The sequence below is a fragment of the Phyllostomus discolor genome, chromosome 3 (genome assembly GCF_004126475.2).
Source record: "Phyllostomus discolor isolate MPI-MPIP mPhyDis1 chromosome 3, mPhyDis1.pri.v3, whole genome shotgun sequence".
NCBI classification, from domain to species: Eukaryota; Metazoa; Chordata; class Mammalia; order Chiroptera; family Phyllostomidae; genus Phyllostomus; species Phyllostomus discolor.
This window is the reverse complement of record NC_040905.2, coordinates 212,787,330-213,051,546: the sequence shown is the minus strand read 5'-3', so window position 1 is coordinate 213,051,546 and position 264,217 is coordinate 212,787,330. Positions and strand designations below refer to the sequence as shown.

Genomic DNA, 264,217 nt, shown 5'->3' with positions numbered 1-264,217 from the left:
TCTCCGGCAGCCCCGCATCCGCGCAGGCTGCAGCTGCTGGACACAGACGTGGCCATTCGGCTCCTGGCGCGGGAGGCCCCTCCCTCCCTCCCTCCCTCCCTCCCTCACCTGTGTGTCTGGGGCAGAAACCGTCTACTGAGTGCGTGCGTGCATGAGTGTGTGCGTGAGCGAGGGAGCGAGGGACACGGAGAAGAAAGAGGGACAAAGGCGGGCCCACCAGCCCAGGCCCCGGTGTTCCCAGCGGGGAGTCCTCTCTCCCAGATGCTGCCCAGATGCTTGAGAGAAGACCAAGCCGGGGGGTGGGGCTGAGCAGGGCCCCTCAGGGCTGAAGGATGCGGCGAAGGGGAGGGGCGAGGGCGGGGGCAGGCTCCCAGCTGGAGTGAGTCCTTCTCCTGGCGGTGGCGGCAGGTCTGGGGCTGGAGCCAGGCTGGGGGTGTTTCCCTGCCCGGTGGGGCTACCCTGTGGACACCCTCCCCACCGCCCCCCCCATGCCCAGACTCCTTCAGGGGCGCTGCCAGGCCACAGCAAGCCGTCCCAGTGGCTCAGCGGGGCTGGGAAAGGGCGAGACAGGCTGCAGGCCTGTCTGAACAGGCCTATTTCAGCACCCGGGGGGGGGGGCAGGCCCCCACCCCGCCCCCGCAGCAGCTCGGCGGCTATAATTAGCCCCGAGCAAGGGGGAGCCAGGCCCCAGAGGGGCCAGAGTGTGTGCCACACAGAACACCCCCTCCCAACCCCCCCCCTCCAGCGCTCGGCCAGGCCCAGGAAGGCCAGCCTGCCCCTCCCCAGGCCCGGGGTGGGGGTGGGGGGGCACGGGCCCCTTCTCGCCTGGGATTAGGGTCTTTCTGATGTCCTGTCCTCCCACCTCCCCTGGTTTTCCCACACGCATTTCTGGGCATAAAAATAACTGCCTGGGGAGCGAGTCACCGGACGCCTCCTGCTGGGCCCCCGGCCCGAGGGGCCTGCGCAGGACGGGCCTCTGAACGTGGGGCCCTGGCCGATGCGTCTGGGTCGTTTCTCCGGCAGAAAGACCCGGGCTGGGCTGGTTATGAGTAGCCGTGTCTGGGGGCGTCGACGGGGAGTCGACACAGTCTCGGGGCGGGGGCCACCAGGTAGGGTCAGCCAGGCGAGCCACCCCCGCGCCCTTCCGTTCTGGCCGGCCGACTAGTGCGTGCCGCACTGCCGGTGAAACGGCGGGTGGGGGGGAGGGCCCCTGGGAGCTCAGGCGAGCGTGGACATTCCAAAGACGGCGAGGCCGAACCAGGCGGCCCTGTCGTGTTGGACTCGGGGTGGGGACGTGAGCAAGTCCCACGGGGAGCAAATTCCGCAGGGCCGCCTGGACACACCGGGGCGCAGCCCGGGATCCAGGGAGCCGGCCTCTGCCGGCCCCGGGTCTGGCCTGGCGCGCCACCACGCTCCTGAGTGCGCCCGTCTGAGTGCCCGGCGGGGGGCGGGGTTCCCGCCCTGGCCCCTTCCTGGGGGTCTTCCCGGCACAGTCCCTTCAGGCTGGTGGGCGGAGGGGGGTGCCGCAACTCTTCCGGAGAGTGGGGGCCTTTCTCTGTGGCCAGCTTGCCAGGGGCGCATCCCGGGGGGCCCCAACACTGCACCCAGAGCTAGAACCGGGGCTCTGACTTCTCTGACTTCTGTCATGTAGAGCGAGTCCTTCAGGGCCTGTATTTTACTTTTCCTGGAAACAGTCTTTTAAAAAACCAGATTTCTCCCTCTTTAAAATGTATTGATTTTTGATAGAGGGAGAGAGAGACATCGACGGGTTGTTTCACTTGTGGACACGTTGGTGGGTTCGGTGGCGTGCGCCCGGACCAGGATGGGACCCGTAACTGCGGCGTGCCGGGAAGACACCCTACCAGCGGCACTACTGGGCCGGGGCCACCGAGAACAGTCTCTGTACCACAGACAGGCCAGGCAGGCTTGGAGTTGCGTGGCAGTGGGGGCCGTGGGCTGAGGTACGAGAGGGAGCGAGCCCTGGGGGGCTGGGCCCTGGACGTGGCTCGGAGGGCAGTGGGGCCACCCAGGGGTTCGAGCCCCGCGCCCCGTGGGTGCTCCCTAAGTGCCGGTGCTGTTGGCTGTTGTGCCGACTCCTCTGTCTTCTTCCAGATGGATGGACGGATCACTCTGCTTCCGTGCCACCAGATAGCTCTCAGATCTTTCTGGAGCAGCGAAGAGCTGGCCCTGGGCACCCATGAGCAGCTGGACCTTGCACGAGTCGCCCAGCGGTGGCCCGACGGGTCACCCTCCAGCACGCACCCTCGTTCCGTCGTCGAAGCCGCTGCCGCCCCAGGCAGACGGCGAGGTGTGGGGACCAGGCGCGGGCAGAGGGCTTCTTGGCGCCACTTGGCTCAGCTGTGTGCGGACGGTCCTGAAAAGCCTGGGTGAAGTGGGTGACTTTAACCAACACGCACACACGGCGTTTAGATACCGAAAATCTAGCCCTGGGAGGGGCCAGAGAAGGAAGTTCCCATGCTTCTCGGCTGCCCCTTGCCAGAGCCCTGGGTGAGGAGCCAGGGATGAGATCCCCAAACCTCCCCAAATCTCCCCAAATCTCCCCAAATCACCTGCCGAAGCTGCCGCAGCCAACAGGAAGAGAAGAAACACGTTCCATTTTATTGGATGGAAACAGCACAGCATAAATACCAAACCCGAGAAAAATTGCACTAAGATAGATTAAAAACTACAGACGAATTTCACTTTTGAAAATCAGTACAAAAATCCTAGCAGAGTCCCTGGAGGCCCACCCCAGCCGGCAGCAAAGGTGGGCGGGCCTCTGTTCCTGGCTTCCCTCAACGCGAGGCCCCGGGTCTCAGCTGGGCCCCCACCCCGCAGCTCCCTCCCCCACCCCCGGCACAGGTGGGGCTGGGGCCTGGGCTCCGCCGCCTGCTCTCCTGGCCCCGGGGGCGCGGCAGGTCCTCCGCTCACCAGCCCTCCTTGCTGGCCCAGGGCTCCCCCGGCCCTGGCTGCGCTCCACCAGGTAGCCCCGATCCCCACACACACCCCCATCAGCAGTCCCTTTGCTAACCCTCCACTCACCCCCGGTTGAGCACGCCATCTGTGCTTTTTGCACCCTGCATTATGGGATTAAACTTCATCTTTGATTAGCTCAAAAGAAAAAAAAAACAAATATTCATCTCCACCGATGCCCAAAGGGATTTGACAAGACTCAACAAAATTCGTGATTTAAAAAAATCATAATAAAATACGACTAGATAAATATTCCCTGAACTTGATAAAACCTCTGTCTTACCCCCGAACTAGCTCCATGTGGAAGTTTCTAGAAGCCCAGCTCTCAGAGGCGGTGGCGGGACAGAGCCACCCACCAGGGTCTCTCACCACCCATCCTGGAGGCGCAGCCGGGCACTTAGACGAGAGGAAGGAAGAAAGGTGTAACCTCTGGAAAGAGGAAGGAGAACATGATTTGCAGGCGATGTTATAAAACACGTGAAAAACTAAAAGTCTCTAACAATAAAACAGTTCCCTGAGAGGGCTGGGAGCAAAATGAACACAGGCATCCCCACGCCTTCACACACACACGCACGGGCCCGTCAGGCAGTGAACGAGAGCAAAGGCCCTCCGCGTGCCCGCCGTACGTGTCTGAACGCCGGCAAGAACGGGGCCAGAGCCACGTTGAGGGAGCTTCCCAGCGCCGTGGAGGGACGACAAAGGATTTAAACAAATGGGGAACCTTTTTTTTTTATGTCAAGACTGAACATAATGAAGACATCGATTCTTACTAATAAACCCATACCTACAGTGACGTTTCATTCTTAAAAACTAACACGATTTATTTTTAAATTACACAGAACTCGCTCTCAGGCTCATGTTGAAAACGAAACAGGCAAAAACAGCCCAGAAGATTCTGAAGAAAGGACGAGCGTGTTTCCGTCAGGGCGAGGCGCGGGTGCCTCCACCGGACCCTCACAGGCAGACGTGTGCTGATGCGTGTTTTCCGCTGTCTCCCTCGGAAAGAACCCCAAGGGCGGCAGGCAGCCCGGGCAGCTCCACGCTAAGTCATGGCGTCCAGGACTCGGGCCCTTCTCCCTCTCCGCCCCACCCTCCCGTTATGTGGCTTCCTTTCCAGGTTTGCCCAAGTGGCCCACAATGGCTGCCAGGGTTCCGGTCATCACCTCCACATTCCAGACAGCCAGGAGAAAGGAAGAAGCGTTCGTGTCCTCCGTGACAGGGACGGTCCTTGGAAGTGCCATCCCTCACTTCTGCTCACCTCTTGCTGGCCAGAGGCCACACCTGTCTGCAGTGAAGCCAGAAAATGCAGGTTCTCAGGGCTTGCTGGCTGCAGGGAAATCAGGTCCCAGAGGAGAAAGAAAGGCCACAGATGTTGGGGTGGGCCACTGCGGCCTGTGGTGGGACCGGCCCCACCAGATATTAAGAAATGTTACAGCCCCGGCTGGTGTGGCTCAGTGGACTGGGTGTTGTCCTGTGAACCGAAAGGTCACCGGTTCAATTCCCAGTCAGGGCACATGCCCAGGGTTGTGGGCCAGGTCCCCAGTAGGGGGCGTGCGAGAGGCAACCACATATGGATGCTTCTCTCCCTCTTTTCCTCCCTCCCTTCTCCTCTCTGTAAAAATAAATAAATTCTTTTTCAAAACATCACAAAGCCACAGTAATTAAGACAGCGTGATAACGGTGCAGAAAAAGCGGGTGGCTCCGTGGGGTGGAACAGAGCCCAGAAACAGATGCAAACGTGTAACAGAATTTCGCACGCCAGCGAGAGGGAGTTGTGTGCACGACTGAGGGAACTTCAGATCGGTTAGAAACCAGGGCGCCGCCGTGCCTGGGAAGCCAGGTGGCCTGGAAAGGGAAAGGCTGGGTCTCACCGCTCACGCCAGAATCAATGCCAGAGACGCCAGGCCGGGCAAGGCCGGAAAACAGAACCACGAAGGCCAGACATCCCCAAGCGTGCCACAGGACGCCGAAACCAAGGACACGTGAAATCCGCTTGACGGATGTCTGATCACGACCCCGCGCCCCTGCAACCGATCGAGTGTGGTGTGTCCACTGCGGCTGAAAAGTTAAAACTAAAACCAGTTTCGATGAGGCCCAAACCGTAAAGCGCGGTTTCTGCATCGCACGAGCCCCCGGACGCAAAGTGGCGTCGGCTGTTCCGCTGGGCGGGCACGTGTGTGCCACGACCTCACGCCGCCGATGAGGGCTCACTCCCCTCCCCTGTTCGGAGAGCCAGCCACCCAGGGCACGAGGCGAACCACCCGGCGGGGGTGGGGGGAGAGGGGAGGGGTGGGAGGAGAAAGCCACGACGGAGAACAGAGGGCCCCCAGCGGAGGAGACGCCTGAGAAGTCTCAGCCTCGCTGCTGGGGTCAGGGTGCACATTAGAGCAGCGATGGCACAGCCGCCCTCCAGGCTGCCGTCGCCCTTGACCTCCCGCCCTGGGCAGCCCTGGGAGGGCGTGGGAAAGAACACTTACTATTGGAAAGGGCCCGACCTCAGCGGAGGGCAACTGGGCAAAATCTCTCAGAGTGACGACGGCACGTCCTCTGACCCGGCACCCGGCCCCCCCTCCTAGGAGGGCTTCCTGCCCCGGGTCACCAGGGCAGGTTCCCGAGTGGGCCGGGAAAGCCCAAAGCCCGTCAGCAGGCCACGCGCCCGCCCACGCCCCGGTGCAGGTGACCAGGGAGGCTTTTGGTTTGGCCATTCTGACCCGCTGTGGGTGAGGAGGGCATGCAGAGCGGGCTCCGGGCCGTGTGGGAGGGGCCCCCGGGACAGGCCGCCGGGTTGCCTCCTGGACTGGGTAGCTGGAAGCTTTCCTCACACACCCTGGGTCCTGGCTGGCTTGTGAACGCGTGAGTGTCTTCCCACTCGGGACACAAGGGCAGGTGGGCGGGGAGGGGCTGAGGGAGAGGCTGAGGTCTGGGTCAGGGTGTGGGGGAGCAGGTGGGGAAGGATGAAGAGCTCGCTTATTCATTCATCAAACACAACAGTGCTGGCCCCGGAGCTGGGCCCTGACCAGGTAGGCTCTGTCCTCTGGAATCTGGCCTGGGCAGAGGCCACAGGGCGGTGGCATGGATGGGGTGACAGTGCACTGTGACAACGGCCGGGCTGTGGAGGGGCACCCACCAGGCTGGGGTCCCAGACAGAGGGGAGGGAGGGAGGGAGGCCCACGAGCTGCCCTCTCCACCCAAGGCGGCTCTCAGCCCAGAGACGGGCGTGGGGGCGAGGGAGCAGGTCGGCCCCTCCCTCTGGGCTGGGCCCGGGCTCATCAGCATCTCATTTGCATGGCCATTCATCCTCTCCCAGCATTCCCAGCCCCCAGAAGCCCCTTCCTGCCCTGGAGAAAGGGACCGGGGCCTGGGTCCCCTTCCCAGCGGCCCCCCACTCGGCCCCCGCCCGGAGGGAAGGATAATGGGGGTGGGGGTGGTGGAGGAGGGGTCTGGCTGGCCAGGCTGGGCCGGCGGGAACCATTGTGCGTGAGGCCCCACTGTTTGCACAGCAAGCACGGGGCCGCTGAATGGGGCGCAGGCATCTCAGGAATGCCGCGGCGCACGGAGGGGCCTGCTTCCCGGCGGCGCTCCGGAAGCTTCTGCTGAGCTTCTGAGCCTTCCCGCCATTCACACCTGCGGTGGCGGAGTGTGCAGGGCGATGCGACAGGTGGTCGTGCACCGTCCAGCCCCAGGGCACCATGCCCCCCGGGCCGCTGCCACCTCCAGTGGCCCACAGCCTCCCTGCTGACCTCAGCGGCCTCAGCAGGGAAGCGGGACAGGAGACCCTGGCCCCGAGAGGCGTCTGCTCTCGGTCCAAGGCGGCCAGGGGCGAGGGCCACTGGGAAGAGGTGTGAGGGGGAGGGGAGGAAGGGAGGGAGGGAGGCATCCGCTGAGGCCTCGAGAAGAAAGATTTCTTGCCTGGCAGGCCGTGGGCCCACAGGGGGTCAGGGGCTGCTGGGGGCCCTGCAGGGTCCCAGACAGTGGGGGGGGGGGTCCATCCTGCAGGCCACGAGTGACCGTGGGCAGCTCAGAGGCGGCCACACGTGTCCCTGTGGGCCAAGACCTTGCCCCACTCTGGCTGCGAAATGGGGTGCAGGAGGCCGGTGCCGTCCGCACCCCGGAACCCACAGCCTGATGGCCACTGTCCCAGACAGGGTCCTGGGCTGTGCTTTCAGGGACAGGGAGGGGAAGGGGAGGGGGCTCCTGGCAAAGGCCACCAGCCGGGCAGGCCCAAGGGGACCAGGGGAGAGGCCATTGAACTGGAGGGGAAAGGAGGACAGGGGACAGCCAGGAGGCTCGGGGGCTGGCGGGTCTGTCCCTCTGTCTGCCCAGACAGGGGACATCAGTCTCTCCGGGAAGCCACGGACACCACGGAGAGGACTGGGGAGGGTTGCAGGGCCCTGACCGGCCCTGTCTGGGCATCCATGGTCGCAGAAGGGGACACTGACAGGCAGCATCCAGCCAGGACCAGGGCTCAGTCAGGCCAGGACCCCAGCGGCTGAGCTGCAGGACCAGAACAAGCCAGGAGGACTCCCTGGCAGAGGCAACGCTGGGAGTGGGAACATGGCCAAAGGCAAGTGGGACGCGATCCCTGGTGCTGGGAGGGCCAAGTTCCCATTGTGAGGATGGGGAAACCCAGGTGCAGAGAGTGGCAGGCATGGCCACGGACACTGAGGGCGGGAGGGAGGGCCCCTCCAGACACTGATGGGGGAGGGAGGGCCCCGTGGGGGAGGGGAGAGCTCGGCTATGTGGGGCTGGGTGGGGGCAGGGGCCCCAGGCCTCCACAGGCCTCCAGCAAGCGGCCAGGATACCCAGAGTCTGGGCAGAGAGGGGTGTGTGCCGTGGCCTGCCGCGGGCCCTGCCGAGGCGGCCCCGCCCTGGGCAGCGGTGCTGGGGCCTGTCCTCCCGTGTTGGGGCCTGACAGGAAGTGGGTCTCAGCCCAGCTCTGACCTCTGGCGCGGGGCCCTGGCTCCGCTCCGGGGCTCCAGCTTGGCCCCGGGCGGCAGCAGGGGGAAAGGGAGGCCCGGCCGGCCGGGTGAAGGGCCGGGGGACAGGAAGGGCAGGGGCAGGGACTGTTTATGCACAGGATCAGACCCAGGGTCAGACCCAGGCTCAGGCCATCAGCCGCCCCGGATGCGGGTGGGAGGGCTGCCCGTCGGGACCCAGCGTGGCCCACCCCCCCACAGGACGGCCTGCTCCCCGGGTGTCCCCAGGCCTGGCCCCGCTGTTTCTTGCCTCTAGTGATGTCTTTGGGGACTCGGGCCCCTGGTCCCGGAGCTGGGCCTCCCCTCTCCCTGTGTTCTGGCTCCGCTCCTGAAGGGTGGACAGAGGCAGGGCGCACACCCCCCCCCCCCACTGCCCCCGCACACCCGCTCTGCGGCTGGAGACCTGGGTTCCGACCCACCCGGCCCTCCCCTCGGCCCGGCCTCCTCCCTCCCTGAGCCGAGCTGGCTTTCCCCGGATGGGGGTAGCGCCAGCGTGGGGCCCGCTGCCCGGAGGGCCCCCCACACGCATTTGCATGTGGGTTGAGGTGAAAGTGACACAGCATGCACCCAACACCACGAGGGGGGAACTCGGCGGCTTTCCGCACAGTGTGCCCTGCAGCGGCGCCTCTGCCCCGGCCCAGAGCACCCTCGCCACCCCACCCCGCCCCCAGGAGGCCGCCCCTGTGGACACACACGCCCGCGCCCCACTCCTGGCAGCTGCCCGGCCCCCCGCCGTCTCCGTGGACTCATCTCTGCCGACACGTCCTGCCAACGGGATCCCGAGACACGTGCCCCTCGGGCCGAGTTTCTTTCCGGGCCCCGAGGCTGGAGGCCCCTCCCCTCGCCGCAGCGCACCTCAGGGCTCCGGTCCGATCGCCCGGTCACTCGTTCCCACGTGCTGGCGAGGCAGCCTCTGCCCGTTCCTGCGAGGACACATGTCCCGCCCCCAGGACGGCCTCTGCGGCCCTGGCTGAGGACGACCCGTCCCCCCACACCGCTTCACGGAGGGGAGCCCCGCCCCCACTTTCAGGCGAGGAGGCCGAGGAGCCCGGAAAGGTCAGACAGCGAGGTTGCAGGGCGGGTCCTGGGGCTCCCCCCCCACGGGGGAGGGGCGCATGTCCAGGCTCTGGGACGTCTCCGCTGTGGGACCCCGAGTGGGGAGCCAAGCCTCCTGATCCCCGGGAGTGGATGGGGGCCCTGCACCCCCGCAGGAGGCCTGTCTGGGCCTGACCCCGCGGCGCTCGCCAGCCGGGAGAGAGGAATCATCACCCACTTAGCCCGGGGATGGCGGGCGCCCACCTCCCTGTGCAGGCATCCAGCTGACTCCCGCGAGGGCCCACGCTGCTGTCCGGGGCTTCGCCGGCCTTTCCCAGCCGCTGCCTGTCACCCCGAGGCCCAGACAGCCCGGTGGCGCCCGCTGTTTTCCTTAAAGACTGTGGGGGACTGGGGGGCGCTGGGTGGGACCTCCAGGGTCCTGGGGCTCCGCTTTCCCCTTGGGGGGCTGAGGGACAAGCGACCCTCAAGCCCTGGGCTCCCCTGGGCAAGGGCAGGCCCCGCTCTGTGTGTGGGACTCCAAGCCCTGGCCCTCTGCCTCTGCGTGGCCCCCAGGGCTTTGGGAGTCCTGAGCAGGCTCAGACCCTGTCCCCAGGGAACCCCTGAAACTCAGAGGGGTGCATAGAACCCTGGACTGTCCCAGGCACCAGGCATGCGCGCTCCGGCGGCGGCAGGCTGGCCTGGGTCCGTCTTGCCTCTGCCCACGGTCACCACGGGATGCTGCCTCCCCACCTGCCGATGGGCCTGTGTCTCTCGGGGCTGTGATAACACGCTGGGGGAGGTGACAGTGGTGCCCCTGAGGCAAACTCGGGCTGTCGTGGCCCCTGCCCCCTCCCCGAGCGAGCCCTGACCTGCCCGAGGCCCACACGGCGGGGCCCGGCCCGCACAGTGACCCTCCTGCTGAAACCCTGGTGACCGCAACACCAATTCCCGCCTTCCCCCCCCCCCCCCGCCCATCCCATAATGAGCATTATTTCCCCAGTTGCTGGAACTTCCACAGACAGGTTACCGTTCCATGGACAGACGTGCGAGCCGGCCTCCCCGAGCGCCTGGGCAGTGTCCAGGTTCCCCTTGTAAATTGCACAATCGCTGCACGCTGACGTCAGGGTGAACCTGGGTCCAGCTGTGCGGGGGGACGGACCTGCCGCTGAGCCTCCCCCTGGAGCCGTGGCTCCCGCCACATCCCACGGGCTCCGGCCACCACGGTGCAGGGCCCCCGTGCTGCGTGGCCTCTCGGATTTCAGAGTTCCGGCACTCAGAGACGCACGGGGCCAGGCTTCCATCAGGGTGGTGACTCGGGAGGCCCCTGGGATCCGCCGGCGCCTGGGGAGTGCCGAGGAGGTCCTGGGTGTCTTCATGTGGCTCCGCCGACCCGGAAGCTCTTATCTGAGATTCTCAGCCTGTGGCCAAGTTCAGGCCACCAGACTTGGAGGCAGAGAGACCGGCCACGGACTCACAGGCCGCCCCTAGGCCGCTCCCTCCCCCAGAGGCCTCAGTTTCCCAGGCGCAGCTCCAGCGGGGAGCCCAGATGGGCCCGCCAGAGCCACCGTGGAGGCCCCACGCCAGGGGACGGTGGGGGGGTGGGGGGGAGGGCTGGGCCTCAGTGGCTCCCTCAAATCCGCACGTGCTGGGGTGCTGGGGCCCTGGGGCGGGGCCTTCAGCCTGAGAGCTGGCTCAGCAGCCGGGGACGGGCGGCAGGGGGGGCCCACCCCGCCCCGTACACACAGACACCGAGAAGTCATCATTTCCTGCTGCTCTAAACGTTCTGCGAAGCTCTCTCAGACTGGGCCCTTTCCTCTCGCCCTGGAGCTCCAGCCCCCCGTGGACTTTCCTGTTTACTGCACCCCAGAGGCCGGCCTTGACCCGGCCCCGCTGGGGCTAGTTCCCAGAAGGACTGTCCGCCTCCACGGGCAGCCACAGGCCCCGGGGCCTGGGTGCTGGCGAGGCGGGGTCTGCACCCCTTGGCCCCCTCCGCCCCGGGTCTGGACGGTGGCCCACACTGTCCCCTCCTTTAGGTACCGGCGTCTCCAGCTGCCCAGCCCTGCTCAGTTGTCGCTCCTGTAGCCAGCTGTCCCCACACCCCCGCTGAGGCAGCAAAGGAGGGTTTCCTCTGGCCAAGGGCTTGCTCTTGAGCTGTGGTGGGCTGCCTGACCCCCGCCCCCGCCATGAGGCTGCCGCTCCTGGCGGCCCGGGGCCTTCACGCGGGTGGGTTCAAGGCGCACTCAGAGAGTAAATTCTCTCTGGGCCTGAGTCTGAGCCAGGGACCCGGGAGCCCTGAACCCCAGGAGGACCCACCCGCTTTTCCAAGTGGTCAGTCTGGTTTGGGAGCAGGGCAGTGACCCCCATCCCCACCTTCCCAACTCCAAGAGGACCCCGGATCGGGGGAGAGTGCGAGGAGGGGGCGGTCAAGGGTCCATGCAATAGTGCAAACAAACTGTCAAGTGCCTCTCCTGCCGTGTGGATCACCATCTGCCCGACGCAGCCCCCCGAGGCGGCCTGGGGTCCCGGGCAGTGCAGACGGCCTGGCGGGAGGGGCCTAAAGTCTCCGAAATTCACCCGGCAGCTCCACCCCACGCTGCCTTTTCCGTCCCTGGCCACCCTGCCGGGGCGAGTGGGTAGGGAGAGACAGCCCCGTTTTCCGGAGGAGAAAGGCCCGGAAAGGCAGCGTGGCTCGTCCAGGGTCGAGAAACTGATCAGTTACGGAGTGAGGCTCTTTGTCAGGAAGTCGTGGGGCAGTCCTTAGGGGGGCCGCTACCCATCCTGGGAGGTCCGGCCTTCCTGGGGCAGGGCAGGAGGCCCCAGGGACACCCCCCAATGGGCAGCTGGCCGAAGACCCCAGGGCCAGTCAAGGCTGGTGCCCAGCGGCCTGGCGCCCCCTCCCCGGGGAGGCCTCCGGACGTCTCCCCGCCTCCTCAGCCTGCGCTGCCCGCGGCTGTAACCCGAGCATGCTCCTGCCCCACACCCCCGCCAACCCCCAGCCAGTGTCCCGCCCGCTGGGCTGATGCCTGGGGCAGGGTCCGAGCCAGTCCTGGGCTGTCACCCACTCCCCGTGTGTCTTGCTGCAGCTCTCTGTGGGGGGTGTCGACGGGCCCGCTTGACAGGCGGGGACACAGTGCAGAAGGGGGGCCGGCTCTGTGGCTCCCAGCCAGGCGCCGATCCCCTCCTGGTCTCGGGACAGAGAGGAGGCTGGTCTGGCCGGTTCCTGGCGGGCGGGCGGGCTGGGCGCGGGGCCCGGCAGTGCCCAGGTGGTCTCGGGGGTACGCACGGTGGCCTGGCTCCTGCCGAGGTGGATGGCGAGCTTTGTCTGAGAGTAAACAGGCTGTGGCCTGGCTGGGGGGGGCCTCGGGGGGCCTCCGGTTCCCACCGCGAGGCCCCAAGGTCCCGCCGAGCGCCTGGGCACGGAAACACCTGCTCGGCCCTGGGAGGACGGCGGCGGGCGCGGCAGCGCGCCCTGAGAACCTCGGGGTCGAGTTGCTTCCCGGTGGAGCTGACGCCCTCCCCCCACAGCTACCTGGCCAGATGGCCCCACCGCGCTCCGGGTGGAGGAAGTGGGCACGGGGGCAGGTGGAGGGGCCTCGGCTGGAGGGAGGGTGCCCATGGCTGGGTCTGGGCGGGAAGAGGGCTCCGGGCCCCAGGTGGCAGGTGGCGGCCCCTCAGCCTGGCCGTGACAACCTGGGAAGGAAGTGGGTGGGTCAGCGTGAGCTGTGACAGGCGCTGGGCCAAGGGGTCTGCTCCTAGCCCTGAGGACACAGCCACGGGGCCTTTCTCAGGCCGGCCTGGCAGCTGCAGGAGGGCAGGAGGGTGGCGGGTGGGCCCTGGGAGGGGTCGCGGCTGCTGTCTGGCAGGTCAGCCCCGGGAAGCCCGGCATGGTCAGTCACATGCCAGCCGGGCGGGCAGGCAATGGCTCAGCCCCAGCTGGGGGCTGCCGGGGGGAGCTGGGGGCGGGGGCGGGGGAGACAGGCCTGGGCTCCCCTCCTGGCTCTGCCTCCAGCTCCCCGTACACCCCGAATGCTGTCCTTTCCCGCTCAGGCCCCAGCGTCCCAGTGGTCCCCTCCCACTCGCTCACTGGTCCCCGGCCGGCCACCTGCACCACAGCAGGACCTGCAGACACCTCGGCCGTGTCCCTCCCACCCTGTCCTCAGGAGCCTGTCCCCGTCTGCAGAGCCAGGATGACAGAGCCCAGCAGTCAGCGGGGCCCGGAGGAGCCCGTGGGGCAGGAGTGAGCCGGCCGCACCCTGCAGCAGGCGCCCCGGTCCGAGACTGTCCACTCCGAGGGCCCCCTGAAGAGGAGAGAAGTCCTCTGAGCCACGCAGACTCGGCCGCCGCCGCTGCGGGCTGCAGGCCATGCGGCTCCCTCCTCTTCCTCACTGTTGGTCCCGCGCGCATTTTTCCCGTGGGGGCGTGGGGACTGAGAAGGGAAACCCCTTTCCTTCCATCTCCTAAGCTCTCCTGGCTAGGCTAACCAACACACCGTCGGAGACAGGTTCACAGGGAAAAATCAGATTTTAGAGCCGAGAGTGGGAAACCCACAGGAGCGTGGCGATTCCTGCGGCGGGGAGGCCACGCCCGCCGGGTGGGGTGGGCCAGACATTCGGGCAAAGGAGCCAGGGCACAGGCGTTAGGTTTCAGAATGGGGTGGGGGCGGGGGGCCTGCAGACAGCTGAGGGGGAGGGGCCACACTGGGCAGGAGAACCCTCGCGGGCCGATGGGGAACAACGGACACAGGGACCCGGGGACACCTGGCCCACACCTGGCCCGACACCCTCTGTCCCCACCCGTAAGTGAGGTTGGGCCACGGCGACACCCTGAGGCTTTCTCCTGGAGAGGGTTCTGTGCCCGAGTCCCTGGGGAGGGAAGGAGGGGGTCAAAGGTTAATGCTGAGCCTTTCCGTCCTGCAGTAGAGAGCCCAGAAATACACCCCAAACGGCCTCTGCAGGGGGCTTTGATCCCCTGGGCGGCGGGGCGGGGGGGGGGGGGGGGAGATTCATTTTCATTGGTGTAAAAAAACAAAACAAAAAAAACTCTGGGACCACTAAACCCAAACATGTTTGTTTTTCCTAAACTGGCCTTGACCTGAAAAAAAGTAACATAATGCCCTGGCTGGCTGGTGTGGCTCAGTGGGCTGAGTGCTGGCCTCTGAACTGAAAGGCCGCCGGTTCGATTCCCAGTCAGGGCCCATGCCTGGGTTGCGGGCTAGGTCCCTGGTGGGGGGTGCATGAGAAGCAACCACACGTTGATGTTTACCTCTTTTTCTCTCCCTTTCTCTAAACATAAATTAAAAATCTTACTAAAAATAAAATAAAAGGCTGCCCCCTGAGTCTCACTGCACCTTCTCACTGCACCTTCCTCCCTGGGGCCCCTCAGTGCACTTCAGGGCCGGGCCACACATGTGGGGTGGAGGGTGGACCCGTGCCCCTGGGGGGCCAGCCCGGGCTCTGCCCCAGCTGTCCAGGTCCAGGTACAGGGGGAAGCTGGTCTGAGCCGCCTGCCTCTCCCTCCGTGTGCGGCAGGGGTGGAGGCCCCAAAACACAGCCCGCCATCGCTGAGTCCTGGGGGCCCTCCTTCCAGAGCTAGCTTTCTGTGGGGTCACTCTCCCCCTCGGGGGTCCTCGGTGGCCCTGAGCGCAGGCACCACTCTGCCATGCAACGGGACCTTGGAACAGCTGTGTCACCTCTGGGACCCAAATTCCACGTTTTTGCAAGAGAAGCACGGCCCAATGGGATTTCCTCACACCCGGCTCACATCCCAGCCTCCCGCCTGCCTGCTGGGCTGGCGGACGGGTCTCCACGGGGGCGAGCTTGTGGCCTCTGCTCCTTGAGTTGCACCCAGGAATCAGCGAGGAGGAAGCAGATGCCAGCCCGCCCAGGGGCCAGGGGGACGCCGGTGCGGCCCGGCCTGCGCCATCAGGGGCCTGGCTCACCACGATTCCCGACAGCAGCCTCCTCGCCGGTGGCCGCACCTTTGCTCCCTGCGTCTTCCAGAAAGCCTGGAGCGCCCGCCCCGGTCTCAGGGCCGGCCCACCCGTGGGGGGGGTCTGTGTCTGGGGCGTGGCTCACCCTCCCCACCTTCTTGCAGAGCGCTGGCCCTGGTGGGGATGGGCGGCCGGAAGCGGCGCGTCTGGCTGTGCGGACCAGCCGGGACACGGGACAGAGAGCCTGGGGCCAGAGCGGCGGGCTGTGTGCGCACTGGGTGACTCCCCCCTCCAACGTAACAGCCGTCAAGTCCTCATATCCTGCGGCTCCGTCTGAACAGGGGCCTGCTGCAGCCCTGGGGGGGCGGGAGGCAGGGGCCACACCCCCAGGAAGCAGGCCCCGGCCCCTTGGGGACCTGACCTGACCTCCTCACTCACCCTCGCTGTGCGCCCCCCCCCCAGGCCTCGTGCAAAGTCCCTGAGGTTGAAAACGAGGTTTCTTCCTGTGAAAATACCTCCACCCCTTTGTGGGTCTCCTGGGGCCGCGGGAACAGCGGCCACAGACTCGGGGGCTTCCGACCACAGAGCTTGCTCTCCCCCAGCTCCGAGGCCCGGAGGCTGAAGTCCGGGTGTGGGCTGGGCCCACTCGCTCCGGGGGCTCCGGGGGCTGCAGGGGGCTGGCTCCTGCCTGCTGGGGACAGTCCCGGGGCTCCTGGGCTGTGTCCACATCACCCCATCCTGGCCTCCATGTCTGTGTCCAAAAGTCCTCCTTCCCAGGACGCCAGCCGTCGGCGGACGGCCCGCCCTACCCCGGGCTGACCCCCTCTGACCCTAACCCTAACCCCACCCCCCTGCACCGGAGACCCTGTTCCCCGGTCGGGCCACGTTTCGCCGGCCCCAGGGGACGCCGTCTAACCTATCTGCAGGGCACACGGTTCAAGTCCTGACACCCTGTGGGGACATAATTCACGTCCCGGCACCCGTGGGTGGCGAGTGCCTGACACAGCAGGAGTCACCTCCTGGCAGGCAGTCAAGCTTGGGGAGGGAGGCGGGCGTGGGCACGGAGTTGAATTTGCCCGGACTTTAAGCCCCCGGGGCGGACCACCGTCTGAACGGCACTCAGCACCCCACCGCCCGTCACCCCCACGCACCCGGTTACTGCCCTGCCTCCTCCCGGGGGAGGCCCAGCCACCGAGAAGGACACGGAGTCGGGTGCCCGGGAGCAGCCCCGCCTGGGGTGTTGGCGGGACGAGGTGTTTCTGTGCCCCCAGGCTGCTGGGGCCGCGGGGCACAGGGTCCCTCCCTGGACTTGACTTCGAGGCACCGTGTCCTAAGCGAGGGGTGGGCAGCCCCAGGGAGGGACGAGGGGGCGCACGTCCCCCTCGTTGCGAGGCTCCCCCTGCCCGGCCATGTCCTGCAGAGAGGGGCTTCCCAGCCCACCCAAAGTCCCCAGCGGGAGGTGTGGCAGGGGCAGAACGAACCCCCACCCGCACACTCACCCCACACCAGCCCCCGATCCCAGCCCCGCCCTCAGGCAATGGGAACCACAGACTGACAAAAAAAAAACAGTGAGAAGGGGGGCTCCTCCCCCCACCCACCCCCCAGCTTCACAGGTGGGCCGTGGTAGCAAGGCGGCGCATAGTGGGGTCGCAGCCCCAAGTCCTCACCCCCGGTTCAGGACACCACATTGAATGTGGATGGATATCCAGTGGGGTCCCTCGCCTGAGCCCCAGCACCCTGGGCAAGGGGGCGTGGTGGGGGCCGGGGGTTCCCACGTCCTCCGGCCCAGCTCTGTGCTCTCGGCCCTGCCCCCCCACCCCTGCCAGCCCCTGGGAACCTGCAACCTGATCCTACAGCCACTGGCTTTTCCATCTCGCAAGTATTTTTATCTCCCTCTGCCCCAGCGAGGGTCCATCTGATTTATGTCGTGCGGAGTGGCCGGAGCGGCCGGAGCGCCTGTGGAGACGGACTCGGGCAGCCCAGGGAGGGCCGGTCCCCCAGCTGGAGGAAGAGACCGGCCTTGCTTGCTGGTTTTTTGAATTATGTCCTCCAGTGTTTACCAGCGATGACGTGGAGGCCAGAGAGGCCCAGAAAAAGGAGGTGGGGGGTGTGTGTGTGGGAACCCCCTTCCCAGCCGCAGCAGCCCCCGGGGCAGGCCTGCCCGCCGGCGGCGGAGGCCTCCGGAGCGGAGCGGAGCGAGCGCCTGTTTGTGTTTAAATGGCCCGGAGCAGAGCTCGCTGGCTAGGCTCACGTTCCCACGCCAACACTCAGCGGCAGCGCCTCTGGGTTTTGGCAATTATGTTCCTGAGCTGTCAAGGCAGAAATATGGAAGAATTCTGGTCTTACTTAAGGGTTGCTGGGTTTTTCCCGTCCCCCCGGGGACATGCAAATAGCTCACAGATGTGCTGTCTGTGTGTGTACCTGCGCGCCTGCGCCCCTGTGACTTCAGGAACGGAACTCCGGGCCCTCCCTGCAACCCCAGCCCCGCTCCCAGGCCCGATTCCCGGCTCCCAGTGGGCCGTGGGGGGTGGGGGAGGACGGGAGTGCCCAACGTGTTTGAATGTGTCTGGAGCGAAGGGGAGACACCCGTGGGGGGCTCAGAGTCCCTGCAGGCGGGGCGGGGGCTCCAAGGACGGCAGCCCCACCTGGGGGGGGGACAGGCCAGGGGCAAGGGGCAAGGCGGTGGGGGGCTCTGGGGCCCCCAGCAATCCCTGCTGGTCAGAAGCGTCCTGCTGTGGGAAGCCTATTATCTCCCTGGTAAAAATAAAAATGGACTTTTTTAAAGGATATTTCCAGCTATTTTTAACCCCAGAAAGGAAAAAAGGGAAGGAAGACAGGGAGGAGGAAGGGGGGAGGCCGGGAGGGGGGAGGGGGAGGGGGAGGGAGCCTGAGGAGGAGGAGGAGGGACCCAGCCAGGCTGCCTTTTCCACGGGTGACTCAGGCCTTTGGAGGCCGGTTGAACCGAAGCCCAGGGGGCGGGGCTCGGCAGTTTCGTCCCCCGGGGCCCTCTCTTTCTGGAGCATGTTCTGAGCCCCGGCCTGCAGGGCCAGGTCGGGTGGGAGCACCCCAGAGCCACCCCGATCCCCCTTGGCGCCCGCCTCCCCAGGAGGGTCTGCGGGAACCCCAGGACCTGCGGCCTGGGGGCCGGTGCAGGCCCCCCAACCCCACTGGGAGCACCGCTGTCCAGTCCGGTCCATGTGACGGGCTTGGGGACGGCTTCCCAGTCGTGGGGTAGGGGACGGGAGGGGGGCCTCAGCGAGCCCTTACCCGGAGGGGGCACCCCTGACCTCTTAACTCAGAGAGCATCTCTGAGCCGACACCCCCACCCTGTTCCTCCTCCATGCAGCCCCCCTGGTTGGGCAGGCCTGGCGTACTTGTCAGCACCCCTCCCAGCACCCCCAACCAGCAAGGTGCCCTGGAGCCTCCGCCTCCACCACCACCACCACCACGCTCCCCGCACAGCCAGGCCTTTCCCTGTCTCGGGCTGCCCGTCTCCCTGGGCCGCCCAGAGGTGACCGCTGAACCCCAGGGACCCAACTGCAGTGCAACTCAGCCCATGCTCTGTGGGCAGCCGAGGGGCCCTGCGGCCCTGGAGAGGGACCTTCCTTCCTAACCCCTAGGTGGCCGTGCCAGGGCCCCCGGCAGTGCTCTGAGCAGCCCAGGACCGGTGGCCTCAGAGCCCCGAGCCGCCAGGGCTGGGCAGGCGGGAGGTGTCTGCCAGGGCCTGTGCTGCTCTGGCCACCCCTTGGCCCGCCGCACTCAGGGCAAGCGCCAGGCGGGCTCCCCGCACGGGCCAGCTCAGGGCCCTCAGAGCCCGAGCCTGCCGGGCCTCGGCGGCTCACCTGCAGGGAGGCAGGCCACCCTTCGGGGACTTGCCCGGGCAACGCGCTCCCCAGGCTCCGCACCTGCCTGTGGGGTGCTGACCCTCCTTTCTGGGGCCTCGTGGGCAGCAGGGGGCTCATGACCACCCCTGCCCTGACCCTGAGCTGCCAAGAGGCCTTGGGGGTCCCGGCTGTGGCCGCTGTGGGGTGTAGGCGAACCACCTCGGCAGCAGAGGCTGGGACCTGGGCACAGTCCTGAGTCCCTGGAGCCCACCCCAACCTTGGTTGCAGGTCAGTCTGCATCTGCGAGGTGGGCGGGGACCCACGGTGACAGAGCCCTGCCTGGGGGACTGCAGTCCCCAACACCACGTGACCTGTGCTGGGAGTGGGGACACCCAGAGGCTCTAGGCGGCCTTCCTGGAGGGGATGAAGGCGGGTGGAGGAGAGATGGCTCATCCCGTCCGGCACAGGAAGTGGGGCAGGGAACTGACCCAAGGCCGATGGCCCGGGGCGCAGAGCACAGGGTGGGGGGCAGGGGGACAGCCCCGTCAGGCCTGACACTGGCTCGCTGGCCCGGGGGCCTGCTGGACCTGGGGGACAGTGGGCCCCTGCATGGGGGACAAGGGGCAGGCAGGGAAGCAAGCCGCAGACCCCAGCCTCCTTCTGAGGACGAGGGGGAGCCCTGGAGGTCGGCTGAAGCCCCCCTCGGGAGGGTGCAGCGGTGCCCCCCACGCCTGTCCCGCGTGGAGGTGCTCTGCTCGCCGCCGCGCGGCCCACCCGGGGGACGGGTGTCAGCCTGGCCCGTCCACCTGAAGCAACGCACAGCCGTTAAAACCACACCCTGAAACAATGAACACTCAGGCCTCTGGGGAATGTTCTGGGTTGGTTTTAAGTGGGGGAAAGGCAGAGAGGACTTCAGAGACCACTTGTAGAGGGGGAGCTGAGGCCTGGGGGGCAGCGAGGGTCCCCGGGTGCTGGGTGTGGGTCTGGCCTGGCGGGCGGGGGTGGGGCAAGAGGCTGGACCCTCCTGGGGCCCCGGGCTGTCTCTCCGCCCGCAGGTCAGGTCTGTTTCACGAGCCGCTTCAGAAGGCGGAGGGGCCCGCCGCTGTCTGCGTGCCGGAACCTTCCCACAGCTGCCCGGGCCGGCACCCTGCCCCTTCCCAGGCCAGCCCACTGCACCCTCTCGACCGCTGCCACCCTCGGCCCAGCCTCGAGCCCCTGCCCCTGCCCCTCCCGCCCTTGCTCTGGGGCCACTGTCACCCGGACAGGGCAGGCCTGGGCCTGCACCCCAGGTCCAACCCGCTCCCCACACCATGAACATCCTGGAGGCAGGGGGGCAGCTGCGCACCCAGGCCAGCCTTTGGGGCTCACCGGCCCGCTGAGGGTCGAGGCTGGACCTGGCCTGACCAGAGCCGGAAAGACCAGGGGCACGGCGCTGCCCCCGGCCCAGGGCTCCAGCGACACTGGGAGCAGCCAAAGTGCCCCAAGGAATTGGCACAGGAGGAAGGGGGCCAGGACCCCCAGGACCAGGAGTCTCAGGCCCGGCTGCACCTGGGAACCCTGGGGACCTTGAACAACATGGACACTCACTCCCCCAAGGAGGACAAGTCATGCTGGACCCCCCCAGGAGGGGGCCGAAGGGGGCCCCTGGGGGTTTCCTGGGGCGCACAGGCAGTGGGTCCCAGAGGGGCGCCCGGCTGGAGGCCTTCAGTCCCAGGAGACGAGGTGGCATGCGGTAAGCAGGGCCCGGAGCCTGTGAGCTGGGGGGTGGGGAGGGACTTCGAGGTCCCCTCTTCCTGCTCTACAATCCGTGCCTCTGGGCCACAGCTATTGTATAAACATCTCTGTGGCCTCCAGGCGCCTCCTGTCCCGGCACTGACCCGGAGAGAAGTCACCCCGGACTGTGAGAAGTGCAGCCAGTTCCTGGGAGGAGGCAGGCGAGGGAGGCTCCCAGACGCTGCCCGTGGCCTGGACTGGCTGTCCTGTCCCTCCAGCGCTCACAATAGCGTCCCAACGGCCACCGCCGCCCTGCAACAGGTGGGCCGAGGTGGGCTGGCCTGGGGCAGGTGTGCGGTCTGCCACTGCTGCCCGGACTCTGCCCACCTCTCTGGGCTTGCCGAGGGCTGCTTCTCTGTGAACTTCCAGATTTCCTGCAGCCCTGCGGGTGCTACTCCAGTGCCCTTCAACTGGCTAGGTCCCTCTGACCCTTGAAGGCTCACCCCTGGCACCCGCCTACTCCAGGAAGGCCTCCAGGATGCTGGGGCTGCACTCCGCACCCTGTGTTGAGATGGGGCAAGGTGTGTGTTCCCAGTGCGAGGCTGTGTACTCTGATTTCCTAGGACTACGGAGGGCATTTTGGATGCCCAGCGCTTAGCCTGCCTTGGCACGGGAGGCTCAAATCTGGCATCGGCTCGGAGAAATAAATCATCCGGAAGGAGCACGTGGAGGCCCAGGTCTGCACGGGCGCCAGCAGCGGGTCTGAGGCGCCCGCACGCTTCGCAGAGCACCACAGGTGGGAGGCTCCAGGAGAAGGGGCAGGTCAGTGATGTGGCCAAGGAGCGTCCAGAGGCGGGTCCCTCTTGGGGGAGCCGGTACGCAATCCGTCCGGCCAGGCGTTGGCCATAGGCTGTTCCCTTGGGGCACTCAGAGCTTCCTTTCCAGAGGCTGCGCCCGAGGCGCCACCATCTCTCTGGGTCAAGTGCCCCGGCAGTCAAAGCCAGGGGTGGCTAGCCTCGGTCTCCCAGAGGCTTAAAGCTGCGACCGCGGGGCGCCTGGGGGTGGAGCCCCTGGGCCAGGTTCTCGCAAACTTGGCTTCGACCGCTCTGTCCTACCTCTCCCTACCTCTCGGGGCTCAACTCTCCGCAGAGCACGGCCCCCCGCAGGCTTCCCCTCCCCGCCCTCGCCTCCTCTGCTATTGAGATGCAAATAGTTGCCAATTGCCGTTGAGCCCGGCACAGTCACAGCTGGATCCTTCCGCAGTCCTGGACCAAACTTTGGGCCTCTGAAAACTTTCGAACGAGAAGTAGTCCCTAGGGCCGGCCCCCGAGTTCCCGCACCTCCACGTTCCCCAACGCCGGGGGACCCGGGCCCCACACGCGACCCCCAGGCCCAGGATGTGCAAGAGTGGTCGGGGCGCGCGGAAGGGCGCGGCCAGGGAGGGGGACCGGGGTGCGGAGGGATCAGAGGGATCGGCGGGGGCGGGACCCAGGGGGCGGGGCCGGCGCAGCGGGGGCGGAGCGCACGGCCTCCCCGAGCCTCACTAGTGCCTCGGCCGCAGGAGGGAGTGCAGGGGCGCGGGGTGTGGGCGCGGGCGCGGTGCAACGGAGGGACAAGCCGGCGCGCGGAGCCGGGGCGAATAGCCGCGAAAGCCCAGCGCCGCCCGCCAGCCAAGGGAAGGGCAATAGCGGGCCGCTGCCGCCCGTGGGATCTCCCGGCGCTCCAGTGTGTGCCCGAACCCCGCCGGCCCGGCTCAGGAGGCCGCCACCGGGCGCAGCGGGCAGCCCGCGGGCAGGCATGCCGCCGCTCCTGGCGCCTCTGCTCTGCCTGGCGCTGCTGCCCGCTCTCGGCGCACGAGGTAGGCGCCCGCCCACCGCGAGCCTGCAACTTTCCGCGCCTTTCGGAAACTTTGGCGGCGCCCTACGCGCGCGCCCGGGGTGGCTGGGAGCGGGCGGCCAGGGTGGGAAGAAAGGGGGTCTGGGCGCTCCGGGGCGGGGTTGGTGTGGGGGAACAGCCGTAGCCTGGGGCTGGGGGAGAAGGATTGACCTTCCCCCGCGCCGCCTGCCCAGTCGGGGTGGACTCGTGCTGTCCGCTCCCGGAGCCCGGGTTTGAAGTCGGGTTGAAGCCCGGCGTGGGGCGCTGGCAGCCCCCGGAGGCCCATCCCTGAGCTCGTGCCCTTCACTGGCTGCGCGTGGGGCTCGCCGCCGGGGCGGGCGAACTGCCTACCACTTTTCGATTTGAATCGAGTAGGTTTTGGTTTCCTGTTGCTTTGGGGGCCATTTATCTTTTTTCTTCGTCTCTGGCCCGCGCCAGGGGCGGATGTTGGGGCGCGGAGTGTGGGGTCCGGGGCGCCGCGTTCGCCTTTACCGAGCCGTGCCCGGGCCGGGTGCGGGGCGAGGTGGGCAGCGGGCGCGAGGCGGGCCCGGTCTACCTACCCCTTTGGCTGAGTTCGCGCAAAGCTGGGGAAAGGGGCTCGGGCCCAGGACCCACAGCTCCTGGCTGCCCCTCCCGCCAGTGTCCCCGCCCCATGGCGGGTCGCTGCCCACTGTCCTGGCTCACAGACAGGGTGCAATCTGGGGAAGGGGCCGGTGTGAAAGAACTCAGCTGCGACCAGGGAACTCTGGCTTGGTGGAGTTCAAGTTCGGAAATCTTGCGGGAGTGGGGTGGGGGCGCTCAGTCCTCTCTTACTTGGAGGGGACGGCTGAGGAGTCCAGTGGTGTGATCCCTTAAAAGTTACAGTAAAAGAATCGGCTCCCCACTCCCAGAAGGTAGGGTTCCGTGTTATGCCCTGCCCCAGCTTGTGGGGGGCGTTTAACTTACACAGCCCTGGTGAGATGGGCTTTATTCACGGATCTCTTCTAGGGAACAGGGTCAAATTCCTTCCAAAGGGGGCATCTTCCGTCCTCCACTCTGGGTGTGTGTTGGGGGCGGGGGGGCTGGCAGGTCCCTGAAGATGCCCCAGGGAGCAGGTATTGGGTGTCCTCAGGGGCGGGGCCGGGTCCCCAGGGTGCAGTCCCGGTGCCCCAGGAGGCGGCCCTGGCACGACAATGAGCTGCTCTGATTCCTCGGCCGGCGGGCGCTTTGTCGGCGGGCGGGGCGGCTGGCCTTGCAGCTGTCGCATTTTCCCACGATCTCGGCAGCCGAGCGGGGCCCCCCCCCCCCCCCCAGCGCCGCCCCCTCACAGGACGTGTTTGAACAGCAAGACGATCCTGGTGGCTGGATTGGGGCCCCAGGCCGGCCGGACTCCCCGGCGAAAACAGGTTGGGGTGCCCAGTTTAGGAGGTGGCCCAGGGCCATCTCAGCTTTTCTCCTCTGCTGGCCAGGTGGCACTTCAGGCCGCCCTGCCCCACTGCGGGCACGGCCGCTGCACCTGCCACCGAGCCGACCCGTCCCCGATTCCCACTTCAACCTTCTGGGCGACACGTGGAAGCCCTTTGGGGTTCACGCGAGGGCCTCCTGGGGCCCCCTCCCCCAGCAACCCCATCATACAGCGGAGCCTCTGAGGCGAGGGGCGGGTGATGCCCCTCAGGGTGGGCCCCTCCCGGCCGAGGGCCCTGCTGCCCGGGAGGCTGACCTCTCCTCTCGCCCCTCCCCAGGCCTGCGATGCTCCCAGCCCAGCGAGACCTGCTTGAATGGCGGGAAGTGTGAAGCACTCCCCAACGGCACGGAGGCCTGCGTGTGAGTACTGCCCGTGCACCAGCGCCGCCCCCGCGGGACCTGTTGCTTTGTGGGCCGAGCCCCTGCCCCTGCAGCGGGGCCGGCGGGACGAACACTAGCCCATTGTCTTCTGGAGATGGCCCAGAAGGCTGGGCGTGGTCACGTGCTACTTTTATTGGACAAAGTCTGGCAATTACTTAATCACCCGCAATTATGCTGCGTGTGGAGCCGGTCTGGCCTCCGGAGGCTCCGAGCGCACTCCTCTGAGGGCCGGCTCGGGCTCCCGGGGTGCAAAGTGGGGATCCCCGGCACCCAGTTTCTTCCTGAAGTCCCCAGGGGGACCCCTGACCTGCCGGGGAAGCTCTGGATCCTGTATGGAGAGGTCCAGCCCCCCCTTGCCCTGCTGCCTGGGGGTGCCTCCTCTGGGCAGGCGGGCCCCTCCTCCGGGCAGCCCGTGCCCCTCAGCGAGAGGTGGACTCTCCGGAAGCCAGAGCCAGCCTTCCCGGCCCCGGGCTCCCCGCCGGCCGGCTCCTCCGGCCGCAGCAGCGAGGCCGGGGAGAGAAGCTGGACCCAGGCCCATTTGCTGCGCCCACTTCCTCGGGGTGGGAGGTCGGGGTGGCATTCCCTGCTGGACGTTTGGTGTCCGTCCTGCCGTCCGCAGCGCTGACCCGGCTCCCTAACGGCCTCGGGTTCTCAGCTGTGAAATGGGCGTGTGTGGGCGTGGGTGGCGGAGGGCTGCGGTGTGCACGCCCGCCAGGGAGCCCCAGGGAGCCCCAGTCAGCCCGGGGGAAGCTTTTCTCCTGCGCCCGGTGCCCTTCAACTTGAATTCATCCCTGACGGGAATAATGAGGAGGTGCTCGCCGGCTGCTGGGCGGCCCCCGCCTCCCCCTGGAGGCCCGCAGCCCGGCGCGCCCTCATTCCAAGTGCAGAGGGCCCATTCCCTTGACAACCCCCAGCCAGCGGGCCGGCAGCCCCCCTCCCGGCTCCCACCCTGCCCACACTGAAGCCAATTAAGCGGGCCTGTGAGCAGTTTAATGGACAAAGCCGATTGTGTCTTTGTCAGATGCTAATGAATGCACACTGCTTTTTTTTTTTTTGCTTTTTTGGGGCCTTTTCCTCCTGCAGAAGCCTCACCGACGCTGGATGCCCTAAATCTTGTTTCCCTTCATTCAGAGACCGACAGCTGGGGCTCCGTGGACGCGCACTGGCTATTGTTGGGGAGGCGGATTAATGCTGTATGATTAATTATGCGTGGCTTCCCAGAATGCACAGCTCCGCCCGCCCAGTCCTGTGGGGGTGGGGGGTGAGTGTGTGCTTCTGCAGAGGGTTTGGGGGAGGCGGGAGGGGTGCTGCGTGGGGAAAGTGGGGGCAGTGTCTTATCGGTGCAACTACCGGGTAGGGGCACTCTGGCCCCGGGGGGAGCTGGGGTGGCCCTGGGGCCAAGCCTGTGCCACAGGCTGCCTGTGCCAGAAAGGGGGTGCGCTGGCCTCGGGAGGGGACACCAGGGGGACAGTGGATGTGCGACGTGCCCTCCCACCCCTGAGCCTGGGCTCCTTGGGAGCCCTGCCAGGCCAAGCCAGGCCACGGATCAGGGTGCCCGCCTTGTCTCTGCCCGGGGGCCTGGCACACCGCCGCCCCCCCCCCCCCACTGGGAAGCCTGCCTCAGTGCGTCCTGGCGCTCCGCCGAGCTCGGCCCACAGAGGCCTCATTGTGCAGCCCCCACAGATCCACTCGGAAGACGGGCGGAAGCGGCGTCCCCAGAGGCCCCACCTCTGGGCGGCACCGTCGTGCGGGAGGTGAGGGACCCCAGCCGGGTCCAGATGTGGGGGAGGCACAGGTCCCGGCTTGCGGTGCATTTGTGGGTGTTACAGCCACTGGGGGCAGGGCCCCGGCTCCCTCCTCTTCTGGGGCCTGTGCCTGCCCACTCGCCCCCAGCCCGCACTGCTGCCCCGAGGCCCCGGGGGGGGTCGCTAGTGTGGGAGAGACCCGTCTAGTCTGGCTGGGGGGGGGCGCCGCCCTCTCCCCTCCAAGGTGCCGGGGTGCAGGCCTCTGGGGCCCGCTGACCTGGGACTCTCCGAAAAGTCTTTGACCAGGCTGGGCCGCCTGCTTCCCTGTGGACCGGGCGTGGGAAACAGCGGCGTCGCCGTGCCAAGCTCGCCGGCACCTGCTGAGTCACCCGTCCCCACCTCGAGGGCAAGGAACCTTCCCCAGAAGCCGCCGGTCGGGTGGCTGCAGGGCTCAGGATTGGAAAAAGAGGCTCAATCGTCTTCCCAGGAAGTCCCAGTGGCCCGGAGGAAGGGCTCCCTGCATGTCCCCGCGTGTCCCCGAGTGTCCCTGTGTGTGTCCCCATCTCTGCACGGCTGTCGTGGGCCTGCCTGGGCCGGTCATTGCCGCTCTCTGCCTGTGTCCAGCCTCCTCGCCAGCCCCTCGGTGCAGGGGCCGGGGGCCACCGAGTGGGCTCCTCCCTTTTCTTTTGGTTGGGGGAGGGGATTCGCAGGGACTGTCATCCCCGGGGCAAGCGTGCATTCTTGGCCCGAAAGACCCGTGGGCCTGTCCAGCTCCCAGTCCGGGAGCCGAGGCCCCAGGGGGACGGAGATGCTCCCCAGTGAGAAAGCCACAGCTTCCCTGGGCCCATCCCAGGCGCTCGCAGATGGCCGCGCTGCCACACCCAGCACCCTGGAGGGACGCCCAGCCGGCCCGCTGGAGTGGGCTTTCGCTTCGGACCCTCCTGTGCTGGATGACGCTTGGCTCCGCCGCCTCGGGCCGCCGGGACTCGGGTGCCCCATCTGTCCCCTGTACCGTGGGTGTCAGGCATGAGGGGTCTCTCGGTGGGGTGTGAGGGCAGCACGCTGCAGGCCCTGGGTGGGGCCGTCGCTCCTGCCTTCTCCTTTTGAGCTGACGGTGCTGGTTTCGGGATCCTCATTCTCAAATGTTCCGTTGGCTAACGAGTTAAATCGGGGAATCCAAGAGGTGCCGTCTGGCGGGCCCAGCCAGGGCCGGAGGAGGCGCCGGCCCAGACCGAGGGTCTTGTCCCCCCACCACGGCTCTGCGTGGCAGCGGCCCTCCGAGCCTCCTCCCGGGGGCACCGGGGCGCCTGCCGTGTGCCGGGTTCTGGTCTAGGCGTTGGCGGTGCGGGCTAAGGGTGCACAGAGCTGACTTTCCCATGTGGGGGCAGGAGAGGCGAGGGTGTGGGCGTGTGACTGTCTGGTGCAGGTGAGCGCTGTGGCTGGGGCGGCTCCCTGAGACCCGGCCACCCCGAGTGGATGGGGCATGGGAAAGGAGGCGGCACAGAGAAGCCTCTTGCTTGGCCCCAGGGCCGCACAGTGCAGCCCGGGTCGGGCTCTCCTTTTTCTCTCCTGTGCTCCGAGCCATGGCCACCCCCCCAGTCCTCCCTCCCTCCCTCCCTCCCCGGCCGCTCCTCGAGGGAGCCCGCCCGAGGCCGCGGCCGCCCTTCAAAAGAGGAGGTTCGGTGGTTCGGGCAGGAAGTGGCTTGGGCGGAAAGTGATTAGGCCAGCCACCTGGCTTCGAGGGACGAACGCTGTGTGTCTCTGTCACCTTGTCGCACTCTTTCCATTGAGTCACCCGCGAGTCTCGGGTGCGGCTGGGGAGGAACCGCTTCTCGCTCCTCCGTGCCCCGAGGCGTCCGCTGCCGCCGCCGCGGGGCTTCCTCCGCGGCCAGGAGCCTGGGCGTCAAACACGGACGCGGGTTAGAAAAACACGTGTGTCAACAACGCCCAGCACCCACTACAGAGTCTCGGCGACTTCCACGGCGCGGAGACGTCAAGGAACGAGGTTTCGTGAAAGGAAAACACCTTCCTGGGCCAGGCCCCGCCTCTCGGCGGCAGCCAGCGCTTTTTCCATTGAAGAGATCACGACAATATTTTTTAGAAAGAGAAAGAAAGCCGCCCGTAAGCAGGAAGAGGGTGGGGGCAGGGCCGAACAGTTGGCCGAGGAGCCGCTCAACAGGAAGGAGGAGCTGGGCCTGGGTGCCGGGACCCCGGCGGCCGGGGCGGCGGGGGAGGGACCCCAGGGAGTGACCACTCCACTCCCCTTAGGTGGGCGGCAGAGGCCACTGCCGGCGGCCGGGGACCCCCTGGGCCACGCCGGGCCGGGCCGAGGTGTCGCGCCCTCCTGGGCTGGAAGGACACTTTTCCTGTCTCATGTCTCGCCTGTAAACACTGAAGGGATGTGGCTTTGCAGAGGTGACTACACGCCTAGGTCGCTTTCCTTACGGTGCAGCCGTGAGAGCCCCACGAAAAGCAGGCTGCGCCTAGGGAACCCGGGGCGGGTGGGTGATTCAGCTGGCTCCCACCCCTCCGGGGGGCGGGGCTGGCTCTGCCCCTGTTGGTGCCCAGTTTACAGGTGGGAAAAACGGAGGCCGGGCCTGGGGGTGGGGCCCTGAGGCCAGCCGTGGCAGCTTTCGCCCGCCTGTGCAGGCGTGCCCAGAGCTCCCCAGCGCCTCCCAGAGGTTTTTTTTTCATGAGCGGCTGGCCCTGGGCGTCCCGACGGTGGGTCAGGACGTGTGTGGTCCTCCCGTTCCCGGCGGGTAGGGGCCTGGCTGTGCCCAGAGCCCACCTCGGCGGGTCTGGAAGATGCCAGGACAGCCTGGTTCTGGTCTGCTGGGCCCCCCTCAGACATACGTCTCCTCGCTGGGCCTCGGTTTCCCTCTCTGAACGTGAAGGGGTTGCTTCCAGCAAAGCTCGCTTCCGGCTGCGCCCAGGCAGGGCCCCGGGCGGTGGCGTGGGCAGTGGCATGGTGGGGGCAGAGGGGCTGGGGAGTCGGGCCTGGCCATGTGGCAGGGCAGGTTCTGCCGGTCTGGGGCCGGCCCTGGGCTCCGGCGTCCTCACTGCCGGGCCCGCTGGTGGGGCGCAGCTGCTGGGGAGCGGGTGGTGATTGACAGGCGCTCTGTCAGGGGGCGGGCCAGCAGAGGAGGGCCCTTTCCCCGCAGCGGCCTTCCCCTGGCGCCCCCTCGAGGCCCCGCCCCGCCCTGTTCTGGAGAACACGCACAGGAGATGACGACCAGACTGGGGGGGGTGGATGGACACCCAGGGGTCTTGGTGGTAGATTACACGTGTACATTTTGCCATTTTAGCCCCTGAAAGTGTACAGTTCTGGGGCATTTGGTACGTCCATGGGGTCGTGCAGCCATCACTATTGCCCAGTTCTGGACTGTGTCCCCTTACCCCAGACAGACCTCGTACCCGCTGGGCAGCTGCTGCCCTCGCCCCCGGCCCCCGGCCCAGCAGGCCCCGTTCTGCTCTCTGCGTCTGGGCTGCTAGTTCTGGACAGGCCACGTGGGTGGGCTCATAGGACACGTGGCTGCTCGTGGTCCGCCTCCTCACGCAGCGTGTAGCCAGGGCTCACCCACGCCATAGCGGGTGTCAGGGCCTCCCTCCCCGGCTTTTATACCTGCCTGGGACCAGCCCGGTTGGGCCCACGGCAGGCACCGGGATCCGGGGCCTCGTACAGCCTTGGACACGAGTCCAGAGGAGATGGGGGTGGGGGCTGGCGGATGTCTGGAAGGCTGCCTGGAAGAAGCAGTGCTCATTTCTGGGCCCATGTGGCTGTCCCTAGTGGTGGGCATCTGCAGACCTGGGGAATTCTGGGAACAGAACCCCCCACCCCGATGTTTCACCACCGAGTGGTCCCTCCTTGCTGCGGGTCTCCCCCTACCACACCCACTGCCCCTGGGACAGAGCATTCTGGAAAATGGAGCCCCCTAAACCTCCCCCTCCATTGCCCCCATGCGCCGGGGCAGGGACCCGGACGTCGTGACCTCGGGGTGAGCTGGGTGAGGTGTTCCTTGCCCTGATGCGGAGCTGCTCCTTGACTGGGCGCCGACTGGGCGCCCACTGGGCGGACACCCCTGAGAGGCCTCCTGGGGGGCCTGGCCTCTCCTGGGCTGGGGGTGTGATGGGGGCCTCCCTCCACTGGAGCCGTGGATGGAGGCTTGGAGCTCCCTGGAAGGAGCGCCTGGGGCCCTGGGTTCTCGCGGCCTATGGGGAGAACACTGGGGAGGCCCCCCCAAACCCAAGGGTCACTCAGACACGGCCACCAGGCCCACGTGCCGCCCTGGACCCCGAACCCCGAGAACTCATCCCCGAGGCGGGGCCCCGGCCACAGGGCACGTGCGGACTCACCTGGCCCTGCCCGCACCGGGCGGCCCAGGGACAGGTGGGGCGCCGAGTGCGGCTGCCCTCACCAGCGGGCGGCCGGGCCGCCTCCCAGGGTGGGCACGGAGACATGTGTGACCATGTCAGGGCTTCCCCACCGCCAGGCCCAGGCCCGGGGCTGCGACAGGCCGGCCCCGCCCGAGCGAGTGGGTTGTCCCGTCCTGAGCCGCCCGCCGGGTCCCTGGGCTGGCGGTCCGTGTGTGTCTCTGAGGGGCTTGCACGGGCGGTCCTTCCACGCTGCACAAATGGTCCTCTCGTCACTCTGCTGACGCGGGTGGTTTGCCGAACAGGCTCTTGCCCACAGGTGGCCCCGGCGGCCAGCCTCTCTGGGTCCAGGGCTGTGTGGGTGTGAGCACAGCAGGCCCATGGGGGTGGGGGGTGCAGAGCATCCGGGGCGCCCCCACCTCCCTGTCCAGGACCAGCGGGAGGTCGGGGAGAAGCCTGACCTCGGTCCGTGCACTGAGGTGCCGCTCAGGCGCCCCGTGGGCGCCTGCCTGGGGGCAGCTGCACCGGTCGGTCGTGGGCCCTTCACCAGAGGCGCCCGGAGTTACAGACCCGCCCCGAGGGCCCACCCGGCCCCGGGAGGGCGCCGTCCCTGTCTGTGAGGCAGACACGCCCCGGCCCACTGCCCCGGCCACCCCCGCAGAGGGACCCCCGAGAGCGAAGGCCGGCCGTCTCTGGAAAGAGCTGTCCCGTGCGAGCAGCAGGGACAGGGGCGGTCGTGGGCCTTGGGGACCCACCGCCCACGTTTCCTCTCGGTTTCGATCGCCGGCGAGCGGAAACTGCAGTTACTGGAAATGAGAGCCTCGGGGGAGCGGCGGGGTGCTTCTGCGTGCGTGTTTTCCCCGACAGCCGTTCAGCGAGAGGTGCCGGGAGCGGGGCCGGGCGGCGCGCGGGGGCCCGGGCCCCGCGGGGGACGCAGGCTGGGGCCTCGGCCCCACTTCCGCCCCCGGGCCCCTGCCTCTTCCTGCTTCCACGGAGGGCCCGGCGAGGTGGCTGCCTCCGGGCCTCGTGGGTCCCCCTGAGGTCCCTCCGCCCAACAGCTGGGCTGCTGCTCCCGGGGGCGTCCCCGTGGTCAGACTGAGAGAGGCCTCCGCCGCCTGGTTGAGAGCTGACGGGGGAGGGGAGGCCGGGTGCAGCTGTGCGTCCGGGGGTCCACGAGTGCCAGGGGCTCACACCCCGGTGGCTCACGGCACAGGTGCTCAGCAGGTGTCTCTGCTGTGCTCCCCTGGGCCTGGGGGAGCGGGGGGCGGGGTGGGGGGCGTCTGCAGGTTTCCGGCAGGCCCGGCTTCCAGCCCACAGGGACACACAGCCCGGGACGCCGCTCCCGCCGGGCCAGCACAGACCCCGGGACCCACCTGTGGGGTGGGTGACCTCGGTGGCTCGCCCACCTCTCAGAGCTGCCCTTCCCCCCGGGAGGACGGCGGCCTGCACGGGAAGCTCGCCTGGGCAGTCCCGGCGGGCAGGGGCACGTCCTCCCCGCCCACGGTGCTGTGCTCGCCTCGGCGTCTTACTGTGAGGTCACCGTGGGCTCCCACGGGCTGTCGGGAGTCGGGCGGATGGGTCCCGTGCGCCCCACTCTCCGCCCGTCCAGAGGCACGCCCACGTGTTACTCCTGGAGCCCCTTCCGGCCCCGAAGCCTCTTCTAAAAGCTCTCGCAGAAGTTAGCCCCGCCCCTGGACTTGGGCAAGGTGGAGCACGGGCCGAGGGTCGAGGCCAGCCCGAGAACCTCTCCCTCTACCTGCGTGGAAAAGCTGCCAGATTGCCCTCCACCCGTGCCAAGTGGCCATGGCCCCCGGGGTCCCCCAGCGTGTGGCGTGAGGTCCCTCCGTCACCTGGCCCGGCCCAGCCTGGGTGTGGGCGGCTGGATTCTGTTGCCAGCATTTGCTGTGTCCCCAGGCACCTTGGTGGCTCTGCTGGGCCCAGGGGGAGAGGGGGCCACGTGTAGACAGCCAGATGTGCGGTGGGCTCCGTGGGCGTGGGGACTGCAGGGGCCTAGTGCTGTGCCGGGCAGGCGGTGGGGAGTCCCTGACTGGGGTGATCTGAGCGAGAAGGCCAAAGAAAAAAGGGGGCTGGTGACCCAGGCAGGATGGGGTAACTGGGTACCACCTCTGGAGCCTTTGTCCCGTGCCCTGGCTCACTCAGGAGCAGCCCACGGCCACACTGCCAGGGTCCCCACTGCCCGAAGTCGGGGGGTGTCCCGGGAGGAGTGGCAGGACGAGGCAGGGGCTGGCCCTCCTCTGGTCTGCCCAGCGGCTGGCCAGGCATGGGCCCCGTTCCCTCGTCCCCAGTGCCAACAGATGCCACTGTCCCTGAGAGTGAGGGTGGTAACAGGTGTCCCGAGCTGGCGTGGCCCTCCTGGACAGAGGGTGCAGCGGGGCCAGGGCCGGGGCCCAGAGAAGCCAGCTGGGAGGCCCCGCCATTCCCAGGCCTCTCGCCGAGAGCACCCCCACCCCCCACCCCGGGTTTTGTGTTTCGGCCACACTGGGGAGGATGTAAGAATGCATTGTCTGCTCGGGCTCCCGGCAGGTCTGGGAGATCAGGTGGTCAGGGAGAGAGCCAGGCGCCCGGTGGGGCAGTTGGGGTGGGGTGCACACCCTCGCAGCGTCCACGGGGCACCTGCTGGCCCTCCGCTGCCTCGGGAGGCGGCCCTGTCCCAACGGCCCAGTCCCCCTCAACCCCGTCTGCCCCACCGAGTCTGCCCACCCCGGGGGGCAAGGAAGGCTGAGAGGGGCCCTCAGATGCAGTGGGCACGTGTGGGCGGGCGGGACCCGCGTGGGCCAGGTGCTCTGGTCTTGAACGGGCCAGGGTGCGCGTGCAGGTCTGCTCTGGGACTCCAGCAAGGCACGGCTGGTGGCGTCCGAGGGCGGGCCGGGGGTGGCCTCTGTCTCTTCATCCCGGGGCCCGTGGGAGAAGCCCTGCTGTCCTCCCCCCGAGTTCTCAGGGTGCTGGGCCCACGCAGGGGCTGCCCCTGAGCGCCCGCGCCCGCTTGGCTGGGGGAGGGCAGCCCTGCCCTCTCCCACACCCCCGAAACGGCGGCCACCCCCTGAGCAGAGGCCTGGAACCGCCGGCATCGGCATCGGGTCTGGCTCCAGCCCTTGAGGAGCTCAGCTGGTGGCTGCCGACTTAATTACCCGAGTCTGGGATCCATCCTCCCCGAGTGCCCGGTCTCGGCGCCCATGGATCCTTCCCCGCGTCATGCTCTGCCCTCCGGGGCGCAGAGGCCCCTGGCAGTTCCGGGGGTCCCTGGCTTCCCTGGCTGTGGGGGCTCCACAGGCTCGTCCCTGAGGGTCTCAAGGGGCCATTGGGGGTGGAGGGCATTCAGGAGGCCCCAGAGAAGGACACGCATTCCAACCTGGTCCCTGGCCTGGGGCTCTGTCTTCTGGGGACCAGGTGGGAAATTCCTCCCAGTGAGGGGAGCAGCCGGCTTGGCTCCCTCACCTGGCAACCCCGGGGGGGGGGGCCCTCCTGCCAGCGGCCCCTGGGATTGCTGTGCTCACTGGCCCTGCACCTCCCGCACCCCGAGGGCAGCCTGGGCAGCAGCTGGGCCGTGTCCGGGAAGCCGCTTGACCTCCGCGCTGGCCTTTCCGTCCCTTCAGACCGGCACCCACTTCCCATGTCACACGGGTGGGGCGGCGGGGGGAGGGGCAGTGCCGGGGGCATTGTTCTCCCCACGGTGGGAAAGCTGGCTTCCGGGGGACAGTTCCGTCCCCACACAAAGGACTTCCCCGGAGCCAGGACGGACGATGGCGCTTTTCCTGCTCTCCCACTTCCCAGCGCGGTTCAGAGCGCCAGAGACGCAGCTTGGGAAACAGAGCCCAGACGGGGGGCCTGGAGAGGCGGGGCCTGCCTGTGGGGGGACGTGGGCAAAGCTGCAGACCCCCACCCCTCCCTGGGCCGCACCCTCCCCCAGCGGCCATCCTGGTCTGAGGGGCCACTGGTGCCTGTCCATGGGGTGGCGGAGGGCGCTGGAGGCGGGAAGGGGAGAGGGCTAGGAGGTGTGTGCAGGTCCCTCAGAGCACAGCGGAGGCCTGGCCCAGCCCCCAGACAGGTGTCCGGACGGAGGCCCCCTCCCACAGGCTTGGAAGGAGCCTGGGGCGTCCCGTGCTGTGGCTCTCTGTCCGGGGGCTTCGGGAGGTGAGGACGAGGGGCCGGGAGCACCTACTTCGGCCGGGGTCGCCCTGGCTCTCACATCTCCCTGGGGCTTCGTTTCGGAGCTGAGCGGTTCTGCTGTCCCTAGTGGGGGGGGGCCCAGTGGGGCAGGAGCGGGGAGGCCCAGGGGAGCCCCCGCCCAGCCTGCTGTGGGCGCGTCACTCCTTGGCGGCCAGTATGGCTGGGAAGGTGGGGGACTCCTGCTGGGATGTGGGGGGTCCCAGGAACCTGCCCCACAGCCCTGGCCAGAGACACAGGTGGGCTTGTGGGCCCCACCCCCTTCTGGGGCAGTCCTCTGGGGTCCAAGTTCCCGTGCCCCTCGGTCCTGCGCTGTCCCGGCCTCAGTCTCCCACGGGGGCCCCACTTCCTGCGCCAGAGCAGGGCTGTTCTGTTCTGCCAGGGCGTCGGGGCCACCTGCCTGGCCGCGGCCCGGGTTTGTGCCTCAGTGGGTCTTTGCTTCGTCCCTCAGGACCAAGCTCTGGGAGGAGGGGGCGCTGCACCAGGCCGTCCACCTCCCCGGCCCCTCCTCAGCCGTGGGTCCCAGTGACGCTGAGTTGGCTGGAGCTGGTTAAGGACAAGAAGGCGGAGGCCAGGATGGGGCAGCTGATCCCGGCCAGGTGGCTCCTTCCACAGGTGTCCGTGCAGGCTGCCCCGCACCGTGTTCGAGGGCCCGGGGCCCGTAGGGCGGTCCTTTGCTGCATGGGGAGTCTCAGCCCCTGCTAATAACCTTTGGGGTGGAGGCCCCAGGCCCTGCAGACATGACCGCCAGTCCTCCTGCTGCCGCTGCCGCTGGTCAGGGCGGGCCTCTGGGCCAGGAAGGCCCGTGTGACCCCCACGGTTTCCTGGAACAGGTGCGCCTCCCCTGGCACAGGGAATCCAGGCGTCGTGGGCCAGAGCACAAGTCCTCCCAGCCCCGGTGGTCGGGGGACATCGAGGATGTGCAGGGGGGCCCCCCTGAGCTCATGCAGTCCCCAGACCCCACCCCACTGCACCTGTGGGAAACTGAGGCCCTGGCAGGCAACAGTGCACGGGGGGGGGGAACCACATGTCGCTTGCCCACCCGTGGGACCCCCGGCAGCACCTCCCCTGGTGTCTCTGGTTCCTGCCACGGGTGGCCCCCAGCTGGCGCGGGACAGGGTCCCCCTCACCCCCGGGCCCGGCCCCGCTGGACCGGAAACTCCTGGAGGGCAGCGCTGACTTGGTGGGCTTCGCAGTCCGTGGTGGCCCTCTCTCACTGGTGGGGGTGGAGGGAGCTATCGTCTGTCCCCTGGGGGTGGCAGATGGCCGCTTAGCTTAGAAAGGAAAACAGCACAATTTAGAATTGGTCCTGGGTGAAAGGTCGCAGCAACATCTGCCTCCGGACGCTCTCCGGAGTCACATTTCTATGGAGCGCCGCGCTGCGGGGGAGGGGCCTTCCACAGTGGAAATATTGAGGCCGGCAACAAAGCGCAGACCCGGCTGCGGGACACCAGGCGCGGCAGCCATTTGGCGCGCCTCCGGGCGGTGGGGGGTGTAGGGGGGCGGGCGGCTGCCGGAAGCCCCCGGCCTCCGGAGTCCCGCCCCCGTGCCCCCCAGCCCCACCTGTCACTCACCTGCCGCCTGCCAGGACCGGTCACCGGTTCCAGGGCTGCGTGTGGGACGGGAGAGAAGGCGGCGGGTGGAGGCGCAGGCGCTGCGGTGACCGAAGCACGGCCGTTCAAGGCCGCCCAGTGTGGGCCCCAGGAGCTGCTGGGTGGTGTGGTGGCCGGGGCTGCTCTCCGGGCTGCCCCTGACAGGAGGGGCCCAGGGTCAGCAGGAGGTGGGGTCTGGGCCACTGAAGCCCTGGCCAGGGCCAGTCTAGGAAGTCCGTGCATCTCCAGGCAGGCATTGGTTTTGCCTGCCTGTGCCAAACCCAGGCACCTGTGCCCACTGGGCACGTACACTGACCTACCAGGACAGGCGTCGAAGACAGAAGGGCCACCGGGGGCTGAGTCACCCGCGCTGTGGCCCTGGCCATGTCCCAACCGGCCTTTCAGTCGCTTCCACCTTGTTAGGGAAGTCTGGTCGCTGTGGGCAGAGGAGGGGACAGGTATCTGTCCCTGGGAATTTCAGTCCTGTGGCCAGACTTGGACACAGGTGCAGAGGAGGGAGGGGTGTCCTGGGCTGGAGCCCCGGGGTCGGGGCAGGTGTGGCCATCGGGACTGGCCCAGGCCCAGACCCTGCCCGCCCAGCGACCTCCTGTCCTCGCTCCGGCCCTCCCCCGCCAAGCACCTGCCCCAGCTGTCCCACCTGCAGGGGCTGCTGCTCCCTGGCGGCCCTGCCTGTCCCCTGGCTGGGATGCTGCTGGTGGTGGAGGGAGGCTGTGCCCAGGCCCGGCCGGGGAGCCGGCGGGGACCGGCGGGACGGGCAGCGTGCCTTTGCGGCGCGCCCGCCAGGCCTGGGCGGGAGCGGGGAGACAATGGGCCTTCTCAGCTGCTGCTCCCCGAGGAGGAGCCTCCCGGCCCCGCCCGCCGGGGCTGGCGGCCCACCGCGCCTGGCCGGGAGCAGCTGCCGCCCGCGTCCCCTGCCACGGCACACCTGCTGCGCGGCTGCCCTTTGTCCCTGCTTCCGACGCCTGATTTATTGGGCGCGCTTTCCCTCTCGCCCGCCCAGCCGAAAACAGCCTGGCTGGCTGCGATGTGCCCGGTCGGCGGGTTCTCCCACAGTCCCCCGAGCTGGGGCCCCCACTCAGGACGGGGCGGCTGCGCGGCCAGCCGGAGGGTGGGGGGGCATGTTCACTGGAGCACTGCCCCGGGGCTGGTGGGGTCTGAGTGCACATCTGGGCGTGGCTTTCTGGTCCCTTTGGGACCCCCAGTGTCCCGACATGTTAGGGTGCTGAGTGGGGGGGTGGCTGCAGCGGCACGGGTCCCCCAGGACCGGTGAGGGGTGCCCAGCTCACAAAAAGTAGGGCAGGGGCGCAGAGAGCGGGGAGGGCGGTGCGGACGGCAGCCTCCCACCGCTTTGATGAGCGTGCCCTCTGTCCGGCACCCACTGCCCGCCCGCCCCGTCCGCCGCTGGGGAAGAAAAGGAGCCTTTTTTCCAGCGGGACTGGTAGCCAGCTCCCGCCTGACAATGGAGGGCATTGAGTGGGGTGGGGGAGGTGCCGCCCCCCCCCCATCAGCTGAACTGCTCGGTTCCCAGTGAGCTCTGGCCAGGACCAGGCGGCCAGTAACTGGATCCACGGGTGGGGCGGAGCCGCCTTCCCCAGACCCGGGGAGTGTGGCCTCGAGGGAGCCCCAGCCCTGGGTGCCTGAGTACCCAGGCCCCTGGGTCTGTGCCCGACAGGGGAGCCCCCCTTCCCCACGGGGTGGGAGCCGTGGCCCAGGCCCGAGTCAGCGCGCCGGGCCCCCCTGGGGGGCAGCTTGTTTTCTTGCAGCCAATTGGTCTGGGACTTTTGGCTTCTGGCAACAGATGGTGGCCCAAGTGGCCACTGTGGGTCTGCCCTGCTCAAGCCGCAGCCGCAGATAAAAGAGCCTTCAGGGGGACGGCTGCCTCCCAGGCCGCAGGGACGGGGGGGACAGTCCAGTTGCTGAGAAAGGCTCAGACGCGGGTCCCTCGAGGGTAGGGATTCCCCCGGGGCCACTCTGCTTGTGGGGGGTGGGGGGGCAGGGGAGGGACAGAAGACTGGGCAGCGGGGATCTGTGTGGCCACAGCTTCAAGGGCTGTGGGGGGGGGAGCCAAGCCCCTGTTCATGGGGGGTACCCCCGGTGCCCCGCTGCCTCCTGCCCCTGTGCGAGGCCCCGCCCACCCAGCGCCCGGGGCTACGGGTGCCGCGCAGGGGCCGCCACGGGCGCGGGCACGTTCCGCCTCGGAGGCTCTGCCCCTGGGAAGAGCAGCGCCTGGCTGGTCCCAGGGCCTCCGCGGAGCTTTCCCGCCGGGGCGAGGCCACGCGGTGACCCCGGCCGGCGGTTTACGGCCCCAGCTCGAGAGGCTGGGCCGGCAGGGGGCCGAGGAGGGTCCTGCGTTGGGAGAGGGAGGCGGGACGCCCGCCCCCCGTCCCCCGCCCCCACGCTCAGCTCACCTGCTCCCGAGGTGCCCGCGCGGTGTGTCCGGGGGAGGGGGCACAGACCCGCAGCCCACCCGGCCCCCGAGAGCTCAGGAAGGGCACTCTCGTTCTGGCACCTCGGTTTCTCCAGCTGTAAAATGGGTGGTTCTGGCCCCGGCGGAGGTATTCTGGACTTCCAAGAGAACTCAGTTTCCAAAGGAGTAGCAGCGGGGTGCTGTACGCGGGTGGGGGTGGGGCGCCCCCCGTGGCCCCGCCAGGGCCCTGTCGGGGACAGCCCTGGACAGGGGCAGTTCCGCGTCACGCCTGCTCTTGTGTCAATGCCCGAAGAAGACACGGAGCCCCCTTTATCCCCCACGTGCGGCTCGCTCATGTAGAGAAACTGGAGGGGAAGGAGGCGGGGTCTCCTGCACCCCATCCCCCACCCCGGACAGGGGCAGTGGCGGGAATTCGTGGTCCCTTCCTGGTGGCCGGCGGGGGCGCCGCCACAGCCGCCTGCGTGGGTCTGGACGTCTAAGCCGGGTCCTACTGAACGTACTGGTCTCTAGCCCGTTCCCCCTTTACATGAACAGGATTTTGTGTGTGTGTGCAGGTGAAATTCTCTTTCTATAAAACTAACTAACGTGTCCAGTTCAGTGGCACTTGGCTCACTCACGACGCTGTGCGGTCACCTGGTGGTCCCAGAACATGTTCGCTGCCCCTGGCAGAGCCCTGACGGCGGCCCAGCCCGCCCTGCTGCGCCCGCGGCCCAAGTGAAGCCAGCAGCTGCTGGCGCCGCCCCGGGAGCAGCCGCGGCCCCGACAGACGCGGTGCGGAGTGGCGGGCCGGGCCGTGGAGCTGACCCCTCTGCCGTGTCTGCCACAGCTGCGGCCACGCCTTCGCGGGCCAGCGATGCCAGGCGCACAGCCCCTGCCTCAGCGCCCCCTGCAGGAACGGCGGGACGTGCCACGTGGTGGACCGCGGCGGTGCGGTGGGCTACAGCTGCAGCTGCCGCCTGGGCTTCTCCGGGCCCCTCTGCCTGACGCCCCGAGACAGCCCCTGCCTCGCCAGCCCCTGCCGCAACGGCGGCACCTGCGACCTGCTGACCCTCACCGACTACAAGTGCCGCTGCCCCCCGGGCTGGTCAGGTGCGGGCGCGGCGGGCCGGGCCCTGAGGACCCCTGTGGGGACACCCGGCCGTCCTGTGGGCGGACTGGCCCCGGCCCTGCCCCTGCCCCGGCTGGGGGGCGTGCGGGCAGGTGCCCGGTCTCTGTGGCTGGGGGAGGGTCCCGGGCTCTCCTGGGCCGCAGGGGTCCGTGATCTAGAAATAGCTCCGAGCCGCCCCCCTAGAGCCCCGTCCCAGTCCCAGTTGTGGGGTTTCGGCCGCCCCCCCTCCAGGGTCTTCACTTCCCTCCCCCCGCTGCCCGGGGGCACAGCGCTTTCCGTCAGGAGCTGCGGTGCCAGATAGAAGTTCCTGGGAGTGCGAGTAGTCCTGCAGGCAGACAGGCCCCGTCGCACCCTCCCGCGTCCTGGGACGGTGACTCAGCCCCTGGGAAGTCCCCGGTCTGTAGAGGGATGGCCACGCTGTGTGGCAGGGCCCTGAGGACTGAGGAGAGGGTGCCAGGAGGGGGGCGGGGGGAGCCCCGGCCACCGGGAACGGGGCAGCCAGTGTGTGACCCTCTCGCCCCCCGCTCGCCCCCCAGGGAAGATGTGCCAGCAAGCTGACCCGTGCGCCTCCAACCCCTGCGCCAACGGCGGCCAGTGCCTGCCCTTCGAGTCCACCTACATCTGCGGCTGCCCGCCCGGCTTCCACGGCCCCACCTGCCGGCAGGACGTGAACGAGTGCAGCCAGAGCCCCGGGCCCTGCCGCCACGGCGGCACCTGCCACAACGAGGTCGGCTCCTACCGCTGCGCCTGCCGTGCCACCCACACCGGCCCCCACTGCGAGCTGCCCTACGTGCCCTGCAGCCCCTCCCCGTGCCAGAACGGGGGCACCTGCCGCCCCACGGGGGACACCACCCACGAGTGCGCCTGCCTGCCAGGTACGGCCCGCCGGCCGGGAGGGGGGCGGGGCGTGCGGGCCAGGTCGGATGGGACGTGCGCCCCTGACCGCACGTTAGAAGGTGGCCTTGGGCGTGGGGAACGGGGGCAAGTCTGGAACCACGAGCGTTGGCAGGAGGCCTGCGGGGGGGTCCAGCTGCCACCCCGGTCCCCAGCTGCCCGTGTCTGACAGGGACGGCGTCCATTGCGACTGGACCACCGGCCCAGGACCCCCAGCACCCCTCCCCTGGGCCGGGGCCCCATCAGTGAGGCCTGGCCCCGGGCTCCCTGGGCCACTTGTGAGCACCCCGCATGCGGGTCCCCAGGAGCGCAGGTGCAGGCCGCAGGAGCCTCCCCTCGGCAGGGAGCCCCTCCCCTGTGGGAGCCTGGGGCTTCCCCTGCTTCCGGGGGTGGGGCTGCCGGGGCCGGGTCGTCGTCACTTCCCCCAGGGGTGGCCCTTCCCTTCTTCCCGTCCACGTGTCTGTGGGGGGGGGGGGGGCGGTGGCCGCATGGCCCCCTCCCCCACTCCAGCCTGCCGGCAGCCCCGCTGTGCCGGTTGTCCGCGCTGGTCTGCCCGCCCCAGTTCTCGTCTGACTCAGTCTTGTTGCTGGTGGTCTAAAAATAGCGAGGCCGAGGAGGCCTGAAACCTCCGGGTCTGTCCGTTGCACACCACGGTGGGGAGGTGGGACCCCAGCAGGAGAATGAGGGAGGCGTGGGTGGTGTGTGGGTACAGGAGGGGCACCGCGCCCGGCTGACCCGTGGGTGACCTGGGGGGTGCCCCGGTCCCCCCCGCCCCCACAGCTCCAGCCTGGCCCGGCCCCTGTGAAGAGGAAGTGCTCTCGAGGCTGCCGTGCCGCGGGCCCTGCCGCCGCGGGCCCCTGCCTGTGCGTGCAGAGCCCGGGCGCGTGCACTTCCTGCGTGCCCCTGGGTTCCCCCCTCGCCACCTGCGCGCCCCAGCTGCCGGCCACGGGTCAGCCACCAGTGTCTGGGGAGCTGAGGCCTGAGCCCTCTGGCCAGGCCCGCCCCAGGCCCTCAGTTCAAATGCCTTCTTGGTGGCTGTGTGTGACCTGGAGCCTGAGACCTCAGTGCTGGCCCTGCCTGGGGGCCGGGGGTGAGCCCAGCCCTCCAGCCCCACCCACTGGAGGGGGGGACCCTCCGAGGTGTGGGGCTCCCCAGTGCCCGGGGGAAACGGAACACGGGGCCTGGGCTCTGGTTTGGGGCGCTCCCCAAACCACTCTGATTTACACTGTGGCTTTTCCTGGCCCGCTGATTTTGCTCCAGGGCAGCTGGGGGGAGTGAGGGGAGGGGCTGCGTCCCCAAGGGCAGGGGAGTGTTCAGAGGCACCCGGAGGATGTTAATTAGTAACCGGCTGTGGTCTGGCTCTTGCCAGGCACACCTCTCTCTGGGCTGGTGGTTGGACCAGCGGGGCGCTCAGTGGATTAATAGCTCACTGGCCCGGGGCTGCGGGGGGAGCTGGGAGGGAGGGCTGTGGCTCTGTGCTCCCCCAGGACTGCCCGCCCGGTCCTGCTGCCCCCGCTGCCCAGCCAGCAGGCCCCATGGCCCCATGCGGCCCCAGTGAGGCGGCCTGTCTGTGGCCGAGCACCCCAGCCTCCCAGTGCCTGGCCCACGGGCACTGCCCAGCCACGGGAACCGCAGGGGGCACTGTGGCCCCAGAAGGGCCTCTGGGACAGACCCCCAGAACCCGTGTGCACGAGTCCGTCTGTCCGGTGCCCTCTCCAGAGCGGTTCCTCGGAGAGCCACGTGCTGCTTGGTGTCAGGAGTGGGGAGGGCGGGGAGTGAGTGGGGCGTGGCATCGCGGGCTGAGGGCCGACCGGGCCCCTGGCCCCTCCTGCCGCCGCCGTAGGCTTCACCGGCCAGAACTGCGAGGAGAACGTGGACGACTGTCCGGGGCACGGCTGCCAGAACGGGGGCACCTGCGTGGACGGCGTGAACACCTACAACTGCCGCTGCCCGCCCGAGTGGACAGGCACGTCCTGGGGGGAGGCAGCCACGTGGGGGTGCCACCCCTCGTCCTGCGGTTTTCCGGGGGGGGCGTGTGGCAGGGAGGGCCTGGAGCACCTCGTCCAGGCCAGGACGGGTGGTGTGACCCGGGGCAGCCCCTCCGCCCATGGCCAGCATCTCAGGCCCCCACCCCAGTGGTCAGCGCAGACGCGGGCCCAGGCAGCCCTGCGCCAGAAACGAGTCCCCAGGTTTGAGCCCAGCCTGCTGGGCAGGGCGTAGGGACGCTGGCCGTCCAGTGGGGGGGGTGACGAGCGCATGTGGACCCCAGTGCACACAGTCAGAGCAGGGACACAGACGTCCCCCTGGTGCTGAGGGGGGAGGGAAAACGGGATTCGGGCTGGCGCCCCAGGAGTCCCCCCGGAAGGCTTCCTGGAGGAGGCGGGCCCGGCACGGGCCGGGGCTGAGGGTGCCGCCGCCCCCCCCCCCCCCCGCAGGGCAGTACTGCACCCAGGACATGGACGAGTGCCACCTCATCCCCAACGCCTGCCAGAACGGCGGCACCTGCCACAACACCCTGGGCGGCTACAACTGCGTGTGCGTCAACGGCTGGACCGGCGAGGACTGCAGCGAGAACATCGACGACTGCGCCAGCGCCGCCTGCTTCAGCGGCGCCACCTGCCACGACCGCGTGGCCTCCTTCTACTGCGAGTGCCCCCACGGCCGCACCGGTGAGCGCCCGCTGGCCCTGGGGGCGGGGCCGGGCGGGCACGCGTGACCTCGCCCCGACACACAGGCTGGCTTTGCAGGGCCCCCGGGGATGATGCCCACCCAAGGGGGCTGCCTGGGGGCCGGGCTGGGTGGCAGCCAGCTCCTGGAGCGACCCCAGGGGCCCGGGACACTCGGCAGGGACCCGGTGGGAGGCCCCTCCTGGGGCGTCCGGGGGAGCCGGAGCGGGCGGGGGCGGGGCCTGCCCAGTGACGGCCGACGCCCCGCCCAGGCCTGCTCTGCCACCTCAAAGACGCCTGCATCAGCAACCCCTGCAACGAGGGCTCCAACTGCGACACCAACCCGGTGAACGGCAAGGCCATCTGCACCTGCCCCTCGGGCTACACGGGCCCCGCCTGCAGCCAGGACGTGGACGAGTGCGCGCTGGGTGAGCGCCGGGCGGGGGGCGCCGGGCGGGGGGCGGGGGGGGTGCTGGGGAGTCTGGTGGAAACGGAAGCTGCCCTCGGAAGGGCCCCCGTCTGGTCGGGGGTGCGGCCTGACCGGTCCCCGGTTTGATGGGGGCGGAGAGGTCCCCGCGTGTCCGAGGCCGGAGCAGCCCCTCACCGTGCTGCCCCCCCCCCGCCCCCCCGCGCCCCACCAGGTGCCAACCCCTGTGAGCACAAGGGCAAGTGCATCAACACGCTGGGCTCCTTCCAGTGCCGGTGCCTGCCGGGCTACACCGGCCCCCGCTGCGAGATCGACGTCAATGAGTGCGTCTCCAACCCGTGTCAGAACGACGCCACCTGCCTGGACCAGATCGGGGAGTTCCAGTGCATCTGCATGCCAGGTGCGCGGGCCAGCCGGGGCCGCCGGGGGTGGGCACAGTGAGATCCGCCGGGGTGGGCCGGCCCTGGGAGGCTGGTGGGCTGCAGACCACCGGGTATGGAAGGTGTGGGAGGTGTGGGCCCTGGCGTCCGGGCCCTGACCCCCCTGACCCTTGCCCCTTGCCCCTTGCCCCCGCCCCAGGCTACGAGGGCGTGTACTGCGAGGTGAACAAGGACGAGTGTGCCAGCAGCCCCTGCCTGCAGAACGGCCGCTGCCTGGACAAGATCAACGAGTTCCTGTGCGAGTGCCCCCCAGGTGCGGGGCCGTGCCCCGGGGCCCTGAGGTGCCCTGAGGTTCCCTGGGGCTGGCGTCCGCCCGGCCCGGCCTCACCCTGCGGGGGCCTCGGGAGCAGTGGGGTGTGTCCAGGCCGGGCAGGGGGACCGGCCCCTCACCTCGCTGGGTGTGCTCCCCTGGGGTGACGAAGCCCAGGGCCCAGAGACTCTCCTTCCTGCTGCTGGGGCTCCCCGGCCCCCTGGGGGGTTTGGGCGGAGGGGACCCCCCCTGCCTGGCTCCCTGAGAGCTCACGGCGGGGGGCGGGGAGATGGCCTGCAGGGGGCCTGAGGGCCAGGAGGGCTTGCGGAGCCCCCCGGGGGCTGAGTCTGCCCGCTGAAGTGAACTCGGGGGAAGCCCGTTGGGGGCATCCCCGGTCTGGGCCGGCCGGGGCTTGGCCACCGGGCCGTGGTGCCTGCCGTCTCCACTGACAGTTGCCCCTCCGCCGGGCCGCAGGCTTCACCGGGAACCTGTGCCAGTACGACGTGGACGAGTGCGCGAGCACGCCCTGCAAGAACGGCGCCAGGTGCCTGGACGGGCCCAACACCTACAGCTGCGTGTGCACGGAGGGTGAGGCGCCGCCGGCTGCGGGGCCGCGTGGACCGGGGCAGAGCAGGCCGCAGGGTCCAGGGGAGGGGCAGTCGGAGCTAAGGTGGGGAAGGCGACGGGGCCCTTCAGTCTGGGGACCCTAATCCCAGGTCCGGGGGTGCAGCTCAGCCCTGACCCTGGCTGCGTGGCCACCTCTTGATGAAAGACAAACCCCCAGTCTCCCGCTGCGGGGACGTCAGTGGCCTGGGTCTGGTGGCAGAGTCCCGTGGCAGGGGACGGACTGGCGCCCAGGGAGCCGCCGCCCTGAGCCCTGTGCCCCACCCTACAGGCTACACAGGACCCCACTGTGAGGTGGACATTGACGAGTGCGACCCCGACCCCTGCCACTACGGGTCCTGCCAGGACGGCGTCGCCGCCTTCGCCTGCCTGTGCCAGCCAGGCTACACGGGCCACCACTGTGAGACCAACATCAACGAGTGCCACAGCCAGCCCTGCCGCCACGGGGGTACCTGCCAGGACCGCGACAACGCCTACCTCTGCCTCTGCCTCAAAGGGACCACAGGTGCCTGGCCGGGGCTCGGTGGGGGGCGGGGCGGGGGGCAGGCTCAGGAGCTGACCCCCAGGCGTCCCCCACCCCCCAGGACCCAACTGCGAGATCAACCTGGACGACTGCGCCAGCAACCCCTGCGACGCGGGCACGTGCCTGGACAAGATCGATGGCTACGAGTGTGCGTGCGAGCCGGGCTACACAGGTGAGGCGCCCAGGACCTGGGGCCCCGCGGGGCTCGGTCCCGCCCAGGCCTCCTCACCGCCTTGCCACAGGGACTGGGGCTGTGCTCAGAGGTCATGGTCAGCAACGTCCCCAGGGGCCCACCTGCCGGCTGCCAGCCTTGGCCGGCCGACTGCGGTGGGGACTGTGGGGGTCCTGGGCTCCAGCCGGCACCAGGCAGCCAAGGCTGAGAGCAGAGCCAGGGTCCCGGGCAGCGCTGCCCCTGAGCATGTCCTGGCCGTCTGGGCCTCAGGGGCCCCACAGTCAGAGGGGCGGTGCAGGCTGGGCCCCTGGGGCTGCTGGGAGGGCACTCGTGAGTGCAGTGCTCGCGCTGCACAGGGCGCTGAGCGGGGCCAGGCCAGCTGGAGCTGCACTCGCACACGGGACACTCCCGCAAGGTGCCTGCTGGGCCAGCTCACGCTGCAAAGGACCGGGTGGAGGTCTGGGTTAGCACCCCCGGCTTACCAGAGGGGGAAACTGAGGTTCCGGCCAGACCCTGCCCTCCGAGAGCCCTCCTCCTCGTCCTCCTCTGGGGGGCCCTGGCGTAGGAGCTGAGCCCCTTCCCCCCGCCCCCCACAGGGAGCATGTGCAACATCAACATCGACGAGTGTGCCAGCAACCCCTGTCACAACGGGGGTACCTGCCAGGACGGCGTCAACGGCTTCTCCTGCCGCTGCCCCGAGGGCTACCACGACCCCACGTGCCTGTCCGAGGTCAACGAGTGCGACAGCAACCCCTGCATCCACGGGGCCTGCCGTGACGGCCTCAACGGGTACGGGGCGCGGGCAGGGGCGCAGGGGAGGCCTTCAGTCACTGCCCCAGAGCCAGACCACTGCCATTGTCCTGGGCAGTGTCACCCTGCCGAAAGGACTCCGAGGGTCGGCAGGGGCACCTCCCTGCCCTCGGACCGTAGCAGAGGGCTGGAGCCGGGCAGGCAGGCCAGGTCCCAGACCCGCACATGGCAGCCGCCCCTGAGCCGCAGCGCGGTCACCTCTGCAGGTACAAGTGTGACTGTGACCCCGGGTGGAGCGGGGCGAACTGTGACGTCAACAACAACGAGTGCGAGTCCAACCCCTGTGTCAACGGCGGCACCTGCAAGGACATGACCAGCGGCTACGTGTGCACCTGCCGGGAAGGCTTCAGCGGTGAGCCGGCCGCAGGGGGTTCTGGGGGCGGGGCGGGGCCTCCGGGCGGGGGGTGGGCAGAGCCGGGACAGGCCAGCCCTGGGGCGGGGCACGTGGCGGTTGACGGGCACTGACCGCTGCTCCCTCCGCTCAGGCCCCAACTGCCAGACCAACATCAACGAGTGTGCGTCCAACCCGTGTCTGAACCAGGGCACTTGTATTGACGACGTGGCCGGGTACAAGTGCAACTGCCTGCTGCCCTACACAGGTGTGGGCGGGGCCTGCGGGCAGGGCGGGGCGGGGCCTGCGGGCGGGGCGGGGCCTGTGGGGCCTGGGTGCGCGGCGGCTTTCCCCGGGGCGGCCCAACAGCCATTTTCAAAAGTTTTGCTCGTCCTCGGCGCTGCAGGCTGGCTGCACATGGGCCTCACCCTGCGGGTGTCCCTGCCACGTGGGCACAAAGAATACGGGGTGCCCAGAGCACATTTTAGTCTGAGCCAGTCCCAGCTGTTTCCCCGGGAGGTGAGAAGGCGGAGCCCTCGGCTGCGGAGGCGGAGTCTGTCCCGCGTGGTCACCCCCGCAGCCCGGGTTCACCCCAGCGCAGGCGGGCTGGGGCCGGCCGCCCTCCCCATCCGCGGCCCGGCTCGGGGTTCTTTTGACGGCAGGCCCTCTTTGTGTAGACAAACAAGGAGGCTCTGTCCGCACCGAGCCGGGGCTGGAGACGTTTCCCTGGGCGTCCCGCTTCTGTTCCTGCCCCGGCCGAGGGGCTCACAGGAAGTGCCTCCTACCCAGCACAGACAGGCAGAGAATTAAAAACCGGGAGTCCACCGCCACGGGGGCCACCGGCCTCTGCTGGGGGCGGGCCTGCCAGGCAGCGTTTTCTTGGGTGACCAGAGCCAGGGACCTGGATCTCCTCTCCTGACTCGGAGAGGAGGACCCCAGGGGCCGCCTCCGCCGCCGGGTGCCCAAGGACCTTTGGGCCAGGCTGCTATCGGAGGCCGGAGGCCTGGCCGGGAGGAGCCGGCCTGTGCTGACTCGCTTCCCGTCCGCCCGCTTCCTGCTTCCCCTCGCACAATTGTCGGAAACGCTGGCGGGCTTCCTGCCTGCCTGGGTCACCGTGGAAACCGAAAGAAAGAAAGGCCCTGGAAAATCGCACCAGCAGGCCGGGGTGATAATGGGCCCCGAGGACGATAACGCTTCCTCGATTCCTCGGGAACCGGCCCCACGGGCCGTAAACAGGAAGGCTCCTCCGGGCTCCAAGGGAGAGCCGTCGCCCGGGGTGCGCGGGGCTCTCGCCTGGCTCCCCGCCTTGTTCCCCAGGTCCCACTGCCGCCTGGTGGTCCCCTGTGCTCGGGGCTGAGGGGGGCATGACCCCCGATAGTGGGTGGCTTGTTTCTCCGCTGTCACGGCCTTTGCTCAGTGGTCAGTGGACTCCTGTGAGGGGCACTTCCTGCCCGTGACAGCCCCGAGACCCCACAACGCTGCTGCGGAGGGGCTCCCCGCCCTGGTTGCTGGCGCTCCTCCTGGGGAGGGTCCCCACCTGAGCCCGGCAGCCCGAGGGGGGGGCCAGGCGTTCCTCTGGTTTGTGTCCCTCGCCCAGGTCGGGTCCTGATTCAGCCAGGAGCATGCACGGGGCCCCTTGCAGCCCCACGGCCCCACGTGGGGCCGGCCCAGTGTGCTCTGGCAGTGGGAGGGCCGTGGGCACCCTGGATCTCACCACTGGACCCTCTTCCCGCAGGAGCCACGTGTGAGGTGGTGCTGGCCCCGTGCGCCTCCCGCCCCTGCAGGAACGGTGGCGAGTGCAAGGCGTCTGAGGACTACGAGAGCTTCTCCTGCGTCTGCCCTGCGGGCTGGCAGGGTGAGGCCGCTGCTCCCCGCACCTGCGGTCCGGCCGTGTCCCGGGGGGGCTGGGACAGGGAGGGAGGTCCCTGGTGGCTCTGGTGCTCCAGGGCGGAAGGTAGTGAGCTCCCCGTCTCTGGAGATGAGCTAGGGAGTTCTGTGCCACCTGTGAGGAGGAGGGGCCCCAGAAGCAGGCGCTGATCTTGCGCCTCAGTCCGTTCTGGCCGGGCTGAGGAGGCCCCGCCCTGGGTGGACCAGGGACAGGCCTGGAGGGGGCAGACGTGACGGCTGCCGCTCCGCCCCCCCCAGGGCAGACCTGCGAGGTGGACATCAACGAGTGCGTGACCAGCCCGTGCCGCCACGGCGCCTCCTGCCAGAACACGAACGGCAGCTACCGCTGCCACTGCCGGGCGGGCTACACGGGGCGCAACTGCGAGACGGACATTGATGACTGCCAGCTGAGTGAGTGACCGGACCAGCTGCGCCCCTCGGAGCCGGGCGGGGAGCCTGTTGGGTCGGAGGGGGGAGTGGGTGTGGCTGGGGGCGGCAGCAGGGGTGGTGGCGCCGGCCGCACCAGCTGTCACCCCGGCGTGGCCAAGCCGGGAGGGAGCGCTGTGGGGGTGGCAGCTGCTTATGCGGCACCACTCTGGGCCTTGCGTGGACTGAGCAACGCGCTTCCGGATGGTTCCGGAAGGCTCCAGAGCGACACTGCCCAGTTTCGAGCCCAGCCCACATCTCCCCACCTGTCTCCAGTAGCTCCTCTCCCAACAAAAGAGCCTGGGCCCCTGTGGCCCTTGTCACGACCACCAGGAGCCCCCTCGGCCCCCCCACAACCCCCCGCCTGCCCCTCAGGCCTGCCCTCCGTCCCTCCCCAGACCCGTGCCGCAACGGCGGCACCTGCACAGACGGCATCAACACGGCCTTCTGCGCCTGCCTGCCCGGCTTCCAGGGCGCCTTCTGTGAGGAGGACATCAACGAGTGTGCCAGCAACCCCTGCCACCACGGCGCCAACTGCACCGACTGCGTGGCCAGCTACACGTGCACCTGCCCCGCGGGCTTCAGCGGGATCCACTGCGAGAACAACACGCCGGACTGCACGGAGAGGTGGGCGGGGCTTCGGCCCGCGGACGGGGGCAGGGAGGGGGACGGGCCACCTGGGCCGGGCACGGAGTCTGGCCCGCACACACCAAGCAGGTGTCCACGTGGCCACACTCAGCCGGCCAGGCCGAGCCAGACGGTGTCCCATCGTATCGCGGGGTTCCTCCTGAGAGGGCCTTTGTGAGTTGACGAGGCGGAACCGGGAACCTTGGTAGTTGAGGAACTGGTGTGCCTCCTTTCAGACAAGGAGAACTTTGTAATCTGTCTTGTTTCCTTTTCTGCCTTGGCTGCCAGGAAGCTCAGTACTAAGTGTCTTTGTTCCAGCTTTGTGATGTGGTTATCTTCCACGTTAATGCTACAAGTTCTTCTCTTGTTTTTGTCTTAACGTGTGTGTGTGTGTGTGTGTGTGTGTGTGAGAGAGAGAGAGAGAGAGAGAGAGAAAGCTCCTCCCAGAATGACTTACGAGGAACACACGGGCAAGGGAGTGTGATGTGGTTGGAGAGGCAGAGGGGCCTCCCAAGGCTCCCGTTGGCCTCCCTGAGGTCAGTCAGGGTGTTTCTTGTTTGTGGCGGCCGCCAGGCCCCTTCGGCCACGGTCTGAGCCGAGGAGGAGAGGCCGGCGCGGAGGTGCCTGCCTGGGCATGGCCCTGCGGCCCCAGTCACCCTCCCCCTGCTGCCCGCCCGCCCCCAGCTCCTGCTTCAACGGCGGCACCTGCGTGGACGGCATCAACTCCTTCACCTGCCTGTGTCCTCCTGGCTTCACGGGCAGCTACTGTGAGCACGACATCAACGAGTGTGACTCCCGGCCCTGCCTGCACGGCGGCACCTGCCAGGATAGCTACGGCACCTACAAGTGCACCTGCCCGCTGGGCTACACCGGCCTCAACTGCCAGGTGAGCTGGAGGTGCCTGGCGGGAGGCGGCTGCGGTGCGACACCAGTCTGCTGCCCGTCTCGGTCGGCCCTGAGTAGGGAAGAGCCCGGCTCGGCGGGCGGGGCTGGCCTCGGTCACATGCCCCTGGGGGTCTGGGCTGGACGGGCGGCCCTCCGGGGTGGGAGCTGAGGCTGAGGCCGTGGGAGGAGGAGCAAAGGCTGGGGAGTTTAGGGGAGGGTGGGTGGAAGCCAGTGTGTTGATAGGAGGTGTACACGAGTCTCAAGGGTCGGTCTTCCTGGGAGATTTGCACCTGAAACATCAATTACGAAAACCTCCAACAAAATGGTTTATTTCTGAAGAAGGATCTCCCTTCGGGGAAAGGCGGCCTGGCTTTGCTGGGGGCCCCGGGCTGCTCCCCAGCCGTGGGAGCCCCCGACCCCAGTGTCCACCCCGCGTGGGCTGGGGCAGCCCCGGGCGGGCTGTGATTGCCGGCTTCTGCCCCCAGAGCCTCGTGCGCTGGTGCGACTCCTCGCCCTGCAAGAACGGCGGCAAGTGCTGGCAGACCAACGTCCTGTACCGCTGTGAGTGCCACAGCGGCTGGACCGGCCTCTACTGCGACGTGCCCAGCGTGTCCTGCGAGGCGGCCGCACGGCAGCGAGGTAACCAGCGCGACCCTCCCCGGCCCGGGCTTCCCTGGCGGCCGTCCCCCGGGAGGGGGCCCCGGGGGTCTCACGCTCCCCGCCGCCGTGTCCCCCGCAGACACCAACGTGACCCACCTGTGCCGGAACGGGGGGCTGTGCATGGACGCCGGCAACACGCACCACTGCCGCTGCCAGCCGGGCTACACCGGCAGCTACTGTGAGGACCAGGTGGACGAGTGCTCGCCGAGCCCCTGCCAGAACGGGGCCACCTGCACCGACTACCCTGGCGGCTACTCCTGCGAGGTGGGGGGCTGTCCCGGGGGAGGGCGTGTGTGTCTGCGGTGTCGCCGAATGCTGGGCGCTGGGCGAGGGGGTGGCATGGTGGGAAAGACTAGGCCCGGAAGATGTGGACACATTGTAGTCGCATTAAGGGAGAGCCAGAGTAATCAGGGAAGGCTGCCTGGAGGAGGTGTCCTGTGGGGGAGCGTGGAAGAATACACTAAGAAATTGGACAGGGTTTTTCCTCTTGTAGGGTCTTCCAATTGGGGTTAGCTGACACCTACCCCACGACCCCCAAGACTCCCTCTCATATGTATCCTAGGGGACAGAGTCTGGTCCCTGCTCTGAGCAGTGACTCGTAGCTTACTACGGCCCTTCCCAGGGTTGGCCGAGCAAGGGTCTCCGTCTGGGACAGCCAGGGGTGGGGAACCCCAGGCTTCACTAGGCGAGAGGACGGCTCGTGTGCCACCGTCAGCACGGGCGTGGCAGACGATGCTGCGTCCGTGGCCTGAGCCGCAGCCCCGCCCCTCGCCCGTCTCCCCGCACAGTGCGCGGCCGGCTACCACGGGGTGAACTGCTCCGAGGAGACCAACGAGTGCCTGTCCCAGCCGTGCCAGAACGGGGGCACCTGCATCGACCTCACCGACATGTACAAGTGTTCCTGTCCCCGGGGCACGCAGGGTAAGGGCCGCCACACCCCGGGCTGCGGTCCTCCAGGAGCAGGTGGGCAGTCGGGCACCCCGTGACCGGCCAGAGGCGTCCCGGACCCGGCCAGAACCTCCTGAGGGCGATAGGCGGGCGCAGGGCTAATGGCGGAGGCCTGGCCAGGCCCCTGGCCCACAGCGGCCAGCCCGCGCTAGTCTCCTGTGTCTCCTAAGTGTCCGTGTGGTGCCTGTCCTCACCGCCGGTCCAGGGGCGCCTCGGGGGGGGGGGGGGCGGGGAGCAGGGGCCAGCGTCCGGCCCGCACAGGCCCCTGACACCCCCGGGCCCCCGCAGGGGTGCACTGCGAGATCAACGTGGACGACTGCAGCCCGCCCATCGACCCCGTGTCCCGCGGCCCCAAGTGCTTCAACAACGGCACCTGCGTGGACCAGGTGGGCGGCTACAGCTGCGCCTGCCCGCCCGGCTTCGTGGGCGAGCGCTGCGAGGGCGACGTCAACGAGTGCCTCTCCGACCCCTGCGACGCCCGCGGCGCCCAGAACTGCGTGCAGCGCGTCAACGACTTCCACTGCGAGTGTCGCCCCGGCCACACCGGTGGGTGCGGCGGGCCCGGCAGGGCAGGGTGGGGCGGGGTGCAGCCCGGGGCCCGGCCCGGCCCGGCGAGCCTCACACCCGCCCACTCTGGTCCCCAGGGCGCCGCTGCGAGTCGGTCATCAACGGCTGCAAAGGGAAGCCCTGCAAGAACGGCGGCACCTGCGCCGTGGCCACCAACACCGCCCTCGGGTTCATCTGCAGGTGCCCGGCGGTAGGTGCCGCTGCGGGGCAGGGCTGGGAGGGCTCCCTGGGCGGGGGGGGGGGGGGGGGGGGGTGGCAGCTGGACCCCAGCGACGCAGCCGGCCGGGCCCTGCACACACACAGGCCTGCCCCGTCCCTGCGCCCCCCCGGAGGCTGTCTCTGTGTCCGAAAACGTCGTGTCTAGAGCCCTTTTAGGAAACCCACTGCAGGAAGCAGAGTTGCCGCATCGCCCCGCCCCACCCCATTCCCAGCTTCCCGTCGTTAGCACCTCGCCTCCCTGCGGTCCTTTGTTCCTATTGATGGTGTTGCTATCGACGTGCTGACGTCGACACATTGTTGCTATGTCAGGTCCACAGTGTTCCCCAGAGTGTCGGGGCCGCTCCGGGTGTTGCGCTGTGTTCTCTGAGTTCTGGCAACGCATACCCCGACGTGTCCAATGTCACAGTATCGTGTGGAATCTGTCGGTGCCCCGAGAACACCCTGTGCCCCGCCCTCCCTCCCTCCCTCCCTGCCCGCCGGGAGCTTTGTACGTTCCGAGGATGAGGCTTCAAAGGGCTGGCCGCCCGGGGAAAGGCTGCCGGCCCCTCTGCCCCCTCTGCCGGGTGGGGGCTTGCGCGGGTCCCTGTGGTCTGGGAACCGGCCCGTTCTGAGTCCCCTGGGCTTCCCGCCCCCGCAGGGCTTCGAGGGTGCCACCTGCGAGAATGATGCTCGCACCTGCGGCAGCCTGCGCTGCCTGAACGGCGGCACCTGCATCTCCGGCCCGCGCAGCCCCACCTGCCTGTGCCTGGGCCCCTTCGTGGGCCCCGAGTGCCAGTTCCCGGCCAGCAGCCCCTGCGCGGGCCCCAACCCCTGCTACAACCAGGGCACCTGCGAGCCCACGCCCGAGAGCCCGTACTACCGCTGCCTGTGCCCCGCCAAGTTCAACGGGCTGCTGTGCCACATCCTGGACTACAGCTTCCGGGGCGGCGTGGGGCTGGACATCACCCCACCGCCCATCGAGGAGGCCTGCGAGTTGCCCGAGTGCCGCGCGGAGGCCGGCAACAAGGTCTGCAGCCTGCAGTGCAACAACCACGCGTGCGGCTGGGACGGTGGGGACTGCTCCCTCAACTTCAACGACCCGTGGCAGAACTGCACGCAGTCGCTCGAGTGCTGGAAGTACTTCGGCAACGGCCGCTGCGACAGCCAGTGCAACTCGGCCGGCTGCCTCTTCGACGGCTTCGACTGCCAGCACACGGAGGGCCAGTGCAAGTAAGCGGGTGGGGAGGCCGGGCGGAGGGGCGGGGCGGAGGGGCGGGGCAAAGGAACAGAGGGGCGGCATCGCGGGGCACAGGAGTGCGGTGGGGTGGAGCAACGGAGTGGAGGGGCGGGCCGGAGGGGCGGGTGGGGCGGGGCAAAGGAACAGAGGGGCGGGGCAACAGAACAGAGGGGCGGGGCAACGGAACAGAGGGGCGGGGCGGAGGAACGCACTGGCGCGGCAAAGGAGTGTGGTGGGGCGGAGCAACGGAGCGGAGGGGCGGGGCGGAGGGGTGGGGCGGGGCAAAGGAACAGAGGGGCGGCATCGCGGGGCAAAGGAGTGCGGTGGGGCGGAGCAACGGAGCGGAGGGGCGGGGCGGAGGAGCGGGTGGGGCGGGGCAAAGGAGTGAGTGCGGAGGGGCGGGGCGGGCCCTGGCCGGACGCCGACCTGACCGTGCCCTGCGCCCGCAGCCCCCTGTACGACCAGTACTGCAAGGACCACTTCAGAGATGGACACTGTGACCAAGGCTGCAACAGCGCGGAGTGCGAGTGGGACGGGCTGGACTGCGCCGAGCACGTGCCGGAGCGGCTGGCGGCCGGCACGCTGGTGGTGGTGGTGCTCATGCCGCCGGACCAGCTGCGCAACGACTCCATCCGCTTCCTGCGGGAGCTCAGCCGCCTGCTGCACACCAACGTGGTCTTCAAGCGCGACGCGGACGGCCAGCAGATGATCTTCCCGTATTACGGCCGCGAGGAAGAGCTGCACAAGCACCCCATCAAGCGCTCCCTGGATGGCTGGACCACGCCCGGCGACCTGCTTAGCCAGGTGAAGGCCTCGCTGCTCCCTGGCGGCGGGGGCGGGCGCTGGCGCAGGGAGCTGGACCCGATGGACATCCGCGGGTGAGTGAGCAGCGACCCAGGGGCCAAGCCCCGTGTGGCTCTCAGGGCTGCCCCGAGAGCAGAGCTCCCCCTGCCTGACGGTGAAAGAGACTGAGGTTCTGACAGGACCCACGATGTTAGGGCCTGCCGTGAGCCAGGGGCGTAAGCCACATTCCCACCCAGGGCTCTTGGCCCCAAGGCCCACTGGGGCCTGGGCTCTGCCCCCAGGAGAGGCGGGGCTTGAGGTCTCAGCACCACTGAGATGCGGAAACGAGTGCTTCTGGCTCCTAAGAGAACCATGGGATAGCTGAACTGGGGTGGGCGGGCCCTTGGAGGGGTGGGTGTCTGTGAGGGGTGCTGTCCCCCCCAGGCTTGTTGTGCCTGTCCCCCCACCTGGCTCCCTGCTGCCCCCTGCTGCCCCCTGCTGCCCCCTTGAGTTATGGGAGCACCTGTCTCCCTGGGAACCGCTCGGGAGGATGTCAGAGGCGGGGCAGGGGCGGGGAGGAAGCCTGTGGCCGAGCCCCGCCCACGCGTCCCCAGGTCCATCGTCTACCTGGAGATCGACAACCGGCAGTGCGTGCAGGCGTCCTCGCAGTGCTTCCAGAGCGCCACCGACGTGGCCGCCTTCCTGGGCGCGCTCGCCTCTCTGGGCAGCCTCAACATCCCCTACAAGATCGAGGCCGTGCAGAGTGAGTGACCACCGGCTCTGCCCTATCACGCCTGAGTCCCGATCCCCCCACCCTCAAAACGCGCTTGCTCTTCCTGTCACTTGCCACCCACGGGTGTGTGCCGTGCCATCCCGCGTTTGGGGAGCGCTTTTCTGGAATGCTCTGCCTGGCACACCCTGCCTGCCTGCCGCCGTGACAGCTGCCAGTGGGGCTGGCCCGGGGGACCGGCGCATCCGCCAGAAAGTGGGAGCTTTTCTCTCTCCCCACTCCTTCCCCCCGGTTTCTCTTTGTTGGGTATTATTTCAAAATGATTACAGCTTTTTAAAAAGGAGAAAGAGAGAGAGAGAGGGGAAGAATTGATCGGTGTCATGTGAAGAGTTGAAGTTTGTATCTCGAAAATCCCCGTAAATCCTTTGTCTTAACAGCTCAGTGTGAGTGCAGCGATCTCAAGTTGGCTAATCCCCCTCCTTAAAGGGGAGAAAAGTAAAAGCCGCCTCCAGATACCCGGCTGGTGCAGGAGAGAATTTAGCGATAGTTTGCAATTCTGATGAATCGCGTGGAGATGACCTTGTTTTGGGGGGCGGGATGGGAGAGCGAGGCTGAGGCGGCGCCCGGCAGCACGGCCAGTCCGCTGCCCCCCGGCCGCCGGCCTGCTGCGTGGCGGCCACCTGACGCCCTGGCGCCCGCCGCCGGCCCCGTGCCCGCAGGTGAGACGGTGGAGCCGCCCCCGCCCCCGCCGCTGCACTTCATGTACGTGGCCGTGGCCGCCTTCGTGCTGCTCTTCTTCGTGGGCTGCGGGGTGCTCCTGTCCCGCCGGCGCCGGCGGCAGCATGGCCAGCTCTGGTTCCCCGAGGGCTTCAAGGTGTCGGAGGCCAGCAAGAAGAAGCGGCGGGAGCCCCTCGGCGAGGACTCCGTGGGCCTCAAGTGAGTGGGCGCGGCCGTGGCTTCCTGGGGGGGCTTGAGGAGGGCAGGGGCGCCCTCAGGGCCCTCAGGGTTTCCCGGGGGCCCCCCGCTGAGCCTGGCTCCTCCTCCCCGACCCCAGGCCCCTGAAGAACTCCTCAGACGGCGCCCTCATGGACGACAATCAGAACGAGTGGGGCGACGAGGACCTGGAGACCAAGAAGTTCCGGGTGAGTCGAGGGCCCCGGAGCGTCCCTGGGCATCCCCCCCATTCCCCGCTCCCCCGAGGTGACGCGGCGTGGCTCTCTGCTTGGCTCCCCCTTCAGTTCGAGGAGCCGGTGGTCCTCCCTGACGTGGATGACCAGACAGACCACCGGCAGTGGACCCAGCAACACCTGGACGCCGCCGACCTGCGTGTGCCCGCCATGGCCCCCACGCCGCCGCAGGGCGAGGCCGACACGGACTGCATGGATGTCAACGTCCGCGGGCCCGGTGAGTGCGCGGCGGCCCCCGGGGCTCCCCAGCCGGGGCCACTCTCCTCGGGCTGCCCTCCTGCCCCCTTCCCCGGAGCCCCCGGGGTCGATACTCCGAGAGCTGCTGCGTGGGGTGGGGGAGGGGGGGAGCACGCAGCCCCGGCCGGCTCCCTGAGCCGCTGCTCTGCCCCTCCGATTGATTTCCTCTCCCAGACGCTCCCTTGGAGGCATCCACGGTGCTGATTTTCCAATTGCATGTTTACGCTGTCTTCTTTCCGGGGGGTGGGGGGGCGTCAGCGACGACCTCGCGGGTCGTGAGCAGAGCCGCAGGTCTCTGTTGCCCGAGGGTCCACGGGCCAGAAGCTCGGGTTGGTTTTGGTGGCCCCCCAGACCCAGCGGGCAGGGCCACCCTGGGCTGGGCCGGGCCCGGTGTCCTCCCAGGCCGTCCGCCAGGCCGGGACCGTCCTGACTCTGCGTCCACCCCTGTGCTCCCTGCAGACGGCTTCACACCGCTCATGATCGCCTCCTGCAGCGGAGGGGGCCTGGAGACGGGCAACAGCGAGGAGGAGGAGGACGCGCCCGCCGTCATCTCGGACTTCATCTACCAGGGCGCCAGCCTGCACAACCAGACGGACCGCACCGGCGAGACCGCCCTGCACCTGGCCGCCCGCTACTCGCGCTCCGACGCGGCCAAGCGCCTGCTGGAGGCCAGCGCCGACGCCAACATCCAGGACAACATGGGGCGCACCCCGCTGCACGCGGCCGTGTCCGCCGACGCCCAGGGCGTCTTCCAGGTGGGCGGCTGCCGCCGGCCCCCGCCGCGCCTGTGTGCCGGCCTGGGCGGTCTTCTGTGCGCGTGGACCCCAAGCGTAACCCCGACAGGACGGCCGTGTCTTTGTCCCACGCGAGGCATGAGGCTGGGGAGGGCGCCAGCCCCCTGCGTCGTCCCCACGGGGAAGCCAGGCTGGAGATGGCCAGAGCAGGCGATTCAAGGGACGTGCTGGGGGCGGGGCCTCCTCACCCCTACCTGAGGCAGGCTCCCCTCCCACCTCCCACCGTGGTGGCCCCGATGCCTCACCCCGCCCTCCCAGCCAGGGCCAGAGGCGTAGCCTGTGGAGGGCTTATAGGCTGCGGTTTGCTGCCTGCAAACCTGGGACATGGCCTTGTTGGGGAGCCCAGGGCAGAGGTGGATTTAGGGACCTGGATGCCCGGGTCTCTGGGGAATGTCCTGGCAGAGGCTTATTTTGTAAGCTGCTTGCCGTTCCCCCTGCCATAAGGCCCTGGGCCCTAGATAGCCCTGCCCTGCACAGGTGGGCAGGTGAGATGGGGCAGATCCTAGGGGGATCACCAGAGTTTTTGATTTCATAATTTCTAGCACATTTTCCTGTGGATATCAGAAATTGAGGATTTGAGTTAGCTGAGAGAGGACAATGTAAATGAGCCCCAGGAGACGGGCTCCGGCTGCAGGAGCAGTGGCAGCCTTTCTGGCACATAGAGACACATTCCCACAGGTGCTTTGCAGGAACAAGGCCAGTCCCGCATGCTGCTTGGCACCCGGGTTTTTTCGCTCACCGGCAAAGCAGTCATCATCCTGGCCTGTGACTCATGCTGGGCAGCAGCTGTGTTGCTGTGGTCTCTGGAGCCGGGCCCCCGGTGGTCACCAGAAGGCTGGAATGCGGGCAGCACAGCTTGCTCTCTGGCCTGGCGTCCCCAGCAGCAGCCGGCAGAGCCCTGCCCTCCTTGCTCTCTCACCCCATGGCCGTCCAGTCTTGCCAGGGCCACTCAGACCCCGGGAGGGCCTTGGGTCCCACTTGGCCGAGACTGAGACCTGCCCCCGTCACCCAGATTCTGATCCGGAACCGAGCCACGGACCTGGACGCCCGCATGCACGACGGCACGACCCCGCTGATCCTGGCCGCCCGCCTGGCCGTGGAGGGCATGCTGGAAGACCTCATCAATGCGCACGCTGACGTCAATGCCGTGGACGACCTGGGTAAGCTGGGCTGCGGCTGCGCCTGCGGGGCACGGCCCCCGCCCCCTGCCCCGCCTGACTGACCCCCGCCTCCCCCACAGGCAAGTCCGCCCTGCACTGGGCCGCCGCCGTGAACAACGTGGAGGCTGCTCTCGTGCTCCTGAAGAACGGGGCCAACAAGGACATGCAGAACAACAAGGTGGGCTGGGCCGGCGTCCGGGCCGGGGCGTGCCGCCGAGAACAGGGCACACGGGCCGGTGCGGACCCTGCAGCGTGGCCTGTGTGTCGTCAGTCCTCCCTTCACCCGACCCGCGCTGACGGGTCCCCTCCCCGGCACAGGGCTGCCACGCAGCGGGACAGGGGCCCTCGTGGCCTGGGCCTTCCTTTCTGTCCTTGGCTGTTGCCGGGCAGGGCGGGGCGACCCAGGTGGTGTGGGTTGAGCCAGAACGCTGGAGGGTTTTGGGGGCTCAGGGCACTCACTGTGTGGCCCGAGATGCACCGTGAGTGGTCGCCTACCCACTCGTGAGCCCGCCCCTTCTCACCCACCAGGGCTGTGGTGTCCCCTGCAGCCACTCGGACCCCCTGGTTTCTTGAACCTGCATCGGGGTCCTTAGGGCACCCCCTCGCTCCTTGGCTCCGGTCTCCTTTCCTCCTGGGCAAGGGCACGCAGCAGCAGCGTTGGGCACTAGGGGGCGCTGTTGGATACAGCCCCGGAGGCCCTGGTGGGGACACCAGAGCCATTCAGCCATGGCCAGGGCCTGGTGGGGGCACGTGGCACGTCCACTGTGGACAGGAAGACCGAGGCCCAGGGAAGGAGCTGGGGTGTCGGGGCAACTTGGGGGCTGTCAGGACGAGGGGCCCCACCCTGGTGCCCACACCCACACTGCTTCAGGGGTCCCCAAGCTCCCGAACTTGCTGTCCCATTTGTGTCTGTGCGGCTTTGGGGGGAGAGAGGCCACGGTCTGGTAGATCCCCGTGGTGCCCGAGACTCCCGCGAGGGCAGAGCGTCCTGGTGCAGCGTGTAGGACCCCACACACCGCCCCTGAACGGGCGTTGGGAGATGTATTTAAAGCTTTTGTCTTTGAGGCGACTCGGTGGGGTCACGTAACAGGGGGACGCTGGGGTCAGCTCAGAGGAGCTTTGGCTGTGGGTGGGGGGTCAAACTGCTGGTCCCCATGGCGATGGGGCCCGTGGGGTAACCCACCCGGCCCCGCACTCACATCCGCAGGAGGAGACGCCTCTGTTCCTGGCCGCCCGGGAGGGCAGCTACGAGACGGCCAAGGTGCTGCTGGACCACTTCGCCAACCGGGACATCACGGACCACATGGACCGCCTGCCCCGTGACATCGCGCAGGAGCGCATGCACCACGACATCGTGCGGCTGCTGGACGAGTACAGCCTGGTGCGCAGCCCCCAGCTGCACGGCGCCCCCCTGGGCGGCGCACCCACCCTGTCGCCCCCGCTGTGCTCGCCCAATGGCTACCTGGGCAACCTCAAGTCGGCCGTGCAGGGCAAGAAGGCCCGCAAGCCCAGCAGCAAGGGCCCGGCCGGGGGCGGCAAGGAGGCCAGGGACCTCAAGGCGCGGAGGAAGAAGTCTCAGGACGGCAAGGCCTGCCTGCTGGACAGCGCGAGTGTGCTGTCGCCCGTGGACTCGCTGGAGTCGCCCCACGGCTACCTGTCGGACGTGGCCTCGCCGCCCCTCCTGCCCTCCCCGTTCCAGCACTCGCCGTCCGTGCCCCTCGGCCACCTGCCCGGCATGCCCGACGCCCACCTGGGCCTCGGCCACCTGAACGTGGCAGCCAAGCCCGAGATGGCGCTGGGCGGGGGTGGCCGGCTGGCCTTTGAGGCGGGGCCGCCACGCCTCTCCCACCTGCCCGTGGCCTCCAGCACCGGCACAGTCCTGGGGACTGGCGGTGGCAGTGGGGCCATCAATTTCACCATGGGTGCGACCTCGGGCTTGAACGGCCAGTGCGAGTGGCTGTCCCGGCTGCAGAACGGCCTGGTGCCCAACCAGTACAACCCTCTGCGAGGGGGCGTGGCGCCGGGTGCACTGAGCACGCAGGCCCCAGCCCTCCAGCATGGTATGATGGGCCCGCTGCACGGCGGCCTCTCGGCCACTGCCCTGTCCCAGATGCTGAGCTACCAGGCCCTGCCCAACACGCGGCTGGCCACCCAGCCTCCCCTGGTGCAGACGCAGCAGGTGCAGCAGGTGCAACAGCAGCCAAGCATTCAGCAGCAGCAGCAGCAGCAGAACCTGCCACCGCCGCCCCAGCAGCACCTCGGTGTGAGCTCAGCCGCCAGTGGCTACCTGGGCCGCAGCTTCCTGGGCGGGGAGCCGAGCCAGGCGGACGTGCAGCCGCTGGGCCCCGGCAGCCTGGCGGCGCACACCATCCTGCCACAGGACGGCCAGGTCCTGCCCACCTCCCTGCCCTCCTCCCTGGTCCCGCCCATGACCACCGCCCAGTTCTTGACGCCACCCTCGCAGCACAGCTGCTCCTCCTCGCCGGTGGACAACACCCCCAGCCACCAGCTGCAGGTGCCCGAGCACCCCTTCCTCACCCCGTCCCCCGAGTCCCCCGACCAGTGGTCCAGCTCGTCCCCGCACTCCAACATCTCCGACTGGTCCGAGGGCGTCTCCAGCCCTCCCACGAGCATGCAGTCCCAGACCACCCACATCCCCGAGGCCTTCAAGTGAGCCGGCGGCCGCGGGACCTGGCTGCCCGCCCCACCGCCCCCCCCGGGCCCTGCCGGGGCGACCGCCCGGCCGCTCCGCGGACGCCGGGCCCACCAAAGGAGCTTTTTTTCTTAAGAAACATGTTTTTATACAGAACGAGATGACATGGATTTGAAATTTTTTTGTATTTATTTATGTACTTTGATTTTACGTGGAAACACTGCCTTTTTATTTATATGTGCTGTTTTCTCTGGCTCCAGATGGAGGCTTCTGTCTGTTCCAAGGAAGCAAGTTAGTTCTCAGCCGTGATTTTTCTACTTAGGATAGAAATTGTTAGTATTTGTTAAAAAAAAAATGAACAAAGATTCATGATTTGTAAGTACCATTTATTTATTGATTTCTTTTTTTTTTTTTTTTTCAAAATCCAAAAAAGAAATAATGTCAGAGAAGGGAGGCCAGATTCGCATTGTCCGAGAACCTCTCCCGGGTGCCGGGGCGGCTGCGGTTTCCCGGGACCCCCAGCCCCGAGGGGGAGGGGAGCAGAGCCTCCACGCGTGCCCTGGGCACGTGGACTGACTTGCACCCAAAGTCGGAAGCAGAAAGGGTGCGGGTCACACCCTGAGGTGCATCTGGACGGTGCCGCTGACAGTGTGAGTCGGGGTGTGGATCGTGAGTCTTTGTTTTGGGCTCGGTGTTAGGTCGGCGTCCGTCGGCTCTGCCGGGTCTCGTTCCTCCCGGAGGCTCCTCGGCCCCGACCCGTGGCGTGCCCGTGGTGTTTCCGTGGCACACAGCGGGAGAAGTGGAGTGCGGCCATGCGGGGACCCACCTCGGCCCGCGAAGAGGACCGCTCCCCTCCTTGGGGGGCTCGACGCTGCCTGGGCCGCCCTAGCGGGCAGACGCCTCGGTGTGCCCTGCAGGTTCAGCGGAAGGTGGACTGGCTGCCGAGGGCCCCGGTCCGGCTCACGGGCCCGTTTCTGTGGACTCGCCGAGCGAGAATCATGGAAAACCATGGTTGTGTCTGGCCTTGGAGTGCAGAGGCCGCTAGTCCCAGGGCCCAGGGGGGCAGGGGGGGCACAGCTGAGGCGGTGGCCTTGGGGACCCTGCGGGCCTGCTCGTGGGGCACCCCTCCCGGTGTCGGGGGGGTTGTGTGCCCCGGGGAGGAGCAGATTCTTGCAATATCAAGTATAAGCCTGTGGCACTGTCTGTAAATACATTTTTAAAGGTGGATTTTGTTTAAAAAATCTGAATGAGCACGTCTGTTGGGGGTGATGTTGATGGAGGGTGTCACCACTGGTCCCACTCGCAACCCAGGCCTCGGGGCCTGCTGCCGCCGCCGCCGCCGCCACCGCAGCTCCTGCGTGAACCCGGGAAGGGCCTGCCCACGTGTCCGGGGTGGGTGTCCCCGCCTCGGCAGCTCCTCCGGCCTCGCCGGGGGCGACATCGTATCTCCCCTTGTGGGTGTGACAGACACGTCCCAGGATGTCGATTCTTACTTACTGTGTTTATAAGATAGAGTGTAGTTTACAGAAAAAAAAAAAAAAACCTTTTGTAAAAGTTAACTATGTGAAAAACTGTAGGTAATAAAAATGATGTATTTTTTTTCATCCTTTTTTGTTAACTAATTTGCAATAAAAAACAATACTGATGCCATTCAGGTCTTTGCTGAACTCGGCCAGCCACGGCCTTGGCTCCCTTGCTTGTGGGGGAGGGCAGGGAGGGAAGAAGGGACAGACCCCGGAGTCCCTCCGCCTTTTCTGGCTGGAGAGACACAGAGAGACCATCGGACCCTGGCCAGGCACCCACCTGGGCCTCTCCACCTGGCCCGGCCCCAGGCAGGTGGGATTCGGACAAGACTAACAGGGTCTGCTGTCCCCTCCTGCAAAGTGTGCTGCCCCCTGCCTCCCCCACCACCTAAGCACAGAGGGAGCCCAAGATCCCCTCCCCAAGTCCCCGCGTGTCCTCCAGCCCGGCTGCGCTGGGCAGGGTTCTGGAAAAGCATGTGGGCGCGTGGCCTGCCGTGCAGAGGGGCAGGCTCAGCCTGAACCCTGCCCAGAGCACGCTCAGGGCCCCAAAATTCCACCCCCAGACACGCACCCAAAGGAAGTGAGACCAGACCCGAGCCCCCGTGCACCCGCGGTGCCAGCAGAACCCGTCACATCGGCCCGGAGGGGGGACTAGCCCCAGCGCCCGCCCACCCACGGAGGGTGAGCAAAAGTGGGTGTGGCCGCGCAGGGATGGTTGACTTGGTGCCCCCTGGGCCAGGCCACCTGACCAAACCGAGTGTCTCTGGATAGGTTCACGTTTGAACAGGAGGACTGAGCCAGGCAGACCCCCTCCCCCGCCCCCCCAAGGGGGGTGGGCCTTGTCCAATCAGGCGAAGGTCTAAACAGAGCCCAGCGGCGGAGGGAGCGCGAGCTCCCGCAGCCAGGCCGCTGGGGCCGGGCCCCAGATCAGCCTCTCCTGCCTCCGGGCTGGGGCGGAGGCATCCGCTTCCCCGGGGTCTCCAGCCCGCCGACCCCAGATCTGGGGGCTTTGCCGCCACCGCGCTCATCGGGCGGGCCGACTCCTCGTCACACACCCCTTCACCGCCCACTCTGCACACCCGCCCGGCCCCGCCCCTCTGGAGACCAGCACCTGGCCGGGGAGCGTCTCCCAGCCGCTCGAAGGAGCCGGGCACAACGAAGGCGACCCCGCTGACGGCTGTGGCGTCCGTGGGAGTCCAGCCTCACGTTCTGCGAACGTCACCTCCCCCCATCGACTTCCAAGAGGAAGAACTAGCAGCTTTGTCTGACCTTCTGAGAAATACATTCGGGGTGGGGGGTTCCCACAGAGGCAGCAGGATGGGCCTTAGACCTCTCTGCTCCCCAAAGTCACTGGCCCCCCCCAGGAGGAGATACGTCCCCTTGAGCCTGGCTCACACTGGCACACTGGACCCCGGCCCTGCCCGTCTCCTGGCAGGCCCCAACGAGCCGCAGGGGTGAACGGCGCCTGGCCCTCCACTTTCTTCTTCGGGGACCTGATCCCCACGGCGCCCCCAGGCTCTGGAGCCCTGGCGCAGACTCCCTGGGCCCCAGACATGCCCACGACAGCCCGAAAGGGGGCCTGACACCCACCCATTTGTCCCACTGGGGGCCCAACCTGCTCGGGCTGCCGACGCCTCTCTGCGCCTCGTTCTAGTCCCTGAGGTATGGCCCTGGGTCGGCCCCTTCCGCCAGCCCCCACCCTCGGGTGGACCCCTCCCCCCACCTCCCCCTCGCACCTCCCAGGGAGGACGCGGCCTCTCCGTCAGGGCTGAGCTCGGCCGAGCCCCCTGACTTGGCCATCACCTGTGGAAGTTCTAGCTCCCGGGACCTCAGAATCTGGCTGTGTTTGGAGGTGGGTCTTACAGAGGCGAGGAAGGTAAAAGGGGTCCCCTGGGGGGGGCACCCTAACCCAGTCGGTTGGGGGACCTTATGAGGAGGACACGAGGACCCGGGGAGCAGATGGCCCGGCTGTGTGCCTAGGAGAGATGCCTCAGGTGGGACCAAGGCCGCCCACACCTGCGGCTCAGGTGTCCAGCCTCCAGGACATGAGAAAAACGTTTCCATTAAGCCACCTGGTCTGTGGTGCTTTGTGACGACAGCCCTAGCAGACTAACACAGGGTCTGGGGTCACGCCTCTGGGGGACGGCATGCACGTCCCGAGGGGCCGCACCCCCGGGAGCAGGGGCACGAGGGCACGGGCATCCGACCTGGCTGCATCCCAGGGACCCGGAGCCTCGTGCTTTCAACAGTCACGGCGCAGGACGTCGCCACGGCGGCCGCGGCCACCCGCCCCCGAGGCTTCCTCCCCCGCCCCCACCGCTGCTCGTGTGATGGGGGCACCTTCCTCAGCGCCTCCGGGATGACTCGGGGGCACCCCCAGCTGAAGTACGACGCAGGCCACGTCAGCGATTTAAAAGACAATATTTCAGTCGCCCCATTAAAAGAGTAAGAAGAAACAGGTGAAGTTTATTTTAATACGACATCTCAGTGAACCTAATACATACCATCATTCATCCTGGAACAACGAAGGAGGTCAGAGGCGCCAACCCTCCAAGAGTCAAAGCTCTGCGTGTAGCTCTAGCTGGCGTGGCTCAGTGGACAGCACAGGCTGCGAATGAATCAAAGGGTCACCAGTTCGATTCCCAGTCAGGGCACATGGCTGGGTTGTGGGCCAGGTCCCCAGTGGGGGCCGCGTGAGAGGCAACCACACATTGATGTTTCTCTCCCTCTCTTTCTCCCTCCCTTCCCCTCTCTCTAAAAAACAACAACAACCCCCGCCCCCAAAAAAACCCTCTGAGTGTAACTTCTGACTCCCCCCAAACCTGAACTCCTAATAGCCCGCCGTTGGCCGGAAGCCTTACCGATAACACGAAGAGTCAATCAACGCATATTTTGCACATTATATGTGTGATATACTGTATTCTGTTTTAAAAGATTTTATGTATTTATTTTTTAGAGAAAAGGGAAGGAAGGGGGAAAGAGAGGGAGAGAAACATTGTACATCTCTCAGTTGCCTCTCAAGCGCCCCCTACTGGGGACCTGGCCTGCAACCCAGGTTGCTTTTAAGAAGCAACGGAGCCCTGGCTGCTGTAGCTCAGTGGATTGAACACGGGCTGCGAACCAAAGGGTCGCAGGTTCGATTCCCAGTCAGGGCACATGCCTGGGTTGCAGGCCATGGCCCCCAGCAAGTGCACATTGATGTTTCTCTCTCTCTCTCTTTCCCTCCCTTCCCTCTCTAAAAATAAATAAATAAAATCTTAAAAAAAAAAAAAAAAAAAAAGAAGCAACCGAGAGAGGCATAGGGATTAACTGCCATGCGCCCTGACTGGGAGTCGAACCTGCGGCCTCTGGGTTCACCGGCCGGCGCTCAGTCCCCTGAGCCACACCAGCCAGGGCAGCTAGGCTGTGTTCTTACAACGGAGTAAGCCAGGGAACAGAAAGTGTTACTAAGAAAATCACGAGGAAGAAAACGTGCATGTCCAGCACTCACGGGGAAGAAGTTCGCACGCACGCGGACCTGACAGTTGGAACCAGTGTGAGAAAGGGTCGCTGTGTGCAAAGCACCACCCCCTGAAGGTGGAGCCAATGCATGGTCCCTGGGGCTGTTCGTGCCCTTTTTGGTGCCGCGCCCTCAAGGCCCGGCGTCGCTCCTGGTGCCGCTCACGGCGCACCGCAATTCGGTCCGGCTGTGGTTCAGGCTCTCCACTGCCACGGGGGGCCTGTGGCCACCACGGCGTGTGGGATGGACCAGAAGGCTCAGGGAGAGCCCCAGACACGGCTGCCCTGCACGAAGGGTGGGCGGTGTCTCCGTGGACACAGCAGATGCCGGCAGCCCACTGTTCCTGTTGTCAGAAAAGCCTCGCTTCCAGAGGCCGTCGGCGGGAGAGGCGGCCGGTGGCACGGCCCATCTACATCCTGCTTCCGCCTGTCACCACGGAGAACATGTCACCGGTGGGCCTTGCAATCCAGAACATGCAGGCAGGAGCCCCGCTGGTAGGGACGTCCTGTGGGAGAGCCCACGGCAGGGCCCCTGGTGTGGCCAGCGCCCGGAGCTACTCCGGAAAAGCAGAAACTTCAACCAGAAACATGCACAGGGGTCGGCTTCATCCCCGGGCGAACTAGGCCTGGGTGCTCAGTGTCCGGAGGGTGTTTGGCAGGAGGTTGGGGGCCCTGGGTCCGAAGACCCTTTCCTGCAGGATTTCTTTCAGACGATGGCTGTGCTGTGGGCCCCCAACCGACCCCCCTCACTGGCGGGGGAACCACACGAGGGCCACACACCAGCCTGTCCCGTTGCTGTGGTTTTGTGTCTGAAGCCACAGGACCACAGCAGACGGGCGGCTTGGTATCTGTGAGCGTCAGTGTCCCCGGGGGTACAGCAGGAGCTGGTCCGAGCCGGGCCCCTGGCTGGGGGGGGGAGCCCCACACTAAGCTCTTGGTGCTGGGAGGCCTCAGCGACGACACCGCCGTTGCTGTGCCGAATGCCAGCATTGCGCTCCTGTGTGGGCTCACGCAGGCCAGGCAGCTGCCCGTCCAATGCCCGCTGTCACCACCCCTGCACAGGACAGCACCCTGGGCACAGAGGCGGCTGTCTGTGCTGCCAAAGCATTACTTACACCCCGGAGTCAGAATTCTCACATTGTCACATGACCTTGGACTTGTGGCCACTTCCAGGACCCCACGGCGTGGGATCACCAATAAGATTACCAGCGTTCATTATGCACCTGTGACAGTCTGCAGGTTTGCGACGGTTCCTAGGAAGCTTTATCTTCCAGGACATTCCGCTGCATGTTGCGGTGAGGCGTCCCTGGCTCAAGGCAGACCCGCGCCTGGTGCCGTGGCCCTCGCCGCTTCGGTTTCCGGGCCACACCCTGGGACACTGCGAACCCCCGTGAGTGACCTGTCCCCCACCCACCATCCCCTTGTTGGAGAAGCAGAACGGCAGGCACCGATGCGGACCGCCACCCTCCTGGCCAGCCACACCTGGCCGAGGCCCTCACAGTTGCCAGGGCCCCTCGTGGGTGCAGGTGAGGCCGAGTGGCCGAATATCACCCTTTTTGGTTAAAAACCAGCACTTACCAGCCCCCACAGCGAGGCAGTAAATCACTGGGCTCGGAGCTCGGAAACTTCCTGCTTTGTGTGGTTCTGTTGCATCGACTCGGGGCATCAGCAGGGCAGTTGTTCTCAGCAGCTACCCCCACCCTCCCCCCACCAGTCCCTGGGGGGTTCGGAGATGAATGATCCCCCCACTGGGCGAAGCCTGGAGGTGACGTGAAAAGCCAAAAACCTTCCTCTGGCTGCACTGGGGCCGGATCCTGAAGGAGCCTGGGTGTCCCCAACACCCCACAGCCGCTCCGGGCCCCACACGCCCACTCGGAGGTGGTGCTCTGCCGCCCCCTGCTGGCCGCGCCCCGCCAGTGCCCCTTTGGACCAGGAAGGTCCGATGGGGCCTTCCACCCAGACAGGTGAGTCTGTAGGTTTCCACCCGCACCTCACCCAGCACGCACAGCCACCTCCTGCAGGAGTGTTGCCGTCCCATCGGACAGATGAGGAAGCTGAGGCTCAGGGAGGTAGGTGTCTCCTCTGAGTTCACCCACTCAAGCTGGGGCCCAGTGATTCCTGGGTCCATAGTTTTATCATCACTTGAGGGGCCACCTCCCCTCAGAGGACTGGGGGAGGGGGGGCTGGAGGGCCTATGTCACTCAGCCTGTCATTTTTCAGACAAGAGAGGGGGGACTTGCCAAGGTCACTGCTGGGAGGTGATGCCACCGCCAGCCTGGCACTTGGCTACCTGCAGGCCCTGGCGGTCCTCCCAGTCCCACCCAGGCCCCACAGCACCAGCCCCAGCCTCCAAGTCCATGCCTGGAGGTTAAGTGACCAACAGGAAGCTGCTCAGGACCCCCCTTCCTGTCCTGCCTGCTGCCTGGGCCTGTGTGTGGGGGAGGGCACCAGTGCTGTGCGGGACTGGGGGCTGCCGATGCAGCTGGCAGCAAGAGAGCGGGGTCCCACCCTGGAGGGTCACCTGGGGTTCGGCTCTCCCACCACTGTGGCCCCAGCAGCCTCGCCGCTTGTCTAGGGGCCCTGAGGCCACCTCCCGGGGTCCTGGCTCTCGCCAGTGCCTTGCAGAGGGCCTGGAGGAGGCCAGGCTGATGGCGGCAGTCCTGGCCGAAAGCCCCTGGACTCTCCTCTTCCTCTCAGAAGTCAAATCCCCGTGCAGGACCTCCACAGGGCAAACCCACCAGCCATTGCCATGCCGTGGCCCGAGTTCCGGGTTTCTGCCCTCGCAGGGGCTCTGTCTGCTCAGGCCACGGAGGCTCCTTCTCTTCCGCCACCGAACCCTGTCCCACACCCCCAGTGGGCCGGACCCAGGCCTTGCCAGGCGCCCCCTGCCCACACATGGGCATTCGCCGCTGCCCAGTGTCTCTGCTCCCCAAGGGTAGAGCCCGGGGCTGCCTGTCCCCTGGCCACAGTCTGGTCCCTAGCACTGCCCGGCACGCACAAGTGTCTATGTGCAGTTTTAGGAAGAAGGTCTCCGGGGACCCGGCCACAGCTAAGGGGCACCACGCAGCTCTCCTGCAGCTCCGGTCCTCTGTGCCCACTCGTGGAGGCTGCCCCTTCCTCTCTCCAGGCCACCAGGCCGTCCGGGCCCCCCGCCACGCCCCAGCCCCAGGGCCCAGGACTGAGGGTGCAGGCCGGTGTCTGAGTGGAGTGCCTGGCGAGGAGCAGGCCTGTCCTGCAGACACTGACAAACCACGTTTCATGCAGCTGCTGTGTGTGGGGTGGGGGTGGGGTGAAGGGCTGAGGTGGGAGATGGAAGCGTATGGCCTCTGAGTCGGCAGCCCCGCCCCCGAGGGCTCCTTCGAGGACAACCGGGCTGGCTGGTGGTCAGGAGGAAAACAGCTCCACAACTGAGAGGTACAAGCCCCAGGCTGTGGGGGAGGGGGGGCAAAAGGGGGTCCCTGACCCGCTCCCCCACTGTGCTCCCAGACCTCTACCATCCCACGGAAATACAATGCCAGCCACTATGGAACTTTTAACTTTCTACTAGCTACATTTCAACTCAGTATATCCAAAATACATGTTATCACTTCAACGTGTAACCGAAATGTATCGATGAGCTGATGGATGAGACCATGGCACTCCTGCAACCGACCCCTCCCCTGCCCCTGTCAGGTGCTCAGTGGCATCTCCTTGGATGGACAGACCAGTGGGAGGGGCCGTCTGTCATAATCATGGAAGGCTGGAAGGACAGCCAGGTTCTCTGGTGCAGCCTCCGCCCATTGTCCTGGGAAGTGTGCCGCCCTGGGCCCTCCCTCCCTGTGTGCTCTGGGGACTGTGACAGTAACTCCACCATGGACCTTTGCATGAGGAGCTACCACTTTGCCCCCTGATTCAGGTAACTTTAGGGCTGATTCTAGCCAACCTAGGCGGGCTTCAGGGAAGTGGTGACATTTCTACTAAGGAGAGGGCATTGCAGGCAGCAGGGAGGAAGCCTGATCAAGAATAGCGATGGCTCTCAAGGCAGCACGCCTCCTAGGCACAGGTCCGGCGGTCTCACCATCGCAGTCACCCTACACCCCAGTTTGCCCAGACAGTTCCAGGTCACACCTGTTGTCCCAGCAGATGCATCAACAGTGCCCCCTTCTGGTCCCCACACTGTCCACATGCTCACCCTGCCTGACCCCCAACCTGGCCAGGGCCTTGCATTTGCCCAAGGTGTGTTGGTTTCCGCAGCTTGTGGTTGCTCCAGGTTAGATCCCCCTGGGGCCAACCCCTGGGCTCTGCGGAGCACCAGACGGGCAAATCGGGGATTCGGCTCTCAGGCTACCTGAGCTCAGAAGAGGAGCCAGTCCCGAGCCCGGGAAGGTCGGTGCCTTTGCCCCTGCATTTCCCTTTCAGGAGGAGGGCTGACAAGGACACCTCTCTCTGTGGGGTGGTTTGTTGGGGCGGAGAGACCGCAGAGCACAGGCACCCCAGGAAGAAGTAGATCGAGGGCCAGGGCTGGGTTCTGCCTGGCGCTCTCCAACGCTGTGTTGAAACAGGCTGGGAGCTCAATTTCTGCAAGGCAAATGTTAGCTTAGCAGAGTGGCCACTCAGAAGGGCTGAAACTCTCCCGGCACCCGCCTGGGGCTCTGGCAGCGTGGCTGCTCCCTGGCCAGGCCACAGCAAACGAATAGCTGAGCCACACTCCTTCCCTCTTCCCCGGCCCCTGGGTCCCACTGGGGACCAGGGTGCCTTCACACCCCAGGGCCTGCGCCTCAGCCACTGTCGCGGTAGCAGCAGCCACCAATGACAGCTCGGCCACCAGGAGATGTCACCCTTCCTACCTTCTGGAAGGAGCTGGTCAAGGGGTGTGGGCTGCTGCTTTCCCCCACTGCTGCCCGGCAGGTGTGCAGGTGAGTGGGCCCGGCCTCCCTCTTCTCACCGGGAAAAGGAAGCCACAAACGGCACCACCCCTTCTTCCCTAAGACCCTGCACACGTGGGCTCTGACGGCACCTGCTGGGCGGGTGCCAGGATGAGGCAGCAGCCCTGGGGAGGGGCAGGAGACCGGGGCCGGCAGGAGACCGGGTCCCAGCAGTCTAGCCTGTCGCTGGGTACCTTGGGGGTCGCGCCCATTCAATACAAATAACCACTCAACAACTGTTGGAGTCTCCGTCCACGAGGCTCCGCAGTTTAGGGGACCTGACTGGGCCGTCGAGGGGTATCAGGCAGACGAGAGGGGCTGGAGACTGCGCGCCTAGCGCCAGGCAGAGGGAGAGGACCGTTCGGAGTGTGTGCATGGGACAGGCGCAGAGGGGCCAGCGGAGGTGACTGCCGAGCCGGCGAGGAGGGGACCTGGGCGAGGGGGGCGGCGCGACTGAGAGCCGACAGGACGACCCCCGAGGCGCGCAGAGGTGGGCAGTAGGGTTTCGACAGCGGCCTGTGGACTGGCGGCCGGCGACACCTGCCCCTTCCACGGTTCTGGGGAGCAGACGGGCATTGCTTCCCGAGATCGAGGTGTGAATGGAAACCGATTTCGCGGGCAAAACTGGAAACCCAGGACGCAAACAGCCATCACCAGGCAACCGTCCCTCCCCGCCGCGAGGTGCGCAAGCGCACTCTACAGCAGAAGTCGGCGCATGCACAGTCGCCTCCCGCCCCTCTTCCAGCCAGGCGTCCAACGACCAAATGGGAGGAACGCGCCTGCGCCGGGGCGCCGCTCGGCTGCTCGGCTCCGCAGTAGCTGTTCTCGGCGGATGCACCTGCTGGCACCGGACAGTCAGGACTGGCTCTACACTTGAGTCTGACTGAGGAATTCGTACTCTTCTCACATCGCAAGACAAGAAACGGCTGCGAGAAAGGACCGGCGTAACCCGGGAAACGTCCCGGGGTGGCCCCTGAGCGCCCTGCCGGGCAGGTGGGCGAGGGGCGGGGCCGAGGGATGGGTGTTGAAGGACTGGACGAGGCAGAGGGCGGGGCTAAGGGGCGGCACTAAGAGATGGGGCGTTGAAGGACGGCCTGGCCGAGGGATGCGGCAGTGAAGGATTGGACGCAGGCGGGGGCGGGGCCGAGGGTAGGCCAAGGGAGGATGTGGGCAAGAGGCGGGGTCAATGGGCGGGGCCAAGGAGCGGAATGGAGGGATGTGCGGTGGAGGGCGCGGGAGAGGGGCGGGGCGGAGCGTCACCTGAGCAGCTGCGAGGGGGCGGGGCTAATGTACGGGGTGGGGCGAGGGCGGGGCGGAGCGTCTGGAGAACAGCTGCGAGGGGCGGGGCTGGCTGGCGTGGCGGGCGGGCGTGGCGTGCGCTGACGTCGCGGCCGGACACGTCGGCGGCGCTGCGGCCGCGGGCACCGGAGCCGGATATACTAAGATGGCTGCAGCGGCTGCCGTATCTGCGCTCGTCTTAGCCGCCCTGCCGGCTTCCGCCCGCGGCTCCTGAGCGGCCGGCACCCGGGATTGCCGAGGCGCCGGGCGGGAGCCGGCTCGGGGCCCAGCCTCCCAGAGGCGCGCCGGTGAGGGCCGGGGTCAGGGTGGAGGGAGGCGGGCGGGTAGAGCAGGCCCAGCCCCGGGCGGGCTGTGCGTTTCCGGGGTGCCGCAGGAGGGCTGTCGGGGTCGCCGGGTGGGCCGGGAGCCCTGCCGCCGCGCGCTGGCCGCGGTCCGCACTTCGTCCCCCCGTCGGTCAGACGGACGCGGACCCCACGCGTGCGGCCGCGTCCTTGACAAGCGCCTGTCTTCTCAGCTGTGTTGACACTTGTCTTAGCTGCGGCGGCCTCGGCGTGGGGTCTTGTCGGAGTGGCTGGAAGATAGGCCAGACGTGCAACTTTTTTTAAAAAAGAGTGCGAGCGCTTAGGACATTTCTTAGCATGCCCTTTGCCTCGAAGGTCCTGACGTCGCCTTGTGCTCATTGGTTGGAAGAGTTCTACGGAGCTCTGCAGGTGGTGAGACGGCTTTCCGCCTGCACCGCGGAGTGGCATTGCTGTCGCCTGTGGTAATTTCGCGGCAAGGCGGCCAAGATGTTGTTGCAGCGGAGGTCGAGCGCCAGTGGTTTATATCAAGGGTGAGAGGTTGCGTGTGAGCCGGCTGTGTCCTCTCTGGGATGAAGGGGGGTCACAGTAGAGCGCCTGGACGCGCCCCAGCCGTTTACAACCGGCTTTGCCCCTTCACCTTTAGGCGGCTTGGAGGTAGGGCATGAGTGGCTTGTTAGGGCTTGGTTTTCCATGCACGGGCTGCAGGTGCTGAGCCAGAGAGGTCTTTCCGGTCCCCTCTGTGGCGAGCGCGGTTCTAGAGCGAGGCTGCTGGGAGTGCGAGCACAAGCCCCCCCCCCCACCCCCCTCCCTGCAGTTGGTGTTCCTGCACTTTCGTGGGGTCGTGGGCGCTGCCCTCTCCCCGAGATAAGGCGGAGGCAGAGCAGGTGACCTCCTCTGTGACTCATCCACCTGTGATGGCAGTCGCCACCACGGGTCTGAAGGTGGTGCTGCATGTGCTTCGGGGCAGTGTCCGTGCGAACTTGAGCAGACTCCCTCCTGAGCGGCCTTCCGGGTCCTCGTCGTTTGTGGCAGTATGCAGACCCCCTTCTCTTTCCCCTGAACGCCCGGCTGTGTTTGACTCTGGACTCAGGACTCGGGAAAGTTGGAGTCTGTGGTGTCTCTGGGTCCAGTGTCCCACAGCCTGGCAGGGACTGCAGCCCCGGGGCGGCTGTGGGTGGAGGGGTGGGCTCAGGTGCTCCTTCGCAGTCCTGTCGGTTTACACACAGCAGGGGGCAGCGGCTGGGGGGCGGGGGGGGGGGCCTGCCTGGACCATCTCAGTGCAGTGGCCAGGAATTTACACTGAAACTAGGTCAAGCGTAGGCGTTTCACACAGGTACGTGCACTTTAAGTGAGGAGATAGGTTTGCGAATAACACGCCTTTAAGGTCAGCTGGCCTCCTCGAAACCGCCTCGTAAAGTCCGAGGCCTGAGGCTGCAGGGTGGTCCCCGGACAGAGTGAAGTTCCCCGCGGTCAGGGGATGACCGCTGTGCGGCTGCGTTGTTTTCTGCCAGTGAACAGAGAAAAAGGATCAGACGGATGAGATACATCAAGGTCGTCCCAGATGAAATGGGTGTGTTGCTAGGAAGTTCTCCGCTGGGGCGGCGTGGGGAGCGGGGGGTGCCGCTCTGTAGAGCGTGGTGGTGTGTGCCTCCTGGTCCAGGAGTTGAGAAAATGACTTGAACGTCTCCTGCAGGAAACCGTCTAGGTGTACACCTGCGGCACTCAGGTCCCATGAGGTTCCCCTGTTGGACAGTGGGGTGGGGCTAGGGCAGCCCCGCGTCCCCTGACGGCAGAAACGCCAAAGGGACCCGAGACCTCACCGCACGCAGCCGCTCGCTGTGCAGGGGCGTGTGCCGGGGCTGCCGGGCTGCCGGGCTGGGCCCGGTCCTGCCCCCCCACCCCCAGGTGGCGCCTGGCAGACACCCTCCGGGCCTGCGCTCTGTACTCACCTTCTCACTGCTGCTGGGGGGGCGGGGCGAGGGTCTCCGCGGAAGCCTCCCGAGGAGGAGGAGGAGGAGGAGGAGGAGGAGGAGGAGGAGGAGGGCGTGTCCTGGGAGATGCAGTGCCTTTCACCGTAGGAAGAGGAGGCTCCGGTGGTTCTACCGTCAGTCCCTACGAAGCTGAGCAGTGAATGTCCTTTATTTTGAAATGGCGGCGTAGAACCAAATGAAGTGTCTGATGCTGTTCCCAATACACAGCCCACTAAATCTGAGTGGCTTTCAAGGTGCTCGTCGCGTGGAAAGGGTTTCCTGTCGGCCAGGGACAGCGTGTGTGGGCAGTGATGGTAGTGAGCTGGTAGGTGTCCCGGACTGGCATTCAGGTGGGGGCAGCAACCGCATTTGTGAACCCTTTACGTACAGCGCACTGGTCCGTGGTTTCTTCACCTGGGCGTTGGGAGGGCTTCCAAGAACAAAGTCACCGCACCTCTGCAGGAACGTGGCTGGGTCTGCAGAGCCCACCCCCCACCCCGCCTCCCCCCGTGGCCGCTTCCTCCGCTGGCTCAGTCGGGCCTGGTTGCGCGGGAGGGCAGCGCCGGGAAAGGGGGGGGGGGGGCTGATGCAGAGGAGAGGGCTTTCCAGGGAGGCGGCACTCGGACTTTGCCTTGGGAGTGCAAGGTAGCCGTTAGGACCATGCTTAACGTATCTTACTAACGAACAGCAACGAAAACACTGTGAAGAGGGTTTTTGCTCCTGTGTTGTTGTTTTTTTAAGACTTAAAAAAATTGATTCTTAGAGGAAGGGAAAGAGAAAGAAACGTTGATATGTTGTTCCACTTATTGATGCATTCACGGGTTGATCTTCGTATGTGCCCTGACCGGGGATCGAACCTACAACCTTGGCGTATTGGGATGATGCTCTAACCCACTGAGCAACCCAGCCAGGGCGCCCCTTTGTTTCTGTAACTCTGCCTGTTAACAAGAAGGTTTGCCTCAAGCCCCTTGGTCAACTTTACAGCTGCTCTGCTTGGCCTGGGCTTTACCGGGCCTGGCTTTGCAGCCCCGGCACGTGGTGGAGGACCTGGTTTCCCTGTTGGCGCGCAGCCGGTCCCCATGCCGGAAAGCGGGCCGTTTTACGTGCTGGGGGAGAGGCCTGGAGATGGAGCCATTGTATCGCTCTGTACTGCTCTTTCACGAAGGAAAACAGAAGAGCCCGTTTTAAACTTTGATTGTCTTTTCGAGATTTAAAGTCACCTGCGTGGAAAGTGTGATGCGCAGCCTCAGCAGAGGAGCTGGCACTCTCTGGGTCTGGTGACAAGTCACAGGAAGAGGGACCACATCGCTGGTAGTAAATCAGACAGGCAGGTTCTGCTCGTACCCGCCGGCTCGGTGAGGGCAGTAGCAGGCGGCGGCCTTCTGGTGGGTCTTCCGCTGAATTGCGCGTAGCTGCGTCCCAGAGAGTGGCAGTGGTGTGGACGGCAGTGGACGGTCAGCAGCCCTGGACGGGGGGGAGCCGGGCAGATGAGCCCTCCGTGGAACCACCGTCTGGCTGTTTCCTGCTCCTTCCTTTTCCTGATCGCGGCCAGGACCTTGAATTTGTAGATTTTGTGCCAATTTTCTCTTTTTCTCTTTCTTTTTCAGCTCAAATCAAGGATTACCTTGATCCCGCTTCTCTCCGTAAGCAGCGTCTAACTGGACAAGAGCTCGGCCATGCAGCCACCGCCACAGGCTGTCCCACCCAGTGTGGTGGGGCCGCCTCCGGCGGGGAGCCCCCCGAACGTGCTGTGGCCCAGCGGCTCGTACCGGAGACCGGCACCTGCTGGCGCCCCGGGAGCCGCAGTGGCTCACCCACTGCAGCCGGTGACGGACCCCTTCGCATTCAGCAGACAGGTGCAGCAGGGCGCCGCACCGGCCCTGGCCCCACCCCCACCAGCGCTCTTTCAGCACCCCGGTCTGCCGGTGCCGCACTCAGATGCCGAGGGCAGCTGCCAAGGACCACGTGAGCTCCTGCCGAGACCTCTGTCCCAGCCCCGGCCGGGGGCGAGTCCCTTTTCCGGCGTGCTGACTCCCCCAGCACCCCCCGGGCCCGAGATGAGCAGGGGGGCCGAGGTCGTCTCCAGCCCCGAGCGCCACGCTCAGGCCCAGTACATTCCAGCAGCGGGTCCGGACGCTCCGTACGGGGGCCCTCTGCGTGGGGGCGTGCCTGGGCCCGACAGGCCCCCAAGTGGGCAGAACCCCCACAGCAGCGCTGCGGCCCCCCCTTTCTTCTCTCAGCCTCGCCAGCAAGTGCCCGGGCAGTGGGGGCCCGTGCACGGAGGCCCAGAGGCCTTGGGCCAGCATTACCGGCCCTGCCCAGAAGGGCTTTTTCCAAATGCGGTGCCCCAGGCCTCCGGTGTGTCCCACTTCCTTGCTCCGTCCAGCCTACCTCAGGGTCCTGACCGAGAGCAACACGACCCCCCCGTCGCAGGGCCCTCAGCTGGCGACGGGAGAGAGGAGATGGCCTACGTGCCAAGTGGGAACCACTCGGCGAGGCACTTCGACCTGGACGGCGCGCTCAGGCCGCACCCCAGCGCGGGGAACCCTCGGGCCGGCTGGGAGGCCAGGCCGAGCCCCAGGGTGCATAAGGAGCCGGCGGCAGACCCTGCTCTGGTGAATCCCTTTGCTCAGGGAAGCGGCCCAGAAGGCCTTGCCAACTCGGGCGCGCTCGCCATGTTTTTCCAAGGAGGAGAGACGGAAAACGAGGAGACCCTCTCGTCTGAAAACACGGGCTCCGCTGCTCAGTCCGGCGCGGCCGGTGTCTTCCCCGGCCCTGGCCTGGGCCCTCCCCCTGCGCACGGTGGTGCAGGCAGCGCTTACCAGGCTTTTCCCAGAGGCCCGCGCAGCGAGACCGCGCAGCAGGGAGGAGACACGCAGCCTTACTTCCCTCGGTCCGCGGGCACCCAGCACGATAAGCCGCCCGCCCGGACCACGGCCGTGGACCTGTGGGGCGACGTGGCAGGCGCCGGACCTCCCGACACGGGGGGCACTCACTGCGAGAACGCGGAGAACTTGGAGTTTGTGCAGAACCAGGAGGTTCTCCCGAGCGAGCCCCCCGGTTCGGGTGCTTTCTCCCCGGGCGATCAGCTCAGATACGGGCCCCTTCCCGGGCCCGCGGCCCCCAGGCTCAGCGCCGCGGGCCACGCTGGAGGCGGGGGCTCGAGTCTCGAGGCCCTGGACGCGCCGCCGCACCCTGTGCGGTCGGACAGCGTGTCGTCCGCTTACAGCGGCAGGAGCCGCCGCAGCGGGCCCGGAGCCGCCAGGCCGCAGGACCTGGGCACCTTCATCCAGCAGGAGGCTGGGAAGGCCGAGGACGAGGCTCCCGGGAGCTTCTTCAAGCAGATCGACTCTTCTCCCGTAGGGGGCGAGACCGACGGGAGCCCCGGTCCCCGCAGCAGCCGGTCCCAGCCCTTGACCCCAAGTCCCCCCAAACCCACAGGGGTGTTTCAGACGAGTGCAAACAGCTCTTTTGAACCAGTGAGGTCCCACCTCGTTGGAGTAAAACCAGCGGAGGCAGACCGTGCCAACGTGGTGGGGGAGGTGAAGGCGGCCCCCACCCCTCAGGCGCGGAGGCCGGCCGCCGTCCTGCCCGATGCCTGCCCCGGCAACCTGGAGCAGCCGCCAGACAACATGGAGACCCTCCTCCCGCCCCAGGCCTGTCCGCTGCCTCCCACCACCCCCGCCGAAGCCGGTCATGGGCTTCCACACCCTGGGGGGCCGCCCTTGGAGACCGTGCTTCTGACCCCTGAGAAGAGGCCCTCTGCCCGGGCCCAAGGGGCCCTGAAGTGTGAGAGCCCAGCCACGACTCTGTGGGCGCAGAACGAGCTGCCGGACTTCGGGGGCAACGTCCTTCTCGCCCCCGCCGCCCCTGCGCTTCACGTGCCCGGGAGGCCTCCGCCGTCGGGTGTGACTCAGCCTCCGGACGAGGGGGTGCCTGGTCAGCTGTCCCGGCGGCCGGGCTGCCTGCCCCCTCTGCAGGGCGGGGACAGCATCGGCGCCTCCGAGAACCTCGAGAACCCTCCCAAGCTGGGGGAAGAAGAGGCCCTCCCGTCGCAGGCCAGGTCTGGTTATGCCAGTCTGCTGTCCTCGCCGCCCACCGAGTCTTTGCAGAACCAGCCCGTCTTGGTCGCTCAGCCCGATCGGAGCTCCAGTCTAGCTCAGCCCGTGCATTTCCCAGCGTCCTCGTCGGGCGCTAACGAGAAGGCCCCGTCCCGGAGAGAGGCTTGGGCCGGGGACAGGCCTGCCGTGGGCAGCCGGGCCCCTGGGGCCGATTCCGGAGAAGCCGCGCCTCCGCCCGGGGTGCCTCTGCCTGAGGGTCTCGCCCAGAGCGGTTTCCCACAAGCCTCTGGTGCTTCCGAAGCGGCCTCCACTCAGCCTGCCAGTTTGCTGGTTCAGTCGCCGTCTCGTCCAACCCCAAGGAACTCGCTTCCGGAAGGCCAGAAGACACAGGGCTCGGAGAGCGCCCTTCCGGAGCTGGCTGGCAGCGCTGCCGGGAGCGCAGGCTTCACGCTGGTGTCGCCCGCAGACCCCGCCCTGGGGCCGCGTGGTGACAAGGCAGAGCGCCCTGGTGGCCGGGAGGAGACCCCAGGAGCCCTGGACTTCACGTTGCATGGGACCCTAGAGCACCCCGTAAGACTGTGTAGCCCGTCCCCTTCCGGAGGCCCAGCCTCTCATCAGCTGGCCGCCCCCAGTCACCCCGGACTGCCTGGGCCTGGGGTGCATGACCCGGCCCGTTTCTACCAACAGGTGGCAAAAGGGGCTCAGGAGCAGCGCGGCCTGGAGAGAGTCCAGCAGGGTCCGGCTCCCCCGCCCCCACAAGGGTCCAGAGCAGCAGCCTCCGAACCCGCAAACCCAGAAAGTCTGCCACTGCGAGGACGGCCCCCAGACGCCGCAAGCCCGGCTCCAGCTGACCCCGCCCAGCAGCCGCTCCCTCGGCCGCCTCGGTCCTCCAGCGCGTCGCTCGTGTCCGGCAGCCCGAGCCAGGCGGCCGTGCCGCCGGGCCAGCAGTGGGCGCAGCCCCCACCCCTGGACCCGGCGTCGTACTATTACTACAGGGCCCCGTACGACGGCTTCCAGGCCCAGCACCCCTCCCCGTACCTGCCGGACCCTGGCGCCGCCCCGCTCTTCTACCAGGTAGGGTCGCGCCTGGGCCGCCAGCCTGGGCCCGGCGGTCTCCCTCACGCCCCTCGGCAGGGTCTGTCGGGGCGGAAGCGGCCGCAGTGCACGCCTGGGCAGGACCCTGGCCCTGCGGGCCGTTCGTGAGAGGGGCGCTCCCACCCCCACCACCCCGCCAGGCACTAGTTTTCGTGCGGCGCGGCGCCCCAGCCCCAGGTTCCCGCCGCACCGCTGGGCGGCCTGCAGACCCGGGTTCCGAGTGGGGGGGAGAGCTGCCTGGCGCCTGTGAGCGGCCGTGACGTCAGAAACCGAAGAAGCTGCGGGAAAACCGCAGTCTCTTGAGTTCCTCCTTCGCAGGAGAAGCGAGAGAAGTTGGGCGTGGCGGGTCACCCGATGAAGCAGTGAGGAGGGGGAAACGCCGTGAGCTCCTCCCGGGCCGGGGGAGCCCCAGTGCTGCGGGGGGCCCTGCTGCCACTCAGAAGGCCCTTGGCCACTTCCGTCGTGCGGCGGGCTGGCGGGCGTGCCAGCTGGGCTCCGTCTAGCCCCGCGTGTGTTTGAAAGAGGGGGTCCAGTGGGCGTGTGTGACTGTTGCCTGCTGCCCCTTGCCTCTGTCCGGGCCTGGTGGCGCTGGGGCACAGCCGAGGCAGCGGGGTCGTGGCCCAGGGAGGGGGGTGCTGCCGACCCACAGCAGGCAGGGCAGGGCAGGGCGGGCCGCCGGCCTGGGGGCCTTGTGGTCCGCGGGCTGGGGCAGAGCCAGGCTGGGTGGTGGGAGGCGTGGCCCTGAGTGTCTCTGTGTGTGACACCTCTGACCACTGACACCTGCCAGCTCCAGGTCCCTAGAGGGGCCACGTGGAAGTCATGCTCTCTCAAGAGCCCAGAAAAGGCCACTAGGGACATCTTTTCTTTTTTTTAAGACTTTATTTATTTTAAGAGGGAAGGGAGGGAGAAAGAGGAAGAAAAACACCCACGTATAGTTGCATCTTGTGCACCCCTTACTGGGCCTGGCCACAACCCAGGCACGTGCCCTGACCGGGCATCGAACCGGTGACCCTTTGGGTCTCAGGCAGGCACTCGATCCACGGAGCCACGCCAGGCAGGGCACGTCGGTTTTCTGTTTTGCACAGGGAAGCCCTCGTGTCCCTCGCCCAGGCGCGCGGCACCTGCACCGCGGAGAGCCGTGCTCCCTCTGCTCGGTGGGCGGGCCCCGGCGGCTGGCTGACGCTGCGCAAACCTCTCCCCCGGCAGGACGTGTACAGCCTCTACGAGCCCAGGTACAGGCCCTACGAGGGTGCGGCCCACCCCTACGCCGACAACTACCGCTGCCCCGAGCCCGAGCGGCCCAGCTCCCGGGCGAGCCACTGCTCAGACCGGCCGTCTGCCAGGTGAGCAGCGTGCGCGTCGCCGGCTGCGGTGGGAACGTCGTGGTTGGGGAAGACCGTGCGTGTGGAGGGGGACACGGGCCGGCTGTGTTGCTCTGCCCACGTGGACGGGCTGTGAGGTGCCTTTGCAGGTGGAGGCGCACACTGCCATGCCGACAGCCCGCACCGAGCCGGGCCCGACCCTGTGCAGGGCCCTGGGCCGGCCCCGCTGTCCTCGAGCAAGGGTCGCCCCGGCCCAGGCCACGGTCCCGCTCTGGAGGCTCGCCGACTGAACGCTGGGGGGCCCAGGCCTCGGCCGCCACGGGTCACAGAGTCCTGGGTGCTTTGGCCAGGCTGGCTCAGGCCCGAGTGCAGCCGGCAAGCTGGGCCTGAAAGCCCGTATTTTTCTGCCACTGTGGCCTCCCGTGCCGCAGACCCCGGGTGTCGCTGTGCTGCGTGCTCGTGCCGACTCTGGCTCGGTCCCGAGGTTCCTGACCGGGGTGCTGCGGGTCCTGGCGCCGCGCCCCTGCTGAGTGAGGGCACCGCGGTCAGGGACCTCCGCTCGGGCTGGTGGGGTCGGGATGGGGGGCGGCTGCCATCGCGCTGGCTCTGCCCGCCCTCCGGAGCCTCACCTGGCGGGGTGACGTCTCGTAGGTGTGGGTGTTGCTGCAGGGGTCCCTGGCTCCTCACACGTGGGACAGGGAAGGCCCGGTCGCTGTCATAGACCCGGTAGGCGCGCTGCCTTTCGGAAGTGGGGCTTCCAGGTGCTGGTCTTGGGGCGCCCGGTGCTTGCCGGTGAGCCTTTGCCGTCCGCGGACCTCTGTCCGTGCTGCCGAGGGGCTTGCTGAGCTGCGTGGGGCCCGAGCCCCAGGTGCTGTGTGAGAGAAGTCCCGGGTCTCGGTGCCCCGGTGCTGCCCTCCCCCCGGAAGTGATCCGATGCAGCGGGGCAGGGGCGGGTGTCGTCTGGGGCTCCCGTGAGGCCGGGGGCGCAGGCGCGGGAGGAGCCGGGGTGCAGCGGACTTTCCCCCCGTTCAGCCGCATGCACCGCACCGTGGCGCCCCCCACCCCTGAGGCTGGCGGCTCTGTGGGAGGTTTGTCACCGGGGCCCCTCGGAGGACACTCGGGTGGGCGCAGTCTGTGCGGCGGGTCGGGAGGTCGGCCTCCAGCCGGGCCCCGGGCCTCGGCTGCGTCTGCCGTCCGCTCCCCGAGGAGCTGTCTCCGTCCCGCTCCCCCGGGGCGACAGCGTGGGGAACACAGGCCCTCCGGTGCCAGCACGCTCGCGCGGGGGCCATCAGAGAGAAACGGGGAGTCCCGCAGGCTCGTCGCCACGTGCAGTGGGGGCCCCTGGTCCCGCTTGCCCTCCACCGGGCGCTTTCAGAGTGCCCGTCGCCCTGGGCAGGCCCGTGGGACGGCCACCCCGCCGCACCTCTCCGCAGCAGGTGACGTGTCGGGGCCCCTGTGTGTTTTCAGGCAAGGGCACCCCGAAGGCCACTCGGATCCCAGACGCGGGTGGAGCAGCCAGAGCGACTACGCCAGCTACTACTGCGGCCAGTACGACTACGGAGGTGCGTAGAGGCGCCCGCCGGAGCCCGCGGGCCCCGGGAGGCGGGGCGGCGCTGCACTCGCTGCTCCGGGGGCCCCTGGGGTGTCCCTTCGCTCGTCTCTGGCGTCGTGCAGGAGCCCAGGTCGCCTGCGTCTGGACGTGCTCCTGTTGCTGCTTCCCGTTTGGAGGTTGCACCTTAATTACGGTGTTGTGTGTTCGTCGTATTTGCAGTTTTCTTTGGTTTTTTAGCAAAGCGTCATACCAGGAGCCTGGAGCTGCCTTGTTTGTAAACTAAACAGAACTCGAAAGCAGCTCCTCCGTGGCACTAGCCACGTCTGCCGTGCTCCGTGGCCACGCGGGGCTGTGGCTCTGGCATGGAGGGCGCAGGCATGTCCCCTCACTATCAGGCAGGGTGTGCCTCATGGCCACACGTCCCCGAGCCCTGCTGCGCCCTCTGCTGGGCGGGGCCCTGTGCTCAGTGCAGAGCAGGGTCCCGCACGGCCGCCGCCCTCCGCTCACGGGCCTCTGCTTCCCTGCGTCACCGTCAGCAGCAGCTCCGCTCACACTCTCACACTCGCCGGAAGTGGTGCATCCGGTTTGTCTGAACGCCACTGTTTTGCTTTTTTCTCATGTGTGAGAAATACAGGGTTGCCTCTCACACACGCCCCCCACTGGGGACCTGGCCTGCGACCCAGGCATATGCCCTGACTGGGAATCGAACCCGTGACCCTCCAGTCCTCAGGCCAGTGCTCAGTCCACTGAGCCGCAGTTACTGGCCTTTTTTAAAGTCGTCTTTCAGTTTTGAGAGTTTCCTGAGGCGTCGTGGACCACATCAGAAGGGACGTGTGTGGAGCGTGTTGTTGCGGGGTTGGCTGCTAGAGGTGGCGGCTCTGAGCCACAACTCGAGCCACCCAGCAGGTGCACGCGTGGGGAGAGGGACAGCCAGCGGCCTCAGGTCTCGGACGTGCCGGCAGGGCTCAGCCGGGACACCGGTGCCTCAGTTAGCACCCCAGGGTCGTGCCGACTTCGGGGGGAAAGTCTGGTGCCGCGGGGAGCCTGCGAGCACGCGCCAGTGCTGGGCGCTGTGGCTCTCCAGGGAGCGCGGGGCGCCGCCTCCCGTGCGAGCGAGCGTGCGAGCGAGCGTGCTCACCCAGCACTCCCTCGCCCGCAGAGCCGGGTCGCTGGGACCGGTACCCCTACGGCTCCAGGTTCCGGGACCCCCGCCCCTACGACCGCGGTTACTGGTACGATGCCGACTACGACCTGTACAGGAAGGAGAGCTACGCTTACACCGACAGGTGGGTTGCACGCCCCTTGCCGAGGAGGTCGGGCAGAAGTCAGAGCTGCGCCCGTGGCCGCCCCGGGGGCTGCGGCTGTGTGCGGGGGTCCCGCGGAGCAGCTGGCGTTCCCGTCGCTGTCTGACGGGGGGCACGGCCCAGGTCTCCCGGCGACTCTCATCGTGGGCACCTGGTCTTGCCGGTGTCCACGGGAAGTGTGCCCGCTGGCCACGCACTGGCGGCGTGCTCCTCCGAGGCTGCAGGCGGGGCCTGGGCGTGCACTTGGGGACGGTGACCCCTTGAGGGCGGGCTCTCGAGGCTCCTCTCGAGTCAGGACTGGGGAGGAGGGCGGGGCGGGGCGGGGGCTGCAGTGGCACGGCCTTGTCCTGGGTCCCTCGTCCCAGGTGGGGCTCACAGCCCTTACCGCCTCTGCCCCGCTGCCCCTCCAGGCCCGAGAGGTACGACGACCCCTGGAAGTACGACCCTCGCTTCACAGGGAGTTTCGACGATGACCCCGAGCCCCGCAGGGACCCCTACGGGGACGACGCGGACCGCCGCAGCGTGCACAGCGAGCGCTCGGCGCAGAGCCTGCGCAGCCGCCGCAGCAGCTTCAGCGCCCACTCGCAGCAGGTGGGGCGGGCGGCCGGGCGGGCGCCCCTCCGTCCACACGGTCCTGTCTTGACGCAGCCCCCACCCCGAGCTCGGGCAGCGCCCCCAGGTCTCACCTGCTCTGCATTCTCCAGAGTCAGGTCTACAGAGGTCGCGGTGTGACTGCGGGCCCTTACGAGGCCCCGCCTCCGCCAGGCTCCTTCCACGGGGACTACACCTATGACGCCTACGTCGGCAGTGTCAGCGGCGCCCAGGGCTTCTCGGAGTACGGCTACCCTGCCGACTGGCCCACCGTGGAGCAAGGTGTGTGGGGTCGAGGCCCTGGCGCCTGCAGGTGCCGGGGGCACCAGGTCACACCGCAGGGTGGCTTTGCAGGCCTGGTGTGAGACGGGGGTGGGGGCGGGGGCGAGGTGCAGCTCTGGTGGGAGTCGGTGGGGGCTGTCCTGACCCCCCGCAGGGTAAGGACAGCTGGGCCCGGTGTGCATGCCCGTCCGAGCGGCGGCCGTCCCAGGGCTGGCAGCACCCCTCTGGCTGTGGACTGGCCCCCGGGCCTGAGAGCCGTCCCCACCCCTCCCGGCGAGTGCCCGTGCCTGGCTCTGAGGGCAGGCTCCCCGCCCAGTTCCTGCGCGGGGCCTCACACCGGCCACATGGGTAGCAGCCTGCCAAGGAGACTTGTAATTCCCCTAGAAAAGCTGTTGTCAGCTTGTCACATGTGTCCCGTTGTCCCTCTGAGATGCTGTATCTTGAAAACCACAAAAATACATGTAAACGCTACTTTCCTTCTTAAAGTAGCACTTCCATGGGACACCCTCCTTTCTGGCCCGTGACGTTGCACTCGGTCACTTCCGCCGGGTGCGGGGGCACTTGTCTCGGTGGCTGGGGCACGGAGGGCCCCGAGAGCTCTGCCTCCTGGGACTCGGGCCTCCAGGCTGGTGTTCAGAGCAGCTTTTTTTATACAGACGCCCAGAGGTGGCCAACGTGAAGAGGAGGAGTTGTTGTGGGCCGCACATTAAATACAGTGTGACACGCAATCACAAAAACCTCATCGTGTTTTAAGGAAACTTGCAATTTTGTGTTGGGCAGCATTCATACGTGTCCTGGTCCGCATGTGGCCCGCGAGCCACAGGTTGGACACCCCTGATTGGAGACTAGCTTATCCTTTTTAAAAAAGATGTTGTTTGTTTATTTCAGAAAGAGGAGAAGGGAGAAAGAGAGAAACATCCATGTGTGGCTGCCTCTCAAGCGCCCCCTACTGGGGACCTGGCCTGCAGCCCAGGCACGTGCCCTGACTGGGAATAGAACCAGCGACCCACTGAGCCACACCAGCCAGGGCTAGTTTCTTGTTTTTGATAGTTTAAACATTTTGCTAACACACGCTGAAGTTGTGCTTTTTCGTGGGATGTTAGCAGTTTTGCCTTCTGGCTGAGAGCCAGTGCATCTGCGGTCCCAGCCGTGTGGGCTCCTGGGCACCCCAGCTGCCGCTCTGGTCCGGTGCGCCCAGAACTGACCGGGGCTGTTTGCTGTGTGTGTCCTTCCGCCGCAGCTCCGTCGAGACCCACGTCCCCCGAGAAGTTCTCGGTGCCTCACGTCTGCGCCAGGTTCGGCCCCGGGGGCCAGCTCATCAAAGTGATCCCTAACCTGCCTTCGGAGGGGCAGCCGGCCTTGGTGGAGGTGCACAGCATGGAGGTGAGGCCGGGGCGCGGCCACTCTGAGAAACAGCCGTGCAGGGGTTTCCTCCTGGGGGTCCCCAGCTGATGAGATGCTCCCGTTCTGTTTGGGTATATGTCTCACCTTTACGTGCGTTTCTGACTTTGAGGGGAGGATGCTGTGGATGCTCGTTCACTGGTGGTTTTAGAAAATGGGTTCAAGGCGCCTCATGCTCCTGTGGCTGCCGGGGCACGGGGTGCCCCGGGGGCTGGTGGGAAGTGGGCACTCTGTTTCGTGGCTCCACGTGTATCGGGGCCTTGCTTTAGCGTTCGGGGGGCCGGGGCGGGTCTCACTGCTTAAAATGAGGTTTGAAAGTCACCGTGGCCGTCCAGGCACAGCCGTGCCCCGGGATGGAGCCTTCGCCTCCCCGGTGGGGTGGGGGCGGCCGTCCCCGGGCAGCAGGTGTGGCGGGCACAGGCGGGGCCTGCCCCTGAGCTGCCCTCTCCCCGCCCCGCCCCCTGCAGACGCTGCTGCAGCACCTGCCGGAGCAGGAGGAGATGCGTGCATTCCCGGGGCCGCTCGGCAAGTACGTCCCGCCGGGGCGCCGGGAGGCTGGCTGGCGGCCGTGGCTGCGGGAGGCCTCGCCGCCGTGCCTGCCGCCGGTCCCTGAGTGTCCTTCTTCTTTCAGAGACGACACCCATAAAGTGGATGTTATTAATTTTGCACAGAACAAAGCCACAAAATGTTTGCAGAACGAGAACTTAATTGACAAAGAGTCTGCAAATCTGCTCTGGAACTTTATCATTCTGCTGTGCAGACAAAACGGGGTGCGTGCAGTTCTGCCTTGAGGAGCCTCTCTCTGGCCCTGAGTCTCGGGGGCCCCGGGGCCTCCCAGGCACGGGGAGCCGTCTCAGCGGGGACTCGGGGGTGTGGGAGGCGAGCAGGGCGTGCCTTTGGGGCGAAGGGAGGTTCAGGCCCACCGTGCCTGCCTGTCAGGGGGTCTGCGGTCTGTCCGCCTCGCTCTCGGCCCCGGGCGGGGGGTGGGGACTGGCGGCCCGTGCCGTGGCAGCCTGGTGTGCTCATGTGCGCAGACCGGCCGGGGTCCTCGGCTGAGCAGGGCCCGCGGGAAGTGCTGCCGTCACGAAGCCCCCGTTCTCCCTGTCCCTGCCGCCCTGCAGACCGTGGTGGGTACCGACATCGCGGAGTTGTTGTTGCAAGACCACAAGACGGTGTGGCTTCCTGGGAAGTCGCCCAACGAGGCCAACCTGATCGACTTCACGAACGAGGCCCTGGAGCAGGCCGAGGAGGAGGAGTCAGGGGAGGCCCAGCTCTCGTTCCTCACGGACAGCCAGGCCGCCGCCGCCAGCTCCCGGGAGAAGGAGACGGAGCGGTTCCGAGAGCTGCTGCTCTACGGCCGTAAGAAGGTGCGTCCGCCCCGTGCGGCATCGGTGCCAGGAAGCAGGTGTGGGGGGGTGTTGGGGGTCAACGGTAACGTCACGGCCTGATGTCCGTGAAGAACGGTCACGTCCGTGAGGCGCTGCGGGGCCCCTCGTGTCACCTCTCGGAAGGCGGCACGGTAGTTAGGTGTGGCCAGCGCCCGAGGCTTGTAGGCTCTGCTTCTTGCCGTGCAGCAGCTAAACGCACTTGCTGGGCTGGGGCTGGGCCCTGCGGGTACAGCTGTCTCAGGGACAGGCGCGTGCACGAGACGGAGTGCACCCTGTTGTCATGGTTACGGTCACTGGTGGCCCGGGGCCTCTGAAGTGCAGTGGGTCCCGGGGCAGCCGGTGCCCGGTGGGAGCGGGCCACCCTGCTGCACTCGCAGGCCTGCAGGTGTGGGCGGGCGCCCGGGCGCCACGGGCAGGTGCTGGCGCTGTGGAAGTTCACGCCAGTTGCATGGAGTGGGGGGGCGGGTCCAGGGCGGAGGGGTGCCGGTGTGCCGTGGGCGACCACAGCCCCATGGCTCCGGCAGCAGGGGCCCGGTGGGCCGTGTGTCCATGGCCGTTCTGCGCCGTGGTCGCTCGGGCCCCGGCAGAGGCCGCCTGAGTTGGGCCCCGGGTCGTTCGGCTGATGGGGGGCTCCCCCCAGGCCGAGCAGACAGACCTCCGGAGCCAGGGGATGACGGGCGTGGGTGCCATTTCCCGGTGGGCCCCGGGGGGGAGGGCTTTCTGGGGGTGGCGCGCCGCCCCCCCGTGGCCCCGCTTCGGCCGGGCCTGCTGGCTGGCGTGCTGCAGGCCGCCGACGGGAGCAGTGAGTGTGCAGCGACGTGGGCGGGGACCGCGGGGCAGCGTGCTCCTCCCTGACTCGCGAGCTGTGCACGGGTGTGCGGGGGGCACCCCGGCCCAGGCGCCCCCACTCGCTCGTCCTCTCTCCTCCCCGGGGTGCGGGCGGCACACTCCGTGCTGCTGCCGGCACGGAGTCAGGCCGCGGGACCCCTGCGCTGCTTTGCAGGACGCTTTGGAGTCTGCGATGAAGAACGGCTTGTGGGGTCACGCTCTGCTGCTCGCCAGCAAGATGGACAGCCGGACCCACGCCCGCGTCATGACCAGGTGCGGCGTCTCGAGGGGCTGGCGGTGAGCGGGCCCAGCGGCAGCGCCCCGGCTGCTCGTCGAGGCGCGCGGGCGTCCGGCTCGCGCCCCGGGGGACGGGGGCCCCGCCGTGCTGCAGTGCTGCCGCAGGACACGGGCGCCCCGTGCTCACCGCGCGGGGCGGGCCCTGGCCCCCCAGGGAGCTCTGGAGGCCGCCTCCTCCTCTTTCACAGAGGGGCCTGCTCTGACCCTGAGCCGTGGCCGCTGCCACGTGAGGCCTCAGGGCTGGTCAGGAGGGGGCTGAGGCGAGCCGGGCCCTGCGTCCCCTGTCTTGTCGTTCCGCCGGCCGAGCTGGGCTGTCTCTGCTCGTGTCTCCCCAGGTTCGCCAACAGTCTCCCCATCAACGACCCCCTGCAGACCGTCTACCAGCTGATGTCCGGGCGGATGCCCGCGGCCTCCACGGTCAGTGGGCCCTCCCAGCGCCCCCGCGGCCCCGCCGCTGTCGGCACGGGCTGCCGGGAAGGCCTCGTCCTGGGACGGGACGATGTTTCTGTCCTGCCCTCGCCCCGGGACCTTCCCTGCGCCTGAGCCCGGCCGCCGCAGAGCTCAAGGGCACTTCCTTCCCGGCTGAGGGTTTGCTCTGCTTGCCTTTCCCGTGACCTCAGTGCTGCGGAGACGAGAAGTGGGGGGACTGGCGGCCGCACCTGGCGATGGTCCTGTCCAACCTGAGCCACAACGTGGAGGTGGAGTCGAGGACGATGGCCACGATGGGTGACACGCTAGGTGGGTCGGGTGCCGGCAGGGCCGCGCCCCTCTCCGCCCTCGGCTCCTGGCCTCGGGCCCCGGGAGGCCCGGGTGAGACGTGGCCGCCTTGTGTCTCCAGCCTCGAGGGGCCTCCTGGATGCCGCCCACTTCTGCTACCTCATGGCCCAGGTCGGGTTCGGCGTGTACCCGAAGAAGACCGCAAAGCTCGTGCTGATCGGGTCGAGCCACAGGTGAGGCGGCGTGTGGCCGTGGGTGTCCCGTGGAGGGAAACGGGAGCCGCAGCGCGGCCACGTGGCCGTGCCCTGTGGGGAGGCGCGCCCGTGCCGACGCGCTCAAAGGTCCGAGAAACCCCTCTCCTCCACAGTTTACCGTTTCCAAAGTTTGCGACCAACGAGGCCATCCAGCGGACGGAGGCCTACGAGTACGCCCAGTCGCTGGGCGCCCAGTGCGACCCCCTGCCCAGCTTCCAGGTGAGCGCGGGCGCGGGCTGGAGGGCGGCGGGTGTTTCTGACGTCCCGTGGGGGAGGTTGTTGGAGCCGTACTGTTCCAGGGTGGCCCTGCTAAACTGAGGGTTTGTTTGTGTTTTGGGTTTTAATATTCTATTGGAAACTGTATCTTGTTTTTTCTGGCCGTTTTTGGTGTGACGGGGGTGTGTTTTCTGGCCCACGAGCGTGTGCGAGTATGTGTAAACAAGTGTGCACATGTATGCGTGTGAGTGAGCACGTGAATGGGAGAGAGCACGAGTGTGTGTGTGTGACTGTGGTCAGTGTGTGCGAGTGTGTGTGCGCGCACACGGAAACACGGGTCCCCCAGCGCTGGCAGACAGTGCGTGCGTGCGGGCCGGGCCGTGGCCTCTGTGGCCGGGGCCCTGGCGGCACTCCGGCGGGCGTCGAGAGGAAGTGAGCTGCTCAGGGCCTCCGTTGTCCCCTTGGGTGTGAGACGTCCCGGGGGGTGGGGACCGGCGTTGCTGTGGGGACCAGGGGCACACGACACTCGTGGAACACCCGGAGCCCGTCAGCCTGTGGGGGACTGCGGGGCAACCGGGAAGCTGGGGAGGACACGGGGGTGGCCGAGCTGTGTGTGTGTGTTCTAGGTGTTCAAGTTCATCTACTCGTGCCGCCTGGCGGACCTGGGGCTGGCCACCCAGGCCTTCCACTACTGCGAGGCCATCGCCAGGAGCATCCTGTTGCGACCCCAGAGCCACTCCCCTGTGCTCATTGGCCGGCTGGTTGAGGTGCCGCCCCCCACGCGAGGCTGACAGCCCTGGGCGGGGGCGGGGCGGGGGCGGGGGCGGGACTGAGCTCAGGGGCGGGTTCCACACGGAGATGTTCTGGGCAGCAGTCCGGTGCTGGGTGTGTCAGCGTGGGGACCTCCCGCCGTGCGCCCCGGTGCAGGAGGCAGCAGGGGCGAGGGGTGAGCCTCGAGGGGAGCAGGGCTTCCCCGTTCCGCCTGGGTCGAGGCGGCTCGGTCTGGCGGCGGCGCCCGTGGGAGCCTCCGGGTCCCGGCGGCCCGTGGAGGGCCTCGTGCCGGCTCCGGAGAGTGGGGACGGCGCGGCTGGCCTCCGGGCTGTGTGAGCCGTGCATGGGACGGCGGACAGCGCCCCGCAGTGCCAAAGGGACCCCATCGTCGTCTCCCCTCCCCCGGGAGGGTCGCTTTGTAAAACGTGCTCGTGCGGCACCTAGCGAGGGTTTTTGTCGTGGGGGTTTCAGACGGCTGCGTCCGTGACACCAGGCCAGGCTCACGCACCTGGACCTGCCCCCGCCCCTCCCCCCACCGCCCAGTCCAAGTGTGTGCGTGTCCGGGCCCTCTCAGCGCTCGGGCCGGTCCGTGCGGTCAGGCGGTGGGGGTGCTGCTGGCCTCCGCAGGGTGAGCACCCGTCAGCGGGCGGCCCCGCCGGCCCTGTTCCCGCAGCAGCGCTGTGCGCACGCGCCGCACGGCCCAGAGGGGCGCGGCCGGAACCCTGAGGGGCCGCCTCTCCCGGTCGGCGCGGGCTTCGAAGACGCCGGTGGCAGCGGGGCCCTGTCTCCCGCGCGTCTGCAGGTCGCTTCCCGGCTGCGGCTCTTCGACCCGCAGCTGAAGGAGAGGCCGGAGGAGGAGTCCTTTGCGGAGCCCGCCTGGCTGGCCCAGCTGCAGCGGGTGCAGAAGCAGGTTGAGGTGCGCGGCAGCTCTCGGCCGTGGGGCCGGGGGAGGCGTGTGGCCCCTGCCTCCCCGGCCCGCAGTGGGAGGTGGGGACGGGACGGTGTTGGGGGTGTGCGTCGGCGAGGCCTGAGGTGTCTCTCCCCCAGGAGGGCGCTGCGCCGTGGAGCCAGGACGCGGCCGTCCCCCGGCCCTGCCCCAGCACACCAAGCTCCGAGGGCGGGCAGCGTGACGGCCCGGAGCTGGAGCGGCCCTCAGACCTGGGCACCGAGAACCCACTGCTGGCGCCACCCATGCCCAGCGCCGAGCACCCCGGCCAGGGCGTGTGGCTGCTGCCCTCAGGTGAGCCTGCGCGAGGAGCGGGGTCCATGTGTCCGTCTCTCGGGCGCCCTGCCCCGGGGTGCTCGGCCCTTCTGCTCCAAAGGCCGCTCCCCCACCGCCCAGCAGGAAGCGTGCCCCGGGGCCGCCGCCAGCGAGCCACCGCGGGTGCCAGTCGGACTCTCTCCCCCTGTCCCCGTGCAGCTCTGCCGACACTCCACGACAGCCAGCCCGCCTTCCCGGCCGGGGTGCCCATGTTCCCGGTGCCGCCCCTGGGCCCTGCCGAGCCGGGGCCCGGCTATGGGCTCCCAGGCTCTGCGCTGGGCTTTGCCGAGCCCCCGGGGCCCGGCCTGCCACCCAGCGCGCCATCATCCCTCCAGGACAGCGAGCGCCCCCTGCGGGAGGCCAGGCCCCAGGACCCAGGTGCGTCTGCCTGGGGCCCAGGGTGGGGCTGGCCCTCCTGTCCCCAGAGCTGGCTGGTGGGAGAGACTGGAGTCCCTTGAACCTGAAATGAGTTCCGTTGCTCAGTAGATACCACAACCTCAGACCCATTCGGCTTGGACGAACGGGTTCTCTGAGTGTCGCTGCTAGTTCCTTGCCTTCGGGTGTGGAGTGCGGTGGTCTGGGGCGTGACACGCTGGCCCGAGGTGGGCCCCGGCTGTCGCCCTCCTCCCGTGCCCATGCGCCTGCCCCGGGCTGGGCCTTCCAGCCTCGGTCGGTGTGGGCCGTGCCAGGTGGGGCCTGAGTTTGGGGGCGCCCAGCCTGGGTCCCCACACCGCACAGCTCTGGGAGCGTGGCTCTCGGAGTCCCGGTGGCCCCGGGTCACGGGCCTGTCTCCCGTCCACAGGAACGGTGCTGCCGGACCCCCGGGGGGGAGACTCGCTGGCAGAGCGGAGAGAAGAGGACTTCGGCGGCACATTCGACGTGGTAGCTGCCGCCCTCCTCGGGGGGTGGGGCCCCAGGCTCCTTGCTCTGTGGTGGGAGGTGGGCGGGCCGTGCCCGCGGGGGCTCTTCCGGAAAAGCCGGAACCCTCAGAACTCGAGGGCTCAGCGAGGCCAGGAGGGGGACGGGGTCGTGTGCCGGCGCGACAGGCGTTACTTGGAGGAGAGGGAGGGCCCGTCCGGTGGCGCCGCCCTGTCAGCGACCCCTGTGCGAGGGAGGGCGGCCCCTGCGCCTGCCCTGCGATGGGCCCCAGTCCCCACTGGCCCCTGGAGGCTGAGACCCACTTTGTCAGACGTGCTGGCCGACCCCCGAGCGGGGTGGGGGATGGGGGGACTCTTGCTCACAGGCCGCTCCCCGGAGCCTCCCTTGCGGCTGTGCGGCCTGGGACAGACACCCGTCAGCAGGCGACCGCTGGGGTTGGAGCCTCGCTGCGTGTCCTGCCGCTGAGACGCTCCGTCCTGGGGCGCGCGGGTGCGAGAGCTCAGCGGTGCCGACCAACGGTCACCCCAGGGGCGCGTGCTTTCACCTGTGACACGCCCGCCCCACCCCCGCTTCCCCCTCTCTGCATGCGGAGCCCGCGCCCCGACCCCCGCAGCGCCTGGTGGTGAGGTCGCTGCCAGGCGCCGGCTGCCCTCTGCCCACTGGGCCTGCGGGCCCGAGTCCCTTCCCTCGCTGTCCCCGCTGGCCTGGGGGCTGGTCTGGGGCTCCCCGGAGGCACCCCAGCTGAGCCCCCCCCCCCCCCCCGGCCGTGCCCAGGGCTCCTCGAGGACACTGCCGGACTCGGGGGCCGCCCCGGCGTGGGGGGCCCTGCAGCCCCCGTCCCTGACGCCCGCTCCTGAAGCAGCGAAGGGCCCGGGACAAGCGGCCAGAAAGGAGCCCAAGAAGGTACCGCACGGCTCGCCCCGGCGGCCGGGGGGGGGGGATGCGGGTCTTCCTCCTCCGAGCGGCCGAGCGTGCTGGGGCGGGCGGGCACCCAGGGAAGTGTGTGAAGGGCGCGCAGCCTGGCAGACGGCCTTGTCCGCGCCCACGTGACCCACGGCCCCGACCAGAGCCAGGGCGGCTCCGGCCCCCTGTGGGGGGGGATCCTGTGTGTCTGTGGCCTGTTGGCACCCTCCCCCCGGGGGTGACCTCCCCTCTGACCTCTGCCGCCTGGGTGAGTGGCGGTCATCACTGCACGCCACACGGAGGGGGCTCGTCCCTCAGGTTTGGGCAGCGACCCCTGCCCCCGGGCGCCCACAGTGCGTTGCCCTTCCTCCCGACGGGGTGCCGGGGCCGGCCTGCATCGGGCCGGCTCTCCGGGGGTGTGCCCGCTGCCGGGAGGCACTGCTGGGCTGGGTGCGGGCGGCCTCTCCCGCAGCCGCCCCAGCCGTCCGGGCCTGGGCCCCGTGTGCCCGGCGGGTGCCCCCGGCCCTGGTGGCGGCCTTCTGCTGGTGGGGGTGCTCATCGCCCCCGCGCCGCCCTCTCCCGGCGCCGCCGTCTGCCGGGCTCCCCTGCAGCGGCCGGTGTCAGCCGGGAGCCGTGCACGTTCAGGATGGGGGACCCGGGAGGCGGGGTGGTCCCATGCGCGCAGACGGGGCGCAGCGGCCTGGCGAGCGTGGGCGGCCGCCGCCGCGCCGTTCCCGGGAGCAGAGCACGGTGTTGACGGGAAAGACATTGCCCAGCGGGTCGTGCCCCCACCCCCCTCGTGGGAGCAGAGAGGGACTGTGCTCAGAGGGTCCCACACGGACTCCCCCCCCCCCACGCCTCAGGTGGGGAGGGTGTGGGGGCTGCTCACACGTCGGCATTCAGACACGAAAAGCTCCAGGAGACACAGGCTGGTTGTGACTTGTTCCCGTTGTGGTCAAGTGCACAAGGTGACATTGTGTCTGCCACCGCTCTCTCCAGGACGGTCCGTCTTCCCTCACGGACACCCGGTCCCGACGGAAGCCCCACTCCCACCCCTGCCCCTCCCCCAGCCCCGGCCCACCGTGGGCTCCCTGTCCCTGTGGGTCGGCCCCCTGCAGGGACCGCGTGGGAGCGGGACCTCACCGGAGTGCCCCTGTGCCATGTCACTCGGCACGACGTCCTCCGGGGCGTGTCCTGGTTTTCGTTTAGGGCAGCGAGTCCTGGTTCTCCTGGCTCATCCGGAAGAAGAAGCCGGAAGCGTTTCTGCCAGCAGACACGCACAAGACGGTGAGTGTCGGAGTGCGGCCCTCGAGGACGCGGTGGGTGTTCTGGCATGTCCGTGGGCGGTTGTGGGCGTGGGGTCAGTTTCATAGCGACCCCGGGACACACCTTCCCGAGCCCTGACGAGTCCCAGTCCCCAGTCGTCAGCCCCCGTGCTGCCCGCCCTTCCCGCTGACACTGTCCTCTGTCCCTCCGCGGCGGCAGATCGTCTGGGACCATGAGAAGAACCGGTGGGTGGACACCAGCGAGCCAGAGGAGGAGGTGCGTGGGGGCGGTGGGGGGGCTGGGAGGGGGAGGTGTGTGGGGGGGAGCCTGGGAGGAGGAGGTGCGTGGGGGCGGTGGGGGGCCTGGGAGGGGGAGGTGTGTGGGGGGGAGCCTGGGAGGAGGAGGTGCGTGGGGGTGGGGGGGGCCCTGCCTCCCGGGCTCCTGTCCGTGGCATGTCCCGGGCTTCTGGGTCCGGAGGCAGATCCCTGGAGCCCACCCCCCATCCCTCTGCAGAAGAAAGCTCCGCCCCCGCCTCCAGTGTCGCTCCCTAAGGCTCCACAGGCCCCAGCCCCTGGGCCTGGAGGGCCCCCCCGAGCGTCCGTGAACATGTTCTCCAGGAAAGCAGGTAACACCCCAGCCACAAGAGCTGGCGTGGGGGGCCCACCTGTCCTCCCGGCCCCCCGAGTTCCGTGCGCGGCGGGTGGCCGTGCTCAGGCACAGAGGGGCCCGGTGAGTGGTGAGGACCCCCGGGGAGGACCCGACCAGCCGCTCTTAGCGAGGGGCCAGGAGCCCCCTGTGGGGGGTGAGCCTCGCCGAGGGCAGACGCCCGCAGAGGCTCCGCGTGGGGGCGGGGTCATTGGGCGTGCCCCCTGACCTGCCCCCTCCCTGGCCGCAGGCGGCACGCGGGCGCGCTACGTGGACGTCCTGAACCCGGGCGGGCCCCAGCGCGCCGACCCGGCCCCGGCCCCCGCGGACCTCTTCGCCCCGCTGGCCCCGCTCCCGCTGCCGGCATCCGTGTTCGGACCAAACCCAGGTGGGCAGGCCTCGGACCCTTCCTCCAAGTCACGGCCCAGCTCCTCCCTGAGGGGTGGCGGCCCCAGCCCCGGAGGGCCTTGCTCCCCCTCCTCCGAGAGAGCAGGCGGGCGTGGGTCTCGGATGTGATCCCCCCTCCCCCAACTGTCTCCTCCACAGAAGCAGAGGGAGCCCCGCCCGCAGAGGGGGCTGGCAGGGAGGGGCACGCCGCAGCTGGGGGTCCAGCCCATCCGGAGCCTTCTTCGGAGCCCAAGGTGAGCGGGCGCGGCGGGGCAGGAAGGGGCACCCTCCTCCCAGGCCGAGACTGTGGGCCCCGACCCTGTGTGACCTGTTTCCCTCGTGTCCCCGGGAGCAGGGGACGCAGTCCAGCCCCACGCGTGGTGTGGCGTGTCCTGACGGTCTGATGGAGATCGGGGCAGCACACGGAGGTGGTCCCGTGTCTAACGCACACGCGATGTGGGACGGGTGTCGTGTGGGGTGCGGAGCCGTATCCACAGGGGTCGACCCCGGTTCCCAGTTAACTCCTCTGTGAAGTTTGGGGACGTCACTGCCCCGGGCCTCAGTGTCCTGCTCTGAGAAACGGGGCAGAGAGGACACCAGGTCCCAGGCCACTGGGGGCGCGAGGTGGGACAGGAGGGTGACATCAGGGTGCGCGTGCGGTGGGCTCTCGCCCCGCTTCTCCGAGGGGGTGCTGTGCAGACACGGCCGTGTGCAGCCCTGTGCCGCCCGCCCGCCGACGGGGCGGGTCTGCTGGACGGGGCGGGTGACGCACCCATGTCTCCCGGCAGGCGGTCAGCTCGGCAGCCTCGCTCCCTGCGCTGGACCTGGCCCCCTGCCCCGCGGACGGCCCCCAGGGGGGCGAGGTAAGGGGCGCCGCGCGGTCTCCGCCCGAAGTCCAGGCTGTGGGCGCCCGTCCTCCCTGCCCTGTGCCGCGGCCCCTTCCTCAGAGATGAACGGTCGCGGGAAGGAGAGGCAGCACACTCGCTTTCTCAGCTCGGAAACGCTGCCCCGTCCCGAGCGCACAGCCGCCCGCGCTTGGGCAGAGCCACGTGGGGCCGGGGACAGCGAGGGGCCTGGGCTCACACTCGGGCCCGCGGCCTGGCCTGTGACGGCCTGTATTCCTCGGGGGCCTGAGGTCCAGCGGCTCCAGCTGAGGCCTGGACACCCCCCGAGCTCGAGGCACCGCGACGTGGGGACTCCGGGCTCTGCCTGGCTCTCCCCGGGGGCGTCCTGCTGGCTTGCTGGCTCCGCGGACCGACCCGGCAGCGGGGCGTGGCCTGCACGCTGACCCTGTGTCGTGTTCTCGCTGTCTTGTAGCTTTCGCGCTGTAGCTCAATGAGTTCCCTGTCGCGGGAAGTGAGCCAGCATCTCAACCAGGTACCCGAGGCTGGCGGCGCTCGCTGCGCGCAGGGCTGGGGCGGGGCTCCTCTCCCCGGCCCAGCGCAGGGAGGGCTCCTGGCGGCCGGGCCCGGCCCGGCCTCCCCCGCAGTCGGCCGGAGCCTCGGTGCAGCCCTCTCTGCACATCGCACCCTGAACCCCGGGGACGGATGCTTCAGGTCCGAAGGGACCGACACTGGTTGCTGGAGCAGGCGTGCTGCCCGGCCCTTGGCTTTGGCTGCTTCTCTGTGAACCACCGCGTGGTCCGTCTGGTGTGGCAGTGGGTCTCTTCCGTGTGCTTCTGTGGCTTTTCCGAAAGAGCCACGAGTCCTCGCTCCGTCGTGCGTGTTTGAGAGTGCGCGGCACCCTCTCGCTGAGCTGAGCTCTCTGGTTTCCAGGCTCCCGGTGACCAGCCCCCGGCCGCAGGCACCCCCGGGGCCTCCGTGCCCTTCTACAACCCCACGCAGTTTGCACAGGTGCGTGCTCGCTGTCTCGGGGGCAGGGAGAGGCCTGGCCCCCAGCTGTGCCCCTGCCCCAGGCTCTGCCGCAGCCGTGCCTGCCTGCCCTTCCTCCCCTCCCCTCCCCTCCCCTTGGCAGTGCTCCCAACTGTGCGCTCCGGCTCCTCCCTTCTCCCTCCCGGACCCCCACCCCTGCGGTGGAGACCTGCTGCTGGGTTAGGGGGGCCGAGTGGGAGCAGGGTCTGCAGGGGGTCTTGGCACTCGGAGTGGACCGCCTCCCCCGACCCCGGGCTGCCCTGACGCTCACCCCACCCCGTCTTGCTGCCTGTGGCGCCCTGGCCCCTCCCTCAGAGCCGGTCCCGCCGCCCCTGCTGCAGCAGGGGGGGGGGGGGGGGGGGGCGCGTCTGTGGGCCAGGCTGCTGCTTGGCTTCTCTCCCCGCCCCTCCCTCTCCCGGGACCGGGGTGTCCCACTGCCGCTCGGCCACCCATCTGAGTTTCCGCTTCGGGGTTCGGTCCCTTTCCCCCCATCACCTGTTTCTCGTGTGTCCTGTCTCCACCACGAGAACCTCTTGGCCCTCGGCCCCGTTAGGGTTTGTGAGGAGCGTTCCCTGTCCTTCCCGGGTGCCTCCCGGGTCCTCCGATGCTCCGCCCCGGAACCGGCTGCCTGGAGCCCCAGCGCCCCGCTGCGCCTCTGTCAAAGGCAGCGCCGGCGTCCGGTCCCGGCTGGGCCGCGGCCGCAGCAAGGGGCGGGGCGGACGCGCCTGTCCGACGCCAGGGTGTGCGCTGCCGCGCTCCCCAGGCCCCCGCCGAGCGCCACCCCATGGGGCGGGCGGGCGAGTCCATGCTGCTCTGTCGTTCCAGGCCCCTGCCGCCGCGGGGAGTTCAAGGTCGGGGAGGATCGGCCAGAGGAAGTACCCGGCGCTGAGATAGACCGGCCCCTGTTCTGCATTAGCCTTGGACGCTCGGACCGCTTGCCTGCCACCGCCTTCCGACCGGTGGCGCCCGGCCCTGCCGCCAGAGCCCGCCCTGCAGCCCCTCCGAGACCCGAGACCCGGAGTGGAGGCGTGCCCTCGGCTCAGAGGCTCACGCCCGAAGGGGGCCTCGAGGAGACACCGCCTGGTCCCCGGGGTGGCGCTCCGAGCGTGGCTGGACTCTGCCATGGGGCAGGCTTGGAACCTCAGGGACGGGGCGTCCCTCACAGCCCGACGCGAACCGCTGCCAGGCCCGTCCCCGGCTCGTCCGGGACACTGGGAGGAAGGACGCGCCGACTTCTGCCCCGGCCCCGCGCTGGGAGCCTGGCACGGGGCCCTGTGGGTGTCCCTCTGAGTGGCCTCCGGGGGTCACCTCAGCCGCCCTTCAGTGCGCGTCCCTCCGCAGCGGAGAGGTCCCGGCGGCCCCGAGGCTTCTGTGGCCCGGGCGGCACACGAGGGGCCTCCTGCCACCTGGGGACTCGCCGGGTCCGTCCTGGAGAGAGGGAAGAGACCCAGCACAGCTGTGCGCCACGTGGGACTGGTCCTCCCCGGCCCGCCGGCGCTGCCGCCGCGATCATCACTCGTGGACTCAGACCCTCTGGGGGCGTGGCCGGGCCGCACACACAGTCGGAGCAGCCGTGGGGCCGCCACACCTGTGCCTGGGGCTCCGGTCCCCCCACCCCGTGGCCGGCACACTCTGCCCGCCTGGGCGACGCGCTGCGGGGCTGGCCGCATCTGAAGGAAGTATCTGAACACGGTTTCTTACCAGAAGCTCTAGAAGCTGATACTTCTGCCCCTGGACTTTTCCACATGGCCCCCCCCCCGCTGTGAAAGTGTGGGCGCCCAGCCACAGGAGCCCCGGGGGAGGGGGACCCTCTCCTCACCGGACTCCGGGCTCTAAGGCTCCGTCCACTGTTCTCAAAACCACTCACGCTGTCGTTTGCCCTGAAGAGACGAGAGCTGGAAGTATTTGTGGAAATCATTAGGAGCTGCCTCCTCGGGTCTGCTTGGCACCTCTGACCTCAGTGCGGGGTCCGGCGAGGGCGCGGTCCGCCCGGTCCTCCCTCCCTCCCTCCCGGCTCACTGGATCCCCGGGAGAGGCCGCGTTCTTCCGCGGGGAGAGGCCGGCCTCCTCGGGGCCCCCTGCGTCGGCCCGTGTGATTCCTGGGGCCGCCGCCCTCCGGCCCACTTTTCTGTTAGTGACTTTTGATTCAAGACGCTTCCTGCAGGTGGGAGCCGTTATTTTTCTTAAATGCCGATTGTTACACTGCAAATTGTTAAATAAATAAAACTATTTTGGGCTCGGAGTGCTCCTGTTGTTTGCTTCTGCCCCCTGAAGCCAGGGAGCCCCGTAGACCAGGGCACCGCAGGTGCGGCAGGGACCCGCCTGCAGCCGGGCACCCCTGAGCCGCCCCTGAGCGTAGGGGGAGGGTGGGGGCAGGTTTGCTCTGAAGCCCGCCCCGCCCCCCGTGCGCACGCGGAACCGGGGCAGGTAGGGTTGCGTTGGCGGGGGAGGGCCAGGCTGGTCAAAAGTGCAGCTGCGGGTTGGGTGCCCCAGGGCAGGAGGGGTGGGCAGGGGGCTGGGCGGGTTGGGGCGGACGCGGGCCCCGCCCCCCTGCCAAGGGGAAGAGGCCGCAGTGGGGCGTGGTCTCCGGGCACCTGGCCCCGCCCCCGGCGCTCTGTCCTCACTCCGCCAGCTGGGCCTCCGGCCGCTAGAGGTCACTGCAGGCGCCTGTCCGCCGCCCTGGCTGCCGGTAGTCGAGGCGGCTGCGGAGGCCTGCAGGGGCCGGGGAGCAGGCGGCGGCTAGAGGTAGGGACGCGGGGTGACCCTGGGCAGGGCCTGTGGCCGGTGATCCCTGAGCGCGGAGTTGGGGCGTGGGGTGACCCTCGGGCACGAGATGACCTGAGGGCGAGGTCTGCGCGCGGTGACCCCGGGGCGCGGGTCTGGTCCCACCCCCAGCTCCGCTGCAGTCGTTGCCCTGGGCGCTGCTGCGGAATCGCGGGCCCTGCGTCAGGGCCTCGGCCACTGCGCCGCAGACCTGCTCAGGGCCGGCGCTCGGCTCTCCGGCCGGGGTCTGCGGGCCCGCAGTGGTGGTGGCGCGCGGTGGAGCCCGGGCCGGGGGCGGGTAGGGGGTGGGGGCGACACCCACCCCAGGCTGCGCCTGTGAGCTGCCCTCCGCTTGCCTTCACCTTGGGGGTGTGAATTCTCGGTCCGCACCTAGTGGCCCCGTGAGGAGCGGGCCCTGACCGGGAAGGTGGCTTAGGGGGGCAGGGCCGCCCCCCATCCCTAGGAGGGGCAGCAGGCCGGGATGTCTGGACGCTTGTCCCTGCTGGATGTCCACCGTCAGCCTGCAGCGTTGCTGCCCTTCAAGAACGTTACATTCCTGGGAGTAATAGCAGTTTTCCCTTAGGCCCTGGGGGGCTCCCGGACTGGAGGCCTCCGGCCATGCAGCCGCTGGCCCCGCCCCCGCAGGTCTTGTCCGGGCCCTGGCGCTGCTGCTGGGGGCACCTGGCCACGCACCCCTGACACTGGGCGTCGCCAGCAGCCCCCGAGGAGCCGTCTTCTGGGCGTGCTGGGCCCTGGACTATGCCCTCCAAGTCAGTCTCCCCGGGGCCCTCGGAGCCGGCTCCCCAGCAGCCCGCCGCCCAGGGGCACCTGCCGCCGGAAGGAAGAATGCTCGGGGGGCAGCTCCCCAACACAGACAAGGGCCTGGTCCCCGGCCGGGGGTCCCCGCCCACCGACAGCTGTGCCGGGCCCGAGCAGAGCCCAGTGGTCCCTCTGCACATCCCAGCAAAAACCAGCACTGAAGACCCTCAGGCTGCAGCAAAACCCTTCACCCCAAAGCCGCCGGCGAGGCCCAGGCTGGAGCGGGCGCTGTCCCTGGACGAGAAGGGGTGGAGGAGCAGGCGTCTGCGCGGCAGCCGGGAGGACCTGGCCTCCCGGAACGGGGCCAGCCCCTCCCGGGGCTCCTTGCAGGACCAGGGCCCCGGGCCCCCCGCCCACCCTCGCTCCCCGCCCTGCCTGAGCACCTCCTGGCAGGAAATCCCCACGTCCCGCGGGACTGTGGGCCGCGTGGGCGGGAGCCCCTCCTCGTGGGGGAACGGCGTCTCTGGGACCGTCGGCGCCTCCCTGGACACCCTGCACCGGAACGGGGCCTCGGCCGGGAGCACCCCCAGGCTGGCCAGCGGGCTCCCCGCACACCTGCTGCCCGCCCTGGACTGGAACGTGGCTTCCAACTCCCTGCGGGCAGCAAACAAGGTGGACGCAGACCACGCTGACTTCACGCTCCGCCTGCAGACCAGGCTGTTGCGGACCCACAGCAGCCTGGGCCCCAGCCGGCCCGCCAGCCCCCTGGCCGGCGACGACGGCTCCCTGCGCTCCGCCAAGTCCTCCTTCAGCCTCCTGGCACCCATCCGGGCCAAGGACGTCCGGGACAGGTAGGGCCTCCCCTGGGCGGGGAGGGCATCGGTGGCCCCAGTTTTAGGGTTCAGAAGCAGCCTCCACGAGGACCCCACGATGTGTTCTCAGCCGGCCGTGTCGGGGCATCAGGGTGGAGGCCGCCCAGTCCCCGTCAGTGACCCCGGCCTCTCCTGCCAGAACGGCGCCGCGCGGGCACGGCGCCTGCAGCGCTTGGCCAGGATAGCCGGACACGCGGCTGCTGGACCGAGGGCCCGGCCACACGGAGAGAGGTCCCCAGGGTCCACGCTCTGCACCCCGCAGGCCCCCGTGGCGTCGTCTCTGGGGTCCTGGGACCCGGTGTGCCCGCTGGGCGCCCGGCGAAGCTCACGGTGGGAGGGGTTCGCAGCCCCAAAGACGCGTGGTTTCCGGGCTTAACGGGGCTTTGACATCTCAGCACAGTGACGTTTTCGTGGCTTGGAAAGAACTCGGGTGCCGGCCCCGGGTCTTCCCTGCTGCTGCTGCTGCTCCCAACTCCCAGACTCACGTGCTTCCGGCTCGGAGCCACGAATCCATGGGGCCGGGGGCGCACAGACTTCCGAGTCCACTGCACCCCCCCCCCCCACGACTTCCTCCCGAAACGGGGCTTCTTCTGGGTGCTCGGGGTTGGGGCCAACTGTCCTGGGTGCCCAGCTGCAATGCCACCTTCCCCTCTCCGTCGTCCCCAGGCCTGCCCCTCTCCTGCATCTCCCCACACTGGCCGGGCAGGTTGTTGGAAGCCCCTCGGGCCACAGCCCTGCCTTCGGGGGTCCGAGGAGCCCGTCCAGCAGCTGGGCCCTCGCTGAGTCCATCCGCTTGGGCCCCGAGTTCAGGCTGTGCCCCCCTCTCCACAGGAGCTACCTGCAGGGGAGTCTCCTGGCCAGCGGGGCCCTGATGGGGGCGGAGGAGCTGGCCCGCTACTTCCCGGACCGGAGCGTGGCCCTGTTCGTGGCGACGTGGAACATGCAAGGCCAGAAGGTGAGCGGGCCGCCTGCCGCTCTCGGGATGAGGCCTTGGTTCCTGCCCGTCGTTTCCAGGGCCCCCACACTGCTCCAGCCCCCCATCTCCCCTCCACACACACACACGGCCCTGCACTGGCTCATCGTCACTCGGGGCCCCTCGTCTACTTGGGGTCCCTCCTGATGAACCCATGGGCATCCCAGGCGCGCCTCCCGCCTGCGGGGTCCCCACACACTCGTTCCCGCACCTGCCTGGGGTCGGCCTGAGCTGGGGTGCCCAGGACGTCTCTGCTGGTCGGACGGACTCGAGGGGCGCTCCACACCCTGACCGCCGCGGCGGCCCACCCAGAGCCGAGGGCCGGCCCGCACGCCCGTTTCCAGGGAGGCCCGCTGGCTCGCTGTGCGGCTAGCCCGTGACCCCCTGCCCCGGGCCCCTTTCACTCGGCGAGGCCTGCCCTCAGCCTGGGGGTCGGCCTCCGCCCTCCTGCCCCCTGCCGGGGCCTCGTCCTGGGCCAGGCTGACCCTGAGGCCCATGGGGCGAGAGATGGATTGTCACTGCCCGGGTGGTCACGAGGCCATCGCACATGTCAGACGGTCGGAGTGTTTGACGAGGAGAGGACGGGAGGACCGCCCCTTCCTGTGGCCGTGTCCGGCCGACATTCGGGTGACATTCGGGCGAGGTGGGGCTGATGGGGCAGGAGGCCCTGAGGAAGCTGCCACCTGAAGGAGACGGAAGTGATGTCTGTTGTGCTGGAGGGGGGCAGCAGGCTGGGCTGGTGGCTCCGCTTGGGTCCACGGGCCTGGCCCTCGTCCACGGGCCTGGCCCTCGCCCGGGGCCCCCAGGGCTCGCAGGGTGGAAGCCAGGTGGCGCTGCAGCCACAGATGAGAGTGACGAGGGCAAGGGTGCTTAGCTCCCCGTGGGACCCGCTGCGCCCCAGCTGCGCACTGGCCCGGGGAGCGGGGTGGTGGACACTTCGGGTCGGGCTCAGGGGCCAGGCTGGGGCCAGGTGAGGGTGGGGGCACAGACACGGCCTTGGTGGTGCCAGGTTGGGAGGGGGAGGGCTGTGGAGTCCCTGGGGGAGCAGGAGCCCCCCGTGCTGGGCCCCTCCGGCCCCTCGCCAGGCACTGCTTCCCTGCAGGAGCTGCCTCCCAACCTGGATGAGCTCCTGCTGCCCCCGGAGGCCGACTACGCCCAGGACCTGTACGTCGTCGGGGTCCAGGAGGGCTGCTCCGACAGGTAGGCCCCACCCCCCCCCGCCTCACCCCACGGCCCCCCTAGTCCGTCGGTCCCTCCCAGCCCCTGTGAGTGGCGCGGCTGAGGGGGGCCTTTTTTGGCTGATGCTGCCGTGAGCCGAGACCCCCTGCGGCCAAGCCTGGGCCGCTCGCGCAGACCACCTTCCGAAACCGTGGCTTGGAGAACCCAGAGCGAGTGAGGTTTTCCTTCTGGGGCGCGACAGCTGGTCTGAGAGATCGAGAGCACAGTAGGCCGCGGCTCGGGCACCCGGTGCACGCCGGGCTCCAGCCCAACCCTGAGGGTGTCACTGACCTGCCCCGGGGCTCCCGGGGCTGCCGCTCCCTGTCCTCTGGCCGCACACCTGTGGCCTTGTCCAGGGCCACCTGGTGAGGGGTGCCGCTCCTCATGCAGCCGAAGCTGCACTGGCCCGGGGCCCCTCCCGGGCCTTTGCCAGGCGGGCCGGGAGCTCTCGCCCGAGGCTGAGCAGGGGTTGGGACCCGGCTCCCACCACTGCGGCCTTTAGGGGCCCGTGGCGTCCCTGCAGGCATCCCGACCCAGGAAGCTGGTGTCTCCGGGAGGCCCCTGTGTGGCTCCTGTCTGCCCCCTCTCTTTGCGAGACACGGGTGCCAGGCTGGACCACGGAGGCCCCTCCCGGCAACTCCCCCAGGGTGCCGGGGTGAGGAGCCGGGAGGCCCGGCCCCCTCCCCAGGGTGGCCTTGACCTCTCCGCAGGCGGGAGTGGGAGGTGCGCCTGCAGGAGACGCTGGGCCCGCACTACGTCATGCTGCACTCGGCAGCCCACGGGGCGCTGCACGTGTCCGTGCTCATCCGCCGGGACCTCATCTGGTTCTGCTCGGGTAGGCGGCCGCCCCCGCCCGTCCTCTCCCCGCTGGCCCCCCGGCCCGGCCCCAGCATGGGACCCGAGCTCGCTGACCCCGCCCCCGGGCGGCGGGGCGGGGCCGTCAGCTGCGCTTCCCCTGCGCAGAGGTGGAGAGCTGCACGGTGACCACGCGCATCGTGTCCCAGATCAAGACCAAGGGCGCCCTGGGTGTGGGCTTCACCTTCTTCGGCACCTCCTTCCTCTTCATCACGTCCCACTTCACCTGTGAGTCGCCTGCGCCCAGACCCCGGGGGTGAGGGCGGGGGGCGGGGGGGGATCCCTCCGCTCTGGAGAGAGGCGTGGTGGGCGGGTCGCCGCAGGCCCCACACGGTGAGAGCCGGCGGCTGCAGCAGTGGGAGGGGTCTCCGGCCCGACCGACCAGCCCAGTGCCTGGCCCTCAGTCTGAGAGCTGCCCCTCGAGCGGCCCCCGCCCCTCTGTCCTGGCAGCCGGGGACGGGAAGGTCAGCGAGCGGCTGCTGGACTACAGCAGGACCGTCCAGGGCCTGGCCCTGCCCAAGAACGTGCCGGACACCTGCCCCTACCGCTCCGACTCCGGTGGGTGAGCGGGGGTGGCCGGGGGGGTCGGTGTGCTCAGTGCTTCCCCTCCCCGGGCGGGGGGGGGGGGGGGTGCGGCCTCCATCTCGCTCTCCGGGCAGCGGGGACCTCGGCTGAGGGGCTGCACCCGGGCAGGCTGGGCTCACGTGTGCCCCGGCCGTGCCCCAGCCGACGTCACCACGCGCTTCGACGGGGTGTTCTGGTTCGGGGACTTCAACTTCCGTCTGAGCGGCGGGCGCCCGGCGGTGGAGGCCCTCCTGAAGCAGGACCCGGGGGCCAGCGTGCCCGCCCTGCTGCAGCTGGACCAGCTCACCCGGGAGATGAAGAAGGGTGAGGCCGGCCGGGGAGCGGGGTGGGGGTGGGGGCAGCGACGGGGGGTTGAGGCCCCAGGGAGGGTGGGGCGGGAGCTCCACGCCGGCCAGCGGTCCCAGACGTGCGCCCGCCCCAGGGACCATCTTCAAGGGCTTCCGGGAGCCGGACATCCACTTCCTGCCGTCGTACAAGTTCGACGTGGGGAGGGACTCCTACGACACCTCGTCCAAGCAGAGGACCCCGTCCTACACGGTGAGCGTGGCCCGCCGGGCGGGCGGGAGTGGCTAGGGGGTGCCTGGGGCTGAGCCTGGGGCTGCCTGAGCACCCCCCACCCCTGAGGGCTGGGGTGCAGCCGGCCTCACTTTGACGCGGAAGCCGGGGTGCCCAGACCCCCGCTCTCTGAGGCCCGGCTCGCCGCGCACCCTGCACTGCCGGTCCCGCCGGCTCGCGCTCCTCCGGGCACTGTGCCGAGGGCGGCGCCCTGTGCTGGCTCTGGACAAGCATGGGGAGGTGGCAGGGGTGGGGGAATGGGGGGCAGGTTTGACCCCAGCTGCGTCTGCGGCTCCCACAGCGGGGGAGGAGGCCTCAGGGCCCCCAGGGAAAGGCCCCACAAGACCCGCCCCTCCCAGCGCCTGCGCGTAGTGGGCGCGGGGGGCGGGGACGGGCTCGGGTAGCTGGGGGAGGGGCGGGCAGGTCAGACCCCGAGGCAGCCTGGACGTCACGGGGCCCCTGCCTCCGGGCGCCCCCTGCAGGACCGGGTCGTGTACCGCAGCCGCCACAAGGACGACATCTGCCCGCTGCGGTACTCCTCCTGCCCCGGCGTCAGGACCTCCGACCACCGCCCCGTGTACGGCCTGTTCCGCGTCAGAGTGAGGCCGGGCAGAGACAAGTCAGTACCCTGGCCTCTCCGCTCCCGGGGCGCGGGGCTGGGCGGCGGCGGGGGTCCGGGACGGGGTCAGGCCCCCTCCTGAGGGGTGCCACCTCCGGACTGCGGTGCAGGCCACACTGCCCGGGTCCGGACACGCCCGGACAGGAGGGAGCAGGGTCCCCGCAGCCCCAGGCGGAGGTGGCTGCTGCTGGAGTGACAGGCCCCAGGGTCGGGACCAGGGCTGGCTGGACCCCCGGCTCACAGCGTCCGCTTGGGGCTGCGCGGGCGGGGCAGCCTGTGGGACGAGGGTCTTCGCGCCCCTCCCCCTGACGGCCGCGTCCTCCACAGCATCCCGCTGGCTGCCGGCAAGTTTGACCGCGAGCTGTACTTGATCGGGATTAGGAGGCGGATCTCCAAAGAGATCCAGAGGCAGCAGGCCCTGAAGACACAGCACTCCAGCGCCATCTGCACCGTCTCCTGAGGGGTGTACCCGGAGGCCGCCCGTCACCTGCCACCGCCTGCGTCCCCAGAAAGGACGGGGTGGCTGCCGCCTGGGACTGCTCTGCCTGTAGGGATGCTGACGACCCGCTGCCAGAGGCTGACCTACCTCCTCAGCAAGACCCCGACCCAGCCGTGCACCACGGCACGAGCAGGCCCTCACCCCTGGGCCAGAGCCAGCTGCTGACTTGCACGGCGTCCCTGCCGGGGCCCCAGCTTCCCTCTCGGGGCAGGCGGAGCCTGGTCCCTGGGGGTGCTCACACCCCTCAAGCTGGCAGTGGGCCCAGGCCCCAGCCCACCTGCGACCACTCCCGTTCCCCCGTGCTCACTCATGCAGCTGCACCTGCATACAGGGTCCTGGTCTCTAACCCCTCCTCATCTGAGTGGGCCAGCCTGGCCCCAGGGAGGCTGCCAGGTGACGCCGGTGGGGTGATCTGGGGCACATGCTAGGACCAGGCTGAGGCCCAGTGGGTCACCAAGCTGAAGCCAGTGTCCAGGGAGCCACCAAGGCCCCACTGCAGGCTGGAGGAGGGGCGTGACCAACATTCCAGGCCCAAGGAGCCCCCAGCCAGGACACCGCCTCCCACCCTCCTGGTCCTGCTGGCTCCAGACCACCCACTCCTGTGGCGGCACCCCCTCCACGTCTGGGCCGCTTCTCCCCAGTGTTCAGAGCCCATCACCCCTTCACCCGACCCCGTCTCTCGGAAAAGGCATAGGCTCTGGATGTTTGGAAACCCAGGGGCATTTGATCTAGTCTACTCGATTATTTATTTTTCCATATTTATATTTTTAAATAAATGCATACACTAAATGTTTGACTTTCTGTAGCCAAAGCGCAGGCCCTGGCTTCACTGTGTTCCCAAGAGGAAAGGGGTTTGCTCCCCACTGTCGGCCCGGGGTGCCGCCCGCACTCCCCTCTGCTGGTCTGGGCCCCACCCCGCCCGCCGCCCCAAGGTGTGAGCTGGGAAGCACTTCATGTGGGAGCCAGTTGTGAGGCCAGTTCTAACACCTAGCTCGCCCAGCGTTTGTGGGGGTCAGCCTGAGTGAGTCTGGAAGCAGCACATGTGCAACCCTTCACTTGGGGTGGGAGGGACCCCAAGAAGGTGCAGGCCACCCGCCTGGCTTCCAGAAATCACCCCGGGTCTCCGTGGGCACGAAACTCTGAGAGCCCCTTGTGAAGACCACTTCTGTGCCAACGGGACCTGAAGTCACAGCCCCTCTACGGCCCTTCCTGGAACCTGTGACCCAAACTGCGAAGGGCAGTTTCTACGTGACTCGGGGGGGGGGGGTCTGGCCCGAAACTGGGCTGCGGTTCTGGGGCGTCTGCCACATTCGCCCGGGAGACCCTGAGACGAGGGCCAGGCATCTGCGATGGGCCTCAGGCCGACACCCAGTCCTTCCCTGGGAAGGCGGGTTCCCAGTCAAACCCACCCACACCGAGCGGCCAGCCCGCGAAAACGGCCTCACCGAGAACCGCAGACGTGGCCGTGTGAGGGTGTGTGCGGAAGCCCGGCTCTTGCCCTCAGAGAGGTGGTGCAGGCCCCCTCAGCAGGGGGACAGCCCACCTGCCCCCAGGAAGCACAGCGCTGGCTGGCGGGGAGCGGACAGGGAGCCTGCGGAGCAGTGAGTGTGAGCCTGCAGCTGCGAGGGGGCTGGGGGCCACGAGGCGGTGGGGAGGGGGGAGGGGGAGGGAGCGGCATGGCGACGTTCAGGCCAGCATGCAGGAAAGACTGCGGGCCGCTTCTGAAACGGACACCTGTGCTTGTGATCAGCAGTTTCTAGAATGTTCGGAAAGCTGCGGACCGTCGTAAGTCCAGCTTCAGCTCTGCAGGAGCTCTGAGAGGTGACACGCGCGGTCCACCCGCCCTCACTTGACGAACTCAGTGCCCACCCCGTCTCACGCGCCCAGCAGCAGCAGCTGGACTGCGGACACACACGTGTGCCCGCCGCCAGGCGCCTCCCGCGGCGGGGCGACGGCAGGGAGGTCAGCGACGGACAGACGGACAGACGGGACTCGCACACTTTATTCGCCTCCCCGCCTCCCTCCCTCCCTCCCGCAGAGGCGGCTCCCGGGGCCCCGGGGACGGTGGCGCAGACACTGCCACCCCCATGTCCGCCCGCACCGACACCGCGTGTGGAGTGCTGCCCTGAGCTTCGGTGGCGTGGACCCTGGGGCTTCCACGGGTGTTTGTGAGTTCGGGAACCACAAATCTCTCCCGTCACCGAGGTCATGTGACCTGCCACTTCCCCCGAATCTTCCCACCTTTTAAAACGTAACCACCAACCACCACGTGATCTTAGAAGCCACCTTCCATCCCGTATGTCCTGACCCCTCTGAACCCAGAACCCACCTTTCAAAGCAAGGGCAAGGGGCTTTGCGACAAGGGTCAAACTGAAGGGTCCTCAGGCGGAAAGGGGACCGGCCAGGCCCACGCCTTGTTTGGGAAAGCCGCCGGTTAGCACGGGCCTTCAGCAGCCCCGTCCGGAGTGGAGGGTGGAGGACGCCAGCCACTGCCCAGCGCCAGAGTGGTGTCGGCGGACGGCCCAGGAGCACCCAGCCCTGCACTGGCCCCCACGGGCCAGGCGCTCGGTGGGCTCACTGGCCTCGGAGCAGGAGACGGCCGGGCGCCCGCCCCACCTGCTGAGACTCGGGAGGGCGTGTGCACAGACCTGGTTCCCCTGCAGCGGCTGCTCGGGTCCTGTCCACACTGGCCCTGGTCTGAGCCACGGTGCTGGAGGCCTGCGTACACACCACGGCCGGCACGTCCCATTCGGGGGCGGGGGGAGGGGAGAGAGCTGCACTTGGCAACGTCAGACGTGTGCGCTCGCATGGAGGAAGAGCGTCCTGGTTCGCACCGCCCGTGAGCTCGGCGGCGCCCGGTCTCCTCCGGAGAGGCGCGTGCGCAGCCCCCGCCAGCTAGCGGAAGAGCCGGAAGGCCCGGGGCAGGCGCCCGTCCCTGCTGCACAGCGCCGCCTGGATGTGCTCGTAGGCCGGCAGGTCGCTCAGGTCGCCCAGCGCGGCCACGGCCGGCTTTCTGCGCAGCATCTTGGCAGCCACTCGCTTGATGTCCTCCGGCTTCACGTCGCCTGGTGCGGGGACAGAGCACAGGGAAGGCCTGAGGCCGCGCCCACGCCACTTCTCCGGGGTGCTGGGTGGACGGAGGGGACCCGGGGGCCCAGCCACTGCCTCGGGGAGGAGGGTCCAGGTGCAGCCGCGTGTGTCCGCACGCTGAGTCAGGCGGAAGGACAGTGGTGAGTCTGGCTTAGGGAGTGGGGACCCGGCCACCGTCTGAAATGACTGTCAGACGCTGAGGACGCGCCCGCTAACAGGAGCTGAGCGGAGGGGCCCCCCACACAGTGGCCGGGAAGCCCGGAACCCACCCCCTGGCAACACACCCGTGAGAACTGGTTTTGGTACGGAAGTGGAGGCCACAGGATGGGGTCCTGTTGTGCTGGAAGGTCTGAGGGGGTCCCCTGAGGGGGACCACTACGAAGCTATGCCCGTCTCACACTGGGTGACTCGCGTCACGACAGACACGGTGCCCACCCTCTGAAACCTGAGGAAACCAAGACAGACCTGTCGCCCAAAGACTCACAAGCAGCCCAGCCCCGGCACACAGCCGGAGGGAGCCCGGAGCCCTCCTGAAAGCCCTTCATGGGACGCCGCAGAGGCCAGGGCCCAGCCCCCTGCCCCAAAGGCTGCCCGTGCACCTGGGGCCGCCGCCTCCGTCGGTGCCGTGGGGCAGCAGGTGCGGTACTCACGGATGAGCGCACACAGCTCGTGGGGCAGCTTCCGGGACCCGGTGGCCAGCACCTGCCTCCCCACGTCCTCGAAGATCACAGGCCGGGACTCCAGGTTCATCATGAGCATGGACATCAGCTGCGTCTTGGCCCGCTCCAGCTCCACCTGAGGGCCAGAGCCGTCCCACAGTCCTGCCGCTGCTGCCATCGCCTGCTGGGCGCTGTCAGCCAGGGGGGTGGCCCCAGGAAACGGGCCCCGGCCCCAGGCCTGCACTCGCCCCGGGCCACACGGCGGGCGGGCGGGCTCCCCAGGGGCTGCAGGCCCCAGTCCTGAGCGCAGCCCACCGCGCTTCCCAGCTGCGAGTTTCTGGGTCAAGGCTGGAGTTACGCTCTCCAGGGCCCGTGCCAGACTCGAAACGAGGAAGAAACGTGCTTCCCCTGAGCTCTAGTTCACGGCTGGAAAAGTCCGTGTGCGGGCATGTACGTACAACCTGCAGTTCGTACCGGCTCCGGCCCACAGAGTGCCGAGGGCCCTTACGGTAAGGTCTCAGACACGGAGCCAAACCCGAGGACACGAGAAGTCAGACCCGCCCGCCCGACGCCGCCCTTGCTGCCACGGCTCCGCGGTGCAGTGAGAAGGACGCAGACTCGCCCGTGAGGCTGGAGAGGTCACGAGGCAGCCGCAGAACACGTGGGGTCAGCCGGGGCAAGCGGACCAGGTACTGCATGAGGGCCGAGGGGGGCTCCCCACGGGGGCTGCGATGCCGGCGTTGGGGGCCACACTCACCGTGTCCACGGCGCCCCCCATCAGGATGAACTCCTTGGTGATGATCTCCACCATCTCTCGAACCTGCGGAGGCAGCAGGAGGGGGGCCTGAGCCGCTCAGCAGAGACGCCCTGCCCCCCAGGAGCAGCCCCATCCCCACGGGGCGCAGGCGGGCAGGCTGGCCTCACCTGCCGGGGGTCGGCGCTGGCGTGGATGCACAGCAGGCCCGTGTCCTCGTAGCTGTGGTGGTAGGAGGTTGCATTGTACATCCAGTGGTGCCTGTGGGGACACGGGTGGGGGGGGGTGGCGTCAGGGTCCAACGTCCCCTCGGCGGGCCCCCAGCCCCGGGGACAGCGAGGCACGCACCTGTTGAGCACATTGAGGTAGAGCCTGGTGAACATGCCTTTGCCGGGCCCGCCAGCCGAGAAGGAGCCGCCGCCACCCATCATCATGTTCAGCACAGCGAAGGGGATGAAGTCTGCCTCCTGCAGGCGGAGGACGGAGCTCAGCCGGGGGCCAGGCCTGGCCCACAGTGGGCACAGGCATCCCCGCGGGGACTCACCAGGAAGGAGCAGCTCTCCAGCCCTATCATGACGTGCGTGAGCTCGGGGAACGGGGTCGGGCCCAGGCTGACGTTCGACATGTCCCTCTCCAGCTGCGGGCGGGCGGGGGTGCCGTGAACAAGACCGAGCCGCTGCCCCCCTGGCCACCCCCCCGGCCCGCCCCGGAGCCCGACGCTGCCCCGGCCTCAGAGAGGACGCAGCCGGGCCGAGACCCGGGCGTGTTCGAGGCGCAGCCGTGAACACCCAGCTCATCCCAGCCCTTCGGCAGGATTACGAGGGCGTGGCCGGCTCCCCCGGACGGTGTGTTTGTGACCCGAGGCCTCGGGCCTCCCGCCCGCCCTACCTTGACGAGCCCCCCGGTGTACTGGGCCACCGACCAGTCCACGTCCCCAGCCGCCTCGGCGCCCCAGGCCGGCCGGGCGCCCAGGAGGTGCCTCCGGGCGCACTCCACCAGGTGCTCGTGCTCCACGCCCACGCCCGCCAGCACCATGCGCTCGGGGGTGTAGTAGGTGCGCAGGTAGGAGTGCAGCGCCGCCCGGTCCACCTTGGCCACGTTCTCCACGGGGCAGAAGCGGTGCAGGCCCACCGTGTTCCCGCTGTACGCAGCCTGGCGGCGACAGCGAGGGGCTCAGGCGACACAGAGAACACGCCCGCCGCCGCCCGCCCCCCATCCTCGGACACCTGCGAGCGGCCCTGCGGCCGGGCAGTGACGCCGGGCATGCTGGCCCAGAGGGCAGCCGGCCCCTCCCAAGCGGAGTGGGCCCAGCTGTGGAGCACAGGGCTTGCTCGGAGAGCGCAGGGCGCGGGACAGGCGCCGCTGCTGGAAGAGCCGGGAAGTCTGACGCCTCCCAGGCAGCAGGCTTGGAGACAGAGCGTGTCCCCCTGCGAGGGCATCGGGCAGGCCAACGACCCTCCCGCGCGCCCGGCCCCAGGGACACGGGTGCGGGTGGCGGCAGCCCGGGACCGCCCCTCACCTCGTGAACCATCTCGGTGAGAAGGGGCTCCGGGTCGGGCCGCATGTTGAGGTCCTCCAGCTCAAACTGGACGGCCGTCCGGGCCATCTCGATCTCCTCGGCTGCAAAGCACGGAGACCAGGCTCACCCGCCGGGCCCTCGCGTCCTCGCCGGGGGGTGTCGGCGGCCTCCTGCGCCCTTGTCTGGGGCCGGCCGGGGGTGCACGTGTCAGGGGAGAGAGCCCCCGGGCAGCCGCCTGGCCCTGCTCTGAGTCTGCACTTCCCCCACTGAGAGGCCCGGACCGTCTCCAGTGCCGTGTGACGATGACAAGGGGTGCGACAGGCTCAGGGGACAGTCGCAGACAGACCAGCGTCAGCTCGCCGTGACCAGTGCCAGAGAGCCCTGGACGCAGGACGGCAGCCCAGCGGGCCAGGCTGTGTGCACAACCGCGCAGACCGGCCTCGGCAGCTGTGTGACCTGCCCCGCCCCCCCCGCGACCAGGGGCTCGGAGTCCAGCCACGTGCGAGGCCGAGGACGGGACTGGACTGGGGCCGGTGAGGCGGGTGTTTAAAGACAGCCGAGTCGCTTCCTTCTGAAGGGAAAGGACAAGTCCACTGACCTATCCGAGGGTGCAGGGGTGGGGTCAGAGCGCCGGGCACCAGGGCGTCCCCGCCGCCCATCCTCATTCCCCGTGAGGCTGCGCCACCCCACAGGCCGCTGGGCCCAGCCCCCAACAGCCCAGGGCCCCTCCCCGCAGCGGTGCTCCCGCCCACCACCCAGGGTCCACCCCAGCGCCCCTCAGGCGGCCTGCACACACACCTGTGAGCCGGGGGTGCAGGACCACGTCAGCCAGCAAGCCGACCACCGTGTCCAGGCCTCTGGAATCGGCAGACACAGCGTACATGGTGGTGTCTCTGGGGAAACCAACAACGCCGGCGGCACCGAGGTCACGACAGGGACGTGCCACGGAGCCCTTTCCGTCACTGGGCGTTGCCCGTAAGCATGTGTTCAGTGCTCTTCCCTGTTCCCGTCTTCTGGGGTCCGCTCCTAGCAGGCGGGACCCCAGCGGCACCCAGGCTGGTGCCGAGCGAGAGCTGCCCGGACAGAGTGGACGAGAGGGAGCACACGGGCTCCGCCGGCCACGGGCTCCACCACAGCGAACCACCGCACCCCGGTGCACGGACGACTGGTCGCTGTGGCAACGGGCCTGGCCCAGACGGCGGGGGGGACAAAGACCGGCGGCAGCAGCAGCAGCCCACTGCACGAGGGGGCACTGCGGTCAGCGGGCGGGCCGCGTCGGCCGGGAAGGCACAGCCGCGTGGACGAGTGTGCCTGCGAGGCCAGACACAGCCGCCTGTGCAGGGGAGGGCCACCCTTGGCGGGGCTGCAGGCCCACGTCGGGGAGTGGCAGGAGTGGAGGCCCGGGCCGAGGGGGCGTGGGGCTGTCGGAGCCAGGACACTGGCCTGCCAGACCCAGGACACCGGGAGCGGCGAGTCTGAACTTCACCGACGGGCGGCTGGGGGCCGGAGGGCTCGGAGGGGACCTTTTCTGGACGTGGGATGTGCTGCCCCCACGCTCGCCGATTCCTGGTCTCTGACCCGGCCCACGTACGTGACCTCTACCGTCCAGGCTTACGACGGCACCAACCACTGAGAACGTGCTGCGGGGCCTTCGCGCCCGCTGTTCCGGGGTCTGAACCGCCTCCCTTCACTCCGTTTGGCAGGGCCCTTTGAGAAGCACCTGTCATCCCTGGCCTGAGGCCACACCGAGTCCGCCACCTGTCCCCCGTGCCCCCAACCACCCCGGGCTCCTGGCTCTCGTGTCCTCCACCCGCGGCTCGGCCTTCTGCCTGACCGGTGAGCGCCGTGGGGGCAGAGGCCGCTCTGCACCCCCAGGGCCCAGCCACTGCCCGGCTCAGGCACCAAGCCCACGTCTCCGTGGAGTGCCACCGCATGGCCCCCGAAGTGTTCCTCTGTGCGTGTCTCGCCCACCCAGCTCCGGCTGAGACGGAGAACAGTCCCGCGCGGGAGGCACACAGGCCGGGGTGGGAAGGCCGGCGTACCTGGACGTCTGACAGTCACAGATGCCCCCATGCTTTTCCAAGGTGAGCAGGATGCGGTCTCTGCTGTCGAAACGGGCGGTGGACTGGCGGAAAGGAGTCAGAAACCCACTCAGGCTCAGCATCCGGAACCGCCCCAGGACACAGTTTTACAGGGAAACTTGCTTTAGCCCTCAGGACGCTTGGACTCAAGTTTCCTTTTATCATCGTTAACTTGACAACTCAATCATTTATTAAAACAGCCACTCTGAAAAAGCAAAGCTATATAGTCCCGCCCCTTGTGGCTCAGTGGATTGAGCACCCGCCTGCAAACCAAAGGGTCGCCAGTGGGGAGTGTGTGAGAAGCAACCACACTTTGATGTTTTTCTTCCTCCCTTTCTCCTCCCTTCCCCTCACTAAAAGTAAGTAAAATCTTAAAAAAAAAAAAAAGCAAGTATATAGATTCTTCCCAACAATATTCTCAAAATCCAGAAACTGAGCACTGACCGAAAATGCCAACTTTTCCAAAAAGTGAGCAATTCCACTAAGGTGTTTTGCTTCATATCTTGATCCCGAATTAATAAGAACTGGCAATAAAAAAAAGTTAACAGGTTAAGTCAACGTTCAAAAGGGACAGTTCGCTCAGAAGACACCTCCTGGATTACAGCTGTGCACAGGACCGACCGGGAGACGCCGGCACACGGGGGCGAGAGGCGCGCTCGCCGCCTGTGCCGGGACGGCAGGTTTGCGGGTGTGCGCATCGGCCAACACGGACAGAGTCGCGTGCTGCACACGTGTGACCGAAGACTTTCCCTGACGTGAAGCCAGAAAAAGGAGAACCGCCACGGCCACCGGCACCCTCCGGCTGCCCCGCGTGCCAGCTCCGCACCTCGCGTCCTCACTCGGGACACGCGCTGTGAACGAGGCGCCCGGGCCGCCGCCGGCCGGCAGCACTTACTTCCCACCGTGCAGAACTGGCCAAACTTATTCTGCGACGCCACTCGGAGCCCGTTGTCCAGCGTGGTGACTCTGGTCTCGAACTTCTCCTGCCCATCGACCGTGGCGAAAACGGGCTGCGGCACTCCGGGCAAGGGAGCGGAGAGGGGGACGCCGGGGTAGGCGCCGCCGCTGCTGAACTGTCTGCTCGCGGGGCCCCCAAACCTGAAACGAGGTCAGCCCGGTTACTACCAGGGCCGGAAACCAGGATCCGGGGGCACCACGCCGGTGCGGTTGGTCGCGTGTTTGTCTGCACGGAAAGTCGGCACGTGACTTTCAAAAGGGTCTTCTGTTCTGCAAGCCTGGGGACTCGGAGGAGTGGGCAGGGGGCACCGTGCCAACACGGGTGGCCCAGGGACCCGCGGCAGGTGGTTTGGTGCCTTGGGTCTGCCCGGCCACTTCTGTGGAAAGGCCCGCGAGAACAGCGGCTCCCTTCGCGGGGGCGTTTAGGTGGCTGCAGTCCCGCACGCAGAGAGCAGGTGGCACGGCGTAGGCTTGCTTAAAGGACCTGCAGGGTGTGGCTCCCGACTCCGCCTGCAAACTTGCCCCCTAGCCCCTTCTCCGCCTCCCCACGAGGTCTCCGACACGCTGGCAGGCTGGTCCGGGGGTGATCATCCCCAAAGCTTCCCCTGTCCCTGTCCCCAGCCTCCAGCTCTCGCCTGCACTTTGCACGTGGCTACCGCCCAAGGCTCCTCCCGAAGTTGGTCTCCACCGCGCTCACACGACCGAGGTTTAGCGCAGGCGCCGCAGCGCGTAGACACCACTCTGCTGCCCGAATGAGCGCGCCAGGGCGGGAAAAGGCAGCTCTGGCCCCTCGGGCGGGCGGCGAGGCGCGGGGCAGGGCACGGCCGCGGCGTGGACCGAACCCCGGCTCCGGGGTCTGGGCAGCCAAGGCCCCGCCGGTTCGGCCACGTAGGGGACAAGCGCGCGCAGAAAGGGGCCGGGCGGGGGCGACACGTGACGTGGGTCCAGTCCCGTCGGCCCGGGAGTGGAGGGCGGGAGCGGACCCAACAGGCGGGGAGCGGAGCGGCGGATGGGGCTCCGGGCTCAGGCCTGGGGCGCGGGGCAGGGAAGCGCCTCCGCGACGAGGGTGAGTCCGAGCCCGCCCGCCCGGCGCCGCGTCTGGGAGTCAGGGAGCCAGAGGCCGAACGTCCCGAGAGTCGTCGGCTGCCGCGGCCGGCCCTCGGCTCACCTCAGGCGCGGGCGGCCCCAGGCGCGGGAGCCCCGCAGCAGCCGCGTCGCGGCCAGCACCATCGCCGCCATATTGTGTCTCCGCCCACCGCTTCTGCCGTCACTTCCGGTGCCGCCTTCTGCGCCCCGCCCCCGCCGGCGCCGGCCCTCGGCGTTCGGGCGCTCGTTTCCGGTGCTCGGAGCTGAAGCCGCGGCGAGAGGCTCGGAGCGGCGGCCGAGCGGCGGGCGACGGGGCGGGGGACTCGGGCCGCGGCCGGGGCGGAGCCGGGGCCATGGAACCGCCGCTGCCGGGCTAGGGAGGGCCCGCGTCCCCGGCCCCGCGGCGATGGCGGGCTACGCGCGCCGCCCGGGCGTCACCCCGCTGTCCCGGGCCCGCAGCCTCGTCATTCCGGACGGTGAGCGGCCGGGAGGGCGGGTCGGGGTGGGGGGGCGGGGAGGGGGCCCAAGGCAGGCGCCCCAGGCTCCGGGCCCGCGCCCGGGTGGGGTCTGGGCGCCGGCCCCGCCGGTCGCGCGCGCGGACGCGCAGGTGAGGCCGCCCCGCAGAGCGCTGCGCGGCGCGCGGTGAAGTCGCTCTCATTGTTGTTCCAGCTGCAGCGTTCTATGAGCGCCGGTCTTGTCTCCCCCAGCTAGACTGTGAGCGCCCCCATGGCAGGGACCCGGACTCCCACTTCTTCGGCATTCGGCCGACGTTTATGTGCTATGTGCCCAGTCCGGTGCTAGCTTCCGTGGGAGACACAGGTGAGAGACAAGCCTCAGGGCCCCCCGGGCCCCGGCGCTACCTGCCGGTAGCTCTGCCGTAGCACTGACTCACCCCTCGACCCAGCGGTGACCGCTGAGCGCCCCTGTGTGCCTGGCGCTGGGAAGGCAAAGGTGGAGAGCATCCTGCCGCTCGGAGCTCACAGTCTTGTCTCGGGGAGACCCTTCCTCCCAGACAGACAGTTCCTTCGTAGGGTGGCCGGTGCCCGAACAAAAGTGTACTTCTGGGTGCTGGAGGGAGGGCTGGGGAGCCTTCATCCCAGGCACGCCTGGAAGTGGCTGCAGCTGGGCCCCGGCCAGGCTAGTTCACTCTCCTCCTCCCCAAGGGGCCGCCCCACTGGCCAGCCAGGCTGTGCAGGGCGCCTTCAGGTGGTCCCATCGGGGCCAGGAGCTGGTGGCAGCCCACGGGGGCATTCAGGAGGTGCCCCAGACAGAGGACACTCACAGCCCCACTGGGCATCAGAACCTGCTGGAGCTTTTTCGGAACCCCAGGGGCCAGGGCCCCTGCAAGGCAGGCTGTCTCCAGGGCACAAGTGGGGGGTCGTGTTTGAAAGGCCCCCCCCCAGGCTGGGAGAAGCCCTGGAGTGGAGACTCCGCATCAGGGCCAGCTGTGGTCACCAAGGCTCCCCAGGCCCATGGGGGTGACGCCCTCTCTCTGCAGATTTTGTCTACGGGAAGGGGAAGGGCACTAAGCAAGGTCCATCGGGAGCCCAGGAGACACCTTTTGGAGGTAGAGTGCTTCCGTGATTAACGCCTTCTCTCTGTCGGTCCACCTCGCAGTGCCGGGCTGGCGCCTGGGGGTGGGGCTGCCCCGGACAGTGTAGGCCTCAGTACCTGCAGCTGGCGGAGCTGGAATTCGCCCTCTCAATCTTGACCCCAGGGTAGGAGGGAAGAGGGTGCAAGCTGAGACGGGAGGGAGGGCCGGAAGGTGGGAAGTCACTCCCGGGGGGCCGAGAGGCAGCAAGGGCTGGAATTCCAGGAGCCGACTTCACACAAGGCTGGCTCCCGGGCTCAGGCGGTCGGTGGGCTGGAAGGGCCGCAGCGTGGCTGATTAGGTAGCGGGAGAGCGGGAAGGAAGGAAGGGAGAAGGGAGGTGTGGCCTCTGGAGCTGGGACCAAGTGGTGGGGGTGCAGGAGCACCCCCACCCAGGTGGCCTCTGTGCCCAGGCCAGGAGCGTGAGAACCGCTAGGGGCAGGGGTGGAGGTGGTGGGGGGATAAGGACGTGGATGGTTTTATGGGCCTGCTTTCTCACTTCCCGGTGTCACTGTGTTCTGGTACAACACTGAGGGTGGCGTTCCCAGTTTAGTTAGGGTGGTGTCCTGGAAGGAGAAACGAACAGGGGAGCCCCCCCCCCCCTCCGATGACCTTCAGGGGACTTGGTGTGTGTGACAGTTGTCGTTGTTCCAGATGATAAACTTGGAGATCTCGAAGAGGCAAACCCGTTCTCCTTCAAGGAGTTTCTGAAAACCAAGAACCTCAGCCTGTCGAAAGAGGACACCACCAACAGCAGGCTCTACTCGAAGGTAACTCCCCGGAGTCGTTTGCGGTGACTCGGCACAAACGTGCAGAGCACGACTCTCTCCACTCGCAGTGTTCCTGGGGGGTGGTCGGGCAGAGGGTGTGGGGGAGCGAGGCGGCTGCTGGTGCTGGCGGGGGACTTGTGGGCGCCCCTGCTGGCTCGCACCTTCCCTGGCGGACGGACAGAGCCTCTGCTGCAGGGCGGACCGTCCGGAAGGGAGGCCTGTGGTGGCCGCGCCCATGTCTGAGCCCCGCCCCTCGCCCCCCGTCCTTCAGGAAGCCAAGAGGCACTCGCTGGGACTCGATGGCAGCTCCCCGGCCTCCCAGCCCGTGGGCTTCGGCCTGGAGTACCAGCAGCCGTTTTTCGAAGACCCGACGGGGGCCGGCGACCTCCTGGACGACGACGAGGACGAGGCCGGGTGGACCGGGGCCTACCTGCCGTCCACTGTGGAGCAGACCCTCTCCTCGCGGGATGCGGCCAGCGCGTCGCCCTGCAGCACGTACATCTCCTTCTTCTCCGGCCCCTCGGAGCTGGCCGGGCCCGAGTCCCTGCCCCCGTGGTCGCTGAGCGACGCCGACTGCAGCGTCTCTCCCGCGGGGAGCCCCGGCACAGACTTCACGGCCCACGGAGAGTCTCTGGGGGACAGGCACCTCCGGACGCTGCAGATAAGCTACGAGGCGGTGAGTGAGGGGCTGGGTCGGAGCGGCGTCCGCAGAGAGCACCTGGGGCCTCCCGGTGTCCGTGGGGCCCGGTTTTGGCTCCGGGACAAGACAGTGTCTGGCTTGGCAGCCTGGCAGCGAGTCAGTGTGTGGTATGCTCACCCGGGCTGTCCAGCGAACAGAGCCCAGTGAAACGTACGGCACGGTGCGACCCGTGCAGGACCGGACGGTGATGAAGCGGGGAGACCCTCTGAGGGCCGCCCCGCAGCCACGGGTCCGCTCCCAAGGTCGTCGGCCTGGGCGTCCGGCCACATGTGTTGAGGGAATCTTTCCCAATTTTGCAGTGGCCTGAGAAAGCAGTGACCTGAGTGGAGTTGGAGTCTGTGGCCGTAGGTCTCGAGCCGTGGCCTTTGCGGGGGGCGGGGGCTGGCTCCGGAGTGCTCTGTCCTCCGAGCGGCCCCAGGGCGGGCCGCAGAGAGCAGACCCCTCCAGGGGAGACTCCAGGGTCTCTGACGAGGGCCCCCTCTCCCCGCAGCTGAAGGACGAGAACTCCAAGCTGCGGAGGAAGCTGACCGAGGTGCAGAGCTTCTCCGAGACGCAGACCGAGATGTAAGCCTCCAGGCACAGCTGTGGGGGGGGGGGGGGTGCTCGGGCACTCGAGGCCACACACAGGTGGGGACATGCCCCTCGGCCCGGGTCTGCGCTCCGGTCCGTGTCGGTCCTCGGCATCAGGCCCCTGTCCCGTGTCAGAGCGGTCCTCTTCTTCACGTCTTATGTCGGTCGTGGAGGGAGAGAGGGCGGGAAGCACCGACGTGCTCTCCTGCTCAGTGCGCTCCCCGGTTGGCTCCTGCACGCGCCCTGATTGGGGACGGGACGCACGGCTGTGGTGCCCGAGTCCGCTGCGCTGAGGACAGGGCGCTGGCTGCTGGCGCCCCTCGGGCCTGTGGTGGGCGCTGGCCCGGGCCCTGCGGGGGGGGCGGTCACCTCACTGATGCAGGTCGTCCCGGGATGGCGGGCACTCGGGGTCTTCGTGGATCGACCCGACCGGAGTGCCCGTTAGCAGGGGTCCCGGGACGAGGCGTGTGAGCTGTTAGTGACGCGGGTATGCTTTCCAACAAGGGTGAGGACATTGGAGCGGAAACTAGAAGCAAAAATGATGAAGGAGGAGAGCGACTACCACGATCTGGAGTCCGTGGTTCAGCAGGTGGAGCAGAACCTGGAGCTGATGACCGTACGTACCGGGTGGCGCCCGGCCGGCCGGGGGGGTGGGGAGGCGTCGTTGTGAAGCCTTGGGTGTGTCACTACGCTGGACCGGTGCTGCACCCGGGGGTCCCAGACGCCGTCAGTGAGCAGGGCCCTCACCGTGGCCGTGGGACTGAGGGGGGGGCGGGCCTGCTGGCGGGGCGGGCGAGGGCACAGGTTCGAGGGACCGTGTCAGCGACCCCCTGACGTGTGCTGCTGTGTTTGGTGACAGAAGCGTGCGGTGAAGGCGGAAGGTCACGTCATGAAGCTGAAACAGGAGATAAACTTGCTCCAGGTACGGAGGCCGCCAGTGGCCTGTGCTCAGAGGAAGGTCCCCGGGGTTGTGGCCTTGCTAGCCCCCTGGGTGGCGTGTGCTCACGTGCACATCTCATTCCCGGGCTTGGGGCCCAGGACAGGCCGGGGCACAGGGGAGGAGGCCAGGGGAGCCCCTGTTGGGAAGCAGCCCTGCTGTCGGGCGGGGCCCTCCCTCCGAGGCGAGGCACCGCGCCGGCTCTAGGGGGGGCTCCCCGTCCGTCCGCACAGACGCCCTGAACGGCCGGCCTCGCGCCCCGCCCCCCGCCCCAGGCGCAGGTCTCCGCCTTCCAGCGCGAGAACGAGGCCCTGCGCTCGGGCCAGGGCGCCAGCCTGGCGGTGGTGAAGCAGAACACGGACGTGGCCCTGCAGAACCTGCGCGTGGTCATGAACAGCGCGCACGCCTCCATCAAGTGAGTGCGTCGGCCGCCGGCGGGGGGCTCTGCACACCGTGTCTCGGACCGCGAGCACACTGCCGCCGCCTGGTGCGGGGCTCAGGACGGGGAGGGGTGCGCCAAGGGTGCTGAGAGCCCTGGCATCGCAGGGGCACACCGGGCCAGTGGGCTCCAACCTCCCACGCGGTGACGCTTATCTGGGCGGTGCGGGCAGCGAGGCGAGTCCCAGCTCCCCCACTCCCCCCACCTTGACCCCCTTAACCCTAGGCCCCGATTCTGTGTCCCCTGGCTGGGCGAGGCTGGGGCCGCTGCGGGGTGGAGCCGGGACCTCCAGGGCTGGGCCGCCTTTGCTTGGCCGCTCTCATTCCCAAGGAGGGTGTGCGAGTGGCCCGTGACTTCAGTGTTCTCATTTTAGGCAGCTGGTTTCTGGAGCTGAAACGCTGAACCTTGTTGCTGAAATCCTTAAATCTATAGACAGAATTTCTGAAATCGAGGAGGAGGCGGAGTCTTGAGAAACTTGTGCTGTTTACATTCCGAAACCACTACTTACTGGATTTTAAAATGCCGTTGTACCTTTAAATGTGCACTCTGCTCAGTAAAAACACTTACCCCGAGATAACTAACCTCACGACCCCGCGACCCCGCACAGTGTCATTCGCCAGCCGCCTCGAGGGGCGCTCCCCGGGTCAGCCCCCGGCTGCGGTCTCCGCGACCCACGGGGAGACGTTCCCATCAGCGCTGCTGGGTTCTTACGGTTACCAAACACGGGAACAGCCGTTCTGTGGTGTGGGTCTTCCATCCTTACTCCAGGACACCCATTCGTTGTAAGGTCAGTTCCCTTGCTCCTCCTCGAGTCCACAAGTGAAGAAAAACACTATAAACGAGCCAAAATTCCAAAGATTGTCTTGGACAGGGACTTGTGCCTTTTTGCCGCCAGGCAGCGTCCTCTGGCTCCGCCCCCTGCCACGGCCTTCCCAGCGGGGTCGGGGGAGGGGCCCTGCAGGTGGCGGCCTGAACAGGGCGCCCCGACAGTGGACGCCGCTGCTCTGCCTCAGGGACCAAGCTCGGTGCAGGTTCCAGACTGTGAAGCCGTCGAGATGCACGTTTTTCGGGGCCTTCAGGTTTGAAAAAGTGGTTTTGGCTGGAGAGTTTGGACACATTCCACGTGGCCTTTGGTACAGGGAAGCTCAGAGTCCGGGCGTCCGGCGGCCACGCGGAGCCTCACCGGGCCAGTCGGCACGAGGTCTCCCGGGCGGCCTTTCCAGCTGCTTCCTGACGTGGGGGGCACAGCGTGCACCCTGCGCCTCCCTGGCTGTCTGCCCGTAGATGTTATTTTTTGAAACAAACTTTCTCTCCTGTTCATATGGACAGCTTTCTTAATAAACTCTAAAACTCACACTCTGTGTCCCTTTTTTTCTGACTTAGTTGTTGCGCCTGACAGCCAGGCGGCTAGCCCCCAACACCAGGGCCCGAGCCTGGTCCTTGTTGGGACGGGTGGTCTGTGCCAGCACATCAGCGCCAGGCCCCTGCCCGTGGGGTCCGGGGCGGCAGGGAATGCAGCTGCCCGGGCTGAGAGCAGCTGCCCGTGTGGACTCAGACCATGTGTGGACTCAGACAGACTGGATTTCAGAATTAGGGCATTCTGGGAGGCTGTGTGGTTGAAGTTTCAAAAGATGATTAAACTGCTAGACCTCTGATCTTAACCACAGAGAAGAGCCTTCCAGAAATCAGCCTGGAGCCCCACGCCCCCCTCGTACTCTGGCCTGCTGGTAAAAGTGGGTTCTGGCCTGGGACAGAGCAGCATGGTAGAAAGTGCTGGAATGAGGTTCCCTCTGGGTGACCACGTGACAGCTCTGAGGAGCCTGGGAGGCGGGGCAGGACTGCCCCAGGGTGGGTGCCTCAGGCAGGGCCCACCTGTGGGACACAGCCCTGTTCGGGGCTGGGGGGTGCTCAGCTGGTCACCGGGCTGGGCCGGAACCGGGCAGCCCCCCAGCGCACCCCGGCCCTTCGTGCCCTCAGGATGCTTCCTGCAGCAGGGGGCAGGATGGACATGGGCTTTAGTACACGGTTCCCTTTTTGTGTCGTCCGGACCGTTCCCCATAAAAGCCCTGAACAAAAGTCACACTAACAAGCTGCTGGTCTCCCACCCCTGCCTCCGGATCGCTGCCCCGCAGCCCGTCCGCAGCTGCACCAGCCGCTTCAAGGCTCTGCCCTCTGGCTCTCGCTATTGGCTGCCCAGTGGGAGGCCCGCTGCCTTGGGGGCAGTGGTCGTGCTCACGAGGGCTTGCCGACCCCCCACCCCCATGCGCACTTCGCCAGCACAGACACTGAGATGGAAACGACACGGAGATCGGCACGGCCCCTATGCAAACACGGCACGCAAATTCAGAAGCGTTCTGTTTTACAGAGGGGGGGGGGGAAAGACGCCCGCACACACAGTTGGGGCGGCGACCCCGCGGGCCGAGACCCAGCAGGTACTTGGCAGGTTTCCTCGCTGGTGGCTCCTCCGAAACCCTGGATCCAACTCACAGGGAAGAACGGAGAGCAGGAGGTACCTGCCCGGGTCTCCTGCCGCACGGCGCGTGGTCCCAGCCGTCCGTCCGGCCAGGAGGCGTGAGCACGCGGGCAGTGCCGGGGGCGGCCGCGCGGGGGCAGTATCGGCCCGCCCTCCCAGGGCCTGTCCCCGGCGTGCCCCGCGCTCGCGGAGGCGGGACTTCCGGCCCGCGGGGCCCCAGTCGCGCGGCTGCCGGAAGCGCGGGGCCGTGGCGGCAGCGCAGTCCGCCGGGAGGGTGTGGTGAGGGCTCGGCTTCTCGGGGCCCGGGGCGGGGAGGTCGGCGAGGGTGGCGAGCTTGCGTGCTGCCGGCCCGCGGCCCTGGCTGGCTCCCAGCTGAGTTCCGTCCGTAAGCATTTCAAGTGTAACCGTCGCTGGGTGCAGGGGCGGGGGCTGCGCGGAGCCTGGCCGCTCGGTCCCCGTGGGTCTCCGGCGGGAGAGGCCATGCCGAGGGCGGGACGCTCTCCCTCTCACCTGTTTTCGGCCCGGGGGTCTGGGCTGGGCTCCTCTGGCTGTCGCCCTGCCCCTGTCTCACTCTCCCGTTTCTCCGCCCAGCCTCCGCCCACCCCCAGACCCCCAGACCCCGGCTGCAGTTCCCTTGGCAGGCGTCCGCTCAGTGTCGGTCGCGACGGGCGCTGTTCCAGCTGCTGGGGACCGGCAGGGCCCCCGGCCAGCCCTACCCTCTGTGCATCCAGCGGTGGCCCGTGGCCTTGGCCTTGTGCACCCGACTGCCACCACCCCCTGCCCTTTCTGCGCTGGCTGACCAGCTCTCCGGGGGCGTGCTTGTGGGGAGGCACCAGGCAGTTGGGCCATATTGGTGTCCATTTCCCCCACAGCCTTTGGCAGACCAGACCCATGCAGGTGGCTTCAGCACCTGATAGCAGAGAGCAGAGCCTGTGGGGCGTGGAGGGTGGTACGGCCCAGCCCCAGGACCCTGGCCAGGCCTCTAGGAGCCGAGTCTGTGCATTGGCCAGGCTCCTGCCACCCCCTGCACACCAGCACATCTGGGGGGGGAGGGGGGGCACCGGCACACCCTGGGTCCTAACCTCTCTCGACATGTTTTGGGGGCAGGCGGAAGCCATGGACGTGGACGCTGAAAGAGAGAAAATAACACAGGAGATAAAGGAGCTGGAGAGGATTTTGGATCCCAGCTCCTCAAGTATCAACGCGGGGGCCTCGGAATCAAGCCTCGACTCGGACTCCGACGCAGGTGAGCTCCAGGCCGCGGCCCCCTCCAGGATGCGGATCGGCCGCTCCGCTCTTGGCGCCTGTCTGCCACGTGCCACTGCCAGTCCTGGGACCCAGCCGTCCTCACCCCTCGGCCGGTTTCCTGCCGACCCCCCTTCACCGGCCCCGGCCCTGCTGGACACTCGAGTGTCCCGCCTCACGGGGGGCTTCCGCACTCCCCCTGTCCTGGGACAGGCCTCCAAGCTTGGCGCGTCCCCCTGCCTGGGCGCTCACCACGCCTGAGCCTCCCCTGCCCCTGGCTCCCTTCCCTGGGCTCATCCAGACGCCCTCCCTCGGGGTCCCCTGCTGTTCGAGCTCACCTTCTGCCCGCCCCCATGCCCTCTGTGCCGCCCTGGGGCCTGAGCGCCCACCCCCACACAACTCCTACTGGAGGCTCGCCTGCTGTGGGGGATCTCCCAGGCTTCCGTGTCTCCTGCCTGGCGTGTCCCCACAGTCTCTGTTCTCCGAGTTCCTGGGGTGCTTCCTGGGAGGCCTCCACGCTCTCTTCCTCCCGGGCCCCGCCGCCGGTCCCGCACCAGCCGGCCTGGTCAGTGCGAGCCGCTCCGCATCCCTGTGCTGCCGGGGCGGCGAGGCCCAGCCGTGCGGGTCTCGCCCGGGGGTCTCTCTGCCCTGCGCTCGCCCGCGCCTGCCCAGCAGGCGGGCCACGTGCCACACCGCTGGCTGGCTCCTTGGCGCCAGCGTGTCCCCTCACCGGCCACCTGTTTGTGTCGCGGTCACCGAGGTCTGCTTGCGTTCCCACAGATTCGCTGCCCGACGAGGACTCAGATGCCGCCGGTCCCCTGATCTCGGTAACTACTGGCCTGGGCCGGCTGCGCCCTCAGGCAGGCCCGCCGCCCGTGCAGCCCTGGGGGGGTGGGTACATGTTGAGCTGGTCCCGTGTTTCCAAGGCGTGAGGGCCACGCGTGTGTGCTGTCAGAGACGACACGTCAGGGCCGAGTCGCCACTGTAGCTAGGCTGGGGCTCATCCCGCCTCGCTTGCCCGAGCTCATGCGCGTCCCCATGTGAGGTCACGCTCGGAGCACGGTGGGCACCACCCTCGCCGCGGTGCCTGGCGGCCCGGTCTGCAGGTAGTGCTTAGGGGGACACTCGGTCAGAAGTCACGCAGGCCCGTGACCGTTGACTGTTCCCCGACTGCTTTGGAGTTAACTCCCATGACGTGGGAGAGTTTCCACGGGTTTCTCTTGTTTCCTCCGCTCCGGTGAGAGGGACCGGTGCGCCTCCCACCTGGCCGCTTCCCACCTGCAGGGCCGCCCGCCCGCCCGGCCCCCGCTGTGGGCTGGCTGTGGCTGCGCAGACGCAAAGCCCTCCGATGAGCCCAGGTCATCTCCACTCGCTAGTTCTGGGTGTGCTGCAGCCAGCTGTCACCGGCCGGTGACGGAGGTCTCATGGGCCCGCCACAGAGTCCGAGTTTTACAGAAATGCCCGTTGTGCAAAGTGAAACTACTCATTTCCTCACACCTGCCCACCCCCGTTCCTAGAAGGTTGAGTGTCCCCGCTTCCGATGAGGGAAAGGGGACACCGTGGAGTCCGCGTTGGGGTGGCCCCGCCGGTCTGGGGGCTGTGCCGTGGCTCTGGGGCCCCGAGGACTGGGGTGTCCATGCGCCCCGGCTCCTCACTGCGGCCTGCCGCTGGTTACCAGGAAGAAGAGAGGTGGGGCGGAGCCAGCAACGACGAGGACGACCCCAAGGAGCAGGCGCTCCCCCAGGACCCGGAGACGTGCCTGCAGCTGAACATGGTCTACCAGGAGGTCGTGCGGGAGAAGCTGGCGGAGGTCCGCCTGCTGCTGGCCCAGAACCGGGAGCAGCAGGTAGGACCCCCGCGGCCGGGCCTCCAGGGGCCGGGGCCCTTCTCCACGAGGAGAGGAGAGGAGAGTCCGCCCGACCCACGGCCCCCTGTGTCCGCAGGAGGAAGTCATGTGGGGCCTGGCGGGAGCCAAGGGCCCCAAGGTGAAGGACGGCAAGAGCCCACCCCTGAACCTGTACATCGGGCACTTCCTGAAGCCCTACTTCAAGGACAGGGTCACTGGAGTGGTGAGTCTCGGGCGGGCGGGCGGGCTTGGGGAGGGCTCGTGCCCCCACAACCTGCTGTCACAGACCCCCCGGTTCGGGGTAACACGCTCCGACTCCCCAGGGCTCTCCCGGGCCCCGAGGTGGAAGTTAAGCTCCCCACACTGGAACAGGGCAGGTGGACTCCCACTGCACGGGTGGGCCCCGGGACGTGGGTGCTGTCCTTCGAGGCGGCGTGGCACCAGCTGGGCAGCCTCATCCGGCCCTGACAGTGTGGGGTCCGCTGTTGCTAGTGGTGGCCCTCCTCTCCTCGTGGACTCTCTGCCAGGTGGCGGGTGCCCCAGCAGCCGCTCTGGGTCCAGGTGTCCAGGGCCAGGCCTTGCGCATGGCCAGGCCGCTCGGGGAGGCTGAGGGGAGGGTCCCGAGTGTGCGCTGGGCCCTCTGGTGACCCGTGTCCTCTGACAGGGGCCTCCTGCCAACGAGGACGCGAGGGAGAAGGCCGCCCAGGGCATCAAGACCTTCGCGGAGCTCCTGGTGACCAAATGTGAGGACTGCGCTGGGCACCTCGGGGGCCCCCCCCCCCACCCCGCCCCGCCACTCTCCCCAGGAGCGTGCCGGTCCCCACAGCCCCCTCCTGGGCCTCGGCTGCTGGGACGGGCCCCCCCCCCCACCACTCTGAGTGCAGTCTGCCAGGGGCCTGGAGGGGCCTGCTCTCCGTTTCCTCTGACTGTGCCTGGAAGTCGTCGGAGCTCTCGGCGGGTGGGGGTCCCAGGGCCGCCGGCCCGTGTGCCCGCTGCCCAGCCGCCGTCTGCCCTCAGGGAAGAGCTGGGAGAAGGCCTTGCTCAGGAAGTCGGTGGTGAGCGACCGCCTGCAGCGCCTGCTTCAGCCCAAGCTCCTCAAGTGAGTCCGCGGCGGGCGCCTGGGCCGGCAGGGGCTCAGCGTGCCCCCCCCCCGCCCCGAGGGTCCCCTGCTGCGGTGGGAGGCGGGACCCTGAACTGTGTCCTAAGGGGGCAGTGGCATGGGGGCCCGTGTGTCAGCCGGGTGGGCTGAGCCGCCCCATTCAGTGGTCCGACGCCCGAGGTCTCTCTGGCCGGTCTCAGTTCCTGCCCATGGGACTGGAGGCCGTCCGTGAGCCCCGCTTCACGCGTGGGCTGAGGGGTGGCGTCACGTGACTGAATCGCAGCGCGTGGGGCCGGCCAGGGGGCCCAGCGGCACCCCCCCCCGCTGCCGCGTGCCTGATGTCGGTGTCAGGGTTCGCTGCGGGGGCGGCGGGGCCCCTCCCGGGGCTGCGGGAGAGGTGGGTCTTCTCCCTAAACTGCCCGGGAGCTGGGCAAGCATGGGCTTTAGGACCGACCTCCAGCCCAGCCGTGCCACTGGGCACAAGGGATGAGACGTCAGTGACGGCCAGAGGGGGCATCCCACGTGGGCAGAGAGGCTGAGGCTGCTCGGGGGTGGGGGTGGGGCTTGTCCTCGGGGTCGGTGTCCAAGCCAGGCCCCCGGCTGGTGCCCCCACCGCCGTGCTGGCACTGGGACTCGCGCCGAGTGGGCTCGGCGTCTGTGGAGAGGCCCAGCCGGCCCCAGGGCCCCCGCAGTCACCCCGCTCCCCTGCCCGGCCCGCAGGCTCGAGTACCTGCACCAGAAACAGAGCCGGGTCGCGAGCGAGGCGGAGAGGCAGGTCCTGGAGAAGCAGGTCCGGGAGGCGGAGAAGGAGATCCAGGACATTAAGTGAGCTGGGGGGCACACCCCCGGCGGGGGATGTGGGGGGCGGGGGTCAGGCCCGAGGGAGGCAGCTGAGCGGGGCCCTCGCCTCCGCAGCCAGCTGCAGGAGGAGGCCTTGCTGGGGAGCAGACTGGACAGCCACGACTGGGAGAAGATCTCCAACGTCAGCGTAAGTGGGGCGGGCTCCGCGGCCGCCCGCACCTCCCCGGGGTCCGAGGCCTCTGCTGCGGGGGCGGCAGCACAGGAGGCCGGGCACGCGGAGCCCCGCCTGTGGGTGCGGCCGCTCGAGTCCCGGCACGGGACGGAGCAGCTGGGCGCCCCTGCTCCCAGGGCGCCCGCTGCTGGCCGCAGTGCCGTGACCGGCGCGTTGTGTGTAGTTCGAAGGCGGCCGCAGCGCGGAGGAGATCCGCAAGTTCTGGCAGAACTGGGAGCACCCCAGCATCAACAAGCAGGAGTGGACCGGGCAGGAGGTGGACCAGCTGCAGGCCATCGCGGCCAAGCACGGCCACCTGCACTGGCAGAAGATCGCCGAGGAGCTGGGGGTAAGGGCCGGGGCCCGGCGCCCCAGGGCGGTGTGGGTCCTGTTGGGGGGCAGGGGGGACGCCGGCTCCAGGGACTTCACGGCGTCGGGTCGCACCGCAGCGGGGGCCTGTCGCTTGGAGCCTTCTGGGTCTTGTCCGGCTATTCTCGCTTTCGAGTGTGAGGCCCTCAGGCTGGGTGACGCCACCCCGCTCCTCAGACCCCGGGGCCCCTGAGAGCGCCCCCTGGAGGCCGGCCAGAGCCCCGCCCGGTGCCGCCCCTGCCTGGCCCCGTCTCACCCTCCGTGCCCATCCCGCTGAGAGGGGCTCGCTGGGGGGGTTGGAGAACACGTCTCCTGCTCCCGTCGGGCTCTCGCACTGCTGCTCTCGTTCCCGAAGGCAAGAACCGGCTCTCGCCTCCGTCTCCGGCAGCACAGGGTTTGAGCCGCTGCTCTGATGACAGCTCGGCGGGAAATGCTCTCTTTATAAATTTCTGAGTTCAGATTCGCCGCCTCTTTGGAAGTCAGCTCGTGCAGGAGAGTTTTCTCGTTTACTGGTAGTGAGGTTCCTTGGGCTCTGTCTCGCTCTTCTGTTTGAGCGTTATCGGCTGGAGGCCTGAGAGCGTGACCTGTGACACCTGTTTCTGCCTCGCCCCTTTCGTGGCCGAGCACGAGGCTACAGCGCACCCAGACGACCCCCCCACCCCCGCCGGGGCTGCACACAGACGGGCATGCGCCCTGCTCCGGGCGCCTGGAGGCCACAGGGGTCCCGCCGCTGGCGAGTCACCGTGTCACTGAATTTAGGTCCCCAGGGGCCCAGTTGTTGTCAGGGTGGCACTGGTGTGACTTAGAAGCACACGTGGCCGCAGCGACAAGGCATTTTCTCCTTGTAGTTTGGTACGTGTGACTTACGCTTCTATTAACATGGCAATTCGCACTTTTAAAAGTTATTCTACGTCTTTATTTTGTTAGTTTCATTTATTTTTAAGTTGTTATTTTTTTTAGATTTTATTTATTTATTTTTAGAGAGGGAAGGGAAGGAGAAAGAGAGAGAGAGAGAGAAACATCAATGTGCGGTTGCTGGGGGCTGTGGCCTACAACCCAGGCATGTGCCCTGACTGGGAATCGAACCTGCGACACTTTGGTTCACAGCCCACGCTCAATCCACTGAGCTACACCAGCCAGGGCTTTTAGTTTTATTTTTAAAAACTTGTCTTTAAGACTTTATTTATTCGTTTTTAGAGAGGAGAAGGGAGGGAGAAAGAGAGCGAGAGAAACATCAGTGTGTGGTTGCCTCTCATACCCACCACTGGGGACCTGGCCCGCAACCCAGGCCTTTGCCCTGACTGGGGATCGAACCGGTGACCCTTTGGTTCTCAGGCCAGCGCTCAGTCCACTGGGCCACACCAGCCAGGACCTGATTGTTTCTAAACCGAGGACGGACCCACCCTGACACAGCACTGCCCCCCGGGTCCACAGCGGACACCAGGGCCACGGGAGGCGCCGTGTGTTCTGTGTGTTCAGACAAAGGTCTGACGACACGTGCCCACTCTCGTTCCCGGGCCGCCTGCCCGGCCTCTCTGCTGCCTGCAGCCCGGCCTCTCCTGGGTGTCTCAGGGCTGCGGCTGCACACGGCGCCACCTCGTCGGTCGGTCCCTGTCCCTCAGTCGTGTGCACGTCCGGCTCCTCAGGGCCGACAGCGTGTGTCTTTTCCATGCTGAGGGACATCCACCGGCTGGACAGACCCCGTTTGCTGCCCACCGCGGGTCGGAGGGCGTCCCAGTGGCGTCTGGGGCCCGTCAGTGGTGCACAGAGCTGCCATAGCCACGCGGGTGCGGGCTTCCCGCGTGGATGTGAACTCGGTTTCTCCAGGCAGACACCGAGAGTGCAGCGGCTGGGTCGCACGGTGGCTGGGTCGCACGGTGGCAGTGTGCTCAGGGCTGCGAGGCCACCAGACTGCCCTCCGAAGTGGCTGCCCCCCACCCCACCCCCCGTGTCAGTGCCGGCGGGGCAGCGCCCTGGGGGTGGCCGTGCTGGGCGGCGGGCTGTGGTGCTCCGTCGCCGTGATGTGCGTGGCTCTCGAGACGTGGCGTGGAGCCTCTCATGTGCTTGCGCGTCGTCCACGCGGCTCCTCTCGAGAGGGGTCGGGGGTCTGAGGCCGCCGGCCCGTTTTCAAGGCAGGTCCACCGGTTCTCCGTGTTGAGGTTTACGACTCGCGTCCCTTTTGGGTGGCGACCTTCGTCAGTGTGCCCTCACGGACACGGACGCCGCCTCCCGGGCCGGGGCCTCCTCGGCTCTCGGACACCGTGGAGCAGCCTGGCTGGCTGCCTCTCACTCTGGGGACCGCGCCTCTGGTGTCAGGGTGAGAAGGCGGGCCTGTCCTAGCGAGCGGCTGGCTCAGACCCCACCTGTGCACCCCGCCTGGCCTGACCCAGCTGCAGGGGCCCAGCACCCGAGCGGCAGCCGCCGTGCTGGCCACAAGGCCGCGGGGGCGCGTGTGCCAGGCAAGGTGGGACTGGCTGTGTCCCCAAGTGCTCGGGCCTGAGTGTGGTCTCGGTGTCATGTGAGTGAAGTGTTGTGGTGACTTTTTCTGGGTGACATTCTTTCTGTCCGTGCCCGTCTCCGTCGTGGGGGGCACCTGTGGTCCCCGTGGGTGCACAGGGGCGCGTGCCTGCGTGGCGCCTGCGCCCCAGCGGTGCCTCGGGTGCCCCCATGCGTGGGAGCAGGTGGGCAGGCGCCCAGTGACCACGTTTGCTCTGGTCTGGAAGACCAGCCGCAGCGCCTTCCAGTGCCTGCAGAAGCACCAGCAGCACAGCAAGGCCCTGCGGCGCAGGGAGTGGACGGAGGAGGAGGACCGCATGCTGACCCAGCTGGTGCAGGAGATGCGCGTGGGCAGCCACATCCCCTACCGCCGGAGTGAGTCTGCGGCCCCCGGGCGGGTCCCGGTGCCCTCCGCTGAGCCCCTGCTGCACCAGAGCAGGGCCGGCCCGGGCAGTTCCTGGGTAGGGCGGGCGGCGGCTGGAGGAAGGAGGGTGCGGCCTGTGGGCCGGGGTCTGGTCCCATCCCCCGCGGTTAGAGCCCCCGCTTCCCGGGGGAGCTCAGGCGGCCGCTCCGCCCCCAGTCGTCTACTACATGGAAGGGAGAGACTCCATGCAGCTCACCTACCGCTGGACCAAGAGCCTGGACCCCAGCCTCAAGAAGGGCCTCTGGACCCCCGAGGAAGACGCGGTAGGTGCCGGGGACCCAGGGGAACCGTCCCCTGGGTGGTGCGCCCGGACGCCTGGGCGGGCCCCTGCTGCCCCTGCTCACACAGGCTGAGTCCCGGGCGCGTCCGTCTCTTTGTCCCTTCCCGCAGAAGTTGCTCCGAGCGGTCGCCAAGTACGGGGAGCAGGACTGGTTCAAGATCCGAGAGGAGGTGCCCGGGCGGAGCGACGCCCAGTGCCGGGACCGGTGCGTCCCCGCCCGTCCCTTCCCCTCCTCCACCGGATCAGTTTGCTGCCCGCCCGCCCGCCCGCCCGCCCGGGAGTCAGCCCCCTGGGGGCAGGGGGTGCTCAGCGCGGCAGCCCAGGGCTCGTCTTTCCGAGTCCAGCTCGTCTGTGTTTCTGGGGGGTCACCTGTGCTTCTGCCGTCCTGCTGTGGGGAGCCGGGGCGGAAGGGGGCAGCCGTTCCAGCATCAAAAAGCGCATCCGAGCTCCGGCCCGGGAGCTCAGTGGTTAGAGCGTTGCCCCCACACGCCGAGGTTGCGGGTTCGATCCCCGGTCAGGGCCCACGCGGGCGTCGGCCAGGGAAGCGTCAGTTAGTGGGACGGGAAGGCACGTGCACATGGGTTCGAGCTCTCGAAACAGTCAGCAGAACGTCCTTTGTTCTCACGTCCCCTTCAGGTATCTCCGGAAGTTGCATTTCAGCTTGAAGAAGGGGCGGTGGAATTCGAAAGAGGAGGAGAAGCTAATCGAGTTGATAGAGAAACACGGCGTCGGTGAGTTGCTGCGGGGGCGGGCGGCAGGGTCTCCGTCCTCATCGTCGTGCAGACTCATCCGCGCTCGTCCTGGGTGGGGAGGGGCGGAGCTCGGAGGCGGCGGAGGAGAAGGGAAGTGAGGTCACCAAACCTGCCCTGCATGGGGCCGCCAGCCCCAGCCGGTGTGCGCAGGCCTGGCTCTCCATGCAGGCCACTTTTCTTAGGAGGCTGCTTTTTATTTTTATTTTTAAAAGATTTTGCTTATTTATTTTTAGAGAAAGGGGAAGTGAGGGAGGAAGAGGAGAGAGGAACATCAGTGTGAAAGAGATACGTCCATCGGTTGCCTCTTGTGCGCCCCCCTACTGGGGACCTGGTCCGCCACCCAGGCGTGTGCCCGGACTGGGAGTCGAACTGGCGGCCTTTGGTTCGCAGGCCGACGCTCAGTCCCCTGAGCCACACCAGCCGGGCCAGGCTGCTTTTCACGTAGAACCCTCCAGCTGACTGAACTGAGCCAGCTCTTTCTAACTTGACGCCGAAGCTCCTCAGACGCGGGAGCAGCGTGAGGGCAGGCTGGAGCCCCACGCTGAGGGGCGAGAGGCGGCACGCGGACTCTGGGGGGGATGACGCTTCTCGGCTCGGGGCCCTTTCCCGGCCGGTGAGCCCGTGCCGCCGAAGAGGGTACAGGGGTGTCCGCGCTGTTTTGCTCCGTAGGCCACTGGGCAAAAATAGCCTCTGAACTCCCCCACCGGACGGGCTCGCAGTGTCTGAGCAAGTGGAAGGTCATGGTCAGGGTGAGGCCTCCCCGGGCGTCCGTCGGGGCCCTGCCGGAGTGCGGTGGGGCTGGCCTCCCTGCGGGGCGGGGTGAGGGGCAGAGGCCGGGCTGGGAGGGGAGACGGATGGGAGAGGGTGGGAGAGCTCGCCTCTCGCTGGGCCCAGCCACGCCCTGCCCTGTGATGCCCGTGTGCCCCGGGGCCGAGCCCCAGGCCGCGGAGGCCCCAAGCAGCCCGTTCTCCGCAGAAGAGGCAGGGGCAGGGCAGGAGGCGGCGGCGGCGTGTCCGCAGTGTGCGGTGGAGCTCCACCAGCGAGGACAGCAGCGGCGGGGACAGCAGCAGCGAGGACAGCAGCAGCGGGGACAGCAGCAGCAGTGGGGACAGTGAGGACAGTGAGGACCGTGGCGACTTGGAGCCGGAGGAGACCCCCGACGCCCAGGAGGGCGGCCCGGCGTCGCTGTCAGCACCACATGCCGTGCCGGACATGGCCCTGTGGGTCCCCACCAGGCGGAGTGGCCGCGGGCTGCGGGCGGCAGGGACAGGGGGCCGCCCAGGACGCTGGGCCGCCTCGCCCAGCCCTCTCGGGGTGTCTGATGAGGCCCGAGGTGGGGGCAGGGACGCGGAGCGGGCTGGCCGGGCACAGGCCCCCCCCGGGACCCACAGCACCAGCGGCCCCAGAAGCACCGGGCACCCTCGCTGCACAGACACTGCCCCTGCGAGCTCCGAGGGGCCGGCAGACGAGGTGGGCACGGCCCCAGTGCACCCCACCCTTGGGGGGGGGGCTGTGCTCGCAGCCACCACGGCCAGCACTCAGGACAGCAGCCAGCCTGGCCTCGTGCCAGCCCGTCTGCCGGGGTGGAGCAGCCCCCCCACTTCCCTGCCCCTGGAGCCCTCTCGCCTGGCCCGCGTCACGGGGCCCAGGGCAGCTGCCCGGCTTGCCAAGGCCGGCAGCCCCGTGCCCCCCGCTTGTCTGCTGCGAAAGCTTTGTGGGGGGGGCTGCGGAGGGCACCTCGGCCCGGCGCCATTTCCAAAGGGCCCCCCAGGCGAGCAGGGGCCGGGAGGGCGTGGAGCGGCTGCGGGTGTGCCCGTGTGGGGCAGCCCCGCCGGAGGGCCAGCGTCGGTGTGTCCCAGCGTTGCGGTGCCGGCCCCGGGGTCTGGGCGAGGGGTGGGCGTGCCGGCCCGGCGCCCTGCAGCCTTGCCCTCCATTCCCAGGGTGGGGGGTGTCCCCCGAAGGTGCCTCTGCAGACCGTGCTGCGGGTGCTCGGGGCCACCACAGCCGCCCGGCACCGGGCCCTGGTAAGGGCCTGCCCGTGTCCGCCCGCCCGCCCGCCTCACCCTCCTGCCCTGGCCCCGCACACCGTCACCCCACCCCCACCCCCGTCCTGGTCTGGCGCCCCCTCCGGTACACAGGGCTGGGGGGCACTGAGGGCGGGGCTCAGGTGCCTTCCCCTCTGCAGAAGGAGAAGCCAGAGCAGCCGTGCCCGCTGGGCTCCCCCCCGGGGACCGGCCCTGGGGGCAGCATCGCAGCCGCACCCCACGCCAGGGGGCTGTGGCGGCGGCGGCGCCGGGGACACGCCCTGCAGAGGAGGCTCCTCGAGCGCCGGCTGCGGATGGCCGTGAGCCCGTGGGTGGGTGACGTCGCCCTGTCCTGCGCGCCCCGGAGGCCCGCCGTGCGCACTCGAGGTACCGTCCTGGGCGCCGGGGCTGCTGTGGTGACTCAGGCGACCTGCTGGCAGCTGCTCGCGTCCCTGGAAGGGCGTCTGCCGGCGGGGGGCGGGGGGGGGTGGGGGGGGGGTTGGCCCCTGTCGTCCTGCTCGGCACTCGGCGGTCAGTTTGGGACGCGAGCCGGCACCCGGGCCCCGGCCGGGTCGCCTTCCTGGGTGCAGACACCTGAGCGCTCGTGCAGGGCGCCGGTCCCCGGAGGCGGAGCGGAGGGCCCGTCCGTGCCAGCCTGCCCTCCAGGCCCGGCCTCCCGGGTCGGCATGGTGGTGGCAGCTGGGTTTGGGGCTCCTCGGGCTCCCTGCCTGGCACCCAGCGTCCAGGGCTCTCGGGCCTCCGGGAGCGAGGTGTGGTCACCGGGGCCACTTTGCACCACGCCCTTGTCCCCGCAGCCGACAGCATCCAGGCGCAGCTGCAGGGCGCCCGCCTGGCCAGCACGCCGGTGTTCACCCTCTTCATCCAGGTGAGGCTCCGCGGCCCAGCTCTCGCCCCGGGTGCGTCCGTGAGTTGGGGCGCGCGTGGTGGGTCTGCGTTAGGTGCAGCTCGCCACAGCGGGGGTCCTTGCAAACAGCCTCTCCGTAGATGACAACTTGTGGTGGCAGCATCCCTGCCCTGGTCCTGGGAGGGGCGGGGCTGGGGAGGCCCGGGGCATCCTGGCAGCTGGCGGGGTGGGGCGGGAACGCTGTCCCCACGGGTCTGCGTCAGGCGGGAGGCATCAGGGGCCGCCCTGGAGGGGCCGTGCTGGGCTGCAGCCTGCACCTCGGGCCCGCTGCTGGGATGCGCTGTGCCCAGGGCCGGCCCCAGCCCCACTGCACACCTGTGAGGTGTTGGCCCTCGAAGGGGGGCGGGGCGGGGGTGGGGGGACAGCCTCAGAGCAGGGAAGGGCCTCATGCCACCTGTTGTATCACGCGTGTGTCACGTGTGTTCCCCACGCATCCTTCAGCTCTTCCAGATCGACACCACCGGCTGCATGGAGGTCGTCCGAGAGCGGAGGGCCCAGCTGCCCGCCCTGCCTCGGGGGGGCGCTCAGGTGAGAGGCAGGGGTGGGAGCCGGGCGTGGGCTCACGCGGCCCCAGCCCCACACACACACACACACACACACACACACCCAGTCGCGTGTGCAGGTGGCGGCAGTCCGTGCAGGAGGTAAGGCACGCCAGCTCTTTCCGGGGATAGGAGGGGCCTGCCCACCACCAAGCGCGGCTGGGAGCCCCGGGGCCGAGGCAGCTCACACCCAGCCGCCGGCTCCGGCGCACCCCTCACCCACCCAGCACCCTGCAGCTCTGTCGCTGCCCTGCGGGGCGGGGACGCTGGGTGCAGGCGGCCAGGCCCGTGGGGTCTGCGCACAAAAGGCTGAGTCCTGAGCCCGGCCACCCCTGGCGCAGGCCACGGAAAGGTCCAAGGACCAAACGTGGCCCGAGGCGCCCCGTCCAGGCCCCAGAGCCCAAGTCCCCCCGCCCGGTCTCCCCTGCAGCCCAGCCACGACCCGCCAGGCAGAGGGCTCCCAGCGTGCCTCTGGGTGGAGCTGCCTCTGGAGGGGGTCAGGGGCCCGGGGTGAGGCACAGGGACGGGGAGGGCTGTGCAGGCAGAGCCTCGGCCTGTGGGCTGCACGCAGGGGTGGGGCGGGGTCAGGCCTGCCCCCGAGCAGGCACCGGTGAGCCGGGGCCTCGGCGGGGGTGGTGAAGAAGGGCTCCAGCCCCCCTCTCCGGCGATGCTGATTCTCTCCCTTCCTTTCCAGGCCCCCTCAGGCGCCCCGGACCCCCCAGGTACTGCCTCTCCCTTTCTTGTGGCCGTTTTGTCTGGTGGGGAGGGGCCTGGCCTGGGCTGGGGGTGGGGGTGTCAGTCCCCGGGGCCCCCACCTGCGAGCACAGCGGGGGAGCCCGGAGGTCCCCCTCGCACAGACCAAGAGGCAGGGCCTCACCCGGAATCGTGCCCGAGTCCCGAGAGGCGATGCCAGGGTGGGGAGGGGGCTTGAAGACGTTCGAGATTCAGGGAACCGACGAGCCCCCTGGGCCCGAGTGCCAGGCCCCCGCTCCCACACCCCGGCAGGGCTGCGTCTGCGCCCGGGGCCTGGCCCTCACCGGTGCTGTGCTGTGCTGTCCTCCCTCAGGTTGTCCTCCCTCAGGCTGCCCCTCCAGCAGTGGGCCGGCCCGAGCAGCCGCCAGGAGGGGTGCCGGCCCCAGAGGGACCGGGGGGCTGCAGACCTGCCGGGCCGAGGCCGCGCCCCAGGCGCCCCCACCGGCTCCTTGCGGACCCCGGCCCAAGCCCAAGACAGTGTCCGAGCTCCTTCGGGAGAAGCGGCTGCGGGAGGCCCGAGCCAGCAAGGCCGCCCGGGGCCCCGTGGTCCTGCCGTCCCCACTGCTGGTCTCCTCGCCTTTGGTCCTCCAGGCCCCGCTGCCGCCGGCCTCCCGGGGCCCCGCAGTCCCCGCACCAGCCGTCGCCAAACCCGCCCTTGCTGGGCCCGGGGCTCCCGCCGCGGCCAGTCCAAGTCCTTCAGGCGCCCAGGCCTCAGCCTCCGACTCGAGGCCGCCTGCCCCACAGCCCTTGGCCGCTGACTCCGTGGGGGCCGCGGAGGTCGCAGCCGCCCCCGGGGCCCCCCATCTGGGCTCCAGCCCGGGCCCCGCGAGTGGCCTCGGACAGTCTCAGGCTCCTGCCACGTGCCGGAAGCAGGGCCTGCCCGAGGCGCTGCCCTTCCTGCCTGCAGCCCCTAGCCCCATCCAGCTGCCCATCCAGCCCCTCGGCCTGATGCCAGCCCTGGGCACCCACCGGGGTGGACCCCAGCTGGCGGCCAGCACCCCGCTGTCTGTCACCTGGGTGCTCACAGCCCAGGGGCTGCTCCCTGTGTCGGTGCCGGCCCTGGTGGGCCTTCCCGGGCCAGCAGGGACCTCTGACCCCAAAGGGCTGTCGGTGGCTGCACCACCCCCCTTGACTGAGACTCGGGCAGGCCAGGGCCCAGGGGACACGGACAGAGAACCAGCTCCTCCCTCCCAGACAGACCTCGCCACCCTCCTGACACCCCCGCCACCCCAAGTCTCTGCCAAAGCGGAGGGCAGCGCGGCCCGTACTCCCGGGGAGCTCTCTTCCTCTGGGGGAGGGTGCGTGGCCGGGGAGATGGCCGCCCAGGCTGCCGTCCTGGCTGACCCCCCGGGGGCGGAGGCCCCCTGCACCAGCCGGCTGCCTCTGCACAGTGGGGCCGGCCTGGGGGGGACTCCGGCGTCCCCGTCAGAGCCGGGAGAGGCCCGGGCGCCGCTGGGCTCGGAGAGGACCCCCGCAGCCCAGCCTGGGCCTGAGAGGGGGGGCCTGCACCTAGACCTCCTCTCCCAGGAGGGTGAGCTGGTGGTGCGGGAGTGGCTGGGGGGGCTGCGAGGGGTGTGCGTGCCCCCCCTGCGCAGCAGGCTGCCCTACCAGCCGCCCACCCTGTGCAGCCTGCGGGCGCTGTCGGGCCTGCTGCTGCACAAGGAGGCCCTGGAACGCAGGGCCGCCTCCCTGGGGCCCGGCGGGGCGGCGGGGCCCCTGCAGGCCTCGCTGGGGCGCGTGCGGGGGCAGCTGCGGGACAGCCCGGCCTACCTGCTGCTGAAGGCCCGCTTCCTGGCCGCCTTCGCCCTGCCCGCGCTCCTGGCCACCCTGTCCCCGCCCGGCGTGCCCACCACGCTGTCGGCCGCCGAGAGGGCCGACTCGGAGAGCGAGGACCAGGACCTGGAGGAGCCAGAGCTCGTCGGCGGCCATAGTCCCCAGGCTGGGCCAGCGGCCGCAGCCCCTGTGCAGGCAGGTGGCCCCAGGCACAGCGCCTCCCCCGTGTCCCTGCGCGCCCCCCCCCCCACGGTGCCCCTGCCTGCCTGCGCGTGGCCTGCCCCGAGTGGGGGGGTGGGGGCTGGGGCCGGTGGAAGTGGCGGCCGGAGCGGTGGGCTGGTTTCCCGGGAGGGGAAGCTGGCCGCCAGCCCGCCGGCTGCGTGTGAGCTGCAGGCGCCGCCCCTGTGGCCGCTGTGGCCTCGGAGAAGGAGGAACCTCGCCCTCCTGGGGCTTCCAGCCCCACGCGCGGTCGGGGGGAGGACATGCGCTCAGACTCCGGGCCCCCGTGCACACTCGCCCCGCACCTGGGTGGCTATGTGTCCGCCCCTGCACTTGAGGGGCCGCCGAGCCCCTCAGGGCCGGCTCGGGCTCCGTCCGCCTCAGGGGGGCGCTCTGAGCTGCGGGGCAAAGTGGTGTCCCCGAGTCTCGGCGAGAAACCTGGTAGAAACACAAGGGGAGGGGTTCCCTGTGTCCACTGCAGCTGCAGGCACCCGGGGCTCCCCCTCAAGGCCGCCCCCGTTGTCTGGGGCCGAGCTGCACAGCTGGGCCGCCCCGGACTCCTCGGGCCAGTCCGGGAGGCTGTCGGGGTCTTCACGGGTGTAGCCCGGCGGCCAGTGCGGCCTCCCCTGCCCCATGTGGGACAGCCGTGGCCCTAGCTGGTAGACGCCTGGGAGGTGGGGGTGAGGCCCGGGGCTGTGCCACCCCCCTACTGGATCCCCCCCCCCGGGTCCAGTCCAGGCTGCTGGGGACATCACCCTCCCCAGGGGCCTTGCCCGCCTGGGGGTCCCAGGGCCGACAGGCGGTGGAGACACAGCTGGACCCCCGACCAGGGAGGGACTCCTGTCCCGTGTGCAGCCTCCTGCTCACCCTCCGAGTGTCCTCAGTCAGAGGCCTGCCCACCTGCTGGCCCGGGACTCCGGCCGGCACTGGGGGTCCCAGAGGGTTTGGGGTTTACAGGGGAGGCAGGAGGTGGCCCGAGCCCATGTGTGGCCCCTCCTGCTCCCTGCCCGTCTGGCCCCTGCGTGGGGTCACCAGGACCGGCCTGCAGTGCCTCCGCTGCTGGGCTTGTGTGTGTGTCCGTGGGCCCCCGGGCCCAACCCTCCTCGTCCCTCACCCCCCCGACCCTGCCGTCCTAGCAGGAGGGTCACTCTGGTCCCCGGCCTGGACTGTGTTCCAGGGGTCCCCAGGCCCTGGTGAGGGCTCCACCACCGCTGGCCCGGACGGCGTGGACGACGTGGACGTGCTGACGACCAGGCAGGGCCGGCACGCGCGGAAGCGGAGGCGGCTGCTGTGAGCCGCGGGTGAGTGGGAGTGGCGGGGCCGGCCGGGCCTGGAGCCCAGCCCCCCTGGGGCTGAGGGCTGGCGGGCGCCGCCTCAGGGCTTGGAGGAGGCGTGATGGAGCCGGTAGGGGTGCCCACGGGCCGGAGGGGTCCCGGGTGGAGGGCTGCCGGCTCCACTACCACGCCCCAGTGTCCGGGCCCCCCTCCCGCTGCCCCTCCGCCCCGCGCCCCTCTCCCCACCCACCCACCCGATGGGCAGCTCCTCGGCGATGCCCCCGCGCCCTCCTGAGGAGACACCGCCCGTCCAGGTGTCCGTCTGCCCCGGGGCACTCGCCCCCGCCCCCACCCCCGTGCAGTCCCCCCCCCCCACGTGAGCGTGAACCCGTGAGGGCGGGCACGGGCTCTCTGCTGCTGGGTCCCGGGGTCGGATGACAACCTGTCACTGTGAAACCGAGACGCGAGTGGCTAGTAGGTCCCCAGAGGCAGGAGGCCTCTCTGAGCCGTGCCACCACAAGGCCCCAGGTCCTGGGGGGGGAGCAGGGAGCGCCGTGGGGGTGCCCGTCACGGCAGCCCGCCCTCCAGCTCACGTGCTGCCCTGGGGCCCGGCTGGGGTCGGGTTGGGCCTGTGTTCCAGGGCCGCCGGAGCCCGCCGCCGCTGCTGCCGCCACCGCCACCATTACCGCCGCCAGGAACCAGGGCCCTGCTGGCCTGGCCAGCCACCCCCCACCCCGCAGGAGACAGTGGCCGGGGCTGGGACACTGCCAGCTCTGACCACGCTGTCTGGGCTCCGCTGTTCCCCAAGTACAAATGGGAATATTTCAAAGAATTAATAAATGCACTATTTTTTTATTAAAAAGCAAACCACCGGCTCTTGTGGTCTTGCCCAGAGACACTGGGCATAGAGTAGGGGATCGGGCCTCCCCAGCTGTGCTGGGAGCTGGCCTGCTGGGCCCTGGGGTCCTCGGAGCCCCTGTGCCCCGGCCTCTGCAGGGAGGGTGGGGTGGGGGTGAAGGAGCAGAGGCCTTTTCACCAGAAGCACCGTGGCTACAGCCCCCCGGGTGCCACCTGGGACAAGGGGGCCCAGTTGCTCCACCATCAGGACCGCACAGGATGACCGGGTGGCCCCACGAGGTGCTCCGTCCCTCCCACCGCACTGCCTCAGCGGAGACTGAGTCCGGGCGGCTGCCACCCGCCCCTCTGTCCCAAGAGGTTCAGTTCCCAGCCTCCACGGCCCGTGGTCCCCATTTGAACTCGGGGCCAGTTCACTGAGATTTCCCTGGTTTTACTATTGAAAGTTTTTCCAGCCCAGAAACGGGACCAGTGGGCCCAGGGGTGTCCTGGCACCCGGCCTCCCCCCACCCTGCCCATCGTGTGCCAGGGGCCCACTCACCCCACGGCTGCCTGTGCCTGTGGGCCCGGCTGGGCGCCCCCAGCTCACCCCCTCCCCCGTGACCCCCTCCGGCTGGTGGCTCTGCACAGGTGTGTGTTCAGTTGCCGAGTGTGCGGGGGTCGTCTGGACCCCTCTGTTCCCAGGTTCTCCGCTCACCCCTATGCGCCCCAAGCACGCAGCAGCTTCGTTATTGAATGAAGTGGGGCCGTGGGCCCTGCACAGCCAGCTGGCGGGGCGGCAGGGCCGCCCACTCCAACGAGGGCCAGCAGTGCCCAACCTGGGCTTGAGCCCCCAGAGCGCGGACCCCCCAAGGGCTCGTGGGGCCCCAGGCTGCCCGCTTCTCCCTGGGGGACCTCGGGCTTCCCCTGTCCTCTGGGAGGGCCAGGCCACCCCTGGTCGTGCAGGGCTCCGAGTTTTCAGGCAGATGCTGGCTGACCACGAGGGGCCGGGTGTAAAGAGCTGAGGGGCAGGCCCCCCAGGGAGAGAGCGGCAGGGCGGGGCGCCGCCCTCAGGAGGGAGCCCAACCTGCCCGTCCTGCTCGTCCGGCTGCTGTCACCACGCCCCTGCAGGCTGTGCCTGCTGAACTGGTGTGGCCGCACCGGTGAGGGTGGCCTGGGGACCCCTGGGGTCCACGGAGGACTGGTGCCTTGGCCACCAGTCTTGGGAGCCTGCTGTCACTGTCCCCCGTGTCCTGGGGGAAGTGGGGACCCTCCTGGGGGAGGACGAGTGCGTGCCAGCCGCAGTGCTGACTGGTGGCGGGGCAGGGCAGGCAGGGCCAGCAGGGCCAGGCGGGGGCCGTCCTGCAGGCGGCAGCGGCCTTGGCACACCACCCTGTGGGCCCTGTGGGGCCCAGACTCGAGCCAAGGCCCTCGGGCTCCTGGCGACGCTCCCCACCTGCCCTGCCCGGCTGCTGCTCCCCATGGGGCTGGTGAGGGTGAACATGCCGGGCCCAGAGCACCCTCTGCCCGAAAAGCCTCCAGAAGCTGGAGCAGACTGACCAGCGCGTGGCCGTGGCTGACACTGGCACTCTGCGGGGGCTGAGGCTCGCACAGCCTTCCTCGAGCGCAGGCCACTTCCACTTCCCTGGACCCGGCCTCCCGGCCTCCGGGCCCGGCCAATCAGAGGGCAGCCGCCAGGGACTGGCCCCTCCAGGAAGTGCAGGCTCCCGGCTCCCTCCGGCTCCACCTTCCCTGCCGCCTGCCGGCTGCCGGCACTGCCACCCGGCCCTCATTGAATCGGGGGCCCTGGCTGAGTGGCGTCCAGCTGCGCGGGTGCCCGCTCCAGGACCCTGAGGTAGGCTGGCCCGTGCCCTGTCTGAGAGGTGGCTGGGATGACAGGGGACGCTTTGCTGGGGACTCCCAGGGCAGGGCAGGTCCTGCAGCAGATGTCCCTGAAGTGCCCCAAGTGGCCCCAGCCCTCCTGCCCCGGGTGCCTTCCTGGCCCCTGGCCTCTGCTCGTGCGTCTCGGTGGAACCAAGGCAGGGGGCCCGGTGTCGGACCCGCGGGCTGCAGGCCAGAGAGCCAGGGGACGGCCGAGGGGCCCGGGACTGTCCACTGAGTGGCTGTGTTTCTCCTCAATGCCTGGGCTGTCATGGGCCAGGTGGGGGGACTGGGCACAGCGGGAGGTCGTGGAGACCCCTCCAAAGCCCAGGCCCACCCCGACCTGGGTCTCCCAGAGCGGGGTCTAGCTCCTGGGGCTGGGGCCGGCCTTCCCCACCGCCCGAGGGGCGGCCATGTGGCCGCTCCCTGCCCCTGCCTGGCAGGTGGCTGCCGCTGGGTGAGGCGGACCGCGGTGGGCGGCCCCCAGAGAGGCAGGCCCCTGGCCGGAGAGCTGACGCAGCCATCTCTGTGCGTGGGGCCTCAGCGGGCCTCCTCTGGGCGGTGGGAGCAGAGCCCAGAGACGGCCAGGGGCCGGGGCGCAGGCACCACCCCCACAGCCCCTCCCCGGGGGCCGGGCCGGGCTCCCCTGTAGGCGTCCGGCCACCCTCCCCAAACAGCAGGGCCACTGAGCCTGACTCAGAGCCTCAGAGCCAGCCCCGCGCAGCTGCCGGGCGACTGTTGCATCACCGGCCGGCCGCCGGAAGGACGGGCCGGGATGGGAGCGGGTGCGGAGTCGGGGAATGAGGAAGTCGTGGGGCCGTGCAGGTGGGAGGGTCCGTGCCAACACGCTGCTGACCCCAGGCTGGGCACCAACCTGCGGGGGGCTGGGGCCTCCCCCCCCCCCTGCCCCTGCCGACGGGTCCTGCCAGCAGGTGGCACGGGCACCTCCTGCCCGTTCAGCTCCGTGGTGGGAGGCGGCCGCCCCTGCCAGCTCCGGCCCCACGGTACTCGGGGTATCTGGGTGTCCAGCAGAGGTCAGAGGGCCATGGTGCAGAGGACAGTGTTTTCTTAGATACCACCTGTCCCTGGAGTCCCCCCACCCCTCCCCCGACTCTTACCTGGGTGGCTCGGGGAGAGAAAGGCCAGGGTGGCCAGAGGGGTGGGACCCAGGTGGCCCAGGAAAGGCCGGGGACGGCCACCCCGAGGAGCTGAGGGGCTGCTGTGCCGCTGCCCACCGGGGCGGGAGGGCGGGGGGAGGCCGCACGCCTCTCCCAGCCACCCCTGGGCCAGCGAGTTCCTTGCCCGGCCCGCAGCGCCCGCCCCGGCCCGCAGGGGGCGCCCGCGCGGCCATGTCGGACTACGAGAACGAGGACGAGTGCTGGAGCGCCCTGGAGGGCTTCCGGGTGAAGCTCGTCGCGGTCATCGACCCCGCGCGCATCACGCCCTACCTGCGGCAGTGCAAGGTGCTCCACCCCGACGACGAGGAGCAGGTGCTCAGCGACCCCAGCCTGGTCACCCGCAAGCGCAGAGTGGGTCAGTGCCGTCCTCCCCGACCGGCCAGGGGCCGGCCCCGAGGGGCTGCTGCTGCCGCCACCGCTGCTCACCCGGGTCCCCAGCACCTCGGCGCGAGAACGGGGAGCCCCTGCCACCCCCTGGCACCTGCTTGGGGCGCTGGGCACCCCCACGCCAGCCGAGGCCGCCGAGGGCCAGGGGGCCAGCAGCGCCCCGGCCCCGCTGCAGCCCCAGAGCCCGGGCGCGTCCCAACGGCCCCGCGCGGCCCCTCTGGGTTGCAGGTGTGCTCCTGGACATCCTGCAGCGGACCGGCCACAAGGGCCACGTGGCCTTCCTCGAGAGCCTGGAGCTCTACTACCCCCAGCTCTACAAGAAGGTCACGGGCAAGGAGCCCAGCCGCGTCTTCTCCATGATCATCGGTGAGGAGTGCGCGCCGCGTGGGCCCCGGCGGGCTGGGGGGATGGGGCAGCGCAGGCCCAGGCCAGGGGGGGCCGGGGAGCCAGGGGCCCTAGGGAGTGGGCGTAGGGGTGGGGCCAGAGGCTCCCCCAGCCCTGCCCCGTCTGGTCTCCTGGGGATATAATGGGGGTGCGAGAAAGTGACAGAGAGAGGCATGTCTGCTGGCCGCTGCCGTCCTGTGGCTCCTCCAGAGTGGTGGGGGGAGCACAGTCCAGGGCCTGTGCTGCCCAGGAGACCGTCTGACCGGAGAGGCCAGGGGCCTGTGGGCCCCAGCAAAGGCGACGCAGCGCTCTCCTGGCCCTGGAGCTGAGTTCTCTTCCGTCACAATCGAGACCACGGCAGAACTGAGGACAGGGGGACGGGTGCCACCCGGGCTGCCCCTGTCTGGGGGGAGGGGCGTCAGAGTCTGGGCCCGGTTCCCTGACGGGAGCAGCTGCACTCAGAGTCGGCCTGGACCCCAGGAGCTGCCGTCACACCCGGGGCCCTGGGTGTGGGGGACCCCCGGGGGTGCCGGGCACCGTCTGACACGAGCCCGGCCCGCAGACGCGTCTGGGGAGTCGGGCCTGACGCAGCTGCTGATGAGCGAGGTCACGAAGCTGCAGAAGAAGGTGCAGGACCTCACGGCCCTGCTGAGCTCCAAGGACGACTTCATCAAGGAGCTGCGGGTCAAGGACAGCCTGCTGCGCAAGCACCAGGAGCGCGTGCAGAGGCTCAAGGAGGACTGCGAGGCCTGCGGCCGCGAGCTCAAGCGCTGCAAGGACGAGAACTATGACCTGGCCATGCGCCTGGCCCGCCAGAGCGAGGAGAAGGGCGCCGCGCTCATGCGCAACCGCGACCTGCAGCTGGAGGTGCCGGGGGGGGGGGGGGCCCCCCCCCAGGTGGGTCGAGGTGTGGGGGAGGGGTGGGGGCCCACTGACGGCCGCCACCCGTCCTGCAGGTGGACCGGCTCAAGCACAGCCTCATGCGGGCGGAGGACGACTGCAAGGTGGAGCGCAAGCACACGCTGAAGCTGCGGCACGCCATGGAGCAGCGGCCCAGCCAGGAGCTGCTGTGGGAGCTGCAGCAGGAGAAGGCGCAGCTGCAGGCCCGCGTGCAGGAGCTGGAGGCCGCCGCCCTGCCGCCCGGCGCCCCGAGGCCCCCGCAGGAGGCCAGGCCCGACAAGGGCAGCCCCTACATCCAGGTGCTGGAGGAGGACTGGCGGCAGGCGCTGCGGGACCACCAGGAGCAGGCCACCGCCATCTTCACCCTGCGCAAAGACCTGCGCCAGAGCGAGGCCCTGCGCACCCGGGTACGCCGCCGCCGTGGGGGTGGCTGGATGCGGCCGGGTGGGTGGCGGGTCTGCCCTGGGCTCCCAGGGCGCCTGCAGGAAGCGGGGCGCTTGCGGGTGGGCGGCTCCTCCACACCCCTACCTCTGTCCCCCCCTCCTGGAGGCACAGCGGGGCCTCAACCCGCCCCTCACCCACCCTCCCTGGGGCGGTCTGGACCGACTGCTGGCCTGGAGGCCCAGGTCTGGCCGGGCCTGCGGGACTCCCGCAGCCGGCAGCACGGGGCCGTGGGCGGAGGGTGCAGCTGCCGGTCCCCGCAGTGCTCGGAGGAGAGGGAGGTGTTCGAGCTGCAGTGCCTGGCCCTGCGGAAGGACTGCAAGATGTACAAGGACCGTATCGAGGCCATCCTGCTGCAGATGGAGGAGGTGGCCATCGAGCGGGACCAGGTACGGCACCCCCACGGTGGCAGGGGGCACTGGGCGGGGGGGGGCCGGGGTGTGGGGCGTTTGTTGTAAAGAATAGTACATGGCTGACTGGGCTGGTGTGGCTCAATGGATTGAGCGCAGGCCTGCAAACCAAAGGGTCACCGGTTCAATTCCCAGTCAGGGCGCACGCCTGGTTTGTGGGCCAGGTCCCCAGTAGGGGGCGCACAAGAGGCAACCACACACTGATGTTTCTTTCCCTTCCCCTTTCTCTAGAAACAAAAAATCTTTTTTTTTTTTTTTAAAAAAGGAATATTACACAGCTGCTCACAGTTGCGATCTTGACACCAACCGCAGCCGAAAGTCACCAGCCCGTGGGCGGGGCAAATGGGCGCAGGTGTCCCAGGCAGGCGGGGCTCCGGGGGTGCCCGGGGTGCTCAGGGGCGACTCTGCAGGTGGCGTGCGGAGGCTCCTTATCTCCTTCTCTCTCCCGGGCTGCCCACACGTCCCCTCGTCGTCGTTTGCAATCCCGGCTCCCCGGACCCGGATCCCACGAGAGTGGAGGAGGCCGGGCTGGTGGCCGTGCTGGGGCCGGCCCGCCCAGACCCCCGCTCAGACCCAGGGCCCCCCCCCCCCAGGCCATGTCGTCGCGGGAGGAGCTGCACGCGCAGTACGCCCGCAGCCTGCAGGACAAGGACGGGCTGCGCAAGCGGGTGCGGGAGCTGAGCGAGAGGGCCGACGAGCTGCAGCTACAGCTGTTCCAGTGCGAGGGGCGCCTGCTGGCCGCCGAGGGCCGGCTCCGGCAGCAGCAGCTGGAGATGCTGGTCCTGGTGCGCCGCCCGGGGCCCTCGGGAGCAGGCGGGCGCCCCCTGAGCCCGGAGGAGGAGGAGGAGGGACCCCCGGACAGCCTCAGCCTGGCCTGGTTCGGCCACTGCCCCCTGGTGGCCCCGGCGGGTCCCCAGGCCTGCCTGAGTGCCCACCAAACGGAGCTCACCTCCAGGGGCTCAGGGCCTGGCAGGGGGCTCCGGGGGTGGTGAGGGGTGGGGAGGGGCCTCCCTGGAGGGCGGGCCGCCCGGGGCCCCCCAGCACACCCACCGCAGCCCATCCCCGAGGCAGTCCCGTTCCCCCGCAGCCTGCTGACCGGCCCCCCTTCTGTGACTGCAGAGCTCCGACCTGGAGGACAGCTCCCCCAGGAACTCCCAGGAGGTGAGCACGACCCCTGGGTGGGCTCCCGGCCGCAGCCCCTGCCGGACCACAGCCCCACCACGTCCTGCAGAAGCTCCAGAAGCTTGGCCGCCGGCCGCCAGCCCTGGGGGGCTGGGCCGCCCCCTCCTCTTGGTGCCCCGCCCGGCCGAAGAGCGGCTGGGGCCCAGAGGCCCCCTGTGTGGCACCCACCCCGGGCCCTCATGGGGGCCTCCCTGAGGGGCCCTGGCCTGGCTGCACCTCGGGGTCCCTGAGGAGCTGGTGCAGAGGGTGACAGCAGCAGGGCAGCCACACTGTCCTAACCGGCAACCCTCTCTCTCTTTGGAAGCTCTCGATCCCCCGGGACCTGGAGGAGGACGCCCAGCTCTCTGACAAAGGTGAGGAGGGGGCATGGGTGCCACCCTCGGCCTCCTTGTTGCCCGAGCTGACGCCAGTCCCCACCCTCGGCACACGCAGCCCCAGGCGGCTGGCGCTCCGTCCCGCTCACCTTCACAACTGCACCCCCTAAGTGGGGGCACTGAAGCTGGGGGGTCCAGGCAACCCCCTAAAGCCCCCCAGCGAGCAAACGAGAGCCCCATGCAAACCCCGGGCCCAGGCCTGAGGGGTCTGTGTCCCAGCTCCGCCTCCAGTCTGCAGGCCGGAGGCCCCGCCCCCACTGGGCTGCCTCTCCAGCAGGACTCTGCGGGGAGGTGGCAGTAGCCAGTGCCCAGGTGTGCCTAGGCGTGCCAGGCTAGGAAGTGGGCACAGAGTGGGGAAAGAGGGGCTGTTGCGGCAGACGGGGGTGGGGGCTTCAGGTGGCAGGAGCGGGAACCCCCCTCCCTGACTGGAGACTGGTCTGGGGCAGCCAGGGTGTGGCCCAGGGGTGACCTGGGGCCAGGGGCACGCTCAGAAGGTGGGTGTCAGAGCCCCGGAGGAGCCCGTGCTGGGCTGGGAAGGTGGGGGTTCGGGGGGGACACCACAGGGGATGCGTGGGAAGCCAGAGGACACTTCCCCAGCGTCAGGCCTGACCCCAGCTTCTGAAGGGGACGAAAGAGGAAGAAGGGGCACCAAAGGGAGAAGTGGGCCGGGCAGTCTGCTGCGGCCCGAAGGCCGAGCCTGAGGTTGCCGAGCCCCGCCGCAGAGGGAGAGGCGGCGGGACCTGGAAGGCGGCTCCAGGGGTGGAGGCTGAGGAGTGGGAAACCAGCCCCAGGCGGTTGCCTGGGCCCCTCCGATGTCCCTGAGACTAGAGTCCACGGTCCCCCGTCACACCCAGTCTAGGGGAGCCCGCCTACCTGACATCCGAGGGTCCTGAGCCCTGGGCCCCTCCAGGCCCTGGCACATTTGGAGGGCTCCAGCTGCAGCAGCACCCCAGCCCCACGAGGAGGGGCCAGCCCATCCCCGTGGGAGCAGCCCTGGGGGGGCACCCTCCCGGGAGGGAGGAGGGAGGAGGGAGCCCCCAGGCCCCATCTGTACCCCGGGAGCCCTGGCAGGGTCCAAGAGAGGACGGCGCAGACCTGGCCTGGCAACCTCAGGGCTGCAGAGGCGGGTGTGGGCCCCGCCACACTGGGTCCCGGCAGGTGAGCAGGACCCACAGGTTCCACCCCTTTCCAGGTGGCCCGCCGGACCGGGAGAGCCCAGAGCAGCCCTTTGAGGCCATGCAGAAGGAGCGGCTCTCACTGACCCCCAATGTAAGGTGGCCCTGGGGTGGCCCTGGAGTGGGGAGAGGGATTCCTACCCTGGACGCCTGGGGATGACCACAGGGGTCTCTGCCCTGCCCACGGGCTCTTGGGAGGCAGTGTCTCCAGCAGGAGGCTGAGCCCCCTCCCCGCAAAACGCAGTCAGTGGAGGCGTGGCCTGGGCAGTGGGAAGCCTGTCTCTCGCGTGCTAGCGGATAACCTCCACCGCCCGCGAGCTCCCCTCAGCAAGGGGACAGAGGAACCCTAGCCCGGGATGCCGCCCACGCGCTGGGTCTTCTGGTCACTTGAAGGGAGGGACCCACACCCAGCTCCCTTCACGGGGTGCTCACGGGACGCAGGCGGCGGCCAGCCAGTCCCGGTGCAGAGCTGGTGCAGCAGCCTCCCATCTGGGCCGGACCGCGTGCCTCCCGGGGGCGGGGCCCACGCGGGCGCAGGCGGGAGCCTGACTTTCCCAAGCCTCCCTCTGCAGGGGGCTGGTCTGAGCGGCGGGGAGCCCCCCGAGAAGGAGCGGCGGCGCCTCAAAGAGAGTTTTGAGAACTACCGCAGGTGGGCCCACGTGGGCGCTGGGCTGGGGGCCGGAGGGCGTGCGCGTGGGCGCTCCCCGTGGGCAGCGGCGCTCATCTGCGCCCTCGGCTCTCCCGCAGGAAGCGGGCGCTTCGAAAGCTGCAGCACGGCACGAGACAGGGGGAAGTGGACTGGGAGAACACCACGGGCAGCGACAACACCGACACCGAGGGCTCCTAGCGGCCTTTGTGCAGGAGACCGGCGGCACGGACCAGCCGCTGACCGGCCAGGAGCGGGCGCCGCCCCGTTGGGCCGCCGCCGCCTCGGTAGCCCGTTTCACGTCGGCAGATGCACTGTACCACTTACCGGCGAGTTCCACCTTTATGTAACAACGCGCACGCATGAGCAGTGTGAGAAACGCAGCTCCTAAATAAACGACCGCCGCGTCCGATGATGACCTTACTGGCGCGCACCTTCCCACCCCTTGTCCGCCCGCGCGCACCTCCCGCCGCTAGGGGGCAGCAGAACCCGCTCCGGCAGCCCGCCACGGGCGTCGGGGGCGGGTCGAGGAAGGTCGCTTCCGCCGCTGCCCGCTTCCAAGATGGCGGCAGCGCAGCCTCAGGTCTTCCGGGTGAAGGCGAGGCGGGGTGGTTGGGACCGGCGGGAGTGATGTTGCGAGCGGCGCTGTGCCGCGTGTCGACGCTGGTGAGGCGTGCGCGGCCCCGGGGGCCGGGTGTGAGGCAGCTATGGGGGTGCGGAGCCCGCCGGGAGGCCGCGGGGAGAAGACGGGCGTGGGACTGTGGCTGGCGGCACTCGAGCTCCGAGCCTCGGCCCAGGGCGGCGCACTACCAGCTCGTCTACACCTGCAAGGTGGGCGCTCGCGCGTGCTGGAGGCGGAACTGGCGCTGAGCCGCGCACTAGTCGGAAGCGGCGCAGGGGACATCCCGTGGAAGGGTGAAGCTATTCCTTTAGGGGGCGGGCCTTCTGGGAGAGGGGCGGGGCCACGCCGCGAACGACGCCGTTGGGGGCGGGACATTCATGGAGAGGGGTGGGGCTACCCCTTACGGGGCGGGGTCTACAGGAGTGGAGCTATTGTCGGGGGCGGGGCCTTCTGGGAAGCAGCTGGAGCTATCCTAGGGATGGTTGCTTCTGGGGGCGGGGTGGGGCGGGGCCAACCGGAGAGGGATGCTGTCCCTTAGGGGGAGGGTCCTCCTGGGAGAGGGGTGGGGCTATCCCTTAGGGGGCAGGACTTTCTGGGAGAGGGGTGGGACAGGCTCTTGGGGAGGGGTGGATTTATCCCGGGGAGAGCAGGCCCTTAGAAAGAGGGCTGGTCCTGCTGTGGGGTGGAGCTAAACCTCGTGGGAGGGGTCTTTCTGGGAGGGGCGGGGTGGGGCGGGGCTTCACCTGTGTCGTCTCCGTGTGTCTCTACCAGGTCTGTGGGACTCGGTCCTCTAAGCAAATCTCCAAGCTGGCTTATCACCAGGGTGTGGTCATCGTGACCTGCCCTGGCTGCCAGAACCACCACATCATCGCAGACAACCTGGGCTGGTTCTCTGACTTGGATGGGAAGAGGTGAGGTCACCTGGGCAGGGTTGAGGGAACAGAGTCTGACCCCTGACCCTCCCCCTGACGAGGGTTAAAGAGCCCCCTTCTCCAGCCTTACCAGTAGCGGAGGAGCCATTGCCTTAGAGTACAGATAAACCACAAATAACCTCTGCGTGAGTGCGCCCCAGGCACGGGGCGTGTTTTTATGTGCAAAGTCTGCCCTTGCTCAGTCCGCTTCAGCCCTGCTGCACTGCCTGGCCTGCCCCCCCCCCGAGCAGGCAGGACCCACCTATCTGCCAGGCCCACAGGCCTCCCCTAAAGTGAAGGGTCAGACTCCGGGGACTTTTAAAGCGACGACTTCCTTTCCTTTTGGGTTCCTCCTTTCACCCTGCGAAGATATTCTGGTGCTTGTCACGCCCCTGCCCTCTGCTGGTTGACCACACCAGACTCGAGGGTTCGTGTGAGGTGGTGTGGGCGGGGCCCCGGGCCCGCAGGGTCAGCCTCACCCCTCCGTGGGAGACAGTGGTCAGGAGCCTGCGGCCAGTTGCTCTGGACAGTCCAGTTCGGCTCCTGAGCGAGCACTGTCCCCTGGGAACGGGACAGCAGTAGCAGCTGCTGCTGGGGGACGTGGAGAAGGCCCGCAGGCAGCGGCCCTGGCTCCGACGCCGCACCGGTGCGGGGACCCTGCCTCCTGGCCAGAGCTCGATCCTCGGGTGCCCTCCTGGGACCCAGGCACGGCACGGGCGAGGGGCCCAGAGTGGGACGCCGCCTCCCTCTCTCTCAGGAACATCGAAGAAATCCTGGCGGCCAGAGGGGAGAAGGTGTGCCGAGTGGCCGGCGACGGGGCCCTGGAGCTGGTTTTGGAGGCTACGGGGGCCCCCAAGTCTACCGCTGCTCCGGAAGGGGGTGAGGACCAGGACCCCACCCGCCCTGGCAAGACGGAGCCCGGCTGACCTGCCTCTGCCCTGGAGGGGGCGCTGCGCCTCTCGCCCCTGCCCGTTTCCCTCAATAAACAGACGTCACTTGCCGGCGACGGGCCTCGGGCCCTCCTGTTGTCCCAGCTCTGGAGTCAGAAGGGCTCATGGGACCCCTGGGGCAGCAGGGGGACCCCTGGCCCACTGCTGCCACCCCACCCAGGTGACCTGCCCTTGTGCTTGCCTGATGCGGACCATGCCCGATGGGAAGGGCTGGACGTGGGGTCGGACGGACCCCTCCTGGCAGGTCTGTGGCCCTGGGTCGGGGGGGGGGGGTCCCTCTGCCCCTGTGAGCCTCAGCCTTCCGGTCTGCCTTGTTTGACTGTGGCACACTTGTAGTGCCATGCTGCCGGGTACACGGACGGGAAGAGCAGACGGGACAGGCACGGGGTGGCTCCGTTGTGCCCACAGGTCTCTGGAGAGAGGCCTGGGAGGGGCAACCAGCAGGCCACGGTTCTTCCCGGGGAGCGGGGCCAGCCCACGCTGCCTGTCCCGTCCGTCTGGCCGGACCCAGAGAGGCCCCACAGACCCCCTCCGTGCCACCTGCCACGCCCTGGACACACCGGGATGCGGGTGGGCTGGCCAGCCGTGGTGACGAGGGCGGTGGGAGCGGGGCCGCCATCTGACAGGCGGGGGCCCTGAGCACCCCACATGACCCCCGCCCCAGCCCGGGGCATGCGATTTGTCTCGCGACCTTGTTTGACTGCCTTCTCAGGATGTTCCTGTGTTTATGGAAGTGTGTTTATTTCCAGAAGTGTTCTGGGCCGTGTGACCTTAACCGTGACTCACCAGCCTGTCTCTGAGATCCCGGCGGGCTCCGGCTCCTGATTGCCGCCTCGCCTCGTGCAGGCGCTGTGCTCTGGGGCGTGGGCAGCTCGCGCTCCGCCCGGATTACCCCCTGTCCTCCCCCTGGCAAACAGCCCGCTATTATTCCCTCCCTCCTCCCGGGGCCTCCTGGGCAACTTCCAGAGCCGACTCCCTGCAGCCTGTCCGCTGCAGCCCCCGCCTGCCCCTCCACAGATGCACTGGGGCTGTGCGGGGACCGGCTGGCTTTGGAATGCTGGAGTTGGGGGGGGCTGGGCCTGGACCTGGCTGCCTCACTGCCCTCGGAGTTGGGGGGGGTCTGGGGAGCTGGCTGGACCTGGGAGGGCCACCCAGGGCCCTCCCGGCATGGACGGAGACACAGGCCTGCGGTTTGGATGTGTGTCCACCGTGTCTTTCTTTTTGTGTCCTGATGCTGGAGCCTCTGGGCCCAACTGCGCCCCACTCCACTGGGCTGGTCAGTTCCCAGGGAGGTGACAGACACCCACAAGCACACCTGGGCAGTACCCTTCTCTGGAGCTGCAGGTGTTCCTTGTGCCAGCCCGTCCCGGGCTGGCCAGGCTCCCATGCATGATTCCCTGCCCACCTCCCAATCCACCTGCAGCCTCCCCCTGGCCCCGTGGCCTGGTGTCCCCTGCTCTTGGGACCTGTGACAGTGTCACCATCTCTTCAGTGGGGTGTCACCTCCTGATCTGCGAGCCACACCGCACTGGAGTGACAACAGACCCTGCCTTGTCTATGTGGCCGCCTCCAGGCTCCTGCTGGCCTCCAGCCTGGTCCCAGAGCTCCTCGGGGCCTTCTCTGGGTTCTGCCCCACAACCCCCCATTATCCTTCCTCCCCCAGCTCTCATCAGGACCCTCTGCAGAGGGTCAAGCCAGGGAGTCGTGTGTCTGGGGACGTTCAGCAGGGAGTGTCACGGTGGATGGTCAGCTTCCTGCAGGGCTCCTCGGGGCCTTTCAAGTGCAGACCGGGCAATGGCCACAAGAGGGGGGTGCCCGGTGCCCCTGCCCACAGGGTGTGCTGGTTCCGGGGCATCGAGAACCATCGGTGTGTTCCGGTGAAAGCACCCCAGGGCCCCTTTATCTCAGGAGGCACGGTGACACCACATGGGCCCCTGAGTCTCCTTCCTGCCTGCTCCCCTCCCCTCCCCAGTGCCACCCTCCCCTCTCTGGGGCTCAGCCCCCCAGAGTCATGGGGGGGGTGTGTGCATGGAGCAGAGGGGCTCCTGGCCCAGCGGGTCATGGTGAGGGGTGCGCAGGGCCTCCCTGCTCGGCACCCACACCCCATCAGGGACAGTGCCGCGCAGAGTGTGTGTGTTTGCAGGGCATCACCCCCAGCTGCTTCCTCAGCTGCCCCCTCACTGGCTGTCCCATCGGGGTCACCAGCCTGCGGGGTCTGGGGGACCCGATATCACAGACCCACGGAACCTCCCTTGTCCTGGTGGCCCTCGGGTCCTGGTGCAGACGGCACTGGAAGGGCAAGCGTGTCCTAGTGTGTGTCGTTAGGACAGTGACAGCTGCTCCTAAGGTGCACGCAGGCTGCTGAGTGGCGGGGGCCTGGAGCAGGGCACCCCAGGGTGGGTGGCCCTCCTGAGCCTTGGCCCTCAGCGCCCACGGGCTAGCCCACCACACCGGCCTAACCCTGAAACCACAGCACTCACTTGGCAGACTTTATTTTTTCCAGAAAAACAAATGTACCTCTTGGGTCGGAAGGACCCACGCACGACGTGGCAAACACGCGAGGGCAATAAATACACATGTACATTCAAGTACTCCGGCGGCCGAGCGGGAGCCTGTGCCCTGCGGCCAGACCCCACACCTGCCCGCCCCGCCCTCGGGGGCCCCTCGCCCAGGGCTGCAGGCTGTGTGCTCGGAGCGGGTCCGGCAGGCTGCTGCCCACAGGAGGCGGCGGTGCCCTGGGGGCCGTGGGGCTGGGAGCAAGGAGGGCGCTGCGGGTGGCCAGGAGCTGCTGGCCACTGTCCCCAGGAGGCCTGTCTGCTGCCCAGTCCTTGTGGCCGACCTGCGTGTTCAGGGACCAGATCCGCCCCACTATGGGAGAGCAGGGATGTCACAGCCCTAGCTGGTGGCAGGGAGAGCTGGGTCCTCTCTAGGGCACCCAGGGCGGAGCCGAGCCAGCCCGGCCCTGCCGACCCCACACTGCCGACGGCCGCCGTGCGGACCCCTCGTGCCGTCACCATCCTGGCGGCGGGGGCCTTCCGGAACCAGGTCCCGTTGTGGCTGGACCTCGGAGCCGAGGAATGTCCTGCTTCCCCCTCCTTCCCCTCGGGGCCCCTGCCTGCTCAGGACTGTGGGGCCGGGGGCCCTGGGAGCCTGCCTCCGCTGCAGGCGGTCTGGGGTGCCTTCCTGTTCCCCCTCCTCCGGCCTGGGAAGGAGGGAAGGGGGGAGGGAGGGGCCCTCTGGGGGAGGCGAGGGGCCGGGCCTTCCTGGCAACAGCCGTGGGAGGACAGAGACCTGTGTCGCCGGTGGCCCCAGGAAGTCTGCAGAGAGCCTTGGGGGTGTGGTGGGGCAACAGGGCTTTCACATTTGGCCGGGCAGGACGGAGCGGCGGGGCGGGCGGAAGGCGTAGAAAGTCTGGACAGCACCTCGGTCAGGGCCACCAAGCTGAAGGCCCGGGGCGGCGGCGGGAGGGGGGGGGCACAGGCGGGGTGGGGGCAGGGCCGGGCCGGGCAGGCCTGCAGGGAGCTGCGTACCGTGTCACGTGGGGCCAGCCCAGGACAGTGTGTCTTTCCCCAAACGCCAGCCCTGGCCCAGCCCGCCACCCCGGGGGGGGGATGCCGTGGGGGGCGGTGTGCCCAGCGTCCGGCTCAGTGGGAAGGGCGGGGGGGCTCAGAGCCTGCCCTCGGCCATAGCCTTGGCCGTGGGCATCCCGGACCATTCCAGCCACTCCCCCGGGCACCCAGGAGTGGGGCGGGGCGGGCCTGGGGGGGGGCGAGAGGCCTTAGCCGGTGCCGGGCTGGCACTGCGGCCTCTGCTCGGGCGGCCCGCCCGCCTCCTGCTCGGGGCTGCCGGCGAGGTCCACCCGCTGCTCATCCATCCGCTTGGCCTGCACCCTCTGGATGAGGCTGAAGAAGTCCTCGTCCGGCATGGTGGGGCCGCGGGGCAGCCCGTCGGGCGGCGGGCAGCGCTGGTCATCGATTCTGGAGGACTGGCAGACACGGATGTGTGGGTCGGCACCAGCCCCACTCGGGGTTACAGGGGGGTCAGGCCACCTCGGGCCTCCCTGCACCTGCCTGGGAGTCAGTTCGGGGGGCCCCGACCCCAGGAGCAGCCCACCCGGAAGGGCAGGTCGGACAACAGTGGCTGCATGTGGGATGCCCCATCAGGGAGACGGAGCTGCTGGGGAGGCTCCGAGGCCACCCTGACGGCAGTGAGGTCACGGGCCCTTGGGACGGGGCGGGGGGCTGCAGCTGCCAGAGGCCGAGGTCCCGGGAGCCCCCCGGGGCCCCCTGCGGGGCCGGGGCCGACGCTGGTGGGCCGCAGGGGCGGAGGAGGTAGGTGGGCTTCTCCGCAGGGTCTGGAGCAGACGGGCCAGCAGCCTGCGTGCGTGTGGACGGGGGGCTTGGGGGCTCTCGGTCGGGGCCGGTTTGGGGGCTCCGAGGGCCCACCGAGGGCCGCGCCTTCCTGTCCTCTGTGGGGATGGACGGCAGGTCTGCATGCTGCCCGGCTTCCACACAGCAGGCCTGCTGCACACCCCCCAGCCCCGCCTGCCTGCTGGCCCAGGCCCCCCTCCACACACACACCAGGGTGCTGCTGGCCCCTGGTCTTCTCCGGCTGGAGGGGAGGGCCAGAGGGATCCCCCAGACCATGGCCTCGGGGACCCGGTAACCCCTCAGCTTTGTAGAACAGCCAAATTGAGGACATCTCGGGGTGGCCTTGACAGGAGGGCCCGCCCACCCTCCCACCGGGGGCACTGGGTGACAGCCGGCCAGTCCCCCCTCTCCCCACGGGGTGCCCGCCAGTCCGGCCGGCGACGGGCCGGGCCCGCCCCCGAGGTGCAGGCCCACCTGGCACTTGATGAGCATGTTGAAGAACTCGTCCCCGGGCTCCTGGGGGTCCCCGTCGCCGCGCAGGTGGCCCAGGTTGTTGCGGGTGACGCGCAGCCCGGGGAGGCCGCCCACGCTGGCCCGCTGGTCGTCCAGCCGCCGGCTCTGGGAGCTGGCGATGAGGTCAAAGAGCTCCTCCGTCTGCGGGGAGGCCGTCAGCGGGGGCCGGGCTGTGGGGGCAGTGGGTCAGCCGGGGCTCCCCTCGGGGCGGGGGGGGGGGGGGGGGCCGGCCGGGCTGCCGCAGGGGCCCTCCGAGGGCCCTGCCCCCGCCTCTGGGGGCTCCCGGGAGGTGGTGGAGCGCCTCCCCTCCCTCCACAGCCCCAGACAGTGACGCTCCCGACACCCTGCGTTCCGGTGGGCGGGCGGAGGGTGACAGGCTCCCCAGGGTGCAGCTTCGGCGAGGCGGGGGCGGGAGCCCCCGGTGACAAGGGGCACTTTGCAGTGGGTGTGCACCGCCCCCCGGGAGCTCCGGGGCGCTGCAGCGGATGGGGGCGTGGAGCCAGCCCCACACCCCTCAAGGTCAAGGTCAGGGGCCCGGGGGGACTCACCAACCCTCTCCTCCAGGGCGGGGGAGGCCGTGGCTTCGGCGGCCCCGGGCTGGCCCTCCTCCAGCGGACAGCGCTGGTCATCCATGCGGCTGCGCTGGAACTTGCTTAGCAGGTCGAAGAAGCACTCCTCATCGGAGGAGGGGGCCCGGGGGACACTCTGGGGGGTGGGGGCAGTCAGCACTGGCCACGAAGGTGGCCCTGCTCCAGTCCCCAGCCCCTCACAGACCCCCGAACACCGCCGAGGGGGCTGCTCGACCTGGGCTAAGGTCAGGAGCCTCGTCATCATCTGCCGGGGCCCCCCAAGGGCCCCTCTGCAGCGGGCTCCTCCCCCTCCTCATAGTGGTGACCCTGGGCCAGCCCGGCGCCAGGTCAGTGGTCACCACCTCCTGTCCCACCGCAAGCAGGGGTGCGGGCAACATGTTTACAAGGTCCTGGACCAGGGACAGGCCCAGAGCACAGCGGCTGTGGGGGGGCCAGGACCCGGGGCAGCAAGTGCCAATGTGGACACAGCTGAGGGCGGTGGGTTTGCGGCCGGACTGCCCGGGCCCTGGGAGACACTGTCAGTGCAGCCCGGGCGCCAGGGAGGGCTGGCCCTCAGGGGACCCAGCTGGGCCCAGGCGCGTCCCACTGGTGGGGTGAGGGTACCTGGGCAGGGTGGCCCATGGAGGCCACAGCTCTGGAGGGAGGGGGGTAGGGGGGAGACGGGAGGCTGGGCCACTGGGCCTGGCTTAGTCCCAGCCAGCAGGGGGGCCTTGGGCAAGCCCACCCCCCCAGGGCCCAGTGCACACACCCGCATGAGGCCCCCAACCCCACAGAGCCTGGAGGGGCGGAGGGGGGGGACAGCCAGTGTGAGGGCTCCTGGGGAAGGATTGGGCCGGGTGGCCTGGGTGCACACTGGGGCTGCCTGGCGCCCCCACCCCCCGCCCCCGCAGCCTCCCGCAGGTCACAGGCTCCCCTCCCAGGCTGTTTGGTGGCCGGGGGGACGACAGTTCAGCTGGGGGTGGTGAGCACAGCGCCACCCAACTCAGGGTCCCAGAGGTGGGCTGCGGGCCAGGTGAAGGGAGCCAGGACCCTCCCAGGACAGCTGTGACCCCGACCCTCCCCCAGTCTCCCCGGGCTAGAGCTCAAGGGGCAGCCGCAAAGGACAGCAGGCTTTGTCCATGTCCAGCCTGAGGCCTGGGCCCGGCAGCCCCCACCCTGGAGCCCGGGGCCACCCAGGAGGGGCTGCCGTTTCCCTTGGGGACCCGGGACCAGAGAGTCCCAACAGTTCGGAGGCCCCACACCCTCACTCAGGGCAGCCCCCGGGGCCTCAGGATGGGACCTGGGGGCTACCCCTGTGCTCCGACCTCTCCTTTGCCCCAAAGCCCAGGTCCATCCGGCCCCGGGGGTCTCCAAGCCCCTCCTCAGGTCTCACTCTGGTCCCCCCTGCTAGAATTCCGTCCTGTTTCTCGACCCCTCGGCTGCCCCGGCCCGCCCTTCCCTGGCCTGCTGAGCCAGCCCCTCGGGGCAGGTGCCATCCTGGTCCCCCAGCCGCCCAGAACCCAGGGGAGGGGCAAAGGCGGCGGGGCGGCAGCTGGGGTGGAGCGGGCCTCGCTCCAGGCTGACTGCTGGTCCCTGACCCTGGTCCCTGGGCTGTCCGCCCACCCACTGCGCAGCCCCCGGGGGGGGGGAGGGGAGCCTGCTGTCTGAGCCCAGCTTCTCACAGGCCCGGCCCCCACCTGTCCGGCCCCAACTCACGCCGGGTCCGCAGCTCGCTGATCCACCCAGCGCCGGTCGGGGTGTTCGGCCTCGCGGAGCCCGGGCAGGACGCCAGGGTGCCCACGCCACTACCCTGCCCGTGGCACCCAGCGCCGCCTCGCCGACAAGCCCCACGGGGCCCTGCTGGCTGGATGCTTAAATAGGCCCGGGGGAGGAGGGCCCCTCCCCGTCCCCGCCCGCCGGCACCGACTCCGTCACTCACTCACGCACACAGGCGTGCTCGTAAACATAACCCCGGGAGACAGATTTCCCTGAGCTCCGAGCGCTCTGGCTCTCAGCCGTGGCGGTCACACCTGAAGGGGGAGGGGGGTGGGGACCGGAGGGAGAGCCCCCCCACACACACTAGGACCGGCCTCTTTCTCGAGCCGAGCCGGCCCAGGGAGAGCTGGCCCTTTGGTCGGCCGGTGCCTGCGCTGGGGCTGCGGTGGCCCCGTGGGAGGCTGGGCGGGCAGGGCCTTCCCCGTTCTGGGAGTCGGCCCCCCTCAGCACGGCTGCCTCCCCGCACAGCAGGCCCCCGGCCTCTGCCAGCCCTGGGCCCGGGCCCCTTGGCCCCAGGGCCCTCCCTCACCTCAAGCTGCCCGCCCTCGTGTCCCTCCCCTGCTCTGGAGGCCGTGCAGCCCGGGCCTCCAGGGAAGAGCCCTCTCGCTGCTCACAGCCCTCTCCCTGCTCACAGCTCGGCTGACCAGCAGGGCTGATGACCACAGGAAGCATCTGGGGGAGGAGCCGAGAGCCCTGCAGGAGTGGTGAGCTCAGAGCCCCAGGAACGGAAGGGCCCCAGCCAGCCACCCGGACCCAGCCCTCGGAGGATGCCTCCTTCTGTGGGGGGCGCCGGGGTCAGGGGTCTGGTGGCTGGGACGCTCAGCCCACCGTGGCTCCCCAGTGCCCCAGCATGGGGGGGCTGCCCCTGGCCCTGGCTGGCCCAGCCCTGCCCCCCACGGCCTGTCCTGAGGCAGCGCTGGAGGCCACTCAGACCGCACGGCCCGCCCTGGGCCGAGGGGAGGCCCTGCCCCAGCCACCGGCCACAGCCAGCACTGCCCCACCCACGGGGGCAGCCGGCACCCCTCCCCAGTGCAGGGATCCCTTCCCCGTCTGCCTCCGCCTGGCAGCTGGGCAGCCCTGGGGTTGCCTGGGGTCGGCACAGACACCCCCGCCCCTGGGCTGTGGGGGGCGGGGGGCAGGAAGCAGTCACCAGGGTGGAAGAATCACTGACCACAGGCTGAGAAGGTGCTGACCAAGCCCTCGGAGGGGGCTGTTTTAGACTGATCCCCAGGGGCCTGGACCAGGTGTTCTGGGGGGTCTGGGCTGACCTCTGAACCCTGACCCATTCCCGAGAGCCTGGTCGGGCTCCCGGGCACAGCAGGATACCTGCCAGGCCGCAAGAGGCCGGGCCCTGTCCCTCCGTCCCCCACTCGTCCGTCTCCCTGGGTGCCGCCCCGTGTTCAGGACGAAGTGCTGTCCGGACCTGCGTCCCCCAGCCGCCCCCAGGACCTGTCCTGTGCTGCCAGCCCGCCCGCTGCCCGCCAGGCCCCGGGGACAGCCAGGGCCATGACGTCCAGCCTCAGAACAGCCCCCACGTCGGCCGCCCAGCGGCGGCAGGGGCCCCACCGGGCTCCCGGCTGGAGCCCACAGAGAAGTCACCTACCGTGCGAGGGACCTGCACCCGGACGTCCGCACTGTCCAGGGGGGAGTGGCCGCCCTCCCGGGGCCTCCTCTCAGCGGCGTCGGGCCCTTCCTGGTACTTCCTGCTCCTCATGGGGAGGGGGAGCAGGTCCCTGCCGGGCCCCCGCCAGTCCCCGGAGTGGTGGCTGTCCCCATTCTGCTCCTGGGGAGAAGGCCAGGCGTGGGCGGGCTCACCAGCAATCCCAGGACCCCGGGGGGGGGGTGCCGGGTGGATGTGGTCACCCCCACTTCACACACACACGGTGACGCTCTGGCCCAAGGGGCGGGAGGAAGAGAGGACCGCGAGGGCCTGGCGTGGGGGGCAGGCAGTGAGAGGCACAGCGGGGCCCCGGAGGGGCTAGGGCTGGGCGCCTGCCCCCTCCGGTGTCACCCACCAAGCAACGGGTGACTGCGGGTGACCCCGAGCCTTGTCTCCCAGCAGCCCCCCCACCCCATAAAGGTCTGTAACCAAGGCCAGGTGACACTGCAGTCGGTGACCAGAAGCTCCGAGGTCGGGCCACTTCCCCAGGGCCGCACCGCACCACCTGGCAGGTATGCAGCGGGCCCGGGGCCCCATCGGCCCAGCCCCGAGTCCATCTGGGGCGTGCGCGGCGCGGGCAGCTTCACCGGTAACAGCTCTGCTTCCTCGTGGGAGGGAGCTGGCCGGGACCCCGGGGACCTGGCTGGGCAGGGGCAGAGGGGCCCACAGGTGTAAGGACCGTGGCGTGTCCCCCAGAGAGACAGCAGGCAGGACCCTGGGGGCACTGGGAGGGAGCAGGCGCTGCTACTCCCGGGCCTCCTGGGGCCTCTTGGGAGACCCACGGGGGCAGATGGCCCATCTGTCCCCCATGGCGGGGACATGACGTGGGCAGCAGGGTGGCAGCTCCGCAAACACTGCAGGGGCCTCATTAGCCCGCGGCCCGTGCTCCGCCGCTCCACCGCTCCGCCGAGGCCCTGGTGTCCCCGGCCAAACGCCCACACCCGCTCACCCGCTCCGGGGGGAGCCTCAGCAGGTCCCAGGTCTCCGCGCTCAGCCTCTGCGTCCTCTTGGGCCGGGCCCCTGGAAGGGAGGGGCTCGGTCAGCTGCCGCCGCCAACCCCCGGCCCCGGGGCCGCTGGCACGACCACGAGGAGCCAGGCCCCTGGTACTGCACCCCACAGCCCGGGGGCTGACGAGCCCGCACTCCCCGCCCCGCGTGGAGGGAGGCTGACGTGCCCCCACCCCGGTGCACCTGCAGGGCCCGGGCCGAGCCTGGCTGCGGTCCAGTTCACGAGTCCTGGGCCGGCTCTCCTCCCGCCTACTTGGGCCAGCCCAGAGTCACGCAGGGCTCCTGTCGTGACACTCAGCTGCGCCGGGGCGCCAAGCCAGAGACCACCCCCCACCCCATGTGGCTGGGCCCACGTGCCACCACCCTTTCCCTGTCCTGGCCCCCAGGTTCTGAGGAAGTCCCCCTCCCTCCGTCCCCCGCCGTCCCACTGCCCTCTGCAGGCTGGGGCAGGGAGTGCCTGCAAGGGACGGCTGTGCCCCTCGGGGGCTGCTGTCCCGGGAGCCGGGGGTGGGGGGCAGCTGCAGCGGCCTCACGGGACGCAGCCGGCCAGCTCCTGTGGGTCTGACTCAGAAGGGCTCCTGTGGGCCGCCCTTCCCCCCGCCCCGACTGCCCCAGAGCAGGGCCCTGCCCCAGCGCAGAGGCCTGACCCCGGGTCGTGGGGCTGAAGCACGTGGGCAGAGAGGGGGTCAGGGCCCTGCCCCTCGCAGCCTGTTAGGAGGACGCGACCCCTCTTCCCCGAGCCCCACAGCACTGGGCGGCACGGCCCCTCCCTCTGCCGTGCGCCATGCCAGGCAGCGGGGCGGGGCGTCTCGGTGCCAAGGCCGAAGGGCCAAGGGGCCAGGGCGCAGCCCCACGCAGGCCCCTCCTCACCGCAGTGCCCACCAGGGCCTGGCTGGGCCTCTCTCTGCTGCCCCCCGACCCACCTTGTGTGCTGGGGGCCCACAGGGCCGCCCCTGCCCTGCCCAGTCCTCCCGGTCCCCGGCCTCAGCAGAGGCTGGGCAGCCCCTGGCGTGCGTGCAGTGTCCGGCCCCGGGGCGGGGCCCCTCACGGCCAAGGCAGGCGGCGGGCCCTCAGGCCGGGCTAAATGCACCCTCTGTCTGCGGAGGACCCCAGTCCCCCTCGGCTGCGGCCTCCAGCGCCCGCGCCCTCGGCTGACTGGGGGCATTCAGCATGGGCGCCGCAGGCTGGCTTCCCGCCCCTCCCGCCGCGAGGGCGAGGTCCGGAAAGTTCCCTCAGCACCGCCCCACCCAGCCCACGGCTGACCAGCGCCATGGGGAGCATCCGCCCCACCAGACACCCCGATGTCCGGTCCCAGCCGGACCCCTCCCCACCTCCCCGGGGCCTGTCTGCCCGGCTCTGGCCCCAAAGCCCCTTCTCCCCATAGGGCCAGAGAGGTCCCTGGGGTACAGGGCAGACCCCACCCCCCCACTGCCGCTCAGGGCTGCGTGGGGGCCCACAAGGCCCTCCCTGAGCTGGTCCTGCCCCCCCGCCACCCCTTCCCTACTCAGGCCGGACCCCCTCCAGACACAGCCCCCCCTGCTCCCGCCGGCCCCTGCCTGGGGCCTCTGCCCCGTTGGTCCCCCACTGAAGCTCATGACCTGCTCCCTCCCCTCCCTCCAGTCCTGGCTCGGACACGCCTGTGAGGGGCTGGATGTCTTTGTCGCACACGGACGCCCAAACCCCAGTGTGAGGCTGTTAGAGGCGGGGCCTTGACGGGTCAGGGTCGGCCGAGGGCGCGGGACGGGGCCTGCTGCTGGGATGGGCAGACTTCTGAGATGGACCGGAGAGCTCGCTCGCTGTCCTCTCCCACGCCCCGTGCACCGCACCCGACAGCCAAGCCCGGAGGCCAGCCCGCCCCAGATCCCCGAGGGCTGCGCCCGAGTGCGGCCCCCAGCCCCCAGCCCACGCAGGAAAAGCTGTCCTTGCGGCCACCTGGCCTGCGGTGTTTGTCCTGCAGCCAGAGCCGACCGAGACGGTGGCCTCCGCGAAGCCCACTCCACCAATCCCCACCAACCCCCCTCCCCTCCCCCGTCTCTTTCCTCCAAAGCCCTGGGGACCCGGGCTCCACCACCAGCTCTGCCCGTCTGGCCGCTGGCGTGCTCCCAGTGTGGCCCCGGAGCCCTGGGAGTCGTCGGGGCTTGGCCAGGATGTGGTCAGGCGGTTGGTGTCTGTTGAGCACTGTCCCTCCGGCCACCCTCCCGAGACAGCGGACCCTGGGGCTCTGGGAGGGCACCCACCTGGCCAAGGTCACAGAGCCTGGAGGGGCAGGTGTTACACAGAGTCAGGCTCGCCCCCAAAGGCTAAGCGAGGAGGGCAAAGGCTGGAGAAGGGGCAGACGCAAGGCTGCGGGGGCCCCCCGCTGCCGCACCATCCTGGCCGGGCACAGGTGGCTGCTGAACGCACAGGTGGGCCCTGGGGTGTCCGAACCTTTGGCCTCCTCAGGGGTAAGAGCTGTGCCCTCGTCCCTGCCGGGCTCTGTTCCCAGGACGGCCGATGGGCCCGCCTCCCAGACAGGGACACGGAGGTGCAGCTGGTTCCAGACGCTGAGCTGGCCAGGACGCGGCAAAGCCAGGGCCGGAGCCTACGGCGCAGCCTGCCCCACGGACGTTACTCCACACACACCCCAGCCCCTCGGCGGGGCCGACCAGTGTCCAGGGGACAGCCTGCACGGGGACCAGAGGACGAGGGGGCCCGGAGCAGCGCACGCCCAGTGGGCCAGAGGACAGGCCCAGGCCCCCAGGGACAGGCAGGGTGACAGCTGACAGAGGGCTCTGGGCCGGCTCCCTCTGCTTACTGAGTAGCCATGCCTTGGGGTGTCGCTGGACCCCCACCCGCCAGGCGCGCCCGCTGCAAAGGGCACGGGTGGAGCCCCCAGGACACCTGGGACTGACCTGGGCCCAGACAGCAGTGGCAGGGAGGGGCCCCACCCTCCCGGACTCGCTCAGGGGGCCTCTTTGCTGGGATGGGGCCCCAGAGGGCCGGGAGGTCACCTGAACAGCAGCTAGCTCCGGGTCCTTCGGCTGCAGGAAGGACCCTCGTCTGTGTCAAGACCGGGAAGAAAAGCCGGGGCCTGGTCCCCAGCTGGCCAGGCACCGCCACGCCCACCACACGGGCCACGCCCACCGCAGGCCACGCCCACCCCGCCTGCCGCTCCCTCCCTGCTGGATTCCTCCGCATCGTCCTGGCTCCGGCCCAGGGCTTCCTTCCTCCCCAGAGACAGTCGACCCTCCACAGGGCTGGGCTCGCGCCCCTCCCAGGGGCTCCCCTCCCCCTCCACCCACCCCTCCAACCCACAGGCTCCGGATATGCAGCTGTCCTGTCCCGTCCCGTCCCCTCACCACCGAGGGACAGTTTCCAGAAGACAAGCTCTTGGCTTCTGGGAAGTGGGCCAGTCCGCCCGCCTGCCCCCGCCCCCCACTCGGTGCGCACCGAGTGACCGGGGGAGGGGATGACGCTGCCCCTGCAGGAGGCGCTGCCCGTGCCAGCCTCACCTGAGTGGGGGTCTCCTCCAGGGCCGCCTGGACTCGGGGCGCCCGCCTGCCTCCAGCAGCCGCATGCCCGAGCCGGAGCTCCCGGGGCTGCCGGCCCCCAGACCCGCCTCCTCCGGCGCGGGCAGACTGCCCGGCCGCCGCCCTCCCAGGAGGATGGCCTGTCCCCAGCGCCTGCTGGGGAGGCTGGCTTCTGGGGGCCCCGGCCAGGGAGGGTCCAGGCTCCGGCATGGCAGAGGAGCCGCCGTGCGGAGCACAGAGGCTCCCTTGTTCCCGCACAGCCCGGACGCTCACCCCCCTCGACCTCCCTTTCCTCTCTCGTGGGGAGAACAGATGGGGGCTGGGCCGTGCCTCCCCGGGAGCCTTTCCAGGCGGCTGCCCAGCCCCGTCCCCCGCCGCCTGCTGCCGGGGCTCCCGGAGGGCGGCCCCCGAGAGCCCGGGGCTCTGGGCAGTGCGGCCCACTCTCGGAGAACCCTGCCCTGCTGCTTCCTGGGGCCCGCGTCCCATCCCACCCCTTCAACCACAGCGCCCCCAAAACGGGAACGCTGAGGGTCCCAGAGGCCCTTGCCCCCACCCTTCAGTCCTCAGCCGTCTGAGTGGGGAGGTGACAGGCCGTCGCCGGAAACCCTGGGGACGCACCACCAGCCGGCACGGACTTCCCTGGCCTAGCTCCCAGCAACCCGGGGGGCTTTGGAGGCCAGGCCAGAGTGGGCACCCCCCTCCCTCCGGGGACACAGCCATGGAGAGACTGGGGCTAGACTCCCCAGACACCCAGGAGCCGTGTGGGTGGGGAGGGCGCAGCTACCTCCCTGCCCCGAGAGCCTGCCTGGCACCCACCCACAGCCCAGAGGAACCACCTTGGGGTGTCGCCCCAGCCCCAGCCCCAGCCCCAGCCCGAGTGGATTAATCGGTTTGCTCTGCAGGGAACACGCTGTCCTTGCACACACATCACCGGCCTGTGCGGGGCGACCGGCAGCCCGTGAGGGGTAAGGTCATAAAGTGACGTGGGCCTGAGCAGTGCCTGATGCACGCCCCTGGGACCCCTCTGACTGACTCAGCCCCCCTCCTCCCAGCAGCCCCCGCTCACTCTGGTCCCCCAGACCCAGCCCCAGCCAGGAGGGGCCCTCAGCCCCAGCAGGGGTGCAGCAGTGAGGGCTCTGTCCTCCTCTTCCAGTCTGCCGTGGTGGCACTGGGCCGTCAACCTGGGGGCCAAGGAGCGGCCCGGCCCCTGCACGAGCCAACACCCTCCCACCCCGGGCGGCTCTCCTGGCACATGCCTGACCCGAGGCCCAGCATCCCCACCTCGGTCCGAGCCCCCGGGGAACCGGCTCCCTGCCCCCAGCCGGGGAACTCACCCTGGGCCTCGTAGCCGGCCAGGTCTGGTTTCTCGGCGGCCGCCGGGCTGGTCAGCCGGCCCAGCACCAGCTGCAGCTGCGCCACGTTCATGCGGGCCGTGAGCTCCCCGTTCCGGTCCCCAATCTGCGGCCGGGCAGGGGCTGGTCAGCGGGAGGGCGGGATGGGAGGCGCTCCGTGGGGCTGGCTCCCAGGGAACCGGGCCTCACCGCACCCAGAGGTGAGGCTGGGGGTCTGTCTCCAGGTGGGAGTGGCACACACCCAGACCACCCCCGCACCCCCCTAGAAGGCTCGGGGCCTCGAGCAGCCAGGCCCTGGGCGGAGCGGGGCCCTCCCTCCTGGGCACCTTCCTGCTTGGTCAGGCCGCCACCTCTCTGGGGTCCACCCCTCAGGTGCCTGCCAGGCTCCCAGCTCCTACCCCCCGCCGCCCCCCTCTGCCAACAGCTCCCGGCTCCCGGCTCGGAGCAGAGGCCCAGGGCTCCCGGCTCGGAGCAGAGGGGGAGTGCACCGCCCGGGAGCAGGCCAGAGGACGGGCAGGCCGGCAGGACTTCTGCACGGAGCCCCAGGGGCCTGCCGCACCCCTGCCCGTGCTCAGACAGACAAGGGGCTGCCCTGCCGACCCCCCGAGGGGGGCTGTCCAGGCCTGGCCCTCCCCGACCCGGGCTCTCCTGCCCCTCCCTCCTCCACCTGGGCACCTGTGGCCCCCACCCACCCATGGACACAGGGCTGTGGTGGGATCCGGGGGGCACTGGGAGTGTGCTGGGGGGAGGTGACGTGGCCCTGCTGCGGGTGCTGCTCCTTGGGCGTGGGGAGGGTGGGTCAAGGATCAGGAAGGGGGGAGGTCAGGAAAGGTCAGGCCAGGAGCTGGGGACCCAGACTTCACCGCGCAGCCCTGCAGTTCCCGACCAGGGGCTGCCCTGGCCGCAGCCGGAGGGCTCTGCCTCGGAGACCCTGCCCACCCTCCCCAGGAAGGCGTCTGGCTGCTGCGGGGAGGGGGCGCTTCCAGGGGAAGAGGCTGTGGGGAGCACCTCTGGCTGCCTCTGGCAGGTCACTGCCACCCTGGGTGGTGAGCTCGGGCATCCCCGAGGCTCGGCCCGGCCAGTTCCTCTGGGGACAGAAGGACCCGGCTGCGGGCGGCCAGCAGGGCACCCACAGCGCAGGGGCAGCACACAGGCCCCCGGCTTCCCCCCCCCCCCCCCCAATGACCTGCAGCAGCAGGAGACCGGAGAGAACACAGGGACGGCCCGGGAGCAGCCCGGAGCACTCCAGGCGCCCGGCCAGCCCGGAGCAGGTTGGGCAGTGCTGGCGGCCGCCAACGCCGGCCGGGGCCGAGGGGGACAGGCAAGACTCACCTCCTGGGAGATCTCCAGGTGCTTCCTGGCGAAGGTCAGGGCCTGCGCCGGGCTCCCCATGGACACGTAGGCGTTCCCCAGGCTCCAGCAGGCCCGGGCCTCGCCCACTCTGCCAGGGAGAGAAACCGAGGTCACGTCTGCTCGCCCAGACCCACCGGCCTGCCCGCCAGCCCGGCCAAGCCAAGCCCCCAGCCTCCAGGTGGTCAGGCCCAGCGCGGGACAGGAGTGGAAAAGACAGAGGAAGGTCGTGGGGGGACAGAGGAAGTGGGGCCACAGGGGGGCTGGGGAGGGCCGGCCTGCCACGGAGTGGCATTGGCACCCCAGGCACAGACTGGGGCTGCCAGGGTTCCCAGTGGCCTCTCTCGCCCCCTAGTGGCCAGCCAGGCTCTCACCCCTACAGCTTCCTCCTCACCTTGGGGACAGGGATGGCCCTCGTCCCCCGGGTCATGAATTTTTCTGGTTGGGGTGGAGATCGCCTAACGCAAGCGCAGCCGTTCTAGGGCACGCGGTTCGGGGGCAGCGCCTGCACTCACAATCTGACCATCGCCACCCCCCGTCCCCAGGCGTCCCACCGCCCGTGGGGAACAGTGCCTCCTGGCCGGTGACTTCAGGACAGCCCTCCTCTTCGCCCCCCGTGAGAGCCCATGGCCTGCGGCTCTGAGCCCCCTGCTCCGGCCACGCCCCCCCCCAGACCGGTGTGCAGGGCAGCGTGCTGAGGACTCCTCAGGTTGCCTGCCTCTCCAGAGACTGATATTTCATTTTACACAGGTGTGGGGTGGGGACTTACAGGGCTGATGAACCAGGCAGCTGGGATGCGACCTCTGGACCAGCTTGTGCCAGGGGTCAGTGCGAGCAGCCATCTCAGCGCCCACCAGCCCCCCCCACCCCGCCAGTCCCACGCAGCGGGCGGTGTGGCCCACCGACGGAAGTTGGGGCCCAGGCGGGGCCCCCACGCTCAGGGCCACTTGGAGGTCGGCGGCAGAGCAGGGCCTCGAGCCCTGGCCTCAGCCTCTGTCACCAGCTTGCGATTTGGCCTGCAGGGACTGCCAAGGGCCCTCCGGGGTGGTGGTGGCGGCAGGGGGCAGGGTCAGCGTCCGCCCGCCCCACGCCCCGGCGCGCGCACCTGTCGGCCAGCTCCTGGGCGATGAGCAGGTGCCGCAGGTGGTACTCGGCGGCGCGCTCGTGGTCCTGCAGCAGCGTGTAGGTGTTGCCCAGGCTGTAGCAGGCCTGCGCCTCCACGGCCGCGTCCCTCAGCTGCCGGGACAGCTGCAGCGTCTTCCTGCGGGGGGGGGCGGCTCCGGTCCGGGGGTGCACAGCGAGCAGTGGGGGCAGCAGCCCCCGCCCGGAGGCCTCCAGCCCCAGGACCCCCCTCCCCGGGGTGTCTGTGGGGCCTGGCTGCGTCCCCTCCCTCCGATGGCCGAAGCTCCCAACAGCTGGGGGCAGACACGGAGGCCCCACCAGGCTCTGCCCACACTGGCCAGTCACCTCACCCTCCTGAGTCTCTGCCTGTCCGTGGGGCACCCCGGATGGCAACACCTGGCTCAGGGCCCTGACCGGGGCGTCAGGGCTGGACCCGGTGCCCCTGAGCCGGTCTCTGCCCGGTGCCACTGCTCCACAGGCCAGAAGGCAAGGGGCCCAGCAAGCGTCCCGGCCCAAGGCAGGGACCCCGGGAGCCCGCGAGGGCCTTAGCACTCCTGAGTCCACATGGGGGTAGCTATGCCTCCCCGGGGTCCCCCCAGTACCCTGCACCGGGAGGCCCCCAGCCAAGGCCGGCCATGTGCCCATCTGGGGTGGCTGGGGACATCCATCCGCCCAGCCCCTGGGGATCCTGGGAGGTCAGACTCACACCCCACCTCGGGCGCCCCTCCCCCACCCCCGCAGCTGGCAGGGGTGCACGGCTCACTTGTAGTACTCGGCGGCCACGTCGAAGCGCCCCAGGAAGACATGGGCGTTCCCCAGGTTGCTGTAGGCTCTCCGCTCGGCTGCCTTGTCCCCGAATTCCTTCGCGATGGCCAGGCGCTGAGGACACAGATCCACAGCGGAGGTCACACAGCTAGGGCCCAGCGACCCCGCCCTGCCCAGGGTGGCCGTCCCCAGGTCCGTGTGCCCAGAGGGAGCAGCCCCGGGAGCCCCAGGACCGAGCCCAGACAAAGCCCGGGGCGGCTGTCCAGGCCACCCTGCGCTGCCCCCACCCCACCCCCCGCTGTCCGTCCGCCCACTCACCTCCTTGTGGAAGGCCGTGGCCTCCACGAAGCTCCCCAGCAGGTAGTGGGTGTTGCCCAGGTTGCCGTAGGCCCTGCCCTGGGCCGCCCGGTCGCCCAGCTCCTTCACCAGGGACAGGTTCCTCCTGGGGGCCGAGTCCCTCAGAGCCGCGCCCTCCTGGTGCGAGGGAAGCAGGGCCCGGGGACCCACCCCCCCCAGGCCGGGGCCGCCTGTTCACTCCGGCACTGCTCGGTGCTATCCAAGCTCCAGGCTCGGGTCGGGGGCTGCCCCCAGCCCTGACTCAAGTTTTCGGGCACAGCCTCTGTTCTAGCGGGAAGAGTTCCCGGCACCCAGGGGCTCAGCCCGACGTCCCAGCCCTTTTTCCAGCCTCGCGTGCTTTAAAAGCCACAGTGGGCTTTGGTCAGCAGCTTCCCCGTGTCTCTGCTCCGTCACGGACGAGCTGACGCTGTCCCAGCAGGCCCTGGGGCAGGGGGGCCAGCCTGGCAGACACAGTCGGGGGCCTCGGGGTGGGGGGTGTGGCGGGCCAGGCGTGGGCGCTGTGCCGCGGGCAGCAGGGGCCCAGCGCGTGTCCGTGGAACCCGTGCAGACGGCCCCCGCCCCCCACTCACTCGTAGAACTCGGAGGCCCTGCGCAGCGTCTCTCGAACGTCCGGCGGCAGGTGCCCGGGGTCCTGCTCGGCGCTCCAGGACAGCTGCTTGCCCTTGGCGTGGTACACGTTCCCGATGTTGTACAGGGCCCGGGCCTCCCCGACCTGCGGGCGGCACCGAGGTTGGGGCGCCTCCGAGCCCGTAACTCCAAAGAGCCCCCCGGCCGGGGACCGCTGGGTGGGGGCACCACCCCCCAGGCACACACGCACGCAGAGCGGGTGCGCCCCCCGCTCCGGGCTGTCCCTGGGGCTCCGGAGGGAAGAACCTGGGGGGCACCGCCAGGGCCGCACGCTCAGGCGGGGGCGGCAGCCCCGGGACCGGCAGCCCACCTTGTCCCCCTGCTCCTGGGCGATGTCCAGGTGCCGCTGGCAGCAGACGATAGCCTCGTCGAAGCGGCCCAGGACCTTGAGCGTGTTGCCCAGGTTCCCGCTGGCCTTGGCCTCCCCCATGCGGTCACCGATGGTCCTGCAGGGCAGGAAGGGGAAGGGGAAAGGGCCGGGCTGAGAGCAGAGCTCGGGGGAGTCTCGGGGAGGTGGGCAGGGCCCTGGAAGGACCCCAGTGCACACAGCTCAGGGTCCCCCTTCACTGAGCCAGGCGGGGGGAGGCCCCTGCAGATGCTGGGGCTCACGGATCCAGGGTGTCCCGGCAAGAAACAGCACGGGCAAAGGCTCGGAGGCCAGAGGAGAACAGGACAGGGACAGCCAGGAACACGGGTGGAGCCGGGGGGGGGGCTACCACCCTGCACACTGCCCCACAGACACAGGGGCACGGACCCTGGGCCACGCCCGTGCTCACACACACACGCACATGCACACACACACACAGACATGCTCGCCGGTGTCTCGGCTGAAACACGGACTCCCAGTGGCACGTCCCAGCCCCTCCCTCAGGCCCCCGTGGACCCCGAGAGCTCCGCCACCAGGCTCCTGTCGTGACTGCTGCTCCCCTCGACGGGGTGCCACCCAGCCCCTGCCCACCCCCCACCCCCGTGCCCCTCCCCCCCGCGGCTCACCGGGCCAGCAGCAGGTCGTGCCGGTGGTACTCCAGGGCCCGGGCGTACTCCTTCAGGTAGAAGTAGGCGTTGCCCAGCTGGCTGTAGACGGCGCTCAGCGTCTTCAGGTCCTCCGTGCCCACCTGCACCGCGGCCTCGAAGAAGGCCGCGCCCGCCTTGAAGTCGCCGGCCTTGCACAGGCGCTCGCCCTCCAGCGCCAGCTCCAGGCACGAGGCCTCCATCCTGGGTGGGGGGAGGGGGCGGCGTCACCTGGGCACCCGGGCGCCCCCGCGCCATCCCCGTGGACCGCGGTCCCCGGCCAGCTGTGGCCTGTGCCACGCCTGCAGCCACCACTACAGCCGTCATCGGGTGAACGCCCGGAGGCAGGTGCTGGGGGCGGCACACCCGTGCGGCTTGCCTGTGCCTGAACCGCCTGGCTGCCGGGGCCCAGGACCCCTGGGGGGCGACGTTGAGGCACGCCGTGGCAGAGTGCCGAACACTGCCGACCGACCCCCAAGTGCCAGCCGCCCCGGGGAGGGGCCGCCCGAGGCTGGCAGACCACCCTCCCGAGAGGCATGGCCGTCCGGGGCAGCCCTGGTCCCCCGGAGAACGGCCGAGGCTCAGAGAGAGTCCGTGAGCTGGCCGAGGCCACAGGCTCAGGGTCTGATCCCAGCCCCGCCCCCGGTCTGCAACCCTGGTTGGGGGGCGTACCCTCCAAGTTCTCAGTGGGCACGGGGGGCGCAGCGGAAGGTCAGTCAGCCCCCAGCCCCTTCCTGCCCCACAACCCAGTCTGAGAAGCACGTTGGCTGCTGGCCAGGACAGGCCTGGGAAACAGCTGTTCCCACAAGCGCCAGCCAGCCCCCCCACGGTGCTGCCGTGGGAGCAACCGAGCCCCAGATGAACCCAAATCCTGGAAACCCACCCCCGGGTCCTGCCCCAGACCCGGCCCCACCCCAACAGCCCAGAGCCCTGCGTGATCACCCAACGCCCTGGCCGGGGGCCATGCTGGCTCCTTGTTCCCCCCCCCACCTTGGAGCAGAGCAGAAGCCCCTGGCCCTGGGGTCCAGAGCCACACCCTGCAGTGGGGCCTGGCCTCCGAGGACAGCTGTCCCCAGGGCACAGCTGTCGGGCGAGCGTCTGCCCCAGGACCGACCCTCTGGGACCAACCCCGCAGCCCAGGTTCTGGGGGTTCTAGGCCTCCCTTTTTGGGGGGCCCCGACACGTTTCCCCAGGGTTTCAGCCTCCTCCGAGCTGCCCCAGCGGGTCGTGTGGGCCCCGGGCTCAGGGCCTGACCCACTGCCCTGCCTGCCCTGGGGCGGGAGGGCAGTCAGCACCAGACACAGATGTGCTGGGGACACAGGGACCCCAAGCTGGAGGCTGCCCCGAGGGCGGGGAGGGAGGGCAGGGGGGCCCCTGGGCCTCAGCGGCGGTGCCACCCCGCAGCAGGAGGAGCTGGGGACTCTGGAAAAGCAGCAGCTGTGCCCTGGGCAGCCACAGGCCAGCCCCCAATGTCCTCGTCTCAGCCCCGCTGCGTCGGGGTCCCGGGGCTCGTGGAAACCCTCGGAGTGACTAAAAACACCCCCCAGCAACCCGCCGAGCCCGAGGCACCGGCCCCTTCGCTGCGTCGTCAGACACACGGAGTGATCGGGAGTCACTGGGGAGCCCCATGAGTTCCCTCCAGAGACAGAGTCATGGAGGACAGGGCTGCCAGCCACTCTTAAAAGCCCCCTCTGGCGGGGCCGCAGGCCACGCGCTCTGCGGCTGTGCCGTCAGCAACAAGGGCACCCCGAGTGCGGCCGGCAAGGGTAGCAGAGCGCCCCCAGCGGCTGCACCCGGCGCCCCACAAGGTCACAGATTTTTTCTGTGGAGCCCCCCACTGTCGCAAGGCCCCTCGTCCAGCCGCAATTCCCTGAACCAGGGCACCCACCCGGGGAGCCGGGTTCCCCCTCCCCGGGGCGAACAGAGGGCCTGGTCCCTGGGACCCCAGACTCAGGCAGGGCCTGTGTGGCCCGGGGTCAGGGGTTAGCCCTGAGGGCCACATGTGGGGCTTCTTCCTTAGGGCCTGCCTGCCCCTGCCCCGCGGCCCGGGTGAACGGCCCCCTGCCCCGGTGACTGTGGAAGGGACGTGGGCTCTGAACCCTGGGCGCTCCCCGGGAGGCCCCCCATCCGTCTCAGGGCAAAGGTTTCAGCGTGGGAGCCTGGGCCCCGAGATCAAGGGGGTGGGCGGCACCGTGACGGGGCGTTATCGCGAATGCAGACTTGGGGGGCAGGGTCTGATACGGGCTGCTGGCCAGCACACTTACTCCAAAACCTCCGATGGCCCCTTGAGCTCTGGGCGGGCCCCCGCCCCCTCTCCCCCACCCCGGCACCCCGCACCTCCTCCTCCGCAGGTTGCGCATCTTCTGCACGTACAGCCACAGCTCCAGGCCCACGGGCAGCAGCAGGGGGCGGGGCCGGGGGGCGCCGTACACCAGCTTGCACACCGCCTTCTCCGCCAAGCTCAGGGCCGCGGGCTGGCCCTCTGCGGCGGCAGCCTGCATGGCCGGGCTCCAAGCCTCCCCCACCCTGCCGGCCAGCCCTCGCCCCACCTTGGCTGCCGGTCCTGGGGTTGCACCGGACCTGGGGCTCCCCTGCCTCTCGCCGCCCCAGGGTGGTGGGCTGCAGGCTCTGGAGGCCCCGGCCAGAGGGGACCCCAGGTCCCCGGGCAGATCCGCTGGGGCTCCCGGGGCCTGAGGGGGATCAGGGGGATCAAGGGCAGCTCAGAGCTGGGGATCAGCGCCGTCACAGGGCGGACCCGGCCGGGAGGGGCCCAGAGGACGTCCCTGCAGGAGCTGGCACGCAGTAGGACGCAGAGGCGGCGACAAACTCCCCGACAAACCGTTGTCCTGCTCTGACCTGAGGCCAGCTCCGGGCCATGGCTGTCACTCAGCATGAAGGAGGCCCGGCCCACGGTGGGGAGTGAGGGGAGAAGGGAGGGGGTGGGGGGTGCCCGGCAGGGCAGAGTCCTGCAGGACTCTGGGGACGCCCACCCCTCCTTCCTCCAGGGCCCAGCTGGGGCAGGGCCGGGATTTCCTCCCGGCTTGGGTCTGTGCCCGGCCTGTCCCGGTCCCCCCAGAGGTCCTACCCCAGCCGGACGGTGTCCCCCCTCAGCCCCCCCAGGCCTGAAGCCCGGCCCGGCACCTGGAGTGCGCGGGCTCAGTGGAGGCAGGGCCAACGGATGTGGAGTGTGAGTCCGGGCCATCATGTGTGTGCTGGAGCCCCCAACAGTCTAGGGGCCACAGGGTTCCCTGCCCAGACCCCCCGAGAGGAGCTCCAAGCGGGACCTGGGGGGCTATCCAGGGCCAGGGTGGCAGGCAGGGGGCTCGCAGGGCACAGATGCTGCCCTCCACCCTGGGTCCTCCCCTGGAACGTCCCAGCCACCTGGACTCCTGGCTCCCCCAGCCACCTGTGGCCAAGGAGGTGGTGGCCGACCTGACGTTCCCTGGGCGGCGGGAGGGGCCCCTGGAGTGGGGGGTGGGTGCCCACGTCCAGCCACTGAGGCTCAGAGCCCGCTGGGCCCCCAGTCCGTCCAGGCCGTCGGGGTGCAATGGTGGTGAGAAGCGGGTCTCTCTGGACCTCCCTCCCCAGGCCACCCAGCAGCCCCCAGGATGACCCGATGCCCTCCCAGAGGTCCTCTGTGCCCCACTCGTGAGTGGCCCCTTCTGACTGGCCACTGGTCTTCTCAGTGGTGGGCACTGGAGTGGGGGGTCTCCAAGGCCGTGCAGCCAAGAACCACAGAACCGGGAAGGAGGAGCAGCTCCGGGAGTGGGGACCCGGAGAGCCGGGGGTGCTCCACCCCCGAGACCCGCCTGGGGTCTGAACAGAGACACCAGGGCCCAGGGGTGAGCAGGGTTGGCGGGGGGGCTGGAGGACCCGAGGGCCCTGTGAGGTCTGGGGGCAGGACTGGGAGGACAGAGCCTCGGAAGGGGCTGGGCGGCAGACGCCGAGGTTGGGGGACCAGGCCCCGGCCACCCGCCCGCACCGGGCTCTGCTCCGGAGGGAGTCCAGGCCGGGCACTCTGCTCCCCGGCCCGAGGCCTCCCGGTCCAATGCCACTGTCCCCCCCCAGGACAGCACCGCTGAGGGGGCAGGGCCCGGGCCACCTCCTCTGCGCCCAGCTCCCGGTTGAGCCCTCAAACTGCACGCCCACACCAACCCCGGGCCCCTGCTCCGCTGCCCAGCGCTACCCCCAAGGCCTGCGCTGCAGGCCACCCTCTCCTGCGCTCTGGGGGGTGTCGCCCGGCCCGAAGGCCCGCTGCCCCGCACCTCGGTCCACACACCACCTCCGCGGGCCTCGGGGTGTCCGCCCCATCACCTCCCTGCCACTGCCGCTCACCCCCCGAGGCCCGTCCACCGCAAGGGCGGCCGAGAGCCCCGCTCCCAGAGTATGAGGCCGGGGCCAGGCTGGCCAGTGTCCTCCGGCCCCGAGGGCTGCGGTCTTAGCTCTGTCTGCCAGCCTCACCGCCCACACCCCGGCAGGGAGCAACCTTCCCACCTGGGATTTGCCATCTGGCTAAAAAGACGCTTAAATGCTCACCCCCAGTCCTCCACCCCCCGGGAGGGATCCGGCCCAAAGCCTCCGGCCCCTACGGCCCCTCCGGCCAGCCTGTGCACCCCAGCTGGCGCACCTGTGCGGGCTCCAACACAGTGTCTGCCCAGAGCACCCCTCGCTGGCCAGGGCCAGACCGCAGCGGCCTGGGGGCTGGGCTCTGTCTGCCAAGCTCCCGCCGCCCAATACAGGGGTCACGGACTCCCGGTGGCCAGTCTTGTCGCCCTATCGCCACGTCACGGTGGGCTTCCCCCAGCCGTCCCCTGAAACACAGTCCCCTCCTCTCCTGCCTCGTGGCCCCACCTGACAAGGATGCCCCCACCACACCTGCCTGCCTCCCACCCCTTCCTGACAGCCTCCCAAAGACAGCGCTGACCAGGAGCTGCCCTGCCCACCCCTGGCCACGGCTACCCAGCTGGGTCTAAACCCCCCTCGGGCCTCCTCCCGGGCCCACAGAAATCTCAGGGCTGCACAGCCCAGATCTCCGCCCGGCCCACAGTGCAGCTCAGCGTGGGCCTCAGCTCGCAAGGAGGCCAGGCTGAGCTCGAGGCCTCTCCTGGCATCCCCTCGGAGCCGTCCCACAGGCCAAGGTCCTGCCTGGTATGTGTCCCCACTGGGCTGTGGCACCGGCCCACACCCAGGGCTCCCGCGTCAGGCCGCGGAGCCACTGCCAGGCTGACGAGGACCCCACACTCAGCTGTGCTAGGCCCCCCAGCCCGCCCTCCCTCTTTGCGTCTCTCTCTGACACGCTCACCACCGGTGGCAGCCAGATTGACTCCTGCCGTTCTCCGGGACAAAGCACCCCCACCCCCTGTCAGGCAGACGACCCCGGGGCACATGCTGCCCGAACTGCTCTCCATCCCTTGGGGGTCCTGTGGGGGGGCGCCGTGGGGGTGGCCTTTAAGGCAAGCCCCAGCGCCAGCTGCCTGCAAACCCACCCGCAGGCCCTCACCCTCCCTTGCCCTCTGCCAGCGTGGGGCCCAGGGGCCAGGCCGGGGGCTCTGCGCTCAGTCCTGCAGACCACACAATGGGGGCTGTGTCTCGGGCCGGCAGCAGGGACCGGGCCGCAGAGGGGAGGGGCAGCGAGCCTTCCAGCGGCCACCACACCCCCGTGCCCCACGTGCGGCCACACGGCAGAGGCCCGCTGCTGAGGGCGGCCTGGCTGGGCCCCCGAAGGCTCCGCAGCCGGGGGGCCAGGGGAGCCCAGGCTGCCCCCAGGAGCTGCCACCCACGACCGCCTCGCCCCACACTCATGCCTGTCCCACTCAGCAGGACACCTGAGCAGGTGGGCAGGGTCTGGCCCCCCAGGGAGGGCCCTGCACCCGCCTGAGCCGGGCCCAGGACATCACCCTGTGGAACAGCCCTGAGGGCCTGCAGTCACCGGGCAGGCACGCAGCCCTGGGCAGGGCCGCCCAGTCGTCCCTGACGAGCGCAGGGTGCTGAGCCCAAGAATCTGCCCGCAGGCAGGTGTCTTTCTGTGCGGGCACACACCCACCTGGCCAGCTGGCTCCGCGGCCCCAACCCCGGTGCAATCTGCCGGGCACGGGCGCCAGGCGGGCTGCTGGGGCGCAGACCACCCTACCCACGACACAGCCAGGTCTTCCGGGCAGCTGTGCCGCCCCCCCCCCCCCCCCCCGTACCTGGGCCATGGCCCTGCGGAGGAGACGCCAGGCCTGGGAGGGGAGCTCCTGGCCGTCCCCTCCACACCTGCTGTGCGGGGCAGCCCGCCTGCCAGTCCCTCAGCCGGTTCCTGTGCACCAGGGGTGGGGTAAGGCAGGCAGCAGCCCACCCCTGGTCTGCAAGCTTCTGCGGGTCTCCAGCTCGCCCGGGCCTGGGAGGCCCGAGTCCCCGCAGCACCGCCCTCTCGCCCCGCTCCCACACCCTCAGCCCCCCACTCCGGGCGCCCTCCTCTAGCACCTCCGGCGCCCCGATTCTTGCGCCCCCAACCCTGCGCCCCCATCCCCATCACCCCGCGGTGAGGGCGAGTACCCGCCACGTTGCGCGCCCGCCGCCGCCGCCGCCGCCGCCGCCGCCTTTGTTCCAGGCAGCCCACCTCCCGGGCCGCCCGGTCCCCGCTGCTCGCCGCCCGCGCGCGCGCGCCGTCCGCCGCCCGCCCAGCCCACCTGGAGTAGAGGCGCCGGGCCGGGCCGGGCAGCTCGTCGGCGGCGGGCGGGGCCGGGCCGGCCATGGGCCGGGGTCTCCGAGGGCCGGGTGCACGCTCCTCGCTCGCAGTGCCCAGCGCCTGCCACCTGTCCGCAGTCCGCCGTTCGCGCTCCTCCGTCCACTGTCCGCCCGCCTGGCCCGCCGGCGGAGGCGCCGAGGAAGTGATGTGCGCGGGGCGCCGCCCCTCCCGCCTTGGCCGTGATGTCACCGGTCCCTCCTCTCTCCGGGCGTTGGGGGAGGGGCGGGGAGAGGAAGCCCGCGGGGGACGGCCGGCGCGAGGGGCGGGGCCTGATGCGGCGGGTCGGAGGGCTGGAGTGAGCCCCCACCTCCACCCCCGGCTCCCGGACCCAGCCCCTCCGGGATCCAGGGCCCGAGGCCTGGCGTGGACATTGCCGCTGGGCCCTGCTGGCCTCCCCACCCCCTTCCTTCCACCCCCCCCCACGTGGGGCTCCTTGAAAGCCCCCTGCCTTTGTCTGGCAGGCGCCGGGCCTCGGTGGTCCTCTGCCCCCTCCCCTGGTCCAGCCCCCCCATGAGTCACCCCTGCTCAAACTGGCAGTGGGCTGCAGCCTTGGGGAGCCCGTCTGCCTAGTTCAGAGAGACCTCCCGGGGCCGGGGTGCAGGGGCTGGTCACAGACGCGCGCTCTGTCCCCCGTGGAAGTGAATTCACAGGTCTGGGAGGAGCGGCTGAGGGGGAAGGGGTGTGTGTGGCCTGACCCGGGAAGTTGTGGGTAGCCACAGCCCCTGTCCCCCCTTTTCCTCACCACGGAGACCTTCAGCTGCCGAGTGGCCCTCTGCACCTAGGCCGCGTCTGCGAGGTGGGGGTGGCGGGGGAACTTGGAAGGATGCGGGTAGTGCAGCGAGCTGAGCCCACCCGCGGTCCGGCCGGCGTCCAGCACCGGGCCACCTCCTCCTCTGAACTCCTAGAGCCCGAGTGGGAGAAGAGGCCCCCCATCCACCCGCCCAGGCCCTGCCCCGCTCCAGGGCATCTCTCCACGCGGCACGGGGGGCAGGGCCGGCTCCGGGGTGCTGGGGGTGGGGGACCCCCAGCAGGCCCTCAGGGCACACGCCGGTCTTACCTTCTCACCTTCTGGTTCGGTCCTGCCCCCTCCTCAGTCCAGACCCTCCGCAAGCGGCCAGGAGACTCCGAACCCCGGAGAGGCGCTGCGACGGAGGAGCAGGACTGGGACGTGTCCAGCCGCGGGAAGGGGGCCACTCCCCCCCCGCCGGGGTACTGCAGCCCCTCCCTGGAGCGCTGCCCTCGGTCAGAAAAAGGACGCCAAGGCCTCCCAGCCAGGCTCCCGGCAGCACGCAGCCCGCAGGACTCTGGCTTCGGGACCGAAAATAAACGCCGGATGAACAAGGGCCTGCTGGCCCGGCCTCTGCTTCTCCTGCGGCCGAGAGGCGGCCTGCAACCGGGCCATCTGCGCCCGGAGCTGGCAGCCCGCCGGCCCGCGCACCCTCCCCCCACGACCGCAGCAGCCGGGAAAGGCCTTGCTCCTGGCCTTGGCCTCCGGCTGGCCCCTGCAGGGTGGGCGGTGCAGCGGGGGAAGGGGGAGGCTCCGTCCCGGCCCCCTGCCCTCGGCAGCCCCCTGCCTGCTTCCTGGGGGTGCCCCCTGAGCTGCATCACTGGCAAGGCCAGGCTGCCCCGGCCTCAGCGTCCCCAGGAAGCCGTCAGTGTGAGCTTCCACGTGCACATGTGTGTGGCCGGGTGCCCGGTGCCATGAAGGCCCTTGTGACAAACATGGCGTGATGGCAGAGTGAGGGACAGCTTGGTGGCTGAGAGCGGGTCTTCTTTCTCCCTGCCTTGAAGGGGGGAGACGGGGGCCCTGGGGCCTCTGGCCTAGAAGAGTGTCAGGCTCATACCAGAGCTTCCCCGGGGACCCGGAACCGTGGGGTACCGTGCCGTGAGCGGGCCCCAGGCTCGGGCACTGCGTCAGGCCGGGCAGGACTGAGGGCCACCCCCCGCCCCGACCCCACACTGGGTGACCCTGCACAAACTGCCGTCCCTCTTGGAGCCGCGGTTCTGTCCCCGGTGAACAGGTCCCGAGGCCCTGTGCCACAGGGGCGGTGGGGCGCCTCGGGGTCTGGACAGAGACAGGGTCGCCGAGCCCGCACGCAGGAAGAGCTCGGGGTGCCAGCTCCTCGGGCCGCACCGCCTGTGCGCAGGAGCCCAGCCCTGCTGGCCAGGTGGGGGCACCCACCCCACTGCCCAGAGAGGGGCCTCCTCCTGCCCAGAGCCCCGACTCTCTCCCAGCAGCGGGACCCACAGAGGGAGGTGGGACAGGGGCAGGGGACAGGCCCAGCACGCATGGCCCACGTGGCCACCCAGCCTTCCGTCCACGGAGAGCAAGGGCCTCTGGGAGATGGGTCTGGGGGTTGGGCAGCTCCTGGGGGGCACCGACCCGTCCTGACTCTGCCTCCCACTGGTGCCAGACCCACCTGGCCCCCCATTTACCCTGCTCACCCTCCCCCAATGCTCCTACTTTCCCCCCGCCCAGAACGCACAGCCTGTGCGCCCGTGGGCGCCTCATTGCAGCCTTTCTTGTACACTCCCGAAGTGCTCTGTGCCCCAGGTGGAGCAGAGGGCTCCGGGGGGCTGCCAGCACCCCCTCCATCCCTCCCGGAGGGGCCTCAGCCCCCACGGGAGCATCGGAGAGAAGAAACTCGGTCTCCCACCCCGCCCATCCCTCCGGGCCCCAGCTGCGAGCAGGGAGCCGCCTGGCTGGTCCCGGAGGCACCCCCCCCGCCCCCGCCATGCACCCACCAGCTGCAGTTGGAGCGCCAAGGGCCCGCGTCAGCACAGCCAGGACCCTGCCCTTGGGACTCATCAGCAATGACAGCCCTACCTGCGGGGACCTGCCACGTGCCTGCCGCCGTCACCGAGCTCTCGCCGGCATCCGGCCGGGTGGGCACACCCCTCCCGTGTGGGCTGGGCCTCAGGGCAGCTGAGGTCAGACCCTGGTTTCCTGACTGGTCCCTTCCGGGACCTGTCCTCGGCCGGCCCTGGTGGGAGGGGACAGTGGACAGTTGCACGGCTCTTGCTGCTCCCCCAGGTACAGGGCGGCCTGGGCTCCCGGAGGAGGTGGACACTCAAGGCCACTGTGGGCCTGGGACGAGGGCCAGGCTCCCAGGGACCATCGCAGGGACGAAGAACTGGCCCATGGCTTCGGCGGGACCTGCGAACTCTGTGGCCCTCCAGGCGTCTGCCAGGGCCCAGGTAGATGGGGGGTGCTCCATGGTGCCATGGCAGCTCCCAGCCACCGCCTCCCAGACCCTGCCTTCCTCCTGTGGCCACCTGCGGGGGGGCCCCCCAGCAAGGCTGCTCCCCCAGGACCAGTGGGGGGGGGCTGGGACGTCCAACCTGGGGGTTGCCTGGGGGCTCCTGGCCTACCCCTGCTGTAAATCCCCAACTGGGGAGGGAGGAGGTGGACGGGGAGGGTGGGGGAGGGCGGGAAAGAGACACAAATGGGAGAGCTCAGGGCCAAGCAGACCGTCCGGCTTCCCGCCACCCCCAACCAGCTCGTCGCCCTGAGAGAGAGCTGCTTCTCCTGCCCAGTTCGGGGAGCACGTGCCCCACTGCCACGAGGCCACCACGGCGTCACCCACAGCCACTTCCTCACCTTGGGGGCCTCCCAGCCCCCGGAGAGCAGCGGCCGCCGGGGTCCACAGGCGCACGCAGCCGGGAGCCAGGAGGAAGCGGCCCGGCCACACGCGGGGCCTGAGCGCCTCGCCGGGGGATGACACGCACACGCCCCGGAAATAGCTGGAGGCTGCGTGCGGCCGGACTCCACCCGAGTCATCGAGTGCCACCTGGCCGCACCGCATTCCTCGGCTCTTGCTGGCAGCTGCCAGCTTTGTCAGCCCGTGTGTGGCCCCGGGGCCTGTGGGCAGGAAGCGAGGCACACGACACAGGCGGTGCTCCCGTGCCCCATGTGACCCACACCCCCTCCCCGTCCTGTCCGTGCCCCTCCCCTCCCCCCTGGCCTGGCAGGCCGCGGCACTGTGAGTGCTGGGGAGCGGCAGAGACGAAGAGGGAGGGAGGGCAAAGGGACAGACAGACAGACCGTGCGAGAGAGGGAGACACAGACAGAGCCAGGGAGCTGGTGTGGCCCGGCTCTGGCTCTGTTGCTCACCAGCCGGCCCGGCCCCCCGCTGCGCAGCTCCCCTCTGCAGGACAGGCCGGGCGGGGGTTCTCCCCGGGAAGCCCCTGGCAAGGGCCTGCAGCAGCGCCCGCACTCTGCCGGGGCCACTGTCGCCGAGAAACCTGGACCTGTGCCCACTCCTCCAGCCGGCGGCAGACTCCTGCCTGGCCGGAGCCCTGGGTCGGGACGGGGACGGCCAGACACAGGCCCGTGTGGGGCTGGGACGCGTCTGCCCCACTGGCGCAGGCGCCCCATGTGGCAGCAGCATCGGAGGGGGCCCAGGTGCCCTGGGGCCACCAGGCTGAGGGACCGGAGCTGGCCTGCCGGCTGGGCACCTGGACCCTGGAACAGGGCATCCACCCCGGTCCCCTCCCCACCCCATCTGCACTCCCTCTGGCCTTGGCCCCCGAACTTCACCTTGGCCCCCAGGTGCTCACCGACAGGCCACCTGCAAGCCTGGGGCATGGTTGCAGGGCCTGGAAGATGCCTGGAAGGTCCCTGTGGGATCCGCTCACCGGCACCCACCCCCACCCCCACACCCAGCCCCGTGTGGAGGAGGCAGGGCCCTAACGCCCTACCCTCCCTCAGACGCTGTCACTCCCAGCCATGGCCTTGGGCAGCCGGGTAGGCTGGCGGGGACAGGAGCCAGCCTCTCGTGAGGGGCTAGGGCTACAGGGGAGCAGGATGGTGGTGGGAGAACGGAGGGGTGCTCGGGCCCGTGTGGCCATTTCACTGGGAGGATGTGGCTGGGGAGGGCACCGGCCAAGGGGCCGTGCTCCTGCTCAGAGGGCGTGGGACCCGGGAGCACGGCAGGACCTGTGCAGACTGCTACACCCCAAACCAGCACACCCCACACCGGCACACCCCTCACCAGCACACCCCGCACTGGCACATCCCGCACCGGCATACCCCGCACCAGCACACCCTGTACCAGCACACCCCTGCTCCGAGCCAGCACGGCTCACGCCTGGGCTTGCTGCAGACAGGGGCTACTCTAGCTGCCAGGGTGGGTGTGAGGCCTGAGGCAGGCGTGTGGCAGCCGGGGGCGCCCTCACTGGGGTGTCTGTGCAATGTCCATCTGTCTGTCCAGCAGCCATGAAACGGAAAGGACGCAGGAGAGCGGGTCCCTTCCCCGCTGCCGGCCCCCATCCCACCCTCACGCACTCGGGTGTCTTCCCTGAGCCTCTGCCTAGCAGTTCCCAGCTCAGGCCGCTGTCGGTTGCCACGGAAACCCCCATCCTCCTCAGGGGCCCCCTCTCCTACAAGCTGCCCTTGCGTGCCCCGCCCCCAGGGCCCCAGAGCAGAGCAGGGCTGAGTGCGGTGTGCTGGTGGGGGCCCAGCCGGCCAGGTGGTCCATGTCCTGGGCTGGTTCTTCACAGCGGCTCTGGGACAGGGACAGCCGGCCCCTCCCTAATTTCCAAACCGTCGGGTCAGTGTGGTGGGAAGAGGGAGGGACCCTGGGATCCCTGTGGGCGCGGAGTCCCCGTGTCCGACCCTAATCCGGGGCGATGCCCGAGGTGCACAGGGCAGTGGCCGGAGGTGGGCAGCACCCCGCCTGTGGCAAGGCAGGCGTCCTCAGGAGGCCCTGGGGAGCCCCCCTTGGAAAGCCCCCGATCCTAATGATTTGATCTATGGGCTGGACACACTCCCCTGCAACCCGCAAATCTCCCAGGGCGGCGAGGGGGGGGGGGTGTTGGGGGAGCACTCACACCTCCCAGAGGAGGCCTGTCCCCCTCCACCCCTCAGGGCAGAGCCGTTGACAGGGAAGCTGTAGGAAGGAGGGAGAGAGGGGCGGGACCTCCTGCCCCCCACCCAGGCTCCCCGCCCACCCAGCCAAACCTCCAGGGCCCCTCCCCCTCCCTGCAGGGCTGGTCAAAACTCAGAGCCAGGCAGATTCAGAACCTGGGGAAAGGACCCCAAGGAGCTGGTGAAAACGCCCCCTAGCGACCCGCTGTGCCGGGAGGGGCTGGGGCTGGGGCGGGGGGACTTGTCTCCCTCCCGGCTCCCAGGTGGGGGACATGCCCACCACCTGCATGTCCTCGTGGTCCCCCAGGGAGCCCGGTTAAACAGACGGCGCCGCAGAAGTTCCCGTGGACGGACGAGGAGGGCGGGAGAGGAGACAGACGCCCTTGGTTCTGGAGGCTGGAGAGCTGGAACTGGGTTCGCGGGCCCCGGGGCGCAGGGTGCAGAGAGGTCGGATCAGGCCAGCCCTCGGGCACCACGGAGGGCAAGGGTGCTGGAACCGGGTGTCTCGGTCCAGAGGTCACTGCCGGAGCCCATGCAGCCGGAGGTCTCGCCTGAGCATGGGGAGCCATGCACCCCCAGTGCCCAGGCCCCCAGCCCCCAACCCCGCTGCTCTGGGGGCCACGATGGGCAGGCACACAGAGCTCCCGCACCGGGCCTGCCAGCTGTGGGGGTCGCCCCCCTCCGGAGCCTCCGGCCCAGGGACACAGCCGCCCCGACCTCGAACTCGCTCGGAGAGCCCGGCCCTGGCCCGAGACCAGGCGACTCCGAGCCTCTGCCCAAACCCGCATTCCTGAACACCAAGAACAGTTTCTTGGCAAAAAAGTGTGTTTCTAGAGGTTTACTTAGCGGGGAGGGACACAGTTCTGGGGGGAGGGCAGCAGAGGCCGGGCAGCAGAGGCCGGGAGGACCCCCATCCCCCGAGCACCCCAGGGTGGGGGTTGGCTCCCGGGGTGCGGCAGGGGGAGGGCGCCCCCTGCTGGCGCCGTCCCCACGTTTCCCGAAGCCGTGCTGGGAGGACCAGGGGTTTTCATCAGGCTGCCTGCACCCCGATCCCCAGTTTCCAGGGCAGCACACCCTCCCTGCACACGGCCGCACCCCCGTATGACAGCCGGGGAGGCACGCAGACCCTAAGCCTGGCACCCACGACCCCCCTGTGCTCCTGCTGGGGCGCCACGCCAACTCCAAGGACTGGGGGGGCTTTGCCGGTTTTGAGGTGGGTGTAGCTGGACCCCTGAGGTGCTCTGCTCTCTCCTCCAACCTCTGGCCGCCCAGCCCTCGGTGCTGTCTCGAGGCCCAAGGGTGACCCGTCCCAGCTGACCATGCCACGCAGTTTTTCAGAAGTGCCAGGATGGATCCATCTACCTTCAGGCCTCCTGGGCTCCTGGCCACCAGAGACTTGGGTGGCCGCTGGGGGCCCCCTGAGGAGGGGGAGGGAGCCGGGAAGGTGGGCTGGGAGGGGCCCGCAGGCCAGTCCAGTTGCCAGAACCCGGAGCGGGGGCAGGGCTCTGAACCACAGCCGAGAGCTGCCCTGCCCTCCCCCACCTCTTCCCCCTCAAGCTGGGACCTGCCCCCTCCCCCAGTGCCCCGGGCCCCAGAGGGGAGGCCTGCCCCCTGGGTGCGCCGCACCCTCCAACGGGCTCTGCGGCTGGCTATACGCAGCCTGGAGGAGCAGCCCCACGGGACAGACGCCTGGGTTTCTCTGGCAACCCTGGGGCGGGGCGGGCCTCCTCCCAGCCTCCTCCTGGCCTCCTGGCCTAACCTCCCGAGGACCTGGAGGGCTGGGCCCCGGGCTCCCGGGCTCTGCTCGCAGCTGGCCTTTGGGCCACGGCTGCTGGCTGGTGCCCTTCCGCAGACAGGGACACCCGGAGCCTTCCCGCTGGTGAGTGCGGGGCGGCCTGCCCCAGGCCCCTGGTCGGGGGTGGGAGGTGGGGGGAGGGAGACGCCAGCCGGCAGCTGGTAGGGGTGGGGACTCTGCAGGTCAGGAGGGTGGCATAGCCTTCCTGTCTTCCTCGGACTTGGCTGCGTGCAGACTGGCCGCCCTTCCTCTGTCGTGGTCCCCTGGGGAGGGGTCTTCCCATCTGGGGCGCCCCTCTGAGGGCTTGGGGCCCCTCAGGGTCAACGCCAGGCCCTCCCCGCTGGGCTGCTGCGCTGTGGGCTCAGGTCCCAGTATAGGCAGCACTGCATTGCCATCTAATGAACTCTGCCTCGGTTTCCCCATCTGTGAAATGGGGGTAAATACTGTCCCAGGCCCCAAGGGGGCTGAGGCTGATGGCCCTGCATGTGGTCTCGGCCGGTGGGCCCGTGGCCGACAGCAGCCCGGCTCCCACTCTCCTTGGGCAGAGGGCCGGGGCCCCGGGCTGTCCTGTCCTCCCAGAAGGTTCCCGTTGAGTGTGAGTTCCAGGCTGAGGCAGGGGGCAGGAGGGGACCTTCAGCTGTGCCCCCCCAAGAGCCAGGGCCCCTGGAGACTGCTATAAGCCCTTGGGAACGGTTTTGGTCCCCAGGGCAGGGGTGTCTGTCCCCACAGGCTCCTTCCCCGGGTCGCTGGGGTCCGAGGCGGCGTCCCTGCTCTGTGCCCGTCAGCTTGGGGGGGGGGCGGTGCCGAGGGCAGGTCTCTGCTCCGAGTGGTGTGACCGAGGGCCAGGTGACAGCTCCTCCCTCACGCACTGCCGTGAGGAGCCTCGGGCCGCCCACGTTGCCCGGGGAGTGTGCTGGGTGCAGGGCCCGGCCCCTGCTGCAGCTGGCTCAAACCGCACCTGCGCCCCAAACTGCAGCTGGCTCTAGGCATGGTTCTGCGCGGCCGGGTGCTGGGAGCAGGCCCGGGGTGGGGGTACAGGGCGAGAGAACCAGCAGGGGGCAGGGCCTGGGCCTGGGGGAGCCGGCCTGGGGCGTGGCGCTCCCTGCCGAGCTCTCTGTCGCAACGTCTGGGAGTCTGTCCCACGCAGAAGGGCCCGGGGCTTCTTTGGGCCACGGCACGCAGTTCCCACCAGCTTAGCAGAGGGGGGGCTGCCGCGGCTGGGCCGAGAGTCTGGGGGTGCGGGCGCCCCTGCCTCCGACTGGGAGCCCCCGCCCTGGGCCCTTTGTCCTTGGCTCTCTCTGTGCCCCCTCACCCCTCGGTGGTGCTTCCATCGGGCGCCCCCAACCTCGTCCTCCGCCCAGCCTCCAACCGTCTCCCAAGTCGCTGGCTGCGCTGTCACCTGGCTCCCGCCCTGGCATCTGCCACCTCCGTGTGGCCCCGAGTCCCCTTGGGGCCCGGCCAGTGTCGAGGAGTCAGCCTGCCTCCCTGGGAGCACCTGGCGGAGGCGCTGAGGCCGGGGGGGGGGGAATGCCACCCTGACCAGACCCCCCCACGAAGGCTGTTGGCAGCCCCCCGGCCTGGCCTGCTTGCCCCGCTCTGGGGACCCTGGTGTGCTCGTGCATGCATGTGCGCTCCTGCATGTCAGGGGGTGGTGTGTACTCTGGTGCAGCAGGGTCTGACGTGCCCAGGGGCTCGGCCACCAGCAGGTCATCTCCCCCGATGGGGACCAGGCGCGGCGCAGCCTCCAGAGAGCTTCCATTCGGCCCCTCGGCCCCTGTGCCCTCCCCGGCCCCTGCTGCTGGGTGGCTTCTGGGCCCGGCCTGTTGCAAGGCCAGTTTGGGGGCCGCTGTGTCCCCAGGGCTGGGTCTGAGTGGGTGCCGGTTGGGCACCATGCCACCGCCCAGGGCTCTGTGGTCTCTGGCCCCCGGGGGAGCGGGCGTGGCAGGCCTTTCTCCTCCGTGGTCTGCTGACTGCCCCCCGAGCCTGCCTGGGCCTGCTCAGACCTGCCTCTCGAGGGGTGAGGTGGCGACAGGTAAACAGGGTGGCTAATCAGAGCAGAGGGCTGCCAGCTTCCAACGGGAAGTCCGCCCCACCCGCCATCGGGCCCAGGGCTCCGCTCCTCACGGGGCAGCCGGCACGTGCGGCCCCCCCGGGTGAGGGCAGAGGCTGCTGCCCCAGGGAGGAACCACTTGCGGGTGCTGTGTGGGTATAGTGTGGCGGGTGGGGTCGGCAGTCTGGGCCGCAGTGGCCGGGTGAGGACAGAGGTGCCGGCTTCCCTGGTCTGCATTTGTGTCCTGTGTCTCCGACCCTCCAAAGAACCCCCCCCCCCCCACGGTGGGGGCTGAAGCTCTGCGCACCAGCCCGGTGAGCGCAGTGGCTCCTGAGGGCCGAGTAGTCCGCCCCGGGCGCCAGCGGGCACGCCGTGTGTCCGGGAGTCAGGCCTCTCCGCCACGCTCCGCCGGGGAGTGCCAGGAGCAGAGGGTGGGCTGCCCCATGGGCTCTTCCAGCCCAGGAGCCGCCCCCCATGACGCTCCCACTCTGGGGTGGCTCAGCACGGCCTTGGGGACCCGCCAGGGCCACCAGCTCCCCCTGCCTGGCTTCGGACCCTGCTGGGACCCTGGAGTGGAGACGGTGGCCGACCCTGGGGACTGGAGCTGGACTCCCCCCAGGAGCGTTGGCCACGCCAGGCCGCCCCTGCCCCCAGCGGCCCCTGGCCCCCGTGGGGGGGGGACGACAATGGGAGGACGCCAGGCCCACTCACACCGTTGTGGGTGGGGGAGGAACTTCCTCAGCGAGTGTCAACCTCAGAAACCTCCAGACCTGTAAGCATTTTCGTGAATTTATTTCGCCCAAACGGATGACAATTGCCGGGAAGTGTTGGCGGTTTTGCACCTTATTTCGTACCTTAACGGTCAGAGGAAGAGCCACGGGGGCTCACGTGACCCTGGCTGGTGCTGGACGAGGGAGGCGGGAAAGACCGCGGGGACCTCTGGGGCCGGATGAAGTGACTCGTCTTCTGCACAGGTGGGCGGAGCCGACGGTCAACCCCGAGCACGCGGACCCTACCGTGAGGGGCCGTGGGCGCCCCTCCAGTGGGTTGTGGGGTCCAGGGAGAAGGGAAACGCCCCCCCCCACCTCGGGACATGGCTGCCTGCAGGGACCTGCCCTTCATTTCAGACCGTCCCGCGTGGTTCCTTGGGTCTCCGAGGGTGTAAAGCCGCCTCACAGGCCGCCCCTGAGCTGGTCAAGTTGGTTTGTGGCCCCTCTTTGTCCACGAGACCGTGGCATCGGGGTGGGAGGCCGGTGGGGTCCGCATGGGGCTGGGGGTCGGTGAGCAGCTCTGCGACCTGCAGGGGGTGCTCCTCCACCCCGGCTGTGGCCTCCGCTGTGTGGCCTGCCCTGGGCCTCGCCCTGTGGGACCCATGGGCGAGGGCAAGGGCGCAGCCCAGCTCAGAGACAGCAGCACCCGGCAGGCGCGAGAGCCCGGACAGGGCAGGGTGGCTGCGGCCGGAGCAGCCGGGGGCTGGACGTCTGCAGAGGTCTCGGCGGGGCGAGGGAGGTCCCGAGGCCTCCGGGAGGCGCGTGCCCTCCGGACCTGGGGCAGCAGGGACGGGACCCACCTCGGTCCCCGCTGAACCCCCCCCGCCAGTGGGAAGGAAGAGCACCAGGCCCCTGCGTCTGGAGCGACTCCCCTCTCTGCCCTTTCAGGAGCAGGCCCAGGAGGACACTGACGTGGGGGCTGGACGGGCGGGGCGGGGCGGTGGCCCTTCAGGACAGGGCTCAGGCCTCTGCCCGGTGGGGTGGCGCTGGCTGGGCTTGTGCACTTGGCAAGGCTACTGAGGGATTCCGCCCGGGTGTGGGGGGGCTCTGGGAACCCAAGGGGGGCGAGCAGCCTTCGCCTGTCCCCTCGGCTGTCCAGTCTTGGAGGGCAGGGGACACCACGGCCCCTCCCTTGCGGCGTCCCTCGCTCCCAGGAACCCAGCGCGTCACAGGGACACGCCTGTGCCCACGGCTCTGCCCGAGGGCGGCTTGCCCAACCCCGGGGCAGGGCCTGCCTGGAGGCGGGGTGCCAGCCCCCCCAACCCCACCAGCCTGCCCCACAGGCAGGAGAGGGGTCTGAGCCTCACAGGCTGAATCCAGCCTCCTGCCCCAGGCCCCTCGACCACACCTGGCGGCCAAGGCAGACATCCTGCGTCTGCAGCCAGCGCCCCCTGCTGCCGGCGGCACCTCAGCTGCCTCCCCCTCCGGCTGGGCCAGGAGCGCCCCCTGCTGGGGCGGCTCCATCCGGGACGTCACTCCTGGGGGCTGCAGTGGAGCAGGGCCGCCCACGAGTTTCTGTGTGACGTTTGTGTCACAGGGCACCGACCCGGGGTGGCAGCGGGGAGCCCGGCCCCCTCTCCCCCCTTGGGCTGCAGACTCCTCTTCCTCTGGGGCTGCTCCGCTCGGGAAGGGGGGCCTTCAGGACAATTAATTCCTAATGAGAGCTCCTGACCCTCTCGGCCACCCCGTGACTGCTCCTGCCTGGTCACCAGCTCAGCGCCCTCCCACCAGGGGCCCACCATCACCAGGGGGCGCCGAGGAGGAGTCTTGGGTCACCCATGGTTGCATTGTGGCTGGGGCGGGGCTGGGACTTGAACTACCTGTCCTCCTGGGGGCCCTGCTGACCACAGAGCCTGGGGCCTCCCCCCAGCTCTGCCCTGCCAGGGTCCCCAGAAAAGTGACAGGGAGGCTGCTGGTGGAGGCAGCCCGAGCAGGCCTGGGCTCCTGGTGCCAGGGCAGCTCTGGCTACTTTCTCTGTGAGCAGAAGGGTGCCCTGCGCACCTGCCGGCCAGGGAGAGCCGAGGGGCCACGCCCTTCCCCACCCGCTGCCCCCGACCAGCCCCAGGCAGCCGGACGGCGGCGGGGGCTCCCGGAGAGGTGGCTGCTGTTTTTCTGTGCTGGAGTCAGGGCCTGAGCGCTTGCCCCCCCTTTGGGCAGCCATGACTCAGGTGGGCTCCTTTCTCCTGGGCCCGACCGGAGCCACGAGCCCGGCCCCAGCCCTGGCAGCTCCCTGACCACACGCAGCAGCCCCGGGCCCCAGCGCCCCGGGAGGACTGGGGGGTGGGGGGCTCACAGGGCCGGTTGCTGAGTGACACGGGGTTATTGTGCTGTCACGGGCCACCTGGAATTCTCTCCTGCCCCTCCAAGAGGCAGCTTGTTAGGAAGCCCCCCAGGCATTTTCCAGCCCAGGGCCTGGCAGCCCACCGCGCCCGCCCCGTTCCATGACCATCCTGACGCTTTCCACCGTGGGCGGGGCGCCGGGACCGGCCGGCAGCCCAGTGGGGCGGCGGCCAGGCCACCTGGAGCAGGAATGGACGCCGGCAGCTGGCCCTGAGGCTGCCCCGTGAGCTCGGCCGTGTCCATCTGCCTGGGGGCGATGGCCCAGCCCCACCCCAGAGACAGCCGGGGGCGCTGCCGCCTCTGCCCGGGGGCCCCCGGGGGACCGGCGGACGCGAGGGCTGGCACCAGGCCCAGGTAGCGTCCGCGCCCACCTAGGTGCGCGTGTCCGCACGCCCGGCACGGCCTCCCCTGGGGGGTGGTTGCGTCACCATGAGGGGCGAGGACCTGGGGCCAGAGTGTCCCTGCCCCGGGCCCCTGCCCCGAGCCTCAGTTTCCCCGCCTGCAGGCCAGGCTGCTCCTGGTGCCTGACAGAAGGGTTGAGGTCAGGGATTTTTCCGGAGAGAGGGTGCCGAGGGACTGCCGTGCATGGGGGCATTTTCCTGGCCCCCACACCCTTCTCAGCCTGAGGGCGGGGGCCCAGGGAGGAGCTCCGGAGCAGCAGGGCCCCTGGATGACGGAGGGCGCGCTGTGTGACTCCCCGCCCTGTCTGCGTCTCTCCGCAGGGCAGACGGGCCGCGGTCCTCTGCAGCCAAGAAGGGCCTGGCGGCGGCCCTGAGGAGGCCCGGGCCCTGTGAGCAGCCAGGCGCCCTGAGGGGCGCGCCCTTCGTGGCCTGGTCCGACCACCTCGAGAGGCCGGGCGCCCTGGGGAAGGCCGGCAGCTACCCACTGTGGACAGCAGGCGAGGAGGGCAAGGATGGGGACAGCTCGGTGTCATCGGGCCGTCTGTCCGGCTCCTCCGGGGGCCACGAGTCGTGTGCCCCTCCGCACCAGCTCTGGACGGAGCGGCCCCCGCAGGTGCTGGGGTGCCCGCGGCTGCACAGGGACAGCAGCCCGCGGCTGGAGCAGCTGAGGGACAAGATCCGGGCCCAGGTGCGGTGGCAGGGCAGCTGCGCCTCCCTGGGCACCTCGATGCCCTCCAGCGCCTCACACCTGCACAAGGCCCTGGTGCCGGCCCCCCGGCAGAAGGCCCAGAGGCTGAAGAAGCCCCCCGAGGCCCCGGCCTGCCCAGGTCAGTGGCAGATTTTCCTGGAAGGAGGAGGTGGGGTGGGAGAGCTGTACTGGGAGCCTGTGGGGGGGACCCACCCAGGTGCAATGCAACGCGTCCCCTGGGCCCGGAGTCTGCAGCCTTGCGGCGGGGGGTGCTGGGTGGGGCTGGCTGATGGGTATCACGGTCAGGTACGTGGGGGCGCGCGCCAAGGGCCTCTGGGCCAGCTTGCAGGGGACTCCGGAGGGCCTCAAAGACACAGGGTGCGTGCCCCCCACCTCGGCCTGGGGTTCAGAGGCGAGGGAGAGGGTGGGAATTCAGAGAAACCTCCAAGCACAGTGCCCCTGTTGGGTGGAAGGTAGAGGTGTGGCCCTGGGACTTTCTCACTGGGCAGGCGGGCCACTCTTTCTAGGAGGCAGGGGGGATTTTTCTGTTAAAATCACTTTTAAGGTAATATCTTTGTTTAAAACAACTGTAAAATACACACAACACAGGCCGTCCCCACCCCGTCTCGGGGCACAGCTCAGTGGCAGCAGGGACTGTCACACCGCTGTGCAGCCGCCACCACCACTGTCCTCTCCAGGACCATCTGCCTTCCCACAGGGATGCTCGGTCCCCATGGAACCCCCACTCCCACCCCTGCCCCAGCCCCGGCCCCCAGCTCCTACTGTGACTCTGCCTCCCCTAGGTCCTTACAGGAGTAGAGTCCCACAGGATTTGTCCTTTCTCGTGGGTCCGGGTCTTGAGGTCCCTCCGGCCGGGAGGTGAGGGAGCTGAGGCCCAAGGCCGGACCTGGCCACACTGGAGGCCCGAGAGCCCTTCCGGCCGGTCTCCTCCCCCTGGGGAGACCTGGTGGGCCCCGCCCGCTCTCTCACACTCACTGGCTTGCTGGCCGTCCCCTCCGGTCTGCCACGGTGGGCCTTGGACGGCCTCTGCCCTGTCTGGGTCTCCATGCCCCCCTGACTGTCCAGCCAGGGGTGGACCCAGCCATGCAACGTCCCCTCCGACTCTGGCTCTCATTCCTCGTCTCCCAGGGGGCCGGCTGCTCTGCCCTGGGTTCACCCAAGGGCCAAGTCGGTCATTTATTCACTCAGCAAACATGAGCTCCGAGACCCAGCCCCGAGTTGGGTACAGATGAGACCGGAGGCTGTTCCCGTCCTCAGGGGCTCTCGGCCACCAGACACTTAGAGTCTGTGGAGAGTCAGGCAGGGTGTGGTGAGCCCAGCCCTGCCAGGGGGTGGCCCTGGCAGCCACGCCCGCCCCCTCAAGCCCTGGGCTCAGCCATGCACGCTGGCATGCAGGCCCAGGAAGGGGGCGGGACCACTGTGGGACCCGGTCGGGGGCTCCTGCTTGTGCGTCACTGCTTACCTTCCCCCCTCCCCACGTCTTCTCTCCCTGAAGTTCCACAGGAAAACCCCCAAAGCATGAAAAGTTGCTCTTGTAAAAGAGAGAAGCCCTCCACACTGTCCACCCGAAAGGCTGCCAAAGGCAGGGGTGAGTCTGGTGCCTCTGGGGCTGGCAGGGCTCGGGGACGTGAGCCGGCGGTCTGGCCCCCTGCGGGGGGGGGGGGGCACGTGGTTTCCCGTGCAGGGCAGCTGGCTACCGGCACCTGTACGACTGCCCAGCATGTGGGGTGCTGGAGGCCTCTGGGGCCACCAGGGGTCGGGCTCGAGTTGGGGGGGCTCTGCCGTGCTTGGAGGACCTCGGGTGACCGTGGAGCCTGGCTCTGTGTGTGGGGGGGCCGCCCGTGCAGGGGGCCGCCACTTGTGTCGAAGGGCAAGTCCACGAAGCCCCCTATTCTGCCCCAAAGGCCCTCGGCCACGCTCTCACGCTCCTCATGCACGCTCACGTGCATCTGACCGGCGTGCGGGAAGGTGGGCCCGCCACACGCGGTGTGGCAGTCCGGCGTGCCTGCTTTCTCCTCGCACGGCGTCGAGCAAGGCACCTGGCTTGGGGTTTGGAATTCCAGGTGGCAAGCCCACCTGAACGCTGGTGGGGCGGGGGGGGGGCTAGGCTTCGGGCTTCGGCGGGGCAGGTGCGTTTATCCAGCAGGCGAGAGGTGATGGGGGGGCAGGCGGGGGCCCCCCACTCCCACAGCAGAGGGAGGGATGCGGGGAGACACGGAGAAGGTGCCGGAAGCCCCTGCTGAAAATGCACGAAACACAACAGTGGTCAGTGTTGCCGTCTCGGCCGGCCCTCCGCTTCTTTGCGGCTTGTTTCATTCTAACGGCTCGCTTGAAAAATGACCTGCTTGCGGCCCGCCGCGGGGTCAAAGGGCGTGCCACGGGCCGCATTCATCATCGTCACGGCCGTGTCACCCCGACGGCGCTGACCATTCGTCCCTGTCAGCGGCGCCGTCACAGCCGGACTAAGGAGAGATGAGCGTGGGTTCAGAGGTCGGAGCCGCGGGGCTGGGGGGAATTGCACGAATTAGAAATCTGCTGTAGTTAACAAAAAATTAAATCACAATAGTTATAAAATATTCATCCATCCGGCCGGGGGAAAATGAAGCCCGATATTTAATTTCGGGCGGCAGCACCTCGCTCTGCATTTTTTATCATAGATTAGGCCGGCCCCGGGACTCCGACGGGGCACCGGGGGACTCCATCCATTTCTGCAGATTAAAAATCCTCTCGTAAAAAAATTAATTGCCATTAAACCGCTCGGCAGAAGGAAAAAAATGTGCCCGTCAGGACCCATTTATTGACCCGGGCCCTCTGGCAGGCTAATGGGGAGGCTGAGTGCCCGGTGCAGGGGGGCCTGTGGGCGGGGGTGCTGCCCCGCCTGGCCAGCGGCAGCCCCCTCCCCGCCCGGGGGGCCCGGCCCAGTGCCCCCAGCACAGGGAGCTTGGCCTTTCTCCTGCGGCCCAGCAGCAGCAGCAGCAGCAGGGGCCGGAGGGACGGAGCGGGGTCTCCGGGAGTCTGGCCCCCTGAGCCCCGTCTGAGCCCAGATCTGGCCTGGGGGCCGTCCCAGCCTGTGACTCTGCCCTGAGCCAGCAGGGCCCTGACCCTCCCAGGTTCAGCTCCTGTAGCGGCTGCCTTTTCATCCGTGTGGCTCTGTGGGAAGACACCCACAGATGGGGAAACTGAGGCACGGAGAAGTGAAGTCATTTGCCCAAGGAAGGCCCGAAGCGTGTCATGGGCAGAGCCGGAACTTAAAGGCCAGGCCTGGGACTCCCGAGACCAAGCTCTGAGCCCCCAGTGTCCCCGGGGGCCCAGGGGTGCAGGGGGGGTGGGGGCTGCAAGTGTGTCCCGGGGTGGGCCTGGCTGCCCAGCCTGCCCCAGTGAGGCATGGCTCAGGGAGGACTCGGCTCTCGGGGCCCGTGTTTCTGGGGGGATGAGGCTTTACAGGGGGCGTGGCTTAGACATAGCAGGGTCTCGGGGTCCTGTTCTAGAGAGGGCATGGCCCGTGTGTGGCCTCAGGGGTCCCTCCTGGGGGCACGGCCCCCCTACAGCGATGGCCCCGTGTGGCCCTTCCGCTTCCTGCAGCCCCTGCTTCGGGCCTGTGCCTGACGACTCTGGGTCTGGGCCATCGGGGGGCCAGGTCTGGGGCTGTGTGTGGGGCGAGGTCCCTGGCCCCGTCCGGTCGCCTGCCCCTGGGTCAGTTCCCCAGGTGGTCTTTGCTGTGAGGCCCCCTCAGTTGTCAGGAATGACCCCCTTCGTGGCGGACGGGGCAGCTTTTAGCCTGGATGATCTTCTTCCCCCTTGGTCTGCCCGGGCTGGGCCTGGGGGAGGGGCAGGGCACATCTGTGCGTGCATGCCTGTGCCATGTGTGTCCGTGCATCTCCGTGTGCCTGCACGTGTGTCCACGTGCGTCTGTGCATCTGCCTGTTGCATCTGTGTGTGCACGTGTCTCCATGTGCACACATGCCTGTGTCCTTGCATCTCTGGGTGGGTGCATGCGTGTGTGTGTGTGCATTTCTGTGTGTGTGCTTGCATGTGTGTCCACGTGCGCACGCATGTCCAAATGTGCATAAGCATGTGCCTGTGGGGTGTGTCTGATGCACACACGCGCATGTGTCCGTGTGGGTCCTGGCGTGCATGCATGTGTCTCTGTGCCTGCATGTATGCGTGTGCCAGGAAACGCTGGGCTCGGCACCGGCCTCCGTGGGGCCTGGCGGGCGGCTGCGCGGCGATGGCGGGGCTGCTGCGGCACTCGGTGCATGCGTGTGCCCGGGGTTGTGAAGCAGCACCTGATACCTGACGTGTATCCTGCGGCCGCACCCACTCGGGAAAGCATGGCCGCGCCGGGATACCCTCTCGGTCCCCTCGTGCTGCCAGCCTGGTGTCTTGGTGGGCCCCCCACCCTGCTATCACCGAGCCTCGCCCCCCTAAAAACAGATGCATCGCCTTCAGCTCCCTGCCGCCCACCAGCTGTGAGGTGGCCCTCCCCCGGCCCTGTGCACGCCGGGGGCTTGTCGTCACCGGCTGGGGCCTGGGGGTCAGGCCCTGCCCCAGAGGGGCCCGGCCTTGAGGGACTCACCCTGGTCCCCGCCCCGGGGCCACCCTCGGGCCCCAGCACCCACCGTGCGTGTGTTCTCTCTGCTCAAGAGTCCGAGCTGGTGGGTGCCCACGCCTGGAGGAAAGGACAAGCGCTGGCGAGGGGGCTGCTCGGGCCCCCGCCCGCCCTGCCCAGGCTCCGGAGCACGGCAGCCTCCGGGGAGACGGCCCACCCCGCGGAACCAGGTACCTGTGCCTGCGCCTCGGGCTCCGCCCGGCTCCGCTGGGGCCCCTGGGGCTGGGGGCAGGCCCCACGCCCCTGGGGAAGGAGGCGGCACTGGGTGCCGGAGCAGCTGTTTGTCCCAGTGACCTGTCAGGCACCCTCTGAACCTGCCACCAAACGGGGGATTCGGGGAAACTGTTATGTTTAAAAGACCAAGGGCAGGATTTCTGTCCCCAAGAGGCCGCTTTGGGCCCTGGGAGGTGGGGCACAGCCGGCCAGGCTTTCCAGGCGCAGGGAAGAAGGGGCTCCTCCAGCGGACCCCAACACCCAGCCTGTGCTGTCCTCACCAGGCGCCCAGGCAGAGCCTCGAGTCACCCCGATGGGGCACCTGCCCCCGGGGGCTTCTGATGAGTGCGGGGCCACGAGGGGCTCCGTGGGGCACGGGGCCGGGGGGCCTCTGGGCGGGGGGCCGGCTCTGCTCCCCCGTGACTGCCTGCCTGTCTTTGCAGGGGACACCAAGAAGGCAGGAGCTGCCGAGAGCCACCCTGTCCGCCCCCGGACGCCCAGTCCAGCCGCTATGCACAGGCACCCGCAGGTGCCTCCCAGCTCGCCCCTCCGGGCGCCCTGCAACCAAGCCGTGACCATCCAGTCGGCTCTGGCCATCCTGCAAGACCTGCGCCGGCAGATCCAGGCAGGGCTGGAGCTGGCCCGGGACCACCAGCTCAAGCGAGGGTGTGAGCCGCGGCCGTCACCGTGGTGCCGGCAGGAGCCGGCAGGGAGGAGGCCCCAGGGCCCCTGCAGGGCCCCAGACCCGCGGAGCTCCTTCTCCGAGAGTCCCTGGGTCCCCACAAAGGGGACGCGCTCCTCCTCAGAGAGGGCGGGGAGCGTGCCCGCCGGGCAGCGCTGGAGGACCTTGGCCCGGTGGGAGTCCTATCCGCAGAGGACCCGGTGGACGCAAGGACAGGACCCAGCTTTCCAGAGGCCTGGGAGTCCCCGAGAAAGGCTGGGCTGCTGCCCTCAGCGGCCCTGGAGCGCCTCGGCCGGGCGGAGGGCCTGGGCCACGTGTGACAGCTGGGAGGCCCCCGCCCGAGGGCCGTGGAGCCCCCTGGAAGGGCCAAGCCCTGCCGCCCAGCGGCCCTGGAGCGCCTCCCTCACAAAGTGGGCTGGCAGCCCGTGCAAGGGCGCCCTGATGCCCACCTCGGGAGCAAAGGACGCCTGGCTCGGGCCCGCCCAGAGCACCCTCCGGATGGCACCCCGGAAGGACAGTGAGGCACCGCTGCCACCGCCGCCCTGCCCGAAGACCCGGGGGCTCCTGGGCCGCCCCTACAGCCCCGCGTCCCTGCGAGAGTTCATGCACCAGAAGGCGCTGGCGCGGCGGCAGCAGGCCCTGGAGGAGAAGGCCTCGGCCGTGCGGGCGCTGGAGCGGAGGAACCAGAGGCTGCAGGACGTGTACCGAAAGCAGAGGGAGGCCGTCCTGGGCAAGGCCGGCCCCGTCAAGGCCTGCCCCGTGGTCTCCCAGACCAACCCCAGCATCGTGACCTTCGTCCCACACGCGGCACAGTGCAGGGTGCGCACCAGGGACGGCCGGGGTGTCGGCCCGCTCAGCCACGGCCTCCGCTCTCCGGAGTCCCCAGGCGCCTGGCTGCCTCCCCAGGGGTGACAGGGCTCCAGAGGGACCCCATTGCCTCCATACCAGCCCCTAAAGAGGAGACCCCAGGGAGGCTGGGGCCAGCTCCGAGGCCAACAGACAGTGTCCGGTCTTCCGGCACGGGTAGGGCTCTGACCGCGCTCCCCTCTGTTCCAGGACCAGGAGGCGCCCGGGAGCCCGGGGTCGCCCGTGCTGCAGTGGAGCAAGGTGACTTCCGGCATGGTGCTGGGGGACCAGGAGGCCCCGGGCAGGTGGGTGTGCAGGTATGGGGCTGCCCTTCCCGGGCGGGGCTCCTGGGGCTGGCTGGCTCCCTGGACCCCGAGCCACACAGAGCCGGCGAGTTCCTGGAGCTGAGAGTCACACCACGTAACAGCCACCACGACAAGGGACCGAGTTGGGGCATCAATGCCGTCGCTCTGCAGCCCGGACCTCTGTCCAGTCCCAGAACGTTTCCCGCGAGCCCACGGGCAGCCCTTGCCCGTTCCCCGCCGGCCGCCCTCAGGCGCTTTCTGCGCCCTGGCTTCCTGGGCTCTGGACCGTTCAGTCGTGGGACCCGACAGCCTGGGACCCCCGGGGCCTGGCTTGCCTCCACGAGCACCTTGTCCGGTTCACCCACGCTGCGCCCGGTGTCGGGGCTCCGTTCCTTCCGAGGGCCGAGGGGCGTTTCGCCGTGTGTGTGGGGGGGGCCCACATCTGCAGTCCCTCTGCCTGCGGGCGCTGGGGCTGCGCCCGCCTTTGGCTGCTGCAGGGAGCTCCGCCGTGAACGTGGCTGAGCGATAGCTCTCGAGACCCAGCCGTCCGTTCCCTGTGGGGTGCCCCGAGGTGGGACGGCTGGCCCCACATCTCCCTGAGTTCAGTCGTGGGGGAGCCCCCCTGCCGCTCTCCACGGTGGCGGCCCCCTCTCCACAGAGAGGTGCCGACGTCTCCCCGTCCTCGCCCACACTTCCCCGCGTCCACAGTGGCGGGCGGGCGGCCGGCCCCATGGCCGTCAGCTGGGATGTGCCCCGGATCTCACTTGCGTTTCCCTGGTGACGGTGACGGAAATACCTTGCCACGTGCCCCTCGGCCGACTCCATGTCTTTGCAGGGGAAGCGGCCGAAATCCTTTGCCTGGTTTGGGGTTGAGTTGTTCTTTAAAAAGAGTCTGGATCTCAGCCCTGAGCACAGACACCTCCTGAATTTTCTCCCCTCCCCGAGGGGGCCTTTTCACTCTGCTGACTGTGGCCTTTGACGCACAGTCCAATGCCCCTGTGTCCCGTGTGGCCTGTTCTGGGGGTCACATCCGAGAAACCACCGCCGCCGGCGGTCCTGGCTCTAACAGCTGTGTGCGGCCGTGTGGGCGCACCGCGATGCACGCACGCTGTGGACACGCCCTGGGTCTGTCACGGGAGCGCTGCCAGGCTCACCCCTGCACACGTGTGTTCCACACACGCCCAGGGGCTCTGAGCCTGACCCCTGCGCCCCCTGTCCCCGCAGCTTCTGCCTGTGTCTGAACAGAGCCTTGGACGGCACGGAGCCCCTGGAGACAGTGGGCCCCCTGGACGGCTGGCAGGGCGCGCCCCTGTGGAGGTCGGCCAGCCCCACCCTGGGCCCCCCAGGGCTCCGGGACCTGGCTACCCAGCACCCATGCCCGGGGCTGTGCATCTACCTGGACCCCGAGGAGGCCCAGCGCCTGGGCACGCCGGGCCCCCTGCACTTCCGGTACAAGCAGGCCCGGCTGCAGGCCCTGGAGACCATGGCCAACATCCTGAAGCAGCGGATCGACCTCCTGACAGCCAAGCTGCTCGGGTCCGAGGCGGCGGACACTCCCGGGGGCCTGGCCTCAGACCCGCCACCCTCGTGCCCCGGCACCGCAGCCTCCGTGCCAGCCACACCGGCCTGCCCCAGGGCCCTGGTGCCCGACGGGGGCACAGGGGCCCCCTGGGACGTGCCGGCCAGGCTGCTGCCATCTCCCGCCAGCTTCCCAGACGGCGAGGCACTGCTGTGGAGCCCCAGGGCCCACCCGGCCGGCCGGCCCCGAGGTAGGGCCACCAGCACCGGGCCACGGCAACCGCCGGCCCAGGGGGCGATTGAGGGGACCCTGCTTTCTCCGTCTCTCAGTATCTTCTCCCCAAGGGGGGGGGGTACAGTAACAATATCACAGTTGTCATCACTGAGGAGGTGACGTAGGTGACAGTCCTGGCCCCGGGCATGGCATGTACTCCGTTTCCCATCAGTCTCAGCTGTTGTCACCGGCCCAGCTCTGGCTGGCTGGACGGCGAGACTGCGGGGACCCTCCTGCTGCAGGGTGGGCGCCCACCTCGCACCCCTTCCCCACCACAGCCCTTGCCTTTGTGCCGACGACCCCCGGCAAACGTGGGCCTGGTGCCCGTCTCTCCAAAGGTTTCGTGGAGGACAGCTGTTCGGAGCTGGACAAGAGGCTGGCGAGAAACATGGCTTCCTTCCAGGCCCTCCGCCCCTTGGCAGGGAGGTAAGCCCGAGGGCCCCCGGCTGGTCCCTGTGCCATGAGCGGGGGGCTGCTGCTTGTGCCCCTAGGGCAGGGCCCCTGCTGCTGAAGGCCGGGAGCCTGGCAGGGCACAGCTGGGCCTGCAGGCAGGGGTGGTGGTGACACAGCCCCTGGCCCACCTGTGCTGCTGGGACGCCGGCAGGTGGTGGCTCCGGCACCCCTGCGGCAGGGCTGTGCGCCGAGGGCCCCGACCCGACGCCCCGCTGGTGCATGAGCAGGCCCCAGGATGCACCCTCTCCACCCGCTCCCCGCCTCGGTTCCAGGCCCCGGGGACACGGTCGGCCGCACTCTCCTGTGCCATCGGTGTGACTGGCAGGCTGAGTGTGTCCAGGGCACCCTGACGCCGGTGCGCCTTCGTCCAGGTCCCACGTCCGTGTCTATAAGTTCGCAGGGCCACCTGGCCACAGACCCTCGCACTTTCTGGGGGCTTCCATCCCCAGCGCTGGCTGTGGCCTTTTCTGGGGGCCACTTGACACAGGTCCCTTGGCAGGGGTCACTGGGCCCAGTTGCAGACAGGTGACCAGCCTAGGGGCAGAGCACAGGGAGCCCTCGGCTGCCCCGCTGTCCACCTCACCAGCCCAGCCTGGGTCTGCCTTTGGGGACCCTCTGCTGTCCCCACACTCGCTCCAAAGCCCGACAGCCTGCGCCATCCTCCCACAGTGGCCCTTTGCTGTCCTTTCCTGTCCCCAGTCCTCCAGCTCCTTCCCCCCATGGCCAGTGTCCCTGCTAGGGCCCTCCCTGTGTCTCAGACGATGCCCCCTCAGGAGCGGCGTCCTCCCTGCCGGCCCAGCCCAGCCCTGCACAGCCTTTGTCCAGGGGGCCTTTGTAGGACAGCCGCCGCCTGGCTGACGCAGGACCCTCCCCGGGCAGCCGTGGTCTCTGGGGTGCCTGCACACTCATGGTCTGCTTGAGGGCCCCCCCCCCGCAGCCCCAAGAACTATTCTTCAGCCCACCGCCTACCCAGCGTCTCCCGGCGGGTGCCCCACCACCTTCCTCAGCGGCCAGCGGCACCCCCCAGTGCCCAGCCACCCAGCCCTTCTCCCTGGCGCACCGCATGGCCCTGCGGGCTCTCGGACCGGCTCCTGCCCCTCTCACCTCTCCGCTTTGAGACCGACGCGCCCCGGGCCGTGGTCCCCAGCCCGGCCTGGACCAGCCCCTTCCCCTGGCGTGGCCCTGTGTCCTCTGGGACCCCAGGCTTGATGGGTCAGAGCCCAGCCCAGAGAGCGCAGGCAGGAGGGCGGGTGGTCTCCAGGGGGCTGGCCCTGCCTGCTGTCAGTATCAGCCAGAGCCCGCTGGGACCCCCTGGGACCGACGCCGGGGGCCCCTCACCACCCCCTCAGCTGGCCTGTCCCAGCTCCGCACCTGGCGTCGGGGGCCTGGGAGGGTGTAGTTTATTAACAGAGACCTGCCAGGAAGGGTGGGGGCCGCGGCTGGGGCAGCGTGGAGCCAGGAATGCAGGTGGGACAGCTCCGTCTCTGTGCAGAAGGGGTGGCCCCAGACACCCCCTGCACACTGGGCTGCCCCAGTGGACTCGGGGGGTGGGGGGTGAGGTGTCAGTGCGGAGCCCAGGTCTGTGAGCAGTCACACCCGCCCCCTGCCGGCCTCAGAGTCCTCCCTGGGAAACGGGAGGGGTGCCCGGCACCTCCTCCGCCCAGCACCCCCCGGAATCCCCTGCCACCCTGCCGTCCTGAGGCCCCCTGGACCTCACCAGTGGGGGGTTTGGCGTTGGTCCTTGGGGGCGAGACTTGCTGCCTTCCCCACCTACCTACTCAACAAGTTGATTCAGTTGGGGAATCGACTTGTTGCCACCAGCAGGGGGCAGCATTGGGCTGCACGTCTCCACTTGGACATCTGTAGTGTGTGTGGTCTCTCCCCCAGTCCTGGGTGGGTGGGAGGGAGAACCCCGAGAGGTTAGCGGGCACCTGACATCTGCTCGTGCTGCGGCAGACAGCCAGTGACGCCCTGCGGGCCCAGCCGCAGAAGGCTGCCGAGCCCAGGCAAGAGGCTTGCGGCCTCCAGGGCCCCTGCCCCTACCCCTGAGCATTCCCAGCTGCAGCCCTCCCCCTGCCCCCTCCCCCAAAGCCCTGACCAGGCCCCCCAGGCAGAGGCGGAAGTCGACCACGGGGTGGCCCAATGACCCAGCGCCCTGGAGCGTGGGGGTCGGAGCCCAGGGGCTTGCCAGCCCCTTGAGCGGCCAGGGAAGGTGCCCGGGCTGTCCCTTGTCGACCAGCAGTCACCACTCACAGCTTCACAGCGCTGCCGCCGTGTGGCCCCGCCCCTGGTCACCCCTCCGGAGGCCCAGGTCCAGGGGCGGAAGTCCCAGTCTGCTCTGGGCCCACTGTCTGAGTCAGAGAAGGACGGTGACCTTTCTTACCCTGCCCTTTCCCTGTGGGGACCATGGCTCCGTGGGGGGCAGAGCCAGCTTGTCCCCAGTGTCGCACGCTGAGGACACCAGGCTGGGCCCCCAGATGCCCGCACAGCTGGCATCTCGGGAGGGAGGGGGGTGCCCAGGCCCCACAGGCCCCTGCGCCCCCGGGAGAGGTGTTCTCAGCCTGCTGTACAGACGGGGAACTGAGGCTCGCAGAGAGGGGGACTCTGCCCAGGTCATACGGCCCCTGGGAGGGCAAGCCAGGATTCGGAGCAGCAGGGCCTGGGCTCGGGGGCCCGTGGGTTTCCCAGCCCGCCCATCCTCTGGTCCACGGCTCTCCATGGTCCCCAGGAACCAGTTGGAAACACACAGTTCCCGGCCCAGGGGCCTCCTGAGCCCGAGACTCTGTGGTGGTGGGGAGCCCTCCGGGCGGTGCAGGCACACACCAAGGCCTGAGGTCCAGCGGGGGCCAGCTAGCCACAGTCGCTGCGGCCCAGCACCTGTCCCTGCAGATGAGGCTTTCTTGGCGCAAGGCCACGCTCACTTTTCCAGAATGGGGGAGCCTCGCCCGTGCTGTGCTGCAAGGGCAGGCTGGGGTCCTTCCCACAGGGCCGGGGACCGTGGGGCCCCGCTCTAGACAGTTGGGGGTGACACTGGCTCACCGGTTGGTGGCTATCGGTGGCATCCCTTTAACCAAGCCTTGGCGGAGATTGCTCCCTCCTGCCACCCGCTGCTCTTGTCGGTGGGGCTGGCATCCCGAGTCCAGGGTCGGGAGGAGGGAGCGAGAGAGAGTCCAGAGAGGACCCCGCAGGGTCCCGCCCCTCCTCCCCCCTCATGTGAGGCCCTGCCCCCCCCCAAGAGTGGGGGCCACCCCCACCCCGGCACCCCCAGGTCACCCGCCCATTGCCTCCCCAGCATCTGCCTCCTCAGCCCCAGGGCCGCTCACTCTTTCCAGAACATTCTTTCCCACATCATCTCCCTGTGAGTCCGTCAGCTGTGGGGGCGGGGACTGGGCCCGGCCACCGCCTTCCTGAACAGCAGCTGGCACACGGCAGGGGCCCGACACACACCTGTGGCCTCTGGGCCGCAGCGGCTGCTGGAGGAGAGCCAAGCCCCGGCCCCGTCTCCATGGCCACAGGTCACTCAAACGGGCCCTGGGTCGGCGTGTGCCAGGAAGGCCGGGCCGTGCACCTGGGACACAGGCCCGGTGCCCAGGGCAGGTTGGCCTTGTGGCAAAGGGCACCCAGATCCGGTGCCCACGGTGACTGCAGAAGCCACCCCTCGGTTGCCTGTGCTCCTTCGGGGCTGCCATCCCCCCGGGTCTGCATGTAGAGCCCCGAGTCTCTGCTCCTCAGATGAGGCCCCAGCCAGCGGGGAACCCGCAGGTGTCAGCCTCCGCAGGCCCCACCCGCACGCTGCCCTCCCGGCCCTCTGGGTGCAGGCCCTTCCCTCGCAGGCCTTCGCCCTCGGGTCCCGGCCTGGACACTGCGGGAGTCAGAGGACCCTTCGGGCCGCGGGGGCCCGGACCCCCCCCACCCGCCCCTCCCTGCTCATGTGTGTGTTTGTGTCCCCAGCTCACCTGGGGCGCCAGCGCCGCCGGACCCCACCTGCGGCTCCCGGTGGCTGGAGGAGACGCCACCGCTGCCACGGGCCGGAGGGGCAGGCTCGGCCACGCCCTGGACCTCGCGGAGCTGCGGTAAGGGCGAGCCTGCGGGCTGGCTGGTCGGGGCGCCAGGGGCGTCCCGCGGGGACCCCCTCCACGGCCTGGCGCTCCGGCGAGGTGCCGTGGGTGCAGAGAGACCCTGCTCTGGGTGGAGAGCGCCCACGTTTCAGTATTAAAGTGTTTTGGAGGCTTTCAGGACCCAGCTGCCTCTCTGTGCGCTTGTCACGCCTCTGTCGTGGCATATCTGCCGCGAGGGACAGGCAGCCTCCCTGCCGCCCAGCCGCCCGCCCTCCCTGCCCGTGCACGGCAGGGGCGGGAGGAGGGACGGAGTCGGGCTGGGGGCGGGCGGCGCTGCCCTGTGAGCGGGGTGAGACCAGAGCCGGGGGCTGCGAAGGGCACCCTCCCCACCACCAGGGGGAGAACCGTCCGTCACCGTTTGAAAGGGCAGGGCACCTGCACTGCGTGCACACATCAGGCCGGGAGGGTGCGAGCTTCCCCACGGACACTGCCCTCCGGGAGAATTCAGTGAGGGGCCTGGGCACCAGGGTGAGGGCGGGCAAGAGCCGGTGCAGGCAGCCCCCCCGCCCTGCAGGGCTGTCCCCGTCCACCGGTGCCAGCAAAGGGCCAGGTCAGAAGACCTCCTGAGAAAGGAGGGACCTGGCCGGAGGCTGCCCCACCCCAGCCCACCGTGGGGCCCACCCAGGCCTGCTGTGCCTCCCAGAGAAAGGAGCGGGAGCAGAGCTGCCCCACCCCCCAGAGAAGCTCCCTCCTGAGGCCTCCGAAGTCTGGTCTGGGTGCAGCTGTGAGCTGTCGGCCCGGGCTCAGCCGCCTCCGCAGGCTGACCCCGAGCAGGCCAGGCGCCAGGCCTTCCAGAAGAGCCCGCTCCCGGCTCTGGCTCTCCCTCCAGCTGCCTCTCCCGGCGGCAGGGGTGGGCTGGGCAATGGGCTCACCCCAAGTTCTCCATCCCTCCCGTTGGGGGCTGGGCCCCCAGCTGCCCCCCTGCTCTCACGGGCAGGGCTGTCCTCACACCTGTCTCCGTGCGCGAACCGGGGTTCTCGGACCGGAGCCGCCCTTGGGCTACAGGCAGCCCCGAAGAGCCGTGTGTGAGCCAAATGGCCCCTGCCTGCAGTGGCCGATGGCAGGGCCTCAGGCAGCCAGAAACCAGTTGGCGAGCAGAACCCAAAGGGCCTGCGCTGGGATCACATCAGACACTTCCTCCAGGAAGCCTCCCGGATAACATGGGGCTGGGCCAGGCACTGCCACCGACGGGCCGGGCTGCTGCCTGCTCTGTGGGCGTCGGTCTCCATGAGCCACTAGAACGAGAGGACCTGGCTGTCATCACGGCCCCGGCCCCTGGACAGTGCCTGTCACGGGTGGGGAGCCAGCGGGGGTGCTTGCTGAAGGATAAACGACCTCCTGGATCCCGAGCACCCCCGGGCGACACTGCTTGCGGCCCGAGGGGTCCTGTCGGCCTCACCCTGCCTCAGGGGCCGGTCCCGTCCCCGTGTGGGCTCACGGGGCGGGAGCCCGATGCCCAGAGAGGCACCGTCCCCCGCCACTGGGTGGGATTCAACTCGGCTCTGAGTCGGTCCCTCCAGCTCCCACGAGCGGGTGCAGTGCCGTCCCACAGAACCTTCTGGAATGAGGGAAATGTCCTGCACTGTGGGGTCCCCGACACGGCAGCCCCGGGCACACGTGGCCCTCCAGCCACTGGAACGTGGCCGGAGTGACGGAAGAGTGGGACTTTGCTCTTTACTTCCTTTGCATTCGAGTGGAAGCGGCCGTGGCCCGTGGGACGGCAGGGCTCTGGCTCCCAGACTCCATGCCGCTCGGGGCCGGACAGCGTGACAGAGAGCTCCCCTCGCCGCCACCGCCCTCACCGTTACTAGCGATAGCGACAACATTGACCAGAGCCTCTCATTGGCTCCTCAGCTACCAGGCGCTTCGGGGGGGCGTGTGGTGCTACGTTCTTGGGGCTCCTCCTCAGCCGTCTCCAGAGGACTTGGGGACACCCTCTGCTCAGTGGGGCGGCTCAGAGTCTCGGGGGGCTGCCAGCTGCTTGGCCGTCTAGGGCCCTGCCCCTGTCAGGGACAGCTTGCTCCACCCTGGGTCGCAGCTCAGGGGCCCCTGGCCCGAGTCTCCCTGGTGACCTGTCAGGGGTGCCGGTGTGGCCAGGGGTGACCAGCTCCGGGTCCTGGAGGAGGGTCAGCGGCAGCTTAGGCCAGCGGGCTCCGGCGGGGGGGGTACCCGGAGCCTTCTCGGGCTCAGCCCCTCCCAAGGACGCAAAACAGAAGCAGGGGAGGATTTTCCCACCGCGAGGGAACTTCAGCTCAGAACAGACACTGCAACCCACTCCTGAAAGTGCCGCCTTCGTCCCCACGGAGGCCAGCTCGCTGGGAGTAGCAGGGGCGCCCTGAGCACCACCCCAGCGGCTCCATGTGCGGCCGGTGGCCCGAGCCCCCGCCACTCAGCCCAGCCGGGTGCCTCCGAGTTTGTCAGCTGCCGCGGAAACAGCCCCAGGAAGGGCCGGCTCTGGCCTCCAGCTCTGTGACCGCGCTCCCCGGGGGAGCTGAGCCGCTCTGCCCTGCGGAGGACAGCACCGTGGAGAGACACCGTTCTCCCTGCGCACTCCCAGTGGTGGCAGGGGAGCCGTTGGACAGTCACCAGGACGGCCTCCCGTCCTCACGCCAGGGCCCTGAGCCCCAGGAGGGAGCCGGCCACGCCACGCTCGCCTCCGCCAGCTCCCAGCAGGGCCCAGGGCTGAGACGATGGCGACGGGGGTCATGGGGAGGCACACTGGCCACCCCTTCGACCATGGATTCCCCCCCAGAGGCAGCCGCACGGGGCTGGGGCGCACCCATGGCATGCAGGGTCCCTCAGAGGTCACCCCACCCCCTGCCCTCGGGGACCTGCTTATCCCAGGGAGGCTGAGGTGTCCGCGCTCATGCTCTGGAAGAAGCCACAGCCCCGAGACCGTGGGGCCTGCGCCTCTGTGTTCATTTGCGCCCCCGGCCGGGTGCCCAGCAGGGGACGGTGACAGCCACCGAGGCTGAGCCTGCGTGCAATCACCGTGTTCCCCGCAGGTGGGAGCCTCCGCCTCCCCAGGGGGCTCTGATGGGCCACTGACTCGTTCCAGGTCACCCGGTGAACGCGTGACAAGGGAGGTCTCTCTGGTGACAAAGGGCCTGTCACCTCTGCAGACCCGGGTCGTTGCCGAGGGGCAGATGGAGGCACTGCAGCGGCGTCTGTCTCCTCCTCTCGGACGGCGGCCCCTCAGGCCCTCCCTGGACCTGTGGGGAAGGGGTCTGGTGGGGTGGGGGACCACCCAGCCCCAGGAGCAGCCGGGACTGCTTCTCTGAGGCTGAGCGGGGACCCTGAGGACGCCCAGGTGTTCAGCCGCTCCCCCCTCTGTGGTTTCCGCAGGTCGACCTAGCCAGCCCCAGGCCAGGCACGTCGCCGACATCCAGCAGAGGTCCCTGCGCTTTCTCCAGTCCCTGGAGGTGTGTTCCCGCCCCCCTACCCCCCGCCGTCTTAGACAGATGACAGCTGTGTGCCCTTTCGGCCTCTCCTGCGCGGGGCAAGCGGGGGGCAGCCCATGTCCCCTTGAAGCAGAAGAGGCCCCAGAGCAGGGACTGAAGTCTCCGCTGCAGCAGTTCTGGGGGGGCTGGGAGGTGGGGCTGGGGGCGGCGGGGTGGGGGGACACACAACAGTCAGAGTGGCTCAGGACGCCCAGGACACGAGGGGGCTGGAGGGAGGGGCCCTGAGAAGAGTGCCGTCCTTTGGGGGGACGCCTCCTGTTCTCGGGGGTGGCCCCACCTGCCCTCTCAGCTGTGGGGGGCAGCAGGCTGGGCCAGGAGAATTCTGAGGCTTGCGCCCTCCCTGCAGCGGCACCAGCAGACTCGGGAGCAGGCGCTGGCCCTTCTGCGGCAGCGGGCGGAGCTGGAGGTCTGGGAGACCCGGAGGGCCCTGGACGAGCTGCTCCTCAGACACCGGCTGGAGGTACCCGGCTGCGCCCCTGCCCCTCCCTCGACACCCCCCCACCCCGCCCAGGGCAGCGTGCCCACCTGTCCCTCCGAGCCCGTGGCCCTCCCGAGGTGGATGCGGCTTCCCCCCTGAGTGGGGGCCGCCTGCCTTTGCGGAGGGGCAAGGTGCGGGGGCTGCGGACATGCTGCTTCCCGAAACGTGGGCCCCGCCTGCGCCCCAGAGACGGCCGGCTGCCTGCTGGAGGCCTCTCCACGGGAGACACGTGGACACTCCATGCACAGCAGGGACAGGAAGGTTTTCCCGCTAGGGTCCTGGGGGCTCCAGGCTGGGGTGACCGTCTGAGCCTCCAGCTCCCCCACGTCCTGGGCCTGTTCGGCACCTGAGCCGAGGGCTCTCTGTTGGAGCTCCCGGCCCAGGTGTGCGGGACGCTCACACCTGGACAGGTCTGCCCGGGGAGGGGAGGGGAGGGCAGGGCAGGGCCTTGAACCTCTGTGCCCGCACCCTCCACCCCCGGCAGACGGGTGGCACTGGCTGGTGGGGGTGGTGCACAGGGCACCCAGCCGGGGCCAGTGGGGGGGCTGATGCCTGTGGTCTGGTTGGACAGGACGAACCTTCTCAGAAGTGACTCTTGTCTGGGCCTTTGGTCTGGGGACCGTTGGTGGGACGCTGTCGCAGAGCACACTCAGGGGACGTTCCCAGGGAGTAAGGGGCACGCTGGCATGTGTCTGTGTTAGCACATGTGTGCACGTGTGCGAGCATGTGTGCACAGGTGTGTGTGCAAGCACACCGGCAGGTGCCCCCGGACCCACATGGCACAGACACACCTGGCTGCGTTTTCCTACCCTCCACACCCCTCTTCCTGCGGCCAGCATGCGTGACTGCCCGGTGGCTGCCATTCCTCAGGGGACTCAGGGCTGCGGCCCCGGCCGTACTCCATCTGTGTCAGCTGGACACCTGCCCCTCCCCTCACCCAGCCCTCTCCCGGGGGCAGGGAAGGAGCTGCCCCACGTGGGGGCTCCCGGGGTCGGAGACACGCCTGGGCTCTGCTCCTTCCCGGCTCCCGGCCACCCCGCCAGCTGGGGGGCCACCTGCCCATCCTCCCCCTGCATGCCTGTCCCCACAGAGGCTGATGGGGAACCACGCAGCCCCGGCCAGGCCGGGAGCAGCTTCAGAACCGGAGGGGCTGCAGGTGTGTGGGGACCTGGAGACCTCTCGGAGTGCTGTGACGGCCGGACTGAGGTGCGTCCAAGGCTGGGGACCGGGGCCCCGCCTGACTCGGGAGCTGGGGTGCGGGGGTCCCGGAGAGGCAGGGGTGCTGCTGCTGCCGCAGCTGAGTGCCCAGCGCCTTCTCGCCCGGCAGGTCGCAGCCTGCCCTGGGCGGAGATGCCGCTGCGCCCTCCCGGGGCTCTGAGGAAGGACGGGGGAGGCAGGACAGCCAGCCAGCCTCTGCAGGTGAGACGGTCCTCAAGGCCAGCCACACGGCAGGTGGAGCTCACTCCCTGCGTGGGCCCTGAGGGGGCCCCAAGGTAGGCACACGGCCGAGAGGCCCAGAGAGACGGGGTGACATCCCTGAGGCCTCGCCGTGAGGGGCCACCGGGATTTGGAACCAAGTCTGTCTGATGCCAGAACTGTGAGTGACCCCTGGGGAACAGTGTGCCTGCTCGTCGGGGTGAGCCACCCACACACCCGGGGACGGCGGGCCTGGGGACAGCAGGAACGTTGTTGGCAGACGCTGGGTGACAGACCCCAGCAGTGGGACCGTGGCTGAGTAAGGAAGAGCATGGTGCGGGCCGGCCCTGTCCCCCCTGCCCTGGGGCCCACAGAGCTTCAGCCATACCCGCCCTGCTCCCGGCAGACCTCTGGAGGGGCCCCCGCCGCCTCCCCAGAGTCCCGGTTGCAGCCCCTCCGGGAACAGGGAGCCCCATGTTTTCTAGGCTCACCAGCGTGCCCTCCTCTGTTCCTCTGAGGGTTTCCCCTGAGCCCTCTCTCGCGTGCTGGCAATACATATGCAGCCCGCCCCCCACACGGGGGTGAGGGTCCCTGGCTGCAGGCGTCAGGGACGCAGGGCAGACGGCCTTGAGCCCCGGCCCCAGTGGAGCTGGAGGGGCAGAAGTGTGAGGCCCAGCCCAGCCCCACTCCGCCCTGAGGCTCTGCTCCCTTGGCAGGTTCTATTGAGTGGGCGGCTGAGTAGGATGAGACTGGGTCTTCCCCAGAACGCGGTCTGTCTGGGCAGAGGCCCCACGCGCTCTTGAAAGCACAGAGTCCTCTGCTGCTGCCGGGTGGCGTGTGTTCAAGTCCACTCCGTCCCCCTGGGTTTCCCATCAACCACCGAGGGACCGGCACTGGGCCAGCCCCGCCCCGCGCCCCGCGCCCCGCGGGCCCCGCCCCTCCGCGCTGTGGCCCCGCCCATTTCTGCTCACTGCGCTCAGTTTCTGCTTCACGTACTTGGTGCTCGGGAACGTGTAGGGTTATCATGTGCTCCTGCTGATCTGACCCCTTTATCCCTTTATCACTCAATGCGCTCTGCTCTGCTGTCCGCTTTATCTGATGCTGATCTCGCCACACCCCCAACAGGCGTGGGGCGGCACGCCCCCTCCCATTTTTCCCACTTCTGTCCTTGCCTTCCCAGCGCGGCTCCTGTGGGCGGCGTATCCTCAGCTCTGGCTCGGTTTTTTCTTACCAGCCCGGCACCCCGCGCCTTCTGGCTGGTGCCGTACGCGTGCACATTTCGTGCGTCCCGTTGCTCCTCGTTCCCTTTCGTGTCATCCTCCTCCGCTTCCTCCTTCCCTTCGGTCGGCGGCTGTGGGGTCAGCGAGTGTCCTTCCAGGATTCCGTCTCTTCTGCGTTGTTGGCGCGGGGGCGCCGCTGTTACTCCGTGGCCGCCGTGGGGTTGCTAGTCACACACACCCCGCCCCCCTGCGGTGACGCCCGTCTCCTCGCGCGGAGCAGCAGGCTCTTCCGATCCGCCCGTGTCTCCTTTTCCGGACTTTGTGCAGCTGTCTTCACGCATTTTGCTTGACATGTTTTATAAAGGCCGCGACATCATTTTAAACACTCAACAATCTTTTAAAAGTTAGACATACGTACATATATATACACACGTGCGCACATGCATGTGCGTGCGTGTGTATAGATACAGGGCCCAGCACAAATAACGCCCCTTTTTAGTGACAAAATCTCTTAGGACAAAATCACAAGCATGTCATTCAGTAACGTAACAATGTCACGCTCAAGCACATCATCTAACATTCGAGGTGAAATGTTCAAATTAAAACTATAAATTATCGCACCCATATTAATATCCCGCCAGCCACACTCAAGCAGGCTTCACTGCTGCCCGACCCTGTGTGTGTACACATTTATACACACACACACACACACACACACATATTTCCCCTGTGCCCCCTGCTCTCCGTTCCTCTGTGTGGGGCCTGGTCTCCTCCCTGGCACCACTGTCTGCCCGAGGGCCCCCGTGGACACTCCCGGTGGTGCTGTTCTGCTGGGGACGGCGTCTTTGGGCTTCGCGTACTCTGCCCTTAGACCGGAGAACCGTGAGGCTCCGCCGCCTGGTGGGTGGAGACAGACACAACCCCCGCCCACTGCTCCTCCTGGAAGCCGCTTCCCCTGCACCAGGGCTCCCCCACGCGCGCCCCCCAACCGGCTGGCTGCCGAAGGTGCCCGGGCCCCCCCACAGCTCTCCGGGGTTCCTCTGTGCGGCTCTCTCCTCCGAGTCTCCGTCCCACGAGCTCCAGCTGCCGGGGTCTCTCCAGACTCTCAGCTCCACCCCCCAGCCCCCCAGGGCAGAGGGTGGGGGTGTGGTCTCACCTAACTGGCTTTCTTGTCCCTCAGGGTCAGTGTGCAGTGTTGCCTGGTGTGTCTGGAAAATCCCTCATTCATACTCGTGTGTGTGAACACTTATCCGTGCGCCTGCACACACACGCATGCTTTTTTTTAAAAAAAAGAGTTTATTTATTTTTAGAGAGGGAAGGGAGGGAGAAAGAGAGAGAAACATCAATGTGCAGTTGCTGGGGGCTGTGGCCTGCAACCCAGGCACGTACCCTGACTGGGAATCGAACCAGCGACACTTTGGTTCACAGCCCGAGCTCAATCCACTGAGCTACGCCAGCCAGGTTTTTTTTTTAAAAGATTTTTCACACACATGCTTTTTCGTTCACTGGTTCTTAAAGTCTCTTCTCAGCGGGACAGTCCACCCACAACCCCGTGCCCTTCGCCCTCTCTCAGCAGAAGCGCAGGTGCCACACGGCCTTGTTGGACGTGTGAGGGCTTGTCTCCATCCCCGAGGGGCGGCCGGCCCAGGTCAGTGGCCGGGCCGCTGCCTAAGCCGAGGGCCGAGGCTCCGTTGTCACCCCGCCTGCTTGCTGCTGGGTTCCGGCTCTCCGGGCCTCGGTCTCCCCCTCCGTGGAGGTGGAGCACCTGGACTGAGCCACCCTCGAGCCCCCTCTGCCTTGGGTCTGGTCCTTTGCACGCTCAGTGTGTTCACACACCAGGACTTCACAGCAGGGCGAAGGGGACGGTGGCTTCCTTTGGCACGGCGGTGAAGCCGTGTGTATGTGGGGACATTAGGTTGCCCCAGGCACCCGACTTCTGAGGCCCTCCCACAGAAGAGGCCCTGGCACCCCCATGAGACCCGACTGTGGCCCACTCTCTGTCCTCAGAGCCCGCGGAGGAGGGGAGACCGGACCAAGGCCTCTCCCGGCTGCTCCTGGCCAGACTCTATCCTGGGGACAGCCCCATCCACCAGGTATGGGGAGCCCTCCCCTGGGGGGAGGAGCGTAGCAGTGGGGTCCAGGGGAGGCCCTGGCCGCCGAGAGGAGGCCCAAGTCTTCGCTCAGCCGCCTCTGTAAGAGCCGGCACGCAGGGCCTCTCCACGGAGGGTCCTGGGCTGGGGGAGGCTGTGCCGGCCGTGGGCATCACCCCCCCTTCCTGCTGCCCAGGGGCAGGGGAGGGGGTTGGGTGGGAGCAGGCAGTGCAGCAGGCTGCTGTGGGCAGGGCTGGCCCCCACAACCCAGGCAGCGGCACATTACGAAGCAGGTGGCCTGGACTACCCCAAACCTCTGGGGCACAAGCAAGGGCCCGGTTGGGATGGAGGCCAAGATGGTGAGGACCCCACGCTGCCCTCAGGAGCTCATAGTTGGGGAGGGGGCACGCCACAGGGACGAGTGGGGCGTGCAGTCCAGGAGGGCTTCCTGGAGCCGCCAGCCTCCTCCCTTGCCTTGGGCGCATGCCACTCCCATCGGGAGAGGCAGGGCCGGGGAGCGGCCTGGAAGCTGGGTAGTGGTGATGTGGCCTGGCCGGTGTACACTGCCCCAGTGGAGCCGGGCAGGGCCCCGGAGTGCCAGGCCTTGAGCTCTCAGGTGCTTCACGCTCCAGATGTTACAGCAGAGCCTCCGGGAGCAAGAGCTGCACACACAGTACCTGGCCGCGCTGCTGCGCCTGCGCGAGAAGGCGCTGGAGGAGAAGACGCGCTGGGAGCTGGGCTGGCTGGAGCACCAGAGAAGGTGGGCGCAAGCCCCGCCCCCCCCCCCCCGCCCCGCCCGGGCCCCGCCCCCGCTCCCGGATTCTAACCCCGCCCCAGTCCCTGAAACTCTTGGGAAACCTACTGTGCTGATCCGAGTAGCTTGGGTGTTGGCAGAAAGTAAGATAAGGCAGTCAAGTAGCCAAAAATAAGCACGTAAATATTAAAGCCACCCAGAGCCCCACCCCCGAGAATACCGCCGCCCGTTTGCAGTCTGCCTGGTCCGCTCTTGCTGGGGGAAGGACGCGCACGGCTATTCGAACGGCGTGCGCAACGACCGCACAGACCGCCTATAGCCTGAGCGTTCACTTGAAAGTCAGGAACACCCGTCCGTGTCCCCACGTAACTGCCGCAACACCCAGGGTGCCCGGAGCAGCGGGACCAACCAGTTCCCCAGCCGGCCCCAGGAGTGCTTGTCTGGGACAGCTTCCCCCAAGCGAACTGGGGGAGGGACTGTGGGGGCAGTGGGAAGGCCTCTGGTCAGCTTCCCGGTGTTGCCACACTGGCCTCCAAAAGGGTTATTCCAGCTGAGGCCCTTGCCGGCAGTTTATAAGCTTCGGGTGTTCTCCTCCGTGCCCCCCGCCCCCCTTCCTAAAGGGACCCTGGGCGGGGCTGGAGTTCCAGGCTGGGAGGTGCTGCCCTCCCTTGGTCTCCCAGGCCCAAAAGGGGTGGGGAAAGGGACAGGCTTGGCCGGGGCCCCCAGGGCTCCCCTGATCTGCCCGCAAGTAGCCACCTCCCCCTGGTGCCCTGCTGCGGGGGTGAGGGGGCATGCCAGGTCCCCCCAGCTGGCCCGGGCTGGCTGTGTCTGGCTTTTCACACCCACGTGCCAGATGTGACGTTGGTTGTTGGTCTGGCCGCCCTCCTCAGGTGTCTGGGCAGCGAGGCGGGCGTTGCTGCGCTGGCGGCCTTGGCAGAGCGGCAGCGGCAGGCCCTGGGTGACCTTGAGCAGGAGCAGGTGAGGCCGGCCGGACTGGGCAGCGGGCAGGTGTGAATCCTGGGGTGGTCATGTGGCCACGGCTCCGGAACCCACAGAGTCCTGAGCTCCCTCCCGCCCCCGCCAGGGCTGCTCAGATGTCTCATCTCTGACCCCGACAGCCCGTCTGGAGCGGGGAGGTAGGGGGCAACAGGAGGAGACCCAGACAGAAGAATTCAAGGGGCACTCTCCGTAGGGGGTGGTGCCACCAGTGAACCATGCAGAGGGCCTGCGAGGGGTCCAGTTATCGCACGGCAGGGAGGGTGGCCCAGGGAACGGGCCTAAGGGCTCCCCAGTCTCCTGCCTGAGAGCAAGCCCTGGCTGGGAGCCTGGAGCTGGTCAGCGGCAGGGACCGCCCCCCAAACCTGGAGTCCTGTGTTGCAGGTGGAGATTTGGGGGTGGAGACTGGGGCCGGGGCCCCTGGCCGCTGGGGCCTGGGGCTGCTACCCCCCAGGGTGGGTGTGCAGAGACCTGAGCGTGGGCAAGGTGGCTTTGCAGAGGGGCGTGAGGTCGGAGACGCAGCAGGGAACAGAGGACAATGGGGACAGTTTAACGGAGGGGTGGGTTCGGAAGCAGGAGAGGCAGAGCCGTGTGGGGAGGGCAGGGGTACAGCCAGCCCGTCCCAGCCCCGCTTTGGGAAGGCCCCGAGGACAAGCACGCCGTCGTCCCTCCTGCCTCCCGCGGGAGCCCCCTGTTGGCCAAACCCCAGGGCAGCCACAGTGCACGGGGCCTCCCGGCCGAGCCGGGTGAGAAGGACAGGGGCTTCCGGAAGGGCAGAGGGAGGCCCCAGCCCAGTGCTGCAGGAGGCTGTCCCCGCGCCCCCTCCGACAGCGGGTTCCCTTCCACGTGAGCCTCCGTGCCCGGGGGGGGGGGGTTATGGCTGACGCCCCCTCCCTGCCCACCTCAGGGGGAGGTCCCATCCCTGCGGCGCAGTCCCCCGGCCTCACGCCATGACGAGAGGACCCTGCTCCTGCAGCATCACCGGGACATCCTCTCCGTGCAGAGGTCCTTGGCCCGCCTGCAGCGGGAGCTTCAGACCACGCCCCGGCTGCTTCAGGTGGGCACTGTCCCCTGGGCTGGCCAGGAGACGCTTGTCGCCAGTCTGCTTCGTGGGAATGTGCAAGTCCCTCGTGAAAACACTCCGGGGGGCAAGGGACTTTGAGGGGTAAAGACGGAGGGCAGATGGGGTGGCCACCTGCAGGGGTGGGGCGTGGAGGTCTCCTGGGCTGGGCGGCCCTGGCCAGGCACTGCAGGATGAGCCGGAGCCCTAATGGCAGTGAGAGGGGCTCCAAGGCAGGAAGAAGCGCGGGGTTGGGGGTCCTTGGAGAGGCCGGTCTCTTTGGGGGCCCCTTGCAGGGGGCATCCTCCATCAGTGCCCCATCCCGGGGGGCAGGTGGGGTGGCTTTTCCAGCCTGAACTTCCCCCATGCACTGGGAGCGCCACCTGCCGGCCTCCCCTGAGGCAGAGGGGGAGTGAGCTGATTCCGTGGGGCACCCGGTGAGGGCCAGCGGGTGCGCTGCGGGAGGACCACCAGCGACGGTTGCAGGGCTCCCGTGGGTCAGGCCCACCTGTTTCAGCCAGGTGCCTGCTTGTGGGAGCGCACCCTCCACCCGCTTTCTGAAGTGGAGAAGGACCGGGGGTGTCCGTGCCGGCTCACCCTCTGTCTGCCGTTTCTCGCAGAGTTCTGGCCCTGACGTCCCAGCTGCCCGGGACGGGGACTCTGAGACAAGCCAGCAGCTGGAAGGGCCTGTACGGGGTGCATCACGCCCCCCAACGCCACACAGGCCTGGCAGCCCTGGCAGCGACCGCCCCTGCAGAAGCCCCGAGAGCCTGAGTGTCCCACCGTGAGTGGTCTCAGGTGGCCCTGGCCTGGGTGCTTGCCATCTCTCTCCGCCCAGGTCCTAGCACTGCACCCCACGCCTTGTCACCTGCCCCAGCAGTGGCCCCATCTGTGGGCCGTGGGCCCCACTGGTAGCTGCTGGGTGGGGAGGGGCCAGCTAGGACCTGTCTTTCTTTGCCCATGCACTGGCCACCTGGCCACCGACCACAGCTGTCCCCTGGAGGTGACTCGTGTTCCCCTTGTTGAGAGTTGGGGCTGGGCAGGACGCCCCAGGAGGGTGCAGCCTGGGCTGGCAGTCACCGCCTCTCTACCCTGCCCTGCAGCCTTGTCACCGAGCAGCAGGACGGGGCATCCTCTGGGGCAACTTCAGCTGTGGATGGTCACTTGCAGCCTTGGAGGCCAGCTTGGGGACAGGAGACACCCCCGGCCAATGGCTGGCCCGACACCCAGGGTGGGCCGGTGGAGAGCGGCAGCCGCAGGGGCCAAGGTAACCGGGCGGGGCAGTGGCAGCCGGAGGACAGGTGGTCGCTCCGACCAGATGCATCTGCTCTTGGCTCAGGGCACTGTGTCTCAGGAGGGTCCCTGGTGGCACCCAGCATGGTTTTGACCCACGATAACAGCACCCCAAACTGGGTTGGAGCCAAATACCTCCAGTACCCTCAGGCCGGTGGCCTGAGGTCCCTCATAGACCCCTGGGCCTTGGTGCCCCACACCTGCCAGGTCCAGGTCCAGGGCGGAAGGAAGGTGTAGCAGACAACGATGCACAGACGGGAGTCCCTGGGGCTCCTTGGCAGAGGCCCTGCGGTCCCCGCTTTGCCCCCACTCTGGTGGTCTCGGAGACTCTGCCGTGGTCAAGGCCTGCCCTTGCCCCCCCTTCTTCCGGAGGTTTTCCCGGGGCTCACGTCAGTGACGCTCCCACAGCGATACTTTTAGGAGCAAGTAACCACGTGTTTTTATATCCTCACCCGAGCCAAAACCACGTAAGTGCTGTGGCTGTTTGGAATTAGGAGACTTTTGTCACGCGGCTGCAGAATTCCCGGACACGGTGTCTCCCCCGTCCTGTGCCCTGCGCTCTCAGCACTGACGGCCCCTCTGCCTCGCAGGGGACGCGCAGCCCGACCCCCGCCCCTGGCCGGCAGCGCAGGAGACCCGGGCTCTGACGGAAGGCCACGCACAGAGCTTCCGGGGCCGGAGCCCACACCCCCAGGGCGGAGAGGGGCCCTGCAGCCCCCAGGACGCCAGCGTGAGTGGGGACCCTGCCAGGTGGCTTCGGGTGGGCTGGCCTCATCCGTCCGGTGCGGGTGCTGACACACCAGGGTCTCTCTGGTCCATCCGTGGGTGGGGCACTGGGGCCCACTGGGAGAAGGGGGGTCACCAGGGCCCTCTGGAGGGGGTGGTCTTTGACCTTCACCGCGGTCACCAGATCCCAGGGCTCTCTCCACGGCTAAGGGCCACGGACGGTTGCCAACAGAGGTGGCCATACCCTGGCGGTGGCATTTCCTCCACTTGTCCCCAGCAGGCAGCGGAGGGCAGAGCGGGGGCAGCATCGGGGCTGGACTCTGCCGACAGCCCTGAGGGGGCGGCCCCCACAGTGGAAAGCCAGCGGCCAGAGGAGCAGAGGTAGGGGACCCGGGTGCGGGGCAGGCTGGGCCCGTGGGGCCCTCGGGCAGGGGCTGGGACCTGGGCCATGGGGATGGTCGGCCCGCTGCTCCCTATATTCCCGCCAGGGAGCCGTCACTCCCTCTGGGTGCCCCTCGCACTGGCCCGGCCCACTGTGCACCCTCAGCCCGCCCCACGCCCTCCCGAGTCTCAAACAAGAATGCCTCCTGGTGATTGGCCTGAGAGCCAGGGGTGGGGGCAGCAGGAGGGGCCCTCCAGGGGCATGTCCCTCGGAGCCTCTCGTGTGGCCACCTCCACCCTGCCCTGATGCCGCGAGGCTGGGGCCGGGACCCCCTAGAGACAGGGCCCTCACCCGGACCTGCGGAGCCCGGAGCTCCGGCGTCACCGCCCCGCCCCCTGTCGGGGTAGCCGAAGGCCCCTGCAGAGACCCTGAGCCAACAGGAGACGGGGAGGGTGGGGTCCCTCCTGGGGGCACCCTGGACCTGCCCGCCACGTGTTTGCAGGACGGAGACCTATTGGCAGGAGGACCCCCACGGCCCCTCCTCCTGGCAGGAAGCTGTCCAGCTGACCACCTGTCCAGGTAATGTTCCACCCCCCCCCCTGGGGCCCCTGCCTCCCTCAGGACCATCGAGTCCTCACTTAAGGGTCACCCCAGGACGCTTCTAAATCACAGCCAGCCCCTCCCACAGCCGGGCTGGAGGGCCGCCCGCCCCCCCTCCCCTCCCAGGGTCCCGGCGGGCAGGTGAAGGACCAGGCGGACTCCCTGTCTGGGACGTCCGTGCTGCAGGTGAAAACAGAACAAGACACAGACAGCGGCTCAGTCTGTGAATGGCAGCTGCAGTTCTGAGCCGCGTCCCCAAGGTGCCCCAGAAATGCCCCGCAGATGTAACTCGCTTCCCAGTGGCGGAACCACGTGGAGTCACAGGGGCCGCACGTGGGGGCCGTGGGCATTTCCTCGGCCTGTGTCGGGGGGGGGCTCTCCGGGCCCCGGCCCACGGGCTCAGCCGTGGGGTGTGGGTTGCTGCCCTTCCGGCGCTGCGGGGGGACGCCAAGGAGGCAGGAGAGTGTGACACTGTTGGTGACGTCTCCACGCTCTCCTCTCTCCGTAGCGCATGCAGCGGCTGAGGAGGCCACGCCCCCCACCCGGCACCGGGGCAGCCCCCTGCCCCAGCTCCCCGCCCCCTCTGGGACCTGCTCCGGGTCTGCAGCGGGGTCCCGCAGCTCCTCTCCTGGGAGCGGCCCGTCCTGTCCCTCTCTCCAGGAGTTCCAGAAAGTGTCCGCCTTTCTGGTCCAGCTCTCAGAGAGCTCCACCTCCCCGTCAGACTGGGAGGCCGGGGACAGCCCGGACGCAGACCTGGGCTGGTCTGGGGGGTCTTCTCCTCGGGACTCCGGGGGGCTGCACGGGGACGGACGGCAGGCGACCTGGGAGGGGCCGGCAGGCCGTGGGACCAGCCCCCCGCACCGCCCCTGCACCGTGTGGGGAAGCCCAGAGTCGGAGCCAGGCCCCTGGCAGCCGGGCTGGACGCCGCTGCCCCCCGGCGTCCCCTCCCCCGGGGCGGGATCAGGGCTGTCAGAGGCGTCCGGCGAGGTCTGGGACGAGGACAGTCTGCTGGAGCCTGGCACCGGCGCCCAGTCGGCCGCGGGACGCGCCTCACCTGCCGGTGGCTCCTGTGACCTGGAGGATGGAGGGGCACCTTGCATGCCACTTCTGTCCCGGGGCCCTGGAGGGGGACAAGAAGCTTCTGGAACCAGTGGGAGCCGGCCCCGTGGGTCAGACACGGGAAAGGCCGGCCAGACGTCCCCCGAGGCTGCCTGCACGGCTTTGCCATCGGATCCCGACTCCTGCAGTGACTCAGACCTGTGCCTGTCCTTGCCTTCGGGGTCCTCGGCATCCAAAGAGGCGGATGTCAGCGAAGGACTGGAGCCCGGGCCTCTGCAGGCGTCCGAGGGCTGTCCCGAGGGGCCCTGGGCTGCCGGCCCGAGGGCGCCCGCCGCCGACAGGAAGCCCCCAGAGCCTCCTCCTGGAGCCCCTCATCCGCCGGCAGCCCTGAGGGCTGGGAGCGGGGCGCCGGGGCAGGCGGGGAGCGGCGCAGCCCCTGTGCCGGAGGAAGCCAGGCCGCCTTCGGCCAGCCGAGTCCTGCGGGAGGTCCTGTCCCCGGTGGACGACGTGCTGTCCTATGGCAGCGCCGACCTCCCGTCCTCCACACGCAGGGACTCGCTCCTCCCTGCTCTGCCACCCGCGCCCCCAGCAGAGCTCAGGGCCACCACCCCCAGCCCCTGCTCAGAGGACTTCCCTTCCCCACCCGCAGACGCCCTGTGTCCCGGGGGCTCACTGAGCCCCCCAGAGGAGGGCGCCTCCATCAACACCTGCGAGTTGTCCTCCTTGTCCGAGGAGGGGCCGCCCGAGGGACCGTCCATGGGGCCCCCGGAGGCCAGCCTCTGCCTCGGGGCAGGCGGACGGGGTGGAAGTCTGGGGGACCAACTGGGTGAATCCAGTTCTCCTGGGGGGAACAAGGCTGTGGGGGGCCGATGGCCTGAACCCTTCAGCTGGCTAGGGTCCCCCTCGTGGGGCGGGGCCGGCGATGCCCCGGATGGGACCCCAGGGCTGACGGTGCGGCACCCAACCCTGTCCCGAGTGGGCTGTGTAGCTGGGGGGGGCCCGCCCGCACCGTGGGCGGCTGGCGACACAGGGCTGCCTGGCGCCTGGCGGGGGGCCCCGGCGCCTGCTTCAGACGCGGGTCCCTGCGCTGGGCCGCCCGGCGTGGACAGGACGCAGGTGGTGGATCTGGTCTCCACGCAGCTCACCCGGAGGATCCTGTGCGACACGCTGGCGGTGCTCTCCGAGAGGGCCCCGCCGGGCCGCCCGCCGGCCGGGGAGCGGGCGGGCGCCAGCCGTGTCGCCAGGCCCCCCACAGCGGGGCTGGGCAGTCTCGGGGGAGACCGGACTTCTGAGGAAAGAGCAGACGTCCTCCGGTGGTGACCCAGGGGCGTCATCCGCATCACCGTGCGATTGTGTGTGCACAGGTGTGTGCACGTGTGTGCGTGTGTGTGCGCTGGAGGCCTCAGGGACCCCGGGCCTCCCCGGGGCGGAGCCGCCACTCAGAAGGGCTGGCCGGGGAGGTGGTCATCGGGTGCAGGGCCCGAGACCGGGCGGCGACCCCTGGACGTCCGCTGCAAACTGGCTCCATCCGCATGTTTCTGGGTGTGGGGCCCACGGCTTCCCCCGGGCTCTCGAGGGGCACCCTGACCCACAGGGAGGAAGAGGCGGGGGGGGGGTGTGCGGGGTGTGGGGAGGCCGCCACCCCGGCCGGGGAAGGGGTGGAGGGCACGGACGTGAGGGAGACCAGCCCTGCAGAGCGGGGGGCGGGGAGCAGGCCCTGGGCACAGACCTGTCGCTGTCCGAAGAGACCGTGTGCCAGGACGGGGCCATGGGCCAAGGCCGGGAGAGGGAGGGCATGTGGCTTTAGGGACACAGGGAGGCCAGGGGCTACGGCGGGCTGCAGTCAGGCTACGGACGCCCACCCCTCGGCTTTGCTCAGGGAGTCGTCCATGGGGGTAGTTGTGGGAGTGTGACCTCTGGGGGCCGAGGGTTGCCTGTGGGCTGCGTGTCTGGGGCGGGTCTGCCACCCTGACAACGGCTGGCAACACGGGGCTGTCTGGCACCTGGCGGGGGAACCCGGCTCCTGCCAGGTGCCTTCCCTGTGTCCGGGGAAGTCACTTGTGGCTGGCGACCAGGTGCACATCTCCCGTGGGGCACTGCAGACAGAGGGCGTGGCAGCTCAAGGGCAGAAGGGCACTTCCTCCCCACGGCCAGCCACCCTGCGGCCTGTCCCCTGGCGGGGGGGGGGGGGCCAAGGCCTCCCCCAAATGAGCTCCTCTGGACTCCTTCTGGAAGAAGCGAGAGCCCGTCTCCTCGTGGCGTCCATGACTGAACGTGCCTTCCGTGGCCCCACGTGGGCCTGGACCGTGTTCAGAGGTGGTGTCCGAGCCGCACCAGAAATCCACACTGCACGGCACTGAGAGGGTTTCCGGTGCGGAACATCAGAGACGGTGAACCGGGAGCAGGACTGAGGGCTGGGGCAGGGCGGTCCTGGGGCCCACTCGGTAGGACAGCGCCCGGACAGCTGGCCTCCACGGACCTCCATGGACCTCCACGGGCCTCCACGGACCTTCACAGACCTTCACAGACCTTCATGGGCCAGCGCTGGTGCCTAACCGTGGGAGCCACCACGCAAGACACTGCCTGGTGGGCTCTGAGTGGGTCCCTGCAGCCCCGCCCCTGCCCTGCCCCCCAGAGCAGGGCCGTTGCCACAGCCGCTGTCCTGACAGAAGCCACAGGACCCTTGGGCTGTCTAGGACAACAGCAGACCCTTATGTCCTGTTTGTCGGTCCCCAGAACTGGGTCTCTGGGCCACAGTGGGGGCCTGAGCTGCGTCTTCCCCGTGCACCCAGAAAGCTGGAGACTGTCCCCCCTGGGGAATTCCCCGTAATTCATCTGTATCTTCTCCCGTTTACCATCTGCCTATCATCCGTCACCTCCCGTGCGTCCATCTGTCCGTCTGCTCTGATCTATCATCCGTCCACCCATCCACCCATCCTTTCCCAGTTCTCTTCTTGACCTGGGAAACCCCTGCTTGATGGGAAGTCCAGAGCCCCCACAGCGGTGCGGCGGCCTTAGGAACCTGGCGCCGACCCCTCCAGGCCCCGGCTCCGCCCACCCAGGACCCCAGCCCCTCCCCCCGGCTGTAAGAGGGGACGTCACTCACTGGACTACTTCCTGGGGAGCCCCGCCTCCATGACCTGGAGAGCGGGAGACGTCTGCCGGGCTGGGCTGGCAAAGCCGCCTGTGCGCCCTCCACCCTGCCGCTCGGGTGAGCGGCCCCTGAGAACACTGTGGGGCTCTTCCCCAGGCCCTGGCCTCTGGGGCGGCCCCTCAGGCCCAGGCCCGCCCGCTCCCGAGCCACCGCGCAAGGCACCGGCTGACATTCACGTAGACAACACGCCGGCTGTTCCCCGGCCCCCTCCAGCGCAGGCGGAGAGGGTTGGAGCGGGCGGGGAAACGTGTTCATTCTCTGCGCGCGCAATTTCCAACCAAATTTTGCGCTTCGGGTTTTGTTTTTTTTTTATTGATTCCCTTCCAGTTTTCTGAACAAATTAGTCTGTAATTTTTTTTCCATTTACGGCTGACCCTTTGGGATTTATGACGCCGCGTGAGAGGAGTTATGCATTTCACACACGCGTATTCGGCACGGCGATAAATCCGCCGCGTGGGAACCCTGCAGATCTGCCTCCAGTTCCACGGTCTCCTGTCCGGGGGCTGCGTGGGTGGGCGCTGGCGTGACACCGTGGCTGAGCGCGAAGCTGGAGCCAGGGCCTCACGGCGTGACCTCACCCGGGTGACCCAGCAGGCCGCGGTGTCGCTGGAGGCGTCTCCCAGCCTGCGGCCCCCTGTCCCCAAGGGGGACTAACGAGGATCCTGGCCTCCCTCCCCGGACAGTGGCACCTGAGGGAGGCGGGCCATCAGGTGACTGGCTACAGAACAGCGTTCGCCGAGGGGGCGGGCATTTGTAATCCCGGCCCACGGGACGTGGGGGGGGCCAGGGCTCGGGCATTTGGCGGCATTGACCCCGCAAGCCTTCAATGTCAGGATCACTCCCTTCCAGGCCACCCCCCCCCCCACTGCCGTGCTTGCCTTGGCTCCGATCCCCAGTCACCTCCTGGGCCAATAAATCTCGATACGTGTCTCCAGAGAAGTCATTATCTTTCATAGACCATGATTATTTCTCCGTTAAACCCCACATTTAATTTCCCTGCGATCTGTCTCTTTCAGCTTCCCCGCTTAACAGTCCCTCCTGCATAAAACGCCCATGAACCCGTCTTCAGTGCCTGAAATCCCAGATTATCGGACCCGCTTTACGAGACCCTTCCATTGCTTACTCCGAGGCCTTCACAGCCACTGCCATAAAACACAAGCGAAGGCCACAAGGGCCGCTTCCGGAGGGGCAGGGGCATGTGCTCGGGGTCCATTTAGTTGGCGCCTGCCCGTGCCCCGTGGGGAGGGGGCGTTCACTGCCCAAGCTGCTGGCCTCCCGGATGGGCCAGGCTGTCCTGCAGCTGGGGCCGAGGCCGTCTGGCCCGTGTTACATTCAGCAAACGCAAGGACAAATGTCGGAGACTTTCAGGATATCAAAGATGTTGCTTCATTGGCCAAGTTTAACCTGCGCAGGGGCGAACTCTTAAAGTGTCCGGAGACACAGTACCCACAGGGGCTGCAGATGAGAGAGTCGCGCCGAGCGCTCACAGCCAGGTTCTTATATAGGGGTTTTGGTGCAAACAAGCAAGCAAGCGTTTCACAGAAGCTGATGTGGCAGTTAGCTATTTGCTTACAGAGACCGCACTCGTGGGAACAGGGTAAAATTCAAATTTTTAAAACTAAACAAAGCATTGCTTATTTAGCAGCCCCAGGGGAGAATATTTGCAAGACACAAGCCGTTTGCTTAACTGCATCCTACACTCTGTCTCCCTTGTTAGTTCCTTTTAGCTACAGTGCGGTTCCTGTTTACTAAGGTCACATTTAGTTCTTAATTTTCTTGTTCCCAACAGCCCGGGGCCGAACAAAACCAGCCCCGAAAGTCAGTCCTGGTGCACGCTGGCTCCCGGGCAGCACCGGGTCCCGGAAGAATGCCTCCAAGTCCCACATCCGTCCCTGAGGGCCTTTGTTCTACCTGTCCACACTGTGCCACCAAACACCAAACTGCTTATCGGCCTTTGTCCCCCAAGCAGGCCGTCCTTTGCCCCAAGCAGAGGCCCCTCTCTAATGTTAGCCCCTTGAACACAGCGGCCAGAAGCCTGGTGGCATTTGCATAACTTGACTGCCCCAGAGCTCGCCTCCAACCAGCCCCATTTACCCTCCGAGCTTGAGACTCACACAGGCGACCCCTGGCCCGACACTGCCCTCATGGGCCCAAAACAAACTCCTGATTTCCACACTCTTCTCCCCGAAAACTGCTCTCCTGCCCCTCCCTCGAGTCCTTCTTCTCTGCCAAGAGCAGCTGGCCAAGACCCTGTAGGCAGACACGTCCCCTTTGTCTCACACTCTGGATTTGATCCACCGCATGCCCCGCCTTCAAAACATCATCAGAACCACTACCCACCTCTTACCTGAGGGCCACCGTCTCTTGGAGGGCTGTGATGGCCCTTCCAGGTCTCCTGCCGCCCCTCCTGCCCAGCGGCCAGAACCACACCCCACCTCCAAGTCCTCCTGGGGGCACCATCACATTCAGAGTCAAGGCCCTGGTCTGCAGCCTGGCTAGGGAGGCCCAAGAGGTCTTGCCCTCAGCTGCACCTCCAGTCCTCCCTCTGCCCCCGAGCACTCTGCCCCGGCTTCGCCGCCTCCCTGCTCCTCTTCCAGTGTGCCTACCTCAGGGCCTTTGCATATGCAGTTCCTCCACCTGGGCTGCTCACCTCCTTCCTCACCTCCTTCTCCCCCCAAAACACCTCTGAGAGGCCTCCTCATTCTCTGCATTCAGCAGTCCCCTCCACACCCCTCCCTTTACTGCTTTTTATAGCACTTATCTCTCTCTCTCCCTGTCTCTCTCCCTTGGAATGCAGACCCAGAGGCTCTGCTTTGTCACCACTGCTCAGCAGGCAGCAGAAACCGAAGAAGTGTTCGTGAGGACAGGCGGGAGAGCAGAGGGGGAGAGGCAGGACATGGGAGAGGGTACAGGTGGCCCCTGACACAGAAGGACACAATGTAGAGAGCGGAGAGATGATCACGTTGGTATAAATGTAGTTCAAGTTCAAATCCTACAGTTCACTTAAAATTCATCACCATAAGATCAAGGTCATCTGGAACAGGCGAACTTGAACTCCAGAACAATGGATGGCAGCCGCTGACTCATACTGGCTCTGGGATCTGCTTCCTTATTTTGTTTTAGTCAGTTAAAGGAAAATCTAGATACGCACAGCAATTAGGAGTAGCAATTTAAAAGCCAGGTCCCTCAGGTTGGGGTAAGCAAAAAGTCACATGAAGCTTTATTTCCTAGGATTGCAGAGAGACCAGCCGTGGTCCACTACAAAATTTAGCGCCTGAACGCATCTGAGTTTGCATGGGTGTGTTGCTACATTTTCTGAGTTAAACCCTCATATTAAAAGGTCAAGGTCTAGGTGGCAGACCCTCTGAAACCCCGGGGAACACTGCCAGGTAAATCACAGGACGCCCAGTTACCTGTGAATTTCAGATAAAGAGCGCGTTGGTTTTGTCCACGTGCGACCCCTATGTGACATGCAAAGTGAACGGGATATACTTAGACTTAAAAATGATGCGCTGTTTATCTGAAATTCACATAACTGGGATTCTTGTATTTTCATTTGCAAAATCTGACGACTCTCTACCCCAGGCTGGGGGATGGGGAAGCTCCGGAGCCGGAGGCCCAGGCGGTGGGGGCGGGCTCTGGAGGGGAGCGTGGGAGGCCCGGCTGGGGCGGGGCCTGACTGGCGTGGGCGGGGCCATGGGCGTGACTCGACACTCGGGGGTGGGGAGAGGCGATGTCTGGCGCACAGGGAGGCGGGACCTGAGCGCCCTGGGCGGGGCCGAAGGCGTGGTCCAGCGCCGGGGGCGGGGCCGCTCGGAGCACGTGATGGCGGTTGCCGGGGTGAAAGGTCAGGCGAGCCCAGGCACTCCCAACATGGCGGCTGCCGGGGTTGTAGGGGCGGGGGTGGCAGAGAGCAGCCTGGAACCCCCGGCGGGAACGGCGGCCCGAGCCCGGCGGCCGCCCTCGGGTCCGCCAGCGCGGCTGCCCCCGCTGCTCGTGCTGCTGGCGGCGGCGGCCGGGCCGGGCGCGGGCGGCGCGGCGCGTCTGTACCGCGCGGGCGAGGACGCCGTGTGGGTGCTGGACAGCGGCAGCGTGCGCGGGGCCACGGCCAACAGCTCGGCCGCGTGGCTGGTGCAGTTCTACTCGTCGTGGTGCGGCCACTGCATCGGCTACGCGCCCACCTGGCGGGCCCTGGCCAGGGACGTGCAAGGTGAGGCGCGCCCCACGCGGTGCCCCGACGCCGGCCCGGCCCCCGCGGCCCCCGGGATTCGTCCCCGGGCCCGCGGCATCCTCCCAGGCCCCCTTTTCCTTGCCCTGCAAAGGCACCCCTCTTCGGCCATCGCTGGCCTGCGTCCTGGGTACCCTAGATGCCCGCCCCCCTCCCCGCTCACCGTGGGATCCTTCCGAGGGAAGCTGCTGTTTCCAATTGGAAAGACAGGAACCCTTCTCCCCCAGCTGTCATCCCACAGCTGTCCCAGCTCTCCCGACACCTAGTTGGAGCCTCGAGAAGCTCCAGTGACTTCCCCGGCCTTCATCCTCACTGTTTCCTGACTGGTAGACCGTTCTCAGGCATTCCGCTTCGGCGCCTAGACTCCCCCGTCTTGGTGGATCCGCGTTTCAACCCCAAGTCGCTTTCCCTTTAAAGCCTTCTGGGCGGGGTTGCTGACCACATGGATACTCCAAGTGAGCCCCCAACTTAGACGTCCAAAGGCCCTCCGAGCATTTCATTGGGAAGTCCCTCGGTCGCAGACACGCAGTCTTTGGTGACTGTCATCCACCAGACTGGTGGTGACGTGCCTGCACTTCACGGTTGGCCGCCGGTGTAATGCTCCCGCGCAGTGTCAGGCCCCGAGCGCGGGCTGCTGTGAACCGCGGAGTCGGAGTCCTAGCAGCCTCCTGCCCCCCAGCCGCCCGCTTTGAAACCGGATGTATATGGCTCTGAGGCAGGCGCTGGTCCCAGCAAGAGTGAGGTTTGGCGGGCCGCCCGCTGGTGTTGCGCTAGCCTGTAATTACGTGTTTCAGTGGGCGGGAGGGCAGCAAATTGCCGCGCTTCCTTCCTACCCTTGTTTTTAAGGCTTATATCCAACCCTGCTGTAATTTTCTCCTACCTGAACGGATTCTGAACCTTTAAAGAAGTCGAAATAGCGTTTTGTTTTGTTTAAGATTTTCTTTTAGTTTTAGAGAAAGGGGAAGGGAGGGAGGAAGAGCCAGAGAGAAACATCAGTGTGTGGTTGCCTCTCACACGCCCCCAACCAGGGACAGAACCTGCAACCCGGGCAAGTACCCTGACCTGGAATAACACTGATGACCTTTCAGTTTGCTGGACAACCCCCAGCCAACGGAGCCACGCCAGCCAGGGCTAAAATAGTGTTTTTGTGCATAATTGTAAATGATTATCTTCAAGGGACATGCTCGTCTTAGCTCAGGCTGTTGGGGCTTTTTCATTCTAAAGGGTTTGTTCTTTGAGCTCATGGTTTAAGGACCCAGTGTTGCACACTGGTCACAGCTGAGAACAAGAAGTGGACAGAGAACTCCTTAGGTTTGTTTTGTTTTGTTTTAAAGCCGTTGCCTTGAGAACAAACAGGTGCTTTAACAATACAGAGAAGTTTCTGGTTCTCACTTGTTATTCAGTGGCAGAATGGAAATGGCAATTGAAATGCAGGGAGCCCTGGTAAGGCCTTTGCTGCCTGTTTATTGCGTATTTTGATTTTTCAGCTTTTCGGCTTAGTTTGTGAAATACAGAAATCGTAAAGTATGGTTAAAACATTGCAAAGCATTCCCCAGTTGAGCCAGCACTTGAGGAGCCTTGAACATTGTCCCCGGAACTTGGAAGGCTGCTCGTGACGGGCCAAGTGGCGCGAGTGACTTAACGTCCCGGGGGGTCCGACCGCGTCCGAGTCCCGGCCGGACACGCGAGGCCGAGCCCGGAGGCAGCGCGGCGGGAAGAGTAAGACAGCTGCGGCCCGGGAGGGGAGGGAGGGAGGCGAGAGCAGGGCGCGAGGCGAAGGGTCTGTGGGGACCCGGCAGAGGGTCCCCAGCGCCAGACCACCTCCGAGGCTGCCCGGGCGCCCGCTCTGACTGGGGTCTTGTTAGGAGTACACGTGGTCGGCCCAGCCCCTGGGGCCTTGGGGTGGTGACTGTCGTTTTCCTGGGTCTGGATCGCACTTCAGCTCTTCGCTGACATAGTAAACGCTTCTTTGGGTGAGAAGGTGGCTCCACAGACGAACGGTCCACCGTCGGGTGTGGACAGCCGCGTCACGTCCCCTGTTTGTGCAGATGCAGCTTGAGCCGTTGCTTCTGAGGACACTCGGACGAAGTCCTGCTGAGTCCCCGAACACCCCCGGGTGGCCGAGCCACGTGCCGGCCCCTCCTGTCGGCTGCTCCTGGGACGGGGCGTGGGGGTGGCACCCTCCCGGGGCAGCTCCGAAGTGCCTCTGTGTGGACTGGTCAGTGCGCAGAGTGTCCTTTTGGTGGTCAGTGTGTCCCTGCGGTCTGCTCTCGCCCAGAAGCCAGGGCAGGATCTCCGAGCCTGGCCCTGGGGTCGTGCGGGGGCGCTGGGAAGGGAGCAGAGACCCGGCGGGCACTCACCACTGTCCACACCGTCCTCCCCATTCACAAGAGTCTCGGACGGTGGGACTATGAGGCGCAGTGAGACGGCCACCCAGGGGTGGCCCCCCAGCTGAGTGACGGGCCGGGTGAGTGTGCCTGCAGAGGACAGGACGGGGCACCCCGACTTCCTGCCGCAGGGTGTCTGCCCTCTGCCCTGCCCCCTCCGGGCTCTCCGTCACCTGGGCTGGACTTGGCGCCTGTGAGGCCACCACCTCGGGGACAGACTGGGGCACTCGGCGTTCCCCGGGCCCAGGGTCTGTCCACCAGAAGGAGGAACAGGGTCTGGGGCGGGTGGGGTGCAGAGGGCAGCGGAATGACCTGCCGGCGTGTGGCCTGGTGGAGAGTGCGGGAGGACTGTGGGGGCTCGCCTGGGTGGCGGAGGGGCCGCTGGCGGGTGCCACCCTCTCGGAAGCAGCTCCATCACACACTGCGTGAGGCCCCGCCGAGGTGAGGGAGGAAGCCGGGCCGTGCAGGCTGCTGGCCCTGCCCCAGCGCTCAAGATGCGGGACTTGCTCTCGAAAGCTTTCCCATCTCGCTGTGTTGCGGGGCTTCAGCGCTGAACTGCAGTGCCCACCGGCCCCCGCGTGGCCTGAGTTCTGCCTCGCTGGGCCGAACGCTGGGCACCAGAGGACCAGTCCCGGCCCCCGGGCCTGGGCGAGGCCACGAGAGCGTGCCTGGACTCTGCAGGGGCGGCCTCTGGGGAGCTGCCCTGCACTGCTCCCGCGCGCTGGTGCCGTGACCGGACGCGAGAGCCACTGCCAGTGTGAAGGGCAGGGGTTTTATGTGGGTGCCGGCCGCCTGCAAGCGGGGGGGACGGGTCTCAGAGCCCCCCTCGGGCCCCAGGCGACCTGCTGGCTCACAGAGGGAAGCGCGGGAAGGAGGGCCCGAGGGGTTCCTGGCAGCACTTCCCAGCTCCGCCCTCTGTGGCCTCACTCAGTGCCACCTCCTGCGAGCGTCCTCCTTGGGTTTGCCGCAGCACCGCAGGGTCACTGCCGGGACGAGTGGTGAAGGCGGCGTTGCTGCTGGTCCCGCTGGCACTAGCCCGACTCCCGGTGGCCGGGCCGGGGAGGCTGTGCCGCCGTCTTCTCGGAGTGTGCGGGGCCTCAGCTGCGGGCCAGGCTCTCATGCACGTTTTCGTTGGAATTTGGCAAGTGGCAGTAAAAGGTGTCATCCCGTTGGGTTAAGTGATGTGGTTATGTGGCGAGGAAACTTGAAGGAAGTTACAGTCTGCTGCATTTGGAAGCTTATTTCACGGGCACCACTTTAAGCCTGTGGCGCCGAAGATGAGCTCGTGAGCGGAGGTGAGGCCGAGCCCCGGTCACTGCCCGTGGTGTCCCCTGGGGGCAGCCGTTGAGCCTCCAAGCGGCTGCGTGCCGCTGGGCGTGGCCTGCGTCTGAGAGCAGATGACCCGTCGGTTCCGAGCGGTGGTCCCTTTTGTGTGGTGGACGCAGGCGGGCGGGCCGGACAGGGGACAGGCGGAGGGGAGGGCCTGGGCTGAATGGGGCTGCGGCCCGAGGCAGACCTCGGGAACGGCCCCACTTGATCTGGGGAGAGTCCTCCTTTGTGTCCCCTGAATGCGCCATCTGCCGGGACGCCGGCAGTGGCGGGGATGCTCCTGGCTGTGTGTGGCGGCCGTGCACAGACGGCCCTCTCCCAAAGGCAGAGGCACGTCTCCGTGCCCTCCGCCAGGGTGGCCGCTCTGTCCGGGGGCACGCGTGTGTGGAGTGGCGGTCGCAGGCGGACGTGCGGATCCTCAGGGGTCCCGGCAGCCAGGCCGGCTGCGGCCTCCATGCCGCCCTGTCCCGGCAGCTGTGCCCTGGTGAGAGCGGGGTCCCGGGCCTGCTCCGCAGTGGCTCTCGGCCCGTGTCCCGAGGGCTCACCTGCCGGAAGGATAGCAGGCGTGGACCGTTGTGACACGGGTGCAGCAGAGCGGAGGGGACAGGCGGGACGGGGCTGGGTCGTGGGCGGGGAGAGCATGGCTGTGCCGTTTCACTGCGCCTCCTCTCTGCGTTGTGTCCCCGTCGGCCAACTTTTTACACTTTCGGGAGGAAGGGGTGTGCGTTTTTAAGCAGAAGCGCTGTATCGGGTGAAAAGCAGCAGCCCCCAGACTGGGGGTGTGCGCCAGTCTCCCGTTCTCGCAGGGCCGGGGGCAGGGGGCGGGACTCTCCTCCTGGGCACGTTCCCCGTGGCCTGCGAGGGTGCGGGCCGCAGCAGAGCGCAGAGCGGGGGCCCGTGCCTGCACGGAGCCAGGTTTTCACCCGCGCTCCTGGCTCAGTCTGGCACACGGTGCAGGGCCACTCGGAAGGCACAGCTGTGGCCAAGGGTGGGCGGGACCCACCTGGCCCATTGTCCTTGACGGTCCCCACTGCTGCCATGTGTCTCTGCAGAGGCCCCGTTGCCCAGTGGGTCCCCTCCCCCAGGCAGGGCAGGGCACCAGGGAGCATTCGGGAAGGAGCCCCTGGCGGTGTGATCCGCCTCGGCGTCCCACGGAAAAGGACAAGACCTCTTCAAGGGCAGCTGCACCAGTTGCCTGTGCAGGATGTGGGGGGCCCTTCCACTGTGATCGGTGACCGAGGGCGTGAACCAGCACTTCCTCCCCGTGCACGCCGCGCCTCGGGGTCACCACGCGCCTGGCCGCGGCCATCAGGAATTGAGGCTTTCAGGGCTGTCAGTGAGCGGGGAGGCAGCCAGGGCTCCCCAGTCCTGGGGGGAGCCCCCTTGCCACAGAAGAAGCGGACGCAGGTGTGGTGTAGGTGCCAGGTTTCCAGGCGCCGGGGCCGCGCGCACCCAGCGGCGCCCAGCTGGCGGGAGAGCGCATGTGGGGCCCGGGGACCGGCGTAGGCGACCCGCCGTGCCCGCCAGCCGCAGCGGACGGCCCCGCTGGGACCCGGTCCAAACCCACAGTCCAAGCAAAAGTGGGACGCCTGGGAGCTCTGGGTCCGGGAGGGTCGTGCGGCTCACCGGGCGGAGAGCCCTGTTTGGGGGGGGTGCAGCCTGGGCAGGTGGGCGTGGCCTGGGGGCTGCAGTGGAGGGGGCGGGGTAGTGGGGGGCGGGCGTTCGGGTGGACGCCGACACGGGGCACCCGGGCTGCTGCCTCGTCGTCTCGGGTCCATTCGGGTGCTGGGGTTTCCGTCCCAGAAACTTCAAAGACGGGAAAACACGCGGGTTTAAACTGCTCCTCTTCTGTTCCCAAGAACAGTGACAGTGTGCTCGGGCCTGTGGGAGGAGGCGTCCTGGGAAAGTACCGGAAGCCACCTCCTAGGTGGTGCCGGATGGTTCCCGGGGGTGTCCGGGACAACCCAACAAAGCAGCCGGCTCTGGGGGCCGGGGGGGAGGGGGGGGCGGCCTTCCCAGCTGTGTCCATGGGGGGGCGCAGCCCTGCTGCCAGTCGAGGTCTGTCTGTCCTCCCAGCCGGGCACAGCCCTGTCCTGTGCCTCGGAGGGCTGGGGGCGGGGCCCGCCGCACTGAAGGCCTCTCCCCTGCTTTGCAGACTGGGCCGCCGCCATCCGCGTCGCCGCCCTGGACTGCGCGGAGGACAGCAACCGCGAGGTGTGCCAGGCCTACGACGTCCACTACTACCCCACCTTCCGGGTGAGCGCCCCCTCCCGCCCGCCGCTCCTGCCTGCGCCGGCGGCAGTGGCTCGTCTCAGGCACGCGGGCTGCTTCTGGACGCCTGTTTCTGTGTGCAGAGGGTCCCCCCCTTTCACCCCACCCCGTGGGGCTGGGCCGTCTCTGTGGGGCCCACACGCGCTCGCCCTGCTCAGTCCAGGCCTGGGGTCTCTCTGTCTGGTGCTCCCTCCACCCCCTCACATGGCCCACGTGCCGTGGCCGTTGTGTGCAGCCGGGGTACCGAGCTGCCCGGGTGCCTGCGTGGCCGCCCTGAGCACGCGGTGGGGGCCCCTACACAGGCCTGTGTCCCACCAGGGGGCAGAGGGGCCACGAATCCGAGGGTCTGCACGCCTTCCCGTCTCCTCAGTTGCTGCCCCTTGGCCGTTCAGTCCTCGGCCACTGGGAGCGGGTCCCCTGCGGTGTGGGCGCCGGCCCGGGGGTGCCGTCGCCGGGTGGGGGCCGCACCAGCGCAGTCTCGGCTGCCCAGGGACAGCGGCCCGTCTTCGCGTGTGGCCCTGTGTCACGCCGTCAGCGACACGTCTGCTCGTGCGGTTTGCCTGTTTCCTCCTGGGCCGTCTGCCCGCGTCCGATGTCCGGGGGCCTCTGTGCGGGTGTGACGCCGTTTTCCCCGTGAGTGGGGGCAGCGCCCCGCCCGTGCCCAGCGGTCTGCACTGCGTCTTTTCACGGAGGGGGTTTGACTTTGACAGAAGACTCCCTCTCCCGCTCCCTCTCCCTCTCCCGCTCGGAGACGTTCGTCTGCGCCTGTCGTCCTCCTCGGGCGTCTCTGTGTCGCTGGGGGGGGCGCCACGGCCCGTGTGGCCGTAGCCCTGCTGGGTCCGGTTGTGGGAACACCGGGCTCTGAGGGGTGCCGACCCCCCTCCCCTGGGCCGTAAATCTGATGTGGGGTCGAGGGGCCGTGGGGCCGCGGGCAGACTCCCCGGAGGGCACCGGGAGCTCTGTCTCGGGGGGACGGGGAGCCGTTCCTCCGCTCACTCGTCCCGTGTCCCCTCGCCAGTACTTCAGGGCCTTCACGCGGGACTTCACGGCGGGAGAGAACTTCAAAGGTGAGGGTGCGGGCAGTGTCGCTTGCTCGGAGACGGGCCCCAGGGACCCGCAGAGTGGAAATGTCCCTGAAGCCTGGACGCCCCGCTGCCGGGCCCGTCCCCCCTCCTGTGCTGCCACCAGCCTGCCCGGCAGCCACCCGTGGGAGCTCAGGCGTTCCTGGTCCCAGTCCCAGCGGGAAGCTTCGTCCTGTGCTCTGCCTCCCTGGCGGGTGTGGTCGGGCCTTTTTAAAGGGAGCGCGGTCACCGAAGATGGTAGCGGGAAAGCCCCCCAGTGAGCGTTAACGAACGAGCCCGCCGGGCAGCCAGTGTCCAGGTCGGGCCCAGAGCGTGACGGGTCAGCCCGCAGGGGCGGCGAGCTCCCCCCACACACGCGGCCTCCTGCCGGGAGACCCCGCTGCTGTCCATGCAGTGCTCTGGCGGGGGATGTGCGGGGGGGCAGTGCGGTGGGCACCCCGCGATGGCGGCTGTCCCCCCAGGGCCCGACCGAGAGCTGCAGACGGTGAGACAGGCCATGGTCGACTTCCTGCAGAACCACACAGACGCCAACTGGCCGCCTGCCTGCCCGGCGCTGGACCCGATCCGGTGCGTAGCTCCTCGGGAGGGCACGCCGCGCGCCCAGTTCGGTTCCGTGACATGTGGACGTGCGTTACGCGGCCTGGGCCCTGGTGCCCGGCGGCCGGCTCGCTGTCCTCGAAAGCACTGAAAGCTGCTTCTTCCCCCCAAAGGCCCGGTGACGTGCTCTCCCTCATCGACAGGCGTGACGGCCACTGCGTGGCGATCATGCTCGAGAGCGGCGGCTCGTACGTCGGACGTGAGGTACAGTGTCTGTGCCCGTCCGGGCCCGTGCTGCGGGGGGCGGGGCGCAGGGGCGGGGCGCAGGGCCGGGGGCGCAGGGCGGGGGGGGGGGGGGCGGGACTGCGGGGCGGGGACTGGTTTGTGCAGCGGACTCGGGGGGCCTCTCCGAGGGCAGGACAGGGGCAGGTAGCAGGTGCGCCTCATGCCCCGTGGGGCGCAGGGCTCACGGGGCAGCGGACCTCAGCCTGGATGTGGTTCCTGACCCCGTGCACTGTGGTCACGGGTTCTTTCCTGTGTTTTGAACTCAACTTTTCGGCCAAATCCGAGGTTCTGTAAAACTCGTTTCCGTCATGAACCTTTGCTCCCTTGGCCCTGCGGGTGGGTCCGAAGCCCCTGCCCTTGGCCGTCTCGGGAAGGCCCGGGGCCCGACACCCAGGTGGATGACGGGAGTCCCTGAGCTCTGCCATCGGTGCGCGCCTGCCTGGACTGGCGTGGCCGTCCGCGAGCTCTGGGGACACGGGCAGAGGCCAGGGCCGTGTGGCTCCACGGGGTGCTGGTGGCCCCCCAAAGGCAGGTGCCTGCTGCAGGGTGCGCGGCCGCGGGTGTCCGGGAAAGCCCCAGACGGGGAGCGGCCTGAGTGCGCACCTGGCATTCGATGAGGGCCGGCTTCCCGGGGGGCATGCCGGCTCGGGCGGCACGGCACAAGCTCACCAGCTCACCGGCAGGCCTCCCTCCCCCTCCCTGAGACCCAGGACCGGCCGGCCGGTGTCCAGCAGACAGACTCAGACTCGTCCCTGGCGACGCGGTCTCTGATCCTTCCCGTGGGCCGGCGGCTCCGGCAGGTGCGGCGCCCCCCGGGGACAGCCCCGGCTGCGGGGACGGTGACCCTCCTCTCCGCCCCAGGTGATGCTGGACCTGATTCCCTACGAGAACATCGCCGTGAAGCGAGTGCTGGACGCCGACCAGGCCTTTCTGGAGAAGCTCGGCGTCTCTTCCCTTCCGTCCTGTTACCTGATTCACCCCAACGGGTCCCACGGGCTGATTGACGTGTGAGTGCAGTTGGGCTGAGGGGTGGTGGGTGTTTGAGACCCGAGGTGGCGCCTGGGAGCCCTGAAGGGCAGGGGCCCCGCCTGGGCTGACTCGGTCTGGGGCTTCCTCCCAGTGAGCAGCGTGCGCAGGCGGGCCCTGGGCTCCGCCCCTCACCGCCCGCTCCTCTAGCCACGGCCCACGGAGACCACGGAGACCACGAGGCTGGTGTTTGCCTCTGTGTGGGGGCGGGGGGCGGCCCAGACAGACCCAGCGTGGGCAAGGCTGGGAAGGGCCGCAGAGGAGAGAGAGGCGGGCCCTGCTGCGTGGTCCCCATGCGGCCTGCTGGCCCTGGGGCCCCGGCCCTCTCGCCTGCGCTTGCTCAGCCGTCCTTGGTGGGTCACCACGTGCTGAGGACACGTGTCCTCTCCTGAAGGACTTCTGTTTCATCTTCTGAGAAGTTTGACTGGGGCACCAGGCCCCCTCACCACCCGAAGCCTCGAATACCCCGCAGTCCCTGTGTTTCTGTTCTTAACGGGGACGGCGGGATCCGGGGACACGAGGTCACTGTGGGGCTGGGCCATCCTGCCTCCTGCTCTGCAGCCCGGCATTCTGGGTGCTCCGCGCGCCCTGGCCTGCTCCCTGGGGCGCGGGGCCCTGCCCCAGAGGCCGCGGGGCCCGTGTTCACCTTGTCTGCTTTGGAGGACCCCTGAGCTACCAGAAGTGCCCAGCAATGGGCTTCACACACTCTCAGGGCATGGCCCACCCTGCCCATGTGAGGGGTCCCACGTGTAGCAGGCTTGGAGGTGCCGGCCCAGGCCCACCCTCCCCCGCCGAACTGCCGTATGCTACGAAGAGCACACTGGCAGGCGCTCAGCCAGCTTCACAAACCGACTCGCGTCCCCACTGAGCAGGAGGAGGTCGGTCATGGCACTCACTGTGCCTGGGACTCCGGCCCACGTGGGCTTGTCTGTGTCCTCGGGAGGGCCAGCCCCAGGCTGGGCCCAGCAAGGGCGGGGTGGGGGAGTGGGGGGGCGGAGCCTCGGTCTGTGGCCAGGGGCCTGGGCTCCGTCCACCTGGGCCGCAGGGGGACCGTCGCCACAGCCTGGTCTGCACTCGGCTCAGCCGCGCCCGCCCGCCCCTTCCTCGCAGCGCGAAGCCCCTCCGGTCATTTTTCTCCTCTTACCTGAAGTCGCTGCCCCACGTGAGGAAAAAGTCGCTCTTGCTGCCCGGAAAGCCGAGCGCGGAAGAGAAGGCCGAGGCCATGGAGTGGAGGGAGTTTGACAGGCAAGCGCTCCTCGCGCACTCGCGCCCCCCGGGGGTGAGCGCGAGGGAGGGAGGCCGCGGCATAGACGGAGGACGGCGGGGCTCGCTGGCTGGCGGCGCCCGTCCCCCGAGAAGCCCGGCAGCCACGGGCGGCTGCTGAGGTGTCCGCCGTGTCCCGCTGGGGAGGGGGCTCGCGTGCAGTGGGGGTGGGGGGGGCTCGTGTGCTCACCAGCCCCCTCGCGCTGCCTCGCAGGTCGAAGCTGTACACGGCGGACCTGGAGTCGGGGCTGCACTGCCTCCTGCGGGTGGAGCTGGCCGCCCGCAGCGCCCTGGCCGGGGCCGAGCTGAGGACGCTCACCGACTTCATCACCGTCGTCGCCAAGGTGGGTGGGGCCTGCCGTGGGCCGGGGGCGCCGCTCCCCGGGCCTGGGCTGCGCGTGTCAGCTACACGGCTGACCCTGCTCCAGCCCCAGGGTGCAGCGCATGTGGGGGGCCGGGCCGGGGTGTGGGTCGGAGGGCAGCTGTCTCCAGGGGCTGGTCTGAGGGGCACTTGCCCAGGTCGGAGGTTAAGTGCGGTGGCAAAGGAGAGGCACAGGAGTCGGTGTGTGGCCTGAGCCACTAGCCCGATGACAAGGGGAGGAGGGGGCACAGGGAGCAGGGGGTGGGGAGCGGCTTCCTCAGGGAGGGTGCACACAAGGCCGCCGTCCTCGCCCACCCCCGCCTGCGGTGGGAGGGGGGGCCTGCTGTGGGCCCGGCCCTGTGCGGGGGGCCTCCGTTTCAGTAGGAGCTGGAGCCCCGGGGGCCCGTGGGTTAGCCGAGCACAGTTCCCGCCAAGAGCCCTTGGCTCCGGGGCCGGGATCGGGGCTCGGTCGTTTTCCCGGCCCAGAGCAGCTGGGGTGCCGGGGCAGCGGGACGCGGAAGGCTACCGTTCAGGTCCCTGGGGACGGACCCGGGCCCCTGTCCTCCTGGCTCCAGCAGCCCTGGGTGACCTCGGGGAGAACCTGGGAACGGGGCCGTCTGCCCCGGCCGCGGCCACAGCGGAGACCCGGCAGCCGCCAGTCGCAGCACCGAGGCCCGGGGCCCGTTCTCACCCCGGAGATGGGGCGGCCTCCCTGTGGAGGGCGCTGGCCTCGCGCACGGCCCCTGGCAGGGACCCGCAGCAGCTCTGCGGGCGGGCTGCGTCTGCCCAGCGCGGGTTTGGGGGGAAGGACAGCGGTAGGGTCGGTGTCTGAGGGGGGAGCGAGTCCCCGGCGAGTTCCGGTGGGTGGAGGGGAGCTGTGCACACGGGCCGCCCTGTGGTGCAGGCGGCCGGCCTCACGTCCTCACGTCTGCACTGTTTTTGGGAAGGTGCCTCGGACCTGAAACGAACGTGGGGGAACAGGTCCCGGTGCTGGGCGCCCGCGTGGGGAGTGCAAGGCTCTTCTGGGGCCGGCAGGCCGCTGCCCCACAGCCTGTGTGCCCAGCGGCGGGGTTAGCTCGGGCGTTAGGTGCCCTTCCCGCTGCTTGTCTGCCGGGCGCAAGGCTGCATGGCCCGACAGGACACTCAGTGAGCCCGCGGGCGGGCGGCGCCCCTGCTGGGAACCTGAGCGCGTCCCTCCCACCCAGCTGTTCCCTGGCCGGCCGCCCGTCCGGAGGCTGCTGGAGATGCTGCAGGAGTGGCTGGCCAGCCTGCCCCTGGACAGGATCCCCTACAACGCCGTGCTGGACCTGGTGGACAACAAGATGCGGGTGAGCCCCGCCCGCCCGAGGCCCCCTGCCCCGGCCACAGCCCCCTCCCCCTGCCCCGCTTCTGTGCTGTGTGTCCCCGCCCCACCCCCACCCCCGCCCCCGGTGCCGTCTGCCTGCGGCCGAGCCCTCAGGTGGAGGACGGTCGGCGGCAGGGCGCCCTGCACCGGCGGCAGCGGTTTCGCTGGGGCTTTTCGTCATGGATGTGAGCCTGGAGGGAACGCCGGGTTTCCCACCTGAGAACGGACGAAAGTGACGTGCCGAGCACACGTGTGGGGGCCCCGCCGAGCTGCCCTCAGGCCCGGTGCCCACCGGGACGGCCTCCGAGAGCTCCGTAGCCCAGCACCCAGGGCCGTCCTTGCCCGGCCGTGGCCGGCACACCCCTGCGGGAGCGTGAGCACGTTGGAGTTCTCAAAGTTTGGATAAATGTCCCCACGTGTGGCTGCCGAGGGTCAGAGAACACGCACAACCTGTTTTTAGTCCCATTGTCTCCGTTACCTCTCGGTCTTTCTTTCCCCAGATTTCTGGAATATTCCTGACCAACCAGATAAGGTGGGTGGGATGTCAAGGAAGCCGACCGGAGTTGAGGGGCTACTCGTGCTCCCTCTGGAAGTTGTTCCACACTCTGACCGTCCAGGCCGGGGCCCGCCCAGACGCGCTGGACGGCACAGGTGAGCACCCCCGCTCGGCCAGGGCGCCTCGGCCCCCGACCCCGAGCTGGGGCCTGCCCGGTGCCACTGGACGCTCGGCTGGGGCTCGTTACGCCGGGGCTCGTTGCGCCGGGGCTCGTTGGGCCTGCTGCGCACGTGGGGGAGCGTCTTCTCAGGCACCTGTCAGACCCCACATGGCCCCAACGGGGGATCCCATGTTCCCACCGCCGCACATTCACGAGCGTGCCCGGCTGGCCTGGGTGGGTGCAGCCAGGAGCACCAGCGCGAGCGCCTCTGCTTTTGCTGTAGACTCGGGGGCAAGCCGACACACGAGGGAAGGCATCTGCCTTTAGTTTCGGGACAAGTCCCCCAGACCCGAGCAGCTCAAGACACTGTGCGCTGGCCACCTCCCGGCAGCGGGGGGTCAGGGGTCCCGGGTGGCCGGGCAGGGAGTGCCGCCCGGACTCGCTCTCTGCCGGTGGCAGCAGTCACGTCTGCGTCGGCCGTGCTCGCTGCGGGTCCCCTCCCCAGGCAGCCCCCTTCTCCGCACCGGCTGCCTCAGAGTGCCGGCCGGAGAGGGTGCCCTTCTCGGTGTGACCTGCGCCGCTCGCGTGTGCTCTGGTCTGTGGGAGGCACCGTGGGCCCGGCCTGCTCACGGGCGGGGACCATGGGCCGTCACAGAGGCCGCCTGCGCAGGAGGGGAAGCGACCAGAGTCCGAGTCGGGTTTCACCATCTGCACCACCGGGACGGCTACCTCAGCATTGCGTCCGTGTCCCACCCGGGACGCCCGCTGTGGGCGGGGTCGCCCGGCTGCTGGCAGCGCGGGAGAGCCGGGAGGTCCACTGACGTGCGCGTGGAGTCGGGAGTGGGGCCCGGACTCACGCGGCCCGACGTTCTCTGCAGGAGGCCGCAGAGCCCTCTGACAGCTGTCCCTCGCTGCACAGGACAGACTGGCCCGCGGTGCCAGGGCCTGAAACCACCACCGCTGGGTGTGCTCACGCTTCCGGGCCTGGCAGTGCGGGGGCTCTGCTCTTGGACCCCTGGGGGCTCGCCCGGGCGCAGCCAGTTGGTCTGGACTCAGAAGGTGTGAGTCCCACAGGCCAGCCTGCTGCTCCCCGCACTCGGGGCGGGGGGCCCTCGGGGCCTCGTCTGGGCCCTGGCTTCACTCCCGCCGCGCCCCGCGGGTCAGCTGAGTCTCGTCCAGCCAGACGCCACGTGAGGAGGCGGAGTCACGTGCACAGGGGCGTGTGGCTGTCTTCGGAAATTGTTGCCGCCCCAGCTCTCCTCCAGGCGACGCTGGAGTTCTCCTTCCCAGGGTCTGGTGGGGGCAGAGAGGGGCTTTCAAACCACAGGCTCTGTTGGGGATCACACAGAGGAAAGGAGACAGCCTGATTTTCAGGAGAATCCCCGGAGCCCCCGGACTGAAGGTGAGGCCACCAGGCCTCAGTCCCGCCCTGGGACCAAGGGCGCAGCCCTGGGAGGAGGTGCGTGTCCGGGCCCCCTGCCCGCCAGGTCCTCCCTGGGACGAGCGAGCGCACTTGGAAGGCAGCTCGGTGAGAGGGTGAGAGCCGGGGGCCACTCCCCCCCAGCGGACTCCGCAGAAACCGCGCCAGCCGAGGCTGCTGTCACGGGGGCGGCAGATGGCGGGTGCACAGATGCCGTCCCGACTAGCAGCAGTGCCGGCGGCAGTCACAGCGACACCAGGGGCGCGTCCCCGGCCGCAGAACTGGGTCAGACGGAGACACCGGATTATGTCTTGGGAGGTTTTCCTCTCCTCCTTCCACATTTAAAGCCTGCGCCCGCCCCCCCCCGCGTCCCCCACAGGTAGCGCCCTGTGGGTCTTGTGCGCTTTAAAGATTAGGGGGGGCCGCGTGCGCCGGGGAGCCAGGAGGATTACACGGTGATGCCCGGCAGATGTCGGCCCGGGGGCTGCTGGCCGCCGGTGCGGGTGGCAGGGCAGGGCCTGTGCCCGAGCGCGCTCACAGGGTGAGTCTCACTGTGGACACCACCTGGCCGCCCCGGACACACTCCTCCTGGGAGGAGTCCGCTCAGCTTGCTCGTCTGAGAGTGAAGCACGTGGGCCGCCCCGGTCAGGGGCAGATGCAGGCCCGGCCCCGGGTCCACCCCAGCCTGTGCGGGGCCCCTCGCCGGGCCGCCGGGACTAAGACGGATTGGGCCTCCAAAGCACGTCTTTTACTCCTGACATTTAATCTGTCCTAATCTCACGGTCTCTTATCCGTGTGTGCAATCCCCCGTATTAGTTCTCTGGAGGGGCCTGAGCTGCCCTGCGGCTTTCCTGGGGTCCCCATGTCGGGTCCCCGTGTCAGCTCCGCGCGGGCCGCTGCCTCCCAGGCCCCCATGGTGGCTCTCCCGATACCTTGTGGCAGGGGCTGTAACCCGTGGCTGGGGGGGCTGGGGTCCCCACTCAAAGCAGAACAACCGCACGTCTGGAGCAGCCTCCGTGGCCCCGGCACCAGCCTTTGGGGGCCCGAGAGAAGCCGCACACAAGCTCCGACCGCGGCGGAGCCCCGGCTCTCCGGGCCCTGGGGCTGAGGCCCCACCGGAAGATGCAGCGCGGCCCCGAGGGTCCTCAGAGTCATGGCTCCCGCTCTGTGTGGGGCCCCTCGAGCCAGCGGCCCCGGGGCGGCAGGTGTCGGGAAGGTGCCGGCTCCTGCATCTGTGCACGCACACGGCCTGTCCCAGGCCCTGGGAGGCGCTCGGCCCCGTCTGGCCCCCGAGGGCCCTGGCCCTGCGGCTCTGGTGGACGCCGTGCCCCTCCCTCGGCAGGTTTGGAAGGCGACCCCCAGGCCGTGCTGCAGGCCATCAGGAGGTACGTGCGCACCTTCTTCGGGTGCAAGGCGTGCGGGGAGCACTTCGAGCAGATGGCCCAGGAGTCCCTGGGCTCCGTGAAGACCTCGGACCAGGCCATCCTCTGGCTCTGGGAGAAGCACAACCTCGTCAACAGCCGCCTGGCAGGTGAGCAGAGGCCGCGACGGCCCTGGCCCTCGTGCCCCGCTGCCCGCCCCCTGGCCCCAGCTGGGTCGCCTGCTCTGGCCACACGCCGGTGTCCTGATGGCCTTTTACGGGGAGCCGGTCAGTCCCTGGGCTCTGGCGTCCTTGCTCCCAGGGGCTCACTCCCGGGGCCGCTGGGCAGGTGGGGACAGGCGGGTGTTGTTTGCCCGCCCCCCCCCCCCCAGGGCAGCCCGCCGGGACCCCGGGGAGGTTGGTGGTGGGAGGGCTGGGTTACGATTAATTTTCAGGAAGGAGTTTTAGTGTCGTTAAAATCTGACCCCAGACGGCGAATCCAACCCCTAGACGTGGCTTTGTTTAAAAATCTAAACAGGTCGCGTATATTTTCTCAGACTTAAGTAATTCCAACTGTTCCTAAATCAGTGGCAGATTAAAATTAGGCTTAAAAATAATTCCTCTGAGAAATAAATCTTAATAGAGATGAACAGAAAACGTCCCTAAACTACTGGTTTTTAGTTAATCCGCTGTGTTGTAAACACACATTACATCTAAAGCACTAAAGAAAATTGGTTTTTCCTTGCACTCGGAGCTGCCTGCCGCGGCTCCGCTCACGTGGCCACAGCCCCCCCCCCCCCCCCCCCGCCCGTCTGCTGGGTCTGCCGTCGCCCCCCGTGCAGGTCGAGGCGCTGCCCCGGGGGCCCCGGTGCAGGGACGTGCCCACCTCTGGGTGTCCAGCCTCGCCCTGCGCCCGCCCGCCCACCCCCCGAGCTCCCCGCAGCTGCTCCGCAGCACGTGGCTCTGCAGTGTGCGGACGAGGCTCCCACCAGACACCCCCCACTAGGAGCCCCGAGCGCCCCTGCCTCCTGACGCTGGAGCAGAAGCGTGCTCTCCGTGGCCACGCGACCGTCCCCTAGCCCCGTAGTCCCCAGTCCTCCCCTCTGGCCCCCAGGCTGTGGCTCCCATCCCGAGGAGGCCCCAGAGACCTGGCCAGGGCCTCCCTGCCTGCACGGTGCCCGCCCACCAGGACTCCGGCGGGTCCTCGAGGGTCCCAGGGGCAGGCCCCGGGCCGCCCACCGTCCGCATCACCCTCCGGGCTGGTGCGCGGCACACGTTCCGTGGGGTGGACCCCACAGAGCCGCCGCTTGCGCTCTGCACGCTTCTCTCCGTCCCGGGGAGGCGGGGCGCACTTGGAACTGCGTGCGGTGGGGCCTCAAGGTGTGGGAAGACGGGCGGGAAGGACCCTGCTTGCGGGCCGCCCGGGGCAGGGGTGGGGTGCCCAGGAGCCCCCGTGCCTGCGGGGCTGTGGAGACTCCAGGGCAGCCAGGGTCCCGGGCATTGTGTGCGGGCGGCGGAGGCGAGGCTCACAGGGCCGGGAGGCTGAAGGTCAGGCTCGGAAGTGAGGACTGGGCAGGGACCTTGGGGCAGCAGGGAGCTGGGTGGCTGGGCGCAGACCCTGGCCGGGTGGAGGGCACCGCTGAGCGCAGACCATGGAGGGTGTGAGGGAGGGGCAGTGCCAACAGAGGGCGCTCTGGGGACACAGGCTGCAGGGGGAGGCGGGGCTGAGGGGAGTGGGTGTGTCTGGACCCCACAGTTGGTCGCCGTGGGGGTGGGGGAACGCCCCACGGTCTGGGGCGGGTGGCTGCTCTCAGGGGCAGCCTCCCACTGTTGCCCTCTCCCACTCCCAGGCCACCCGAGCGAGGACCCCAGGTTCCCGAAGGCCCCGTGGCCGACTCCGGACCTCTGCCCGGCCTGCCACGAGGAGACGCGGGGCCTGGACAGCTGGAACGAGGACCAGGTGCTCCTGTTCCTGAAGCGGCACTACGGCAGCAGCAACCTCGTCCACACGCACGCGGCGGCCCTGGGCGGCGAGGGCGAGGCTGCGGGGCAGGGGCCCGGCCACGCGGACCCCGGGGCCCAGAGCCTGCAGGGCCCCCGAGCGCCGCCCCCGACACCTGGCCTGTCAGAGCGGGCGCGCCCGGGAGGGGCGGGGGCCGCGGGCCGCCAGGAGGCGGAGGCGGCGGCACCATTCCTGGGGATGGGCTTCTCCAGCCTGGACATGAGCCTCTGCGTCCTGCTGTACGTGGCCTCCTCCCTGTTCCTGATGCTGCTGTTCTTCTTCTTCCGCGTGCGGGCCAGGCGCTGGAAGGTCCGGCACCACCACCCGGGGGTGTAGCCGCACAGGGCCAGAGCGCCTGTGGACGCAGCCCCATGCCCGCAGTGTCGACGGCTCTGATCAGGGATGCGGACCTGAGCCGCGCCTGCCCTCGCGCCCCAAGGCAGCCCTGCGCTGGGGCGGGGCGGGGCGTCTGCGCTCCTGGCGCCCTCGGCGGCTGCCTCGGACAGAAGACGGCAAAACGGCGTCTGTGCTGTCACTCTTCTAGGCCTGGACACGGGCGGGTGTCCCTTGCGTGGCGCCCTCGCTCGCCTCGAGTTTACTAGACTCCGAGTCCGTCTGTCCTGCAAGGCCTTGTTCTGGGACTGGGAGAAGACCCTGCCCGCTCCTGCCGTGGAGACCGGGGGCCGCCGCAGAGCCGCGCGGAGTCGGTGCTCGGCTGCGGAAGCGCCCCCCGCCTGGTGGGCGGCCTGTGCGTGGGAGGAGGGCGGTGGCCCGGCTCCTTCCTCTAGGACAGTGCCTTCGCCCTTCCCTGTGTCACTCTGGTGACGAGAGAGCCCGTTGAGGGAGGGCCACCCCGGCCTGCCTGCTGTCCCTGGGCAGTACCCGTCACCACCCGGGTCGTCCAGCCCCTGCAGGTCCGCGGAGGACCTGAGCCCAGCGAGCTGGCCACCCACGCGCTCGCTGAAGCCCCCAGGCAGCACTGCGCTCGCCTAAAGCGGTTTTCACAAAAGGGGCGGCACAAGGCCTGTCCCCGGGTTTGGGTGGCTGATTGCTTGCCATTTGCCGATTTTAGCACATTATTTGTAAAACCCAAAACCTTCGGAGGTGACCGAAGACGTAAACTCTGCTGGGGGCGTTGCCAGGGAGACCCGTGCAGGAGCTCAGCGGTGTCTGCCCGACGGGGTGCGCATGCGCGTCACTGTGAAGGCCGCAAGGCGCTCCCTCCGCCCCGCCTGTTCCCGGCGCCTGTGCTCGCTCCTCGCCGCGGACGGCGAGGCTGTACTTGTGAGACCGCTGTCATGCCCCTGTCACTGCTGCGGCCTGGGGACCTGAGCCTCCAGCTGGCATGGGCTTGGTGCGCCCCCCCCCCCAGAGGGCGGGGCCTGCCGCCTGAGCCTGTCCTTCCCTCCTGTTTTAAAGCTCCTGAGCTGGTCCCTGTGGTCTGTGTGTGCCTGGGTGCCCCGGTCGTCGAGGACCCCGTGGTGGTCCTTTTCCGCCTGAAGCCCCGCAGGGCTCCGTGAGTCGGAGGGACATGCTTAGAGCCGTTCATTCAGCTGCCCTTGGTTCATGGCCAATGTCCTCCTCTTCCCAAAGCCAGTTTTTGCAGGCTGGGCGCCCCGTCCCAGGTCACAGCCTGTCGGACAGGCGGCGTCAGCTTGTAAACACCATGTGAGGGTCGTCGTAGTGCCGCGGGCAGGGGTCACCGCTCTGAGGGACACGCTCACGACCTGCGGGGCGCTGGGTTTTCAGCAGTCGGTCCCTGGGGAGCCGTGCGCCTCACGTGTGGGCGTGAGCGGTCCCACACACGGTGTGTGGCCCGCCCGGCGCGGGGTGCTGCCTCTGGGCGAGGCTGACGGTTTATTTTCTAAAGCTGTAAATACTGAGACAAGGAATATAATGATGGTTCGGTAACTTAAACGTATTTATTTTTAATGGGAGAACTTTGATTAAAAAGAAGCCAATTGATGTGGGAATGTCAGTGGAATTTCTTACCTGCAAGGGAAGTGGACGTTTTGTATTTAAGTAAACTGTACTGTGCACATTTTGAAATAAAGAAACCCGACCTTTGCAGCAGCTGTGGTTGGTTTGCGACGTGAGCCGGCGGAGACCGTGAGGGTGGCGAGTCCCCCACACCCGCATCCGGCTGAGCCAGAGGCTTCCGGAAGACAGCCCCGGGGTCCGGTGGGGAGTGGGAGGGGTGAAGGCAGTCACCGGGGGTCTTGGGGCCGGGCACCGCAGGCTTTGTCTCCCAGCAGTGGCCGCCGAGGGTGGGGACGGGTGCACGGGGCTGCACCAGCGGCACCCCTGCTCCAGGGAGCCCCTCGGGACCCAGGGCCCTAGCTGCTGGCCACTCAGCCTGGACATCAGCTTTTACTGGACATGGCCTTCCTAGGCACCCCCCCTCCTCGGAGCCCAAATGCCCCAACCTCTTGGGGTGGAGGACCCGGGGCTCAGCCCTGGACCCCTGTTTGCTGCCTCAGATTCCGAACTATTCAGCTTCTCTCGCCCGCCTCCCCGATTGGTTCTGCGGGGGGGAGGGAGGTCTCAGCAGCCCCGTGTGTGGCTGTCCCTTCTGTGGACCCCTGTCCCCAGCTGACTGTGGAGGGGGGTGGGTAAGCCCCTCCCTGCTCTGCCCATGCCCCTCCCCCGGAGGCAGCCGGCAGGGATGCTGGCCACCAGCGAGGATCCAAATGGTGCTGGTGTGGGCATGGGCTCACCCTCAGTGGCCCTTGTTCAGGCCCAGGGTGCACAGAGCTGTCTGCCCGAGTCCTGGGTAGTTTCTGTTTGGGGGCACCCCGGGGGGCCCTTCCTCCGCCCCACCCCCCACCCCCGTGCCCTGGGGGAGTGGAGGTGGGACAGTGGCCTGACGTACAGGCGACGTTGAGAGTTCAGGAGGCGGTAAATGCAGAACGTTCCTCAGGCCAGTGGCAACAGTCGGCCACCTCTGAGCCACACCCGCAGCCAGGGCCCGGCGGGGGCCTGGGCTGGAGGCGGAGGGAGCTGGAGGGGCTGCCACCGCCGGCGGCCTGGTAGCTGCCTTCCAGAAGGCTGTGCGGGAGCAGCCGGGTGGAGCACCCGCTTGCAGCGAATCCCTTGCCTGGTGGCGGGGGAGGCGGGCCGAGAAACAGGGGACCTGGGGGGGGTGGGCGGGGGAAGGTGGGGGAAGGCGGAGAGGCGGGGCAGGGCACGGCGGGCGGCGGGGTGGTGGGGGGCAGGAGGAGAGAGGGGGGAGCTAGAGGGAGAGGAGTCGGGCAGCCGCGCGAGGGCCTCCTTCAGCACCTCGGACAGCGCCCGGCTCCCGGGCTGGCCCGCGGGGAGAACCGTGGGCGGCTCAGAAGTGGACGCCCGCCTCGGGCTGCCCCACACCCGCAGGGGGATCGCGCAGGAGGAGGGCGGGTCGGGGCCCTGCCCCGGCCAGGTGGCAGCGATGCTACTGGAGACGGAGCAGGACCTAGACAGGCCCGGTGCCCCCTCGGCCGCGGCTGTCTGCAGCTTCAGCGGGACTCGGGGTAAGAGCCCCGGCCTCCAGCCCGAGCAGGAAGGCCCCGAGGGGAGAGACCGCGGAGGCAGGCGGAGGGATGCCTGGGATTAAGGGGCACAGCCGGAGAGCAGAGAGGGAAGGAACGTCTCAGAGACCAGACCTCGGAAGGCCAGGGGGGACGGGGCACGGGTGAGGGAGGCCAGGGGTGGCGGGCCCGGAACTTCCAGCCACGGTCCCTGAGTGGTTTGGGGACCCAGACCCAGCGCCCCAGAACAGCAGGGGCCTCTCAGGCACTGCTGGACCGAGGGGTGGTACGGATCGGAGGTGTCAAGTTCCCCCAGAGACCCACAGCCCTTGGCTCCCACAGAGCCCAGCCTGGACCGCCCTCCCCAAAGGCCATTCGCTGGCCATGGGCGTTCGGGGAGTCACGGAGGCACTGTTGGTGGGCCAGCCAGACCCGGAGCTCCGGCGCCTGGGGCCGCCACCCCACCCCGAGCCTTCCCCAGTCCACACGCCGCCCCTCCTGGGCAGGCCTCCCTCTGCAGCAGCCGGCACACAGCAGCCGGCACCCGCTGGGCTCCAGGGCTCCGTCGCCCAAGTCCCGTCCCCTGGGTGCCGGGCACCCTGTGAGGTGACGGGGAAATGAAGGGCTGTGGGGTGGCCGCAGGGGCCTCTGGTCAACACCGAGAAGCCCCAGACCTGGCGCCTGGAGGCCAGGAGAAGTGGGGGGAAGACCCCCAGGTGGAGGGGCGGGGAGGAGGGCTTCGACCTCTCACCCCCTTGCCCTTCCTGGGACCCCGCCCTCTCCAAGCCCCACACTGCGAGGGGCCGCACCGCTGTGTCCTGACCGCGGTGGCTGCAGGTGGCTGGCGCCGGCCTGTGAGCCAGAAAAGCTACTGGGAGGGGGGCTGAGGGGGGCCGGCTCTCCATCCATGGCGGACAGGTGAGCTCCCGCAGGCCCACCTGTTCGGACTGGGGCGGAATGCTGGAAAGCCAGGTGCAGGAGCTGCCTTCTCTGCAGACCCGGGGCTGAGGGTGGAGGGAAGTGAGGACGAGTCCCGGGTTTCCCCCGCTGGTGCCTTGGCCGTCGGTCCAGGTGGAGGACCCCGCCCTGCCCCCCGGCGCCCACTCGGCCAGCAGGTCCAGCAGGGAGGCCCAAACGCGGCTCAGAGCCAGGAGATCTGTCTGAGGTCAGCTCTGGCTCCTCCAGCCCTCGGGCGCCACACTCACCCTCTCTGGGTCTCGGTGGCGTTCGTGCGGACCAGGCGTCGTCACCAAGCCTTCCGGGTCCAGCTCTTGAGCCTGAGCCTCAGCGGCCATAGGACCCGGCTCCCTCCCTGACCCTCCTGCCCAGACCCCCAGCCTGCGCGCGCACCCGCGTCGGAGTTCAGGCCGCAGGCCGCAGCCCGCGCCCGCAGCGCAGGGGCTGGAAGCTGCGCGGCCCCGGGATAGAGCCCACGGGCAGCCCTGGCCCGGCTCCTCCTCTGACCTTCCCAGGCCTCCGGCCGGCACTCGGGGTGGCGTCTGGGCACAACGGGTCCCCGCGCAAAGGCGCTCAGAGTCCGCGGACGCCGGGGACGGCGAGGCTCAGCGACCCCCAGCCCCGCCCCGCGCCGCGGCCCCGCCCCCGGCCGCTCCGCCCTCCGCGCGGGCAGAGGCTCCGGGCCCCCGGGCGGCCCACGGGCGCAGCGCCCAGCAGCGCTGGGAGTCGCTCGGACGCCGACGGGGACCGCTGAGGCCATAGGCTCGCTGGGCCCCGAAAAAGTTCGGGGCCGGATTTCGGTAGCGCCGGTCGGCGGGACCCATGGAGGCTCGCGGGGAGCTGGGCCCGGGCCGGGAGCCGGCGAGCGGCGACCTACTGCTGGCGCTGCTGGCGCGGAGGGAGGACTTGCGCCGAGGTGGGTGCTCCGCGGAGCGGCCGCGCCGGACACGGTGGAGACCCGGAGGGCTCTGCTCCTTTCCGGGCCTGAGCACAGGACCTACGGGACCGGGGCGGGAACGTTTTCGGGGCCCCAGCTCGTCCGCGCCTAGGCGCTCGGGCAGCAAGTTTGCGTCGGGGCCTCTGGAGCTGCGCTGTGGAGTGCGCGGTCATGGCGTGGCGCGGTTCCCGCCGGGAGCCCTCCGACTCCGGGACGGGCTGCGGAAAACCTCTGCCTGGTCGGGAGAAGAGCGCACGCAGCGCTCATGGGGCCCAGTGACCACGGGGAAGGAGGATCCCCAGGAGGATAGCCCCCATCTAGCCCCTCCGCGCTGTCCTGGGAAGAGAGTCCCGTGCGGGGGCCAGGGTGGAGCTGGCCCGCATTTGTGGATCGCCTCTAGTTGGGGTCTCGGCACCTGCACCCCACGCACCTGCCGTGGGCCCGCCCTGGGCTGGTCCTCTGGACCCTTCCTTCCACAGCCAAGACCCCAACTTCCCAGTGGCACCAGCCTCGCCCCCAGAGCTTTGGCTCCCGGAGATTTGGGACCATTCTCAAAGGACTTCTGGGCTGGCGGAGCCCGCGGGGTGGAGCCGGAGGCAGCCTGGTGCCGCCGAGGGGACCCGCGGGACAGGGCAGGTGGGAAAGGAGTCACGACCCGGCTGTGGGGTCTCATCCTTCCCTACTTATTTATTTATTTATTTTCCGACGGTTCCTGGGAGGGGTTGGCCGCAGGGGCTGTGAGGAAGGGGTGGGAGGGCGGTGGGTGGGGGGAGGGAGGGAAGGCGGGATTGCAGGCGCCAGCTCAGGAGAGCCGGCCTGCAGCGGGCCGGAGGGTCCGCGGCTCTGCGGGGCCCCCGCCAGCGCCGAGGGTGGGAGCTCCGCCGCGGCTGGAGTCGCCATGCAGCGTAAGACCCGGGTCGCCAGGGTTCTGCGGGGAGCTCGAGCGAGCGAGGGGTGCGGCGGGGGTGGCTTTTGCCCGACGCGGGTTGCGAGGACAGCGCGGCCAGCGCGGCCGGGCGCTGTCCGGGCCGCGGTGCTGAATCGCGCTGCGAGGGCCTGGCCAGCCACGAGCGCTACGCGAGGCGCCCTCGCCGCTCTGCCATCGCCCCCCACAATGAGGGCGGGGGGCGCCCAGCAGACCCCCGGGCTCTGTTCCTGGGGCCGGAGTTTTGCCCGACGCGGGACCGCGTCCCTTGCGGGGCTCCCGCTGCTGCCGGAGAGAGGTCGGTCGGTTCTCCGGCCCCAGTGAGGCCCCGCTCCCGTCCTCCCACCTGCTGCCCACCGGCCAGCAGCCAGAGGGGCCTGGGGGGGGGCAGCCGCCAGGTGAGCATGGCAAGGTGGGTGCAACGTTCGTGCAAGTTCCAGCTGCTGTGCGTGGCGCTCTTCTCTCTGGGAGATCTGTCTGAATTAACGGGGAGTCCTCACCCCATGAGCACCCTGAAAAGCCCCCCACGGACGCCCAGCGCTCCCGCAGGCCACCCCTGAGTCTCGCCAGCCGGGTTCCCCAGAGGCCTGCAGAGGAGCCGCTGGCCGGCCGTTGGAGTGATGTGGCTGAGCGCTCGGCACCCATGCTTGAGCCTGAGGACAGTGGGCCCGTCTGTCCAGCCCCCTCACACGGCCCCTGTGGCTGCCGGAGATGGGGAGGGTGTCGGTTTTTGCCTTGCCGGGACTCAGACGGGGCGGTGGGGCTGGACGGCACAAGGAGTCTCTTTCTCACCACCGGGAAGCTCAATTGTGCAAAGCAGTGAGGGTGACTGGGGGCTGGGGGCCCCACGACACACACGCGCACCCGGCCTGCAGGTGCTGGTGACCACCCACCCATCTTCCCACCCCACGCGCAGAGAGCTCCGGGGTGCAGTTTGCATCGGAGCTCAGCGTGCACCTTTCCTTCGCACGGGAACCCCGGGGAAAGGAGCCGCATGTGTCCCATGGGCTGGCCCGGGCGCCTTCCCGCTCACGGGCGCACTTCTAAACCCACTTCCGTTCCGCCGAGTTTCCGCAGCTGGCTGGCCGCGGGCTCCGGCGCCGTCACTCCCTGCGCTGGGGGAGCCCGGCGGAAGGGGCTGTGCACAGGGCCAGGGGTCTCCCTGCGTCCCCCGGGGCCGGGGTGGGAAGGGGACGGGCACTTCCCGCTCTGGGCGGTCGGTGCCCCTGACGGCGGCGGTGCCCCCCGCCCTGCCCCGCAGAGATCCCGCTGTGCGCCGGCTGCGACCAGCACATCCTGGACCGCTTCATCCTCAAGGCGCTGGACCGGCACTGGCACAGCAAGTGCCTCAAGTGCAGCGACTGCCACACGCCGCTGGCCGAGCGCTGCTTCAGCCGCGGGGAGAGCGTGTACTGCAAGGAGGACTTCTTCAAGTGAGCCGGGTGGCTGCGGGGGCGGGCGGGGGGGCGGCGCCGTCGCCCGGGGCCCCGACTCCCCGAGTCAGCCAAGCCGGGAGCCCCGGGAGACTGGTCACCCAGGCAGGGCACCCCGGGGCCTCTCCGTGAGTGGCTGGACATGGCTCGCACATGAGCACGTTATTTCCTTACACACTTAATTTTGTGAAAAGTGGAAGTCGCTTAAAAAGATAGCCCCGTGTCTGCAGAACTCTGCTGGGCTTACTCCCCCTTAGTTTTGGCCTTGTTTTTGCCCTTCGTGCTCCTGGGAGTGGGGGCGCTTTCCCGGTGGGGATTCACCTTCCTGGCGCCGCTGAGGGCTCTGTGCTCCTCAGGACCCCGCGGTCGCCTCTCGGTACTCCGTGCGCTTAGCCTGGGCCGCCGCAGGGCGGGTGACCTCGGGCAGAAACCGCGAGTCTCCCTCGCTCTCTCCCGGAACAGGCCTGCGCGGCGCGCGCTGGAAGCTCCCGCTCCCGCTCGGGGCGAAGGAGCCGCCGGCGCCGCGCTGAGCCGCGCCTTGTGCGTCCCGCAGGCGCTTCGGGACCAAGTGCGCCGCGTGCCAGCTGGGCATCCCGCCCACCCAGGTGGTGCGCCGCGCCCAGGACTTCGTGTACCACCTGCACTGCTTCGCCTGCGTCGTGTGCAAGCGGCAGCTGGCCACGGGCGACGAGTTCTACCTCATGGAGGACAGCCGGCTGGTGTGCAAGGCGGACTACGAGACGGCCAAGCAGCGAGGTCAGCCGGAGGGGGCGACAGTCACGGGGCAGGTCTTGGCGCCCCTTCCTCGTCCGCCAAGGGGGGCGCTAAGGCCGGTCCAGATGGAGCGCGGAGGGATCCTTGCCGCCTGGGCCCTCCGCGAGGCGCTCACCATGGGGCGCGAATTTGAGCGCCTTCCCTCGGGTGGGGTGGCAAGGGCACTCCCACCCCCACGCTCGGAGCTGGAGCCCTGGTGGGAGCAACTCTCAGACCCGAGAGCTCTGGGGACCCGGGGTCTGGGGTCTCAGCGGCCGCCTCGCTCGGGAGCGGGAGCATAGAGGCTGATCTGAATTTGCGAATTATCAGCCCTCCTCTTAATTGTGTCCCTAAATCCTCGACTGTGAAAAGCCGGCCCTACCCAGGCGCTTAGAACAAAGGGGAGAGGGAAAGGGCACTTGCCCGTGGGCGGTCGAGGCCGGAGGCGCCTGCGGTCCGGGGCCGCGGGTTCCTCATCAAAGCCGCGGAGCAGCCCAGCGTCCAGACCAGACGCCTCCACCCCCGTTTTCTCCCTGGCTCCCAGCGCGCGCGCGACCCGCGAGGCCCCACTGTCCCCCCAGGGGGGGCGGTCGGTCTCTGGGGGGTACGCACGAGGGGCCCCGACGTCGCGCACCCGGAGGGGGCCGGAGCGCTGGGCGGCGGGAGCGGCAGGCCCAGCCTCACGGCTCCCCCGCGGTGCAGAGGCTGAGGCCACGGCCAAGCGGCCGCGCACGACCATCACGGCCAAGCAGCTGGAGACGCTCAAGAGCGCCTACAACACGTCGCCCAAGCCGGCGCGCCACGTGCGCGAGCAGCTCTCGTCCGAGACCGGCCTGGACATGCGCGTCGTGCAGGTCAGCGCCCCGCGCCGCCGCGGCCACCCCGCGGGGCTCGGCCGCCCTGCCACCGCTCACCGGCACCTCCCCCCCCCCCCAGGTGTGGTTCCAGAACCGCCGGGCCAAGGAGAAGAGACTCAAGAAGGACGCGGGCCGGCAGCGCTGGGGCCAGTACTTCCGCAGCATGAAGCGCGCGCGCGGCGGCTCCAAGTCCGACAAGGACAGCGTCCAGGAGGAGGGGCAGGACAGCGACGCCGAGGTCTCCTTCACCGGTACGGGCGGGGCAGGCGCGGCCGCGGCCCGCGGCGCAGGGGGAGCTCCCGCGTCGCGGAGAGCCGCCGCCCGGGGTCCCGAAGGGCGCTCGGTTTGCTGGTCGCAGGGAGCGGAGGGATCTGAATTTCCTAGTCAGTGGCCCCTTCGGCCTTATTTAAAATTAAAAAAAAATTTTTAATATTCTTTTTTTAAGAATTTTAAAAAATATTTTATTTATTTTTAGAGAGGGAATGGAGGGAGAAAGAGAAAGACAGAGAAACATCAATGTGCGGTTGCTGGGGGCTGTGGCCTGCAACCCAGGCATGTACCCTGACTGGGAATCGAACCTGTGATGCTTTGGTTCACAGCCCGTGCTCAATCCACTGAGCTACGCCAGCCAGGGCTCAAGTTTTTTTTTAAAAGATTTTATTTATTTATTTTAAAAGAGAAGGTAAGGGAGAAAGAGGGAGAGAAACGTAAGTGTGTGGCTGCCTCTGGAGTGCCCATCCTGGGGACCCGGCCCAGCCACCTGCCCTGACTGGGAATTGAACCGGTGACCCTTTCGGCACTCAATCCCCTGAGCCACACCAGCCAGGGCCTTACTTTAAAATTTTATTTGTAGACCCTTGTCCCCCATCCCAGAGCCCTGTGGGTTGCTCCGCCCCTGGAGGGGGCCAGAAACCCTGTGACCCCACCCTTCCGCAGGCTTGCCTGTGGGGGAGGGCCCAGCCCCCCTCTCTGGCTCCCCGCCCTTGCAATGATCTTTAGGAATGTGGGCGGCCCACTCTGGGGTAAAGGACTAAAGCTTCTGGCCGCTTGCTGCTGGGGGCTCTACCCTTCCCTGTGGGGCCCGGAGGTCTCCTTCTCCTGCACCAGGGCCCCACCTCGCCCCTCGTTGTCTGTCCAGGGATTCTCTCTTTGGCTGCCTCGTGACCTCAGGGGCCTCAGTCAGCCTCTCTGGGCCTCCAGCCACTGGTCTGCAACAGGGGGGTGGGGGGTGTCTGTGCCGCACCCCCAAGGCAGCTTTGGGGCTTGTCCTGGAGCCCCGGGTCCGCTAGACTGTCCCTGGCACTATCCCACGGTGGGGGGGAGGGGGCGTCCCCCCGCCTGAGACACTGGGTGGGACTGAGCTGAAGGAACGCTGGGGTGGAGGTCACCCTGCAGGAGGGGCCCCGACGGCAGCCCGAGGTGGGGGAGGCAGGCACTGACCGGCACTCTCCGCTTCCGTTGCAGAAGAGCCCCCCATGGCGGAAATGGGCCCTGCCAACGGTCTCTACGGCAGCCTGGGGGAGCCCACCCCGGCCTTGGGCCGGCCCTCGGGGGCCCCGGGCAGCTTCCCGCTGGAGCACGGAGGCCTGGCGGGTCCGGAACCCTACCGAGAGCTCCGCCCCGGCAGCCCCTACGGCGTGCCCCCGTCCCCGGCGGCCCTGCAGGGCCTCCCCGGGCCCCAGCCCCTCCTTTCCAGCTTGGTGTACCCCGATGCCAGCCTGGGCCTTGTACCCGCGGGGGCCCCGGGCGGGCCTCCGCCCATGAGGGTGCTGACAGGGAACGGCCCCAGCTCCGACCTGTCCACCGGGAGCAGCGGGGGCTACCCCGACTTCCCCGCCAGCCCCGCCTCCTGGCTGGACGAGGTGGACCACGCCCAGTTCTGACCTAGGCGCCGGCCCCGCTGAGCACCGGACTTGAAGGGTCTGGCCCCCGGAGCCGCCCCTGGCTGGGTGGCCTGGAGCTGCTCTCTCCCCTTCCCCGGAGCCTTGGACCTCCGGGAGGAGCAGGTGCCACAGCGGGGGACAAGATGATGTCCGGGGGGGGGGGGTTCTGTGCAGCTCCGGGCCGACAGGCTCACCCGGGAGCAGGGACAATCTCGCCCGCTCCCCCGGGGACGCAGGGCCGGCTGCCTGGAGGCCGCCCAGCAAGCCTTGTTTTGCAGGCGGATTCCTCTCCCACCCCGCCCCGCCCCGCCCAGGCCAGGCACTCCCTGGAGCCCCTTCCCCCCCGGCCCGGTCCAGCCCGGTGGGAAGAAGCTTTAGCCTCTAACATTGAAAAAAGACTGCAGGCCACACTTTCATTTCTCCGGTTCTGTCTGCCCGAGCTGCGCCGCGCTCCGGCCCCCACTCTGGGTCAGAGACGGGCCTCCCCTGTCCAGGCAGGAAGTGGCAGTGGGGCAGGGGGAGCGCACATTTGTGTCCTTTCTGCGCCCTCCGGGAGCCTCCCTGCCGCCAGCCCTGCCTTCCCCAGGAGCCTCCTCGCCCCTCCGCGCCGGGGCACGGGGCCCTGGTTGTTCTGGTTCTGGCTCGACTCCACCACCCTGTGGAGTCGACGGGATCCCCGCGGGCGCCCCGGTCTCGGGATCGGTCTTCGCAGCCCAGGCGCAGCTCCCTCCCCGCGCAGCCTGAGTTCCAGCCCCTCCCCCTCCAGGCCACGCCCAGCCCACCCATTTCCGTTGCCAAACAGCCCCCCGCCCCCACCCCCCCACCTCCGCCCCCCAGCTGCCTGTAACTGCCGCGGGCTGGACCACAGCCATGGGAGGCTGGGGGCGGGGCTCCTCGGAGCCCACCCTGCCCCCTCCTGCTGCCTGCCGAGGTCCCAGACACACCGGCTGGCGCGCCCGTGTCCCAGTCATTCCTTCGAACCTGTGTCCCCAGCTACCTGTTGGGTCTGTGAACGTCCTGTGTCTTTTATTTATTCTCTGACTATCAGCTTTTTCCAAGACTTTCAATAAATTTGTCAGTTGCTGTCGTTGGAAGGTCCGGGCCTTCAGTGAGGCTGGGGCGCGGGTGGGGGTGGCGCAGGCGGGTTGGGGGTGGGGGAGGGCCGAGCCGGTTCTTTCAAAGCTGGGCGGCCGCGTTGGAGAAGCTGCTGGCTCCTCGCCGGGGATGTCACCTGGTGTGAATTGGGGCCCCTTTGTCCCTGGATCTTGGCCAAACTTCCCAGCACTGTTAGGAGGTGTAGGAGAGCAGACTGGGCCACCCCTGGGGGGAGGGGCCGGGGCCTCCGCCGGTCCCCGGGAGAGGCAGGGGCGGGGGCGAGGGACAGCACAGCCCGCAGCCTGGAGCGGGCACCCTGGCGGGACGGAACGCCGGCGTGGCTGGTGGGGGCGGGTGCCTGCGCAGGCTCTTCGGGCGGGGTCTTTCCAACCTGGATGCCAGTCCCAGCCGTCTGCTCACTTTCTGGGTGCCCCTGGGCAGGTGAACCCTCTTTTGCCCTGTGGAGGCAGTGGTGACAGCCCTCTGGAAGGGGTCACGTAGGCATCCATGATGTGAGCCTCTCCAGGGGCCCCCGCCGGGCAGCTGGGCACTGGGGTGGGTGGGAGGCCAGGCCCCGGTCAAGGAGAAAGGGGCCCCACACCGAGAAGGAAGAGCAGGCGCTCCCCAGGGGTCCCCTTTGCCAGACGGCCGGGGGGGGGGCTTTGGTCAGGCTGCCCCCAGTCCCACGCACCCATAGGCCAACTGCTCCCCAGGACCTGGAGACATGGTACCTGGGTGGGGTGGGGACCACCACGGGCAGCCCCCTCATCCACAAGGCCCCTTGGCACCTGGGGCAGAGGCGTGGGTGCAGCCTGGAAGGGGGGTGGCTGGGAGGGGAACCTCAAGGAGATGTGGGGTACACTGGGGGCACTGTGAGCAACGGCGTGGAGGCCGGAGGCTGAGGTGTCTTGGGGGCTCTGGGGCGTGGGGCCCGAAGGCCAGGGACCTGGGCAGTGGCAAGTGGGGCGGGTCCTGAGGTGGTGGTGGCCTTGGGTGGTGGCCTTGTTCTCCTCCTGGGGGGACCGGAGCCCGAGGGAGGGAAAGCGGGGCAGCCTGGTGGGACTCCCGATGGGCCTGGGATGCAGGGGGTTCAGGCCGCCGAGGGCAGTTGGTGCCTGTTGGGCAGCCCCCGGGGGGATCATAAATCCTCGGCCTCGCCCCCCGGCCCCCCGGGACCTGCCTGGCAGCCCTGACAGGTTAATAAAGTGCTAAGTGTCCCCGAGGGGCCTCGGAGCGGCTCGCGGTTCCCGCCCCACCGGCAGCAGCTGCGGCGCGGCGGTGACCCCGAGTCGGCCTGGCCCCGGCCCGCCACCGAGCGCACGGGGCCTGGCAGATGGGGCCTCGAGGGACACACCCAGTCACTGCTCGCTGCTGCGCTTCCCAGCCTCGGTCTCCCCGGCTGAGCAACTCGGGGTCACGCAGACTCCACCCTGGGGTCCCGCCCAGCCTGGCAGACCTAGGCCCCCGAAAAGCCAGGCACTCAGGGAGAGTCCGAGTCCCCCGGCGCAGGGGCAGGTGCGGCAGACCTCGGGCGGAGAGGGGGAGAGGGCCTTGGGCCGAGGGGCCGGCTGCCTGCAGGCCCGGGGTCTCAGAGGGAAGGGAAGGGAAGGAGAAGGCCCACGCCCGTTGTTGCGGGTCCCCTTCTGGAGGGATCAGTGGAGACCACCCGTTTTCCACGATGAACCCCGTTAGCCCGACAGAGTGTCCCCCGAGAGAGCAGGGCTCTTAGTGCCCTCTGTCCCGTGGGACGAACCGCGGCCTGTGATTGGGGCCTGGTGGGAGGGGGCCGTCCCTGCGGAGCGGGGTCCGCTCAGGAGGGGACCCGTCTTATGGCGGGGCCCTGGGTTGCCCCGCGCCGCCGGGCTGCACGGGCAGCCGCCACCGGTGGCGGTGAGGGGGCTGAGCAGGGAAGGACGCTGCCGAGCCGGTGGGCGGGGGGCGGGGGGCTGTGCGGGGCGGACGCCACTGGCATTTTGCCCCTGTGTTCCCGCTCCTCCGGGCGGGAGGCCGGGGCGGGGGTGGGGGGCGGACGAGCCGCAGGCCCGCTGGGCTCCGGGTGGGGGCACCCTGGCGGGCTCGCCAGCCTCTTTCGGTGTGTCCGGGGCCTCGGGGCTCGTGAACTCTCCAGCCGGCGGTTGCATTGCTTCGGCGAGCGCCAGCACGGAACAGCACCAACGGCGCTTCGACGGCTCCCCTTCTAGTGGAAAAGGGCCTCTCGTCTCTTCTCTCAGCTTCGCTCACAAAGGACCCTCCCAAGCTGGAGACAGTGCGTCTCTCTCCCCGAGACCCGGGGACACTCCCCGCTGCCCCGCCTCACCTCCCTCCACCATCTGACACAGACCCGCCGCGTTCTCGTGCGTCTGGGGACTGTCCCCCCAGACCGGGACCGGAGGGGGTGGGGTCCAAACCCCCGGGACCCGCCTGGTTGAGGAGCAAGACCATAAATCACCGGGTTTCTGAGGAGTCAGCCCGGAAGCGACATCCCAGGGGCTGTGACGATCAATTCTTTAAGCCCATAATTGTTCAAATTACTCTGAGCAACATAAAACATTAATTTTAAGAAATTTAATAGAAAAAAAGCTCTTTAAATCCGCAACGAGATAAATAGCACCCGGCGGTGCGACCTTTTCCACACCTTGGTGACATTGAATAATCTGAAAGTTATTTACATTTTCATTCTTCGCAGGAGATGTTGACAAGCTTTTGGCGGTGGGCGAGGTGCGCGGGGTGGGAGCGCCCCCTCCCCCCTAATTAATGGGCACGCGGCGACTTCATAAGTGGAACCGCCATCCGTCTGCTCGCCCGACCGCGGGGACGGCCCCCCAC

The 264,217-nt window shown here is 68.9% G+C and overlaps 12 protein-coding genes across 23 annotated transcripts; 10 read left to right on the top strand and 2 right to left on the bottom strand.

Moving 5' to 3' along the window:
• Nucleotides 1–21,994: 21,994 nt before the first annotated feature.
• On the top strand, nt 21,995–63,242 carry NOTCH1 (notch receptor 1). 2 transcript variants are annotated; one of them, XM_036022428.1, is made up of 35 exons: nt 21,995–22,308; nt 24,047–24,128; nt 39,318–39,580; nt 40,136–40,474; nt 42,337–42,459; nt 42,929–43,162; nt 43,432–43,587; nt 43,801–43,986; nt 44,166–44,279; nt 44,751–44,864; nt 45,172–45,405; nt 45,485–45,595; nt 46,192–46,384; nt 46,612–46,757; nt 46,891–47,004; nt 48,472–48,591; nt 48,882–49,034; nt 49,448–49,676; nt 50,361–50,562; nt 51,047–51,200; nt 51,301–51,485; nt 52,010–52,142; nt 52,458–52,715; nt 52,814–52,926; nt 53,593–54,164; nt 54,621–55,049; nt 55,569–55,717; nt 56,404–56,620; nt 56,739–56,826; nt 56,923–57,088; nt 57,568–57,863; nt 58,915–59,062; nt 59,143–59,240; nt 60,270–61,250; nt 61,281–63,242. In XM_036022428.1, the coding sequence occupies exons 1-35, from the start codon at nt 22,248–22,250 to the stop codon at nt 61,734–61,736; spliced, it is 7,617 nt and encodes a 2,538-aa protein (XP_035878321.1). In that variant the 5' UTR covers nt 21,995–22,247; the 3' UTR covers nt 61,737–63,242. The 2 variants fall into 2 exon arrangements, with proteins under 2 accessions (XP_035878321.1, XP_028367146.1); XM_028511345.2 differs by having other exon boundaries at nt 60,270–63,242.
• Nucleotides 63,243–72,377: 9,135 nt separating this feature from the next.
• On the top strand, nt 72,378–99,738 carry SEC16A (SEC16 homolog A, endoplasmic reticulum export factor). Of its 4 annotated transcripts, none has more exons than XM_036022430.1 (31): nt 72,378–72,633; nt 76,819–80,346; nt 81,574–81,710; nt 83,157–83,251; nt 84,401–84,527; nt 84,956–85,136; nt 85,250–85,418; nt 86,659–86,801; nt 87,287–87,348; nt 87,451–87,589; nt 87,941–88,186; nt 89,211–89,308; nt 89,668–89,749; nt 89,953–90,070; nt 90,171–90,282; nt 90,417–90,522; nt 91,146–91,286; nt 92,093–92,206; nt 92,338–92,530; nt 92,711–92,929; nt 93,354–93,433; nt 94,205–94,333; nt 95,543–95,620; nt 95,819–95,875; nt 96,113–96,224; nt 96,495–96,632; nt 96,791–96,885; nt 97,420–97,494; nt 97,949–98,008; nt 98,407–98,484; nt 99,328–99,738. In XM_036022430.1, exons 2-31 carry the CDS (start codon nt 76,888–76,890, stop codon nt 99,394–99,396), a joined length of 6,912 nt encoding a protein of 2,303 aa, XP_035878323.1. In that variant the 5' UTR covers nt 72,378–72,633; nt 76,819–76,887; the 3' UTR covers nt 99,397–99,738. The 4 variants fall into 4 exon arrangements, with proteins under 4 accessions (XP_035878323.1, XP_028376675.1, XP_035878324.1 ...); XM_028520874.2 differs by lacking the exon at nt 72,378–72,633 and adding an exon at nt 73,015–73,226; XM_036022431.1 differs by lacking the exons at nt 72,378–72,633; nt 97,949–98,008 and adding an exon at nt 73,015–73,226.
• A 1,455-nt stretch (nt 99,739–101,193) lies between these two features.
• Nucleotides 101,194–108,986, top strand: INPP5E (inositol polyphosphate-5-phosphatase E). Its single transcript, XM_028522039.2, has 11 exons — nt 101,194–101,247; nt 101,849–102,875; nt 103,728–103,851; nt 104,972–105,069; nt 105,798–105,922; nt 106,051–106,170; nt 106,393–106,500; nt 106,669–106,830; nt 106,949–107,064; nt 107,565–107,701; nt 108,029–108,986. The coding sequence occupies exons 2-11, from the start codon at nt 102,025–102,027 to the stop codon at nt 108,159–108,161; spliced, it is 1,974 nt and encodes a 657-aa protein (XP_028377840.1). The 5' UTR covers nt 101,194–101,247; nt 101,849–102,024; the 3' UTR covers nt 108,162–108,986.
• A 1,493-nt stretch (nt 108,987–110,479) lies between these two features.
• Nucleotides 110,480–118,530, bottom strand: PMPCA (peptidase, mitochondrial processing subunit alpha). Its single transcript, XM_028518080.2, has 13 exons — nt 118,429–118,530; nt 117,199–117,401; nt 116,748–116,827; nt 116,265–116,347; nt 115,021–115,115; nt 114,223–114,323; nt 113,592–113,855; nt 113,248–113,340; nt 113,052–113,170; nt 112,874–112,964; nt 112,707–112,769; nt 111,941–112,085; nt 110,480–111,265 (listed from the first exon to the last, which is right to left on the bottom strand). The coding sequence occupies exons 1-13, from the start codon at nt 118,497–118,499 to the stop codon at nt 111,096–111,098; spliced, it is 1,578 nt and encodes a 525-aa protein (XP_028373881.1). The 5' UTR covers nt 118,500–118,530; the 3' UTR covers nt 110,480–111,095.
• Nucleotides 118,531–118,652: 122 nt separating this feature from the next.
• On the top strand, nt 118,653–123,928 carry ENTR1 (endosome associated trafficking regulator 1). 2 transcript variants are annotated; one of them, XM_028517907.2, is made up of 10 exons: nt 118,653–118,822; nt 119,016–119,165; nt 119,845–119,913; nt 120,591–120,706; nt 120,978–121,382; nt 121,897–121,970; nt 122,481–122,592; nt 122,836–122,898; nt 123,189–123,328; nt 123,726–123,928. In XM_028517907.2, exons 1-10 carry the CDS (start codon nt 118,753–118,755, stop codon nt 123,820–123,822), a joined length of 1,296 nt encoding a protein of 431 aa, XP_028373708.1. In that variant the 5' UTR covers nt 118,653–118,752; the 3' UTR covers nt 123,823–123,928. The 2 variants fall into 2 exon arrangements, with proteins under 2 accessions (XP_028373708.1, XP_035878326.1); XM_036022433.1 differs by lacking the exon at nt 119,016–119,165 and having other exon boundaries at nt 118,657–118,822.
• Nucleotides 123,929–126,089: 2,161 nt separating this feature from the next.
• Nucleotides 126,090–142,892, top strand: SNAPC4 (small nuclear RNA activating complex polypeptide 4). Its single transcript, XM_028522884.2, has 23 exons — nt 126,090–126,210; nt 126,933–127,071; nt 127,851–127,897; nt 128,749–128,916; nt 129,014–129,139; nt 129,581–129,659; nt 129,934–130,015; nt 130,736–130,840; nt 130,931–131,003; nt 131,212–131,376; nt 134,120–134,267; nt 134,473–134,579; nt 134,707–134,801; nt 135,233–135,327; nt 136,018–136,097; nt 136,324–136,818; nt 137,289–137,372; nt 137,534–137,759; nt 138,188–138,258; nt 138,739–138,825; nt 139,534–139,561; nt 139,921–141,560; nt 142,762–142,892. The coding sequence occupies exons 2-23, from the start codon at nt 126,942–126,944 to the stop codon at nt 142,876–142,878; spliced, it is 4,248 nt and encodes a 1,415-aa protein (XP_028378685.1). The 5' UTR covers nt 126,090–126,210; nt 126,933–126,941; the 3' UTR covers nt 142,879–142,892.
• A 4,004-nt stretch (nt 142,893–146,896) lies between these two features.
• On the top strand, nt 146,897–153,062 carry CARD9 (caspase recruitment domain family member 9). Its single transcript, XM_028516017.2, has 11 exons — nt 146,897–147,106; nt 147,367–147,504; nt 148,085–148,389; nt 148,479–148,829; nt 149,127–149,252; nt 149,867–150,058; nt 150,393–150,434; nt 150,760–150,808; nt 152,022–152,098; nt 152,577–152,653; nt 152,752–153,062. Exons 1-11 carry the CDS (start codon nt 146,923–146,925, stop codon nt 152,849–152,851), a joined length of 1,641 nt encoding a protein of 546 aa, XP_028371818.1. The 5' UTR covers nt 146,897–146,922; the 3' UTR covers nt 152,852–153,062.
• Nucleotides 153,036–155,185, top strand: DNLZ (DNL-type zinc finger). Of its 2 annotated transcripts, XM_028516043.2 has the most exons (3): nt 153,167–153,481; nt 154,044–154,183; nt 154,941–155,185. In XM_028516043.2, exons 1-3 carry the CDS (start codon nt 153,281–153,283, stop codon nt 155,107–155,109), a joined length of 510 nt encoding a protein of 169 aa, XP_028371844.1. In that variant the 5' UTR covers nt 153,167–153,280; the 3' UTR covers nt 155,110–155,185. The 2 variants fall into 2 exon arrangements, with proteins under 2 accessions (XP_035878320.1, XP_028371844.1); XM_036022427.1 differs by lacking the exon at nt 154,044–154,183 and having other exon boundaries at nt 153,036–153,481; nt 154,941–155,076.
• A 2,423-nt stretch (nt 155,186–157,608) lies between these two features.
• GPSM1 (G protein signaling modulator 1) lies at nt 157,609–183,172 on the bottom strand. 5 transcript variants are annotated; one of them, XM_028515864.2, is made up of 14 exons: nt 181,794–181,993; nt 175,105–175,326; nt 174,422–174,557; nt 174,054–174,196; nt 173,446–173,569; nt 173,126–173,241; nt 172,346–172,501; nt 171,223–171,331; nt 169,873–169,996; nt 164,971–165,041; nt 163,965–164,144; nt 160,565–160,721; nt 159,978–160,186; nt 157,609–159,118 (listed from the first exon to the last, which is right to left on the bottom strand). In XM_028515864.2, exons 1-14 carry the CDS (start codon nt 181,856–181,858, stop codon nt 158,912–158,914), a joined length of 2,019 nt encoding a protein of 672 aa, XP_028371665.1. In that variant the 5' UTR covers nt 181,859–181,993; the 3' UTR covers nt 157,609–158,911. The 5 variants fall into 5 exon arrangements, with proteins under 5 accessions (XP_028371665.1, XP_028371656.1, XP_035878319.1 ...); XM_028515855.2 differs by lacking the exon at nt 181,794–181,993 and adding an exon at nt 177,460–177,837; XM_036022426.1 differs by lacking the exons at nt 157,609–159,118; nt 181,794–181,993 and adding exons at nt 159,261–159,601; nt 182,918–183,172.
• A 5,897-nt stretch (nt 183,173–189,069) lies between these two features.
• On the top strand, nt 189,070–225,947 carry CCDC187 (coiled-coil domain containing 187). Its single transcript, XM_036020140.1, has 24 exons — nt 189,070–189,165; nt 189,302–189,600; nt 195,399–195,904; nt 197,282–197,374; nt 200,431–200,565; nt 201,052–202,109; nt 202,347–202,441; nt 203,666–204,210; nt 204,572–204,659; nt 208,638–208,759; nt 212,150–212,226; nt 212,612–212,725; nt 213,834–213,949; nt 214,071–214,162; nt 217,387–217,472; nt 218,102–218,229; nt 219,114–219,201; nt 220,127–220,276; nt 220,900–221,063; nt 221,383–221,546; nt 222,163–222,302; nt 222,579–222,679; nt 223,183–223,259; nt 223,789–225,947. Exons 1-24 carry the CDS (start codon nt 189,070–189,072, stop codon nt 225,657–225,659), a joined length of 6,405 nt encoding a protein of 2,134 aa, XP_035876033.1. The 3' UTR covers nt 225,660–225,947.
• A 5,227-nt stretch (nt 225,948–231,174) lies between these two features.
• Nucleotides 231,175–250,151, top strand: QSOX2 (quiescin sulfhydryl oxidase 2). Its single transcript, XM_028524086.2, has 12 exons — nt 231,175–231,703; nt 237,593–237,693; nt 238,727–238,775; nt 239,252–239,357; nt 239,501–239,591; nt 240,474–240,619; nt 241,749–241,883; nt 242,116–242,245; nt 243,468–243,590; nt 244,108–244,258; nt 247,026–247,214; nt 248,894–250,151. The coding sequence occupies exons 1-12, from the start codon at nt 231,190–231,192 to the stop codon at nt 249,379–249,381; spliced, it is 2,223 nt and encodes a 740-aa protein (XP_028379887.2). The 5' UTR covers nt 231,175–231,189; the 3' UTR covers nt 249,382–250,151.
• A 2,221-nt stretch (nt 250,152–252,372) lies between these two features.
• On the top strand, nt 252,373–261,193 carry LHX3 (LIM homeobox 3). 2 transcript variants are annotated; one of them, XM_028528605.2, is made up of 6 exons: nt 252,373–252,554; nt 256,632–256,803; nt 257,357–257,559; nt 258,259–258,410; nt 258,493–258,664; nt 259,878–261,193. In XM_028528605.2, exons 1-6 carry the CDS (start codon nt 252,473–252,475, stop codon nt 260,294–260,296), a joined length of 1,200 nt encoding a protein of 399 aa, XP_028384406.1. In that variant the 5' UTR covers nt 252,373–252,472; the 3' UTR covers nt 260,297–261,193. The 2 variants fall into 2 exon arrangements, with proteins under 2 accessions (XP_028384406.1, XP_028384399.1); XM_028528598.2 differs by lacking the exon at nt 252,373–252,554 and adding an exon at nt 254,184–254,424.
• Nucleotides 261,194–264,217: the final 3,024 nt, after the last annotated feature.

What these genes read in the sequence shown, in the direction of transcription:
- PMPCA (XM_028518080.2), bottom strand. Translation starts at nt 118,499, where the DNA reads ATGGCGGCGATGGTGCTGGCCGCGACGCGGCTGCTGCGGGGCTCCCGC. An exon ending in TGGGGCCGCCCGCGCCTGAG is followed by an intron (nt 117,402 to 118,428) that starts GTGAGCCGAGGG and finishes ACCTCGTTTCAG; the next exon opens with GTTTGGGGGCCCCGCGAGCA. An exon ending in TCACCGAGATGGTTCACGAG is followed by an intron (nt 113,856 to 114,222) that starts GTGAGGGGCGGT and finishes TGTCGCCGCCAG; the next exon opens with GCTGCGTACAGCGGGAACAC.
- CARD9 (XM_028516017.2), top strand. Translation starts at nt 146,923, where the DNA reads ATGTCGGACTACGAGAACGAGGACGAGTGCTGGAGCGCCCTGGAGGGC. An exon ending in CACCCGCAAGCGCAGAGTGG is followed by an intron (nt 147,107 to 147,366) that starts GTCAGTGCCGTC and finishes TCTGGGTTGCAG; the next exon opens with GTGTGCTCCTGGACATCCTG. An exon ending in CCCCCAGGAACTCCCAGGAG is followed by an intron (nt 150,435 to 150,759) that starts GTGAGCACGACC and finishes TCTCTTTGGAAG; the next exon opens with CTCTCGATCCCCCGGGACCT.
- LHX3 (XM_028528598.2), top strand. Translation starts at nt 254,331, where the DNA reads ATGGAGGCTCGCGGGGAGCTGGGCCCGGGCCGGGAGCCGGCGAGCGGC. An exon ending in TGCAAGGAGGACTTCTTCAA is followed by an intron (nt 256,804 to 257,356) that starts GTGAGCCGGGTG and finishes TGCGTCCCGCAG; the next exon opens with GCGCTTCGGGACCAAGTGCG. An exon ending in CGAGACGGCCAAGCAGCGAG is followed by an intron (nt 257,560 to 258,258) that starts GTCAGCCGGAGG and finishes CCCGCGGTGCAG; the next exon opens with AGGCTGAGGCCACGGCCAAG.
- GPSM1 (XM_036022423.1), bottom strand. Translation starts at nt 177,623, where the DNA reads ATGCAGGCTGCCGCCGCAGAGGGCCAGCCCGCGGCCCTGAGCTTGGCG. An exon ending in AGGGCCTCCGAGTTCTACGA is followed by an intron (nt 173,570 to 174,053) that starts GTGAGTGGGGGG and finishes CTCGGCCCCCAG; the next exon opens with GAGGAACCTGTCCCTGGTGA. An exon ending in CGCCCTGGAGGAGAGGGTTG is followed by an intron (nt 160,187 to 160,564) that starts GTGAGTCCCCCC and finishes CTGCCCCCACAG; the next exon opens with CCCGGCCCCCGCTGACGGCC.
- SNAPC4 (XM_028522884.2), top strand. Translation starts at nt 126,942, where the DNA reads ATGGACGTGGACGCTGAAAGAGAGAAAATAACACAGGAGATAAAGGAG. An exon ending in CCGCCGGTCCCCTGATCTCG is followed by an intron (nt 127,898 to 128,748) that starts GTAACTACTGGC and finishes GCTGGTTACCAG; the next exon opens with GAAGAAGAGAGGTGGGGCGG. An exon ending in GATAGAGAAACACGGCGTCG is followed by an intron (nt 135,328 to 136,017) that starts GTGAGTTGCTGC and finishes TTTGCTCCGTAG; the next exon opens with GCCACTGGGCAAAAATAGCC.
- DNLZ (XM_036022427.1), top strand. Translation starts at nt 153,062, where the DNA reads ATGATGACCTTACTGGCGCGCACCTTCCCACCCCTTGTCCGCCCGCGC. An exon ending in AGCTCGTCTACACCTGCAAG is followed by an intron (nt 153,482 to 154,940) that starts GTGGGCGCTCGC and finishes CCTCTCTCTCAG; the next exon opens with GAACATCGAAGAAATCCTGG.
- NOTCH1 (XM_028511345.2), top strand. Translation starts at nt 22,248, where the DNA reads ATGCCGCCGCTCCTGGCGCCTCTGCTCTGCCTGGCGCTGCTGCCCGCT. An exon ending in TCATCTGCAGGTGCCCGGCG is followed by an intron (nt 52,927 to 53,592) that starts GTAGGTGCCGCT and finishes CCGCCCCCGCAG; the next exon opens with GGCTTCGAGGGTGCCACCTG. An exon ending in GAGGACTCCGTGGGCCTCAA is followed by an intron (nt 56,621 to 56,738) that starts GTGAGTGGGCGC and finishes CCCCGACCCCAG; the next exon opens with GCCCCTGAAGAACTCCTCAG.
- SEC16A (XM_036022430.1), top strand. Translation starts at nt 76,888, where the DNA reads ATGCAGCCACCGCCACAGGCTGTCCCACCCAGTGTGGTGGGGCCGCCT. An exon ending in ACCCCCTGCCCAGCTTCCAG is followed by an intron (nt 90,523 to 91,145) that starts GTGAGCGCGGGC and finishes TGTGTGTTCTAG; the next exon opens with GTGTTCAAGTTCATCTACTC. An exon ending in ACCCCACGCAGTTTGCACAG is followed by an intron (nt 98,485 to 99,327) that starts GTGCGTGCTCGC and finishes CTGTCGTTCCAG; the next exon opens with GCCCCTGCCGCCGCGGGGAG.
- QSOX2 (XM_028524086.2), top strand. Translation starts at nt 231,190, where the DNA reads ATGGGCGTGACTCGACACTCGGGGGTGGGGAGAGGCGATGTCTGGCGC. An exon ending in CCGGCGCTGGACCCGATCCG is followed by an intron (nt 239,358 to 239,500) that starts GTGCGTAGCTCC and finishes TTCCCCCCAAAG; the next exon opens with GCCCGGTGACGTGCTCTCCC. An exon ending in TCATCACCGTCGTCGCCAAG is followed by an intron (nt 242,246 to 243,467) that starts GTGGGTGGGGCC and finishes CCTCCCACCCAG; the next exon opens with CTGTTCCCTGGCCGGCCGCC.
- CCDC187 (XM_036020140.1), top strand. Translation starts at nt 189,070, where the DNA reads ATGGATCCATCTACCTTCAGGCCTCCTGGGCTCCTGGCCACCAGAGAC. An exon ending in CGAGGCCCCGGCCTGCCCAG is followed by an intron (nt 195,905 to 197,281) that starts GTCAGTGGCAGA and finishes CTCTCCCTGAAG; the next exon opens with TTCCACAGGAAAACCCCCAA. An exon ending in CTGGACCTCGCGGAGCTGCG is followed by an intron (nt 208,760 to 212,149) that starts GTAAGGGCGAGC and finishes TGGTTTCCGCAG; the next exon opens with GTCGACCTAGCCAGCCCCAG.
- ENTR1 (XM_028517907.2), top strand. Translation starts at nt 118,753, where the DNA reads ATGGCGGGCTACGCGCGCCGCCCGGGCGTCACCCCGCTGTCCCGGGCC. An exon ending in AGAACCTGGAGCTGATGACC is followed by an intron (nt 122,593 to 122,835) that starts GTACGTACCGGG and finishes GTTTGGTGACAG; the next exon opens with AAGCGTGCGGTGAAGGCGGA. An exon ending in AGGAGATAAACTTGCTCCAG is followed by an intron (nt 122,899 to 123,188) that starts GTACGGAGGCCG and finishes CCCCCGCCCCAG; the next exon opens with GCGCAGGTCTCCGCCTTCCA.
- INPP5E (XM_028522039.2), top strand. Translation starts at nt 102,025, where the DNA reads ATGCCCTCCAAGTCAGTCTCCCCGGGGCCCTCGGAGCCGGCTCCCCAG. An exon ending in GGAACATGCAAGGCCAGAAG is followed by an intron (nt 103,852 to 104,971) that starts GTGAGCGGGCCG and finishes GCTTCCCTGCAG; the next exon opens with GAGCTGCCTCCCAACCTGGA. An exon ending in CATCACGTCCCACTTCACCT is followed by an intron (nt 106,171 to 106,392) that starts GTGAGTCGCCTG and finishes CTGTCCTGGCAG; the next exon opens with CCGGGGACGGGAAGGTCAGC.